Source organism: Leptonotus elevatus, chromosome 2 (assembly GCF_054856555.1).
Source record: "Leptonotus elevatus isolate MCC_2025b chromosome 2, RoL_Lele_1.0, whole genome shotgun sequence".
NCBI lineage: Eukaryota > Metazoa > Chordata > Actinopteri > Syngnathiformes > Syngnathidae > Leptonotus > Leptonotus elevatus.
This window is the reverse complement of record NC_141240.1, coordinates 14,353,420-14,581,822: the sequence shown is the minus strand read 5'-3', so window position 1 is coordinate 14,581,822 and position 228,403 is coordinate 14,353,420. Positions and strand designations below refer to the sequence as shown.

The following is a 228,403-nucleotide window of genomic DNA, read 5'->3' as shown; positions in this document are numbered from 1 at the left end:
CTTCCAATTCCACACCCAGTGATATATTCCTCATGCTTCATGACAAGTGATTTGAATGATTTATAATCTCCTTTACTTGCATTTTGCCTGTTGACGTACAACACGGCAGAGGAGTGTGCCACTTTGCTGATTTGAGAGCGACTGGCGCTGAATACATTTGCAGGAATTGCTAATTGGCAGAAAACTTAACAGCGTCTGTATCAGGTTTGCTTCCCAGTGGGCATTTGATCATTCCTCAGCACAAGAAAGACAAATGGTTAGATGTCACGCCAGAGGCATGCAAGGACACTTGCATCGCCACAAGCAGCCAAGCAGCAGCCAGCCTGGCGTGTCGTCACTTTTGTTTCGTCCTTTTCCTCTCCGCTAAATCCACTTGAAGATGACCTCGGGGCTCCCTTTGTATTTCTCTCACACGGGGTCCACTTGTCCGAATGGCAGCAAACATACGGTAATGATGCCTAGACAGGGTTTGGTAAGCGGTCAGACAGCTGCGAGCTACGGAGCAGATGGACTGATGTACCCTTTTCTGAGCTGAATGTCATTGGCTGGCATTTCCTACCACGCCTTGTGGGTAAGACAGCAGAAATGCCCTCAAGCAGAGTGGAAAGGCCCATCTCAGTGCAGAGATGTCCAGTTCATGGCTAATGAGGTTGAAATGAGATTACAAGAAATGGTGTGGGCATAGAGCGCTACGAGAGGCCCTGGGTGCTTTAAGCAAACAGAACTGGGAAACATTTAAATGCATAATTGTGTTGCTTCACTCCCTATTTGAAAACAAAACTTGCAGAAATGAAGAGTCAGCATGGTATCATCAGAGTTTCTGCTGTCTGTGGCACACTATTAGCGAGGGCTACCAGCAGAGAGGCTGCAGAAAACCAAAGCAACAAAAACATGACACACACACACACACACAAAAAACATGCTTACAGACTTACAGAAACGCGTCTGTTTGCAAATCATTTACAATTTCCTCGTGCTGTGGACAAATAAACGTGGCTGTGTTTAAAGCTACTGAACGTAGAATATTCCATTTCGAATCGCTGCTGCCACCTGCTGACGAAAAATTTAACTGCACATACCGTTCTTCACATACGTCACATCCGCAGACAGGGCGCGGGAAATTCTAACCCGATTTCAGTCTGAAAACTATTGGCCAGAGGCTTGGTGTTAATCTACTAATTAAAAGGCATTTCAGTCATAAATGGTCAAATAAAAACCTTACTGTAAAGTAGTTTTTTTTTGGGGGGGGGGGGGGGTTCCATATTGCAGCTTTAATGAAATGTTAAATTATTGCGTAACGTTCACGTGTGGCAAAATGTTCTGAATACTGTTAGGGGTTGGTGTTAGCACATCTGCCGTGACGAGGTCTGTTCTGGGTTTGAAACTTTTGATTCCTGGAGTACTCCGGCTTCCTGCATTTTGGGTTTATTGAGGACTAACTTGTCCCTATGTGGGAGTAATAAGGTAATTTTGTCGAAACAGTGGTCTTGCATGAGATATGATCGACTTTTACTTGTGAACTTTAATGGCGGCATGCAGTTAACTTACTTCACGATTATCAGTAGCCTACTTTGTCAAATAGGGAAGAATTCTTTAAAAAAGGAAAAAAAGAGTCTTCAAGATGTTTATTGCCACTCCCAGTTAAGTTTACTGTCAAACTAAAAATGTAACAATTACACTTTGTGTATTTAAACAACACACACATAGCTTAGCTTTTCCGTTCACTAGCTTAATGCTAAAGCTAAATAGCATCTTTGATACGATGCTATAAACCTTTATGTAACGGACTGAACACAAGTGGTAGTTAACAAAGCGGTCATATATTGTTAATTGTCTTAATATTAGTGCTGGACTGATAATCGAACAGGAGCTGAGACATCTCAATTAAAAATATATCCGTTTGTCCCTCTATTGCTGCCTCCAGGTGGCCAATCCGGGCACACCAGAAAGAGCAACACATTGGCCATTCAATTGATGCAGTGTGAAGACAATTCTTTTTAATTATGTCATTACTGTATGATTTTATAAAGTGCAATATTAAGGAGTGCTTTATGTCATCAATAAAATTCACATCACAATTATTTTGTTGTTTTTTTGGGGAATGTCTGCGAAACGGGCACATCTTCATTTTTGTGTTGGGGCAAGTCTGGTTTAGCGTGTGTTGTTGTGCTGTGGCACATCTGGCAATTTGGTGACAAAAAGTAGAATTGAATCGCAAAAAGCAGGTCTAAATGGTGGCAGGGGGTGTAATGTGATTTTGGTGGATTTGTTCGAGGCGTAGGCAGACACATTCGACAGACCGTGGACAAGTTTGGTGCATGTCATTCTGTTTCATTCATAAATAAGACAACAGTGTGGGACAATGCATCTGAATCATTGTAGAAACCAATTAATTTAACACATTATTATCATTATCATCTTAAACATGTTTTAATTGCGCACCCCTGACTGTGAGTTGATTTCTGGTTCCAAGATTACAAGAACTGTTTTTGACTGTCCTAATGTTAAAGGGAATGAGGGGAGCTGCTTCAATTGGCTGTGAGTTGGCTGCATTCCATCCCACAATGGCGCAAAACACCCTATTTTATCTGTGCTAGTCAAGCAAAATACCAAAAGAAAGAAAAATTCCTCCATGTGCACAGTTAGACTACGCCTTGCACTGGACTTGTGCTGGGCATGAAAATAGGACCTGTGTTGTGTTCGCCGTTCCAAAATGTATAAAAATGTTGATGGATCTACTACTTAATGATAGCTAGTATAATAACTATTTCATGATTCTTTTTTTTTTTTAAGAAGAATGTGCGTTCCTTTATGTTTCTCTAGAGTTTATCCTGCTGGTTCACCACCATTAAAAGACTACAGCTTTGAGATCTCTGAATAATTCTATTTTGTTGTCTTTTATAAGGCCAAGGGGGGAGATTGAGCATTTCAATGACCAAGTCGTTCTACCTGGAATGTTAACCAAAACACTAAACAGTGTTACCAGTAACAACTAGTGTGAGGTCCAAGCACCCCCCCAACCACCTTCTTTAATTTGGAGTCTGCCGCTGGCGGTAGCAATAACTGTAGATTAGCAGTGGTGGATTTCTCCAGGGAGAAGGACTACAGAGGAAATCGTTCCAGGCCATTCCTCGGCAAACGCTTTTCTTTCCAAAGGCCAGAATGCTCCGCTTCATTGTCTTTGCAGCCCCCGTATTGCCCCCACAACCACGGCTGCAGTTTTACGGCTCTTCTGAGGGACAATTTGTTTGTTGGGCCATGGTTTTATTTGTTGGTGCTCTGCGAAGGGTAGGAAAGGACATCAAATGAAAACCATTAATCACCTCACAGGCCATAAGAGATAATTGTGAAGGGAGAGAGAGAAAGACATTGAAGTGTGCCGGAAAGGAGGTAAACGAGATAAATCACAAAGTGAGATGTTAAGCTGCCTTGGCCTTCAGTCATACTTGATTTACTTGTGCACACAAGTGAAATATGAGTGGGACTGTGGGATTGTTTGAACCAACAAATTGGGCAACTGATGAGGCTGCTCTGGGTTTAAAGGACAAAATGCGGCATTTAGTTGCAAACATAAGACAAATGTTTGAACAATGAAAGAAATGTGACAGACAAAATAGCCTCCATTTATTATCCCTAATAATGATGACATATTGTTTGTGATGCGTGGGTGTAGTCCATATGTTTGTCCTGTCAGCATTCCAGGGATTGATGTGAAGAAACAAAGTGCGGGAGAAAAGAAGAGAGGAAAAAATGTACTGTATTAAGTATGGTGGATGCCTCCAGTGCAATTTAAATGACTCGTGAAGTCATCAACTGGCTCTTCTTCCATAACCTCTAATGAGCTATATTTACATAATTTCTCAATGCAGCCAATGGCTACACCTTTTAAGTCTATACAGTGGAAGAAATCATGATATCCATGTTTCAACGTGCTTAACTACAACACAACACAACGTTAAAATAGAGTTCGTCCTCAAGTCGAATACCCACAAGTAAAAAGATTTGGGCAGAATAAAATCTTTTGTCAGTGCCTGGGCGGGTGTAACGTAGCGCAGTTAACTCATTCACTCCCAGTCATTTTCACTGAAGTAACCCCCTTCGCTCATGAATATTTGACTGGATGTTGACTGATTTCGCAAGGCCCGAAGATTACAGTCTCTTCATCAGGAAAAAAAGAAGTATATTTCTATCTGTTTACATTTTGCAGCAATTAGCATTAGAATATAGCTAGTTTTCATCATTATTCACAAACCTGGGAAAAAGAGCTTGTTGCAACATGACCCTGCGAGAGATCTCTTATACTCTGCTGCCACCTGCTGGCCGTTTTTTTGTAATAACTACAATTGCTTTAAGCGACCTCTTCAGGTCAGAAGCTGCATTAAAGCCTTCTGTATGCTCTAGCCCCCCCCCCCCCCCCCCCCCCAAAAACACATAAAAAACTTATAAATGTGTTTTTGGGAACATGGCAATATTTTAAATAGAGCAAATGAGTTAAGAGAGAAATAACATCGTAACAGATTGGGTTGACATAGTCGTAAATTTACCTCAAGTGTTTATTGTGTTGATTAGATTTTATTTGGTTTCATGTTTTCTCGGTGTCCCTTTTTCTCGTGTCTTGTCCATCTTGTTCAGTTCTTGTTTTCACCTGTCCTTGTCAGCTCTATCCAGCCACTGACATCATGTTCAGGTAAACCTCATTGTCTCTTCAATTTGCTTGTATTTACTTCCCGGTTTCTTTTTGTCTTTGTTGATTCATTTTTTTCTGTTGCTGTTGTTATCAGTCACGTTTCAGAATGTGGTGAGTTTATTCCAAATTTTGGGTGGTTACGTTAACTTTATTTAGTGTTATTGATTACTACAAACTTGCTTGTTTGCATTTATTTATTTATTGTTACTGTATATATTTTTTAAATAAATAAATTGCAAGATTCCCACACTTTTTGCCTCTCTGCATTTGGGTCCCCCAAAGTTCTACCACACAAACTCCAAAACATGGCAGTGTGCTCCCAATATCAGGAGGTATTCCTGAAGTCCTAAGCAGCATCATAAAATACAATTGTATTTATTTGACAGTTTTGGAGGTTACAGCACTAATAGGTCAAATGTCTGAATTGTGGGGTGTATGCAGTATGTTCACGACAACAGGGATTGAGCGAATTCAATTCTAAACCTATCTTCCTTTTTTTTTTTTTTTTTACCCTAGCCTGTATTATTAGTTTAAACCTTAGAAATACCACGCCTCCTGCCCCCACCCGGTTGGGAAGGGCCCCTCTGGTCGCTCCTCTTAACTCACTGCACTAGTTTTGCACAATACACTTTGTTTATAGACACATAGGGCACATAACACACTTTGGAGGGGGGGGGGGGGGGGAGACACCGTCTTCACCCTACAACTCCCCTCCAATTTTAATGCACCACACAACTGGGGTGGGGGGTGGGGTCAGGTGTGTCGGGGTGGGGTGCCATCGGTTGGGGCAGACCGCAGTATTAACTCTTTGACCGCCATAAACGTTATAAAACGTTTAGTAAAAACCTACGGAGGGGCGACGAGGACGTTAAAAGACGTTCACTATGTTTTTTTTTTTTTTTTTTAAACGGGTGGAGAAAAGCCTTGGGCAGCTGTGCTGAAAGTATCAAGCAGATCTAGTTAGTAAAATGACTCGTTTTGGCCCCTAGATGGCAGCGATGACTCTCTTTGGACAAGATTGGGTGGGCCGCCCACCGTGGGCGTCAGTAGAAGACGTGAGGCGGAGCTAGAGTGTTGAGGGGACAATGGCTGATGATGCAACAATGGCTGATGAAGCAACAATGGCGACCGGTTACAAGCAGCTCACGCTTGAGCCTTTTTTTCAAAGACGGAAAGCATCGATCAATACTAAAAAGCGCATTGATGTCGACGATGATGATGACTCCGAGCTTGACGCCAAAGTTGGAAGCCTTGACGCGACCGTTATGATCACGTAGTAAGCCTCACCGGCTAAGCGCGGCTAGCGCTGCTAACGCCGGAAAACGCGCAGCACAACCGACCGGGTTCTTCTGCTTAAGCGGACATTCGATCGGGCGATGGAGAGTAGTCGAAAAGCATCGACCAATGCACATTGATGATGATGATGATGATGGTGAATCCCGAGGTTGACGCCACAGTTGGAAGCATTGACGCGGCCTTTATTCTCACGTCATAAAGCCTCACCGGCTAGCGCTGCTAACGCCGGAAAACGCGGAGCTGCACATGCGGACATTCGATCGGACAATGAAGAGTACCCCGAGTCCAATGCATATTCATCGGAGGAGCGGGTACAGTCTGATCACGGAGAAGACACTGGTTCTGGACTACGATGCCACCATGAATGGAGTGGATAAGATGGATCAGAACATCTCTTACCACCCAGTATAGCAACTGAAGGACATGAGGAAGCCAGACGTAACACCACCGTAACGTAACCATAGCATGATCCTGATATTAGACTTGATGGCAACACACACTGCAGTATATACTTGCTATTCCCCGGAAAAAACGGCCTGCAAGAAAGTGTAGCTTCTGCTCGCGAAGAGGCAATCGCAGTGAAACTAATCTGTTGTGCAAATCCTGTTGCGTCTCCTTGCAGGCAGGGGAGTGTTTCACAAAAAGAAAAACTGTCGTTGAAACATCCACATAATTGTAAATAGTACCACAGTTGCACACATTTGTAAATAGTTTGCCAAATTGTTGTCAAATTGTTACACTGTTGAATGTAAATAAACGTATTTTGCTATCAAAAAACACTTTTTCATTCTTGGTGGTAGTGTTTTATAGAAGTAAAGCACTATTTAGGTGTTTGTGGCATCATTCATGGACAAAAAGAAGTGTAAAATTCACTAGAGTGCATGAAATAATATCGTTTCACTAAAAGCTTGATTTCTCCGTATTTTGGTCCAAAACAAGCGCATTTGGGTGAAACTAACCATTTTCTATTGTTGATTACTAAAGAACGGAATAAGGTAGAAACAAACTTTTTTTTTCTGAATGAAATGAAAGATGAAAGTTCAATCTTTCATTTGGTAGTATGTGTGTTTCCATAGTCCAAACAGAATATTTTCTGTGGACCTTGAAAGATCAGTCAAAATGCTTAAATCGGCTGGCACTGACAGCATCTCTTTTCTGAAAACGTCTGGCAGTCAAAGAGTTAAGCAGTGCTGTGGTCCCCCATCCGTGTCCCCGCCGCACCACCGTACCACCTATTTTTTTTAATGCACCACATACACTCACTGACATGTCTGGGAGGCAGGTGAATCGGAGCGGGGGGATATCATTTCCCTCTGCTCCATCTCACCTGCCCCCAATTTTAATGCACCACACACACACACACACACACACTTATATATATAGGGTGAGGTCATGGTGTAGGGGTAGAGTTCGCCAGTCGGCGAGCTTGCGAACTCAGGAACAGGGTTAGCTTTCACTAAGAACGCTGGCGTGACGCCCGGGGCCTTTCCCCGCTGGGCCTGGGGTTCGGGGGTGCCGCCGTCCCCCGGTGCCCCATCTTCCCGTCTGTCCCCGGTGTTCCATCCCTCCACGCGGCTGGAGGTGGGGTGGGCGCGGGTGCCCTCTCCGCTCCGCTGTCCGGCCCCTCTCCGGCACGATGCCTGGGTACGGTGGTCCCCGGGGTTTGGGAATCGGGGTCTGGCGGTTGGTGACTGGGTGGGGGGGTGCTAGGGGTGGAGGGGTGTCTGGGGGCGGCTGGGGCTGGGTTGTGGTGGATGGCGGGGGTGGATGGGGGTCGTGTAAGGAGCGGGGGCTGTGGGCCGGTGGGGTGCCTGGCGGACCTGCCGTGCCCCGTCCTGCTGCGTTGGGTTGGGGGCGCGGGCCGTGTTGGGGTGGGGGTTGTCCCTCGGCGCTGCCGTGGCCTGGGGGGCCCTGAGGTGTTGTGCTTGCTCTGTCCTGGCCGGGGTCGACGGCTCCCCTCTTTGGTGGAGGTTTTCATGCATGCCAGATCCACTACACCAGCATCTATCGAAATTCAAACACAATCTGCTTCTTCCTCTGGTTGTTGAATCAGTGGAGGCTGATGTCTGATCCTTCCTTCCCTTCCTCAGTCTCTCCTTTGGTCTCTTGAGGTCTCCCTAATTTGTTGGAATTGAGATGTTTCTGGGGTTGGTGAAAGACTCTGGTTGGTAACCCGGTGGGTAGTGGGTAATGTCTGGTCGGTGCTGGATTTAACTTTCCTTTCTTTTCTTTGATCCTTCCTCGGGTCTCCTGACAACCTCACGACTCTAGCTGGATTCTGAAGTATTCGGTTTAGGTGAACGGTATGGGATTTTTAATAGGTTTTAGGTGAACTAATGAGTACACGCACGCACACATGCACACACACACATACGCACGCACAGACTCACCCACATACAAAAAAAATAAAATAAAATAAAATAAAGAGAGCAATGATGGTGACATGTCAAATCGGTAAAATTACCGAATGAACAATACTGAGCTACAATGATACAATGGCTTGAGTAGTGTTTCATTCAGAGCACTTGCTTTTAATATGGAGTATAATTAACCATACATTATATATTTGATGTGGGCAGATCTGTTTCATAACACAATTAGAGGCCTGTTAGTGGCTGCCAGACTTTTCCAACTGGATATGTAGAAATTATCTTGAAGTACAACACTCTCATGCAAAATAAGTGTGAACTGTCACAGCTTGCTCCAGTAATCGCTGTTCTCATGTTTCTCCTGTCATTCAAAATTGGCCCTAAGCGTTCTGACCGTTTTCTGACACTTGTGTAATGTTTAATGTTGCACAGCCACTCTCTGTGTTTTTGTTTTACGGCCCTGTTTATGAAAAGGAATTGAATTGATTTCATACCTATCTTGACTATGGTGCATATCAGGATAGATATCAAATTTGAAAGCAGGAAATTGGACAAAGAACAAGACAGTGATTTTATCTTGTAATTATGACTTCCACAAAGCAATTTTATTTCGATTGATTCCTTTTGATCTCACACACAAAGCCAGGTCTGGTGAGTAGGGTGGTTGCTCCAGCGCCAGCATGGGAACTGCCAGATGCTCAGATGAGCAGGTGTGTTCTCATGATGAAGCATCCACGAGCTGTCCTGCCACTAGTGATGGGAAAATGAAGCTTCATGAAGCACTTGTGATATTTTTTGACTCCTCTAGATGGCACTCTTGGTTGAAAGATGCAGTGGAAATGTAATCAATTTCCTTTGCACTAGCCTTTATATTTAAACCAAGAGCACCATCTAGGGGAGTCAAAAAATATCACAAGTGCTTCATGAAGCTTAATTTTCCCATCACTTACCTGCCACAACTCTCTCGCCTCTTCTCACGCACTGAATGACGCTTATGACGCAAAATGTCTGGCCTGTGTTGGTTGGGTTTGAAATACTGCACATTTTTTGTGGCACCAGTTCCTGAAACTTTCCTGACACACATATGTGCTGTCCAGTTCGCTCAGTTCGCTGACTGATTGCTTGAATTGTTCAATCTTATTGTTATAAAAATAAGCCCTATTGATTTAGCTAAAGTCTTCCTTGTTGATCATGTATAGTAAACAGTCCCGATGGTATTGACTATTCGCCTGCATAATTTAACTCCAAATAATTTAAATGCTATTGATTAAAAGCGAGGCTCAGACATAAAAGTGATGTAAAGCTTCTCATTAATTGCAGACTAAAGCCTGCACACTCTATGATTGATCTCAGCGGCTGCTCAGCAAAACATGGATAAAAAATGTTGTTTTGGCCACATTGTTGATACAATGAAGCTATTTTGGAGACTGGAAATGCAAACTTTTGAAAATGGGTCTCGAGTGCTCAATTCGGATTCACTGTCTATTGTACATTTTACCTTTTTTTTTTGTGCTTTTGTTTTAACTGCCTTTAGTGTCTTCCTTCTGTCAAGTCAGTCTTGGTCATACGACAGTCTTCTTTGGGGAAGGAGACTCACGATTGGGGAGCTATTGCTATGCATGCTGTGTTGGTCATTTCTAATACACCACTCACTACGAAAGCTTTAAGCACACGCTTGCTGTGTGGGGTCTCTCACACAAAATCGGTTAAGATGTTAAAAAAGACACCCTGCATAACTCCAATTCTCAACCCAATTACATGCTGAATAGTATTAAAATGAATGGGTATTAAAATATGCTTTTAAACAAGACGTGTGGTGTGAAAGTGAGAGTTAACCTGTTTCACAAATTGATACTTTTTTGTCACCCTGGCCGGGTAGCCTTACAACTTCATCACTGTCTGGCCAGGAAGAGACACGTCCTTGATCATGGCCACTTCATTAGTAGGTAGACTCACAGTCTGAATGGGTATTTGCACTTTAAATACCATCTGTGTATTTTATTATATTCAATCTCAAATATTTTAATTTTCTAAACTGTTTTGTAACCTTAATTTTATTGTGTGTAAACTACTGGGGGCTGGAATTTCCCTCAGGATAAATAAAAGTTTATTTGTAGTCAAGGCAAGCAAATTGCAGAATGTTCAATCATGAAAAGCAACTATTTTGATGACATTGTTATCTGTTATTGAAACTTTTTAAAAGGTCAAAGACACAAAAAGCCAATTTCCACTTGGTTTTTTGATTGATAGCAAATATTGTAAGTGAGGTTCTTTTTTATTTTATTTTAGAATTTAGTACAGTCACAGCTGAAATTCGCAACGTTATTTTAACGTTAGACATTTTATTACATTCAAACAGATGTCATATTGACCAAAATATGAAGTTATTGGATTTATTTATTTATTATTTATTTAGTAAATACTTTTACTATGGTCTGTTAAACTTTAGTGACTAAAAGGACTTAAGGTTTTCCTATTTAGGGGAAGGGAATATACTGTGTGATATAATTTCATTCACATTTTTGAATTTACTTTTTCCTATTAGAGCTTGGATAGTTTCGTGTTTCTACTGGAGTCTTGTGAAAAATTAAAAACAGGCACATTGTCTTGTCATCAAAAGCAAAACATTAGTTGCCCATCTCCCCAAAGCAAACATCAGCAAAACATTAGTTGAAAAAAAAAAATCTGTTAACTGTTGCAGCCTAGTGAGAAGATAACAGTAACACACTGTGCAGAGGAATTAGATTTTTTTCCTGACAATGGAAAGTTGTTGGTGTTTTCCTTACAAACATTAATTGACAAAGGTATTTTGTAATGTATTCCCCCCAAAGTCCCTCCACGTTCTCCTCTCATAATGTAACAATGTTTTTTTGTTTTGTTAAAAAAATCATAATAAAAATCCCATCTGCTGTTTTAAGAATAACCGGAAGCTGCAATTACATTTGCTAATTACTGTCCCTGTGTGACTGAGTACCACCATGTCATTTTTGCACAGGTCAGGCGGGCCGAGAGCAATATTCATAAAATAATCATGTCTGCCGTGTGCTCATTGAGAAGGGGGCGGACCGCATAATTTGCCTACTTTTGAATAGTAGAAAGACTTCAAGCCTAAAGTTTAGGCGGCACAAGATCAGAGGTATATTTAAGTCTACACTATATTGCCGGCAGACACAGCAACCCGGTTTCAGGCCAACATGGACAACATTGGATGGCTTTGAGACAACGCAAAGCAGTGGTGTAGTGGGTATACTTTTAACTCTAAAATTCCACTGTTTTTAACATTTTTTATTTTTTATAAGTAATCCAGAAAACCGTCCTGTTTAAGATACAATGACATGTAAGAAAAATATGCCATTTTTATTTGCTCACAATAATAAAATGATCATGACTAGAGCAGTTGGTAGTTATTACTGATAACACAAGCTGCTTGAATTAATGTGAAATGAGTTTAACATGAGACAAATATAGAGTATAAATAATGTTGTAAATTAATATATTTAGTGAACAATAAACACAAATTGTGAAAAACGGTTACCATTAGATCTCAATATTGTTTTAGGCCGAATCTTAAAGTACATGTCTCCATTCTTGTGTTTTTACTTACTTTAAAATCAAGTACCAGCCCAGCTACTACTTGTAAAACGAATTTAGGTAAGTGTGTAATCGCAAGTCATGGTGTATGACCGTGATGCGCTCCGGTTAAGCTAGAACTTCGTAATGCCGTCCCCACTCAGAATTTTTTTTAAAGGATCGTATATTTAGTCAATCTAATCATCGAAGTCAGAGGAAGGTGGGACATGGTTTCACCATCCTCACATATTACTGAATGGCGCACATCAAGGAGGATTTAAAAGTGGGTAGGCGCAAAACTGACTGGAAAAGAAATGGGTATGCGGCGTATATACCCGCGTATACCCTGGACTACACCGCTGACGCAGAGTGACGGGAGTGCGGTGGATGCCCAGGAATATGTAAAAACCTTTAAAACACTCAAATGTAACTACTTCAACAACAACAAAAACATTGGGAAACCAGTTGCCTCTATTTTTTTAAGTAAACTTCCAAGCCAAATTAAAGCAAAAACAAAACAACAGAACAGATTATTTTTATTTGTATTTTCAAGTAAGATTTTTTAAAGACTACAAGTAAGTTTACTATTAGATTTCAATTAGCATTACTGAATGGCTACACAACACAAGGCTACTTTTTCTGTGTGTGTGTGTTTTTTTTAAGTGTGATTTAGCTCCATGAGGGGCAATTTTGCCACCTACTGTTCATGATTCCAACTCGTACTTTATACGTTAACTTGAATTTATTTAAAGTAGTGCCTCTTAACCACTCAACATTTTGGCTAAAATCTAGCAAACTTAGTTTGGAACTTCTAGCGAGATTTTTTTGGTTGATTTTACAGTGTACCTGACAGTATTTAATAGAGTATAACCCAACTTGGAGTATCTATTTGGAACAACAAGTAGACTGGTTAACAACCCACATATTCTTGTATGACAAAGTAATGTGAAAATGACTAAAACTAATTTTACTCTGTAACATCCATCCATTTTATACCACTTGTCGTCTTTAGCTCATGGATGAACTGGTGAACCTTGGATTGGTCGCGACTCAATCGCGAGGCACATATACTCTAGACAAACAACCATTTACACCTATAGAAGCCGGACTACCTGGAGAAAACCGAGGAAAGCATGAGGTTGACATGCAAATTCCACATCTGAGAGCTTGAGTTGAGATTCAGACTCAGAACTTTGCCGCGTGTGGCAGACGTGCTAAACACTAGCACGCTATGCTGCCAAATGATTTCAAATGTAATTGAACTCAGTGGGAAATTGTATTTAGAAATCACAGTTGTTGAAGTACCAATGTTGTGAACATTTATAAACAAAGTATTTTATTTCAGGGCAAATTCTTTATTCAACTGAAATCTTGCTCATCTTTACCACCAAGACAAAGCATATCAGTTTTACCACTCCATCTATCTCGGAGCTGCTTCAGAGTTTAACCTTTGAATGATGGCATGGACAGAAACCTGGCAGTAGTTTAAACGTTTAAAGCTGCCTATCGGATATATCTCCATGGTGACCTTGTTGCGCAGCAAATCATCAGTGCAGAGGTTGTGGAGATGACACTAGATATTTCATTGTGACAAGAGGTCAGAAGATTTATCTTGCATCTTTTGACTCAGACCTTGTCTTATATTTGAGGGGAAACCTCGCTTTTGCTGGGAGTGACATTGATTCCATTAATTTCCACTTCAAATCACTCCACTTTAAATCCATGTCCCCATTTGACTTCATTTCCTCATTTCGCGATCAAGGTTAAAGCCCTGAGCAACCTGTAAACAAATTATCTGGCACGTGTTTGGTTCAATAATCAATCAACGATGTGAGCAAAGTGAGAGCAGCATCCATTTGGCAGGTATGTTGTTGCCGTGTGTAAACTTTTGTTATTTGTTATTCATGTCTCTTTAGAAATAACCAGCCTCTCTGAAATAGCACACAGATAGGCTACATCATTTTAATAAAGCTGCCTAAGTGAAAACTCAACAGTTGGGATTTGACTCTTAATCAACTGATTGAAATAATCAATACGGGCATTACAGAAGTAAGGCAATCATAATTAGGATTTGAGCATGGCATTTTTGGTTTCTTTCCATTTATACATCAATTTTAGTGCTAGTCCCCATTAGGGTCACAGATTACCTGGATCCTATCCCAGCTGACTTTGGATCAGAGGCAGGGTACACCCTGGACTGGTCAGCAGCCAATCACAAGTCTCTGCCTTTTTCCCCCTGACTTATTTTTCTTAGATGAAATAATTTTTGAGTGTTTACTTGTACACAAAAAATACAAGTAACCCAACGTGTTACGACGTGTCCGCGGAGGGCCCAAATCTGAACCACGTATAAAAGACAATTAGGCGATGAAAATTAGCCAATTATAATCACTATTTGTAGGCGGAGCAAGTCTGTGAGGTTTGATGACTTGATAAATGAAGTCCACAAAGTCAGATCTTGCCCAATGTGGGATGTGTGGCTACCCTGAAGTGATTCATCACCGCCCCCTATTGGCTATTACTACACTCCTGTCCGAAAAAAATCTCATAACTTCCCAATGTCTCCAATGGATGTGGTGGTGCAGGGACGCATTCATCGCTGCTTGCAGCTTTAATTAGTGTTGTAATTAGTAGAGCTGAGGTTCTTGCCGCAGGGCCAGACGCTAAACCAGCCTGCTGACATAGAGATCCTGCAGTGTGTACCTTCAAGAAGAAGTGAAAGTTGTGGCAAGACAACTCAAATGTCCAGAGCAGTCGATAGTTCCAGTAGATCATCATCATCGCCGTGCTGGAGCAACCTCTCACGCAACCTAGACCCTTGTGACAGTTTTTTCCTCTTTCCAAAGTTCAAAGGAGTCATTAAGAGGACCCGTTTTGAAAGATGTGGACAACAGAGCGGGGGTTAGGATTTAAAATGTATCTTTTGCAACAACAGTCCAGGAATATTTCTGACACTGTGTATACTAAACAAGTGGCATTACATTTCCCAGCGATTGCCCTATCCCTGTAATATTAAATATAAATTACCAAGTTTTTTCTCTGACCTGTAAAAGCGCACGAGATACTTCAAATATTCCTCTTGAAGATGTGTCTAGTTCGTTATTCCTTTGCTTCACAAAAATAGTCCGAAGTAGTAGAAGACTGTTACAAAACCTCCACCTAACCCTGTTGGAATATTCATGACGTAATTCATTTTAGAGTCGAGGCATGTAATACTAACAGTTGGCGTAAAAGTAATAGAGTAAAAGCTAAACAAAACCCTGCGCATTATTACATATGCTCCAAGTAGGGGTGTGAATTTCCTAATACCTGGCGCTTCGATTCGTATCACGATTCATATGTCACGATTCGATTCGATACCAATTGATCCCGATGCGAACCTAAATTGATATTTGCGATTTTTTTAACACTCAAATTTATAAAATACTAATCAGTAAACTTGTACATGTACACTGTAAGATTTAAATGAAAATTTATTTATTTATCTGAATAGTCAAGCTTATAACTGCGCCACTGCATTTAACAAACAGGTTGCAGCACCATATTTGAACAGCACTGAAATAAAATATTAAGGCTTCATGTTCCATTAATATTACATTCTTCCATGCTTAATGTGTGAATCCTAACCCTAAGTAAGACGTTTTGTTGAATATTCCCATAAAAAATAAAAAAAATAAAAAAAATAGATTTGATCGCATATCGAATCAATTCGAGAATTGCGCGCTGTAATATCGCGATATATTGCCAAATCGATTTTTTCTAACACCCCTAGCTCCAAGGATATATTTTATCATAGTTAAAATTGTAGATATAATTGAGGAAAATTAATTATGGTTATGCCATTACCTCTTGAATACAGTGCTGAAATGATTTAAAACAGTATGTTTTTTGTAAAATGTTCACAGCAGCTGAAGAAGTTAGTAGTCATACATTTGTATCACAACTTTGTCTGTGGACATGATTTTCAGACAGTTTTGTCTGATACAATACAAATTGCATAAAAAGACCGATGCTATACTTGCTTTTTTTTTTCCTTTTTTTTTTGCAATATACCCCCTCCAAAGACATGATTTTCCAAATTAACATTATGCTGTATTAAACTGAAACCACCCACCCAGACTATGAACTTAACCTGTAAATAACATTTGGGCATGATTTCATAATCACAAGTTACATGTATATTTTTATAATGAAAGTTTATTAAAAATGAATATATAGATATATATGTGCCAGGGGCTACTTGAACTTTACTGGGAAAATGAAGCTTCATGAAGCACTTGTGATATTTTTGACTCCCCTAGATGGTGCTCTTGGTTTAAATATAAAGGCTAGTGCAAAGGAAATTGATTACATTTCCACTGCATCTTTCAACCAAGAGTGCCATCTAGAGGAGTCAAAAAATATCACAAGTGCTTCATGAAGCTTCATTTTCCCATCACTAGCGTTATGACTTTCTACATTGATAAGACAGAATTTCCGGCACTGCTTGAACAATAATTTGTACATTTTCTTACATGTCAGTCATTATAGCAGCATCGCTAACCTCCAAATGGATTCCAAAATCAGAGGAGAAACAGAGGTTTAAGGATGTAGGGGTTGCAAATAAGGAAGCATATCTTTAGTACAATCCCTGAAAAGAATGCACTGCTTTCAACTTTGCACTAACCTATTTTAACCACTGGGCATGATGCTCATGTATTCATTCAGTCTATGAATGTGAGAAGTTTAGTTGAAAAAGAACTCTGTACATCAAGGCACAATAACTTCCCATTTGAAAGAATTTAAGTTTATGGCACTTGTGTTTCACCTTCAGCCTAGAAACTGCTTCCACTTCTGTTATACACTTTTAAGGTCAAGTTTAATGGTGGATTTATTGTTTTGGTGTCAATTCTTCAATCACAACTTTTCTTAGTACAAGTGTTTCTCCCCTCAGTTCAAAACACATTTGTAGTCTGCCCTTGATACACATCATAAAGCGTGTTCGTTAGTAATTGCCCTGGATCACCGATGTCGGCCATTCTGCCTGCATTGATTCTGTCCTCTTGCCACATCAGAAGGATAAATGATTTGACTCTCTCACCAATGACAAGTGCTGTGCCTGTAGTGTTTTAATAGACACCTTCTTCATCCGCAGCTTTGTCAATAGCCCACGTAAACACCCAGACAACAAATCTTTGTGTACACTCTTTCTGCTCCTTGCTCGGAGCAGAAAAATAGACCAGACAGAAGGTCATGATAATAGTCTTATCTGTCATTTTGTGCTGACTTTATCCACAATGTTGTTTCACGCAAGTCAGCGTGTTGACAGACCCTGAAATTAGTTTTGTCAAATGTTCTGCTAGTTTTGATGATTTCTCTTTTGTTATAGTGGAGGGAGGAACCCCCCCAAGAATCAATAGTGAAGAATCAGGTAGAACTTTGACAAGAGTGAGAGGACACCTTGTACATGTGACTTCCAAGTGATTAGACAAAATCTAATTACCCAATACAAATACACTTGCTGTAAAACTACGTGCTTCCAACAGAACAGGAGTGATCAAAAAAGTCTGACAAACTGTGAAGCCCACCTTCCTTGTCTGGTTAATTAAGGAAATGTGTTTTCTGTTCAAACCTTGCTCAACTTCCAAAAGTCTTTGTAACAGTCGTACAGAGGATGAGACATTTGCAGAGTTTTTGCAGGGTGCGTTTTACAGTTGTCAAAAGTTTAACGGAATTTCCAAAAAGTACTACAATATAGTCATTACCAGGCAACATGAGGTTCACTCGGAGTCTCTTATGCAACAAAGAATATCATAATATATGTTCAATTGTGTCCAAATGACTTTAAATCTACTGACGACTTCAAATCACCAAATCACGTCATGATGAATTTAAATCTTGTATTGTTTTTTATTTTTTTCTCGCTATAGGTGACCCAAATACGCTATTGTAAAGTCATACTCATTTGGTCGCGCTCATTAAATTTTCACATCCGCTGTTCAGCAGGGGTCTGTCTTGGGGCCACTTATTTTAATTACCATTGATTGCCTATTGGTTATATTATTTGTAAATTATCAAATTTATGTATACACGTAGCTAACGCCCAAGCCTACTTGGAATGCATCTTTATTGTCACTGCACATGCACAGAAGTACAGAGCAACAAAATGTATTAAACAGGCACAACCTGTCGAAGAATCCTGTTGAAAAAAATGACCAAAAGACAGAATGGGAAAGCCTGTCAATTTCATTTGCTTTAGTTTTCTGTCAATTTTCTGAAACTCAATCATGTGGTTAAAGTAACACTAAATAGGATTTGAACCTTCAATTCATATTTTCTTAATTCTGCTGATGAAACATTGATTTACAGCTAGATTAATGAAACGTTGGTCATGGCCTGAGGGGGTCTGTATCATTTTTACTGGCACGAAACAACTTTAAGGTGGATGGTGGGAACTCTGCCACACACCAAAAAAAACTACAAAAGTACAGACTGCTTTACGGCATACGTCCTTTCCCCAGTCGTTCCAGACGGAAGTCGAGTCAAAGGTCTACGCACGATTACTGTTATCATGCAGATGCTACAAAACACCCCAAGAAACAAAGATTTTTGTCTGACCCGACAATAATCATGATGATAATGATAAAAAGCCTACCTGGATGATTAGCTTTCCATGCTCAACTAAAAAATAATTATGCTAATATTAGCTATTGGAAAATTGCGTCGTAGCAATAAATATATATCAGCTTGATAGTTTGCCTTTCCACACTGACCCGACCAGCCAGGCAACACTCAAAAATTGGGTAATTTCTTGTTTACGAATGCTTGTGAATGCATCATGGGAAAGGAGGGATGAAGGGAGCGGAGCCATCCATCCATCCATCCATTTTCTGTACCACTTGTCCTCACAAGGGTCGCGGGGGTTGCTGGAGCCTATCCCAGCTGGCTTCGGGCAGTAGGCGGGGTACACCCTGAACTGGTTGCCAGCCAATCGCAGGGCACACAGAGACGAACAACCATACTCACAATCACACCTATGGACAATTTGGAGTGTCCAATTCACCTGCCATGCATGTTTTTGGAATGTGGGAGGAAACCGGAGTACCCAGAGAAAACCCACACAAGCACGGGGAGAACATGCAAACTCCACCCAGGAAGGCCGAAGCCCAGACTTGATCTCACAACCTTTGCACTGGGAGGCGGACGTGCTAACCAGTCAGCCACCGTGCCACCCGGGAGCGGAGCCATTTGTGTGTACAATAAAGAAGGTAAGATCACAACCACCATCTGCTGTTAACATACTTGAGAAACGTTACAGTGCTGTACAAAGAAAAAAAAAGAAAATAGCCACTGGAAACAATGTAATTCAGTCCAATGTATTGCCTTGGACGTCCGGATTTCACGATGACATGCACTTGGCCTCGTGGGAAATGTGGTTCTTTCAATCGAAATTCAAGGGAAAACAATACCACTTTTGTCCAAAGGTGCCGCCATAATCAATGAAAACCAAATGCTGCTTTGTTCTGCTTTAAAGTAGTATAGTAGGTCATAAATAAGCCAGATTTACATGGAGACATTTTTTTGTCATTCTGATTGAAATCATTCTAAATGAAAATCTCCAGTGACCTGCTTAAATGTGACATGATCTATTCCGTGATCTGCCGTACATGTTCCACCACGTTAATCAGATCAGCCGCGTGTGACACACAGGAGATCGATGTTGTTGTAACTCTTTACCTTATCTTGGCTTGGCTATATGGTGGGTAAACAACTTGCTTATGTAGTGTCGTATAATAAAAGGCTGAGACAGCGACTTGGTTCGGTGGTCCTTTTTGTCACCAGGCTACATTCCAGCAGCGCCGCCTTGCAATCACAGTGGCAACAATACACCACAGATGTAAACATCACATGATTAAATTATCATGATGAAGCTCCCCTTGGTTATTTAGCACAGTAGTTGTGATATTTTTAACACGCCTTTTAAAGCAACATATTGGTAAAAACAAGGACTTCAAAACATGTTCTCCCATCACGGACGAGCTGTGGTAAGATGCTGTCATTTTAACCCATTAAGGCCTACAACGCCTGGCAAAACATGTCTCTAAAACCTATGGGAGACTTTAAAGTCACCCTCGAAAACCTGACGTTTTCCTGGAAATTCAACAATATTGTCATTGCCTACTAAATCCTATCTCAGCTCCTGAAGCAGATAGAAACATAATTCCAAAAAAAGTTCAGAGCTTACACCTGTGACACTCACACAAACCTATGTTTATTATTATACACCTTCAACTGTATCGTATCTGAAGGTATATTTACCTTCAACACTGGAGCACAGTTGTAATAACCTCGGGGAATAGAGTGGTAATAATTTGTCGTCCATTCCGTGACAAAGCCGTTGACATTTTCAACATCCTCATTGTCGACAAACTTATTTCTTAACAATATGTCACTGTCGACTGGTTACACTGATTCAAAGTCCTCCCACGTCGTCGTCAATCGTGTCATTTATTTAATATCTCCCACAAATCTGCGTCAGCCATGAATGCTTGAATAAAATTCCGAGACACCCTACGAGGCCCACGTCACCATCTCGTGTATATTCTGATGCATTTCAAGGGCTAAGAGACCAAGAATTGGTCAAAACAAAACAAAATGACGTTTGCGCTCTCACGGCTTTAAAAGTAGAACAGCGCCTCCCTGTCCCTTCTCCCTCATCACCCTTCCTCCTCCTCTCCCCCTCTCTCTGCGGCCCTGCCGCTGCCCCTTGCCCTTCTTGTCGTCTCCTTCCCCCCTCCCCTGGACCGGGGGCTCCATCCGTGGCGGTCTGGGGGCTTGGTGGCCTGGGGTAGGCTGGGGCTGGGTTGGGGTGGATGGCGGGGGTGGATGGGGGCCGGGGGGTCGTGGGGGGAGCGGGGGCTGTGGACCGGTGGGGTGCTTGGCGGGCCTGCAGTGCCCTGTCCTGCTGCATTGGGTTGGGGGCGCGGGCCGTGTTGGGGTGGGGGGCGCTCCTGCTCCTGGGTTTGCTCTCCGGCCGGTGGCCCTGGCGGGGCCCGGGGGTCATCCTTTGGCGCTGCCGCGGCCTGGGGGGCCCTGAGGTGTTGCGCTTGCTCTGTCCTGGCAGGGGTCGACGGCTCCCCTCTTTGGTGGAGATTTTCATGCATGCCAGATCCACCACACCAGCATCTATCGAAAACTCAGACACAATCTGCTTCTTCCTCAGGTCATTGAATCGGTGGAGGCTGGTGTCTGTGGATCTCACTCTGCTTCGTTTGTCCTTCCTTCCTTTCCTCAGTCTCTCCTTTGGTCTCTTGAGGTCTCCCTGATTTTTTGGATTTGTTGGAATTTAGATTTTTCTGGAGTTGGTGAAGAACTCTGGTTGGTGGCCCGGTGGGTGGTGTCTGGTCGGTGCTGGATTTCACTTTCCTTTGTTTTCTTTGGTCCTTCCTCGGGTCTCCTGACGGCGGTGTTCGGTTTAGGTGAACGGTATGGGATTAATAGGTTAATAGGTTTTTGGTGAACTAACGAATACACACACACTCGCACGCACGCACGCATGCACGCATGCATGCACACATGCCTATACACATACACATACTCACCCACATACAAAAGGAAAAAAAAAGAGAAAAAAAAAAAGTAGAACAGCGCAAGTGCGCTCCCGGCTCTAACGCTAGAAGTGCGGTCATGCGCTCCCGGTCTTTATGGGTTAAAGTGCGTATACAACAATATCACTAGTCAAGTCAAGTTTATTTATATAGCTCTTAATCACAAACGAGTCTCAAAGGGCTTCACATTTGCGTATTTATGTCATGACAGAGCGGGCGAAGACGGGACTGGACACAGCTTGGCTATTCTGATTGAACTGTTTACGCTCGTTCGAACTGTCAAAATGAATATAGCTAGCATAGCAAGCCAAACCCATTTTCTTTTTCAAAACCAATCGCACAATCAAATTTGTGTTTGTGTTGTGACGTGTTCTTCGCGAGCAACGTCACTTTTCGACAGTGGAAGTCCATCCTCATAACATTCAAAATGGCGCACAGGAGAGAGATCATCCTGGATGGAGATTTCCACATTTGCGGTCCCTTCTCAAGGTTTCTTATTTTTCCCCTCGTGTTTTTCCATGCCCTCTTGTGCTTCGATCAGAGGATGCCATTAATATTTGTCAACCGTGGGCATGTGAAGCCCTTTGAGACTCTTTTGTGACTTGACAATAGTTTGTTTCATTCAGCATTAAACTCACTTTATAGTGACTAGAAAGGCATAGTCATTAAAACCCCAGCAGCTGATAGCACTGAAAGCATTTATTTAAAAAGAAAACATGTTCGCTTTGCTTCCCACGACTTCTACGTCACATCCGCTCTTCGCTGATTAGTTCATTCCACTGGCTGTTTGCCCCGCCTCAGAAATGCGCTTGATGTGACTGTGACCAGAGTTGGGATTTCACAGGTAGAATTTAGCAGCACTGTGATATATATAAAATTCCATTTGGATTTGGACTTTTCAATTCAATTGAGAAGTTTATATGGAGCATTTTCCTTCTGTTTAGTCATTTGGATTCATTCAGAATCAGAATATGTGGCTCCATAATGCCAGCAGAAGCATGCTGTTGGATTTTTTCGATTTAACAGAGCATGACACTTATGTTTAAAGTTTCATTCAATACAGTGTGGGGGGGGGGGGGGGGGGGGTCAATCAATTTAACATGACAAATGAACACAAATACCCAAATTAGATTAAGATTATCTTCACAATTCACTATGTATTTCAGCTTGTGCTCAGAGTAATGCAACAACAACCACAGGCAAGCTATTAGAAAATGGCAGGCCCCACGAATGTAAGCAGTCTGGGGATGCAGGAAATTCATTTTCTTGTTATTGAAAAATTATTCAAATGAGAAAACCATTAATAATATGATTCCTGCTGAGAAAATCCCCCATAATAGGTCCAATGGGATGAGCGATTTGATAAAAGACCATGTCCCACTGGCTGAACACCACAAAAAGATGAATGTAGCCCATAGGGTTGTCAAGTCAAGTCATTGATAGAAGACGTATCTCGGCCATGTTATTTATTGTTGTTTCTTTGTTGATTTTGTTTTGTTTTAATGAGCGTTTTAACAAAAGAACAGGAGTGTACAAATGTGCTGATTTTTACTAACCTGTGCTAATTTTGCCATCAACTCACAGTGACGACCCAATTCCCAATAAAAATAATCTATCACTTTAACACTGGCAATAAAATCCAATGGGGCAAAGACAGGTACTGTGCCAGTTTTAATTATCTCACCAACAGCTTTCAACAGATGCTCTCTGTTTATTTCCCTTCACACTTGAAGGAAAGCTATGCCGTTTTGCTGAAGTCCCTTGTCTGCTCGATTCTCCCCTCTCACAGCTCCCTACTTCTGTCTTGTAGATTTTCCTCGTGTTGTTTGGCCATGTTATGTTACTTTTTATCTTGTGGGGTGACTCGCGGAGACATTATGAACATGACACTCAGCATGCAACTGACCTCAATGCATCATCTTGTCAGAGCTGCAGGCCGGATTAACGGGGTCTGCAATAACAGATTGTTGCATCTTTTAATTGGTGTGAAATCACTTTCTGGCGTAGTATGTGGCTTTAATGGCTACTGAATTTAAGATTCATGAATGACAAGAGTGTGTGCATGTGCGTGTGTGTAGATAAAGTGCTGTTTATAATCATGGCGTAGCGTTTACTGTACAGAACTCCAAGTTGTAATCACAATAGACTTTCATTGTAAAAGCACCACGATCGAATATATACATGAAACAAGTCTGGAATTGGAGTTTGGTGGACTATCAAATCCAGGCTCCGGGCTTTGAGTTTGCATGTTTTACATGGATTTTCTCCAAATAAACCGGTTTCCTCCCAAATTCTAAAAACATGCATGTCTACACACTCGGACCAACTTTCAATTGATTATATAGTAGGCTTTTGCATGAAAAATACTGTTAAGTTGTCTTTTATTATAAATCCCATCCACCTCTTATCAACTTAATAGTAATTAAGGTTTGTAAGTGTCTACTAAATCGTAATCGGTGGTGCCGTTTGGAAACTGAGACCTTTGCATTTCCTGTCATGTGCAAGATTTTGTATCTATGACAACAGTGCCATTATTGTACTATTTTCCTAATCATTTTTATACATATTTGTGAATTTTGAAAGGGAAGATTAGTTTGTAAAGTACCATGTACACTAAACCAGGTCATGTTGCACCAAGCAAAGGTTACAGGTTGAAAAGCCATTTGAGCTCATTAGAGTTTATTTCCTTCACTGTCTTCCCATAATTGAGTCAGCGTTGTCTTGCGAGAAGCAGCAAGTGAGGCAGTGTGGCCCCATAATGGCCTTAGCATAGATTTCTGCTGCTGTGATACTTGGGCAGCCTGCGGAGACAAATAGAGCAAGACATCGGGTAAGCCACCTGGGGGTCTGTGGAGGGCTTGCATGTACAGACACTCACTTTGCACATCATAGCAAGACTTAAGAGATGAGAAAACCATGTGACTCTAATCTTGCAGCCAGCCCAGGATGCCAAATGAAGGCAGCGTGTATTATCAAAGGTGTGGCAAGATATGGAATGATATCATTTATCATCATAATGATGAGTTGTATAAATATGGACTACCGTATCGGAACAGCTGGTTAGAGCATAGCAAGATAAAAGAAAAGAAGACTATAGGTGAAGAAAATGGAGGTGCATCAACCATGACCGGACATACCAGGATGATTACATGAAAACAAGCTATAGGAAAAAACGATCACACTGGCCTGCAGATATGATTGAATATGCTGTAATGATCATGCCAGGCCAGTAGTAGTTGATGTCACATTGTAGCTGCTGCTTTTACATAAAAGTATTTCGAATACTCTTCATCTGTGTATACAGTAGGCTATATGTGAAAACTTGGCTGAGTATGTGATTACCTTAGATTATGTTGTGATGTATTAAATGTACACTTTGATATATATTTAAAAAAAAAAAAAAGTGTCATAAGCAAATGTAGCTCTGTCATCCATCATTCATGTTTAGTGTGATGTATGTAAGCATGCTTTCCATTTTTTAGCATTTAGCCGTAAACAATAATGCTATCACATTCAAAAACATTTTAATTGTTTGCATTTGAAAAGAAAGAGAAAAAAAAATAACACAATTTTGCGAACCACCATGTTTAGTTTGATAGATTCATTATAATCTATTTTAACTTGCTGTAATCAGCAGCAACAGGTGAACAGAATTGCTTGGATTCTTTTTTTCTGGCTGATTGGCAAAATAAGTGGAAGATTTTCTTTGCCTGTGTGAAAAAGTACAATCATAAGTTTGTCATACGATCACTTTAATTTCCTTGGCATTTACGGGCCGACGGCTGTTCTGTCATTTTCCAGCACGGAAAAGACAAGGTGATGTGACGGGAACAAAGTCATACAACACACTAAGGAATTAACAACCAAAAAAGCACTATAAGGATTACGAGACTAATGTAAGTAATATACAGTAAATATTATTTGTGCAATAGAATCACTCCTTTGTCAATGTGTTGTTGTTCCAAAGATATCCATAAGCAGGGGTCATTGTGATTTTTAAAGTTTCAGGAACTTTTTGGACAGGTCTCGAGTGAGTACACCGAGCTGACGACACGCTGCATTTTATTTTTGCCTTTCTTCCTTGCTTCTACCTGTTTCCACATGTGGTGCTGGTTATTGACTGAATAATCTATTCTGGAGGACACACCTGTCAGTCATGTTTCTTTTGCTTATGTACAAAAAAAAAATGGTGGATCGTCACAGAAGGGACTATCTTCTTCATTTAAGTATCCAACAAAGATGCAAATACCTGGAAATGAAGGCTAAAAATGTCGATATTGGAATATAATAATAATAATAAAGGAATTGCTCACTGTTGAAAAAGTTTGAAAGGGGTGTACATAACTTACCTAACGGTCTCTTATCTAAGGATCTGCTGTCATTCAGTCAAGTGTGAATGCCACAAAAGCACCAACTTCAGAGAGAGAGAGCTGGCATGTAGCCGCACAGCAAAGCTCTTTATCTGTGGCCAATCAAAAATAATTGCCTCCTCCTTCCAGATCAAGCCACCTATAAAAGAGGAAATATCCTTAAAGCACCCCAGCGGTTGGAAGCACATTTTTGATTATGAATATGATGATGTTAAATAGGTGCCAGAATATCAACACACATAAACAAAGAGGTCCACCTCCTCACACCCACTCTAGCATGGATTCATTTATAAACAGCATGAGTCAGTCAGGTCGCCTTTTATTGCCGCTCTCGCTCTGCACATGGCCGTCCTTGGACCAGACTCAGCCAATCACGCCCGCAGGAGCGAGGAAGATGGAGCCCGGCCGCAGTCATCAGCAGCTGACCACAAATGGGCAGAGAACACACTGACCAGAGGCTGTATTCCTCTCCAGTAATTGGCTCCGTTTTAGATCTTAATTCATTCAACAGATGTATGCTGCGGTCGTGAGCCAGGGAAGTGCTAACTGTGGAGGAACGCGCTCTGTGTGCCGTGGTGTTCTTGTTTTCAGCCGCCCCATTCTTTCTGCTTGATTCATTGGCAGCGCTCACGATGTTCTATACATCACGCATGGCTTCAGCTGGAGCTAAATTAAAGCGCTTTGGGTGAGATGGTTTTAGCAGTGATTTGCACATGAATTCAATAAAAAAGAAAAAAACGCTCAGTGCATGCATACCATAAATTGACTTCGGAAAAATTATGTACGCTATAAAACGTAGGATGACATGTTGACATTACACCTACGGGAAGGAAAATATGAATATCCTGATTAACTGAGTCCACCTGACTAGAAAAAGCACTGAATGAGGATAGGGGGGCTGTTCAGAAAGTCAAATCGTCTTACCCTTATAATACAGTTCCTTAATCTTTGTGGAAGGGCTTGGGAAGTAACGGAATACATTACGTAGGCCTATTCAGAATACGAAAAGTTACTGTACTGCTTTACAGTTACAGAAAATAAAGCATGTCTAAAGATTACAGGTACATTTATTTAAAAAATGGAGATTATTTTGCAGGATTACAATGTACACATGGACAGAGAGACACGGTTGTTGAGTTGAGCCCACAATGCAACAAGTGGATAAATTGTCACAAGTGCCATGCAGCCTGATTTCACTCGCGCCGTCGTCGTGACCAAATGGGTTTTACTGTCAAGGGGAGGTGGAGGAACTGGCTGTGATGTGTCCTCCAAATGCAACCGTTTTAAAAGCATCACACAGGAAAGGAGGAAGTGGTGATCGCTATTCACTGTTTGGTATGTACTCACTTATCTTAAATTTTCACCAAGAAAAATTTAAATTGTCAGTGTTCTGAAGCTGTCCTGTTTCGACATAGCTATTTGTATGCTAGCCCACTACACAACTAACGTGAGTTCCACCTTCCGTACAAAACACCCACTGATTTACCATTTTACCATACAAGCAATTTTTGATTGGAATAACGTATGCGTGTGTGTGGGTGAAATGGAGGTGAAGTGAGGTGTTAAGCTACCGCTAAAAATGTTGCCTACATAAGCTTAATTTGTTGACTTCACTTAATTTTGTCCTCATCTATCTGTCTGTCTATCTCTGTCTGTATGGCTGTCTGTCTAGCTATCTAGCTAGCTATCTAGCTAGCTAACTAGCTATCTCCCTACTCTGCCTCTGATTGGCTAGTGGCTGTTAATTTGATTTATAGCCTACTATTGGTGGGTGGACTCTTACTGCCGGTGGATTAAGTAGTGATGGGAAAATGAAGCTTCATGAAGCACTTGTGATATTTTTTGACTCCTCTAGATGGCACTCTTGGTTGAAAGATGCAGTGGAAATGTAATCAATTTCCTTTGCACTAGCCTTTATATTTAAACCAAGAGCACCATCTAGGGGAGTCAAAAAATATCACAAGTGCTTCATGAAGCTTCATTTTCCCATCACTAGGATTAAGTATTTTGATTCACTATGGTGTGGATGCATTAACAAGACACACCTATAGGGCTTGTCTCGTTCCAAAATATCTTAGTTACGCCGGAAATCGGGCAATGTGCCGAAGTACTTTAAACCCTGATATTATAGTTATTTTTGGTCTCTCTCAATGGTCACATGGTACATATTGACAAACAGCCATTTGCTCTCACATTCACGCCTATGGACAGTTTATGGCCTCTTCATAGTAGGGCTTGGCCACTCGAACCATTCTCTTGATGATCCCTGTCTCCTTTCCCCTGCTGGCCTGCACTGACACTGCTCCTTAAGCATTTGCAGTTGACCCATTGAGTTGTGCCATCGCTTCATATTTCATAAGTTTGTGTCATTTTTTTATTGTTGTTTATTTGTACTGTGCAAGGTGGCGATTCTCATGAATAACTGACAAGAGAAACCATTGCATTAGTTACACATCTGCCTATGAGTAACCCAGCGTGCCTTGGTCTTAAATTATTTCGATGTTGTATTTATTTAGATTATGCAAGGTGACAGTTATGATGAATTAATTGTCCATGTAAAATTGCATTACAATAATTGCATGACACTTCTACATTGCATGCGTATGTACATGACCAATCGTGCAGGGCCAGTGCCCACTTCTTCGAAGCAAACACAGAGGAGGGGAAGTGGACTGATCTCGGGTATAAGATGTCAAGCGAGCTCAAGCATGGTTCGAAACTTCGAATGGCGCCCTTATGGTTCGCTAATTATTTTAACTTGCAAGATTTTGTTCTTCAGAGGAAAAATGCAAACTGAAAACACAAAAAGGCATGAGCCAAGATTCAAACCCAGAATTTCTCAGCGGTGAGGCAGTCATGCTTGGAAGATGTGCCAATGGAATGCCCATAATTGATCTCAGTGGCAAGTTTTGTTTTGAAAGTCAACTAAATCAAAGTGACCAGCACTACGCAATTGTTTTTTTTTTTTTTATTCATTGGCATTTACCTACATCTGTAAATCCTATTCTTATTTTCCAATATACTAATCCATGCCACTCGTTTAATTATTTTTGAGTTAATATCTGCTGGCTAAAGTAGTCGAAAGGAAGCCGTTCATTGGAATATTTATCCAACTTCCAATTCAAAGTCTTTGAGGTAAACCAGGTACGGCTGTTCGTACCTGATGCAATGATTCCGTCAACTGCCAATGTGTCGGGACTTTAGGGGCACCCTGTAGTTTGTAACTCACACATTTATGTCGCGTAATATGGGAAGGGCAATATGGTGGGGACTGTACAGTTTGTATTCACAAGATTAATGAATTGATTTTTAATTGCATTCTTCTAAAAGAGACCACAAGAGAACATTATGCAATCATGACATTATTCCTGATCAATGTACACGCTTGCTTTAAGCAAAACAACCTTGAGGGATTCTCTGTTCCCCTGAGGAGTTTGTTTTGTAGAGAAACTCTTGATAAGGGCAGCCACTGTTTCTCTTTGCAACTCTTTTAAAGCCCCATAAACACCCTCCTCTCAACAAAAAGCCAGTTCTTTGGTAGCTTTATTTTTCAAATGTGGCCTTGTCAGCTGTGGGTGGTAATTAATTCTTTGAACACAACACATTTTAATCAGTTCCGAAAAAGCCATTAAACAAAGTGTGTTTATCCACCGTCTTGTCTTATTTCTTGACCTTAATGTATAGTTTAATGACAAGCACGGATTCACCTTGGTACGTTTGTCTCTTATTCCCAGTGGATTTGGCCTCATAACCTTGAAAATGTATGTTCTGTCATATCAGCATATTCCACATGTCCTTATCGCATTATGACCCCTGTGACCGCTGCAATTGTGTCTCCTTATAATTGCTGCAGAAAACATAACCTCCTCTGCGGGTCAGTGAAATTGAATCTGCCCCTTTATGTTCTGAATGGAAATGCTTTTAGCCTATTTTACTGATCACATGCATATATGCACATGCTTCCCTCGCACTCCACATGAAGAATTAAACGTACGATTTTATCCACAGAAGACAGCTATGTTAACTTGCTGCGGTTTAACAGCATTAATACTTAAGACATTTTTGAGCCATTTCCAGTGTGAATATCCGAGGTCCATTCCAAGGTTTTTATGACCATCATTTTTCTACCAGCATAAGTCATGAAAACATCAAGCATTTAAATATTCATGCCCCCGCTCCCAACCATGTCCCTATGTTCTTCTACATTTGCGATCTTATCACCTGAATGTTTCCTTCTAAAAGGTGATTGTCGCCTATTTCACACATCTTTCTGTGAAGTTACAGCACAGACCAATCTTCTCAGTGGAGGTGCTAGAATGGTCATGACTCATTCTAGCATTATAATTACCTTTTGGTAAGTGCTCTAATGTGAAATGACAGGAAACCTGGAGTTGTATCCACAGTTAGTAATCTTTTTTCTTTTTTTTTTCCTTCACTAGATTTGTTTCTCACTATCTTTGTGGGGATGATAGCTGTCATAGTGGAACCTCACGCTGTGACTCTGGTCAACTTCCAAGTTATTCAGTTTCAAGCCAATGTTTCCATTATCAGGCAACGCTTTATTGTTTTGTTGTCAAAAAGGGGGTAAAAGCTAATGACACTGGCTTAACCCAAATTAACCCATTACTTATTATTTTGTTGCACATCTCGGAATACGTAAGGTAATTGAACAATTTATGTAACTCTTAAAGTGTCAGAGACACGTCAAGAACTCACCCTAAAAGCATTTTTAAGAAAGAGTACAAGTACAAATATGATTTAATGATTGCTTTGGCAAAAACGCGATGAAATGGCCTCATAAAAATGAGATTTTTTTAAAATTCTATGTGTTCGTGACATAGCACAACCAGAGAGTCGCCTTCACTCTGAAGCGGGCAATGATGCGCTAACAGTAAGTCACAAGTTGATTTGCATGATGTTCATTAAATTATTTTTTTACATATAAGCTTGATACATTTACAATACGTTACAGCCATACTATCCTGGCATCCACTATAACAAATAAAAACTTGAGATAACCCCCCAAAACAAATTTCTATGTTGTTCTTATGTGGGAAAAGAGTCAAAATCAGTTAATAATAATAATAATAATAATAATAATAATAATAATAATAATAATAATAATAATATTAATAAACTGCAGGAAAAATGCTTAAACAAACAAACCTAACAGAAAAATGGACACTGCAATTAATTCTGTTCTCGCAGAATTACTCCCCGTTTCCTTGTTGAATTTGAACAGCGAGAGGCGCTTCGTGCATTTGTATCTGATAAAGATATTCGTGCAAAGACGGCATTTTCATCCGTTGCCTTGATTGGTCAAAACAAACGTGCAAAGATGCCGCATCGCCCAAGCAGCTCGAAGTATTGTACAGCAAGTCACGCCTTTCCCCGAACGGATCTGCAGAGTGACGTCCTAGATTGATAATATGAAGAACTCGCTTTAGTGAATCTCAATTATCAATCTGGCTTGTGAGGTTTGTGTCCATTTTTATCCATGGTGTCACCTAGAGTTCCTAATTCTATCATACTGTTATACCAATAGTTAGACATTTTGAGCCCCATTAAAACAAATAACATTGGGCCCCCCATCAACACTTCAATATTGTGGACCAATATGTTTTGTGGCCCTAATGGGGGAGTTCCAAGCATCTGGGGAGTCATTAGAAATGATTTGTGGTTTGGCTGACAGGTCTTCATTATTTTGCGTAGATGTTTTAATGCGTATGTGGGAGTAAGGGGGTCAGATAATTAACAAAATGGGATTAATATACTATGGGACATTCTCCTACGAGGACCTTTAGCATTCGGTAGGAAACACCATTGGCTGAGAAGGAAAGTTGTAAACCATTTTCATCATGCGTAAATCAAATGGTGACCGCTTCCATGGAAAGCTGTTCACATTTACAGTCTGGTCAATGCACAGTAGAAATCAAGGAGATTGTGATCAATTTAAAAGGAAATCAATGCTCCCTAGTTAGATGTAGGTTACACTGCGGTTAAAGTTTCCCCAATGAATTGTAGCCAAAGATTTATCACTTGTACTTTGAACTGTGATTTCTTGCACATGTCCTCCCATCCACCCGCCCATCCATCCTTCCATCCGTTTTCTTTACCATACAGTATATCCACTTGAGGGTCTCATAAAAGCTTAGGAAAGAGGTGTGGTACACCCTGGACTGATCACCTGTCAACATCCCCCCAAATAAGCTTTAATGCTTTATATGAATCAATTAAATAAATATGGAACACATTTGAGGTTAACATGTTGGCATGGCATTCAACAATCGTTCGAGTTCCTCAGGTGGCCCCTTTTGCAAAATGAAGTGCCCACCCCTGCTATAGTGAAACAAATTCTCCACTAGCGACTTATATGAAAATGTCCTTTAAAGTTTGTTTCATCTCCTTTCCGATTGCTTAAGATGAAAATGTTTGCTATGGAAGATCAGTGATTTAAATAATAATAATAATAATACATTTTCATTTGTTTGTTTTGTAACCTCGAGGTCCTTTACTGAGTGATGATTGTTTGAACTGCATTTTTATTTGTATTTTTGTATTGACAAAAAGTGATCAACCTAATCAATGCAATCAATGACCAAACCATTACCCCTCCCTTTTCTGTGGTGCTAGTTAGTCATCCTTAACCTTTGGTAATTAAACATCATCTTTTTAATGCTGACGGTGATGGTGCAAAAAGCATGAAGAAAAACTAATGTTAATGCTGGCTGTCCATTGAACCTCTCCCATTCCACTTCATGTCAGATGTCAATTTGATTCATTATTCAGTGCCTTACTATGAGTCTTATTTAAGTGCAACTCTTCTCCCACAACATCCATCCAGTATTTGATTCATAGAGTATCTATGGACCAATATAGACACAGAGCTACGGTTATTCATCTATACATCTGCCACAACTTTCACAAGGTCAAACACAAAATGAGGTAACAATACATACTGAAAATAATTGGATGAGGCCACTGTAAAAAAGATATTCACTCCTGACAACAATCGGTCATTAAACAGTTGCAATGAGACGGCTTTTAGTATGCAGGTTTGTTATTTTGCAATCATTAAAAAATGATCTACACAAAAGGAATGTTATGGCCGTGCAAGTGGAAAATTGATCATATCTGTGAATATGAAAATAAGAAAGGCTTGAGAAAGTCGGCTGGGTAAAGAATAAATAGAGTGAAACCCGTGGCAATGAATTAGAGCATAATGGCAGCAGCGGTCAACGTGGCAAATGAACATAAATTACAAATATTCTACATGCGGCTGTGAATGAATACGTCGATTCTGTGTACATACGTGAATGTGAACAGCAGCAAGAATAGTCCACATGGTAACTAACCTAGCGTGAGTCCCCTTCCTATCACAGTTACAGACTTAAACCATGTGCAAATGCTAGTTGAGGGGTCTTAAAATAGAATGCTTATGGTATGGAGTTTATGCACAATGAAATCATACTTTGATCGTCTTCTTTTTACAACGCTCTGAAGTTGTTTCATGGCAACCTGCAAATCTCCAGTGACTTAATGTAAGGCAAGCACAAATATGTGCATTAGTTCAAATGCCAACAGCGCAACAAGTTGCCAAGCTGCGCAAGGCATTATGAAATGCCAAATGAGCATTTAGAAAAAGGAAACAACACACGTACATTTTCAAGCAAGAGGCCATCAGCATGCATAGCATACATACAGCCTTCACTCTGAGTGGCTACCGTGCTGAGCAAGTCTATGTTAAAGTCTCAATTATAAAATGACACGTGTGGCTTGTTTCATAGCTAATTGTCTGATGTGTGAAACAAACCAATCCGTGTCAAAAACACTAAATACATCAGTAAGTTATAATGAAATTGGAGCCAAACACACCAAAGCTTGCTCTAGCTTGCTAATCTCTGGTGTCCACAACTAGCTACCGTACCAAGTAGCATGCAGGCTAACAGATCCAGCATTCAGGATGATGTGCGAGCCCTACTATTTTTTAACACCGTGCCGTTAGCCACAATGCAAAGTGAGATTCTACTTAAAGTAATTAATCAATTTGAAATGTAAATTAGGTATTTAGAACAAAGTGGCATTCATACGGTGATTATGATAAATCTTAATAATTGAATGTCGGGTTTTGTAAAAGGCTTGAGACACAATACGTGTACTAAAAGGGCTATAAGTCTCCATTTACTATTTAGGTCAATCTGGTCAAATTCTATTTATTTTCCAGGAAATATGTTGTTTTTGCCTGGAAATGCGTCTTATTAGGTTACGAAACCACACAGAATTCGTTCACTGACGTCGGCACCATTAGCAAACCAGGATTTTAGGAGAGAGTCCAGCGCCTAAACATTACCCTTAAAAAAAATCTCTTCCAAATGATTCTATTTCACTCAACAGGTTAAATACATATGAATTTTTTGCTAAAAACCTGGGCCAAAATTAACACCTCCCCAACATACGAAGACCTTAGAATAGTCGAGATGTACGATATCACTTCAGCATTCTGATGAATCCCACTCAATCCCCTGATTTATGCAGACCACACAACGCTACAATATGTTTTGTAAAAATTTGAAACACATTCCTAATGATTTTCCCTTTTCATCTGCCTGGATGCAGTTGGGCCTGCTTGGACGTAACAGCCAAAGTCAGTTTTACCCTATAACAAGATTCAAAACATTTAGTTTTGCAAGAATGTTAATTTACCTAACATAGAACAGAATAATCAGTGAACCAAATAACATTTTATTGGAAATTGTTGCCTTGCATTTTTCCACTTCCAAAGAATTTAATTAAGGTGTTAACAGATGATTCTGAAACGACTCCGGCTTAATTGACAATAAAAGTGAATTACAAGGACAACCAACTTACTGAAGCATTACTGGTGAATTGTAGACTACTGCATGAACTGAGCAAGGTGCATGGCACTAAGGCAGTCGCCCCAAGCCCACACTCTCCTCAGGAGAGATGGCACTCAAGCAAAAAGCCATTTATCTGTTAAACACATCCTCTGGATAATTTATCGCTGTTATACATGGCACCCATCCGCCTGAAACTCAGCTGCCAGCACCACTCAGGTAAATCAAAGTGACTGTTCCACTGAATGAGGTATGTAAAACCATTAGGGCAAATTGCAGGAGGCAAAATGGCCCGCTGCTCCCTTTACATTGTGCTGCACAAACTGTGGGCGTCATGTATCACCAGAGACGCATCAGCTTTAAAGGGGGGGATCTGTTGAGGTCGCTTGTCACATAGGCAGCTTTATAGTTACGTGAGAAATCTCAAGAGGGGCCTGACTAATGGCTTTATATTGATGCACATCCACACGCCTTGTGTCTCTGTGACCTTTCGGTGTTAATGCTGTTTTCCATGGATGCCCGCGCATCATGGATGCCTAACTGTGGTTATTTATATTGGATGCTCCTCTTGTGGGTTAGGGTTTTCATTACTTGGACCTCGACCTTTTCCTGCCAAAGCCCTGCTGTTGCTGCTTCTGTTTTGAAATCACACATGTACCAAATTCCGTATTGTCAATGTGGATGCTCAGTCATCCAGTTCATGGAAATCAAGTTGGATCAAGGCAAATTCTTCTCTGGTTGTTGAAGCTGTTTTCACCTTTCATCTAAAAGGTTTCTTTTCTAAATCCTGGTTGTAGAGTACCCCATTTATATCACTAGCGGTGTGTCCCCCGGTCACATGATGGTTGTTGTTGCAATGTAGCTGGTAAATGACCACAATTGTATTTAAAAAAATGCTCGTTCACCTGCCTATTGGCAAACGGCTTCTTACCCAGCATCTGACACAACCTTTGGGAGAGAGAGATAACATTGTTGTAAGATTAGGGTGACCAGATTTTCAAAATAAAAAACTGGGATGCTACAATTTAGTTGAAAATCTAATTTAATCGCTCGTCAATCTTCGGCAACGGTGGTGTAGGGGTTGGAGGAGGGGTACGCGCCAAATCCTTTACGCCGCTCGTGGTGGGACTGGGGAGTAGTGGACAGGCGCTAAAATGTCAACCATTATCCAAACTTTTTTGCTCTGCCCTGGCAGCTCCTGGAAGCTGACTGTGCCATTTATCTTGCGCTGGTCCCACACATTGTAACATTGGAAATATGCTGCCAGAAAAGCTACCGATTGATGCGGATGAGAATGAGAATGCAAACGTGAATGGGAAAGTCAAGAAGGGTAGTAATTTAACAGGTAATGGTTTGTCATATGAATCACTTAACAAATTGTGTGACTGACGTACACATGGCAAAAACAGGGTTGACAAAACAATAGTGTCAGGACATGGGACCCAAAGCTCAAAAACTGGACTGTCACGGACATAATGTGACGTCTGGTCACCCTATGTAAGATCACGTCAAGTGATTGTGTGAAACTCAGCCGATGTTTACGGAGGGCCTTGCTTAGTTTAGTCTTGAGAAATATCACAAAAGCAGTCATCTCGTTCTCGAACCAGCAGCCTACACTGTCGAGAATTGTTGCCTTCAAAGGAATGTCTCATCTTTTTGAGATGCAAATGCTGACTGGACCCAAAGAGGCTGGCCTCTTAGGTTTGTAAGGGTGGCCTGGTCTCTCCAATGTATAGGCCATAGCAGCCCTATCTACACTGCACTGCATAACAACAATGCTTAGCTTGCCCCAAGGGATTTTGACCTTGGGGTGAACCAGCTTTTGTTTTAGGATGAAACAGCTTGTGGGTGAAGTACTGTGCATTTTTTTAAACTGGGAAAGCCAAACAAGTGCATGTATTTTTGTTAACATCAATTAAAGTTACAAGCATAATTATGGGCCTGCTAAGCGGAGCAAGCAGCAGCGAAGCTGCTGCTTGCGGAGCAAGCAGGCACATATTACTATCCACCCTAGAAAAGGGTTTATTATTATGGGCCTGCTAAGCGGAGCAAGCAGCAGCGAAGCTGCTGCTTGCGGAGCAAGCAGGCACATATTACTATCCTAGAAAAAGGGTTTATTTTTTTTCTTATTTTTTAATCTTCCGCGTTTTTTTCTGCTAAAATGCGGCCCGTACCGTAGATCGCACCGGGACAAATGAGGTATCAAACGATGCGGCTCGATCTGACTCGGTGCGCTATTATTTTTATAAGAATTCCCAGTTACCATGGCGACGCTATTCCCAAAAAACTCCCAAATAAAAGTCCCATAGGAATGAATGGGAAAAGGAAAGACAAAATCACACATCAAGCACCTTTTTCAAAGAGACGCTGCGCGTGCATACGTTAACCGATTGATATGAATTTTAGCTCATTTTGTTGGAATTTTTCCCATCTTTAGCTCAGTGTCAAAAAAAATATTAAGGAATGAAAGCTCTTCCCCCTGTGCGGGTTCAAAGACAGTGAGTGTAATCGCCACTCTGATATGCAATTAAGGCTTCAGTGACGGGAACCAAAAAATCTATTTCCAAAAGTTTCACTTCAACTCGTCACCATGGCCACAATCTTTGCTCACTAGACATCAAATTCGCACATTTTGTAGCCACAAGCCTCTGCTTTCTGAAGAACTAAGTTTTATTTGGCTAAGGTGTCATTTAGTACCTTTATTTTCACTTTAAGCGAGGAGAAGTCGCACATTTTTGATCTCTTTTCAATGTAATTTTCGCCCTTTTTCCCTCTTCATTTTCGATCAATCATAAGTTTTCAACCTGCTCTCATTTGGTCATTTTTCATCCGATTAAAAAACTGAGAACATGCTCGCGTTCCCCAAACCCTTGCCGTTCTAACGAGCCATTTCTGGAATCTGCATCTTCAACCGTTAAGTCGCGAGAGGCTTTTGTTTGAGGTGAGCGTAATCCTATACAAATCAATGGAGTGTTGGTGCGTGACGTCTCCTCACAACTTAAAATCAAATGTGTGTGCGTGAATGTGCATGTTTTGTAAAGGGGCAGTGAGATACTGTTAATTATGGTAGATTCCACATTTCTTGACCGATTTCAATGGTTTGAATTTTAAACTGTTCAGCTCATTGAAATGTTACTTAAAATCAAATGTGTGTGTGTGAATGTGCATGTTTCTTAAAGGGGCAGTAACATAGTGTTGATTATGGTTAACTTCCACATTTCTTGACCCATTTCAATGGTTGAAAGTTTAAACTGTTCAGCTCATTGAAATGTTACTTAAAATCAAATGTGTGTGCGTGAATGTGCATGTTTCTTAAAGGGGCAGTAATACTTTTAGTTGATTATAACTTCCACATTTCTTGAGCGATTTCAACGGTTGAAATTTTAAACTGCTCATTGAAAAGAGTTGCAAGAGTTAGCAGGCCCATTCAAAATTTCCGCGGGAATTTTTCTAGTTTTTTTTTTTATATTATCTTCCACCGACTTTTCCGCAAGAATAGGGCCCGTACCGTAGATCGCACCGCGACAAATAAGGTATCAAACGATGCGGCTCGATTTGACTCGCTGCGCTATTATTTTTATAAGAATTCCCAGTTACCATGGCGACACAATTCCCCAAAATGTCCCCCAAAAAGTCCCATAGGAATGAATGGGAATCCGAAAATGATCACATCAAATCAAGCACCTTTTTCAAAGACACGCTGCGCGCGCATATGTTAACCGACCGATATGAAAATTAGCTCATTTTGTTGGAATTTTTGTCATCTTTAGCTCAGTGTCAAAAAAAAATTTAAGGAATGAAAGCTCTCCCCCCTGTGCGGGTTCAAAGACAGTGAGCAAAGGGGTAAAAGTCGCCTTTCTTGCATCAGTTAGAGCGTGACTAATTAAGGTCTGAGTGGTGGGAACCAAAAAATATATTTCCAAAAGTTTCACTTCAACTCGTCACCATGGCCACAATCTTTGCTCACTAGACATCAAATTCGCACATTTTGTAGCCACAAGCCTCTGCTTTCTGAAGAACTAAGTTTTATTTGGCTACGGTGTCATTTAGTACCTTTATTTTCACTTTAAGCGAGGAGAAGTCGCACATTTTTGATCTCTTTTCAATGTAATTTTCGCCGTTTTTGCCTCTTCATTTTCGATCAATCATAAGTTTTCAACCTGCTCTCATTTGGTCATTTTTCATCCGATTAAAAAACTGAGAACATGCTCGCGTTCCCCAAACCCTTGCCGTTCTAACGAGCCATTTCTGGAATCTGCATCTTCAACCGTTAAGTCGCGAGAGGCTTTTGTTTGAGGTGAGCGTAATCCTATACAAATCAATGGAGTGTTGGTGCGTGACGTCTCCTCACAACTTAAAATCAAATGTGTGTGCGTGAATGTGCATGTTTTGTAAAGGGGCAGTGAGATACTGTTAATTATGGTAGATTCCACATTTCTTGACCGATTTCAATGGTTTGAATTTTAAACTGTTCAGCTCATTGAAATGTTACTTAAAATCAAATGTGTGTGCGTGAATGTGCATGTTTCTTAAAGGGGCAGTAAGATACTTTATTTGATCTTGATTATGGTTAACTTGCACATTTCTAGAGCGATTTCAACGGTTTAAATTTTAAACTGTTCAGCTCATTTAAATGTTAGTTAAAATCAAATGTATGTGCGTGAATGTGCATGTTTCTTAAAGGGCCAGTAATACTTTTAGTTGATTATAACTTCCACATTTCTTGACCCATTTCAATGGTTGAAAGTTTAAACTGTTCATCTCATTGAAATGTTAGTTAAAATGAAATGTATGTGCGTGAATGTGCATGTTTCTTAAAGGGGCAGTAATACTTTTAGTTGATTATAACTTCCACATTTCTTGAGCGATTTCAATGGTTGAAATTTTAAACTGTTCAGCTCATTGAAATGTTAGTTAAAATCAAATGTATGTGCGTGAATGTGCATGTTTCTTAAAGGGGCAGTAATACTTTTAGTTGATTATAACTTCCACATTTCTTGAGCGATTTCAACGGTTGAAATTTTAAACTGCTCATTGAAAAGAGTTGCAAGAGTTAGCAGGCCCATTCAAAATTTCCGCGGGAATTTTTCTAGTTGTAGGTGTTATTATAAGTACTATCTGACCTTAATTTCTTACCTTATTCTTAGTGGAGGCTAATTTGGTTAAAATACCAGAAATAGTCAATGATAACATCGTCAATATTTCAACTCAAAAGTTTGCTCCAGCTCTTTGCAATAAAAGCCAGATTTGACACATTGAAAACAAATATTTAATTGGAAGGATTTACATTGTTTCACTTAACGATATTTTTTTGGTTTTAAGGTTTAAGCCCGAGTTTCTCCACTGGCCTATCTGGTTTGCCGCTGCTGTGCTCTACATGCAGTACATGTAGTTCAATGTACAGCAGACAGGAAGCAAAAGGTTTTCATGTCAGAGGTTTCACTGTTGTCTGTAGTTTTTTGTTTTTCCTGGAGTGGGGGGTGATGGACTCGGAGTTGGGCGGGGGGCTCATGCCTTCCTGTCACAACCGTTTTGGCTGAGGCAAGGTGGGCTGTCTTTTGAACCAAAGTGCCCTTCAGATTGCTCGCCAAGGTTCTCCCTGGGAATAAAACCACAGGCTTCCACTCCATGAAACAATTCTTTCTGCCAATCCTTAGAGATATGCCACAACTATCTAGTGAATTTCAAACGTGACTGTGACTGGCAGCAAGACGAGGCTTAAGCACTGATGCATTGTGCGCGCATTTAATCGATTGATAGGATGGTATTTCTTTCTGTATGGGTGGCTGCCCACATTATCAGGTTTAGGTATTTAGGCTTCTTGCCAACAATGCATGGGGATTTAATGGAGAAGTCACTATTTGCCTTTCAGTGTTTATTGGCTTATTAGGTCTTCACAGACCCGAACACGACACGCGATTTAGAAAAAGGTTCAAGTATTGAAAGATCGTTTTTTCCACTGACTGACTATAACCTTTAGAACTGTAGAATTTAAAGAGATGTAAATCATTTTGAGAGCGGAAGTAAAAATAAACAACTGGAAAAAAATAGTTTTTGTTAACAGTCAAGCTTTATCTGATTTACTGTATAGCCCCCATGCAAAGCGCATTGGGCTAATGCACAGTTAGGACTGATACGTGGAGTTCTCGTACAAACATTTGTGCTGGCGGCCTGCAGAAGCCGATTTGTCGGGATGAGTCCGCACTGTGGTTCCTTTCAGCCCCGCAGTGTGTCTCCGACTGACTAATGAGGCCTTATTAATTCAGATCAGTGTGAATGATTACCTCATCAGTTCCATTCTCCAGAGAGCTCCGGCTCTCTCTTAGCTCCGCTCAATAAACGCGACATGGGACTTCAATACCGGAGCCGAAGCGAACCTCTAATGTGAACAAGGTCCTTGCATGTGTGTGTGTGATCCTCGTGGGATTCAGCAATGACTTTGAATTGTTTTAGGTCAGCATAAATGACTCGTATCCATTTTATCTTGTATGAAAAATAATCATTTCCATTCTATTTCGGTGAGGCTGCAGTCCCACTCGCAGCATTTCTCTGACAGTAAACACTGAACACCCGCCCCATCCTCTGTGCAGAGACTAGTTGCCTAGCAATGAAGTCTCTGTTTTTATGGGCTGTGAGGCTCACATGCACAAGGAAACAAAGAAATCCACCAGGATTCTATTTAAGGTTTTTGAACTAGATTGCATGTGCACCTGGACACCGGATATCAGGTGACTGGATTGTGTGTGCAAAGCCAACAGTGACACACTGGACGATAGGAAAAGCCCCACGTTAGCCACTACATCCCTCGCTGAGCCAGCTCTGCAACCTCACTGTCTCATAACAGAGTTGATGAAATATTTAACAAAACTGTATCTCCAAGGGCAACACGGGGTTGGTGGTTTAATCGCCTTTGGATTGATAGAATTGAGAGATGCAGTGAGATGAAATGAAGCCTCTGTTCTGTCTTGTTATTTCCCCCTTCAGGATTCCATTTCCCCACAGCTTCTTGGTGGATGTTAACATTTTTATGGTTCACTTGTTAACAATATGGTGCTTGAATGTGTTTGTTGTACTCAAGCAACTTAGAAGAATGTATACAGTTGAAAAGCAACATTATTGGTTTTGCATTTCTTAGAATACCCAATGGCTATGTATGTATACTTAACATTTGATTGTCTCCATAAAACTGTACCCGCGCCTTTCAATATTTATGATGGTTAATGTTCTTTTCTTCATGCAAACTACACTCATTCCTAAATAATGAACAGCCTATATAAGGTAGCTATCGTTTTTAGTAGCCCTTGGGGATAAAAGAAAATGTTTGCTGGAATGAAAACTGCATTTCCTATGAGACAATTCTAGCTTTGGGCATTTAATCCTAATTAAGAGTTTATTTGCAATGTAATTGGAGCCGAAAAAAATATTGCCGAAATAGGATGTTGTGGTAACGCAAGCACAAAAAAACTGTACGTACGTTTGTAGTCCTAAAGCAATGTCGGACGATAAAGTAAGGTATGTTTGGGGGGACGACGAAACAGAAATATTTTTGGAATTAATTAAAGAAGTGAATAATAATGAAAAAAGAATTACAAAAGCAAACTCATACAACGTCATTGCACGGCGCAGTCGCTTCCTGTTTTTTGTTCTTCTTCTTTTAAATTACTGGTGGATCCCATCTATGTATACTGTCACCTACAGCGGCGAGTCCCCTCTCAATATTTGCAAAAGAAGAACAGATGGAAACGGGTATAAGTCGCATGTCCGTTTTGCGCATTTGCAGTAAATTCACTTACAAAATTTTAAACAATTGGATAGAAACCTGACTAATGATATATCGTGACATACATAATGTGAGAACCCCCAAAAAGGACAACCTCGAATGGACTCTATGCTATGTTTGTAGTCCTCCAGAGAACCTCAACCAGTTGTGAGCATTTTAAAGTATTTTTTTCATAATTTTATAGTATTAAAAACATGAAAATATTTATATGAGTCATTATACTTGCACCTCTGACAACGCTGTCGGATTTCCATAGCAACAACTTTTCAGCAAGGCCTTAAGAGAAATGTCACCATGGGCTGACATAAAAAAAAAAAAGAGTAGTTTTAAAATTCTGATAGACGTAGTGTTTTGTGCATATAGTCAATTATGAAAAACAGTATTGATAATGGCATCAGATTGGCTCAAATCTTATTAATTCCCATCCCTACTCGCAAGACTACAAATTCGAGATATACTTTGCTTATTTTGTCTACAGACAACGGGGACTTCACAGGGAAAATCTTAATTTGTGGTTATTTTTGGATCATTTTGGTGTTCCTATAACGGAAAGAAAAGTTGGCGGTCGTCGGAGGGGAGGGGGAAAAAAAGTCAAACTCATTAGTCAAGAGAGGTTATTTCTCCAAAGCTGCATTGTAGAATGACATTAAAAGCTTCTGCTGACATGAAAACATGTTCACTTATGTCTTCTTAAACCGGGTGTCCGTTGAGAAGTTCACCGGAGAGAAAACGTACCTTTATTTGGTAACAGTGTTCCTCCGCACAGAAAGTGCACAGTGGTGAAGTGTGATCAGCTTGTAACGCCGATGGTGATGTACGTATTTGAAAATGCACTTTATATGACAAATACCAGGAGAGAGCGTGAGAACGCCTGCTCGGTGAAAAGTATGCCGATGTTCTGCTGCATTTTTAATTAATTTCTCCTTGCACTTCACGCCCGCGTGCGTCTCCCCAGCTCTTTAACAAGAGCAGCTCTGGGAGAGACACTGCATCGCATTGCTCATGAAAAAGTTTGGAGATGACACAGCCCCTTCCTGGTCCAGTAGCCATACGCGCGTGTGCGCGCATGTGTGTGTGATCATCTACAGCTCTTCTTAGTGAAAATCAGAGCGTTAAAAGACAAGAGAGTGCCTGGGTGGTTCTAAAACACAACTGTGTTGAAATGACATTTTCTTGTTCGTTTTTTTTCTTACCTCGCAGGCCATGGAATTCCATTAACTGCCTGACTAAATAGATGGAGACCTTATCTGAAAACAGACAATCAAAGCTTTGCATAAAATAGTAATGTGAGTGTTTTATCACAGGCAGAGCGCAGACAAAAGCTTTTGTTCACATCTCACTGACAAAAACACTTTCGACCTCGTTACACGGGGATCAGGATTCAAGTGCAAACTTTGGGGTGGTGCCGCAAATTGTGCGGCGCAGTCAAGCTGCAAATCATTTCAAGAGTCGCACAAGTTTGTTCATTACCGAATTGCTAATTGACCCCTTGCTCCGAAACGTAGACTGGCCAATCAAAGCGCAGCACAGAACATAGTCTCACACTGAATTTGGTGGTAGTCCTTACATTTTTTTTTAATTAGGTTGTTGGTGTATTGTTTATCTTTTAATCGGTAATTAGGTGTAAATGGGGCAAACCTGAGCTAACAGACATTGGAATGAACTAATGAGCGAAGAGCGGACGTGACGTCGGAAAAGCGACTCGTTGACATGTCAAATCGGTAAAATTACCGAATGAACTGAGCTCTCCGGAAGAAAAAAAAAACAAGAAAAGAAAAAAAGAAAAGCGACTCGTTGAAGTCTTTTTTTCCTTCTTTTTTTTTTCCAGAAACGGAGTAAAAAATCCAACATGGCTACTAGCCAAAGAGAGAAAGTAGTGAATGACTTATGTCGTTGTTGCAGGGAAAAGTTGAAGAGTGACGTTGCTCACGAAGACAACCTCACGATGAATTTGATTGGCCGGCCTGTTTTAGGGCCGTTGCCGAATCGCTGTCTATGGACGCCTGTCCAGACCAACTTTCTTTTTCAAGAAAGTGGGTGTGGCTTGCCTAATGAAGACTCAGGAAAAAGCATATGTGGCTTTTTGTATAGTCAAAACCACCAGACTCATTGCTGTCAGCACCAAGATCAACATTGCGCTTGTATTATCTGTAAAGGCAATAATATGTGTTTATTATCTTGTTAACCAAAATGCTAATGTTATGCTACTAATATGAGGCCTTGATACTAGAAGCTTTGAATTAAAATTTTCAACAAACATTTCATAATAAACTAAAATTACAACAAAACAAACACAACTAAACAGAACTTTACAGAACTTCTAGGAGGTTTTTTGTTATCCTTTTAACACAACTTGTTGACGCCGCTCTTGATGCTGACGGTTAATGCTTTGATGCTCACTGAACTGAATTCTCATGAGGCTTTCAAAGACATTCACCCCCCCCCCCCCACCAAAAAAAAAACATTGGCCAACTTTTGTATTTATGTGTAATAGCAGATAGCTTTGTTTGACTCAGTCCATCCATGAATTTGGAAAGACACAAAATGAGGAGATTCAAACCCAGGATCAAGCACTTTGATCGACTGCAGTCACCCTAAATGTACTCTATAAATAAACTTGACGTCTCAATTTTGATGGAGACATGGTCGAATCTGGACATCTAACTTTTGCACATTGCAAAAAAATATTTAGCTCACTTGATGCAGTGTCTTTTTTTTACCCCTCCCCCTCCCGAGTTTTCCTTTCTTATCTAAGATTTTGGTGCACTTTTTAGCGAGTACTGACAAATCTTTCTGTCCTGTCTCCCTCTGTCGGTCATTGTTTTTCCTATATCTTGCCTGGGTTGAGCCTGTTAAGTGAAATTCCGTTGCTCTGTACTTGTGCAATGACAATAAATGTATTCCTTTCCAGTAGTTTCATTCAGTCATGCTCAAGTCAATACCAATCAAATAACATGATTGATTGATTGATTGTTTGTTTGTTTGTTTGTTTGTTTGTTTGTTTGTTTGTTTGTTTGTTTGTTTGTTTGTTACCACAATGCATCCAAAGAAAGATTTTCTTTTACATTGCAAAAAATGGACTCCGTTTGAATCTCTAAGCTACTAAGAATGCTATTGATTTTGATTTGTTAACTGTTTTTGGTCACTTTCTCCCAGTTTTCCTCACTGCCAATGAAGGATTGCTGTGAAGGGAAAACATTTTCTTGTTTTACTACTTTTTTAGATTGCTTTTTTTTTTTTACCCTCCATGTTCTTTCCTCCAGGGTTGGCCAGTTTGAGGGCTCAGCATAAATTGAGTATGGAACTGTAAAGTGGTCATTCACTCAGCGTTGCTCACAACAACTTTAAGGACGTATTTTTGGCTTTATTTTATTCTTATTATTATTGTTTTTTCAGCTGGCGGCATCTCATCTTCAGAGGTATGACTTCTCAGTTGATGCTGATCCCTCCCCTCTCCCCTCCAGGAAATAATACAATATTTTCCCCTGCCCTACAAGCAGCCGCCAGAAACCTTTTGGAGCTCATTACTGGAAAAAGGAAACTTTAATAAAAAGTGCTACTGCTTTATGGGCATTTCAATTTTTTTATTTTTACCTTCCAGAAAACAAAAGTAATTAGAATAAAATACCTCAAACTAAAACAGTATTATATAGCATGGATGCATCCGGATTTTTCTTACAGCGACTACAAATTGTATTCATGTGCTGACATTTGCCCTCCTTATTAACATTCCATTAATTAAAAAAAGTGTGACAGTAATTTATGTAAAATAATGAAAATATATTCAGATTTTGGTTGGGCATGTTGTTAGTCTGATGATGTTCATGTTGTTACAGATCATAAGATCAAAATCTGTCCCTAAAAATCCATACATATAAACATACATTCACATACATGGGTTGTGCATCTCGCCAATCAGGGCCGGCCCAGGGAATAAGCGAACTAAGTAGTCGCTTAGGGCGCCATCTAGTGGAATGGGCGCCAAGTTGCAGGGCAAAAAAAAAAAGATAAAAAATATTTTCGCCCCAGGTTTTAAAATAAAATATGCAAATGACCCTGCTATTATTTTAGTTTCTGCATTATTGTATTGCAGAATTGCGTTGTTTTATTGTGCTATCATAATATAGTTGATACTTTTATTTTGAAGGATACAGGAAAAGGTTTCATAAACCGGTAGGAACTGACGTAAGTAACCGACGTACTGCCAGTGCCATTAGTAGCTCCGTCTTCCAAGTGCAGAGAAGACGTGTGCGCCACAGGAAATCAGAGAAAACTGAAGTTTATAACTAATTCAGTGAACAAGAGATAACAGACAAGAGACAAGAGATTGTCAAGGCTATAAAAGGTAATAATTTAAGGCAATTAATTTATAGTATATGGTAGGGTGACCAAATGAGTCCTCTTTTGGAAAGACAGACCACTTTCTTACGTCCTGTTGGGGCATCCGGGGGCTTTATAAATTCATGAAAATGTTCGGTTGGCATTGCGTGACTAATAGAAGGTGAAGTACACTGTGTATGGGAATATGGTCACCCTAGTATATGGCTTAAATACGGTAAAGTATGAGTTATTAAGGGCAATTTTTGTTTATTTGTATTGTAGCTCTTACAGTGTGTTCCCACAAAGGAAGGTTTAATAACCGTTGGAGAGACCACCTTTATTTCAACCGAGGATGCTACAAAATGTTATAGAGCATATATATTTTATTTATTTTACATTATTACATTACATTATTTATATATTATATTATACCGCATATATATTTTATAGATTTTTTTTTTTTTTTAATGACTTCTAGTCCAACTAAATATGAGATCATGACCTGGCACCCTGAATCTGACCTGCTGCTGCTGTTTACAGTGAAAGGTAGGGGGAGGGATCACGCATCATCTTAGAGTGTTAGCGCTATTGATAGATGGATGGCTCGCTTACGTTGTTGTCTATACATAAAAAACCTTTACAATTAAAATGTCCAAGCCCTCAGGTACTGCATTAAGAAAGCGCCGAAAGGAGGAGGAGGAAAACCGGGCCCAGGGTAGAGGCATGTATGGCAGTCAATCAGAATTGTCTATAAAAATAAACCAATTTAAAAATCTGGTTACCTAATTCTGCCTGTTAGCGAGAGCCACTACATTGCGATAGTTTATATTGCTATTTCTGTATTTGGCAATTTGTAACTAATGGTTGTGTTTTTATAGTCAGGAACCTAGTTGCTGCCAGCAGGATCGAGCAGACCACATCAAATGACACCTTACAGTCACCAACTCCTCAAGATTCACTTCCAATGGGCACTAAGGGTTAATATTCGGGATCACTGCATGCCAGTGGGTTAACTTTATAGGTGCTGTCTCCCCTGGCTGGGCTTGGGCGGCTCTGCCCCTCTGTTGGCTGCTGGGTGGCGGCTGCGTCTTGGCCGTTCCCTGGGTCTCTTGGGGGGTGCTGCGTTGTGGTGCTTTCCCTGGTGTCCGGGGCGGCGCCGCCCTGGCGCGGTCCGTCGCTCGGTGCCCAGCAGGTTTGGGGGCGGCGGGGGCTGGGTTGTGGTGGGTGGCAGGTGTGGGGGGAGCGGGGGCTGTGGGCTGGTGGGCCTGCCGTGCCCCGTTCTGCTGTGTTGGGCTTGGGGCGCGTGCCGTGTTGGGGTGGGGGGCGCTCCTGGCTCCTGGGTTTGCTCTCTGGCCGGTGGCCCCTGCGGGGCCCTGGGGGGTTGTGCTTGCTCTGTCCTGGCCTGGGTCGACGGCTCCCCTCTTTGGTGAAAGTTTTCAGGCATGCCAGATCCACCACACCAGCATCTACCGAAATTCAAACACAATCTGCTTCTACTTTGGTCGTTGAATCGGTGGTGGCTGATGTCTGTGGATCTCACTGTGCTTCATCTATCCTTCCTTCCTTTCCTCAGTCTTTCCTTTGGTCTCTTGAGGTCTCCCTAATTTGTTGGAATTTAGATGTTTCTAGGGTTGGTGAAAGATTCTGGTTGGTAACCCGGTGGGTAGTAGGTGATGTCTGGTCGGTGCTGGATTTCACTTTTCTTTCTTTTCTTTGATCCTTCCTCGGGTCTCCTGACAACCTCACGACTCTCGCTGGATTCTGAAGTATTCGGTTTAGGTGAACGGTATGGGATTTTTAATAGGTTTTAGGTGAATTAATGAGCACACACACTCACACGCACGTACATATGAACACACGCACACGCACGTACTCATGCACATACACTCGCACATACACATAGAGAGAGATGATGATGACATGTCAAATCGGTAAGATTACCGAATGAACAATACTGAGCTCTCTCAGAGGCTACAATCTACACTTTCGCCTAGGGCACCAAATCACATATTGCCGGCCCTGTCGCCAATGAAAGACAATTCGATACATCTCTCGATATCTGGGGTACGATGTGACTAAAAGACGGTTCCAGACAATAAGGTGGGGCATTTTGCGATGTAGACAAGACATGACATAACCCTTATGCTATATGAAAATCCTCGTGCACATCTCTACATATGCACACGTCAATCTCTGAAAATATAAAAATGATCGCACCAATAATTTGTATTATATGGACATATAATGAATGACGTTGTCATTGTCTTCCTCTCCGCTCTTAACAGCTTAATGGTGTTTAATGAGGAAAACGCTTTTGCACCTCCTCGGCCCAAGCTCGCTTTCTGATAATGTCATCTTTCTTGCAACTGTTATTATACTGCCATGTTCTTGGCACAGATCCATTGCCATGTGTGTGCGCAAAATTGCTCCCAGCTGTCAAACTTCGCCGGCGTGTTTGCACTGGTATATCATTAAAGCAATATCTAGTGAATAGGACGTTAACAGGCAGTAAGCTGCGGGTGCATATGTGGAGCAATCTTTGGCGCTGTCAGTGGACGCAACGCATTCTTAGAGGATTTGGCTTTGTAGATAGGAACTCTTTCCCATTCTTACTTAATGTACAGATTCAGCAGTTCAACAGTCCAGAGTCAACATTGCAGTATTTTACGTTTCATAATGTACCATATATTGTTAATGGGAGACAGGTTTGGACTGCAGGCAGGCCAGTCTAGTACCCTCTTTTGCTATTAAGCCATGCTGTTGTAACACGTGCAGAATGTGGTTTGGCATTGTCTTGCTGAAATAAGCAGGGATGTCCATGAAAGGATATTGCTTGGATAGTGTTTCTGTAAAACCTGTATGTACCTTTCAGCATTTATGGTGTCTTCACAGATGTGTAAGTTACCCATTCAACTGGCACTAACACAGCTCCATAACAGTCCGGATGGTTCTTTTCCTCTTTTGCCCTGAGAACACAATGTCCACAATTTCAAAACATAATTTGAAATGTAGACTCGTCAGACCACAGAAAACGTTTCCCTGCAGGACTGCGGCCCTCCAAGACCGAGGTTTGACACCTATGCACTAGACCATTCGGTCAGTTAGGTTCAACGCCGCAGAAATTTTACTTGTAGTGTAAAATTTAAAAAGTGTCAGCTACGAAACCTTTCTGAGGCCAATTGGCATTGCAAATAATATGAAGGATAATTGATTGCTTTGAATTCATTTGGACAAAATGTTTACTGATAAAGGCTACTTTAAAAAAAAAACTGCTTTATTGAACCATAGAACAAGTACAGAACAGTATACCCGAAATAAACAAAATGAAACATCATATATTAGTATACTAGTGTATGATAAAGGCTACTTTTATTACTATCTTGCGAGCATGGAGGCTCTCAGATAAAAGTGGGCGTGCATTTAGTCCGCAGAGGCGGTGCGGGGATGGATCCGCACCTAATGACATCATAAAGTGAACACCCGCTCATTTTCTCGGGTTGGGAGGGTGTGGTGCTTGGAGAGGGGCGAATGGAGGAAAACACCACTTCGGTGATGTTTTTGTGAGGAATTAGCATTTTAACATGGCTAAAAGCTATTTTTTTTAAAAAGTTGATTTTTCACGTTACTGTCCCTTTAAGTGTTCCTGATATCCTTTACACATTGATGTCAGTTTTTTCCATAACCACCTGTTCCCAATTAGTCTGTTCACCTGTGGGATGTTCCAAACAAGTGTTTGACGAGCATTCCTCAACTTTCTCAGTCTGTTTTGCCACCTGTCCCAGCATTGCAAAGTTTAGGATTATTTGACAAAATGTAATCATTTTAAACATTAAATATCTTGCCTTTGTAGTGTATCCAATTAAATATCGGTGGAACATGAGTTGCAAATCATTAAATTCTGTTTCACACATCGTCCCAACTTTATTAGAATTGGATTTGTATTTTAAAGGATGATTTAATTGAATTTGATTTGATGCACTCACATCTTCATACTCACATTATTTACATCAAAACCGATTTTATAATTGAAACACTTTCTCTCTATTGTCATCTGTAATTTAAAAAAATTTGACTTTTTTTTCTTTTTCTTTTTCTTTTTTTAAGTAATGACTGAAGGACTAAAGGACCTGAACCACCCCGAATTCCTCTTCATTTCGTGTTGTGATCCAAACTCTGTAAGCCAACAAATGGTGAACTCTCCAAGTTTGAGCTAAACAGCCCGTGTAGCCAGATGTGCTTTGCATTCTGGGATGCAGCAGAGCATGTATTTACTTTCTTGCTTCCGCCCCAGAACATCGAACCAAAAAAAAGCACAATCAAGAACATTTGCACGCATGCAAAGTGTTGCCTTTTTGCTTGGATTTTTCCTCTGCGTGAAAAGAGAGCAATGAGAAAATTTTGATAACAAACTTTGTTTCAAAGTGAAAAAAATCTGTAAGAGCATTTAAAATACAAGCACAAAGCGGAGTAATGTTATTGCTGATTGTATAAAATAGTGGATGTTGTCAACTGTGTGGAAAATGCAGCAAATGGCAACAACCAATCTCGCTGCTCATCTTCCGAAGGTCCACTTTGCATTATGTAAGTGTGTGTGTGTGTGTGTGTGTGTGTGTGTGTGTGTGTGTGTGTGTGTGTGTGTGTGTGTGTGTGTGTGTGTGTGTGTGTGTGTGTGTGTGTGTGTGTGTGTGTGTGTGTGTGTGTGTGTGTGTGTGTGTGTGTCTTCCGTGGACAACATATCATATAATGTGAGAGAGAGTGTGTATCAGGTCTTCACACTGCACTAGATCCTCAAGTGCAGAAAGAATCTCATTTCCTCTCCTCGCCAAAAGGCTCGGGGTGAATTGATGCGCAGAACTAGCGGCCCGTGTAAAATTGACCATGAAAGTCACTCAATTCACATCAAAGTCAATACAACCCCACTTGCCTGTTCAATAGCTGCATTGCATTAGAGGTTGTGAGGAGCCTTTGAGGGCCTCCCCTCTCCCCCAACCTTAATCAATGACCACAGACACTGACCAAAAGATGCCATTGTGTGACAACACATGAGGTGGTGGATCGATGAAACTTTAAAATAAGGATACCTGTAGATTGGATCTCACGCAGTGTAACCCTAAATAAAGTCATATTAGGTAAGAATGGTGAGAGTGACCTGCTTACCAAAGAGTGAGGCCATAAGCGTTGATAAATGGTGCCAATGAGTGAAAACAGATGAAAGATGTGTGGTGAAGAAAATAATCCACTTTAAAGGGAATCACCATTTACTTTATAATTAATCATGTAGAATTAGTCGTGTTGGAGCAACTTTGAATTTTACCGGATTGTGATTCAAATCTGGCTCATTTACATTCACGTACTTCCGTTTAGATATGCAAGAAGCAGCCTTGCCAACTTCATTTTGGTGCCTCGGCAATTCTAGTCAAGCATGTTTGGGGCTGTGTTGCCCCTCACTGGGCATTCCGGCAAACGGACCTGCCTCGCTTCTAATGCACCTGATAATTTGGTCACAGAAAGTACAGAGTAGTCTGTGCACGACATACCCAGGACAAGTCTAATTGAACGTGTTTAAAAATTTCCGGCACACATTTGGTCACAGAAAGTAGACTGCCGTACATTTTAGACTCGATAAAAGCAGATCTAAATGGTAGCGCAGGTGGTGTAATGCGATTTTGGTGTACTTGATTGAGGCGCAGGCATACAGATTCCGTGCTCCGCAGACGTGTGTGGTGGATGTGATCGGATTTCATTCACATATATCACGACAGTGTGGGACAATCCCTCTTGAATCATTGCAGAAAATTTTCTTTTTTTAACAGTAGATGAAAATAAATGATGCTCTCTTTTGTTGATGGCCAAATGTTAATTTATTGAAAAAAAAATTTGCATTCAACATAGACTGAATTTTGAAGCAACGTTGTTCTCTTTCTGCATTAAGATGAATGTTTTTATTTTGAACATAATGTTTTGCCGGGGTGTGCGTTGCCGTGTCATATTTTTTTCATGGTTATCAATACATTTATAAAGACCCCCAAAAAGTTCAACTTCAAACAATTGCATCATGGAGGTGTGACTGACAATCGACACTGTGACGATTTATGTTTTCCTTTATATGGCCTGTGTGTATGAACTGATAATGTTGTAATAATGCTTAAGCGTTCACGCAGCACCATCCATGATAGAAAGATGAACTGCCATAAAAATAAAAAGTTCCCAAGGAAATGAATGTGTGAAGGGAGTACCTTCCTTGGGTAATGCATTAACTAGGGATCAACTGGGCTGGAAAATTGCAGCTTTTCTACCGCAATGCTGAAATAAATGAACCCTGGGAGATGGCAGCATCTCAGGTGGTGTCACATCTCTCCTGCTCTTGTCACCCAGCAACCTGGTGACGGATGCTAACAGTTCTTAAAGTTGTCCTTATATGGACTGGTGATTTACGAGCATTGTATTTGTATAAACAACAAGGATATTTGCTTTTGGAAGAAGTCATTTATTATAACGTTGCTGGAAAAAGAGAGCGCTCTACAATCAGGATCCCCGATGCATCATTAAACATAGTAGTGTTTTTCTTTTTCATATGTATAATATTTGCCGTTTGAAACCTGTGGAATGAGCAAAAGATTTCAAATGGTTTTGTTTGAAACTACATTAACTTTTTATGTTTAGTTGCACACCTTTCTTTGAAGAATGAGGAACGTCTGATGCTTAAAAGAGACTGAGGAAATGTTTCTCTTCTCAAACTGATCTTAAATGACAACACTAGCTCTCCTCCCCGCGAAAATATAAAAATGAACCATTTAAAGAAAAATGTATTTATTATTTATAAATGTTGAAACACATTTCTGACAAGCTTTTTTTTGAAGGGGGGGGGGGACAAGTCACAACACAACTAAGCAAATGGTTCCCTCCATGTTAATAGACCCACCCCAATTGAACAATTCCTGCCTAAAGTCTCTACCTTTTTTCTCCCCAACAAAAAAGTAACGAGACATTCTGCACACAAGACGCAAATGTAGACACGATAGCTGTAAAGTTAAACAATAGAGCTACTTACTTAGCAGTTGAGTGATTTGGGTCACTTTCAAAATACAAAACTGGCATTATATTCTGCGTTGCATTTGTATTAGCACACTGGAAACTTGGACTGCAGACTGTATTTGTTGAAAGTTAGTTGATGTCTTTGTCATCAAATAGTAACACCCGTTAAGTACCTCAGACATCTTATTTTGAGGGTAATATATTGCAATGACCAATTAATGAGGCTTTAGGGGGGGGGGGGGGGTCTCATTCCTCCCAGTGTTGATGCAACAAACCAATCCGCGCCTGACTTCACAAGACCTTCGAGAGATTTTCCACTAATGCACATTTGCCGCGCCTCAATAGCAGCGATAGTTTGTGTGCATTGAACAGTTGTACGTTCAGCACGAGTGACTCCATCAGCATTTGCTTACTTTCAAGCATGCGGGACATTAAACGGGAGGCCAGATTGATTAACGCCGTTTCATTTTTCCCGCTTGCGATGCCGGGAAACCCAAGAGTGTTCTGATGTATGTCCTCCAATTAGAGCGGGCCAGCTAATGAGCCTCGTTTGGGCTTGGAAAACTAATAAGGGAAATCTAACGCAGAGGTGGCGCCCCGTGGCAATTAGATAAGTTAGCAGACAAGCAGTATTTTTTCGAGCGCTACTGGGGGGCACTTGAGCGTCTTCATTACCCGAGATAAATTTGTCCATTGCAGTCATCAATTGATCAAGATTGATCAGACCGAAGACATCAGCTTGTCGGATCGCTTCGTTAAAAAGCTGCCTTGTTAAAGAGCACAACAATTTTTACTCCACGTGAATGTCTGCCCAAAGAGAAAGTTGTCTGATAAAATAATATGAAGTATGGTTTCCGGATGCCTTTCTCCGCATCCTTTATCTACTATCAGTGTGCTTGGCCTATGCTTATATTTCTTATTGCTGTTTTTGTTTTTTCTTTTTTTACTATAAATTCTGCCAACAAGTGGCCACAGAAACAAGACAACCCAAAAGGTATCATCGAAAGGTTTATAATCCACATTGCTTTTTCACCAGTTATATTGAAGCTAAAATGTCTTATCGTTTTTTATCTATCTATCTATCTACCTATCCATCTATCGCTCTGTCCTTCTCTCTCTCTCTAACTATCTATCTAACTATCTATCTGTCTCTCGCTCTGTCCTTCTCTCTCTCTCGCTCTCTCTCTATCTATCTATCTATCTATCCATCCATCTATCTCTCTATCTATCTATCTCTCGCTCTGTCCTTCTCTCTCTCTCTTGCTCTGTCTCTCTCTCTCTCTCTCTCTCTCTCTCTCTCTCTATCCATCCATCTATCTATCTATCCATCCATCTATCTATCTCTTGCTCTGTCCTTCTCTCTCTCTCGCTCTGTCTCTCTCTATCTATCTGTCTATCTATCTATCTATCTATCGCTCTGTCCTTCTCTCTCTCTCTCTCTCTCTCTATCTATTGCTCTGTCCTCTCTCTCTCTCTCTCTATCTATCTATCTATCTCTCGCTCTGTCTCTCTCTCTCTCTCTATCTATATATCTATCTATCTATGTATCTATCTATCGATCCATCTATCTATCTCTCGCTCTGTCCTTCTCTCTCTCTCGCTCTGTCTCTCTCTATCTATCTATCTATCTGTCTATCTATCTATCTATCTGTCTCTTGCTCTGTCCTCTCTCTTGCTCTCTCTCTCTCTCTCTCTATCTATCTATCTATCTCTCGCTCTGTCCTTCTCTCTGTCTCTCTCTCTCTCTCTCTCTCTCTCTCTCTCTCTATCTACCTATCTTTCTATCTATTGTCTGCAATCATTGTGAAAGTCTGGACACCCGGGCTCAAATGCCAGGTTTTTGTTCTTTTTTTTTCTTTTTCTTTTTTTTTTTTTCTGGAGAGCTCAGTTCATTCGATTTGACATGTCATCATCATTGCTCTGTTTTTTTTTTATTATTATTTTTTTTAATACATTTTTATTTTGTATGTGGGTGTGTATGTGCATGTGCGTGTGTGCGTGTGAGTGTGTTTGCATTAGTTCACCTAAAACCTATTAGAGGTTTTTGTTCTATTAAAAAAAATTATCAAACCACGTTTAAAAAATATATATTTTAGAGTGGGGAGGTAAAATAACAATCTGTTTGCAAAATGTGCACACCCTATAACTCACACTTCATAACTGAGGGTCTATCTCATTAAACCTCATGTTAGATTTGAGTTAGCACACCTGTCACCTATTAAAGTGTGGATTAACCCCAAATAACATTAGCTGTTTATTGTATTTAGCAGTCACATTTTAAAGCACGAGTAAGGGCTCGCTGAGAGCTTCCCGCAGCATCAGAGAGATCTCATTGTCCAAACGTTTCTGTCAGGAAGGGGAAAGCAGAATTCTCAAGGCATTAAGTAGACCATGGAAAACAGTGAAGACAGTCATCATCTAGAGAAAATATGGCACAACACCCCTCAAATGTCCCACAACGTTCCTCCAAAAATTGATGCAAAGATGAGAAGAAAGATAATCACGGAGGCTGCTAAGTGGAATTCCTGGCTGTTAATTACATGTGACAACAGACTCCCTCCCGTCTTCTTCAATATGTTAGAGATATGGGGAAGGTTGGCAAGCTTTCTCTGACAAAGAAAAAAAAATCCACACTTGAAATCTCCCAAACACAATTCCAAGAGGTAAGGTAAGTTCCGTTTTGCACATACACAACATTGTTTATGACCAAAAGAACACCTTACCGAGAGTGATGCATGGTGGTGGCAGCATCTTGCTGTGGGGCTGATTTTCTTCAGTTAAAACTGTGGCCTTTGTCAAGGTGGAGGAATAATAAAGAGTCCCAAATACCAATAAGAGTTTGCGCAACACCTCCAGGCTTCTACCAGAAAGCAAAATAATGTCAGAAAAAGCCTACTGGAACATCTGAACTTTCTCTAGTGTTAATCAGAGGCACTTTAAATTCATCTTCGCTTTGAATGTGAGCAGTTCGTCACATTATAAGAGGGTGTGTGCACTTATACAATCACATGATTAATGTTGTTAAGTTTTACTTCTAAGTGAGGAAGAAGCTAAATGTTGAATCCCAAATCAGACAATCAAAAGTTGAGCAAATAAACACAACTTTACTTAAGACATGCACAACAAATGACTAACAAAAAAACTATGACAAAAGGCCTACAAGAATCATAAATAAATAAAGTTCGCTAGTTTGTCATTGTAATCAAGTGTAGTATCCACTAAATTCACACCAGCCCAGTTGACCATAAAAACAAAAACACACAACACTAATAGACAGGTAACATGATAATTTCAATATTATTTTGGGGATGATTTAAAAAGCACACATTATATTCTCTGATCCTGGTACAGGTTTGTGAGCTTTCTGATGGTAAGAATCAACCTTGGGCTTGCACTTGCTGTAATGTATGACAGTCTCATAAAAGTCCAAGACGCCGTACATCCTGTACTGATTGCTGTGGGGCTCGCAGCAGATGGCAGTGGCGAGGGGAAAATATCATCATCTTCTCAGTGCCGAATGACTCAGTACAAACTTCTAAATGTGTTTGAGCCGTAACAAAAAATAATGGATCCACTGCATCGTCCTATGAGGCGCTCCATTTCTCCATTCTTTTGCTCCAGGGCACAATATTTGAAAGAAATGCTGACTTCTCCCTGAACCATTTTGTTTTGTTCATCCTCTGAGTAATCGCAATCGTTTCATAATTTCTCCACATCTGTTCCTTTTGTTGCACAGCAAGATGCTCAAGTTTCGGACCTACCTTGTTTACAGATAACTCTTTTGTTGCACTTTAAGAAGTGTTTCTGTAAACCTGTCAGAATTTTTTTTAGAATAGTAAATCACCAAAATGACAACTTTTATATCTGCATTTAGAAAGTAAGCAATGTGAACTAAGGCTGGTTGATATAGCCCAAAATTCACATCAGCGTACTCTACAGTCAAATTAATCCGCTCGCGAGAATGGTATACATAGCAATATAAACTTAAGTGTAAAAATCATAATGTTAGTATTTCTAAATGGAGCATGTACTGTGTAGACCATTGGCAAAGCTATATTGATGTAAATAAATAATAAAACAAAAACAAGGATATGCTGTTATGAGAACATTTATAATTGCTGATATTATAAATACTTAACAGTGTGCTGCATACTAATATACTTTTGATCTTATGGGCTTCTCAACCTGGCTAACATAAGAGGTAATGTACTGACTTATTTCCAGTTTGGAGATGCGTGGGTTTACACTGTTAAAAAAAATGTTTTTGGGGGCTAAAACAGTCATTTAACTTGGAACAACTTTAACATATAAATGATTGGCATTTATTAGGGGTGTGCCAAAAAATCAATTCTCATAAGAATCGCGATTCTCATTTAGTACGATTCAAAATCGATTCTAAATGTCCCAAAATTGACTTTATTTAAATTATTTTATACTGTCTTGTCTTTGTCTGTGTGTGCCTTTATTTGGAGCGCTGTTGGCCACTGAGGGGCAGTGTGGTTCCAGGCAGTCTAATACACTGTTAAGTTGTAACCACATTAGAGAGTAGAAGGAAAAAGTCACGATCAAGTTATTCCAATTAAAGTTTTTTTTTCCAGCGTGGAGCCGTTCTTTTGAGTGATAAAAGTGTCGCGAGTAGCGCGCTAATTAGCATTAGCGAGTCAGACTGGAGTAGATCATTACAACTCCTTGCACATATATAGATTGAAGCAAAAATCGTTTTTAATCGAGAATCGATTCTAAATCATTCAAAGACATTCAAAGATTCCCACCCTTAGCATTTATGGTCACAGTATTAGCTAGCACAACAAAACAAAGAAATTGGTTGCTCCAAAACAATTTGCTGAAGTGTTTTTTTTTTTTTTATGTTGGGGGACAATATAATGGACAATTAGTTCTGTGAACTCTTTTTTCTTTGTTGTGAAATGCGAGAACGCCAATTTTCACAACAGCAAATCTTAAAGTATTTTGTTGAATTGCCCAACTTCAAATTTTATTGAACTTTGTTGTTTAGATGTTTCAATTCAACCATTTTCCCCCTTTTTTTTTTTACAATGTAACTGTTGTATCATGTCTCTGGACACTTAAAAATGATCCTCGTCAGAGGTGCAGTTTAAAGAAGTGAGGACTGATGACTTTAGACTTGCAAGGCCGCACCTGCCCAATCCGCCCCTTGTACTCAGCAGCAGCGGAATCACATCACCACATTCACAACCAAAACAAGAGCAATGTGTGCTAAACTGATCTCAGCACTGAGCAGAAAGTAGAGCAAGCAATCAGGTTTCATGCTAATGCTAACTCAATCATCTTCATCATGAAATTAAAACACATTTTGTTATTATTTTGGTTGCAAACTGTTTTTTTTTTTTTAATCTATTAAAAAAAAACAGTTCAATGCTATTATTAGTGTTGTTGTTATTATTATTATTATTATTATTAGTAGTAGTAGTAGTAGTAGTAGTAGTAGTAGTAGTAGTATTGCTGCGGGCCAGATGGCAGAATGCAAATGGCCCCTGGGCCATAGTTTGGACAAGTCTATGTTTAAAGGTCCACATTTTCGCACAGAGAGACAGTGCAGTATAATGGTAGGTTTTGTTGTAGCTAGACTTGTAAGCATGTTGCTGTTAGGGTGGTCTGTGCAGATGCCGTGACAAAAACAATCATCTCAAACATAACAGGGCTTTACTTTTGTAAAATGTGCTGCTAAATTCTCGTGAGAGCATGTTGCGCACAGTTCTACATTTGCCCAGGTCACATGATGTCACAGTCCCGCCTTCTGTCATCGGACCATCTTGAGTTTGGTGCTACGCTTGAGGCCAGATTATTTTTGATTCATTATTTAATTTTTGCATCTTTATTTTACTTCCTTCACTGGCAGTGTTTTGAATCGCACATGCGCCAACAGTACGACCCTGATGGAACAATGAGAGCATAAATAATCAATTTAAGACCGCTGTACGCAGTAATTTGAAATATTTGTCAGCTGTTAAAAACAATCCAAAAAAGTCTCTTCTCTGTTTTTGTATGCTTAATTTATCAAATATCTGCGTTTGATACATCTACTGTAATAATACTGACAATCTCAGTACATTTTTTTCTAGTATGAAAATGTCTTGGTTTAAATAATTACATAAATTATAGGATATCTACAGGGTTGTATACGACTGCCTAATGAGAAACAATTCAAGGAATGGTGGCTTAATAATAATATGTTAGAGAGATTAAACAACATTACATTGAAAGGTATCACTCAAGTTTGACTTTCAATTTAATGCTGTCTTGCAAAGTTTTGCCTGCATACAGTATATTTGAGATGTTTCGGGTTTTGTCTTTTCATGACGTGTGTAACGTGTGCTGTTGCGCCAAGCATATTTGCGCATTTATATTTGCACATTTAGCTGCACTTAACACTTTCAAAAGGGCAAAAATATATTGAGAAGTTTTAAAAATCTGAAAATGTATCATTAAATTTAGCGGGAAAGTTTCTGTGTTGTTTAGCGAAATGTCAATTGTTGAAAAAGATGATAAAAGGCCTCCTCTCATACTGTTTATAGAAACTAATACTGTGGTATGTTGTCACTTTTGGTGTTTTCGTTCTCTCAAATGAGACACCTGTCACAAAACTTTCTGATGTTGCCGCAGCATTATTAGAAGCAAAAGAAAAGACCAACAAACAAACTGAACAATCAAAGTGGTTCACGGCTGGGATGCTCAAATCTCTCCCCCAAAAATGTTCCATGCAAGGTGCCTGAAGCTGCTGAATACAAGATGCAGCGCAGCCAGTGGCAAACAAGGTTTTGGCGGCCCAAGGCAAATGTACACGAGGCCCTCCATATGCTCGACGCCCCCGCCCTCCAAAACTATCAGCCCGTCTGTTATTGCAGGAGTTTCTGCTGTGTTTCGATTTCATCACATCTGCTTTCTGGGGGAGCAAAAGGAATATGTTCTCAGTTGAGGAGCAGAAGGAAAATCTCTCCCAATGGTAATATGTGCTACCGTTTAGCCTCCACTGACTGGGCAAAAATGCTTGTTGTCACCACCACAAAAGACAATTTGCTATGATCATTATGAGCAGCAGCAGCAACTCTCCAGTTAAAGAAGGCATTTTGTGCTGTTTTTTTGCAAACAGTTCCCAGGTGTTCCCAATAACGTGTATGGATTGTTTTTGTCAAAACGGCACTAGGATCAAGAATCACAGCTCACTTTTCATCCTATTTTTATGATGTCGTGGGCCTGACGAGCCCTCCCTACAGCGGGGCCAGTGCTGAGCAAGGGGTTCGGGAGTTGGCAGGTGGCTACTTGTCCTTGAGCAGCCCAGCGGCTGAAGAGAAAAGTGAGCCGAGAGACACCATCAAATTAGCATTTGGATTTTCATTCATGGAGTCAGCACCAATTGCACTTGTCACTTGTTAACTGGTAAGCAAGTTCTAATTTTATACTTTTTTAATCAGTGTATGAATATGAATCACTTTAAATCAAACAACACATCTATTCTTTATATAATGAAAAAAAATGAAGGCAAATTTAGCCACATCTGACCTTAAGTTAACCTAGTTTTCACTTGTGAAACACCATAAATGTCTTTAGCTCCCATGTCGAAAAATGGGTGTGAACCAGCTAGACCGTAAACAGTATTCAATACTGACATGATTTAATTACACTGCCTCATGGTTAAAAATAAGGATGTAAATTTCTCCAACAGTATTGAATTTGGGCATATTGGGATTTTTTTCTTAATTACTGTTAGTTACTGTTAGTGAATTACTGTTAGCAAGATTGCTTTACCCAAGAGAGGGTGACGTGATACATCACTTTCAACAAGCTGGGAAAGAAAATGCCAAATAAATACATAAGTGGTTTTGCAAAGCACACATGAAAGAAACTCTGTCAGAAACAAAACAATCCTAATTTGACGCCAAATAGTAAACTTTCCTCCTGGTACGGATATTGCATTATTAACTGAAATACTGAGTAGGAGAGATGTATCTGTTGTTCTTTTTCTTTCTTTCTTGAATCTGCACTTATGAGCTGTAGTGTTTCGATAAAAAAAAAAAAAAACAATGATGCAGTTTTGTCATAACCTTGCTTTACTATTGTAATGTCATTACAGTAACAAATAAATGTCTTTAGTTGTGATTTGGTATTTGATCTTTGGACAAGCCCCGAAACTTATACTGCGATGACTGATTTAATCCCCAGCTGCTTCCCTCACAAAGATACTGAGCCACTGAGTTACTCTTACTGCTGCATCATCAGCGTTTATTTTTTTTTTAGGTGTAAAAGTGCTTCCACTATTTTGAAAGTACAAAAGCATACAAAAAAAAAATCGAAGCACGCAACTGGTTTTCCTTTGGCTTACACCGTGTTCACACTTTCCATATTTGTTTCTGTTCAGTCGAACTGTGTTGCGATTGCTCTCCTAGTGTGGTTCATTGGCAGTGATTCAAGTGTGAACGCATTATATCCAACGCCATCATATGCAACAAATAAGCAGACTGCTTGAAGAGAAAATGTTTGCCACAAATCCAAAGAATGGACCAAGGACATGGACAAATAAAAAAATGACAGAATAAGGAAATCTTAAATACTGTATGCCTAGTAACACTTATACTACAATATAGCGTCTTCAATTTAAATATGTCCATATGATATTGTACATTATAAAATAACACAGCAATGACCTATTTAAACAGAATGTCATTAAATTAAATCAGTTTTGACGCACTATTCACTTCAATTCAATGGACATTGTGCTGCTCCTAGAGGTGTGCACAACTTGGCCAGCTGAGGTCAGTGTAATACATACATACGGATATACTGCAGATGGAAGCAGTCTCAGTTCTTCAGTATGGCTTTAATAATCGTCATTCTTTGTATAGGATAAAGAATATATGCTTGTGAGTAGTTTTAGATCACCCATGTACATGCGTTGCGCAAGCATTTGCTATTCATTAACCCATTTATGGTGTTTCCCGTTATGTGCCAGCATTAGCAACAAACTAGTGGACGTGTGTTTAATTTTACAGTAAATTTCAACTGGCACTAAATGATTTGAAGAGTTGTTTACTATCTATCAAACTGCTCCTTGTTGTGAAGTGAGTTATATTGAGTTCACCGGACCATGCAGCACTCGTTTCTCAAGATTTTGCTCGCAAGTCAAAGCAAGGAAATCGTCTGAAAACGGCTCACGTTTTGAAAAACTATACTGCGTCACTTGTATCGCAAGGCAACAATGTTGGTGTTGGGAACAAAGTAAAAACATCACAACACCTTCTAAGTTCAAAAACCAAGAGAGCAAAGCTTTAGTTACACACCTTCAAAGCTGAAAAGCACAATGTGTGTACATGTCAAGATTGTGGGCGTTGACGCGCTTTGTTGCTGTTATTTAGCGTAGCTCGACAGCAGCTCTGTTTGCTTCATGACAACTTTCCCCATTTAATTGGTCACAGTTCACCTTTCGTTAGACAGAGCTGCTCCCATCTGCTCACTTCCTGGCATTGTAGCAAACCTTTCTTTTCCATTTATACTCTCGTGTAAAGGTCAGGGGCCATTACAAATTTTGGCTTACAATTTTGTAAATGAAAAATAAATAAATAAATGGGTAAAGAACACTGAGACAGCACAAACTTCAGCCACAGCTTAAATATTGGTAAATTACTAGGACATAAAGCTTTTATTACATATATATAAATATATATATATATATTTAGACATTTTCACTTTGATATAGAATACATTCTGAATCTGGATGAGCATATATTTGTAGCGATCAAACACTTTCAAGCATAAAAAAAAATGATCCAATGAGATTTGACAGATTTACACTAATGAACCTGTTAAATCGGGTACTCTGTTAAATTGAATTGGCTCCATCACGGCTTCCATGCATGATTATTAGTTTAAACTTTGGACAAGCTTTGGCATACAGTGCATTATTCTGTAGATAAACTATTTTAGCAAAGTACTTTTTACCATATTTAACTGAAATTTAATCATTGCCTATATTTGCCATATATATTGTTAGCAGGCTACTTCCTGATTCATGAAGAATGATGAAAGACGTGCCTATGTCTTGGTTGGGACAGTTCCTTTGATGCAAAAATACATTCCTCTAGTCCTACTATTAAAAAGTGTTTCACAGATGGGGTTTTATTGTGTGTGTTGTTCTTCCGTGTCTCAAGCAACCTTATTAATTAATAGAATTTTTGTTTTTTTACTAAAGACTCCTCAATTGAGTAACAGGACTAAAAGTGACAGGAAAAAGTTGTTGTTTTTTAGCATAGAATTAGCAAATAGATAATGCCACATGGCATTTACAGTATATTAATAGCTTGATGACACTAAGCACAGTTACATTTTCATTAGAAAGATTCAACAACAACAAAAATTACAAATAAAGAAATAAAATAAAATAATGTCTATAACAGAACTGATGGCATGGATGGATAAAACATTTGAAAAGGACTTAAGTTATTATATTTCTTAGTAAAATCTTATCATAGGAAGTGGGGTCAGGCAACAAATGCTATTTCTCCTGTGTTCAAAGTTTGCATAAATCTATTACATTGTATGTATTAAATAGGTAACTGGGTTAATGTCCACTCATGTTGCTTAACAAATGTATTTCACAGTTAAGATAATTATTGCATTTTACTATTTAATTGTTAAATTAATGTGCATAATATAAATAAATAAATATATCTTCTGTTATTTCTCAGATGAATAATGTAGGATCCCAAGACAAAATCATTTAATAAATTATCTTTGTTTGAGCTTTTCCCTTATGGTCAACAACCCCATGGCCGCAAACAAGGACAAACAAAATGTGCTGCTTTGTTTAGTTATGGCGCAGACATTCACTCAATGTGTGTCCATGCATGCAGTTTTTTTCCGCTTTCTTCCATTTAGTCGTGTAAATGAGGTGACAATCCAGCTCCTCAGTTGTCGACTTCACGCAGAGTGCAATAGGCGTTGTCTGATTGTGGTGGAATCTTTTAGGAGGCAGGCGACACGCATTGTGGGAGTTACAAGCAGAAGCAATCATGGCTGATGCAGGCTGGGATTTTGGTGCCTGTTTACTTTCAAGCTTACAAAAGAGAGGAGCAGTTAAATAGCAAGCAAATTGGAGGAGAGAATGGCAGATCAGGGTTCGCAATACCCAAAGCTACTATAAATATATTGTCCCACTCACAAACTGCAAGGGCCCTTTGGGTGTACTTTTGTTACCACTCGAGATGTGTCAACGTCTTGATCCAGTCAGGGCAGTTTTGATTTGCATTATATGATCATTGCATGCCAAGCCAAGTTATAGGTTGTTTCTGCCTTCAAAAATGGCTCTGGATGCCTTTTGTATTTAACCCTTTCAAAGGACAGTAACGTAAAAAATCAACTTTTTGGAGCTTTTAGACATTTTAAAATGCTAATTCCTCACCAAAAACATCACCGAAGTCGTGTTTTCCTCCATTCACCCCTCTATGAGAAATTCTCGGTCCTTCTGCTCTGCAAGCATTAGCCCTTCCCAACCTGAGAAAACAAGTGAGTGCTCACTCTATGACGTCATTAGGCGCGGACCCACGCCCACACCGCCTCTGCGGACTAAACACATGCCCACTTTCTCTGAGACCTCCAAGTAGCCTTTATTCCGTCCAAATGCATTCCAAGCAATCAATTATCCTTCACATTTGCAATGCCAAATGTCCGTCCTAAATTCCCAGAAAGGTTCAGTGGCTGACACTTGTGTAAACTACAAGTAGAATTTCTACGCTGTTGGCCCTAACTTAATGGATGGTGTAGTGGTTAGAGCGCTCACCCTGTAACCAGAAAGTCCTGGGTTTGTGTCCCACTCAAGGTTATTTTTTTCCTCCTTCTTCCCTCTCCTCCTCCAATGCGATTTCTTGCGGCAAGGAGTCGATTTGTTTCAAATGTTTATTGAAGAATTGAACATCCATCCAATTTCTACATTTAAAGAAGACGCTATTCAGAGGAGTGCTCGAACGCAGTGCTCAAGAGTTTTGTGGGCGCGCTGCAGGCCGGCTTAGGACGAGAAGGGCGCGGCAACCACACGGTGAGAGGCGGGGTTTTACCGAACCGGGCGTTAGCCAGCAAAATACCTAATATTTCAACAAAAATTACATCTCCAAAGGTACAATTTTATCATTGTATGCCCATAGTTAACAGTGGAAGTGCTGAAAATACTGTGATATAATACCTTTCAAGCCTGAACCATGAAATAAATAAATAAATACAGAGGGTTGTGTCAGGAAGGGCATCCGACGTAAAAACTTTGGCCAAATCAAACATGCGAAGTGGTAAGCTGACGCCACTCTGGAGAATAAAAAACTATTTTCACGGCTTTTTGAAGGATGGGAGACCAATGCCTTAGCTACCGGATCTTCTGCAAAGTAAGGGACAAAGAATTATTCGTACTTTTCACAAAGAATGGTGGAAAACGAAAGATTGGCTCTGTGGATGTGCTTCGATTAACTGGCTGTTTCACTTTACATGGTGTTTGGCATTGCTATTGCTAGCTTGATTTTGTGAGGAATTAGGCTGTTTTACAGGGAGATATTCACTTTATTACATTCTTTCCGGGCAACCGGGCGGGTTTAAAATTGTCCCTTTTTCGTTGTGCGGCAAATGGGAGGCAGAGTGCACTGCAACGTTTACTGTGGCTGGCAGACTGCGCACTGGCTGACGGTGGCCCAGAACTTTAGCTGTTGAGCTGCCGCACCAGAGGCAATGGGTACGTACCCCGCTAGAAGTAAAAAATAAAAATAAAAATAAAAGATTACAGAGCAAAAAATGTAAGACTTCAAAGAGTTTTTTGGTTTTATTTTCTACCCATACAGAGGAGGCATATGTTAAAATAGTTTGAATGTATGGCATCTTGTATCTGAGTATCAAGTATCTCGAGATCAGGCTGAGTGTCCTCTTTTTTTGGAAATAAAAATATGGTCACCCTAGGATACCTTGTACACTCGCCTGTTGACACACAAATTTGTAATTGGTGTGTGCGTCTCAATTTGCGACTGCCTGCCTACCCAAACCTAGAGCTCACTGCACGTCACTGCTTTCCACTCACTCGTCTGCTGCTGTTTGCCTCAATAGCTTTTGTTATTCCAACTTCTGCTAATCTCAATATATTTATACCAATGGTACCAGGGATAGGTCCGCAGCGCAAACTGAAGTGAAATAGAAGACAGTGGGTCACGCAGGCTAGTTGTGGGTAATTGTTGGGTGAGCATGACAATTTAATTAGAATCAAATTGGACAATAGCAGAGTCCAATATTCACCAGCATGCCCCAAATGACCACCTGTAAGGAAAAACTCTTTGCCAGGTATAACCCAGTATCAGGTAAGGACAGTATTTGCAACTTACCGTAAGTGTGCATTGAAAAACTGTTTTGGAAATAATTATTTTGCACAGATAGTCTTTAGAGTTTACAAATCATTGTCCTACTCTCTCTTGGTATACTTCAGACAGTAAACAATGATTGCTTCCTGTTTAGCTTTTTTTTTTCCTGCAAATTGAGCAGCCTTTGTATACTTAACATGAGTAATGGTAAGGCAAACACACATCAGGCTTCACGCCAGAGCTTTACAGTGAGGCGTCACAGGGAATTCATGCAAGACAGTGGGATGTGCTACATCTCTGCTTGGGTGTGAATTCACGGGAAGCTTGACTGGGCTCTTCCGCTCCTCAAGTGGCCAAGTGTACTACCCGAGCACCTGATGATGAATGTGGTTATAAAACCAGTTGGCCGACTGTTAAGCATTTCACTAGATCATCTAGCGAGAGCTCGGTCGTGTGCACCAGAGCAAGGAAGAGATGGGAGATGGGAGATGGGAGAAGAGCACGGCTAACAAATCAAACACCTAACTCGGGTCTACGCCCACGTTCTCTGTCATCTCGAAGACTTTATTTGTCTCCGGAGAGCTTTGCTAGTCAACTATAGCATGTCGACAACATTGACAATGTGCTGCTTCTGGTTTTACATTCGACATTTACTGCCCCATAAAGCAAAACTTTCAATTTATAGATGATTGGTAAGGTAGAAAGCTCATTTTCAAATGTCTCAATGATTAAATTGAAGCTCCACTCGGCACTCGCCTTTATTAAAGCAAGAAAGGGCAAGCGCTAAAGAACAAAAAGAATGTGATGTCTTTGATCAATCAATCCATTTGTAACATGTTTTTTAATAAAGGAAAATAGCAATGTTTTGTATAAAATAGTGAATGTAAATATAAAAGTACTGTACGTAATTTAGAATTTGTTTGATCTTGTTGCTGCTGCATATGAGGCTCGGAAGCCATTGTACCTGGAGAAAGCCAGCGAAGCAGAGGGAGATGCTTACCACTATAGCTCACCATGTTGCCCTTGTTGAATTCCAACATGAGGAAATAATAAAAGAGTGGAGCTGATTTTGCAGAAACATTCTGAAGCACATGACACGATGAACCCCCAGCAGAATCCTGGAGGGTGATGTCAGGCCGTCAGGTAAATTGCATTTACCCGAACTGAATCCCTGATTGCACCGTATAAGCCTCTGGCAGTCTCCTCATGCGACTCCATTGACTTCTTTCCTGACATGGCTTTGGTTAATCTTACATTATCGTAAAAAAATATATATCCCTATTAAATCTAATTAGGATACAGGTGGTAGCCCTGTGACACAGTGTCTGGGCTTTTCAACATCTGTGGGTTTGCGCGCGTGTGTTTGTGAAGATGATTAAAAACTAACAGAATAACTACAACTAAAATTGACAGGAGAAGGAAGGTAAAACAGCTATTTGATAATTTTAGTTTACTTTATAACACAATGCTTGGTGAACTTTTTATTTTATCTTACACTTGGCAAATACTCCATATAGTAAAAATAAAAAAAACGAAACTAAAACTATACATTAAAAAAAAAAAAAAAACTGTCAAGAGGGTAAAGTTTGGTGGAGGACCCAGTCGCAGGGCAAGGAGGCGAAGGTGAAGTGAAAAAAGGGACTTTAATTTCTACAAAACAAAAAGCAAATTCCAAATTACAAGGTAAAACAAAACATGGTGAAGACAACAAGGCTAAAACGGGCAGCATGGCATGAGGGAAAAGACAATGAACCAACACAGAGGGGAGACTGGAGACTAAATACATAGACGCTAATGACACAACAAGACACAAGTGGCTGAGGGCACTGATTGGTTCACACGAGGAAGGGCAGGATTACACACTTAACAAGACCAAGGGAGAACACAAGGAAAACAGAACCCAAACATGACAGAACCCCTCCCTCGAACAAAAAAGTCCAAAAACAGGGTGGGAGGAGGGGGGCACGGAGGCGGGAACCTGGCACACCAATCAAGGCCAGTCCGGGGAGCGTCCCGGACGCCAGACGAGGGGAGCCCGGCGGCGCCGGTCCGGAGGGCGCCCCGAACGCCACACTGGAGCAGAGGGCGACCACAGCGTGCGCCGCCAGACGAGAAGAGGACGGCAGTGGGACGTGCACCTCCTGTCCAAACTCATGGGCTTGAAGCCGCCATGGAAGAGGTGAAGGGACTTTGCACGAAAGCGGCCAAGGCAAGGCGGCCCGGGGGCTTGAGGCTGCGGCGGCAGACCTGGATCGGGGGCTTGAGGCTGCGGCGGCAGACCTGGATCGGGGGCTTGAGGCTGCGGCGGCAGACCTGGATCGGGGGCTTGAGGCTGCGGCGGCAGACCTGGATCGGGGGCTTGAGGCTGCGGCGGCAGACCTGGATCGGGGGCTTGAGGCTGCGGCGGCAGACCTGGATCGGGGGCTTGAGGCTGCGGCGGCAGACCTGGATCGGGGGCTTGAGGCTGCGGCGGCAGACCTGGATCGGGGGCTTGAGGCTGCGGCGGCAGACCTGGTTCGGGGGCTTGAGGCTGCGGCGGCAGACCTGGATCGGGGGCTTGAGGCTGCGGCGGCAGACCTGGTTCGGGGGCTTGAGGCTGCGGCGGCAGACCTGGTTCGGGGGCTTGAGGCTGCGGCAGACGTGGTTCGGGGGCTTGAAACTGCGGCAGACGTGGTTCGGGGGCTTGAAACTGCGGCAGACTTGGTTCGGGGACTTGAAACTGCGGCAGACGTGGTTCGTGGATTTGAGGCTTGCCACTCAGAGCACCACCAGCCGGAGCCAGGCGACGCCAGAGTTCATCCAACAATTTCTTTGTGGCTGCGGCAAGGAATTGTTCCTGCGGTGACAGCGCTCCCGCTGGGTCCTTCTCGGGTTGGTTCATTCTGTCAAGAAGGTAAAGTTTGGTGGAGGACCCAGTCGCAGGGAAGCAGGGCAAGGAGGCGAAGGTGAAGTGAAAAAAGGGACTTTAATTTCTACAAAACAAACAGCGAACTCCAAATTACAAGGTAAAACAAAACATGGGGAGGACAACAAGGCTAAAACGGGCAGCATGGCATGAGGGAAAAGACAATGAACCAACACAGACAGAGGGGAGACTGGAGACTAAATACATAGACGCTAATGACACAACAAGACACACCTGGGGCAAGACACAAGTGGCTGAGGGCACTGATTGGTTCACACGAGGAAGGGCAGGATTACACACTTAACAAGACCAAGGGAGAACACACAAGGAAAACAGAACCCAAACATGACAAAAACTAACAAACCTGCCCAAAAACAAATTCAAACTAACAAACAACAAACGTCAAAATGAAATAAAAACCAGCGAATATGAAATATGCAAACCCCACACAGTAGAACCTGAAATTCAAACCCAGAACCTCTTGATCATGAGGCACACATGCCAACCACAACCTAACATACTGCCAATGGTACAGTGACATGACACCACTTTAAATGATACAGCAAAGAGAAACGTTGCATAAGATCCTAGAGCACAAGTTCAAATATTTCCACAGCATTTTACAATTTTCATTCACATGAGTACACAGCCCATTAAGGGGGTTAGCAAAACAGTATGTAGTAAATGGTTGAGCCCTGTATATCGACAAAGTGCAATGAATGAATTCATATGGGCTTGAGTCATTCTTTAAGAGAAAACAATAACATTCAATTCCGAGAACAGCAGGTGTGCGGCATTCAATTAGTTGACGCAACATGAAGTGCGGGAGCTGCAGAATACTAAATGTCCAAAAGACTCAATCGAGACTAACTGCAGTCTTTGAGAAATACAGTATATTGCTTTTGCGAAATGTTATACATATTACCTATACTGTATTCTATACAAGGGACATCTTGTGTTTTTTTTTAGTATAATTAGGATCTTCTTTCACACAAAGACTTGAGGGCTAAAGGTTAAGGCTATCCAGAAAATATAAAATTTTTGCTACTTAACACACATGCTAACATTCGCTGAACCTGTTGCTGCACCTTAGCTCTGGGCACTGCAGTATTATGAAGTGAACCCTCACTGATTTGCAATTCACCTATCCACATATTTTTGTGCTTTTTCTGGAGGCCCTAAGATGCCACCCAAACCCCTTGCTTCTTCTGCGCCGCTGGTAGCGGAGGGCTAGCTACCGCTAGCCACCAGCTGCTAACCGGCCATCTAAACAGTGTACAGCTGCCTAAGGGAAGATTCCAGAAAGGTCCAACAGATCCCTATTGTGTGGTGAAAGTTGCTCATTGTAAGGTATAGTAACCTGAATAAGGATCGAGAGGTTTTGGTATAAGCCAGTGCCCTTACACTTGTCGTTCGTATTGTGTTTGTTTTTTTCAAAATCAAATAATCTGTAAAACATTTATTTTTTGTAAGAGTCTTATTATGTTTTAGGTAAGGTGCATTAGGTGTTTAAACTATAAATATAGGCGATTATAAAAAAAATTAAATGTGCAGTATATAATGTTGAATCTGCTAGCAAGATTTGAATGTAACCCTCGCTTTCACTCCTCCCGCCGCTCCCCTTGCATCCCTGAAAACAGACACAGGAGCCCTCGCGCGTGCACCCACCATGAACTTGATGGAAATTTGCCAAACATGAAATGTTACTTCTTCTTTTTTTGTAATGCACAATCAATTAAAAAAAGAAAGAGAGAGAAAGGCGATCAACTTACCTGACAACCCCGGTGATGACAACTTTGGCAGTGGTTTTCGAGGCCCAGCAATGTGGCCATCCACATAGTAAATTGCCATTACATAATATCCTTCTTTAATACTACTGCTGCTAATTGGAGTTAGGGTAAACAATCAGAGCGACATTGTGTGCTGCTGCCAAGACCGCAGATCGAATGTGTGTGTATGGAAAAATGATTGACACATTATTTGGTCACAGCTTTTGTTTCTATCACACCGTGACAAGTTAAGAAATATGAATTCAAAGTTAATTGGAAGCACAGGAGGGGACCAAACAGGGACAATTTTTCAAAAGATCAGTTTAATAATATGCTACAGATTCTACAGATTTAACATGACTTTTTCTTTTCTTTTCTTTTTACATACCAACTCCCTCTAAGGGGGGTCGATTAGTGCATTAGTTGAGAACTTTGGCTATATTTGTTGGGGCTCATTTTGATGCCCAGAGTCTCTTTATGAATAAAATGTGTCTCTTTATTATGATAGCCACATGCCAAAAACAAAACAGAGAAGAGGTCTGTTCTTCACAATTGTTGTTAATTGTTATTAAGGTGCTCAATGAGGCTTGTTTTAAGACACTGTATTATTTTGTGGATTTGAGCAACACCTTACTGTTTTTACTCCTTCATTCGCACCTATCATGGAATGGAAACTTTTAATTATCATAAAAGTTCCCCAGAGTTAGTGTCACATTCATTTAAAAGAAAATGTTGTTGTTTTCGAAGTCTGCATCGTTGTCTGCTTTTTTCTTCCTCAATTCTGCAACACACTCTTAAGTCTGTCACCTTAAGTTTACCTCTAGATTAAAACTTTTTTATACTCAAAGTTTCCTAAGGGCTTCCCAAAAATATTCGGTTTAACACCATATGTAATGTTTCTGTGGTGTTGCAAGATTTTAAAAACAGTTGCGCAACAAAATTGCTATACTGCTGATCCCTCTTTGTCTCCTTTCGACTGTCTATCTCTATCCTCGTGTGAGGTACTGATTGAAAGTCTGACTGCCGGCAGTGTTGGTAAGGTTGCAGCATCCTTTTATAGCCTCAATTATATTGTGTCTCCCCATAGTTTCCTTTCAATCCCTAAAGCGTTAGGTAAGCGAATACAATTATTTGTTCAAAAACAAGGGATCAGCAAAAAGGATTCTGTCTGGATTAAGCAATCTTTTAGCTGTGAGGCACATATGACAGCACATCGTTTCATAGAAGGATTCACTTTGCAAGCGCTACAGTTTATAGTCGATGTATAGCAGAGCGATGACACACTAGTGCAGGCTAATCCTCTTTGTTTGTTATCCAATGCCATAAAAAGCTGGAACATAGTTTTTGTTTTTGAGATCTGAAACAGTGAGATGGAAGGTGAAGTCCACGACTAGCACTCACCATTTCTTCGTTGCTGGCAAACATCTGCGGGAGTCTACCTTCAAAGCATTGTTTTCGACCGTGTACCTGCATCAAAGTGCGTCTGTCAATTTTGATTTGAATAACATGTTGTTAGTGCAGAAACACCGCGGCAACATTATGCGCCACCTCCGTGCGGTGTCGTGTTAAAGGAATACAATCATAGATCACGAAGGCCCTCCGATCCATTAGTCGTCATTTGGTTTCATATTAGCTTTGATGCTTGTCTAAGTGAGTGAGGCAACAACAGCGGTACCGCTCAGTCTTTAGCTGGATGCATGCAAGCAGCTTTGAGTATGGTATGAAAAAGAATCAACTTGAACACACCTGGGTAAAGCAGGGCACACACATAGCCTACCGACAACAGAGCAAACTTGAGCATTCTTCCTCCCTCTTTAAATGAAAAGTCAGCAACGGTCTTATTATGAGATGCCTCTGGAAGATTATTTGGAGCAATTGTTAGCTCTGTTAAAGGTGTTTTTTTTTTCTATTGGAGAGCAGACAGGGCTTACAGTAGTGATGGGGAAATGAAGCTTCATGAAGCACTTGTGATATTTTTGGTTGAAAGATGCAGTGGAAATGTAATCAATTTCCTTTGCACTAGCCTTTATATTTAAAACAAGAGCACCATCTAGGGGAGTCAAAAAATATCACAAGTGCTTCATGAAGCTTCATTTTCCCATCACTAGCTTACAGTCATGAATGTAAAACATGCCCAATAAAATTTGCTTAACGTGCTTCACAATAATAAAATTGCGTAAGAACATTTATGATATGATTTGTTTCTTTATTAAAAAAAAAAAAAAAAAAAAGAACATTTATGTTTGGTCATAATAATTGCTTCATTGATTGTCAAGCATTGGTCAATTGTGTGAAATTGATTGAAGAAATTGACATATGAGTGCATCACTTTGCATCCAGATGCACTGCTGATTCAGGCAGTTGAGTGTGATTCCAATGTAAAATGAATTGCAAATAAATAACTTTTATGATCTTCTGTTTCATTTTTGCTAAAATGTCCATCTTTAAAGTTTTCATGACTTAATTGAATTGTTTTGTTTGGGGGGGGGGGGGGTACAAAATGATGCAGCGTAGTGAGGCACATATGTGTCCCAGGCAAGGTTTCTGGGATTGAATCTCAGATGTGCTCATTTTCACCCCCTTGCTGATTGTTATGTTCTCAGTGTACTCAGATTTACACAGACTATCCCAAAACATGCACATCAATTTTATTGTATATTACTGAAGATTGCCCGTAGGTGTGAATGGTTCCTTGTCCACATGTGCCCTATGATTGGCTGTTGACCAGTTCTGGGTGTCCCCCTATCTTGACAAGCATTAGAAAATGGATGGATAAAATATGAAATGGCATAAGCATTGACATTCCTAGATTGGGAATGCCAATTGTATATGCTATGATATACATTTGCAATTTCAGGATGCTAGTTGTCATTTTCCCATGAACTTGTAAAAGTTGACTCCTCCAGGATCCGTTTGGAGTTTTGACTTGAGAAATTGTAAATTTAAAATAAAATATTTTTGGAATGTAGCAAAAATACATTGTAATTGAGAATAACTGGAAACCGGCATTTTGAACTTTTCAATTTTCAAACTTCACGTATCATTTTAGTTAGCCATTATTTTCAGTGGCATGTTCCCATACGTGCGTTGTGCATGTAACATAGTGACCCTTGAACTGGTGCAACGCTTAAAATGTTTTAATTTTTTTCTGACTGAATTCTAATGAGAACTTGTTAACACCAAAGCTATATGGTTCAATCACAAATATCCTAATTTGTAAACTATGTTTATCCCCTGCATGAAGTGTGTTTGCCTCGCTTAACCCACTTCCTGAAATAGATCAGCTCCATTCACTCTCAGAAGTGTTCCAAAGATGAAAAAAAAACCTTCTGGCTGCCCATGTCCCACATAATATAATTATTGAAACCAAAACAAGAGAAAGATTACAAACGCTGCATCCTCATCATCATTAGTATCGCCATCTCCAATGCCTTTGTCATCGTCCGCCAAGCAGTCACTAGCAAAATGATCATCCCAATAGCGCTGTCAACGCACACAAATGCAGTGAAGTATAGATAATCACAGTGATACTTCTAGGTCTTATCCTGAGAGTATAATGGCCTGTTCTCAGCACCAGTGTGTTCATCTCCGGCATGGAATAAGCCCCAGCAGGGACATGAAGCCACATTTTTACTAAGGATGCCCTTTTGTGTTCTGTGCTCAGCTCAAGATGGCAGGTCAACTTCAACTCTGCTGAATAACATACATTTTTTAGTGGTTCTCTTTTTTTTTACACCAATGAAGTGCCACCTCATCAAATACTCGGCTCTTCATGTTGCACCACAATGGCCACCGTTAAAATACAATAGTGTGTAGCTACACCCTGGTCAATCATCCACGCTTCATACTGATGGTTTGTGTGTTTTATTCTTCCACACAGTTTCAGACACACAGTCATTGAACACCACGCCACACCGTGAAAACTAAAAGGAATAAAATAAAAATTAAATCAATAATAAAGTACAAAATTTAATAAATATACATGCATATACATACAAATAGTCAAATATACAATTCAAAGCAAAAATATTTAGCAACATATACATTCCTATTGTAGACACAATGATAGCAATACTGTCAGTATTAACCCAAGCATGAAATTAAAGCTCTTTTATGAAATAAAAACAAAATCTTTTGTAGTGCAAACCTTGTGTTTACAGTAGATACAGCATGTGCTGATGTGTCAATAGCTAAATTTGAGCTGGCCAGCTTAAATACAGTGTGTAAACAAAATAACAATTAGCATTGCAAAACTACGACCGTTTAGTACAACACTTTTCAAACGTAGAAATTATTTACCGTGTGCGCCTTTGACCAGTCGTAGAATGTTTTTATTGCAACTTTATTTTTTGTTGTCGATCGCGTTGCTCTCGCTCATCTCTCCTCCCGCTCGCTCATCTCTACTTCCGTACTGAGCCGCGCTACGTACATCCGCCCAGCGAAACAACATCCGGGTTAGGTGGCAATCTAAATAAAGTAAATAAATTTGCGAATTTAATCTAATAACATTTTCCAAATGTATGCAAACATTTACATAGTGTAATAGGCCTAAGTGTACGAATTGTACGAATAAAAGCCAAAACGGTACTTAATGAGCCAGTTAAAATGTATTGCACATAAATATTAAATAGAATTTAAACCTGTAAAATTGGTAGTTATCGTTAATTAGCTTTAGGATTATGTGAGTTCTTTGGAAAAAAATATTTTCTAGAAAGGTGTCCTTGAACCCAAAAAGTTTGAGAACCCCTGACTTAAATGTGGAACACAGTTTGTTCAATGTCCAATTTGTTTGGATTTAAAAATATTTTTCCCCATAGGAAACGTACGGTTATCCAGAATCAAACTGCTGGCATTTTACAGACTTCAATAGCCAAAGAAATGAAATTGAGAAAAGCATCCATTTGTGTTTTATCGTGGAGGCAGCACTTCATGACCAAGCCTCTGAATTACACATAGTATAAGTGGTTGATAATGATCAATTAGATTTGATCAAGACAAATCAGTTTATAATTTCACCACTATATATTAGCATTTAATGGTATGCATTACACATTCAATTCAATGATGGTCATGATCAGCAAATCCATGAACTAAAAAAACTAAACAAAAAACACCATTGGGATAACTGTAAGTGTAAATAATAAATATGACTTCAATTCCAAGTTGGTTTCACAGTCAGACACACAGGTACAACCTAATAGCATTCCCTTTACAAGATGATTATACCCCTAACTGCTCTTTAATACGCCAATCTGGCTGTGAATATTTGTAGAACAGATGTTGCCAAGAGGATGCTCATTCAACACATTATGGGCCAAATATTCTCCCAGGCAATATTACGAGAAAACATAGTGAGTCAATTTCAGCGTGGATGCACTTTTGATTGGATTCTGTTGCTTCCTTCAATCCCAAAAGAGCTCTGTTGGCTTTGACACTTGAAATGAAACTTGTTTCCGCCAGTGGAATTTTTTCTTGTTTATTTATTTATTTTACTGTCAGAAGCCCATTTACATATGACACAAGCTGAACATTTAGGAAAAGTAAATAAATAAATACAATGAATTTTAAAAATTGTATTATATGGAGACAACGCTACAGTTGGAAGGAGGCAAGACAAAGCCTTGCAAAAGTATATATAAAAGAAAGAGAAAAAATCCCCACTGGCAGAAATCGTGCTTCTTTCAGTAATAAATAAATAAATAAAATTACATTGTTGCGGGGTTCCTTTAAACCTCCTCAAAAATGAATGGCGTAGTCAAAAATATGCACCAAGGTGATTTATTGTGCAAAACCACCATTCGTGCAGCAAAGTGAATATTTACAGGAAATCCAAAAACACAGCAAAAATGTCAACAATTCAAAAATATTATTTACTGAAAAACACATTCACAAAAACACTGAACGGAGTTCATCAATAACATCCAAGAGTTCAGATGGGTCTAATGTGCAAACTTTCTACTCACGGTACCTTTCTACTCAACACCTCAACACCTACTGAATGAACCTTTCACCAAGGACTCTTTTTATTTGCTTAGCCCCTCCCCCTGGGCATCACATGGTGCCATTTAATATATATTTAAATAATATTTTGTTCAGAAGGCATTTTAAGTATTTCAGCAGTCAGTAAATTTTCATATAATATAGTCACACATTTTCCACAAATAAATGATGACAAAAAACATGTTATTTAATCAAATAAAAACTTTCAGTCACCTGACTTTTGAATGGCACGAAAAGGGCCTTATTTAAGTGACACGTAAGCTATGCCCATGTTTACACTTCCGGGTTGTGGTCTGCGTTTCGGCTGCAGCGTCTCTTCTCTGATGAGTTAGCAACGTGTGTGTGAATGTATGCTTCGAAACAACCGTAAAAACCACTAAATGTGCACCCTCAGTCGCTCTACTGGTACTGGCAAAGAGGTGAAAGTAGTGTGGTGTCCTATATGTTGATTTAACGAGGGGGGGGGGGGGGAAGAAGTGGAATAATGAGTGTTAAACTGTGATGTGTGTGCGAGATGCGTGCTAGCGTCTCTGTTCAAATGTCTGGACGGAGCCGCTCCGTGAGATACATGGAGACAACGCGACATTGCAGTGGTACGCTTGGAAAGGGGCAAGACGAAGCTTTGCAATAGTATATATAAAAGAAAAAAAATCCCCACTGGCAGAAACGTGCTTCTTTCAGTAAAAAATAAATAAATAAACAAATCCACATCCCCTCCCTGCCCCCCACTGGTGGGAATGGGCTTCCAGAATATATGCCCTTTAACCATTTGAGTTGAAAAATATATATTTGGCTTTTATCTGGAAGCTAGTGGAAGTTGTCAAACAAATTCTCCTTTCAATTATGACTTCTTGTGTATATCACCATCATGTGCGTTATGTCCTGCAAGTAGATTGCTTTGTTGAGTCTAAACGACAACAGCTATTTTACGCTAGCTTGTGAAACCCATCATTGCTCATCATTTGGTAAACTCCAGCTCTGCCTTCGCGTGCGCCCCTCTTTTGTTGTGGCTATTGCACAACAGTAGTTTGTGCACATGCTTCACAGCATATGCTCCTCAATTTAGAATCTATGTCAGTATGGAATTCAAAATGCAGGAAAGGAGGTTTAAAGCCGGTGAAAGAGAGGGAACAATAATGGCTTGGGGTAGAAGAACAGCTTTGCGTGTCTTATCTTACGTATATTGCAGCATGTCTCTAGCACAGCTCATTGGCTCGGCCATTAGCAGGAACAGGCTCCTCACTTTCCATCTGTGTTGCATCCATTGATTATATCGGCTCGCTCGGGCACACTTGTGCCATTACAGGAGGGGTTGATTCTGCAAGTCATTACCGTATGTATGAGACTTATTTTAATCAAAGTACAGTGGTGACTTGAGATACAAGTTTAATTCGTTCCATGGCCACACTCGTAACACAAAACATTTGAATCTGAAATGATCTTTCCCAGTTGAAATGAATGAAAATGCAATTAATCCATTCCGGCATCCAGAAAAAATCCTCTACAAATACAAAGTCCAAAAAATAATATAAAGACAAGCAGGGTAGACACAAGCTGTCGTCCTGCAAGAGCTCTCTAACAGGTGTTTCCAGATGTGTTGCTCTTGCTGTTCCTCTTTTATGAGCCAAAGCTGTGAAGCAGAAAGTCCTGTCAGGCTGGCATTGTATGCTGAGACTGAAATCAGTAAGAGGCTAAATCCTTGGGAATAGTGCAGCGGAACAATCTCACAAACGCAATGAAAATGAAGATGAAGTACACCAACGGGGATCTTTTAAAACATTTTAAAAAAAATACACAATGGAAATACAGAACCCGAAACAACCCAAGGCTTTTTCATCCTCACACTATGAAATTACACAGCTTCTGTCCACAGTCCTCTTTGTTACCATTTTGCCTTCTGAACATCTTGAGAGTGTTCTGTATCATTTTTACTGACAACTTTGAGGAGGGTGGTAGGAACACTACCGTATAAAAAAAAAAATATATATACAAACGCGCAGACTGCTTTACGGCATAAGTCATGTCCCACTTTACCCATTTGTTCCAAAGATGGAAGTCGCGTGGCTTTCACTTGCTGGTGTGAGGTCAAAGACCAGGGGGGATTTCCAACTGACGCTGCCTTTGTGGGACTCTTCCTGATGGACTAGTCCAAGCTCAAATCAAAATGATTATGCTAATGTTGGCTATCGAAAATTTCCGTGGTAGCAATAAATAGCCATCAGCTTGATAGTTCGTCCTTCCACACTGACCCGATCAGCCACACAACACTCAAAAGTTTTGTGTACTTTCTTGTTTCCGAGTGCTTTGCCGAATGTATCGCGGGAAGGGAGGGGGAGCACAGTCGTTTGTGTGTTTACAATAAAGTAGTAAACTATGCTGTTAACATACTTGAAAAACGTTACAGTACTGTATATAGAAAAAAATTGTTGAATTATCTCATCGCTATACATCCTTCACACAGCCACTGCAAACAGAAATGTATTGCAATCCAACTCCAGGCTACCGGGAAATAAGGATTTCGCAATGTTATGCGCTGGTCCTCATGGGAAATGTGGTCTTCATTCAAGGCAAAACACTACCGCTCTTGTCCATATGGTGCCGTCATTATCAATGAAAACTGAAATGTCTTTTGTGCTGCTTTAATGACCCGTAAGTAGGTCTGTATCATTAAAATACATGTGCATGCACACATACAGTATTCTTGTGATTATTGTCCGTTGTACCAGAGTGGTTTGTTAGTGTTTGATGTGACATTCATGAGTGAACCACCAGTAAGTTAGCATCAGTCTACTAAGTAGTAGGCTATACTGGAAGTAGGACAAACCTGTGTTTCAAAATAAGTGTGTCTTCTCAAAGTGCATGTGCTGGCAGCTTAAATGTTGCTGGTTTAACAGTGTTTTGATAACTCTGCCTATTGTTTTTTTGTTTTTTTTGTACTTCTTTAGAAAATCACCCACCTACACACCTGCACAAACATATGAGCAAAGTGAGAATTGTATTGAAGAGAAAAAAAATTTAAGTGAAGGGGAAAACAATCTACACAGTTGTCCAAGTGCATTTATTGTGATCACTTCTACGTCCGCCTCAAGTGGTGTTTGGCCTCACACTCAGCCCACTTATCTGGAACCAGGGAGAGATAATAATACCTTTACTACATGGCACTTTCTCAAGTTCCTTGGCCTGTTTTGACAAATGCAGAAGTTGGTTGCGCATAACAAAACATTGTGGCTAGAGAAAATGCTAAGTGGCTTATAACTCTGGGAAACCACTGGCCACAGTGGCTGGTCAGCCATACCTCCATGTATTGTGTACGGCCATTACATTTTACAACCTTCAAAACATTACAACCAGAGAAGAAGCCTGATTTATTTAGGCTTGAGTTTGTGCTAGTGTCAATGAGAGAACATCATCGTGATGGTAATGGTACATGGTAAACCTCCCAATTTAACCATGTGTAAGTGTTCCTGGAAAGCATCTTCATCATATTACTTTCACATTCAGTTCACTTATCAACAAGACTCCAGGCTTTCCACTGGTAAAAAGCAGTTCAGAGCTGCCAACCCTATTTGAACAGGACGGAATTGGGACATGGGCATCTCACTAAGAAGCAGGCATATGGTTCAAACAATACATGAGCTAATTTCACATATGTGTTTGTTCAGAGCAGTCTCTCCGCTGTCCTTATTAAGTCGCCGAGTCAGACGGCTGACTGTGTTTCCTCTTTAGGACGGGTGTCCCGACATGGCCTGACTTCCATGACCGCAGGCCTTGTTGTAAATTGGAAATGAATGACGTGGCAGCTCTCCCAGCTCAGAGAAAACTAGGGGATGGCAAAGGAGGCAACCAATTAATATTTCAACAATAAATCCTCTGTGACCTGGGATTGAATGCCTCAACTGCTGCTGTTGTGTGTCTTTTCATTGTATATCCCCATTAAAAGAGAACGTGTCAGTTCTCACGCAACGACTGCCATGAGGGAAGTAAGGCGGTTTCCAAAAATGTTCATGTCAGGACCCACTTTAGAATTGTGTACAGACACGCGTTAAGGATGGCGATACACTACAAACAAAGTGACGCAATTCCAATTTTTTTCCCACTCACTAGTGACACAATTTTGATATGTGTCACGGCTTTAAGGCACGTGTCAAAATCCGGTCCTCGAGAGTCTGAGTCCTGCATGTTTTTGAGGTTTCTCTACTCCAACACACCTGATTCAATAATCAGGATAATTATCAGACTCCTGCAGATGAGCGTGAATATGAATGAGCTGCGTTGAACGTAGGAAACCTCTAAAACATGCAGGACTGAGGCCATCGTGGACCGAACTTTGACACCACTGCTTTAAGAGAGAGAAAAAACACATGGATTATTAACTTAAACGCTAAGTAACATTTATATAGGTTTTTCCTTTATTTTATTTTATTTTATTTTATTTTATTTTATTTTTATTATTTTATTATTTATTTTTATTATTTATTTATTTATTTTTTATTATTTTTTTAATTTATTTTTATTTTTATTATTATTATTATTATTATTTTTTGTATTTATTTTATTTATTTATTTTTTTATACTTCATTGTTGTCTCTTCCCAGTGTTGCCACTCTTGGTGTTGTTAACATGCCATTTCTTATTCCTGCATCAGTCTTGTCCCATGCATTCAGTGAACAAATGATACTGAATACAGGTATATACTGTATGTACAGTGTCACACATACAGTAAATGTAAGGCAAGGCAAGGTAGTTCTATTTCTGTAACACATTTCATACACAAGTTAACTCAATGTGCTTTACGCAAGCAATTTTATTACAATTGTATGCAGCATAACAGCTAAATGCAGCGTCACCGTGTTTACTTTGAACTCTGGGTTCCACTAATCGACACAAGTCTGCAGATCTCAGAGCCCTAGTGTTTTTAAATTCAGTCAGCATTTCTTACATTTTTCTTTAAGTACTCAGGACCCAAACCATTCAGTGATTTTTAAACCGGTAGCAGAATTTTGAAATCTATTCTACAGCTGACTGGGAGCCTAGTGTAAAGCCTTTAGGACTCGAGTGATATGTTCTGCATATCACAAGCATAAAGATATAGGTGTAAATTCTGCCATTCCAAATGACAGGTCCACCAACATTTTATTATATATGATTTCTTCTTACCCTACAAGCAGTCACTGCTCAAACTGTACGACTTTTGGGGAATTTGGTCTGTAAGTGACCACTGAACAGCAGACCAGATCTCCAGACGAATTGGAGAGAAAATGGATGGATTTATTATAAAACTGTACATTTTACATATACGGGCTCATTGCACATCATTTACAGTCGCTAATGTTAGTAAGAAACCGCATGCAAAGTGTACAACTTTTGAAGAGCTGACACATTTGTAATCTCTTCAGCATGTCTATTTACCGGTGATGTATTATTTGGTGCGGCACGCCACGCACAGTCACACCAGCCCTCTTTACCGTACACGGGGTTAAATGCTGGAACAAAGTTGAGATGCTCTGCAAACTCATTCGTTGTCTCCCATTTTAAACATTTCGGTGTTAAGGAGTTTAACTGTTAGACTTGAGGCTGATGAGGCACAACTTGGAATGTTTGAAAAAATCGACCAAGCGTTTAGAAATTAATGGAAGCGCGTGCTGCCTTTCTCACAATCGCATGAGGATGACGGAACATCCACTTCATACTATTTATCTTAAAGTGGCTTACCTTAACGGAAATCTCTTGCCGCATTGTAGCCAAAGGTACAATCCTGGTGGATTAATGTGCCACGTAAATTGTTGTGCAAACCTAAAGTTAGTTGCCATGACTACTGTTGCTTCTTTTTTTTTGTCTTCTTCTTCTTTTAAAGAAGGGTTAGGTGTGGTGACAACACGACACAGCCCTCTCTGTCATAAGTGGCAGATTTGCCAATTGCAGTTATGCTGCTTCACTTGGCAATAAATCTGGAAACTGCCAACTCTGTACAGCAAAATACCAAAAGCAATCAATTTACGCTCACATTGACCAATGGGCAATTTCGAGTCGTCAATGAACATTGCATGTTATGCCGAGGTAACTTTATAAAACTTTAGACAGCTGGGATTCAAACCCAGAACCTCTCACAGAAATGCACTCTACAGCACATTACAACCATTTTAAATTCCTCCGATGAGAATATTGTCTGTGCAGCTGACATGCTCGCAGCAGCCTCTTAAATGTATGTTTAATAGAATTATTCCTGTATCATCTGGAAAAGCCAAGCTTTCTGGAGGGCTTTATTCATGTATGTAATCAGAGATGTGCATGGAGGAACACCGAGGAAGCACCTGGAGGCACCATCACTCTTTTCATGTGAACAGAAGGAGGGAATATGAATGTTGATTTTTATTTATTTTTTTACTTATGTTTTCTTTTCTTTTTTATTTAATCCATGTGCACTGGAGTCGCGGGGTTTCAGTTTCCATGATCTCCTCCTCTCACTCTATCTATGTAGGGCAGCCCGTGGATCAGCTGACATCCCCATCCTCCCACATGCCCACACAATCTTGTTAAAGCATGCAGTTAATCTGAAGAGGGAAAGGGCTCTCTTTGCTAGCAAGTCATTCTTTCATCATGCCATTGTGTTTCCTTCATCACGTTGTCACACAAGATTTCATATTTGTCTTAAACCAGGTGCTGGGATGACTCTTCCCTTCTTCATGGCTCCCTGTGATGCCCCTTTTCCCCACTGGGAGTGTCACTTGGAATTAGAATTTTGCGCAGCAGGTTACCTCAAAACGCACTGGTACGGGTTGTCACTCAAAACTACACACACACACAAAAAAGCTTGCAAGGGCGGTATCTGTGGTAGAGCAACAAGATTGATTACAATTTGGGAGGTACACAACTTTGGGGCCTTTTGGTGAGGAGTTTGTATGCCTGGTATTTCTTTGGGTTTTCTATTTTATGGACAAACAACAAAAACATCCATTTTCTGGTGGACTACAGGTTCATCATCACAGTTATCAAGTTGAGGGTTTAAATCTCGCCATTATCCTTCCTGTGTGGAGTTTTGCACAGCTAAATGCCAGTCAAGCGTGTCACCCGTGACTCTAATGATGATAAGCGGAATGCAAACTAAAGTAGTCGTTGCTTCTTGTTAGCGTCTGTTGTAAATTTCAGCTTTACAGATGCCATGCAGGTGGTGAGTCCAAGGCAATCAGGAGCCTTATATGGTGCGACGTTTATTCAAGTTCATTTAGATCCAAGGTCACCATTAGAGCAAATACAGCAAAAAAAAAAAATAACACGATAACTCATGTTTATCTGAAAATGAAGTCAGAAAAATAATTTTAACTGCCATAAAGTTCAATTGTCTGTGTGGCTCAGATTGTTGAATGTGATTTTTCGTAGTCAGAATGCATTCAGTTGTCTGTGGTATGCTAATTATACATGCACATGCATTATAGCAAGCTTAGGGCCCGGGCATTGTTTTTGTGAAATATTGTAGATTAACAATGGATATTCTGTACTCTCCTGTAGCCTTATTAGTTTTCTGAAGTTGGTAAATTTGCTGCCACTACATTTTAGAAGCACAATTGTACTCTTCTTGGACAAGCCATGCAGCACATTTAGAAAACGCTCTAGTTTTTTTTTAGGGGGGGCAAAACCTATCCATATTGTCTGCTTCTTTAGTTCTTCCACAGCATACTGAAAGCTGCTTCCTACCTCATTGAGAACATTGCTTTCTTCATCATGTTGAATGCTGGGACGAAGTGCAGCAATTTGATACAGAGGGATGCGGGGCAGCAGCAGAAAGGTCGCGTGACGACTGAATTGCCACTCGCGGGATGGTGCTGATCTTCATTTGGTACCCACCCCGCACAGTGTGAGAAACGACAGGTGAAAGTGTCATCCATAAACGTAGGAGGGCTGCAACCAGGCCCTCATTTGAAAGGAGAGGTATTGTCTGGTAAGGGGAGGTGGGAGGTTGTGCTGCGAGCGTTTATCCCTATGCTAGAATGGCTCAAAACCTTGAGACCTCAAACACTTATCTGTCCTTGTAGGCTCTTACAGATCACATCCTGCTCTCTTTTACGAGCTGCAGAGGAATTCTTCTACAGCACATTCCATCCCTCCAAAAAAGAGAAAGCGAGAGCAAATCACAGCGAACTTGAATAACTCCCCCACATAATCACAAGTGGGCCTTTTCAGACATCATAAAAATGCATCGAGCACTCAAATGGGCTGATCGGGCGCAAGAGGAAAGACGATCAATGAAAATGAAGCAAACTTTTTCATTCTCCTACCACTAGTTACTGTATGAAGTGTCTCCAGGTTGTTGATCACAACAATTCATTGCCTAAAGGTGTTTTAATCTTTCATCTGCAGTTGTCACATCACCGCAACATCTTCTCCTGCTTTGTAGCATCATGCAAGAGGCATACTGTAGCTTTAAACACAGTTTTCCTTTCCTCGTTCCAACTTCACGCTTATGTCATGTTTGGTTGCCTTGGCAACACTGCCATCTCATGGTGATGGGGAAAGCAGCCTGAACTCTCTCCAGCGTCGTTATTGTACAGTGCTATGTTCAAACCTGGAGAATGGCACTCAGCAGAGCCTTGTGCCACATTGTACTGTAAAATATACAGTATACACTGAAAAATACTGGGAAACGTTTACAATACTTTATTTATTTATTTACTTATTTTTGCATAATCATAACTTAGTGAATAAATAACAATAATAATCATCATCATAATCAAGGCTCCAGATTAACTTTTTTTTTTTTTTTTTACTAGGAGCACAGGGGGCCCTAACATGACATTTTCGGCATGCAAGTAGAAAATCAAGGGGCGCACACTGTAAGTCGACTTGCAAAACACTCACATTTCCACTAATTTTCACTATATTACCAAATGTGTGTGGAGCAGAGGTTTTTTTCAGCAACAAAAAATATTCAATAATACATACACACGCACATACTCACGCACGTACAAAATAAACATTTAAATTAAATAAATAAAAGAGAGAGCAATGATGTCGAAGCGGTAAAATTACCGAATGAACAATACTGAGCTCTTTCAAAAAACACAAAACTAAAATTCAATAATATATGTCTTTGACTAGAGTAAAAAAATACCTACACTGTCTCAAATTTTAGGGGCAATATACCACCATTAGGGGCAGTCTGGAGGTCTGATAATATTATAATTGCAGTAGTAGTAGTAATAGTGATGCCTATGTGTAACCTGCCTCTTGTGTAAAGTCAAATGAGATATGATTCCGTTCACCTGCCATTTCAGTGAAAGCGGTACAGAAAATGATGAATAATGTATACTTATTCATGTACATGTCCATTTATTTTTTTTATATTATGATGTGATTCATTATGTATTCATTTTCATAAGTTATGCAACAGCTAACTTAGACAATTTTGTGTGGGTATTTCATTCATTTCATGATTTTCTTTTTATCATTTGTAGAAACAAAATGTGTAAATATGTGGTACAGTGAACCATTAAATGCATTTTATGGCCAATCCAATGTTTGTATAGAGTCTGGATCACCGCACTTAATCTGACTACGGTCTTAGTATTGGTTCACTTTGAGCAGATAGGTGTGTTTTTTGTTTAATCATGCAGACAAACAAATGGACTTTTTAGCATTAGGCAAGAATAAATGCTTGGAGGAAGTCTGTGTTCTCGTGTGTGCGCACTCTTGGGAGGATTAAAGTTGGGGGCAAAAATTTCAAGGAGAATACGCTCCCATCCTCTATGCATCCACATTAAAAAGTTTTCGTTTTGGAGGTCTGGTCTTAGCACATTCCAACAAGTTTTTGCACGATTTCCGACAAAAACACCACAAAATAAACCTTGGAAGTCTTTACACTTATGTTCTGCTTACACGTGTCCCTCACTTTTTTGTCATGTGTCAAATGATTGTAATGAGTTGTGTAAATAGGAGATATATTAGGTCTTCACTAAATTTGTGTCAGCTTCATTCATGCATTTGGGTTTGCTCAGCACATCCTGAATTTCAAATGCTGCTACCTAACTTCCAACACAGCCACTGGGAAAATAAACTCCCCAATCCTGCATGAAAGAAACTAATAAAACCATCCCTGTAGGATGGAGATCACCTTTTCCCCAGACCCCAAAGCGTATCTATACTTTTATCTTAATGATATATTTCCTGCAATGAAGCTGACTGCTAGCTAATAGACTATTGCTTCTTGGCCTAATGTGGCTGAGTGAAGGTGGAAGTTCAAAAAGCTTCTTTCGAGTTTGGACGCCTACCATTGATGTTTGCATCATTTTCAACTAAAGATTTGTGAGGTCTGTTAAATTGGCTTTGGGATTCCCTTGCAACAGGCTCAGCTCCAGGACAGCAGTGCATAATGTGGAGGAAAACCATCGTTGACAGGATGTTGATTTGTATTTATTGCACGCTTTCAACTTTTGCCAAGAATACTGTGGAGAGGATAACATGACATTGCAAAATAAATAAATAGGAGTATCAGGCTATTGCATTTTTTTAAATAGTAATTATTTACATGACTTCAATAGTTAACTCACGATTAATAGCTCATTTTATATCTGTTCTAAATGTACAATCAATTGTACAATAAAATATTTTAAAAATATATAAAAAATATATTTATACTTAAAATTAAAAAGATGTACCGTACTGTAAATTTGTAAGTGTAATATTGATTTGTGTTTAGGTCATTTTTCTGCCACTAGATGGCATAATTGCATTTGTAAGACGTTGTGACAGCTTAGTGTATTTTTCTTTTCATATTAAGAGCTATCCTTTTACATGAGGTAACTTGTGAAATTCTGCACGTTTAAAAAATTCTAAAATACAACTTTACCCCAGTTTCTACAGACATAAGCATTATTATTAAATTTAATAGTGCTAAATTTTGACGTGGATATGTCTGCTGCCTTGCGACTGGAATTCCCTCAGTACATGCTTTTTAAGTAAGGGGCATTAAGCGCGCGTTACAGGAAACTTAAATTAATTCAAAATTAACATACTAATTTTGATACCCCTAAAATAAAAAAACAAGAGGTGTCTGTATGAATGTTAAATAGAAAGTACAAATTGGTTAAATTCAACGGTAAAAAAAAAAAAAAAAGATTGACTGAAAAAAAGACTTTCCAAAGCATACCACATCATGTGTCAAAAACATAAGGCAGGCAGGGTTGTGACATGGTGTGCTATGCGAATGGTCTCACTGGTGTTTATTGGTGATGTGACTGCTGACAGAAGTGACACGATGAATTGTGAAGTGCGTCAGGCTCTGCTCACAAATGCTACACGACGCAGCGCCACAGTAGTAGATTAAAACAGTGGCGAGGACCTAAAAGAGAGGTAGATTATTTTTAGAGCTATGCACTAAAGAATAAAGAGGTCCATTCCTTCCCTCTGAAAGTATCGTCTTTCAGAGGGGCAATTATTCTCATCATAAATGCAAATCCCACTTGACAGCGCAAAGCCTTGTGCATGAGGAGAGAACTTCAAAGTAATACTCGAAGAAAATGCGAGAGGCCTGAAGAAAACGTATGTGTCTGAATACCTTTAGTCAGCTTTCCAACGAGCAAGTGTGACACTAAACACTCATGTCCTTTAGAAGCGTGCATAATGGCATAAAGTCTCTTAACAATTTTCAGAATTTTACAAAGAAAGCTGATACAATATATTGACCAGACTGTAATCAGTTCACATTGAAAGATGGTGCACCATCACATTGGGGACTGCATGTTCATCAGTTCCTCAATCAAACATTTCCAATTCCTTGGACACCATGTTCACGCGATCACTCGCTTCAACTTCTTCCTATAGGGTTACGGTAAGGATATCGTGCATCGAACACAGATACGGGACATCACTGACTTGATGCAAAGGCAAAAGCCACTATTGATTAGGCTGTGCAAACAACATGGCAAGAAATCAAGTAACACCTTAATGTGTTCTGTGCAACTAATGGTGCCTGAGGTGAAGTGAGGTGAGGTGAGGTGATGGCACTCTACTCACAGTTCAGATATACTGCAAAACTAATAGCACATCATTTGTGACTCAAAAGAAATCCTGGGAGGGAGTGGAAAAAATAATAATAGTCAAAATACAGAAAAATAATATACTGAACTGTGACTGTAGTTTTAAGTTGTAATACCACTAATCACCCCTAGATGGCATGCATTTCTTACTTGTACTTATACTGGGTCTTACGCAATGATAGTATGAGAAACATAGAACCTCAATAATAATAAAATTTGGGTGAGTTAATTTTTGCGAAAAAAATGCACCAAATTAGTTCTTGGCACTTAATGTTGGTTTGTTGTTCAGCATTTTTGTGTCATCCTTGAATGGTCATTTTTTATCTATGCAAGAGAGCCCTTTGGACTGAAAAAAAATCTGTGTATGTTTTTTGTTTGCTTCTAACAATTTGTTGTTGGGTTCATATAGCGGATCTTTAATATATGTATTATGAAAATGAAATATATCGAGAGCACATATTGTGCACTTATGCACGTACAGTATTTTGTCCATGCCTATAATAACGTTTTTGCCATACATCTGGTTAGGAGGTGTGTGGTCCTATCCTGTGTGGCCCCTGGGTAGCACTAATGAAAAATTGTGGGCCTCTGACGCATTCAAGTTGTTCATCCCAGGTGGCATCCAGGCTCAGATTGCTTTCTTCAAATGTAGTGAAGCTGAGATGTTTAAACTTTGCAGTTCCTCAGCAGTTGCAGACCTTGAAATGGTCTGCTGACACCAATCTTATGAAGTGACAGCCACCTCCCAACACCCGTGAGATGAGGAACATGTACTGAAAGTGTTCAAAAAGGTATGTCAAGAATCAGTGTGCGTGTCTCCATCGTAGATTAAAAAAGAAAAAAGAAATAAAAAACCACACTCCTTCATTGTCATTTGTCAAAATGTCATCTCTCCCGGGCCGGAGCAAAGTTATCTCCCTGGGAGAATGTTGGTCAGCAGCTGTCAGTCTCTTACATTACAACCCCTCACCGGCCTCGAAACCTTGCAAAGGCTGGGACATGAGGGCTTTTGTGTTTATTCTGAGACCAGTCAAGACCAAAACTTCCATCCATCTCTTTTGAGAACCACACATTATGTTGAAGGTTACAGAGAGCTGCAGTCCATTGTAAACAAGTGACCTCAGGGGAAAGGATGACTACACTTTGGACTGGTCAGCAGTCAATCACAGGATATGATTTTCTCCATGCCAACATTACACAGACATTCTGTTTTTTTTGTGTCTCTGATGGTTCGTGGTTTTAACTTTCACTTTTGTTTTTGAAGTAATTGGCATATTGTTTACACTTTGCCAACTGTAGGAGCCGAGATTGCACAAAAATTGTGTGCTCCAAGTTTGCTGCTAAAAGAAAAGTGGGCTGTGAATATCGGCAATTCACAGAACTGAAAAAATGCAATCACGGTCCCTCCAGCCGACACAAGAGTCATGCCAAGAGACCATGGCTGTGCATGATTTCCAACTTGAAATAGCATTTTGAATATTCAGATGGATTATATTACAGTATTTTCTTGGCTGCACTGTTCACCAACATAAAATTATTCGGGCAAACATATATGAATGATGTAATACTGCAATGTACAGTATCTGAAAGAAACCTTAGTACCGCAGGTGTCTTTAGTTTTACTAACGGTATTTTGTATTCACAATTCTGGACATGCACGCACACAAAAACCAGGAGTGAAAGAATTTCTTTAATGGCGAGGAAACTGGCAGAACTAGAAAAAGGAGATAAAGACGCTCCAGACAACGTCCAAAATGACAATTTTAATTTGGAAGGAAACAGATGGCGGACCACAACAGTGATAAGGCGCAAAGGGGCAGGACGGCTATGCCGCAGGACGAGAGTGAGAGCGTTATCAGCCATGCAGAGTAGTAGGAACACTTCATCTTGTTGTTGCTGCTCGGGTGGCATGTTGATAACACACGGCCCACTTCAGACTTGGACTTGCAGGTCTAAGCAAACAACAGTTTGCAGGATATACTGCATGTGTGTACGTGTGTTTGTGTGTGGTGGGGTTTACTACTGCAGGTGCACAAGCAGGGTGACATACTTATTAAAGCTGTCCAGGACCATGTGACATTTCATACTTGCATTCCGTGTCTGTCTAGATTTAAAGGTCCCATCTGTCCTTAGGTCACATTTTCTATTACCATTTTCACAGCCTGGAACACGTCATAACCTCTAAAGTTATTTTCGTGTTTCCGGCAGCGTGTTTCAGCTGCAAAATGACTGCCAACATTTATGTGGCACAGTTGCAGCACTTTTGTATATATACAGTCCTTCCTGGATGGAAGCCATCGGCATCCATGTTCTTTTTCTTCCCTTTTACATGGTATATGCCACCCAGTAGATCACATTAACCACAGCGAAGGTAAAAGGAAACACGGCCCTGGCGTAGATATCGATGGTGTCGGCGTCAATGGGCTTACAAACGCACTTGGAACAACACTTCTTCTTCTCCTCCTCACTTTCCCGCATCTGTCTGGACCTCCTCCTGGACTCGGACTCTTCGGAGACGGCCTCCCCCGGGATCTCGCTGCTGGAACGCTGCGAACGGCTGTGGCGGTTGGAAATGACCACGCCCTGGTTCATACCGGTGACAGACAGGGAGAACAGAACCATGGCCTGTTTGCCGTTCTTTACAATGGACTGCAAGGACACAAAGAGATGTTTGTGAGTCATCTCTTAGGAAAAAGACACAATGGTCTGAATCATAGCTGTGAATAATCCTCTGAAGTCATTAAATTCCTAATTCACCCAAAATTGTAAGCAAAAGGTTGCACAAAACTTTTTTTACTTTATTGTTATTTTTCATACCTTAAAATATTGTCTGTTGAGTTAATAAACGAGAGCTTGGAACCGATGACTTCCGACTGGACTTGTTTTGTTTTTTCACATTGTCCATATTATGGACAATTTAAAAACAAAACGTTCTTGAAGACTAAATGTGAATGCATTCAACTAATAAGTTAGACTCAACTATACACCGTGCAAAGTAATGCCACCGCATGCAGCGTCACTTTTAGGCAGTGAGATCATGTGATGCCAATCAGCAAAGAAAGAACATGGAACAGACATGCAGTTAGTTCTAAAAAATAAGGATGAAAAATAATTTGGGGAAAAAAGCACACTGACATTTATATTAGTTCACTTTTTTAGGGCTAAAATTGCAAGCGATCTTATTATATTGTGCATCCAATTGGAAACCTTATGACATGTCTTTTGAGTATAGATGTCGGCGACTCAGTAAGGGAAACAGAATGATAAAAATTCTATTACTCCCTATATAAGAAAATGTTTTATATTCTCTTTATGTGCGACGGAATTCCATGGCAGTGCTGAAGGTCAGTAGCATTGGTTCTTGTCAGCTCTGTGGTTTAAAAGCCAGCGCATGTTTGGAAGGCCTACCCATGACTCATAACATCGGCTTCAGCAGTTAGCGGCCAAGAGGCTAAAAGAAAACGGCGAACGAGTTCCTCACCTCCGAGCCCAGCTTGCTGGCCTTCACCTTGGCTTTCTCCTTGAGTCGGTAGTCAGCATTGTAATGAGCGAACGCATACTCGATTAGCGCAGCGAAAACAAACACGTAGCAGATCCAGAAGTAGACGTCCAGGGCCTTGATGGCTGATGCACGAGGCAGGGAGGAGCGGGCGCTCACCATCAGGGTGGTCATGGTGAGAACGGTTGTGATGCCTGTTGAGACAAATATGTCATGGATATGAGACTCCTGTTTCATGCACAGCTGCTAAGCTTTTCATTCCAATACATATTTATCCCTATAAAGCAAAATGTGTTATATTAAATACAAGACATTTGTATTGTAGTGTAATTGTTTTCCCCATTAAAAACCCTGACGTATAGGATCTGACACATGCATTGCACGGATAATTCATTAGAGGGCAGTATCACCCAGCCTGATGGCGTTTCCAGCAACCTTGCAAGATCGCCCCAACGGAGAAAGGAGAGACACCTACACTTATTAATAGTGGGAAATGTTCGTTCTGATTTTTGGAAATACTAATATGTTTGATATGTCTGTTTATTAGTATATTTTTGACAGTTATAAATGTACGAATTTAAAGCATTGTGACCGGATGTATCAAATATGATACAGACACAAACCAAAGGTCATATGTGAAAATATATTTATTTTTTTTGTTTGTTCAAAAGGACCAATAAATACTCTATGTACAAAGAATCTGAATTTTCTCTCATAATAATAATAGTTTTGGATTTTCCAATATAGTTAATCTTTATTAGATGTTGACGTTTGTTTTTCAAATTCAATTCGTTTTTAAAGCGGGTTTATTAGTTTAGCATTTTCACTTACTCGTTTCAGTTCTTTAACTTTGACCGTTAGACTTGTCTATCAGTACTTGCGTCCATTATAGTAAAATTGGCTTCTGAGTGAATTATTAAACAATGAAAAACTATAATAAACAGCATAAATCACTCACTGTGTATCATACTAGTATGTTATTAAAACTGCCAGTAAATCATTGAATATATAATTTTTTCTTGGTTTTTTTTCTTTTTTCTTGACTTGTCCAATACCAACCTAAGGACACTCGAGCAGGGACTGCTGATTGGCTGATCCAAAAGGACACCCAGGACATGGCAACCAGCAATATGGAAGGCATGTATGACTGGATGATGTACACTCCTCGGTTACGTCTCAGCTGGAAGCGAAGGCTGAGCCTTGGAAATCTTCCCGCTGAGAAGAGAAGGAAAAACAGTGGTTAATTGCTTTTTTTGAAGAGTGTAATTATCAATTATGAAAATGTCTTGTGAGTTGAAATTCAGCTGTTCTTCAGACATGCTGATGTTGGGGAATTTTCCGCCTTGTCGTTTGTGTGTGCTAGTGGAGTCAAAGCTTTAAATTGTGAGACATTAAGAGGTGAATTAAGACTGCCACATCCGCGCTTCACACTGCAGCTGCTATCATCTCCTAATCCTTCCGTGTGGCTCAGCACCAAGCAAACCTTCATGCATTCCTTCTGTGCATAGTATATAACCACAAAAGGGACTCAATCAAAAGAATATCTCGCTTTAAAAGGCGGGAGTCAAAGTACTACAAAATGTATAAACACTTAAAAAAAAAAAAACTGCGCTTTGACTACTTTAAAATGAAGACTCACCAGATTTGAAATTCAGCATCTCCGTGACAAACCGATAGTCTATGATAGTAAACTGTGAGAGTTCCAGTTTGTCCAGGCCGTGAATGTGCTTCTGACTTTCCGACCAGTGGTATACAATATCCTCTGACGAGTAACCGTCTAAACCAGAGCAAAAGATACATATATATTCCAGGCAAAGAGTTTGTATGAAACAATAATGACTAATAATAAGCATTGAATGTGTAGCTTACAGCTTTCCAGATCAAGCATGCACTCCTGTTCATCCATGGGATACTTTGTCAGGTCCATGTCACATGCCACTGTTGAGGTAATTCTAGGAAAGGGGGGAGATAAATCAACCTTGTAGTGTTCAGAACATCCTTGTAATGCTCTTCGGGAATTATTAAATTATTTTTTACCGAATCACTGAATACTGAATGCTACCACAACCATGCATTGCTAGTTTAAAAATAAAATAAAAGAGCCACTCCAACATCAAAACAGTATTTGATTTTCTCAACTCCTCCTGGTGCCTTGCAGGCTGTAGTAAAAACATTATGGAATTCTATGCATCTTTCATGACAGGAGTGCGGTTGAGCAGTACTGCTGCAGAAGCTGCTGGCCCTTCAAGACGAACAAGTTAAAACTTCAGAGGTTGCCATAGAAACTGTGTTTATTCGCCTCTTGTGGCATGAATAATGAGGTGCGGTAACTAGGAGACATCGGTGCACTCACGTTTTCTCAAGTGCAAACATTTGAAAGCTACATAAATAAAACGGCCTCCTTTATCAACTGTTTTCATGGTCAACATTCTGTTCGTACCTGCTGCTGTATAGAATGACACCATTGGGCTGCAGGCGTATCAGTTTGTTCTCCACGGTAACGTCATGGAACCAAGCCGATTTGGCGTTGACGATGAAGGTGTCGGGCAGCCAAAGCTTGTCTACAAAGCGGCTGTCCAATCCTAGCGTCTTGTTGGTGTGGTTGTAGGATAGGCGGTCATCGTGCCAGCTCTGCCGCAGGAACACGGTCATGGTGTAGTCCTGCCAAGAACCGCACACAAACACGGAGGCTCGGTCATGGACGCACATGGACCATGAGGAAGATTTGTCCAAGAAATGTATGAGATTTAACTGTCTTTAAGGAGACTCATTGAATTGCATGCAAACGGAAAATGTCAACGCTACACAATTATTAAGACCCTTTCACCTACGCGCTCAATTTTTTGGGGGGAAATCTATGTTCTGTTATTTGCTTAAATACATTATTTGCTCACCTGTTTGCTATTTTTGTGCTCATGCCAGAGTAATACAAGTTCTGTTAACATCCAATAGCATCTATTTTGAAGTGAATTGAAGTATTGTTTAGACAGTAATAGTGCTTTGTCACCTCACAACTGAGTACACCAAAGATCAAAGGACATTGGCTATTATTTTGTAGTTCTAGATGTCTGTGTAAATAGATTTTCCCAAAACAGATTCAGTAAGATTATTTTCTTATCGTTTTTAGCAGATTTTGGAATGCTTTAGACTGACATAAAGACGGAAGACGAGCTCATTTCACGATAGTAATATCAATATATGTCCCTACTTCACCTGTTCTTTTTACTCATTTATTGAAGTGGTGATAATCATTTTGGAACAAATCTATAATCACTCTTGAACACTCAAAATGTCTGAAAAGTAAGAAATTCCACCTATTTCCTCATTCTGCAAAGCAGAGCAAACCGTGCAGCGTAATTTTTGCCTATATTTAAACATATAGATGTTTTTTTTAAGACACAAAAATGAGTAAAAAATATTCAGGTTAGACACATTTGAGAGAGCTTGTTTTGTCTTTTAGCTTTGTTTATGCCCTTTATTCAGTTTTTTTTAGCCTGTTTTTATTTTATTGTCTTTTAGTTTTTAGCGCCAGTGTTTCCTGGGTGCCTTTCCTCACAAGGTTTCTCTGTGCCCCGCCATGTTTTTATTTTTTATTTTATTTTATTTTAATTGGGGGGGGGGGGTATTTTTGCACATGTAAACATATTTACAATAAAATCAAAGCATGGTATAGATGCAGTTCTTCAAACAGATGTGATTTTTACCGCACAATGTAATAAAGGATATAAAACAACTCAATGTGGCAATGTGGCAAACGTGTCACACTAACGGTTTCCAAGCCCCCAGAGGGATAAATGAGGATTATGAAAATAGCAAATCTGTGATTTATTTTTTTATTTTTGCTGCATAAGGGAAATGCTCAACTTTACCATGTTGGCTTCTGAGATGTGATCAATACTGGCCACTTCGATTGCCATGGCCACGTTCACGGGTGGACCTGCAGGGGGAGACGTGAGAAAAGAAAACACACACACACACTTCTACATCACACATCTATTTTCCTCCCACATCTCCACCACTCCTACGGTGCACAGAGATTAGGCATTATCCAGTTGAACCATGCTAAGTGGCACATCACACCATGGGCCGTCATAAACACCACTGAGCTTTCGTGGGCTCACACAGGGCAAGCTTCTGTTGGCGTTCATGCACACCCACGCATACAGTATAGCTACACGCACACAGACACTCGCACGCGCGCACGCACAGACACACGGTTGGGTTTGCCATATGATTAGCATGGAGAGCGCCTGTAAGCCTTGAGGGCACAAACTAGCGTGGGAGCTCAACGATGCATAACATAGATGCCATTTAGGCTGAACATTATGGAATCATACATGACCGACCGTTCCCCACCGTTCAACACCTTCCTTCCAGAAATTGTTTATGGCAAGTCAAACCCCATTGGCTAGACACTGCATGTATGCTCTGAGGCCATTTATAATGGTGTGATTACTAAGCTGTGCTTGTCAAGGTCATCAGCATAGCATAATATTGTTCCCTTTGCATGCGAGCTTTGCATTCTCAATGTGGATTTACACGTATACAGGATTTTAAAGATCCTGTGAAGTGAATGCAGAGATATGTTTCTAAATACATTATAAATAATTGCTGAAAACATGCAAAGACTATTGTCAGGATATAGCGTGGAACATTTTTAGTTGTCCTGAGTTGGGGGGGGGGGGTGTAAAAGAGCGCTGATGATGTAAATGAAATGATGTAGAGAGTTGCCCCTCGCAGACTATATAAGCACTGAAGCGCCTTTGTTGGTGGATATCTGCCGCTATTGTGACATGCAGTTAGTTAGCTAGCTATATGTTCTCCTTGAAAATGCATCTTCCTTATAGATACTCCGCGGCATGGCCAATTTATAGCGCCATGTTGTCCACCATAAGTGCATGCATGTCATGCAGACAAAGGGAGAAGAGCAAGTGGGGGAGTCTGACTTGACTGCTAGCATGTGGACTGGGGCTTCGGCTTGACATGGACGCTTTAGACCATATCATTGTTGGCCGTGACTGTGAGCAAGCCATGGAGAGAAGGTAGAAGAACAAGGTTTAACAAAAAAAAAAAAATTATATATATATATATATATATAGCCTATATTATATCAGTGCTGGTCCAAAGCCTAAATAAATAGGGGGAAAGGCTGGTGCTAGTCATCTTTCAGAGGACTAAAGGTCTGAATCAATGTCTAGCTTTGATGTATAGTGGCTAGTCCTTTGTTGTATTTAGCACTTTTCCTCATTCGTAATGCAACAATGTGCCCACTGCATCCAGGAAACCAGGCGTCACCTCTACAAAAAATATCACATTAAGTGTGGCACAGAGATCAAAGTGCTTTAGTTTGGGTAATAGTACAGTATGTTTGTATGTAAGCATAAGTTAATGTTATTTATCATATTTTATGAAATTTTGATAGATTTCACAGATGCTTGGTTTTAAACCACTATTGCACAAAACGTTGTTTTTTTCTATTTCAGTGTTGTGGACTTTATTTTCTCTTTCAGTATTTAAGATGGCTGCAAGATCGTCGAGCATTCGCTCATGCCTTGTCTGTTCTACCACTGCCGTGTCCAGCTCTGCTCTTTGTTGTTACTGTTTGTTTATACTTTTACAGAGTTTTACTTTGCCACTTCCGTGTCCTGTCTGCTCATGTGTCCAAATTCTACTCGTCACGTCACACCCAGTTTGCTTCTTTTCTTTCAAGCAGCCTCGATGATGCTGATTAATCAAACTAAAGATAATGACAAACAATATGATCCAGTTCCATATCCCAAAACTTCCAAGCACAACTCTAAATTGCCAAGATATAAATCCTCCAGATTTTATTGCATTTGTAATTTAAGTCACTCTCCAGCAAAATTACAAAAACGGAGTTACCCCTTCCCAGTTCTCATTGGCTCAATTAGAAAAGGCGACCCCCAGTATGGAAAATTTAGGAAGAAGAAGAAGAAGCATTTTCTATGGGAATGGCAGTGGTTCCAATTTATGAGAATTGGTCTTGCAATACACACAATATTCTAGAAAGATGAAGCGGGCAAGCCTTTAATAAAAAGCATTGCTCTTTAAGTTACTCACGACATAAATATGAGGTTCACATATACAGAAATAGGCCATGCAGTGCTAGTCATGAATCACAATCAGAATTCTGACATGGAGTCAAATGGAGTAAATGACTTAAATGAGGGGAATGGCTGCAGTGCAGCACACAACAGACTTGATTCCTGAAAGCACCGCTTAATTTTAGTTTTTGTCTTAATAGTATTGTAATGCTCCATCCATCAGTCTGTATTGAGGACAGGATGCTGCGTGATGATGGTGATTGTGCATACATGCTCCAGATGTCGGCCTTTGCACAACTGAGTTAAGCTGTGAGATTGAGAAATCTATCCGTGTGGTCATTGGATAGGTCACATATTGCAGCCATTCTTAGCAAAGTGCATTTTTCCATTCTCACCAACACTGTATACATCTTATTTTATATTCACTAAGTGTAAGTAATGCATCTCATTGAATAATAATGTCAGTGTATCTAAGGTTAGGTTATGCTAAGGATGGCTGTAAATGTTAGGGGATGAAATGAATCCAATGCCACAAGCAGTAGATCTCATACTCACCTCCTATCCCAGGGCGAAAGTTTCTGGCATAGCCCTTCATGAGCTCGTCCAGATTAGGTAACCAGGATATTTCAATGCCTGTACCTACATAGTCCCCAATGTCACTCAGCATAGCCCTAAAGGAGACAAACAAAGCAGTCTTTAATAGTTGTTCAGTCACCTGTGAAATAGGAGTCGAATATATAAGGTACATTTAAAAGTTGCTTACGATAGAAAAATAAAATAAAATATAGCTGATGTTTTGTTGATATTTTTGACTTTCTGACGCAGAGAGCTCCTTTCAGGATTTCTGGCTGAACTATGCATATACCATATATACAGAATAGTTTTCACAAACTCTGTCTGTCTATACAATATATAGAATGTACACTGTACATATCCATTTGTTTACTCTGTATTTTAAAATAGATTTTTTTTTTGCTTGTTTCCTGTTGTTTTTTATAAATACTTTTAAATTGATATATTTAACTTTACATTTTGTAAGGCACACATTGAAAATTCAACATTTGAACCACATGAAATTGTTTACAAGAGTAAACGTTTTTCCATGATTGTTTTATATATTTATTGGTCCTTATTATCATAATGTAAGAATGCAATGCATAATTTGGTTTCATTAAATATACTGTAGTTGTTCTTCTTTTTTCTTTCATTTTTACTTTCGGACAATCATAGAGACAATTTACAACATTCACTTTTCACATAAAATTATATCCGAAAGAAAAAGGGCTGACAGAATGAAGCCAAAGCTTAATGCTGTATACTTGTTATTAAAGACATGATAAGAAATTATTATAGGATCTAAGTATTTGCTGAATGTGATATATGCCAAAGGTTTAGCTGTTGTACAGTATGGTATTGTGCTTTGTTATTCCATAAAGCCTGGCCTTATATATTAGTTTTCTCAAATAAATTGTCATAATTCAAATCCCATTTAACTGTTTTTCTTTGCAGCATTTTTCACACCTATTTGTCATCCTTTTAGGCACTCGGGGAATTGCTACAGTAGTTCGTGTATGTGTTAGTGTAGTGGGGGATGGGGTAAAGGGCCCTGGAGCCCGTGGAGTGCAGTTGGAGCCCATACAGTACTGTCTAAGTAGGGCATCTTTCACCAGTACAGCTCTAACGCCACAAGGTGGCAGTTTTGCATTTTAAAACAGAAAAGGGACCATGACTCCTGCAAACAAACAGCATACTCTGCATCTTGTTGCACTTGACAGAATGTCAAGTCTCCTCCACCCTGCACATATTCAATAATGAGTTTTCACTCAATGCAAATACCTTTCACCAGGCACAGACTGCCTTTGATAGAGGACAACTTGCAGAAAATAAATGGAAGCGAACATAAGGCTGACATCCATAATGGGCACAGCATAGACATGAAAATAGATGCATAAGGCATTGATTGAAGGCAAAACATTGCAGTGACCTTTGCAAGAAGTTCATAACATTTGTCACATGAAGGTCACCTTCTCAGCATTGCACTTTGTAGCTAGTGTGACTTTCGACTCTTTAAAATGGAAATTTTAATCAATAAATTAAAAAAAAGCATGCAGGGAAAATATTGGACATACTTCATCCACATGGACAGCAACTAAATGGAATTCTTGTCATCATTCCCTCAGTGAGCCGCAACGGTATTTTTAGCTTGGCAATAACTGCCATGTCTGAAATAAATGGGATCATTGTGCAAATTAATTAATCACTGCCTGACTTACGGATTATGTTCACAAAATAGTCACTTCTAAATGTGGAAATGAAGCGTGTTTTCCTTTTTCCTTGACAGGAGATTTTGTTAATACAACAAGGTCAAACAGGCTTCAGTCAGTTCTCTCATGCTAAGATGAGCTTGCAATGAGCAAAAACCTCAGTATGCATTGAACCAGGCTCTTAAGACTCTCATTCTGCAAGTGACAGTCCCTAACCTAATAGGCAAGTTGCCTATTTGAAAGTTTTTGAAAAAGCAAGAAAAAAATAAAACTCAACAAAGAGTCCAGTTGCATCGATTTAACCTTTGTGAATTGAATGACTTTGAATATAGGCAGACATAAAGAACATACCATTTATAATACACACATTGGTATTTTTCATTCATATTGTGAGAGTAAATTTAAAATAACTCAGGCGATTATGCTTTTAAGATAACTATGTATTATAACCCATATTAAATAAGCCAATATAATTTTCCTTTGCTAAACATTTCTTGTGCATCTATAGGCTCGTCATTATTGACACATAATAAAGACAAATTCTAACTTGGTAGAAACCTGGGCTGTCAAAGATTTATTTTGGAATATTAAAAATTGATGGATGGATATTTTAGACTTTACAAACTTTGCTATTTTAAACATTCGCTAAAAATGTCAGTTTGCTATGTACTCAAAAGAATGGAAATCAGGTTTGGGAATTTATCACTCTAAACCCCCCCCCCCCCCCCCCCCCCCCAAGTACAAAAATACTTGGTACAGCAAAGATGGTAAATAGACTGAACTTATACAGCGCTTCCTACACCATATGGTCACCCATTCACAAACACATTCAGAGGCATACAGAGTTTCCTAAAGAGACCATATTCGAGATGGGACAGGAAGTTAAACTGCCTGCCGTTCTCGCCGCATGATATTTTGTAAACAAATACAGTGAAGCCCACCCTGTAGCGAGCAGAAATCATAGCTGGGCATGTTTTGTTTTGTTTTTGCAGTATTGTACTTCAAAACCGGTAACTTATTTGAAACGGCTGCACACAAACATGAACTTAAAGTCCAACTGCTCAAACTCTTACTGTTGCACGTTTCTGCATTGTGAAGTTTTTTTTTTTTAAAGTTACTGTGATACAATTAGTATACTGGCTACTAGGGGTGTGAATTGCCTAGTAGCTTGCAATTCGATCTGTATCACGATTCATAAGTCACGATTCGATTCGATATCGATTAATCCCGATACTAATCTATAAGTCAATTATTATGTTTTGTTTTGTTTTACTCAAATTTAGAAAATACTAATTAATGAATTTGTACATGTACACTGTAAGATTTGTATGAAAATGTACTTCAGCCTTATAAACTGTGGTCCACCGTATTTAACAACCAAACAAATCAATTTTAAGGCTTCATGTTCCATTAATATAACATTCTTCCATGCTTAAAGTGTGAACCCTAACTGTAATTAAGACATTTTGTTGAATATTTCCATTAAAAAATTTATCTTTAAAAATCGATTCGGCTGCATATTAAATCGATACGAGAATTGTGCGCTGTAATATCGCGATATATTGCCAAATTGATTTTTTTTAACACCCCTACTGGCTACAGCAACCATCAAAAGTTTGGAGACACTTACTCATTTAACAGCATGAGAAAGTGTTTTCAAACGTTTTGATTGTTACTGTACAGCTGTCTAAAATGGAATGTATGTGGAAGCTCTTCAAAACACGTGCGGGGTAACACATTTGATTGCTCTCCAGGGGAGGTGCATTAAACATTTGCAGCCCTCCATCCATGACAAAGAATTCAGAGAGTCAACTTCCTCTCTTCCCCTCTTCCTCTCTCTCAAGGACTGGATCTTCACCCGTCTGTGTCAGCCAACATCTTTGGATGAATTTGATGCGCAGTAAAAGCTTTGAGATCTAATTAGATTTAGACAGTGGCACGTCAACACAGAAGCAGGCCCATGATCCTCACTCAGAGACACTCTTTAAATTGAATTGGCTTTAAATTCAGCAATATGCAAATGAACAAATAATCCAATTGCATAAATCTAGATAAAGTCTTTATGAGGCGTTCATGTTGATAAAATCCTACTTCTATGAGTTGGCTGATTGATGAACAATTGATGTTCAATCTGTACATTAATATAAGTGCTGTAATGACATAAAACACATTACAAATGCCGCTTTTGCACTCAAATTGATCTTTTACATGCATTTGATTTGATTTCTTATGCAAAAATGAAATGTATGAAAAGCTCATGTGGAGAGTGTGATAAAAATAGATGACTTTAGACTTTCTTTAGTTTTTCAATAAAAAAAAAAAAGGTTTCACTCATACATCTATGTATACAAAACTAATGGGGCTACTGAAACTTTTTAAATGACGTTCCTCTAGAACTAAACGGGTTGCGGTGAAACTTTATCCATCCATTCGCGCATTTCCGAGAAGCAGGGTTGACCCTGAACTGGTCACCAGGAAATGCAGTAAATCCTGAACTAATAAAAAAATGTCCGCGTAGAAATTGGGCTTTTGATTGAGGAAAAAAATCAACTGCAAAGTGGGATCATATATTTTTTCAATTTGCTCATTATTTCTCCAATGTGCACAAAAATGCTACATAAGTATACAGTAGCTTACTATTAGCTGACTTTGATAATACAGTATGTTTTTTTAGCTCCCTTTTGCTCCTGTACCAATTGTTGTCGTTCTTATTGTAGTTATTATTGTACTGCATTGCCCACATGGACCATGGCATATACGCAGCTTAGCGAGTCCGAAGGTCACCAACTGCGCATCCTTTCCCAGCAGAAAGAGCAGAGTCAGACTTAATCTTGACTTCACGGCTGCATTGGGCGCAATCAAAAAGTAGCAAATGTGTGAGGGATATTTCTAAGTATCCTTACAACCACTATAAATAAGCATCTTGTTATCATGCTTTAGACAATTAAAACGTTTTGAAATGTCAAATATAATTCTATGAGAGTAACATTCAGTAGAGCAGACTTGCACTAAGCCCTAACTATCCTAAATATGTTTGACTGATAAGGTAGGATGTATGTTTCCACTCCTGACCTGTAGGTGGCAGTAATGAGCTTTACACAGGAGGTGCCTTTTGCCACACACAAGCTGTGTCCAGGCGGGGAAAGGACTTTACTGAACGTACTGCCATGCTATTGGCATTCATGAACGAATCAGCATAGAAGAAGAGCGGTAAATGTAGGCTACAAATGTGTGCTCCAAAGCAGCCTTCGCGCAGGGCCCATCTCTATATGGAAACGAAGGTCACATTTAAAGGCAGTATTCGAAGTTCGCGTGAATTTGGACACCGACTTGTGGCGGCGACGCGCCGGAAGTTGCGTCTTGTGACCGAGGACCCAGCCTATGAATTTGGAAACACCTACAAAAGCTGTTTGTTTTTGTTTTTTACTTAGCCCAGCCGCAGACTGTAACATCCAAGTGAAAAATGCTAATTACTTGATCCACATTGTCAAATTTTATGGTTACTACATTGGTTCATGCAACACCACTCGTGAAACTTTTGTAGAAATCTGTCCTTCACGGTTCATGTGATTTTGCCAACTGATTATTTAACAAAACAGTTGACGATGCGTAATGAAAACATTTTACGTGGTGCATTTTGAAGTTTGTTGATAAAATAAACAAGGTAAGTCCAAATTTTTAAGCTCTAGACTATAATTAGGAATTTGGTTGTACTTTGATACTAAACCTTAAATGGATCACAAATTGTTATTCAATGGCACATACGATAACGTAATTATTTTATATAGGACACACATTGACTCCAACGAACTCGTTGCTGGGGGGGAAATGGTGTGTCTGCTTTATGATCTGTTGAATAACTGACAGCATTTTACTAACTGCTCATCCCATGGTTCTCTGTAAGGTCATGCATGACCTGCCAGAGATTGTTATCATCACTGTTAAATTGATGTCTAATCCGATACTATGCGCTTTGCTGTCTCACATTTTTTGCAGTTCTGCCATGTCGTCACAAGAGACGATGAGAAGAAGAAATGCCACCATATGCAGTTCCATAACCAACACAACACCAATCAAAGAAACCTGCACTGTCCTACAGTATGTGGATGATGTAGGCTACTATGAACAATCTCTCCAGATGCTGTTCTCAACCACACTTATTCTTTACATATCTAATAAAAAAGAAAAATCATCTATTATTAGATACAGACTTGCGGTGGTGAATCGAAAGGTGAGTGACAGCTAAGCAGCAAAAAACAACTGTGATGGCAAAAGGTGGCAAAGTTCTAACTTTAGCCACAAGCAACTTTGGTGAAATGGAGCGAGAAAGAGTCATTATTTTCTCAAATGGGTGGGCGGTTGTAGTAATGCGGGCAGGCTGCAACTTTAAGCGTGAGTGTCCGAGAGCAAGAGAGCTGACACACAGCGAGGTGGAAAAAGCACAGCCTACACTTTGCATTGTACTGAGAAGAAAACAATATAGTAACTGGATGGAGAGAGAGAGGGGGGGGGGGTGAACAGTGAAGATCCAAGGAGCTAAAAACAATGTTCTTGCCAAATTCAACTATATTCTTAGGTAGATTTCATTTAAGGCCTTAGACACAATATATTGTTTGACCCTTTGGGGGAATTGCAGTTTGGCCAACTCACAAAAATAAAAATAAAAGCTGCTGTTTTTTTCTTTCTTTCGTTTTTGTGGGCTGGGGTTGCTGGAACAGATTAATGGCATTTTCATCCATTTCAAAGGGGAAAGATGATTTGAGATACAAGTGTTACGAGTGTGGTCATTGAATTACAGTAACACTTATCTCAAGACTCAAGGTACAGCTGTACAATTGAATTACGGTAGTTACCAGAGACCAATCGCATACTGTGTGATTAACAGTGATATGCTTGCCCATCCAACAAGACTGTCCGGGTTTGTATTCAGGATATGTTTTTTTCAAGGCATTACATTTAAATAAAAATAATAAGACATAGGAGTACAGCAGAATTCCCTTATGCTATATATGGTATAATTGGTTGTAACAATGTTCACCATTTACTGTATGTCAATATAACACATTTCAAGCAACCATATAGTATCAAGTAGCAGGTCAAAAGACCATAGGCCATAGTTGCATATGGTGCAAAGTACATAATACAGTACACCTTGGTGTGGTCTATTTTGGTGGCCAGGGTACTTTCAGGTTTATTTCTAAATTGAGTACAAATGTTCAATCAGGTAAAGTTGTGAAACCTCCACTGGGCTACTTATTCGAGAGAGGCTTGTTCTCTTCCATTAACTAATGTTTGACCCCTATTGACCAGGCCCGGATGTGCGAGTGTAAGTGACATTGTAAGCCATCACACACGGATGCACCTGCCCACCTCATTTGGCATTCATCTCCATAACAAACAAGTCACCTCCTCCTATGCATATGTATTATGCATATTGTGTCATTGAGCCCATGACCACTGAAGTAAAGCAGACTGCTGGTGCTTTTGTGCAAATGACTTAAATTAAATGCACTGTACAAATAGCAGTTATGATAAAATATGATGAATATGAAGTATGTAAAATTGAATTGGAATAACTGTGTGTGCGCGCATACGCGTTTTTGCTACATAGCCATATTCCAGGTTTTTACTATCCTAGTGTGGACTATCTGTCCACCACCGTCCTTGTGGGGACATTTTGGTGGTCCCCACTAGTCCAGACCTCTTTTTGAGGGTCAAGACTTGGTTTTAGAGTTGAGATTTGAATTGGGTTTTGGTTGTGGTTAGGGTTAGGCAATCAGTTGTGATGGTTAAGGGGCTAGGAAACGCATTGCGATGAAAGCAAAAATAAATCATGGTCAAACTTTTTCCTCCATTAATGTGACCTTTAACCTATAGAACTCAATTGCAAAAAAAAATACACTCCCATAACATGATAGTGCCACCACTATGCTTCACTGAAGCTATGATGTTCTTTCGGTGATGAACAGTGTTGTGTTTTCGCTACCATTTTTTAATTATGGCCAAAATGTTTAACCTTGGTTTAAAGATTTTGCAAAAACACAGGACATTTTCCAAATGTGGGAAAATGTGTTACAATCAATCCAGTGAAACCTAGGTAGATTTTTTTTATTTTAGCTATAATTTGAAAATGTATACAGGCTTGATGTAAACACAAGACATCATCACCAAAAAAACATATTTGCAGTGAAGCATGGTGGTGATAACATCATGCTGTTTTTGATTCAACGAGAACTGTGGCCTTAATGGGGGGAATTAACAAGAGTTCCAAATATTAGTGAGTCAGTGTAAGAGTAAAGCCTTTAGGCTTCTACTAGAAAGCAAAAACACATCAAGAAAAGCCCACTAGACCATCTGGACTTAATTTGGGCATGTGTGATGATGTGTATTTCTGCTGGTAACGCTGTGAATTTCTCCACTGTGGGATAAATAAAGGTATATCTTATCTTATCTTATCTTATGTACTCCCCCCATCAAAGGTGTTTACAGGTCACATTAATTCTGGAAAAGGTTTTCAAAGGATTTGTCTGTTACTGTACATGAAAAAAAAACTGTAATTTAAAAAGGGGTGTGTAGACTTTTGGTATATTAATCATGTATAGTATGCAAAGAATAACATTGTGTTCATGTATTATGTTTTATGTAGTCATCAATCCACTTTTGATAGTAATAGATGACATAATAATTATAATAATAATAAGAGTAATAGATAATAGAGCTTATGTTAATTTCATTCTGAAATGCTGGTATATATGCTATTACAAAGATGCTGCCTATACTTTATGTTGTATAAAAATATGTATGCATATAAGTATAACATTCTGTGCATGTATCACTATGCACAGTCAAAGTCTCTCCCCATACACATGTGTGTGTTTGTGTGTGTATGTATAGTACATTTTTTGCCACAAACAGTGCTGCTGACTATTTTTGCTGCTGTTTCCATCTACCTCTGCACAATACTATCTATTTATTCATGTAGACCTGCAGCCAAATGAGTGAATTCATATCTAACCCACCCAGGAGAGTGGAAATAATAATTTAAAAAAATAAAAATCAACCCATCCATTTTCAGAACCACTTGTGTTTTTCTAATGCAAAGAATAACAACTCACATTTAAATAAAAATGTTCTCATCGCATATGCAATTCATTGTTTTCTAGTAAGCTGTGTCTAACTTTTCCCACTTATTGCATTATTGGTACACTCTACAACATGCTCTCACAACAATCAGCTCATATATAACTGGACACCTGTAAGAAGTAAATTCAATGCTGTGCTCACCTGGTAAAAAGATCTCTTCCAAGAAGGAGCAGTGCCAGAGTGCTTAGCAGAAAAATTGACAGCTCCATCTTCAAACGTGTTTAAATTAATAATCAGGTGGGGGGGGGGGGGTGAAATAAAAGTTTTTCCTCGGAAAAAAATCGACACTAGGGCTTTTTAAATGTTATTAATTCAAATGATCTCCTCTTGTGATCCAATGATGTAAGGGACAACAAAGTAAAAGTGCTTGTCTTATGGAAATGAAAACGATGGCAAGAGTCATGATTTTGATGATGATGCTGCTGATGACGATGACACCATATTGTCCGAGGGCATACAAGGGGAAAGCGCAAAAGTCCCGCTCCAAACCGCAACGAACCGATCCGACAGCAGCGCAGCGCAGCACAGCCTCCTCCTCCTGTTCTCCAGCACCAGGCTGATAGAGACAAGGCAGAGAGGGAGAGAGAGAGAGAGAGAGAGAGAGAGAGAGAGAGAGAGAGAGAGAGAGCGAAAGAGAGAGCGAGAGAGACTCACTAATCTGTTGTTCTCCCCCGCCTGACTTGGCATCTTAACACCACACTCAATCTGGCCACATAGACACAAATATGGGACGTTAGGATGTTAATACAGTATTATGTAATGTCGTAATACATACACAAATCATCCCCATTAGATCATATGGTGTCTGGCTTTACACCCTTACAACTTAATGCTGTAGATGGCTGGATGTTCATAAATGACTAGTCAGGAGTCAGGATATACTGTAGCCAGCTCTACTGGACACAAAACTGGTCCTTGTACGCTCTTTAATAACGATTTGAATTTGAATTGTATTCGGACATCATTATAATTGTATACAGTACTCAACTCTTGAGTAGTTACATAAAAGTAATTTTCAATTTTTCTAATTTATAAGATAGTACTGATTGTAAAATGGCCACGAAAGGGCAGCCGATACTGGTATCGGCCAACATCGCGAGTGCCGATACCATTGGTATTCACCCAGCCTTACCCCTTTTTAGTCCAGAGAAAAAGTGTCCAGTAGTATGCATTTTACATTTATTACAGTGTGCACATTCAAATGACAAAGTGCAGCGTTTGAAAAAAAATAAAAAATTAATTGTGCAAATTGTGACACGATACACGTTTTCCTTTAGCCTTCCTCTTTTTTTTCTTCTTCTCTTTTGGAGCACATATAAATATGCAATCCAGTTTGTGTATTTTTGTTGAATTTCCTCAGAAATGCACACTTGTGTAATTGTGTGTGTTTTTCTCCAAGTTCATTTTACAGAGAATTGTCGATGTGATTACACTCTAAAAAAATGTCAAACTTTTTTAGGAACACATATTTTCATTTCATTTCATGTTTATTTGAATAGGGATAGATGTACATACACAAATGGAAAAACACTCTTTAATGCACAATATCACAGCATTTGTAGCTAAACTCATTTGTTAAATAGTCAATTGTTGATGTACAATTGGCATGAATCAAAGTCAGGATTATTGTCATAATTCTATATTTCTTCCCTCTCTTGGCAATCTATTTGCTTCCTTTGCTTCTATCTTTTCTGCTTCCATTCATTTTGTTCTCCCTTACTCACATTTGTTTTTGCAGCCTCTTTTGGGGTCATGAAATTTCAATGTAGCGTTCTTAAGCATGGTGAAAGAGATGTTTACACAATGCACATCTGTCTCACTTTAAAAGATTCTGGGCTTGAATCTTGGTTCAGGCCAGGGGTGGGCACACTCGGCCCTCAAGGGCCCAGAGTTCTGCAGGTTTTGGATGTTTCCCTTCTCCAACACAGCTGATCAGCTCACCAGCAAGCTCTGCATAAGCCTTATAATGATCCTGTTGATTGGAATAAGCTGTGTTGGAGCAGGGAAACATCCAAAAGATGCAGGACTCCGGCTCTCGAGGACTGAGTTTCCCCACCACTGGTTCAGATCCTTCTATACGGAGCTTGCCAACTGGAGCTACCTCTCACATTCAGAAAGTATGCATTGTCTATAGTGTGAATGCTTGCTTGTTGTGCATAATGATTGGCTGGTGACCATTCTACTGTGTACCACGTCTACGTATCTCCCAATGTCAGCTGGGGTAGCCTATGCTCAGATAACCCACAACCCTAATGAGGAGAAGTAGTATAGAAAATGGATGGATGGATGACAGGGACGCTGTCAAATGAAGAAACTGTACGGCTTCAATACTGATCAGCTAGAATGCACTGTCAATGTCTTTTTCCCGTGGAGCTTCATCAGATAGGGACAGTATCTGGCATGTGTAACAAAAGATTTTGCATAGCTCAGAGATTTATCATTCTTTCTGAACCAGTCCAGACAATTTCTGCTGAATGTGGCTGTAGAAATATCAGCAATAACACTGCAGTATGACATTGGGAGAGTTGGTAATTAAGAGTGGCATTGCTGTATTAAAATGTTCAACTTTTTTTTTAATGGGAGTGGGACTATTTATGTAATGCAATGAGAAATTGTAGAAGCAAACAATGTTCTTATTTTGACAGAATTTGAATTAGTTTGTCGTTGTCTTGCTCTCTTATTAGTCTTTATTGTTTTTTTTTGTTTTTTTAACTATGTAATGCACAAACATGTGCTTAATGTCAAGACAAAAACTAAGGCGAGCATTAAAAAAAACTAAGATAATGGTAGCCACCATCAAATCAAAGTGGCAAACGTTTAATGCCATTAACATCATAAAGCTACTTGGTTTCATGTAATTTATGTTGACTGTCTGCCTTTCTCGAGAACGGGAGGTGTGTTTACTTCCGGCTTCGCGTACGCGTTTCCTTGGAAACCGTCAAACATGGCCGACTGATTGAGGCAACAGCAACAAAAGTAAAGTAAATAGAGCGACGTTAATAGGAAAGAACGGACAGGTGAGCGAGGTAACTGATAGTTGAGTGTCTTGTAAATGTGTTTTTGTGTGACTTCGGGCACGTTAGCAACGTCGTTGCGAGGAAGCTAGTGAGACGTTGCATGTCGTTGACAAGAATGCCATGAAGAGTTTTGGCATTCCCTTCCTCATGTGACTTTTAACCAGTATGAGAATGTCTGGCTGTGAGAACAATGGAATATACTTTAACATGGGGACTTTTGCCAAACGATGTTAGCTGACTTATACCGACAGGCGCCAGCTATCGCGCTCAATTAAATGTTCTTCATAGGGGAATATGGAGGAGGACAATGGATGTGAATCGGATGTGGCGTCTGACACCTGTGAAGTGACAACCGACCAGATTAGCTCTGAAGAGGACACTGATGGTGAGTGTTACTTGATTACATACTAGCTTTATATTATGGACTGTAAATGCTAAATCTAACGTGTTTAGAAAAACAAAACATTGGAAACAGCTGTCAGTTTTACACTGCAAACTGCATTGAATTGAACCACTATGATAAACATATTAATAAACACCTCTCTTGCCAGTCATTTTTACAGTCTGTTGTAGCTTTTATGACATGATATTTTCATTTATTGATGTATTTGTTTCCAAAGGTAAGGAAGAGGATGATTCTAATACGGATGACATTAAGGATGAAGAAGCAGATGAGCCCCCTGATCTGGAGTGGTTAGAAGACTTGTACCAGTGGGTAATTTTTTTATTTGTACTCCAATAATGACAATCCACTGCTTATTTGTATTCATTACAATCCCTTCAAGGAAAAATCACCTTTCACTCTACCATATACAGTATGTTGGCGTTGCACACCACACAGAGAACCAGATTACACACATGCAGGCATTTAAAGCGCATTATTAGAGTGAAAACTCGAGTTGGGCATAGAGTTGCCACCTGTCCTGTTTTCCCCAGAATTGTTCTCTTTTTTTTTTACCAGCTGTCCTGGGAAAATAAAAATCTCTCCCTGGATACAATTTGTCCCGTTTTTCAGGAAGGATGCCAAAGGCTAATTTGATTTCCTAAATTCTGTAGTTTGAAAATGTCCCCTGTGCTACTGTGGAACGCTTTGTTACAGAGCGTGCCGACGGCGCCACATTTCCGTAGTTGCACTTCGGATTACTCTGGCAGTATTTGTGCTATCTGAAAAATTCCAATGGTGTCTGAAAGCTAAGCCCTTGTGCCTTACAGAAAAAGTATTGTCATGAAAACGCATTCTATAGTTGCTGAATTTTTTGCACAACTGCTGATATTTTTGCCCATTCTTCTTTAGCGATGTGCTCTTCTTCTCATCACCCTGATCTTCAGTGCCCTCCACAGATTTTCAACTGAATTCAAGTCTGGACTGTCTGGGCCACTGCATAACATTAATATTTCCGTTCACGAACCATTTCTTAACCACTGTGTGTTTTGGGATTTTATCATGCTAAAACGTCCACATATTCAAAATTTGCCGGGTGTATGAATAATTTCAGGCTTGGCTGTTAAGTGCCGAGCTTGGTCAGGTGTCCTTTTTTTTTCACAAATCCAAGGTGGCAACCCTGGTTAGGCACCTAGAGTGGACATTAGTCACACTGCAGACCAGCATCTCACCAACAACAGTTTTCATTTACATTTGTCTTCAGCAGGACACAAACACGACTCCCTGGTTCCTAAACCAAGATATGTTGTCTTAACTAATAAAAATTGTTGTTTAATAATTTAATACACGTTTATTCTGCGGATTATTTTGGACATACAAATAAAATTTGTAAATCATATTTCATACTGTTCTACTTTCATATTGTAACAGATGCAATTTTACTTTTCCCACCCAAAAAGAGAGAACGATAGTGATGATGACCTTGCCAGTGAGCCTGGCGATGAGAAGCAGAGGACTTTTTCAGATACAGCACGGATGTTCAAGCTGAGACGGAACCTGGACCAGCTGGACAGCTTCCACAGACAGAAGGAGAGTGCTCTACTGAAAGCCAGGTTTGGCGCACACGATGAAGCCTAATGCTACTTTTACACTACGTTCCCGTCAGCCATGGTAGTCCCGTTTGCTCTATAGTGTGCTGTGGGATTCGGCCCTTGGCGTTATTTCAAGGCTCTCTACTAGGGAAGTAAAGGTATTGTAAATACTGTGGTATCTTGGTTTCAAAATAGGTAAACAAGTAAATTTGGTTACATCATCAAGCCCACTCTCTCCTTTGCAACCTATAAATAACCTGCCGACTAACATGAACAGTAGCTGATGTGTCATCATTGTATCTCAAAACTTCTTTAGAAATAAGATCACCATGCAATGAAACTGAAAGAAAAAACATTTGTGTGACCGCACATGAAGACATTTTGGATTAGACAGGGAAGGTCATGTCACTAGAAATACACTGGATATTTGGCTGAAACGATGATTTAAAAAAAATCAGAATAATCACATTTTAGAATTTTGATTAATCGCAATTAATCACTTAATGAAAAGGCTTTTTATCAAAAAAATTCCCGCCAAATTGAAGAGCCCTTTTTATGTGTTCATTCTTTCGACATTTAATGTGAGAGCATCTTCAACTTTTCTTGATCCACTGCACACTCTCATCTTCCTCTTTCTAATCAGTTCATTACTTGAGTAATTAAAAATGAAAAAAAATGACCCAGATAGTTTGACATGAACAAATATTCTGAATGCCATATGCAAACATTTATTAAATGCTTTACTTTAATGCATGCACTTACGTTTATTGCTCAAACACAACTTGTGCTACCTTTAATGTAACCATCCGATGTCAAGCTAAAGGATCATCTGCGTTCAAAATTAATAGTGTATAATTAATCAGCAATAATACCTGATTAATGCGATAACTTTTGGTGATTAATCAATGAGTTCATGCTTTAACATTGACAGCACTAGTTTAATAGCTATTTTTCCTTTTGCTGGTTTGATCAGCAAAGTCACTCATACCAATACCATTAGTACTTTGATGCAAAAAATGTCCCCCCCAAAAACAATGGCAGGTAATTTTAAAGCCATGCCATGGCAATCATGGCCTGTCACATTTGCCAAACCCGTTTGCCTGCATTGTGTCACATCTGCCCCATTTTGTCCACGGTGACTTGAAATGTGATTGTTGGGGCCGCTCGGAGCATATTGTAATTATACAGTAGATTTACCTGTGCAGACTTGTGTGAATGAAACTTTGCTGAAGACCCCAATCAGTTCAATTTCCAGAATGTAATTTTCTCCTTTTTGGCCGTCTGCTGTGTGAGTCGTGAAGCGGCCAATGATACATGATGCAGTAGCCAGCAAATGTGTCTGTCACGTTTTTTTGCGCACCAAAACCTTTCAAAGTCGTCATGGAGCTGCACTGCACTCTGATCAAACATGAGTTAAATGGAACTCGAGCACTTGCAGCTTTTAACCCATCTGCGGCTCCTGACACATGTCATGCGTCATCATTTTCTTTTCATGACGATCTCTTCTCCCTATTGCAATGTTTTTTTTGTTGCACTGTTCCTAAAATATTAGTTTTTCTTGTAACTTTCTTTAACTCATTCACTGCCATTGACGGCTATAGACATCGAAAATGCATTTAAACTATTTATTTTAGTTTAAAAAAAAAATCTACTTTTGTTAACAAGAGTATGAAAACCTAGAAAAAAAAATGTTATTGTACATTTAGAACAGATATTACATTTGTGATTAATCGTGAGTTAATTATTGTAGTCATGCAATTGATTACAATAAAAAAATGTTAATTGCCTGACGCAATTAAAAAAAGATTTTAAAAAATTTGGGGCGTCAGGCAATTAACATTTTCAATTGTAATTAATCGCATTACTTCACTAGTTAACTCACGATTAATCACAAATTTGATATCTTTTTCTAAATGTACAATAAAAAAATTCTAGGTTTTTATAATCTTGTTAACAAAAGAGGAAAACATGTTAAATAGAAATAGTTAAAATAAATGTTTGATGTTTATAGCTGTCAATGGCAGTGAATGAATAAAAAGAAAAAGAAAAGATTATTAAAAATTTCGGGCGTCGGGCGATTGAAATTTTCAATCGTAATCGCATGACTTCAGTAGTTGACTCACAAATTGTATATCTGTTCTAAATGTACAATTAAAAAAATTCTACGTTTTCATACTCTTGTTAACAAAAGTGGGAAAAAAATCTTAAACTAATAGAAATTGCAAAAAATATTTTTTGACGTCTATAGCCGTCAATGGCAGTGAATGAGAAAGTGGAAGTGAACCCAAGAAATGTTTCTTTCTAGTAATATGTTCTGCACGCCATCCACATGCCATTCCGATTAATATTGTTGTGGTTTGTGGAATATGAATTAAGCATCAGAATCCACCTGCTCTTATCTATCTTGCTGTCGATTGAAAATGGCATGAGCTCAGGTAACGACCAATCACGGCTCAGCTTGCAAACATCACATGACCAAACTCAGAAAGAGGAGAGCCGTGATTGGTCGTGAGCAACTGTGATGTCATTTTCATCAGCAGATGTATTTTGCTGCTTAATTCATATTCCACAAAATATAATATTAGTCAGAATGTCACCTGAGACGAGTTTTGCTGCTTAATTCATATTGAACAAATGCAATAGTAACGAGAATGCCATGTTTAGATGAGTGAAGGCGCATACAACACATTATAGTAAAGACTATTTTGGAGTTGACTTACCCTTTAACTGAATCTGATGCTTCTTATTGCCTTTGGATTGGGCTTGTTTTCCCTCTGTCAACACTTACAAGCTGTCGGTTTCGTCTCGTGTTTGTTTCCATTTCAAGAGAAGACCTTAACCTCTTACGTCAGAGCATTGAGAGTCTACAGGAGCAGCGGGATGTCGTGGAGCGAGAAATAGAACATCAAGAGGCAGCAGATAACGGGTCCGTTCATCGTGAATGAGATCTGTGTGCCTTAATGATCATACAGTTGATAAAAATATCACAAAATGTTAAGAGTTGTTTTCCTCCAATGTCTACTTGCCACTCTTGTTTATCTCACTCTGCAGCGTGGCAGTTATTCGTTTGCGGGCTCAGCATAAGAATCTGTGTTGCGAGCTGCTGAGGGAAGAAGAGATTGAGGCCCACACCAACAATGAGCTGAGGCAACAAGAGTGAGTGTCCATGGGGAAAAAGTGTTTTGGCAGGAACTCACTTGCTGAACCACTGTTCTGCACAGTTGGTGGGTGCGAGCACAGATGGAGCAATTAAAATAGAGGAACCTGGCAAAGTGCGGTTCGACGTAGTCTGACCATGCTATGGAAGTTGCCCCTAATGTTAATGTGCATCTGTAGTAGATCACCTACGACGTTGTAGTAGAGCTGTGTGAGATAAATGAAATGAGCACCAGGGGTCGTTTTTCCCCCTGACCCGCTGACCTCATGGAGGTACTTCAATTTACAGCACACCTGGGCAAAGTCGGCCTCACGTGCCACATCCGACCGCTCCATAACCTTAATGAAGTCAAAATAAAACAAAGTATGTGCTGCTTTTATTTTGATGTGTTTGTGTGTTGGCAGTGCACCAAACCAGTAACTGAATCATATTTCATTTCTGTTTGTGGTTTTTCTCCTCCATTAAAATGAATCCTGTTTTTGTGTAAAAGTATTGATATTAAAGCATGTTTAAAAAAAAAAATCAAATTTATACACTAATCAACAGATTAATCATGATTTGCAGCCTTACTGTATTCAGAAACGTTTCTGACCATTCTAGTGGGCCCTTGTGACTGCATACTGCAACAGATTATTTTCTTGTAAACCTTCTTTCAAGAGCACATAGTTTAGAAGCTGCTAGAGTCAACAATTTGATAGTTGGTTTGGTTTGCAAAACTATTGATTTTTTTTTTTAAATCTCTTGGGACATTGTGTCTTTCAGTCAGAACTTGTATTTTGTTACAATGTATTTATTTGTCTTGTGTATATAGATTAGAGCTGAGTGAGTTTGAGCTGGAGGTCGGCAAGTTCTCCGTGTTGCGGCAGGAGGTGCAAGAAGAAGAGCGGGTCTTCCAAGTCCTCAAAGCCCAGAATGCAGTAACAAGGCTACAGCAGGAGAAGAAGAACAGTCATACCCTGCAGCAAAAGATTCAACTACTCAAGAAGTTTGACTCTTTCTCATTTTTGCTTCGTAGATTTGAGTGCAGTTTTTTTTTATGCATAGACTTTGCATCATTATGATCTTGGTATATGAACTGTGTGACTCTTTTTCCGTGCATTGGTACCTTGGCTTACAAATTTGAAAAAGCTGGTAACTCAAATGACTTAGATCGCAAATCAATTCTCCACATTAAAGGCGAAATCAAGTCAACAATATGCTCTATGCATGTAAACACGGTATTCTAATTAATACTGCATTTGTGGAATATGAATTAAGCAGAAAAATAAACCCGTGTCTATCCATCTCAGGGGGACGGCCATTTTGACACTTGCTGTCGACCGAAAATGACCTAACAGTAGTGATGGGAAAATGAAGCTTCATGAAGCAGTTGTGATATTTTTTGACTTCTCTAGATGGCACTCTTGGTTGAAAGATGCAGTGGAAATGTAATCAATTTCCTTTGCACTAGCCTTTATATTTAAACCAAGAGCACCATCTAGGGGAGTCACAAAATATCACAAGTGCTTCATGAAGCTTCATTTTCCCATCACTACCTAACAGTGCCTAAGGGTTCAGCTTGCAAATGTCACATGACCAAATCCAAAACAAGTGAGCCGTGACGGTTGTTACCTGAGCCCTCAGGCACTGTGATGTCATTTTCGGTCTCGAAAAACTTGCAAGTTGGGGCACTTGTAAGTCAAGACACCACTGTAATTATGGCAAAGGAGAATCATTATTCTAAACATTGAAATGTCACTTAACAGCTGGTATGTTGTATGAATCTCATGTGCTGAAAGGAAAAATGCAGACATGTTGGAGAAGACAGAAACTTTGAGCCAGAAGAAAAATGAAGATAGGCGCGAAAACTGCCAAATAGGGGCCAAGTACTTGAGGGAAACAGTCAGACGGTAATAACAAATGATTAGTATGAAAGTGACTACTTTTACATTACACTGACAACATTTCTGACACACCTTATAATGAATCAGTTAATTAAATATTGATGTTATCCCTGAATCTAAAAATAAACTATATCCATTAGAGGTGTAAACTGCCGAGGACCTGGCGATTCGATCCGTATCACGATTCATAAGTCTCGATTCAATTCGATACGATTAATCCCGATACGAATCTATAGGTTGTTTATTGCGATTTGTACTCAAATTTAGAAAATACTAATCAGAACAACAACTTGTAAATGTACACTGTAAGATTTGTAAGAAAATGTATTTATTTATCTGAAATTTCAGGCTTAGAACTGTGAGTATTTAACAAACCGGTTGCAATCGGTTTCATGTTTGAACAGCAGTGAAATAAAATATTAAGGCTTAATATAAGTCTTCCATGCTTAAAGTGTGAACCCTAACCCAAATTAAGACATTTTGTTGAATATTTCCATTTTAAAAAATTGATGTTTAAATTCGAGAATTGTGCATTATATTGCCGAATCGATTTTTTTAACAACCCTAATATCCATGTTGTTCGAAAGTTATAGGAATGGGGAAACAAGTTACAAGTCCCACTTGCTTGTGTTACCAAGGACATGGATAGTGTTGTTTTGTATTTACCCTTGTGACTGTCCTCTTCATTTAGAATGCAACAGCAAGAGGCTGAGCGAGAGCAGAAGAAGAGAGAGTCAATGCAAAAGAGAATACAGGCTGTCAAGTTACTGAAATCTAACATTGAAGCAACCCAAGTAAGTAAGCGGCAGAAAGCCCTCAACATCCTATGCATAATATACTTTGGAAATTATATACACAATATTAAGTAAATATAATTAGACAATCTTGTTTGGGTTGAACAGAAACACAAATCACACATTTACTGTCTTCATATACAGTATGCTGTGAGTAAAGAAACAACAACTTTATTAGCTGCACAGTTGGCAAGACGCTCTTGACCGTTCTGAACTCTCCCTGTAATAATGCAAAAATAGTTGCAATTTGAATTCCGATGGTAACATACAGCTAATTGAAGTCTATCCATCGTTTTGCCTGCAAGATGTTACGGTAAATTAAACAGCATTATGAGGCAGTTTAGCTGCATTTTAATGGATTGAGCAGTGCACGATGAGTATGTTGTTACCAACGTACCACTTCTACTGTTGTTCAAAAGCACATTTGGTGAAGGTCCTATGAGAAATGGAAGGCTGGTCAACCTTTCATTTTCAAAACAAATTTTCCTGTAGGAAATGATACAAATTGAAATAAGCAGGCCTGGATTCAAACTAGCATCATTAAAGATATTAACTACTGCCTGAATACATGATAAAACAAGACTAAAAGGAGTGCGCACAGTGGCAGGCAACCTGCTACGATTAATAATTATCGATTGGGGGGGAATGGACAGGCTGTTCCTAAAACTCCTGAAATTTCCCGATGGCAAGTCTGCCCCTGACCTGACCTAGATGAAGTTTTATAACATTTCTGAAAGTCTTGTATGCATGTACCAGGTTGCTACGATGTTTCCTCATGAAGCTTATGTTATTTCTTTAGGAAAACCTACGGGTCAGACAGAGCCGAGCCAAAGCAAACGCCCTGAAAAAAGAACGGCAACAGAAGCGTCTGAAAGACTCCCTGCAGGCCCAAGGCATCAACTTCACCCGACACATATACCAACAGAAACGAGATGAGGATATGAAACAAAAGCAAGAGTATGTCCTCCCCTCTCCCGGGGTATTCTCATGAAGATTTAGAAAGAAATGTCATGATAACTTGCAATATTGCATTTGAACTGGACTTTTTCCAACTACGCTGCGGCTGAGCAATCTCACTGTGTATGTGCGAACCTTTGACATGACGCACTCCTAAAAATGGCAAGAAAACTGCTACAAACATGTCAATTTGCTATGATTGTTTTCACCAGATCTTGATTTGATGCTAGTTACAGCAAATGTGTTGCACAAAATCGTACTAAATTAGCACAAGAACTCCTCTCTTCCCCTATGCTGCTTTCCCACGTCCTCCACTCCCACTCCATGGAGCAGTGTGTAGGTGTTTTCTCTATCTGTGTGCTGAGGTATACATGACCCCATTTCTGTATAATCCTGTGCTGTTGATGTGCTCTCAGGGAATTCAAGGAGAGACAGAAGGCGAGGAAAGTAGAGATTGTGGACAAGCTCCTCGAGGAGCAGCTGGTGAAGAACAGAAAAGCACAACAGGCGCCGTTGCCAAAACCTAAAACTGTCCACAAGATCCTTTCCCCAGGCAGGATACGAGAGAAGCTCCTGCGTTACCTGGATTCTGTACAACCATCAGGCACAGAGAAAGAAACAACAGTGGGTGGATCTCATCATGTGTGAAATGACCGTAAGGAGGCTGATCACGTGTGTTTCTCATCAGTTAAGAAACTTCAGCGCTAGCGGCTCATCATCAGACTCGGAGTATCAGGAAGACATCATCCAAAAGGAAATGCAGCACCTGAGCCTTCCCGACAGCCTGGAAGAGCCCGAGTTCTCTGGGCTGTGGGACCAAAACTTCAAGGTGAAACGAAAGAAACGAAAATCCCCACAAGATGCCAACATGAAAACACCATAAATCATTTTCTGGATAGCTGCAGAGCATCTTTTATACAAACCGCATTGCACCTCATTTAATTTTAGAATGGTATAGAGCACAGGTGTCAAACTTAAGGCCCGGGTGCCAGATCTGGCCAGGCACATCATTTTATGTGGTCCGCTAAAGCAAAGCAAGCGTGTCAACTTGCGGGGGAAATCTACCAAAATTCCATTTTACAGCAACTTGAACAACAGTTGAAGAAATGGAAAGAGGACATTTATAACATTTATATCACAGTCAATAACAACCCTCGACATTGTGGCCCGCAACAAAAAATAAGTAATACCAAAAATTGCAAATTGTCTATTTGACTTTTAATTCACTTATGCATAATAACTTTGAACATTTATTGTACCAACCCACTTCTAAAATAAAAAAGAGTTTGACACCCCTGCAGTCTCTGAAAGGGCTTCACAGGCCCACAGATCACAATTATCACCAACACCCCCTTGTCTAAATCCCCACATTAGGATAGCAGTAATAATGTTAATAATGTATAGCACCCTGCAGCATGAGGTTGCGTTGGAGAATCTTTATCCATTTTGTTTGTTAAAGTGGTTATAATCATGTGGCCAGTCAGCGTATAATGAAGTTGAACAAGAGTGTGCTGCGGTATAAAATGCTTTGCTCAAAGACCGCTATCTCCGAGGCTCAAACTGCAGTGTGTCTTCGAGCTCACTGCCACGGAGGTGCGTTGGCTCTCGAGCTCATCCAGCAGCCCACACATGAAATGTAGGGCGACAGGCATCACTTCTCATTGTGCTGGTGCCTTTGATGCCTCGGAGCGAGCCACAGTGCAGCTCCGAGGCCTGAGCATGTGACAAGTGGAGTGTAAGTGATCTAACGGACCCGACTCGTGCCCTCATCAAAGCTCCGTCTCAGCATAGTTAATGACCGGTAATAGATGAGCACAGCAATGGGAGCATGCTTGTGAATTGATACATTACTGCAAGGCAGATCATCAAATGACACTTCTTTTTTTTAAGTTAAAAAATAGAAGATGAAATGTCACATCAAATTAAAGTTGTCCATTTGAATACTTACAGTAGATATAAATCAATGTTTCTTAACCTTATTGGATGTACCAAGCCCCTATTCACCGAACTCTTCTTTATTAAAAAGTAAAATTGTTTATTTTTTTCTTCAAAATTAAAGTCGTAGGTTTCCTGGTGACCAAAATGAGTAGGCTTTTCATCAAGTCTGGCTCTCCATGCAGCTTAAGGAAGTGTTCATTTAGTTTTGCTTGATAGCTAGTTATGCTGGATTAGAATTGCTCAATTGGGCATTGTAAATCATGCAGTTAGGACGCTGACTTGCATCACTCAAGTCCATATTTATAGAGCACCCAACCACCGCCTTTCTCTTAAGATGGAACCCAAGGGCAGCAGATATGAAAAAAACACAGGCCCCAGAATTGAACCCTGTGGAACACCATGCTTTCCATTAAACGTGAATTCATTCGACCACTTTCTTTTTTTGCTAGATATTGTTAGTATGAAGGTATTACAATAATAAAGTAAGGACACAACGTATCATACAACAGCCACAATTCGACTACTGAGTACACCAAATTCACTGCAGCACACATAAGCCAAGCAATTTAGCGTGATCACCTGCAGCCAAAGATGGACAATTGGGGCATATCATCTCAAGTAAAGTTGAGTGTGTGTCTTGACCTCCGCAGAATCCCTTAGTCATCGAACCCCTGGGGTTCAATCAAACCCAGATTAAGAACCACTGATAAAAATTGCCCACAAGTATACACACCCCTATTCAAAAATGTTGGTTTTTGTCATGTAAAAAAAAAAAAAAAAGAGACCAAGAGACCATTTCAAAGCTTTTTCTAATTTTAATTTGATTTGACTTCAAGACACAAATGCACGATCGGGGGTGCAAGGCGGTTTTCAATTGCCCACGTCACAATTTTTTTTTATGCCAATGACCTTTGATTTCATGCTATGTTACTAGAATATTATAGGTATTGTCTGTATCATCCATACATCCATTTTCTTAACCGCTTATTCCACACATTTCATTACTAATCCAAATCTTTTGTGCTTACAGCCTCCCTTGAATGTGAAGACAACACTGACGCCAACAGATGTGAAAGGAGAACCTGCAGTTGTCTGCCCGAAACTCAGCATAACCCCAAAAAAGGGTGGTGGAAAACAGATAAAGGGGCCTTCGTTCACTAGTAAGCCAGAAGTCATCCTATTCAAGGTATGACACAAATAAACCAACCTATGATATTTTTAAATCTTTGCAAGTATACTATTAATGATTTTATCGTTTAATGTCTATTTTAGGACTTTGAAGTGGGGGAAACCTATAAAAAGAAAGTAATCCTGACTAACATCAGCTACATCACTAATCACTGCAAGTTTCTTGGGATCTCTGCTCAACTGCAGGATTTTATTATGATCAAGTACGTGACGGGCTGAATTCGAAGAGTCCATTACTTTTTGCTACTTTCATTTTATTCATTTGAAAGAATACGTACATCATGCTAGTGTTGTTCCGATACCAATACCAGTATCGGGAGAGGCTCTGATACTTCATAAAAACAGTGGCACTAACAAGTAACATGTCGATACCATTACTTCCGACGCTAATATAGGACTTTGGATGCAGCAGCTTGTGTCTTGCTTGTGCACGACATTCACCGATGTGTGACGTGCAATGCGAGCCAAGCCAAGATATCCTATTGACCCTTGAATGCTCTGAACCAACGTCAGGGCAAATTTTTTAGGATGAAAATATCGGTACGCCGATACTGCAAAATTGGGTATCGGAATCGGTTACGGGTGCTCAAAAAAGAAAACGGTATCGGAACAACACTACATCATGCACAGTATGACACAATCTGTTCTGGGATGCTGCTTGACACTTTAATCTTTATTCTCATAGCAAATAATGTAAATAGAAATACAATAGACTATTGTATGACACCCTAATTCGCGGAATTCCGCTTTTTTTTATCTCCCCCCCCAAAAAAAAATCCGATTTCGTCTCTCTACAGCATTGCGTTTTAGTGTTTCCGCAACTGAAATGAAACCGATCTTGCGATTGGCGGAAGTCTCCGTGTTGACCAATAAGAGCGCTTGTTATAAAGGCATAGGAGTATGCCATTGTTTGTAGACCAATAAACGCGCTTGTTATAAAGGTATAAGAGTATGCCGTTGTTCATTTCGCACACGTTTTTGCCGAGTGTTTAAAGAAAGATGTCCGTGATCGAACGCAAAGATGCTCCGCGAATTAAGGAAATTGACAAACTCGTAAAAAACAAGTTTCGCTGGGACTGGTTAGAGAAGGATATATCGACAAATGTTGGAAAGAAGACTGTGACGAATTTGTTCAGTGACTTCATTCGGAAGATCGATCGTGCCGGGAAAGCGCTTTGCATTTGGTGCCGTGATACCATTGACTATGGCGGGAGAGGTTTCAAAGCTCTTGAAAGTCACGCAAAGAGCAAAAAACACGCAAAAGAACTCCAATCAAGAACAACAAATTATTCCATCGCTGGAAGTTTTGGTGCCCAAATGAAAACTCCAAAACTTTATGGCCTCCATCCCTTATTGACATCACAATCGGGAGCGGTAATGGAGAGACGTGATCCACCCCAACAACCTGTACCAGTTGCTGACAGAGTCGTGAATTTTGAGGTAGGTGGTAAACTTTTCAAATGAATCGGAATCAAATTTTCGAAAATATTATAACGTAATAAAAATGGCCTTAACTATTTAACATGGTTAATCCACAAACTCAAATGAATGCTGCATGTTAGCACTTTCAGTTTTCAATATGTTGACTGTCTACAGTATGCAGTTAGTACAGAGATGATCGAAATGATTGTGTTTTTACCAGAGCTTGCTGCATGAGGTATTTTATGTTTTTGTTATGCATTATGTATTAAATTAAGAATGATTGATTAAATGATTTATTGCATGGTAAATATTATTTCCAATGGTTAAAGATAATTTATTATTTTGTAGCTAATTTGCAACGTTTTTTGTTACCATAATAAATACTCTGACATGTGAATGTGCATGCAAGTTTAGACTAAATCCTTTTTTATTTACTTTGGTCGCATGACATTTAGGATTATAATTCAAATAATTATTTAAATTATTTAATTGTTTACTGATTATTGTTGAATTTCTTTTATTCTTCAGGCAATGCTGTTGGGAGTGCTGGCCGAAAATTCTCTTCCGTTCACCATGGCCCCAAAGCTCATCACACTGTCAAAGGAACTGGCAAGGGATCCAAAAGCTCTGAATGGACTGTCCATGGATAGAACCAGTGCATCATACAAAATGAAGTATGGCCTTGCTCGCACTATGCTTGATGAGACTTTAACAAACTTAAGATCCTCCCACTTTTCAATGAACATTGACGAGTCCACCAGCAACAATCTACACCGTGTCCTGTGTGTACTCGTCAGCTATTTCTCCCCGTTGACAAAGTCTGTTGTGGTGGAACATTTAGCATCTTTGAGTGTTGTTAAAGTTGACAGCAAATCTCTCTTTGATGAACTCTCAGCCCTCATGACCAAGAACAATATTCCCTGGAGCAATTTGGTGTCTGTGTTGATGGACTCATGTGCAGTGATGCGGGGTTCCAAATCTGGAGTTGAGACGCGTTTGCGAGGGGGACCAGCACCACATCTCCTTGACATAGATGGGGATACCTGCCACCACATCCACAACGCCTCCAAGCATTTTTGCAAGCCATTTGAGTACAAGATTGAAGGACTCCATAATGATCTCTTCAATGATTTCAAGTGGTCAACCGATCTGAAGGAAGCTCTTCAAGAAATTTGCTTTCTTACAGGCATCACCTTCACCATGCCAGAGAGATTTGTCAGCCATCGATGGCTTTCAAACTATGATGTTTCAATGTCCACCTTACGCCTCATGGATGTCTTTACCATCTTCTACCATGCATTTCTTGGCAGAGAAGATAAACAACTCTATCTCCCCACCATCATGGCCATCTACCACAAGAAGGATATTCCAAGAGAAGTCAAAGCCAAACTCAAAGACATACAATCAGCTTTAGGCAAAAAGCACATGACTGAGGAAGGAAGGAGGAGGAAGCAGAGGATCTATGAGAAGATATTCTTCACAAGATTGGATACGCTTCTCACCCTCAACCTGTACACAGCAGTTCTGCCCTTGCTGAAGAACTATGTGATCACCTTTGAGACGAAAACACCAATGATCCACAAGCTGAACGACAAGCAAGTGGCCTTCTTCAAGAAGTTCTTGTCCTGTTTCCTGAAGCCAGAGTCCATTCAAGGCTGTAAACTGACAGAAATTGAGCTGAACAACAAAGCCAACCAACTCAGAGAAAAGGATATTTTCTATGGTGGTGTCACCAGCAAATTGATGGATTCTTCCAACAAGTCGTCAGTTGTGTTCAAGTTCAAAGCCAAAGCCAAGGCAGCATATCTGGCATGTGGACTGTACCTTCAGAAAAAGTTGCCCATGAACAGCAAGCTTCTGAAAGCAGCCTCTGCCATTGACCCACTTGCCAGAGGACACAGCTTAACTTTAAACCTACTGAAGAAGCTGTCATCGTTGGTCACCAATGTCCTTGATGAGTCAGAGCTGGGGAACTATGATCTCGAGGTGAGAGAATACCAGTTGGACAGTGAGTTGCCAACACCTTTGGACTCAGAGGGGAAGGCAATTGCACTGGATCGTTGGTGGGCTCAAGTCTTTGCTGTTGGAAGATACCCAACCTTGGCCAAGATGGTGAAGGCTCTCATGAGTTGCCATTTTGGCAGGAAAGACATTCTGATGGATCCTGTGCAGTCCAAACTGTGCCTAAATCTGAGGACATCCTCCAAAAGGTACAGGGAGGAGAAGGATGCAGAAGCAGCTATGTTGTCTGCAAAACGAACAGAACTTGCTGTGAAACAGGACACTCAAATGAGCAAGGCTGCCTCAAGAAGAACCATCAAAGCTGCACAGAAGCAGGCTAGAAAGACCCATTCCAAAGCAATGAAGTCTAGGAGGAAGTAGTGTTTGTGTCATGTGAATGGATTGTGCTCAAGAATGAACACTTGTATATTCCTGTAAATATGTTGAATGTTTTAATGAGCAAAAAATAGAAAAACATTATTTATGACATAAATAATTTTTGAATGTGACTGATTTTGAGTTGACTAAAACTGCAATTTTATATGGGATAGTTCAATATACATTGGAAATTTATGCTGTTGTTTTGTCTATTTCTTTGTCATCTGAGTGCATTGAAAGTACTTAAAATCACGGAAAACCCATGAGCTAGGGGGGGCTTCGCCCCCCTGGCCCCCCCACCAGGGCGCTGCCCTGGACCTAGCTGGGTGCCTGCGGCCCCCCAGACCCCCGGCTAAATTTTCAGATAATTTCACTTTGGTCAAATCACATGCCTGAATAGTCCATTGCATGGCCAAATGGCCATCATAAAACCTTTAATAAGTACAAGAATTTAAAGAACATTTTTCAATATTAACTATGATGCAATTGTAAATAGAAAGAAAACTGACCATCGCACTCCGAAGTAGCTTTGTACTCTACATGTGACTTCAGAGCATAATGTAGTGCAAAAGTAGTAATAAGTGTTCCTCCTGCATGCAGTTTTTTAAAAACAAATTATTTTTAAAGAATTTAACCGCTGTGCTTAGCTGCAGACATGCTACAAACTACTCATCGTAAATCAATGCCTTCGCTGACAGTGTTGTCAAAGCATCTCCCAAATCTCTTTGTGGGCCGAAGATTGTTCAATATAACTTGGAAACATCTGCTTATGTACCTATATTTGCCACAAGCACTTGTCATTTTAACAACGCAGTTGACGTGAGCGGCAAGGCTGTCCTCCCACATACGGACAGCAGCTCGCGACACGATGCTTAAAACGCCTCAACCGCTGTGAGTCAAATCTACTTCACTCTCTCAGCCTATTAAGGTTGCACCAGGAATGCATCTTTCATCAGGATTTTAGCTGCATGTGACATTCCCATCAGCGAAAACACACCCAAACTTTGATTTGATTTATTTTTGCAACATTGCACAGGATCTCCCGAGCTACAAATGGTAAACATTGTCTGAACACAGCTCTTGCACTCATATCTTAACTCACATGGCTGTGTTTCTCATTGGCTGAGCTCTGTTTGCCATTGGCTGAATGGCGTTACTAATGCTGCATTCAAGGATGGTCGGAAGTGGGATATATCCGAGTTGTTTTTTCCCAGTTCCGACCTGAAAGCGTTCGAGGCGAAAGTAAACAACCAAAATGGCGGATAGTGAGAAATAGTATTTTATTTTGGTCCTCATTTTAACCTCGGACAGGACTTGTAAAGTTGCTTCTAAGTTTTGACATTTACAGTGTAGCATAATCAGATTCTCCCCCCATCTAGTCCCGTAGAAAAAAATAATAATTGAGGAGTATACTTGTCAAAGGCAGTGAATTGTTAATAAATTTATACTAAATCAATTAATATGTTAGAGTTTTACGTCATCCAGCTGTCATTGCTCATTTCTGGCCCTACAACATTATAAAGGCCTTATGTCATTTTTGTTACATATAATCCTATAACAAAAAATTGGTTTGAAGACAAGCTGATTACATGTGCTGTAATGTAAAATTGTAGCTTATTCGCTGATTAAGAATGAAGGGGACACTTTAATCATGTGTCCCAAATCTTGATGAAAAAGTCAAGCTGGAAATCTTTATTGATTACAATAGTACGATAATAATTACAGTAATAACGATGAATGGGGAAAAATATACTGTCACCTAAAATCTCTTCCATGCTCTTACACTGTTGGGAGACACATGAAACCAGTGGCATCGTGCCTTTGAAATGTGTATGCTCGAATGTATGGCCTCATTTGCAGTGCTTTATATAGTGCTGTTGTAGGCTTTTTCCAACTTTGTCTCATTCAGCGTTTAATCCCTAGTGAACTGTTCTATTTTACTTTGTTTGCCTCTTCATGTCGTGTCTTGGAACTAGAACAGAAGAATGACACAAGATGAGAATTACCCAAAAAGAATGAGAGCGAGAAATTCAAATGAAACGGTGTGATTTGAAGTTAGCATCAGAGTGTGCACACCAGGTGGGATACTTTCATACACTTCCAGGTCACAGTGGTAAACCGGAGGATGACAGCTCCAAGTTCTTCACCTGACCATTGGACCAGCACCATAAAAAAGGCTTCAATAAAGCCCACTTGTTAGTTTCTCATACTATACAAAAATTGATAATCAGCTGCAATAAGAATGTAGTCAGAATTGAACGTCATGTCATTTTTAACACAACAAAAACACGATCCAGATCAGTGTAATAGATTAGCCACCATTATAATGTGTAGCCTTAGTTGATAATGCTTATAAGTAGGTGAAGTTAGAATCTTCTTTCCGCCTCTGATAGGCAAATCTTATATTTTCATATTCATGGGCACTCGTTGAGGGTGCAAAAGGTTTCAGTGTCCTTTGGGCAGCTGCCAGCTCGCTGTAAACGTGTTGAGATGCATATGTTGTTTTCTGAATCTTTTGTTTCCTTATCTCTGATGTTGTTATAGCTACAATGTATAAAAATAACAATACCTTACTATTTTTTTTCTCTCTGTACATCACGAATTGAGAAGCGGGTTGACTTATAACCTCCACTCTGAGTTAAGCTCATACTGTAGACACTACGCCCCCTCAGAAGATCCATTGCATATGAGATATTTAATCATGGTTTTATGTTCATTGGTTGATTTGAATGTATTTTTTTTTCAATATTTTTGCACTGCACTACTCATTTTAATTATATATATATATATATATATATATATATATATATATATGTATATGCATGTATACACTTCAAATGTCCTTCTCTATTTACAATTTTTGAAGCTGTTCATTCTTCACTAACTTTAGTATTGCTCTACAGCTTTCAACCTCCTGGTCCTTTATCGACTGGGATGTCCTGTGAAATGCACATTACTTTCCATCCTTCGGTCAGTAACAGTTAATATGCTTTTTATTTGTTTGGACGGCTGTTAAGCACAACTTATTATAACCATTCATTTAGATTCAGAGTTGGGAACTAAGTATGTCATGTGCAAAACCTTCTTGCTTTCTGGCCCCTATAGATCAATGAAGACCTGGAAGGAGAGGTTGACTTTGCCTCAGCAGCAGGTCGCTTCTCTGTGCCTGTCAGATGCATCATCAAGAGATGTGACGTAAGTAGTGTGCTGGGTCTTTTGAACAACTTTGGAGCACTGTACTCAAATTGACTGACTGGTCAATCCAAGTATGCATTCTGGCAAGTCAATGATTTCCACTTATGTTACTTTTCTCTAGTTGGAGGTCGACAACCAGTTTATTGACTTTGGTTCGCATGTAGTGGGCCAAACTATTTTACGGACTATCACCTTGACCAACAAGGGCGCACTCGCAACCCGCTTTAGCCTGGATACTACGAAGCCCGTTCCAGAAATTCACCAGGTCCAGATGCCATCCAATCGCTCGGCCAGCACACAGCAGGTCAGTCGGACAGACCATAAAATCGAATCTTTCATTTTCACTAATGTTGGAAAACTGTTGTAAAATCAGTTATGAAGTGCAAAGAAATTAACAATAAATGTAAAACGAACGGATTGGCTGACAGGACTTATCCACGCTCAACACGACATGTGCTGATCAGAACAAGAGCTCTGCATCCCTGGCCAGTAGAGAAGTACGCAGTATGGATCATATTTCCAACAGGTCTTCTGTATCCCGGCAATGTCAACGAGGTAAAATTATTATCATTTTCTGCAGATTTTTTTTGTGTGCAGGGAAATATGATACAACAAAGGAATTTATTTTTGTTGGAAACCACAAAAGTACAAGTTTATCGAGACTTGTCTGCCATGTTAATTGGAAATTCATCAGATGTTACCCACCAGAAAAAAATCTGATAATTGACTTACGATTTGTAATCCCTTAATTTAGGAAATATTTCCCTAATCTTTGTTTTATTTATTTATTTGCTTGTTAAACTAAACTATTAACAAACGTCCCTCTATGGGCTCTGTTTTTGTACAAAGCGCATGTGTGCTTGGGCATAAAAATTGGTGCATCTTGATTTTTGTGCAGGTTCCAGCCTCATTTAGGGTGTTTGGGAATTTGGCAGACCACACTGCGTCATGCTGGGTGTTCTGGTGGACCGAGGGCATTTTCCTTTACATGCCGCCGGTGCACCTGACAAGATGGGGATTGAAAGTAGACTAAATTTTACGCCTGCAACAAACAGGTCTAAGTTGTGGTGCAGGTAATGAAACACGATTTTGGTCAATTTGATCAAACAGATTCTACGCGCTCTGGCTGTAGCACAGCTATTGTGGGATGGTCACTCACAGACACGGACAATCCGGTTGGAATGTTATCTCCAAGTGCCCACTGTGGCCAACAAGTGGAGCTCTTCTTGCAGTTCCTTATAAACATACTTGCGCGTTGATCTCTTGCACTTCAGAAAGTCTTTTTTTCCCCCTTGCCATGCAGACCATGCGCCTCTCCTGTGCCGCGTATAGAGAATGACAAGAATGGCTTCCATTGGCTGGCAAGCAAGTCTGCTGTGTTAATGCCCTCAATGGCGCAAACGCTGGTTTCTAAACTGCGCGCATCTGCAAAAATACCAAAAGAAACAAAACTCCTGTGCTTTGCATTAGAATTGCATTGGGCACAAAAATAGGGCCCTGTTTGTTCGAACTCCTGTTCCTGTTTGGGTGTAGTTCAACTTCCCATAGTCACGTCACATGACATCAGGCTGCTCTTTAACAGCTGAATAAATATCGACTTATAGCGTCAATACCACACGATCAATTGAATTCAAATTGACCAATGAATAGATTTGTTGAAGATCATCCATTATTTGGTTTTATTTTAATCACTGAAAAGAAAACATATTGAGCACCATCGAAGCTTTGATAAGATATTCACCCTCTCTGGTAGATTTTATGATGTTGCTGTTTCTGTTAACCCTCTATTGATGGGTTATTCCGAAATGCTTTGGTCCTTGTTTTGAGTATTTTTATATTGAAAAAACAAAACAAATAAAGTACATTAATACTGCAATTATATAGAAAGCTGCTGATTCTCCTCTATCGTTACTTTGTGTCAGCAGAATCACAGGTTTCAACTCCAGGTCCAAGAGCTGCTTCTGTGTCTTCCAGCATCCATTCCCAGATCCCAGAGTGTCTGTCTGACTCTTGTGACATACGTATAGGGAATGTAAGTATTCTAAGTGTAAGATGTATGTCAGTGGCAGAGTATGAGTTTACCAGTAAATTATTTTCTTACGCACCCCATGTTATGTTTGTAAATAGCCTTGCGATTGGCTGACAACTAGTCCTTGGTGTGTACCCGGCCTCTCGCCAAAAGTCAGCTGTGATAGGCTCCAGCTCGCACGCAAGCCTAAGGAGAACAGGCACTGTAGAAAATGGTTGGAAGGTTGTTAATGGGAAGCGCTAAACAGTAAAACGTATTACCATGAAACATTTGCTTGCATGTCATTATGCAAATAATGACTGCAAACGACCACATGGTATAAAAATAATTCATAGTGGGATAATTAAATAAAGTACTATTTACAAGTAGCACATTTTGTAAAAAGATTACATTCAATGAGCCGTCCATTTTCTAAACTGCTTATTCTGTTCTGGGTTGCGGCGAGCTGGATGCGCATCCCAGCTGACTTTGACTGAAAGATGGACTAATCGTCAATCCATCAAATAGAGATAGACAACCATTTACACTGAGAATTTTAAGTCTTCAATCAAAATGGCACACATGTTTTTGGGAGGAAGCCAGAGTAAACAAGCAAGCACGGGAAGAACACGCAAACTCCACACAGAAAGGCCCAAGACGAGATTCAAACCAGGGTCCTTTTAACTGTGATCCAGATGGTTTCATAACTGAAATTCAAACCACCTATTCTGGTTACTGTCGTAGAGCGTAGTAATTAAAAATCACTAGTATGACTGACAAAGTCCTTTCCAACTAAAGGTCAAGTGCTATTTGGATTTGATTAGATTTTAACTGTACATACCTGTGTGCTGTGGTACGTGTTTTAATACATGCCACATTATCAATACATTCCACCTTAGCATGAGTACCCATGCGTGCTCTGTGGTTATGTTAAACTGCACTGCCCCTTTAAAAATGGACACCGAGCTGGAACTGATCTGACAATTCCTATGCGAGAGTCAAACCGAGAGGACAATTAACTATGAATGCTTCTATATTGGAAGTCCTTACATTTTGACTTGCAAAATGGGTAAGATGTATGTAAGAGGATGTGTATATTTTAGAATTTAATAATATTCCGTTTGGAATTTAAATCCGAGAATAGTGGTGCATGAAAAGACCATGTTGGGATTAATTTACCTTCACCTTAACCTGGCCATTAAATAAAGGATTATACATTATTTGATTGATGAATAGGACGTTAGTCACTGTGCAATCATCTTTTTAGGACTATAGTATACTACATCATGATCCCGTCCAAGTCTTGTTCTTAGCAATTGTGTTTTTTTTGTACCTTGTACACCGTGTGATGTTCTTGAGTTGTTCATTACATCTCCGTGGCCTGGGGCTAATGGTGCATCACCTCTTCCTCTGCATTTGTTATGGCTGTGTGTTATTTCATGTGCTTGCATGCCAGCCTCTCCTTGATTGTCATTTTGACTGATACTTGCACATGGCGCGGCACGGTGCCTGACTGGTTAGCACGTCTGCCTCCCAGTGCAAAGGTTGTGAGATCAAGTCCGGGCTTCGGCCTTCCTGGGTGGAGTTTGCATGTTCTCCCCGTGCTTGCGTGGGTTTTCTCCGGGTACTCCGGTTTCCTCCCACATTCCAAAAACATGCATGGCAGGTGAATTGGACACTCCAAATTGTCCATAGGTGTGATTGTGAGTATGGTTGTTCGTCTCTGTGTGCCCTGCGATTGGCTGGCAACCAGTTCAGGGTGTACCCCGCCTACTGCCCGAAGCCAGCTGGGATAGGCTCCAGCAACCCCGCGACCCTTGTGAGGACAAGCGGTACAGAAAATGGATGGATGGATGGATGGATGGATGGATGGACTTGCACATGGCCTATTTGAAGGCTGTGCTCTATAATGGCAGATAATACATCACGCTATCCTGGCCTTGGCTTACAGTACTGGTTTGATTGTTGCATGAATGGCTTACTTCTCTTTTTTATTTGTCATTTATTTTTTTTCTTTCATCATCTTTATCCTTTGGCGTTGTTGGCTTGTGTGTCATTTTAAGTGGCTCAGCTGAGTGATTTTGGTGGATGCACTAGTGGTGGATGAAGTGTTCTTTTTCCAAAGGTAAAATGGTGAAACTGTCCTGCATTCATCATAGTTGATTTTATTCTAGGATACATTACCATGGTTACATAGAATAATTAACAATGAATGTGTGTTTTTTTCTATCTCAGGTAAGAGAAGGTGATATTGGACCTTTTGAAAGTGTCAAGCTCGAGATAATATTCTCTCCGACTGTTCCCGGAGAAGTCAAACTAGACCTCTACATCAAGTTTTCAGATCCGACCAGCTTCCCAGTAAGACAAAGAATGCTCTTCATAACCCGGATGATCTACATATTTTTGTTAGAAGATGTGAACTGAACGTATGCTGGCTCCAACAGATAGCAATCCTGGTGAAGGGTGAGGGAGTGGGCCTCCCAGTGTGGGTGGTGGAACCTAATATTGACATGAAGATTTGCATGTTTGACCACCTTTATCAAGAGGTTGTCACACTCCAAAGCAGGTAGCTCCCCACACTTAGATGAGACTTAAGTCTCAAATATAACTCATATACATTCTAACACAGTTCATATTAGGGGCGCAAATTGCCTAATAGCTTGCGATTCGATCTGTATCACGATTCATAGGTCACGATTCGATTCGATACCGATTAATCCTGATATGAATCTCTAAGTCAATTTTATTTATTTTTTTACTCAAATTTAGAAAATACTAATCAGTAAACATGTACACTGTAAGATTTGTATGAAAATCTACTTCAGTCCACCGTATTTAACAAACAGGTTGCAATCTGTTTCATGTTTAAAGAGTATTGAAATCAAATTTGAAGGCTTAATGTTCTATTAATATAACATTCTGCCATGCTTAAAACGTGAACCCTAATTCTAATTAAGACATTTTGTTGAATATTGCCATCAAAAATTGACCTTTAAAATTCAATTCGGCTGCATATCGCAATATATTGCCGAATCTATTTTTTTTTAACACCCTTAGTTCATTTATAATATAAAATTCTTATATACCAGTATTTTCCTCAGTAGTGGCTATAGACTAATAGAGTGCTATACTATATTTCCAGAATAGTTTCTAACGTTTAAGATAGATTCATCAAGTAATGGAAAAAGCTTCAAACGTATTGCGACTCATGAATAGAATCAAGCATTTACCATCCTCTAATATCTCATTAATGTTCAACCGACTCAAGCCATAAATACATCAGAGATGCAGTATGTCTCAGTATGATAATAAATAGTTTGCCTTCTTGTCAGATTGATTTACAGTTGTGGTGTCTAGGAATGTGCATATTACAAAAGTACTTATTTAATGGCCATCATTTAACGAAATGCAAAGCTATAGCTGATCTTTGTAAACATCATTTGAATAACTGGCCTTTCAGCACTTGTGCCAGACAATACAGCACCAGGATTGTTTTAAGTTTTAGCTCATAAAAGTCAGGCAAAGGTAAACATTTGAATTTTATAGGTTAAACAATAGGTAGGTACACCAATTTTGACTCCTGACATGCAACATGTACTTAAAATAAATGAAATGTGTCATGAGATTGGCATGAAGGGATAGTAACATAGTGGGCGTGTTGTCCACTGCCTATACTGTACAGTCATTGTGACACATCATGTGGGGGAGTAAGCACATGTGTGCGGGGTTGTGGTGGGTGTTGGTTTTATGATAACTGCCATCTGGTGCAACATGTGACAACACCACAATGACAACAGCCTCAGTGTGGTACGCAGATCTCAGAGCAAACCATGAAATACATCGTTCAAATTGCTGCAGTTTGGGCAAAACAAATAGCTTGTCAGTTTTTTGGGGGGGGTGGACAGAGCTGTCTACTGGTATCTCAACATTTGCCATCATGTCTGTTGAGATGATAAGCAGATTATCACACAGAATTGTTCATTAATATCTTCTAATGGTGGCCTCCGCTCTAAGAGATGTTGTGCCACAATTAGTTACTGCAATGTGTTGGCCACTTAAACAAATATATCTCCTTTTTCTCCCTCAGGAAAATACAGCATAACATTTGGTGCCACTAGGTAGCTGTAATAAATTAGCTTTACGATTTTCACCAACAAGTACAGTTCGATTTGATAAGTTTCACCCTGATTTACTGAGCATTTCCACAGCGAATGTGTAGCTGATTAATGCATGGGATTTGTAAATTATACTTTGACATCATTACAGCACAGCCACTTGTAACTTGCCACTGAATTTGGCAAAAATACAAACAAATACAGATGTCTTTGAATCCTCACTCCGTCTTAACCCACATCATATGCTTTTTCTTCCCTTTCTGTAACGACGTGGTCAATGGCAAGGAGCCAGATGCAGAATCGTGAACAAAAGTTTATTAAACACACACAAAAAAATCTCCTTCTCAGGGAAAAACTCTTCTTGCAAAAGGTTAAAAACACAAAATCACCACAAGGGAAAAGTCAACATAAATCTCAACTCGAGAAACAGGCTGGAGAGCAACTGGAAAGCAGGGTTGAATGATATTGGGGCAAAAATCGTCTGGCACAGGTGGAACTGATTGCTGATGTCCTGTCGGTGTGCAGAACGAGCCCTGCTCTCCAGCAGCTCTGCCCCGCCCTCTCACACTGCTCTAGTAAATAGAGAAGGGTGTTGGTCAATATTCAGGCTTGGGGAGTAACGGAATACATGTACCGCCGTTATGTAATCAGATTACAAAATGTTTTTAACTGTTGTCCCTTACAGTTACAGGAAAAACATGTAATCAGATTACAGGTACATTTACTAAAAGTGGGGATTACTTTGAGGGATTACAATTTCTATGATGAGAGAGAGAGAGAGAGAGAGAGAGAGAGAGAGAGAGAGAGAGAGAGAGAGAGAGAGAGAGAGAGAGAGAGAGAGAGAGAGAGAGAGAGAGAGAGAGAGAGAGAGAGAGAAAGAAAGAGAGAGCTGACTAGTCGTGTCCACACGCGGGCAGTTTAAAAAAGCTTCACGGACGGGAGGAGGAAATGGCGACCGGTATTCACTGGAACTTACTCGGAGCGAAAGTTTGAGCTGAGAGTCCAGCGGCATGCTACGCGCTGTAGCTTCTTGCTAGCTAGCCCGCTAGCCTATAACCATAATGTGAGTTACACCTTTCAAAAAAATCTTCCTCCCACCAATTCACTATTTAAACATCATACACAACATATACACGGCTAAACTTGTGACTGGGATAAAAGTTCATTTTGCAGTTGTTACACTTCGCCATCCTCATTGGATGAATATCTATCTATCTATCTATCTATCTATCTATCTATCTATCTATCTATCTATCTATCTATCTATCTATCTATCTATCTATCTATCTATCTATCTATCTATCTATCTATCTATCTATCTATATATCTATCTATCTATCTATCTATCTATCTATCTATCTATCTATCTATCTACAGTTCGAAAACAGCATATGGACATCAATCAATCAATCAATCAATCAACCAACCAATCTATAGCCTACATGCTTTTTAATTACACAATAATTTTTGCTATTTGTAGACTGCCCGGGTCCTTATCACCCCCGCAAATAGCAAGGGCACATTGTATAGAATATATATTGTGGTGATATTTATTTTTATTTTGTCTTCATTAGCATACTTGTTATTGGAGTAATCCAAAAGTAATACAAAGTAATCAAGTTACATTACTTTAATATTATGGTACTTGGATTACGTTACTAACTAAACTTTTTAGAAGGTAACTTGAAACTGTAACGGAATACATTTTAAAAGTAACCCTCCCAACCCTGTCAATATTGCAATCAAAATAGACAAAAATCACAACCGCAACACTTTCTGGAGCATCTAAAATTAGATTTAAGCCTCAAGTAGCATTAAACATTGAGATTCATTTAATGAGATCAATTTACACATCATCATATTCTTACAGCTGTCTAGCACGGGCCGGGAAGACTTCTACATAGACCACAAAGTGCAATTCACATCTTAAAGAAATATACCACTTGACAGCTTTCTGTTAAAAGTGATGAGCCATATAAATAGTCTCTTGAATTTTGTATTATTTGTGGGTGGTCCGCAGCCCTGTATAGTGCTAGAATAGATCCACCCATGCCCCGGCTCACTGTATAAATCTCCACAATCAAAATCAAAATGGGTATTCTCTTAAGGATAATAATTACTAATTCATGTGATGTGCTCACATATCTTCTTTTTTTTTTAATTGACTTTTTCAAAATACACACCCAATAAAGTTGTGTATCTCTGTACTTGTTTTAAAATACCGCTAGTAACATTTAGTAGAAGCACAGTGGGACATTTTCTCGAACCCTTGCCACATTCCAATAAAAAGAAAAACAGATGTGGAAAAAGGTGTAAATGAATTTTATGTTTACTTATACTTCAAATCTTGATACAAATGTATTGTTGCATCAGCACTAAAGAAATCATAGAATCATGAATTTATATGCATCCATTCTACAGCGTTGGCGTTTTTTCATGGGGACCCAAAAACCTGTCAGCACCCTTGAATGTAAAGATAATAAAGCTGCACTCGTGACAGAAATGTAATATCCCTCAAGTGTGGAACTGAGAGTCCTCTTTCAAGATATGGGCCATTTGCTTGGGCATCTGTCATAGAATTAACCTCTTCTTCTAATGGGTCACAGCTCATCCAATGAAAGTTGCCAAAACAAAAAGTTTTCAATTTTTTCCCACTGTTATTGTCAAGGTATGAGTAGGGGGGTGGATGTGTTTGAAAATTCCCATGGTGTAAAGCCATTTATATCACAAGCCATCATTGATGGCTTGTAGCCACGGGCACAACCATCTGTTGGAACTCCTAGAAACTGGGTGACCCAATTGATATGGATCTCGGGTACACATCTCATTATGAGGTAATTTCTGCTGGAGAAATATACCAAAAAGAAAAAAGAAAAGAAACTGAAAGTATTTTTGTGTATGGGTTTTCATCAAATGTGCACCTGAACCACCCCCACCCAGCCCACCTTGGAACAGAAAGAAAAAGGAGATTTGACCTTCGATTCTATTTAAGAGTTTTCAGAAAGAAAAAAAAACTCCTATCAATGCCATCAGGTAAATCATATGTGTAGTGTAACTGTATGTGATGTGTTTGTAGTTGTGCCAAACCAAAGGTCAATTTGCCTTAAAGGTTACCTGTCTGGTACACCTACTTTAAGAAAATAAAGTCTTCTAGGGCCTTCTTACTGTATTGTACCCAGTGTTGAGAGTAAAAGTAATGCAATTGCATTGAGTCTGGCTCTTTCTTGCAAGTTGCAACACAATACTGTAAGGCATTATAAATAACATTACTGTAGTAATCATCCTTACAATTTCACTAACGTATGTGTACAAGGCATTTTTACCTTGCAATGATAATCACGGTTTCCATTTACTCTGTCTGCATCTTTGACTGCATCGTATTTCTTCTGTCTGTAGTGTGATTGGCTGTTTTATTTTGTGACGAGATGACAGTGATTTTAACAGTACAATTTTTGAGGAAATGGCCCTCAGTGCATTACATATGACCAAGACTAGTTTAGGTTGCATATAACAGCTGGCAGGTAAATGTTATTCACGTTGTTTTGTTTTTGTTTTTTCTTAGTGCCAAATTCAAAATACAGTAGAAAGAAAGAAGAATGACTATTTGGCTAAAATTGTTTTTTTTTTAGCAAATAACTTTCAAAGAATTGTCTATTAAAAAATACTAATAACAGTAACATGTCAAATGCTCAGGGTCAAAGTTTTTTTTCTTTAATAATACAATACATGTATAATGCATTATCTTTCAGTAGTCAGTCTGATTTTAATCATCCATGTGTTTTCCGTGTCAGCACCAGCACAGCCTTGAAGATGACTTTTGACCTGTGGCCGGAGATGAGGAAACACATGGAGATCATACCAAGGACAGGCTTTCTCCAGGCTCAGTCAAGCTTCACTGCTCACCTCAAGTTTGTGCCAAGGTATAGGACACACACAGAAGATGCCGTCATAATGAAATCACTGGAGCGGTCATAATCAAATTTTTATTTTACTCTAAACCTGTTGATATTAACATTCTGTTAAGATTTAAAGGAAAGGACTTGCACAGGTTGCACTCTCCAGTCTCAATAATCAGTGGTTTCAGAGAAGCGTGTATAATAAAAGCATACTCAGTAATATTAATCACACACAAAAAAGATTTGAGTGCAGTAGTGAATGCCAGGAGATCGACCAGGAGACCTCGAGAGCAAATATGAGATGCATGCACTATGTGGGCGCGTGTATTCTTCTTCCCACCCTCTTTTCCTTCATATCTTAACATCCTTAATGTATTGAGAGCTAAGAAGTTACGGATTATGATGAAAATACGCCAAATTATATTCAAATGACAAAGTTTGGGGTTCTCCCAGAGCAGCGAGGTGGGAGGGGAAAGTGTGGAAAATGGCATTAATCTGCTTTAGTGAATCAGCAGCGGTTTTAATGTGAGGATTAGAGTGTGAATCGTGCTGCTGGTGCTGCATCCGCGAAGCCTAGCACAAGCCTCGGCCTCCACCCCCTCCCTACTGCCTCTATCCTCTATTTGCTTCTGAACTGCTGGCTTTGGCTTCTCCCACTCTCTCACACAGACTTGTATTTTTCTTAGCCTTTCACCTTTGTGATAACTATTATCTCCTTTTTACTTAATTTGATTTTCTAATAGTTCTACCTTGCAGCTCACTCAAGGCTTTCTTTTATCCTCTTCCGTCAAATCTGTTCTTTATTTGCAAAAACTCGTGAAGACGCCGCTGTTTATGAGCAAGCTCGTATTAATAAGGCAAGGAGACAACACTCTTTGAAAACACTGCTGTTATAGAATGTTTGGGTAGTGTTGGGATGATCAGACTTTTCTGAAGATTTGGTACTATATGTGGATAAAGACGCTCAGTCGAAATCCCCAATAAGTAAATCAGTCAATCTGTTTCTGGGGAAGTGTTGACAAAACACTAGTGATGGGAAAATTAAGCTTCATGAAGCACTTGTGATATTTTTGACTCCTCTAGATGGCGCTCTTGGTTGAAAGATGCAGTGGAAATGTAATCAATTTCCTTTGCACTAGCCTTTATATTTAAACCAAGAGCACCATCTAGGGGAGTCAAAAAATATCACAAGTGCTTCATGAAGCTTCATTTTCCCATCACTACAAAACACACATATAGTTCGCCCTGGAAGTACATTTACAATAACAAAGGTTATAGGATTTTGCCTATTTGTAGCACCTCAATATATTTGAATTGAAACAATCAAGATGTGATTCATGTGGAGACATTCCGTACAATTTCGGGAAAAAAATTGCTGAATTTGTACCTTTGCCGGTCCAATAGGTTCTCACTGGGGCAGTACTCTCAAGGGCACACCTGTTGTATCCTTTAAACAGGGTACATATTGGGACCCTTGCCATTTGTACCGTTTGCAGTACATATCGCATATTACCAAATTACCTGTAAAGATTTGCCTACAAAGGGTACTGTCTAGACCAGGGACAGGCAACATTTGGAAAATCATTCTCCACCACACCTGAGCACTTTTAAGTTGTAATGACGTCATTCATATTATTAGTAGCACTTGCACCTGTTCATCTCCATTTGAGAATAAAATTTAGCTAATGAAGACCTTGCCAAAATAAAGAAGAATGTACTGTCTATTTTCTGTCATGTACTATATGTACCAGGATGCATACAATTACATGTAGGACTGGATCATGAGCACTTTATCATTTCTTTTTTGAGTATTTTGGGTGAGGGGGATTTTGCCTTTTTTAATGACAGGACAGATGAAGTTTGGACAGGAAGCGGTAGAGAGAGGGAGTGAAAGACCTGCTAGGTCCGGGAATTGAACCAGAGTCACCTGCGTTGAGGACTAGCCTCAGTAGTGCAGGTTCTCTACCACTGAGCTAAACACAGTACTAACAACACGCACACTTGATAATGATAAATAACCTTGGGACAGAAAAAAGTTCAGTATTGCATGACACAATATACTCTGGGAACTGAAAAGTACATAACTACACAAACATGAGATTTTCAGTCTAGTCTAGTGTATCAGCATTCCAGCATTCGTGTCATCTGTGGCCTGTTCCTGGACATATTTTAGAATGATTTTTTTGTGTGGTATTTCATTAAAACTAAACTGCAAAGGTTTCTTACCCATAGGCATGTTTGAATTTCCAAATCCTTGTTGCCCCTTACTGCTTTCACTCAGTCACACATCACACATATGCACACGCACTCACACACACAAACTTGCTCAGTGTGCTGTTAAATCTAGAACCTAGAATGACTCATAGCTTTGCTGCAGGTTCTTGCTCTGCTTCCTGTCCACAGTCTTACTTCAGCCTGCCCACCAGCTTTCCTGCACTGCATCCCTCTCTTCTTCCACTTGTATTTGTCACCATCCAGCCTGTGCCTCCACTACCCACCCCCACTCTACACTGTGAATCCATAGTATTGTTTCATATTCTCCATAATCCCCTTACCACAATATCAAGGTCAGTGGTTCATTTGTTAGTCAATCATGACCCTGATCATCTTATTGGAATTCTAGCCATCGGAATGTAGAATATTTTGAGTGGTTCCATTCACCAGGAAAGCAATAACTTGAACAAGTGATGAGTAGCCAACAGACCTATTAAAACAGTTCAACAAATTGACCATTTGAGCAGAGAACTAAAACTATGTAATTGATTTGTTTCAGATAATACTAATCCACACATATTACCTCCACTATAATATGCTACTTTTAAAATGCTACTTTTGGAGTAATTTATCCCTAATTCAGATTATTTCCCCACATTTTTGGTGATAGAAAGGCACATTATGGAGGAGCAGGTCCCTGCTTTGGCTAACCTGATGGCAAAGTCATTGGAAAAGTATCCCTTGAATCAGCGGTTTTAGGCTTAATCTCGGAAGAGTGTCCTACAGCTGCAGTTCCATCTGATAAAAGGGAGATTACAAGGATGATTTCCTGCAGATTTGCAACAGATTACGTGGAACGCCACGGCCGACGCTATACTGCAAAGCCCGCCACTGCATGCGCCAATAGTAGTATTTTTAATTATGTTGGGGGGAACAAAAGCAAACAAATTTTCTTGTCTATCAATATTTGGCAGATATCTTGTGAGGTCACTGCATTTTTTTTTATTCATTCATCTGTACAGACTAAAAAAATCACTAAGCTTCTTAATCCATGTTGTAATCCTTTTTATAATCACTTTTTAATAGTGAAGTCAAATCCAAGCAGGGGTTCATGCTGCAGTGGGATTTAATTGTTTGGTACATGAATGGGCACAGTGCTCAGAGGGCACTTCCAACAAAGAGGGGGCAACCATGCTCAAAAAATAAATATACATCACTTATTGCTACATGTGCTTATGTTATTGATAAACAACATGCATAGAAAGGCACCATATGTTTACCTTCCTAACTTCTCCTTTTACTTGTATAACGATTAGGAAGGCTAAAAGGTTTTTACAAAGGTGACAGTTTGATGCTTTGGAGATTCTACTGTACAACTGACACAAGGTGGTCGCTTTTTATGAGTAATCGTTTTTTTAGAAGAAGAAAAAACTACTGAAGTAACTCATGAGTCAGATGAATCATTTCTACAGTGAACCCGTGTTAGTTACAAAGTCACTACTTCAGCCGTTTAGGTCCTCCGCTGAGCTCAGTGTAATCATTAGAGACTGTAGTAGAGAACTACAGTACTTATACATGACGTTGTGGATGATCTGGCCACATAGAAACAAAACACACCAATCTGTGCAGGATGCTGACAAATCTTCAACTTCAACCATCCACAAAATTCTCCAGAGCATATGGGCCTGGCGACATCCCGCCAGGCTTTTCCACTCTGGCCTGCCAAGCTAATTCAAGAGTGACTCTCCAGCAGAGATTCTATTAGCACGCAGCACCAGAGTGCTTCCTTAAATACACCCTCTGCACTCATTGGTCAGGCTACAGCGAGTCATTTTCATCACTCCCCTTTGTTAATGCAGAGATTTCATTTTGACAGTTTAGGAAGTTTTTTTTTTATTTATTGCTCCCAGCAATAGATTCTTAAAGTGAAATCACACATTTTAGAGAGTGTAATATTAAGGCCTGTAGTATAAGAATTCAAACCCTCAAACCCTGTATATGACAGATTTCTTGATGACAAGGCTTGCCTCTAATGCATTTTGGGAAGAAACACATGGACATCTGGAGAGCCTTAAAACCACAATCTGCAGCATTGGCTCTCAAACCTTCATCCAGCATTAAGAGAAAAACAAAACCAAAGCAGGTTGTAGAAACAGCGACTGGCTTCATAAGAGAAGATGTGAGGAGTGGTAGATCTATATTTAGAACTGGATTTGACATTTGACTACATGATGAGGATGTACAGTTTAAGTCCCTTTTATATCCATGTTGAGTATGCGTTTTTATTGATCAAGCGTGTAGCTCTTGGCTGTGAGGGAGATATTGAGGGACTGGAGGTTTACATGTGCATAACTACTGGGCCCCTTTGAATCATACTTACGTCTCCCATCACCATGGCTACAACCTACAGCACTGTGGAGGCGTGCTCTGCGTCTCTCTCCTGCTTTCCCTGGCGAGCCGATCCCACAGTTGTGGGTTAAAATAAAATAATGGGCCTTCTGTGTCTGAATCCTTATCTTTCTTTGAAAAGCTCAGTAATAGCTTGAGGCTTTTGACTTTTGGTATCATAGACATGAGCTAAATTGTTGTCTGTTTTTGTTTGCACTACACTTTTTTTTGTTTTATTAGCATAAACAAAACATTTTTATGGCAACATTGTATAGTGGAAACTTCTGAGTTCTAACTCAGGTGTGCACAAATATTTTCTACCATGAGCCACATGTTTTTCATTTGAAGAGTGTATTCACTCTTGTGTTGTCTCCCAGGAACACCTTAGCCGAAGATGCTGACAAGTATTTTGACAGCGCTACTGGTGTCTTGGAGGTTCCAATGGCAGTGCAAGTTGCAGGGCAGGTTTGTATTATTTTTAGTGCTGTCAAAGTTTAAGCGTTAACTGATTAATTAATCACAAAAACTATTGCATTAATCATGAATTAACACATATTAATCACACTATTAATTTTGACCATAGATTATCCTTTAGCGTGACAGCGAAAGGCTACATTTAAGGTAGCACAGGTTGTGTTTGAGCAATAAACATAATTACATGCATTAAAGTAAAGCATTTAATAAATGTTTGCGTAACACATTTAGAATATTTGTTCATGTCAAAATGTTTTTTTTTTTAAATTATGCAAGTAATTAACTGATTAGAAAAAGAGGAGGATGAAATGTTGAAGACGTCCTCGTAACAGTAGATGTCATAAGAATTAACATATAACCGGTGCTCTTCAAATTTGGCGGGGGAAAACATTTTGATAAAAAAAAGCCTTTTTTATTAAGCGATTAATTGTGATTAATCAAAATTTCTAAGATGTGATTATTCTGATTATTTTTTTACATTTGTACAATACTAGGCCTATGCACAGTCCGTTGTAGATCTCCATGTGATCCTGGAGAAAAAAAAATCCATCCTTATCCCGAACAGAAGCTGAGCCACTGGAGGTTGTAACCTATTTAGCTCGTTAGCTAAAATTATCTCATACCCTCAAGGCCCAGTTGCTCCATGGGTGTTAACAAACCAAGCATAAAGGTTGTTCCGCAAGGAAAATGTCTCAACTGAAGCCTAGATTCTAATATACAGAGAAGCTGCGTAAACATGTTTATAGCACTGGTGTCAGTTGATTTGTTTTGTTTTTTAAGTAAATCTAAATGTGTCCATTCTCCTTGCCAAATTGTCGCCTTCCCCTTTTGCCTGTCCTTGCACAGACAAGGGAGGCAAAGCCCTGACAAAGAGCCAAAGACAGGGCCAGGATGTTCCTGTGGAGCACCAAATGTGTTGCCTACAAGCCCTGAGCTCCTGGCATTAAAGCATGCGCACACAAGCAAGTGCACATACAGTGTTGTAAGGTCAAGAACCAATATAGCCTGCAGCATTTGAGATGAGATTTTTGCAGAATAATGGGGATTGGTAGGATATGATTTATTTGCCAAGGCTTTAGAGACACAATAATGACAACATGACGTGATGAGTCGCATTACGGTTTTTCCTCCACTTAAATAGACAACGTCCACTTGAATGGACAAATGCCACACCTCAAGTGGGCGCCTCCCAAGTGTCATTATCAGAGTACACACTACTTGTGGAGCACATGTAGTCTTGGTAACGTTGGGGGGAAATAATACAAATGGCAGATATCTAGCCTTCAGTGAGTGACAGAGACTGTAGTGCCATATAGAATACATATTTATTGGAATAGAATACTATATGATGTTTGATTTATTTGAAAAGTGTGTTATTTCTTATTACAACATGTATAATAATATGTACATTGTATTATAAAACATATAAACACTTTACCAATAGAGGCCTGGCACTGCAAATAAGGGGGCAAAAACGTATACAGTACATTATGAAGAAATACGGTATGTAACTACATCAAGTGTAGTTGTTAAGGTTTACAATACTTAACACAGTACATTTTTGAGTAAATTTGACTCTATTTAGAGTGGGACCAAATAGACTCAGTTTTAGAGTAATATTTACACTTGTAAGAGAGTAAATTAAAGAATTGAAGAACTAAAAAAATAAAAAATGGTCACTCAAGTATTGAGGAATGAACTCACAACCTACAGCTTGGGAGACAGCTGATCTACTCCCTGAGCCATGCAGCTTTTGCTGTGTGTTAGTATATTGCTCGTGTCAGCTGGAATCTTCGTAACTCCAAGAGACCAAATCAGTTTTGGGTCTCCTCTTGGATATAAGCAAACAGTAGGAGGGGCATAGCTCAGGTGGTAGCGTGGCAGTCTCCCAAGATGAAGATTTTGAGTTTGTTCCTCAACCCATGAGTGACTTTTTTCCCCCCAATTCTTTATTTTACTCTCTTCAAGTGTAAACATTACTCTAAAACTGAGTCTTTGGCCCCACTCTAATAAAGAGTCAAATTTACTCTACAGAATTTACTGTGTACTAGTGATGGGAAAATGAAGCTTCATGAAGCACTTGTGATATTTTTTGACTCCTCTAGATGGCGCTCTTGGTTGAAAGATGCAGTGGAAATGTAATCAATTTCCTTTGCACTAGCCTTTATATTTAAACCAAGAGCACCATCTAGGGGAGTCAAAAAATATCACAAGTGCTTCATGAAGCTTCATTTTCCCATCACTACTGTGTACTATACCGTTCTGTTGCTAATTTCAGCTGAATTCTAAAAGTGGTCAAAGCCTTAAACACTTAATGATGTTTTCAGGTGCAGCCTGTCATTTACACAGTCCAAGCAATTGTGACTTCGTCCGACTTGAAGTTTGGCCAGAGCGAGGTGGACTTTGGCTATTGTTCGATTTACCAGTCAGTCAAAAGCAGTGTCCGCCTAACCAACATGTCACTGCTACCTCAAGTGTTTGGTTTTGTTGGACTCCCAGAGGTGAGAGGAGTGAATCCCAACCAGTGTGCTACGGCATGTGTGCCATGAGAATGATCATATGCTTTGGGAAATTTACTTTGAGTGGTCTGAAAATGATTATATTGCTCCCCTGCATTAATTGCGATTTGCTACTCAAATTATATTTTGAAAATGGATTTGGAATTTAATTCTTCAATTAAGCTACAATATTATCAGATGTTTTGGGGGGAACCTATCCTCTATTACATAGGTGTCAAAGTCCGGTCCTCGAGGGCCGCAGTCCTGCAGGTTTTGGAGGTTTGCCTCTTCCAACACAAGCTGATTCCAATCAGCATGACCGTTATCAGGCTTATGCAGAGCTTGCGGATGAGCTGATCATATATCAGCTGTGTTGGAGAAGGGAAACATCCAAAACCTGCAGTATTCCGGCCCTCGAGGACCGGAGTTTGACACCTATGCTCTATTAGCTGCCCAAAAGCTTGCCTAGTCCCTCTTTTTGTTCTCATGTCAAAGTTCTGTCTAATAATGTATAATAGTGCCAACAAGCAATGTTGAAGTGAGGGGAGGAGCTTTCATAATACACAAAAGACGTGTTGAGTAGATAAGTGCAGGGCTCTGTCACGGAATAGTGAGAATTATCTTCTTTGTTAACTACTACTAATATGTTTGTTTATTTATCTGTCCAGCAATGCATAGTGACAACCAGGACAATTAAATGCTCTTGTTTTGGATGGTAGAAGGCACTTAATTACCTGTGTATTGCCTTTTTGGACATTTTTGTTGGGTATTGTGCTATGAGATGTTTCTAAAGTAAAATATGTGCCAAGGCTCAATAAGTGTTGGGTAACAAAAAACGAGTACATTATTGAAGTTTAGTTCGGGAGTTGTGAATACAGATACCACTGCATATAATGTTATAAGCCCTTTGCTTATTGTAAAATCTAAGCAATTATGTACTGGATTTTCTGCTCGCACCGCAGTTTGTTGACGTCCAACCTAATGATGGCTTCGGCATTCTTCTCCCGCAAGAAACACTGGAGATCGATATCATTTTCAGCGCTAACAAAGCAAAAGAGTACCGTTTCAATCTCAGCTGCAAATCAGGAATTAACAGGTGAACTTTTAGCCATCTATTGTATTGTTACTGAAAGGATGATTAAATGATATCCATTCGTATTTGTCTTCAGAGTCTTTCCCCTGGCTTGCCGTGCCATGGGTGTCTGCCCTACCTTGGCGCTGTCTCATTCCCTGGTGCAGTTTGGGCACACGGCAGTTGGCGACCACTCCACTGCTCTCCTTTACCTCACCTATAACCAAACCGTCCGAAACCAGTCCAAACAACGACCATCTGCTGGGGCCAGGCTGTTTTCCTTCACCCCACCTCAAGACTCCAGCATTAGCATCACTCCTGCCGCAGGACGCCTGCTGCCTGGGAAGGTGAGAGGAGGAGCACATCTTCCAAGTTCAGGCTGACGTTGAACAGGCAGTTCAAGGATGTTTGTGCAGTGACGTGTCATTACTCAGACTGTTTATACTTTTCATTTTTGCATCTTGTATTTTTGCAGTTTTTAACAAATTCAAAGCAACTCAAGATCCTCCTAAAAGTGCTTTTAATTTTTAATCAGACCTCAAAGTCAGTCCAGCTAGCAGTAAAAAAATGCAATATTTTGAGTTGATTTTGTAGGGAAATCATTTGTGTGTAGTCAAAGTCACTTGAATACTTTCATTTCTGTTATTGCGCCTTCTATTTATTTTTAAAAACAAAATTTAGCTAAGATAATACATTTAATAAAACAAATAAAATATAATCCAAATCCTTCAAATAGCTAACTGATCTTCCAGCTCATGCTCAAATTAGTACTGTACAACCCTAATCTGTTACTGGCTCATTGGCCATATCTCTGCAACTGTGTTAAGCTGCCCTCTGCTGGAAATCTGGCAGAAGTGAACACAATTTTCAAAATGCAGGCAGCATGTTGGAAGAGTGGTAGCACACCTTACAGTTCTGAGGTTGGGGTTTCAAATCTCAGCTCAAGATTTACTGTGTACTCTGCATGTTCTCTTTTTGTTTGCAAGGGCTCTACAATGTCTAAATTGTCCGTAGGTGTAAATGTTATATCTGCCAAAATAAGTAAATAAAAAGAAAAAATTAATACGTACAGTACATGGGTATTAGTTTTGTATTATTTGACTATTAGTTGAGTTTTGGTTCATTTTAAAGATGATATTGTCACTCAGTAACGTGGGACACTTCAGTTATTATATTGATTTCCTATTTAAAAAAGATTATTTGCAAATGTAGCCCAAAATTACTGACTCAACATCATAAGCAATTTCTTTTTTGGAGGAACAGGGGTAACTTTTTATTTTTATAATAATAATATAGTAATAATTAACTATATTAACCAGTGTGTGTCTTCATCCTTGTTACCGCACTCCAGAGGTGTTTGGTCCAGGTCACATTTAATCCCAAACTAGAAGACCGGAATATCAAGGAAGAGGCAATGCGCCTCCTCCTCAAAGCCAAGCAGACCAATGAGGAGGACAGTAAAAAGCTCCTAGAAGAGGAGGTGCAATTCAAGTCTTTTATTCTTAAACTCAGACCTAAGCTGATATTTTGTTCACTTTAAATTGCTTATGTTTCAAAAGGCTAAAAGGGAGGCAGAGCCCAGCAAAGGGAAGAAATTGTCCAAGAGCAGTAAAATTTCAGACTTTTCCTCCAAAACTGCAAGGTCAATACGGACAGCACTTCCTGACAACATAGATGCAGGGTAAGAGTGTGCTCAAACACTGTATGTTATTTATTTATTTATTTTTAAGAAGCCTCTTAAACATCTGAAGTATGTTGTAAATTTGGTAAGTATAGGCTATATTTTTACTCAATTAACACTATGGACATAAGTCAAAGATTCAACAACGCTGAATTGTTCTCCAAGGCTTTATTTATTAATAACACGGTGTCTTATGATCATTCAATTTTGCCTTTTTTTTTTTTTCAAAATTGTGCTGGATTTTATTCCTAGAAGTCAGAGGTTTGAGGAGGCGAGGGCGTCTTTGCTGCACTCCTTCACCTCGCGCTACAGTGAGTACACCATCCCCTGCTTTGTGTCAGATGGTGACCCTCCCCAGGAAGACAGGCAGGCCCAGCCAACGTGGAGGTAAAATTAAATCCCAAACCGTCGCGACTCGCCGGGCACTAAAATTAAGTATAGCTACTCACTCTGTGAAGTCGATTAAATAATACATTTGATTCAATTGAATGATGTTAAGTTCTTTCTACGGCCAGAAAATAAATAATTTCCATCCCTTTAAGGGTTATACATGATGGTGTTAGGATTATGAGGGGGTCCTTGATTATGGGGGTACATCACTGGAAAAAGGTTGAGAACCACTGACTGGGAAAATCCCATGAAATTTTTACTATCCTGATTTTAATCCATGGTTTATTATTTATACGTCTGCCTCACAATTCTAAGTTTCCATCTTTAGCCAACTCCTGTGTGAAGTTCGTTTGTTCTTCCTGGTGTGGAATTTCCCTGGATACCAGCTCCCTCCCACTTTACAAAATCATGTATATGAGATGAATTGAAGACTAAACTGACATAAATGGGAATGACATTTAAGAAAGACATTTGAGATGTACAGGGTTAATGTTCCACATAATCATTTCATATATCACATCATTATATCCACAGTCCTCTCAATATTGTCTACTTGAAGCTGCAATGTCCAGCTGTACAGCCTCCTCTAGTGGTGGTATCCAGCAATATCAGAAATTATGCCTTGGATTTCCAGCAAGTGGCAGTAGGTGAGTACAGTACTGTCCTGTACACAATTCCCGTGTGTCATTCCAAGCGTGCATGTATGCAGTTGTGTATTGAACATTCTCCATGCTTTTCGGACTCTCTCATTTTTAGGAGAGAGAGTGATTAAAAGATTTTCTGTCAAGAACATTTCGGAGGAATCTTTAGAGGTATTTTTTTTCGCCGTCAAATATTGTGTATAAATTGGTTAAGTATAGACTAAATATATATATTCGGGCAGCTATACCTTGATTGAAAAAAAAAACTCAAGCCCTAAAAACAAATATGTATGTATCAGTAATTCGTCCTGCTGTTGGGACTCAAATAAAATACGAACATGTCACGACTATTTTGTGTTTTGGTTTTCAAGCTGAGGTCATCATTGCTGGATATATATGGACCCTTTTCACTTCTTAATGCTCTCAGAGGCATACGACCTGGAGAGCAACACACCCTGGTGCTAGCCTTCTGTCCTACGTTTGAAAATAAGGTGCCATATTTAAATTACAACTGCTCATTGCTGGACTATTTATTTGTGCAGTTATTGACACATTAATCATGCACTTTCATTCTATGGAATGACTTGTAGTATGGGGCACAATCTAATCAGGTCTCTCTAATCAGTACTGTGAGACTTTGGAGGTGCGTTGTCAGAAGATGACTTTGGCCGTGACTCTGCGCGGGGAGGCAGTGGTTCCTGCCATCACCTCCTCCCACCCCGGAGGTCTCTTGGACTTTGCGTATGTGCTAGAGAAGGAGAGCACCTCACAGGTCTTGAAGGTAGGAAAGCATCATTTCATCAGCACAAACAACGGCCAATGATTTTCCCACAGAATTGCCGTTTGGCAAAGTCAGAATAAATGCTTTTAAATAAAATATCAATATAATTTGCTTCACTTATAATCGGTGAAAAATGTCACATCTCTAGTCTAATAATTGTCATGGTTTTTTTTTTCTCAAACACTAACAAACTTTCAAAATGTTACGTTTTTTTTCTCCAAAGGAGCCAGGTTGTAACTTGTAGGATCTAGGACTAGGTTATGCTGCCATTCACTTTCCTGATGGTCTTACCTGTACCAAATATGTATTTTAGATAAGTTAGTTACCTTCAATGTTTGCATCGCTTTGTCTAGGTCTTCCAATGCCATAGTGTTAAGGTTTTGTGTTTTTTGACATGACAAGCCTTGCATTGGTTGTAGCTCCAGAACAGCTCGGCTGTTGCAGTGGGTTTCAAGGCGATGTTGTACAGTCTCTCGCCTTCCAAGACTCAGGGTGCTGACGAGAGGGTGGCCCTGCTCTTGGGTGGCTACACGGACTCCAAGATCCAGCCTGTGGTGGGTAAGTATGTGCACTGGCGTGCACAGGTAGACCCCTAGTGGTGCTCACACCCTTGCCCCTTTGCCCTCTCTCTAAAAAAAAAGTGCCCTTTGGATTTTTTTTTTTTTTTAATAAACACTTTACTGAGGACAATGTTGACACAATCTTTTAGAAAAGCTGCATGATTAAGCGCGTGTGGAAAAAAACAAAACAATATGCGTCCCCTGCGAGCACCCGATCGGAATCGCTCTCGCCTTTGCCACGTGACTGTTAATTACCCACGGTCGCGGTGTGGGACACACACACGCATCTCCTTCCCCTGCTGCTCCACCCCAGCCAGGTAACTGTGTTGTGAATCCAGTGAAATTGTATTGTTTGTTTGCCCTCTATTTCCTACCTGTAATTATTTTGTTGTGAAAAAGCATGTCTCATACAGCACAAACAGTTGAGCATAAATTAGCGGATATTAGCCACCTAGTTTAAAATCGTATATGCTAATTCAATAATAGATAACACGATAACCACCGCATAGTAAGACTAATGACGGTGAAAGGAAGCTCTCTCTGATCGGTGCATTGAAAAGCAATGAACTTTGGATCATTGTAATTTGATTTGTGGGGATTATTTTGACTTCAAAATGTGATGAACTGTTGGTTTCTGGTTTGTATTATGCTAGTAGTCACAGGCAAAAACAATCCAACACGTCATTGGCGATCGAAGCATTTGCATTGAGTTGCATTGTGGAAATGTCAGAAATGCCCGGATGTTTAGAATTGTCAATTGCCTTTGAAAAATACTCTTTGCCTTTTTGAAATGACAAGTCAGTCTTATTCATTCTCACGCCATTGGTCTGTTTGGTTACAATTTGTCTATTTATTTAGTAATTGTAGCATAATGCCTAGAAAGGTGAGGCTGAAAAGGGGAAAAGAAAAGGAACTACAGCAAGCAGTCAAGGGAAGCGTCTCTCTGCTCTCTGGATTAAATCAAAGACGCATGAAAATGAAAGGTCAGAATCAAGAGTCAAGGCCAGAGAGTCATGTTAACAAGAATTTAGAACGCTGGGGTGACGACCGGGGCCTTCCCCCGCTGGGCCTGGGGTTCGGGGGTGTCGGCCGCCCTCCGGTGCCCCCATCTCCCCCTTCTGCCCCCGGTGTTCCGTCCTTCCACACGGCGGGGGGTGGGGTGGGCGCGGCTGCCCTCTCCGCTCCGCTGTCCGGCCCCTCTTCGGCGCCGGTGCCTGGGTGCGGGTGGTCCCCGGGGGTCGGGGGTTGGGGGGCTGCCGGTTGGTTGGGGTGGGGTCGAGGGGGGGCGGCTTTGTTGGGGGGGGGGGCGGTGGTGGGGGTTGCGGGGTGGGGGGGTGGGGGGTGTCTGGGGGATTGGGGGCATGGGGGCGGCTGGGGCTGGGTTGGGGTGGGTGGCGGGGGTGGATGGGGGGCGGGGGGTTGTGGGGGGGGGCGGGGGTTGGGGGCCGGTGGGGTGCCTGGTGGGCCTGCAGTGCCCCGTCCTGCTGCGTTGGGCCGGGGGCGCGGGCCGTGTTGGGGCGGGGGGCGCTCCTGCTCCTGGGTTTGCTCTCCGGCCGGTGGCCCTGGTGGGGCCCGGGGGTCGTCCTTTGGCGCTGCCGCGGCCTGGGGGGCCCTGAGGTGTTGCGCTTGCTCTGTTCCGGCGGGGGTCGACGGCTCCCCTCTTTGGTGGAGATTTTCATGCATGCCAGATCCACCACACCAGCATCTACCGAAACTCAGACACAATCTGTTTCCTCCTCAGGTTATTGAATCGGTGGAGGCTGGTGTCTCGGATCTCACGCGGCTTCGTCTGTCCTTCCTTCCTTTTCTCGGTCTCTCCGTTGGTCTCTTGAGGCCTCCCTGATTTTATGTTTTTTGGATTTGTTGGGGTCTGGATGTTTCTTGGGCTGGGGAGGAGTTCTGGTGGGGGGTGTCTGGTCGGTGCTAGATTTCACCTTCCTTGGTTTTCTTCGGTCCCCTCGGGTCTCCTGGTGTTCGATTTAGGTGAACGGTATGAGATTTTTTTTCTAATAGGTTTTCTGGTGAGCTAACAAATACACACACGCACGCACGCACGCACATACACATACTCACCCACACACACAAAAAAAAAAAAATGTATGTATGTATATATGTATATATGTATGTATATGTGTGTATATATATATATATATATATATATATTTAAAAAAAAAAAAAAAAAAAGCAATGATGATGACATTTCCGAATGAACAATACTGAGCTCTTAAGGAAAAAAAAAAAAGAAAAAAAAAAAAAGAAAAAAAAAGAAAAGAATTTAGCACCTTATAACGATCCCATTTTAATATTGATTTGCTTGTTAATTGTATTGAAAAATCTTTCTTTTTATGTAGTTTGTACTAGATCAGCAGACATGAAGCTATTATTAGCTAAATTATTAGCTATTATTTAGTACAAACCATAACTGTAAGTTACTTCGATGCTACAAGTCTTGCAGTCATGTTGCCCTAATAGGCTGTTATTAAAACTAGCTGTGGGGTATTATTAATTATTATAATGTGTGTGTAATGTTTATTTAAAAACTTCTATTGACATTTCCGAACACGAAGGCATTTCTGACATGTCCACAATGCAACACAATGCAAATGCTTCCTTTGCACGGTGAAAACAAACGGCGGATTGTTATGCTTTTTCCTGTGACTATCATGCAAACGACATCTCATCACATTTTGAAATCAAAACAATCCTTACAAATCAAATTACAACAATCCAAAGTCCAACGCTTTTCAATGAGCAGGTTTTGTTCACCAAATTAACGGCCATCTTGACTTGTGACGTAATCTCGGAATTGTCAGTAAGGTATATTCCTTGTGAAGTCAATATGTATGCGTTGTGTCATTTACAGGAACGCAGAACTACAATGGGCTTAGTGTTTTCAGTGTTCTGCCTGTGGAGGGAAGCATTGCCGCAAGACAAAGTCAAGATGTTGTTGTCACCTTTCAACCCGATCACCCCTCTGTCAACTATTCTGATCAACTCACCATTGAGCTTGTCAATAAGGTCTCTAAAAGCAACACACAGCTTGTTTGCAATTTTTTCCCCTACACTGTTTATTTAAATCTTTATCCATAGTCAGTACTTAGAAATTCTGTGTGCCTAATGATTCATAAGTAAAGTGAGTAATGCAGGGATGATAGCTTTACGTCAGACATATTAGCACTTTAATAAGCACAGGGACGAGTAATTTGTTGTAGAAGTAGTTTGTTTAATGGCATGCCAGCCCCATATGTGGTTATGCACAATTTTAAAAATGGTATGAAATAATAATAATGCATTACAAATTATTTAGTGGACCCCCCAAGCTACAGCTCTTGGATCCCTGGGGATCTTTTGTGACCCAGTTTGAGAACCCTTGCATTTTGACCGTCCTGTTTGCAACCAAATAAACAAATTGAAGTGTGGTTCTGATTTTTGATTTTAGAGTAAACTTTGTGTCCTGGATCTGCGAGGTGCAGCGTCTGCACCCAATATGTACCTACTTGGAGGAGATCCACTGACAGTTCCTATTGAATGCCTTCTTCCTCCACTAATAACCAGTCAACCTCAGCTTGCAGGTACATTAGCTTATACCTTCATTTCTGCTGTTCTCAGCCTGTAATTATAATACACTGACTAGATGATTTATGGTATGGGACTGATCAATGCTCGACCATGGATATCAATGGAATAATGTTCGAATGAATTGTCCTGTAGCTAAGGTGTAAATTGTCCCATAATGATGATTAATACCTCCCAGGCTCATCTGTATGTGCAATTACTACAATGTGTGTTTATTGTAGCCACTGATAGTTTCTTTGGTTGTCACGAGCCAACTTAGGGGGGAGAGAGAAGGAGTTAACATTCTATGCTCTTCCTCACCAGGACAGCCAGAGGAGATGGAAATCCCTGTGCTGGTCACCCTCCGAGCCAGCTACAGCATGGGGACCATCAGACCTGCAGTTAGAGAGCTGCAAATAGGCTGCATACGGGCCAGTAAGAAGGTGCTGAGGCAATGATGAATTGTTTTATTAAATAACACTATCATCTTATAAAGGGTGATTAGTTTGACAAAAGTGTCTTATTAGCTTGATGTATGTCATGTTTGGGATTGTTGAGGACCCACATGCAGGAAACGGAGGCGAGGCAAGCTTGCAGGAGTTTAACAAAAGGAGGAATTTATTTCCAAAAGGAGAACGCAAGCAAGGAACTTGGAATCAAAACTACAAAAAAATAAATAAATACAAAACACACTAGAACCAGAGCAGGGACAGGATGACTGACAGAGACTGTGAAAAGTAGGGATGTGCCAAAAAATCGATTCTCATAAGAATCACGATCCTCATTTAGTATGATTCAGAATCAATTTTAAATGTCCCAAAATCTTTTTATTTTAATTATTTTATACTGTCTTGCCTTTGTCTGTGTGTGCTTTTATTTGGAGCGCTGTTCATGTTGTACCCGGTTTGGCCACTGAGGGGCAGTGTGGTTCCACGCGGTCTAATACATTGTTAAGTTGTAGCCACATTAGAGAGTAGAAGGAAAAAGTCACGATCAAGTTATTCCAATAAATTAAAAAAACATTTCAGCGTGGAGCCGTTCTTTTGAGTGATAAAAGTGCCGCGAGTAGCACGCTAATTAGCATTAGCGAGTCAGACTGGAGTAGATCATAACAATTCCTTGCACATCTATAGATGGAAGCAAAAATCATTGTCAATCAAATCATTGTGAATAAAAAAAAACGCTCTGAATCGAAAATGTATTCTGAATCGAATCGCAGGCCCAAAAATCAGAATCGAATCGAATGGAATCGTGAGACATTCAAAGATTCCCACCGCTAGTGAAAAGCAAATGAATGATCCAACAAAGATTGCAGGGAAGGAGGGAACTAAATAGCAGCAATCAAACGACAACAATGACACCTGGACATGACACAAGGGGCAGAGGGTGCTGATTGGAAGACACAAGGGGGCCAGTATGACGAGCACAATGACAAGGAGAAATGTCAACTAAAACCAAACCAAACAAAACACAGATCATGACAAAACAACAAAACTAACCAAACCAAAACCAAAACAATGTAGCAGCGTTAAGACATATAGCAAGGTGTCTGATGCTTTTCCAAATTAAATAATTGTGTGATATAAGCCAGTGCATTGACTGCTTGTTTGGACCATCCTATTCAGGGGAGTGACTTTCACTGGGACAACATGGCATCTCTGCAGCAGATGGGCTTCAATGTGGATCCGAGCAGAGGCATCGTAGAGGCGGGCACCAGGCGCACTATTAAGCTCACATGGATCCCGCAGAGTGGGCGCAAGGTGAGGAGGATCTGTTTTAATTCAAAAGGGGCGGTGGGCAACAAAAGGATATATGTTTTAAAATCGACAAATGTGATCAACCAACCACAAGTGAATACAATTCCAAACATTTACTGGCGAGTTAGTGAAATTGTATAGTAATGATGTAAATAATTTGTGTTTCAGCCCAATGAAGTGGTGCAGATGTGTGTGCCTCTGACGGTAAAAGGTGATGAAACGCGAGTGTACAGCGTTACCCTCATGGCTTTAGTCTCCACTCATGTGGACTGACTCCTACTTTCAGGGATTCTTTTTTTTCCGACAAATAGCTCTATTTTTGCGAGAGCCAATGACTGTTAACCACCACATTTAGCCTATCGCATGTAGTTAAAACAAAAATGAGAAACAAATCGCAATGTCATGTCATCCTACAAAATTGCAACCAAAATAATAAACTTTTTTTTAACACTAACTGAGTATTTTGTAAATGTTGTTAACTCATCTATTGGATGTAATCATGTTGTGCAGGTGCACTAATACTTTCCAAACAACTTAGTAACAGGCTACATCAAATGTTGCTAGTATTTTTGTTATGATTTGGACCATATGATCATAATGACCACACATTTTACACGGACACGTAAGCCTGTTGTCTCTCACAATGTTTACAAATGTGTTAGAGATTCCTGAACCTTGCACCGTTAATTAGATCTGCACCAAACTGATAACGGTGTATTCTTCCTCATACCAGTAATGGCTTTGTGGAAATCAGTTAACTACTCTTTGTAACATCTTTCTTCCGGAAAACTTGTCTGAGGTAATAAGGTGACTCAACGCTTGCTGCACTTTGTTTTACTGTGCAATGCAATGCAATGCATCTGTAAAGAGGCCTCTAAAAACAGGCCTTCCTTTTCAACTGTGAAATAGGAAACTGTTACAACAGCACAGTGTTTGAGTGCTTGGCACTGTGGCCTCGCAACAAACGGATTGCAGGTTCGACTCTGTCTGATTTGGCCTTTCTCTGTAACATGTTGCAGTCTAAAACCAAACCAAAAACTGTATTCTAGGTTCATTGAAGACGACATATGAATATGCTTGGCTAAATTAATTATACCTCGTCAAATTCTTTACGTATGTCGCAGGTCAGTGACTGATGGCGAAATCTCTCTAGTTGGGATAGCAACCAATCATGCTTAGGATGCAGTATATGGACGGATGGATGGACGGACGGACATTTATAATTCTGTACACTGAATTTAAGCTATTTTCTATGGGAATCTGATTCCGCTACCAGAGAGCATATGAGAGACCATGATAGCAAGAAAGGAATGCATCTTTTTAAAATGAGGTCACTAGTTCCACTGATGACAGGCAGAGCGATTGAGAAACCGCTAAATGGCTTGATTGATGGTTTTATCCTTCTTTTCTACCACCTTAGTTTGAATGTGTGAAGTGTCCGTCAAAAAGGTGTTGTGTGAAGTAGCACTGGCCATAATTTACATTCCAACTGCTAATTTACCAGACATACATGATATAAAAAGGTTTACAATATATCACTGGCGTCGGGCCAAAACCTTGTACCTCCAAAATAGTCTCTTTTCAAGAGACCTCAAAAACGGCACGCTTGTTCAACCATTAACAATGCACCATCAAAGAGCGCTAGCCATTTTCAACACTGGTCAAATATTTGTAAAAATAACATCCACACATGTAGAACGACCAATTATAGTATCGATTTTTGAACAAAATAATGTGACTTATGAGGTTTCGGTCTAACAGCAGCGATACACTTTTTTTCCCTTGCATTTTCTTTTTTTTCTCTTTGTTGCATTAAATCAGGGGTGGGCACACTCGGTCCTCGAGGGTCGGGATCCTGCAGGTTTTGGAGGTTTCCCTCTTCCAACACAAGCTGATTCCAATCAACAGGATCGTTATCAGGCTCATGTAGAGCTTGCTGATGAGCTGATCATATATCAGCTGTGTTGGAAAAGGGAAACATCCAAAACCTGCAGGATTCCGGCCCTCGAGGACCGAGTGTGCCCACCCCTGCATTAAATCATACTAAGATACACTATTCACTGTTTTAGGTAAATTAGGACTACTCAAATGATTTCTATTTGCTAATTGCCAGATTAATGAGAGGATTTTTTTCAGTTGATCTTTTATTACTTTCTTCAAAGTCAGAGGTTTACATAAAGTATGATTAACTTGCCTTTTAAGTTTAAAGTATGAAGTTTGCAGCATCTGATGGGAGTAAAAGGCACACCAAAAACACAGCTTTTTTTTTGTTACATAATGGGAAAGTCAAAATAAATCGGCCAATATGTCTGGAAGAGTATTGTGGACCTGCATAAATCTAGATTTTTTTTGTTTGTTTAAGTTTTATTTATTTGGTCAAATCAAATCAGCAGGCAATGCAAAATCAACATAAAGACCATTGTCTACCCTTTTAACATGTCCAAATTGTAAAAACGTAAAAAAATGAGTGTTAGAGACTGAAACTTTGTCATTGTTGATTTACAGTAGCCCTTTTATTTGACCATTTATTACTCAAACATCTTATTAGCAGATTTATACCTCATGCAAGTCTCAGACTGGATTCAAGTTTGAACTTCCCGCCCTAAGTCTGCGGATGTGACATCAGGCGCGCATTGTGTATGTGAAGAAGGAAGAAATGCAGTTTCATTTTGTGTCAACAGGTGGAAATAGCTATTTGACATTCAAATTACCACATTGAGGATTAAAAAAAACGTTTTTTTTTACCATTGATCTCATGAAGCACATCTCCTAATTCATTCTCACCAACTTTATTCGAGTCCGAAATGTGCATGTCAATCCAAGATCAAAAGCAAAAGACCTTGTGAAAATGCTGTTTTAAGATTGTAAGACTACGTCATTATCCACAGTGAAATAAGTGCTATGCTGTCCTGTGCTGAAAGGCCATCGAAAAGCCAGATTACAGTTTGCCGATGCACTCGGGGGCAAGGACTTTTAATGTTTGGAGCTCTGTCCTGTGGTCGTACTAAACTAAAATGGAACTGTTTGGCCATAATGAGCATTTGGAGGAAAAAGGGGGAGGCTTGCAAGCTTGAAACACTATCCCAATTGTGAAGTATGGCGGTGATAGTATCATGTTTTAGGATTGTTTGGCTGCAGGAGGGAATGGTTCCCTTCACAAAATAGATGGCATCACGAGGAAAGAATTTTATTTGGAAATTCCCAAACAATATATCAAGACATCAGCCCAATGGGCCAGAAGCTTGTGGAAGGATATGCAAAACATTGACCCAAGTCATACAGTTTAAAGATAACTGTACCAAATTCGAATGCAACATATGTCAACTTCTGACTTTAAAGAAAGTAATGAAACGTCTTTAAAGAAAAAAAATCCCTTCTGGCATTTAGCAAATAGAAGTAGTTAGTATAATCTAATTCCCACAACAGGGCGGTACGGTGAAACACATTAGCGTGTCCGACTCACAGTTCTGAAATGCGGGGTTCAATTCTGGCTCTGGCCTTCCTGTAAGAGTTTGCATGTTCTTCCTATACCTGCGTGGGTTTTCTCAGGGTACTCCGGTTTTTTCCCACATTTCAGTTGGCCAGTTGACCACTCCAAATTGTCCGGAGGTGTGATTGTGGGTGTGAATGTTTTTTTTGTCTGTGTCCCTTGCGATTGGCTCGGTGACCAGTTCAGAGTGTGCCACGCCTCTCGCCCATTGACAGATGAGATAGACTCCAGCATGCCGCGCGACCCTCTTGAGGATAAGCGGTTTGGAAAATGGATGGATGGATAATTCGTACAACAGGAAACGTTTTTTTATTAAAATTAAATGAGTTATGGAAATATCATACAAACCCAATTCCAAAAGAGTTGGGACGCTATACAAATTGTGAATAAAAACTGAATGCAATTATGTGGAAGTGCCAAATTTTAATATTTGATTCAGAATAGAACATAGAGAACAGGTCAAAAGTTTAAACTGAGAAAATTTATAATTTTAAGGGAATACTATGTTGATTTTAAATTTCATGGTGTCAACAAATAATTAAAAAAAAGTTGGGACAAGGCCATTTTCACCACTGTGAGGCATCCCCTCTTCTTCTTACAACAGTCTGCAAATGTTTGAGGATCGAGGAGACAAGTTTCTCATTCTTGTCTAACACGCGTCTCTAACTGTTCAACTGTCTTGGACTTTCTTTGTTGCACCTTCCCCTTTATGATGCGCCAAATGTGCTCTATCTGTGAATGAATTGGACCGCAGGCTGGCCATTTCAAAACCCGGATCCTTTTCCTACGCAGCCATGATGTTGTAATTGGTGCTGCATGTGGTCTGGCATTATCGTGTTGAGAAATGCAAGATCTTCTCTGAAAGTGATGGTGCCTGGATGGGAGCATATGTTGTTCTCCAATCTGAATATAGCTTTCTGCATCGACGATGCCTTTCCAGATGTGGAAGCTGCCCGTGCCACACGTACTCATGCAACCCTATACCATCACAGATGCAGGCTTATAAACTGAGTGCCGATAACAACTTGGGTTGTCCTTGTTCTCTTTAGTCAGTATGATATAGCGCCCCAGTTTTCCACAAAGAACTTTGAATCGTGATTCGTCTGAACACAAAACAGGTTTCTACTTTGCCACACTCCATTTTAAATAAGCCCTGGCCCAGAGAAACGCCTGCGCTTCTTGGTCTGCTTTATAAATGGCTTCTTCTTTGTACTGTAAAGTTTCATCTGGCAGCGGCGGCTGGCACGGTGGATTGTGTTCACCCACAATGTTTTCTGGAAGTATTGCTGAGCCCTTTCTGTGATTTCCCTTACAGTAAGCATTCCTGTTTGTTTGTTTAAGGTCCCGAAGATCATGGGCATCCAGTATGATTTTTCAGCCTTGATGATTGTTTCATATTCTCTGAATCTTTGGATGATGTTATGCACTGTAGATGATGATTACTTCAACCTTTTTGCCATTTTTCGCTGGTAAACACCTTTCTGATATTTCTCCACGATCTTTCTACGCAACATTGGAGGAATTGGTGATTCTCTGCCCATCTTCGCTTCTGAGAGACACTGCCACTCCGAGAAGCTCTTTTTGTACTCCAATCAAGTTGCCAATGGACCTCATTAGTGGTAACTGGTCTTCCAGCTGTTTTGCAAGTGCAATTGACTTTTCCAGCCTCTTATTGCTACCTGTCCCAACTTTTTTTTAGATTTGTTGGCACCATGACATTTATAATCAACATATTTTTCCCTTAAAATGATTCTCAGTTTAAACTTCTGACCTGTTATCTATGTTCTATTCTGAACAAAATATTGAAATTTGGCACTTCCACATAATTGCATTCAGTTTTTATTCACAATTTATGTTCCAACTTTTTGGGAATTGGGTTTGTATTTGTTTTAAATGAATGTCTTTGCAATTTTTTTTTACAATATTAATGAAAAATGCAAAAAGGGGTGCAGTAACCATTAGATTTGTTTAAGCAATTAATTAAATGACTGATAATATTTAATGTGACCTCATAGAATTAATTACTAGAAACCTAAGCCTAAATGATACGGAGCCCCAATGAACGCTTTTGTTTACCAAAAGCCATCATAGACAAGTTGACAACAAAGTGCTCCTATGATTTGTGCATGTGAACAGCAGATGTCAGTAATGCCACAGAGTAGTCCCAACGACCTCTCTCACCTCTCCTCAGATACATGCAGTAAGCATTTATCACAGATTGTAGGAGATTATACTAAAGCAGATTAGTGCACACCAACCTGCCTATAAAAAGCAAGGTCGTTATGAGCTTAGCTTTGTGTAATGTCACTGGCTTTTACAAAGTGTGTGCTACATTATATTAGACAAATATTGGCGGCGTTATTTTGCCGCTTTATCTAATCTGATCTTTGCTCTGATCTCTATCCCTAATACTGAGCGATGATGCTACTTAATACCTCTGACTGTGATGAGCATGTACAGTATATGCGAACACCCACTGGGTTAATAAAAATGATATGCAGTGCATATTTTTGAGGGTGCTGTAGCACCCCTGAAGTGAATTGACTGAGTTAACTAGTGAAGTCATGCGATTAATTATGATTAAAAAAAATAATCGCCTGATGCCCCTAATTTTTTATAATCTTTTCTTCTTTTTTAAATTGCCTGACGCGATTAAATTTTTTAATTGTAATTAATTGCATGACTTCAATAGTTAACTCACGATTAATCAAACATTTTATATCTGTTCTAAATGTACAATATTTTTTCTAGCTTTTCATACTGTTAACAAAAGTGGGGGAAAAATGTTAATCTAATAGAAATAGTTCAAATGAATTTTTTACATTTATAGCAGTCAATGGCATTGAATGAGTTAATATTCAGTTACCGTTTAATCAACTCAAATGGGTTACTAATTGCACTTTTGCAGAAAAACACATCATAGTCCCAAAAAAAACAGTTCAGATTGTAACCAGATTTTCCTTTTTAGTTTAAAATAACTTACTTTAGCCTTCAGAATCCCTCATGCACAGCCCTAGGATGTCTTGGAACCAGATTGGACTTGGTTGAGATGTAATATGGTTTGATTCCTTCTGGACTGGGTTGGATTTGTGAGTGGTGAACTGTGCAAAGCTTCACCTTCCAGTCATATGGGATTGCGGTGAACTTTAATATGGCCTACCTTGCTTAAATCAGGATATGTGGCAAATGTATTTACTTTTACCAACACATCATTATTTTGCCTTCATTTTTGCTGCTTATTTTTGCTTCGGTCACCTGCTTATGTTGTTAAACGCTACATGTGGTCAGACAGTAACACTGCTTTTTTTTTTTTATTGGAATGAGAGAGGCAAGCTTTTGCTATGTTAGTATTTAAAAGTTGATGATATGATTGTTTTCTATAAAAAACAAAAACAAAAAAACAAAGAGCCAGGTTCAGGAATTTTCCAATGAGCATCATTTACTTTGGACAGTGTAAAATATTTTTAGTAATGCTTTAGAAGTAGTTTATCCCACTTCCACCCTCCTTTCTTTTTACACTGGCCTCACCAAAAGCGTCAATTCAGATGATAAATTCTCGCCGGGTGGCCTGACGCCGGCTTAAGCAGCTTCACAACACACGCATGCAGACAAGCGGGAGCGTATCCAGGGGCAACTAAATCTCAGCAGCAGCAACCTAGGCCAGATGAGTCCCGATGGAAACTCACACCCAGAGACTCTGCATGACAAGCAAACACACTCTGGGCCAATGTTTCTAACTCATGGTTTCATCGGGGACTTTGTTAGACGGTGGGTTATGTACACAATGCTTCATAAATTAGTGGTTAGCACAAAACAATTTCACTTTATGGCAAGTTAATTCAGCTTTTCCATCAACCTTGCCTATTTTAGGGTAATAATACAGGTTTGGGGTGATACATCACTCCGCTCCTCATCTACCCTCCAACTCCATGTTCCCCGTGTTGGCCTCGCCACTATTTGATGCAGAGCCTTCAGTTACTCTGCTCCCAAGCTCTGGAACTCCCACCCTCCTGACCATTGTGCCATCAACTCCCTCCCACTCTTCAAAACTAAACTTAAAATCGACCTGTTTAAGCTGTTCTATTCCAACTAAACCTTTTGAATTACATTTCTTACTTACATTATTTATCTTTTTTTACCTTGTTTTATTGATTTTATTTGGCTTTGTGCTTTTTTAACGTTTTGTACAACGACCTTGAGTGTCCTGAAAGGCGCTTCAAATGAAATGTATTATTATGATTGTTATTATTATACTTGCTTCGTTATTGTCGAGTTCTATCAATGGACGCAAATACAGATTGTTAACAGTAAAGACATGTTAGAGTTAGAGTCTTCAATTAACCTAACATTTATGTTTTGGGAATGCGTGAGGAAACTGGAGTACCCGTACAAAAACCACAAACTTGGAGAGGACATGCAAACTCCTCCAGAAGAAAGTCCAAGTTGAGATTGTAACCCAGAACCTCACAACTGCAGGGAGTCAATGTTACCATATACAGTATTCACTATATATGGTGCTCCAGCCAAATCGTAAAAACTGCAAATACTTTTTAACCCGACAGTATGCATCTAAAATCATACAAAGCCTGTAATTCTGACAGACATTTCCAAGCACTGGGTTTTACAAAGCACAATTCACTATAGATCCAAACCAAAGCGGGTAGTACTTGTGTTGCCGTCCCCCACTGTGACTGGACTAAGGCACTCCCTAAAGACAACAAAGTTCCATGTCTCCAAGTATCCAAGTAACGCTTTAACTCAGTATCCAGTCTAATCTCCCAGGGAGCACTCCACCTAGAAGCTCATGATGACTGCGGCATCTCTGTGTGCCTCCAAGCCACTAACATGCACAGGCAGTCAAAACGACATAAAAAACAAACATCGATCGGAATTTTCGGATTTGAATGCGAACAAATCATATCATATTGTTTTGTATCTTGTCACAGAGGAATGTTTGAATGACAACACTCACATGTGTTCTTAGAATGTGTGAACCGTAGTGCACATGCGGCATGTGAATGTGGGTTGTCTTCGAGTGGGACACATGGAAGTGTGTGTGCGTGTATGTAAATGTTTAGCCAGCTAATGAGCATTGAACTGTTAAGCAGTCAGTCAATAGGGATTGTCAGCTAAGGCAGTGTCTCAACGCCTCTCTTGTTACTTTGCTATTGGCCTCTCGTGCGTCATTGCAACAAACTGAGTCTTTTTTCTGAACTTGTGCTTCATATTCCGTTTTTGATCGGAAACCTAAATGTCTTCAGTATACAACAAAAACAAGGGCAACTACCTTGTTGTTCCAATGCTAGCTAGCTAGCTAGCTAACTATCCATATATCTATCTATCTGACAACAAAATATCAATATTTTGATCCACCGTGTTTAGTTTTAAGTATCGATCTCCAAGCTAACGTATCAATATTTGCAATTGATTTATTATATTTTCTTTATTTCTATTATTTTTTATTTATTTTTGTGCATACGAGCCCTTCACACCAACACAAACATTTGGAAACATGGCGGCGGCATCGTTGCCATCAATTGATGATGGAGAGTGTGCTTGACTGTAAAATCACAACTATGTTGTATTAAGTTTTTTTTTTTTTTTTTTTAAAGATATATCAGGGTGAAGGCCAAGGCCCACATCTCGTGGGCACCGCACGCTACTGTTGACAAGGTGACATGGAATTGGTAACACAATAGTTTGAGGTAGTTTGGTTAAACTGAAGATGTGTGTGCCTCCTTTGGTGTGAGCACAGCAGCAGCGCATGCTTTTTTCAGCTTTGTGTATTTAAAAAAAATTAAACCAACATTTTTTTTAAAAACACTTCCGGTATCGATATCGCGATATTTGGTCCCAGTACTACTTGGTATCGGATAGAATCCACAATCACTAGTATGCCCATCTCTACTCCATCCCATTTTTAAATGTCTGCCACATTTTCTGTTTTGGCTTGCAAATGGCACAGTACAAGAAGTAGCAGTTGTTGCGGTTATGTAAATCAGACAGACCGCCTCCTTTTCCACTATATCACATTGACAAACAAACTGAGAGAGGAAACAACACATAAAAGAACAAGGAAAACATAACTCAGCAGAATAGCCAGAGTCAACAGATTCATTAAATCGTTGTGCAGCAGTGCTAACTATACCCTAGCATGTAGCAAATTTACTGGCTTGTAATGTAAGTGTGCATTAAATGGTGAGAAACGCTGTTACTGGCCTGAAATGGTAAACAAAAATGAGAATGCTGGATATGCATCACAGCAGGAATCTCTAATGCCATGCAAGTGGTATTGTTTTTCTTTTTCAGGTAACAGCTCTGTGTGTATAATGGAATATTTGGTAGGGCTGTCACTACATTTTTAGAATTGATTATTCTATCATTTTTCTATTGATTAATGGTTTGGGATTAATGGTCATTGGATAAAGATTTATGTTTCTGTTTGTTTTTTTCGCAAATCTGCGGGTTTATCATACATTTGTGGGATTTTTCTTGCAAATTTGTCACTTCATAATGTCACAAATACTAAAAAAAATTCTTGTAATTTGTGAGTTTTTCTCGGAATAGTAAGGAAGGATGGTATTAAACGAAGGGGAATTAAGGAGGGAATGAAGAATGAAAGGGCAAAGGAAAATAGAGTCTCCACCATGCCCATGTAAACTCATATAACACTGGCCTTGAAGCCGTAATTTGGAGTCTTAACCCTTGTTTAAAACTCTAACCCTGGCCTGATTTGGAAAAACTAACTACCACAAACCCTAACACATGCTAGAAATCTGAACCTTGGATAAACCCCACTTTGAATTTACAAGGTCAAACAATATTGCATTTATAAAATAAATTCATATACAGTAGTTTCAAATAAAAAGCTACATTTGCCCACACTGTATGTAAATATATCAGGTCCTGACAACCAACCAAAGATGGCAGTATTTCCTGATTTCTTAAAGTGGTCGGCGACCCTTGGCCGTAAATTATGACGCCTCCTGAGCGTGGGGTTTCCCGGAGCTGAGTGCAGGGTTACCGCGCCCATCTCTGCTGTTTGATGGCCGCAGGAAGAAGCTGCTGAGATCCTGACGCCGAGGAAGAAAAGAGGGACGACGACGCCGTAGGACGAGGGGATTTTTTTGGCCGTGAAGGTGGAATTTGTGGCGGATTCCGAGAGTGCTCACGCGGGACTCTGAACGCCTATCTCGGGGTGAAACACCGCCTCGTATCTGCTCGACTGTGCCGGTGTGTTCCCCCTCCCTCGGCGGGTCAAAACTGTGTTCGGGGAGTGCCACTCTTCGCTAGCTACATTGAGCTACATCCGAGCGCCTGGCTGGAGAGAGGAGAGACGAGCTTTTATTTGTTTCCAGCTCATGTGATTTTAAAGCGCTGATTTCATTTGAAAGCAGGTAAGGATGTTTTTTTTCCCCCCCACCATATATAATGTATAATGTGTGTGACTAGCCAAAGCTGCGGAGGTGAACCAATGGGTTAACTGGGTTGAGTGCCTCAGTTAGTTAGATAGCTAGTTAGTTGTCGTTAGCCTACCACTTGCTAACCAGTAGAATGAGTGTAGGTCAGTATAGAAAGGCAGAACGAATTGCAATTGGGACAATTGTATAGCTTTTGCATTAAATGCACAGATCTTAAGTGGCCACTATGTACTACTGTTAAACAGGTCATTTGATAATAGTTTTCTGCGTTAAAGAGCTCCCCTAGTTTCCATCCAACTTAACCTTTTAAAATAATTTCCCCGTAAGATACGGGGGCTTGTTTAAAGTGCAAATTTGTTTAAAGTGCAAATTCCTATCGCAGTTGCTGCCAACAAGTCGACATGTCGGCCCATATTTTCCATGTCTTTACTACAGCCAAAGCTAGTATACATGCTAATGGACTTCCCATTAAAACTTGTTGTCAAGTCTGAGATTACCGATTCAACTTGTGTACCCTGCCAAACAGTTTTTTTTTTTAAACCCGTCGAATTTGGGTTTCCTTCCTGTCGCGGTGCAAATTGTAGCATCATGCAGCTGACAACGAAGCGAGTCTAAAAATGGCTTCTTCGCCAACCCGAACCACTGCCGTCACCACCACCCGTTTTCTGTAGCGAGTCCAAGCAAGTTAGCCCAGCGGTGGCCGCAGCCTGGCGTGTCTCTCATGGGTGTGTTTTGCTCGATCGTGACATATTTGGGCCAGATTTTGGGCTATTTTGCGAACTGTTTGTTTAAACCCGCAGAGTGTTCCTAATATTTGCGTAGAGTGTCGTAGCTGCATGATTTCGTCAAAATCGCCGCCTTTTTAAATACAAGTGGACCGAAGCAAAACTGAGCTGGGGCTGCAGTTGAGCCATTTAGAGTTTTAAAAGGAACAACAATCAGGCTGCGCGGGGATACAACTTTATACTAGCTTAATTAGCCTATGGCAACATTGTTGTAGACTTGTATCAAGTCACATGGGTTAAATGGTATTTTAGCCCTGAACGCTAATGTGTAAAATGCGTTATATACATTTTGGTCTTGAGTGAACTAAAGAGAATGAGTTTAATTGGCTCTGTGCAATCCTGTTATCTCGAGCTCGGGTGTGTTGCAGGGCGAGCTGTTAGCAGCTACACTGGCCATGTCCCATACCAGGTCGGCTCGCGCGCTGTACCGTACACCGCCAAAACCGATTAAATGAGATTTCCCGGGTAAATTATGCTAAAGATCCAGTCTGGCTCCGTGAGCGTGACATTATGAGGTTAATGTGTTGAGCGGCGAGTCGGACGTGTTGCTGACGCGTGCGACTCCCCCCGCAACCAAGGGGCAACAAGATGCCGCTATGAGCAACTTGACACCGGGCCGCGTCGAGCCGGACAACTCGCGAATGAATGCTCGCAATTCGAGTCGTCGTGTGAGTTATTTTTTGCCATTCTCATCATTTCTCTCCTAAAGAATCATTTGAATTTACTCTGTGGGGATTAATTTAGCCTGTGTGTCCCCTCCCTGCACCGCCTCCAATGAATGGGTTCCTGCATTGGAGGGCCCGGGTAGCTGCACTCAACAAGATGGCGTTCAAAGCCTTCCTCATCAGCGCCTTTTCTCCCACTCGTAGACAACTTCCCGAGCGTCTGAGGGCCTGTAGCCAGGCCCGCTAGCTTTCGTTACCCTGTTGTAAAAAGAAAAAAGAAGAAGTCATTTTTGTTCTGTATGTTGTTGAAAGCCATACTCCCTGATGAGAATAATAGAACTGCAAAACATTTTTGATCACATGTAATAATGTATTTGAACCGTTATAGTCTGTTGTACCCAACCTCAGATTTGGTAAACTTCCTCAACAAATGCCATTCCTTTTCTTTTTTTCTTCTCTTTTTTTTTTTTTGCTCTGCCAAACTCATCATTCTAAACCCTTTTGAAATATACAGGCAATAATTTAAGTGACAACTTGTCAACATTTTTAATTGTTGTGCAGAATTTAACCAATCCAATCTAGTTAATGTTATTGCAATTTAAGTCATTAAAAGTATAAAATCAAAAATTATTACTGACGAAATGTAACCATTCATTCATTCATTATCTAAACCGGCTTATACTCAACAAAACACAATACACACAAAAAAAAGCAGTACACCCTGTTACTTTTTCCCCTCCTTCCAATGCATCTACTTTGAGGTTCACATGGAGAACAGTTATTTACAAAACAACAGCCCAAGTAGTGGTTCTCAAATTATAGTTATGGTTCAGGCTCCCTCTGCAGTGGTGTGAAACTTAAACTTTTGTCGCAGGCCACATCTTTGCAAGAAACATGAAGTAGACACACTTTGATTGCTTTAGTGGGCCACAAAGTGATGTGTTGAGCCGGTTCTGGTCCCCAGGTTTGACACCTGTGTTCAATAGTATGTGAATGAATAATTGAATTAAATGTTAAAACTGTGCCTAATGTTGCAGGGGTTTTAACATTTTGTGTTTGTTTTTATAGCTGTGTCTATCTTTCAAGTACAATACATTTCTATGTAATAATTTAGAAATGTTTTTCAAACGTTTATTAAGTCATCGTTTTTATTTAACTTTTATATGAAGTACATTTTAATTGGAATTACGGACTACTTTTTTTTCTGTATTTAATTACGGTGTTAATGTTCCAACTGTGCGCAATGTTACAGTGATTTACACAAATAACTATACTTTTTCAGAACAATGCATTTTCCTCATTTTTGATTAACATATAAATAAATCTACTATACTACAGTAATTTTTTTGGGGGGCGGGTGGTTGAGGTAACATTGACAAGTGTTTGTTTTTTTAGGTGACATTGGAGTAAAAGGTTTGCGAAGTTCTGGACAATAAGCTTTTAAAATAGTGTTGTTCCGATACCATTTTCTGCCCCCAGATGCTGATTCCGATACCCAGTTTTGCAGTATCTGCCGATACAATACCTAGGTTGTTGTGTTTTTCAATATGACGAAAGCTGCCCTGCCGTTGGTTCAGAGCATTCAAGGGCCAATAGGATATCTTGGCTCGGCATACAGTGAACACGTCACACATCAGTGAATGTCGTACACAAGCAAGACACAAGATGCTGCATCAAAAGTCCTATATTAGCGTCTGAAATAATGGTATTGGCATGTTACTTGTTAGTACTTGCCGATGCCGATACTACTGTTTTAATGCAGTAGCGGGGCCTCTCCCGATACCAGCATTGTATCGGAACAACACTACTTTTAAATGCAAATATGTCATAATAGACATTTCACAAAATGAGTGCCTGTTTACGAATTAGAATTTAACATTTTTTCAGTTTTCCCTTGTACATGCTTCCTGACCTCTTGTCACTGCCCTTTGTCACTGCACCTGTTTTCCAATCACAGCGGGCTCGGGACTGCAGGGAATGTTGCAACTTGGTTGATGGCTGGCGGCTATGACGGTGTATTAGGGTCACGTATAAATATATTTTTAGAGGTTTTAGAGGGTGTAATATTCAGAGAAAACCCCCCCACAAATTTACGAGAAATAAAATCACAGATCTGTGACATAAACTAGCAAATTTGTAAGAGAACCCTCGTAAATTTATGAGTTTTTGTTCTCACAAATTTGCCACTTTATAATGTCACAAATTAGCGAGTGTATTTATCGTAAATTTGTGAGATTTTCTACTTTGTAATGTCGCAAATATGATTTTTTTCTTTGCGTTTTTTTGCACAGAATATTACACCCCCCCCCCCCCCTCCCCTCTATAAAAATAAATACATTTAGACATTTCCCGTAATACGCAGTCGTAGGTGGCTGTCTCACGAACATGTTGTGAATTTTTCTATACAGCAAAGCTTCCAATTGTTACAGATTGTCCGTATTTTGTTACGGAAATCAACAAACACTGACTCTTCCGGCCGTAACACGAATGTTACGGATATTTTAAAAAGCCGCTCGCTCTGTTACGTAATTTGTCACTGCTTATTAAATTCACAAGGCTACATCCTCTGAACTGTCTTGTCAATGTGCTACCGACAAGCAGTGATAGTGACAGCACTACTTTAATGAGACTGTGACCAGACTCGGATCTCTGGCACAGCTATGAGTCCGGTTTCCAGGCTTCCCTTCTACATCAGTGACTTTTGTTGTTGTTGTTACGAACAATAGCTATGGGCGTTTGCCGGCTGGCTGTTTTTTTTTTTTGTATGCCTTGTTGGCTGCTTCAATGCTGTGTAATGCACATGACCCGTGCCAGGATCCCACTCAGATATTACATTATGTACTGTATAGCATGGGTAACATGGAAGTGATCAGCAAGGCGAACGGTGCATGGTGCCTCTACTGACAGACCACAAAAGCCAGTCAGCGGCTGACAAAACGATACTACTGGGACCGGCAAACCACAATGGAGAGGATTTTTGGAAGAGGGGGATACTTAACAGATAGATTTTGGATGGTAAACATTTGCATGGGATAAAATAAATTCCCTCTGAAAAGGTGCAGGGGTCATGTTCCCTGCAACACCCTGTGAATTACACTTATGCAGCAACAAGACCTCCAAAATTTGTAAAAAAAAAAGAATTTTCAAACAATCATTGAACAAATCCAAAACATACATAAACAGTGAAAAATGAAGATTTTCCCCACTTTAACAGTAAAGCCAGGGCTTAAGCCTGCATCTTAGGTCATTACCGAAAGGGCACAAAAACACTATAAATTAGTGTTTTAGCAAATGATGAGTAGAGGTTCCACAGAAGAAGAAAAACATGCTATGTTTTTCAATAGCAAACTGTAAATAGGCGGGATTTCTCTGTAGTCCAGCCCAAGTGTCTTAATGCCTAGATACACCAATCCGGCGTCGGCCAAATGACGTCGGCACGCCGCGTAGAAAAATGACGTAATTAATACACACCACACAGACACAGACTATTACGTACCTTCAGCGAATGCGCGAGAAGAAATACCCTTCCGTACCATCAGCGGCGGTAGTCATTATTCCTAAAGGCAACCAACAACCTCTTTACGGAGGCAGGATGTCAAAACGTAAACAACTCATACTGGTGTTGACAGCGGCACCGGGGTAAACGCGGTGGCCAGCTGGTGAAGCGAAAACGGACACTGGAACAAGCTTCGTTCCCGAACGCATAGATGTACTCCGTTGTGGCGTATCTTGGACCCTGTCGACTCCTGGCTGCTACCGATCGTCGGTTCGCCCGAAAAGCTTCGACCGTGCTGCCCTCTGCGTTTTTGGACGCGGTGCCGACCTCCAGCTTCTGAAGGAGCTTCCTCGAGACTGCCGGACGGAAGAACTATGCACCCCTGCTGCTCCCACAAGGATGGCGCTGTTAAATGCGCGGTCATTGACAAACAAAACGTTTATTTTGAGGGAGTTTTTCTTTTCCAACAACTTGAATTTCCTCTGCCTGACGGAGACCTGGAACGTCGCTGGTGAGTCCACCGCTTTGATTGAATTACTACCGCCTGGCTGTGCTTATTTGGACGCTCCGAGGACGTCAGGCCGAGGTGGAGAAACGGCGACTATTTAAAAAAAAACGAAAACAAATTTAAATGTAAACGATGTCTATTTACCACATCGATCACAGCTTTGAAGCTACCTTCTTTGAAGTCGGCCAAACTGTCACTGTGCTGTGTCATTTACTGACCTCCAAAATACAATAAGGACTTTTTACGTTTTTGCAAATCTTGCTGAAATATGATCATATCCTCTTAATGGGGTGACCTTAATATTCAGGTGTGCTATCCTGAAAAAACAGAGTACTGTTTATCCGTGTTGTCACTTGCTCTTCTTGCCCCGTGCGCTGATTTGCTAGCTAACAGCCAACCACAGTGATCAAATGCCCCGACGCCGATTCAACATGTCAAATTTGCTGGAAACGCCCCCCACACGTATTCCAACTTGATACAACTTCACGGCAGTAATTTATACACTGATCAGACGGCGCATGCCCAACGCTGTCCGACCCCAGACGTCGGATTGGCGTATCTAGGCCTTTAGTCCAATCACCCATCAGACACACAAACATAACATTTAAGGACAGCATGAAGAATTGTTAAATATTTATAAATCTTTTGTTTAAAAGATTTGTGTGTGACACCCCCATCACAATACTGATACTGGATATGTTTGTTTGGACGTACAGTGTTGTGGCTTCATTTTCCCCCCTACATTTATGTCAGGACGTCTTTCATGAGTGTGCACTGTGCAGTACATCTTAATTAGGATGAGTGCCATCGAAAGAGAAAGTTTATTTTTTTTAACTAATTTGTATCCTCATTGGCCATTTGCACACAAGAAGGGTGTCTTGTTTATAAAAAAAAAAAAAAGGATTTTCATTATGATGTGTATTATTTTTAATCTCCTAGTGCTGGATAGAAATGGGATTATATTCTTAGTCTGTGGTCCACTCTGGGATTATATGTCTTTGGTCGAGTAATCGTTCAGATTCCCCGCCACGCCACATGCTGTGCTTGTAGCTAATTTCAATGATTTGTTAACTTTGAAAGAATCAGAATTATACCATCATGAAATACGGCATCAACTTCACTTGTTCGAATCAACCTGTTGAGGTAGAATGCTTTTTATGTGGCAGTTTCATTTTGTGACTTAATCTGCACAAGCATTCACCCGTATTTATCACATCAGTAGTCTCCATATTACAAAGACATTTCAGATTCAGACATTTTTATTTATCCCACAAGGGGCAATTCATATTGTAGCTTCCCAGTTTGCATACATACTTGCAGTTAGTCCATGAATAAATGAATGAGTGATATATCAAGGAACCCATTGCAGCATGGGACAGAGAGATGTCTGGGACTTGGGAGCCTAAAATTTGTTGGGCAAGATAAACAAGGTACTATAAAAGGAAAGCAGTCAAGGTAAGAGCAAGACTGTATAAAAATAAAAATATTTTTTTTTAAACGGTGGTAAGAGAAATAATTAAAATAAATTACCCTAAAAGATGGGAATGTGTGTGCCCTTAAACGATTGGCAAAGTCGATGCTCACAGCAGACAGTACATGTTTTTTCTCCTCATATATCTGGCCAACTTTGGTTTCAGACAGGCCGAGTTGAGACCATATGGGTGATGTGAGCCACTAGTGGCCGTTCAGTAGTCGACACGATTCATCAGTGCTCAGACACTTTTTCAGTGTCTATAAACTAACCTGTGACTCTGCAGAGTTTTCCAATGATGTCTGAGTAGTGTGACAAAATGACGAAGTTTTCATAAATTCTTAGTCAAAGGGCCCTCACAAAGTCATAATGAAGAGAAAGTAAAATGTACTGGTAATTTCTGCTGTGTTTTTATTTCGAAAGAGGTGCCTTTTATATTGTTTTTTCACATATGTGGGAGGTACACGTGAACAAAAACAACTTTGACACTGACTACGTTTACATGCAGTCTATATTGAATTCCGGTTTCTGAAACAATCTATGGAGGACTAAACGTGCCAAAATTTAAATAAATGAATACATCATTAAATAAATGTGTCGTTAATTGTTTCATTTATTGATTAAAAATGGAATTAAATAAATCAATGTGTTATTTAATGTGCCAATAATTAAATAAATTACCTATGATTATTTGTAAATTCTCAAATTAATTATTTCATGGTCACTGTGTTGCGGTGTTTTGTGAATTTATATTATCTGTCAAACTCGCCCATCTAAGTTAGTTGGGCAGGGCCTAACTCCTGATTGGTCACCCTGCTCACCAAGTCAAGGCAAATCCATTTCAGAATAATAAATTGATGCAGAGTGAGTAGCTAGTAAACAATTCGCTAGGCTAGATGGCGCTATTCACCTCACTAGGTGCGTTTCCGTTGGACTCAGATTTACGCTCTCATGCGGTGCTTTTTGAGACGTGTTGAAATCGAAATATTTCGCAAAAGTGTAATGGAAACACTTCTTTTTTTTCTTTTTTTTTCACATTTCCTGCAGTCATGTGAACCTGCCCGGTCATGGAGAAAAGGAAGTCGGAAGTACAGGGCCACTCGCTTTTGTGTCTGATTTGCTTCCCGAGGGGACAAGAAGTCTTATTAAGCACGAAGCAGTTTAGAGCCAAGGCTCCATACACGCAAACAATTTATTCTCGTGACGCTGCATGAGCCGTTAGCGTGATGTGACTGCCTACAAGAACTGCAAGATCTCACGAGAGTCTAGGCGGGACACTACGAGAACTACGCATCAGAAGCAAATCACTCTTCAGTCAAAATTGTACTTTATCGAAATAGTAGAACTATCGCTATTATTTTGATGTTGGTTTTGCACAACAACAAGCCTCGATCACTCGCCCCGCAGTCTTAACGCAGGCCAGCAGCCAACCAAGAATGAGCGTGAACCAGACCACCAATCAGAAACTTGCGTTGGCGCAGCAACATTTGCCCCCAAAGCTAGGCTGAAAGGAAAACGTCTCTGGAACTCGGTGCACACATAAGACAAATTTAAGTGCGCCTTATAGTTTTAAAAGATGTAACATTTTCTTGAAAACTTCTTAGGCAGTGGCCAGTTTACTTGGGCGCCCCTCCCAAGTATTAACATGGTGTAGGAATGGCTGGGCGCAGGCACGGTTGTACTTGAAGTATATAACAATATACTCACGTTGCTTTTGATCAATCCTAATCCACAAATCCCTCAGTCTTCATCTTCTGTACCCGAAACAAACAAGTGGGCAAGTTCTCCATCAATAATGCCAGGCTCCGTCTCGTGTCAGTCTCGTTGTGCGGCTCATCGGAAATGATGCCAGCTTGCACAAGCATTCACGATCCATTGACTAATTGTGGCGTAACTCGCAAGGCGCTGATGTGTTCGCCATCTGTCTTCCAGCGCTCCCACGCCGCTAGTAACTTGCCTTTGAACGCCCTGTTTACACCGATGTCCAGCGGTTGAAGTTCCATAGTCAAGCCTCCTGGAATGATAGCAAGCTTTGCGTTCATTTGTCGCACTTTGTTTCTCACAGCGGCTGTGAGATGTGCCCGCGTTGTGATGGAAAAAAAACATCTGGTCTCTTTACGTATGTGATGTGATCTGTTTAGATACACTGTGTAGACTTGCACTACTTCAAAGTGACTTTTGCGATGTCTGTTGCTGTAAGTGCGCATTGTGCAATAAAGCATTACAAAATAAAAAGAGATACACTATGCAGTAGTTTAGCCCGGACACCCCTTTGTATTTGGTATGTGTCATCTACCCGTGACATAGAGATGGGCGGGCGCTGAGATCAGTCAGTTACGGGAATGTCTTCGTGAAATAAAGCCTCCTGTTGGACCCGTTGTGGCAAAACCCTCTTTATATTCGCATAACACGACAACGTACACCTCACACAGCCACTCTTTTATTTTATCCTCTTCTATCCTGCCCTTTTGATTGGCCTTAACAATGACTCCGGCTGCAAATGTTTTTTTTAGGCAGCGTGGAGTCCCAACTAGAAACAGCCAATATGAGTTAGTGATTGTTGCCAACTACTTAAAATGTAGAACAATTGATGCATACTGCAGACACGCTTTTTGTGAACGTTGATTAGTGTTAAGAGTTGTGTGTTAGTGTTATGTGTATACTGTACATGGCTACTTATAATTGTAACATTTTTATTTCCAAATTACAACAATAAAACAAAATATACTTTGTCGCATTAAAATAGATCACAATTGAAGCTGGCATGTTGATGTGGCTTTTGACAACCATTCCAGTTTATCACGTTAGAAAATGATTGGCCTGCCCTAATCTAGAGCTTCATTCACACAGGAGGTGGTGACAGAGATGTCATTGAAATAAACCTAGAAGTAGTGATGACAGGCCAAGTGTGGGTATGAAACACGGGTGGTTATGGAGTGAAACTAATCTTCTTTTAGCAGCCGGATTATGGCAAAGACCAGTGAAAGTTTGAAGTACAGCACACTGGCAGAGATTTAAAAATGATGTAATTTCCCTTGTAGTACGTTCTGCTTTGTCACTATCACAGAGCTGCCAAATGTTAAGGATTTTTTTCTATTTGTTACGGAAATCACTGAATGCTATCTAATTAATGGTTGTAATGCTGTTTGTAACTGATATGAAAACAAATAGAGTACGAAGGTCCCTGACTGTTTTACTGTGACTGCACCTATCAGCTTTTATCTTCCTTTTATAGTAGTGTGTGTGGACCCGCACACACAATTTCTTTGGGGAGGGGCAGAGTCTTTCTTACCTAATTTAAAGTCATGTCTTCATTTGTCAACTGAGGCTGTCTCTTTTAAGATCGTGCACATACTATTACCCGCACACGCACCATGAACAAGCCTGACAGATGCTTCAGTTATGCTTTGGGTCAGAGGTGGCAATCGCGAGTAAAGAAGTGACAAACTGCACAAAGATCCTTTAAAATAATCACCTTTTTCAGATTTTTCTGGAAACAAAAAATTGAACTAGTTGCATCACGAAGAGATTACTTAGGCAAAAAAATCATTTTGGCAAAAAAATGACTGGCAATTTGGGCTGCTCGATTATGGGGGAAAAAAAATAATCACGATTATTTTGGTAATATTTGAAATTACGGTTATTTTTTGTTCAAAACAAGAAAATGTTTGAAAATAATAAGACATCCGTCCATCCATCCATTTTCTTAACAAATAAAATTATTTGAAACATTATAATTATGCAAGTTCCTTTTGGACCAAGCAGAATTTATAGTAACACATATTATTTATGTTAGCAAAAATGAGCATGTGCCTCAAAACAACTCAAAATGAATATCATTAGGGCTGTAGCTATCAAATATTTTGGTATTCAGATATTCTAGCGAAAATTCGGGTGTTTGGATAGAAATAAAAATATACCTTTATATACTTTCTTGGTAAAGAATAATTATAAATACAGAAGACAAAAAAACACATTTGCATGTAATAATTAACAACCAACTGGTTTTCATTTTTAGAAAATCAACTTCTTTTTTTTGTACTTAAACTGTGCTTGTCAGCAAACTATTTTCCTCCGAAACAATGAGATTTTTGACAAATCTCTACCCATAGATTTTGGTCAATGGAACTAAAGTGAAGTCAGACCCCCAATAGCGATTTTGTCGGCTAAATAAATAGCACATTTGAGTAAGCCTGGTTCGTTAATAAGTGATCAGTAGGAACGGCAAATTAGTCAGGCTGTTAGCATCGAAGTATGCGCAGACCATCAATCCATTTTCTGAACCGCTTATCCTCACGAAGGTGCTGGAGCCTACCCCAGCTGTATACAGGCTGTAGTATTAACGCCTTTGAAAAGTAATTAGACGGCTGGAGCACTTTACCGCTGCTAGCTAGCACGGCTAGCTTGCTGCTTAGTGGTGGTAGCTCGCTGTTAGCTAGCAGTCGCCGCTAAACGCTGGCAACAGGGCCGTACAATACAATGTCAGCATAATTATGTCCTAGCACTCTTAACTGTAGCGTAACGTGACTTGAGGACTTTGTGTTACTGACGTCTGCCGCAACAGTTTGGGGCACTTATATTGCCGTTGTTCACAAACTCTGAATAGACGACGTGTCAGTCCTTTACCGCGACGACACGCTTCCGGTAAAAACGTCAAAATAAAAGCGCTACAATCTATTAATTTACATATTCTACCTGGTAAGGTTTATTTTGATACATTTTCCCAATATCATTTAAGAGAATCGTGAACATGGATATTAATAACTTATTCGGCTTTTGTTTTTAAGTTAGCCCTCTGAAGCAATCATGGCGGGAGACTTGAATTCAACTGGAAGCTGGCCTGACCGACTGCTGACTGAGTTGCAATATACTCAGTAGGCAAGTGTGCATTGACAAAATCAAATCTGGCGCACACAATTACACAAATCAATCAGATTCTTCTGTTAACTCTATTCTTGTCACGTCTGTTGTAATCAGATGTTACCAACATTATTCTACCACAATGGCAGGCTCATCACAAAATGACAACTTGTGCCTTTTGTGGTTTTAATTATTCCCCATGCTGCTTAATCCCACAATACCGCCACTGAACATGACTGTTCTTATATAAATTCAAAGCATGAAAAGGCTCAAAACTTCCTGTCGTACTAAAGTGGTGCGATGGCTGAATGCTGGTTTGTGATGGATTGTACACCAATAACACAATGAACGAAATTAAAGGTTCGGCATTTGTAGTTGCATTGACATTGATAAAACTGGAGAAAATCGATTCATTGCATTTTCTATGAGAGGAAACATGAAGCTAACAATCTATTGGAACCTTCTGATCAGAGCTGTGTCACGTTATGCATGCTCCTTTGTAGCCCCAGGATTTTGCTCTAGATTTTTAGAGGAAAATAGGTTGCACGGCCTCAGGCTATTTCAAGCGCCAACATTCTTCTTGACTCGTATAGTGTAAATATTTAAAATGTACCTAAGCTTATTGCGCTGTCTACCCTTTTGTTTCACTATTGTATGATCACCCACAACATAATGCCCACATGCATAATATGACAACAGACCACAGGGATAACAAGTGTTCCAGTTTGGCCGCTTTATAGGGGAGTCGTAGATGCTCTGGAGTGGACGGAACGATATTTGGAATTAAAGTGCAAAACTTCTGCCTTAGTTTGAACACCCAAACCAAGCAAAGCCGAGCAATGCCGAATGCTCACGAGACAGTGCACTGCTCATTTCCAGTCAGATCGTGAATACTCTCGGAGGTGCTCTATACTCGCGAGCGTATTTTGATTTTTCCAAGACAATTTTCTTCGCCATGGGCCCAAAGAAAGACAAGAGTGCCAGTGGCAGCAAAGAAAACCATGACAAAACTACGAACCACAGTGGAATTAGGAAGGAGATTATCGCGCCGTTGTAACTACCGTGACTACTTCTGTAAATACTGGCACGAGGACCCCCCTTTAGCTGTTCAACAACGCACGCAAAGACCGCTTGGTAGTCTAATAATATGCCCAATGTAAAATACACAAACTCAGCACTGAACTAAAACAAGCATTAACATAGCATTTATCATCCACTGATGCCATCACACAACAAAAAAAGTAAGGTATTTTTTATTAAGTACTGTACAGGATGTAAATGTACAGAACATAAATAGAAATTCAAATACGAATTTTCTGTTTTTGAAGCTTGGGGGAACGGACTAATTGCATTTACATTATTTCCTATGAACACTTCGCAGGAACGAATTATGTTAAAACTCCGAAGTATCACTGTACTTAAAAAAACATAAATGTAGCATTGCACATTGTATGAGGCCGATAAAGTGCAATTTTGTGTTTCCCAACTTTTTCCCAAAGGATAAAAAGTACTACTTGTACTCCTCACTAAATGACCAAAATAAACATCACATTTTGGCAGAGATGCAGGATTTAAGGTCTGTGCCTGGCATTCCCTCCAACTTTCTGCAGATTTTCTCTTGATTACTGTTATGCAAATGGCGTAAGCTAGTAGCTAGTAAGCTAGTTTTCTCCACTGTAAACATGGGTGCCATATCTTGAGTGTTGTGCAGCACGTTCGCTTCAGTGATCACTCTCCATTGTGCCCCGTTCTTAACATATGTGCTTCCTTGTGTGAATGACTCCTCCACAGCAAGCTGCTTTTTACCGGGAGTTTCTTAGTTGTTGCGGCCTTGTTTCCCTTGTAATGCTTGGCTTTTCACCCACTTGGCTGGATGCCTTAGTTTAAAATACTGAAATAAGTTTGATGTGCTTGCTGCTTTTTCTTGCAGTGAGCTTTAAACAAACTTTGTAGCATGCAGTCGCTTGTTCCACTTCTGTTGCCGCAAACTCCAGCTACAAACGCCTTTCTTGGTCACAAACACTTTGCTCTCTCTAGCCGTAGCCATGTTGTGCTATGGAGTGGAGTATGTACTCTGTAACGGAAACAACAGGGAGGGTGGGAGCTACGGAAACCTATGGGGGTGGAATACGCGCTGTAGGGAAAAAAATATAATATCCTGTCAACTTCTAACCTTTGCATTACAACAAACTGCACAAATGTCGTACAATAACCCACAACTGTTAAACAAATTTGGGTTTTGTTTTGTTTGTTTGAATATGCCATTTGAATATAAACTATTGTGTGTCAATTGTAGAAAGTGCTATCTACAATGAGTTTGGATGGATGTCATTTGAATTGATACTATTGTGTCAGTTGTAGAAAGTGCTATCTGCAATGAATTTGACTTAACGTGTCCCAACAACAAGCTGCGTGTTGTCGGGGATGTCAGACTGAGACTGGATGGGGCGTTTACAATATGTCTAGGAGCAATATCCTTCCGTACGTTTCTGAATTCCACATCCTCTTATAGCAGCATTCTTCATGACCTGGTTGCATTTCAGCCACATTTGACATGCATCACTTCCTAAAAGCACTTAGGCTTTCACCCAGCAACCAGGAGGAAGAGGAGTATAAAAGACACATGCGCACTGTGTTCAAATCTTTTGTCACTCTGAAATGCCATTAGTGATGGCCCCTTCTCGGTATGAATCCCAAATGACTTCCACATCCCTTTACTCAACTTCTTTAGAGGGAGCATACAGTGCATGATTAATTCAGACCTTTTTACTTTGGTCTATCTATACTAGGGCTGGACGATATGGACAAAATTTCATATCTTGATATTCATGCCAGATATGGATAATCTGATAATGATATTACTATGGGTTCAGTGGAAAAAAAAAGAATAGTGCAATTGTTTTTATTATTACTTACTGACAGTCTCAACTAGGGCTGAACGATTAATTGCATTTGTGATTTGAAAACACGCGATTATGTCATCGCGAAGGGTTGCGATTTGATTGATCATTTGTGAAAGGGGCGCAGCAGAGGATGTGGACAGTGTGTGATCAGTAGGGCTGTGCAGATCGATTGATAGAATCGAGTGAGTTTTTGATCGATACCAGAGCGCTAGTATCGATATTTTACATGTATTTATTTATTTTGATTTCTCATGGGTTCCTTGCGCAATACCTTTGTAGCACACGCGCATGTGCCGGCCTGCCAATGACAGCGGTGGGCGGTACCGACTGTGCAAAAAAATCAGTGAGCCACTCGCAACTATACAGAACAATTTTTGTGGTTGAGAGTGCTATACTTATTTTGCTCATGTATTGCTGTTACAGAGTGAATTTAATATTTTCATTGGTATCCAAAATAGTTTTTTCTTTTTAAGATTGAATGAGAATATACTGTACACATATTTTGTGTTCATTTTTAGTGTGACTTTTTGAAAGTACAGAACCTTGAAAACTTTTGCACTTTTATGATTAAAGTTTATAGTTAAAAGTTTTATTTAAGGCTTGTCATTGGTTGATTTATTTTTAATAAATCTCTTGATGTTTATGATAACAGATTTATTTGTGTATGTTGAAAAATAGAACAGGACCTAAAAAAAATCTCATAGTAATTTGCTATCGCAAAATTTAGTGAAAACAATTGCAATTAGATTATTTTCCAAAATCGTTCAGCCGTAGTCTCCGCTAGTGATAGACCGATGTTTTTTTTAAAGGCCAATACCGGTTATTATTAGTCAAAGAGGCCGATAACCGATATTTCAAGCTGATATTCATTTGCAGTAAAAAAAGAAGAAGACATTTTTAGCGTCAAAAGTTTAAAAAAATTACTTTTTTCTTTTAATTTCAAACATAAAGAATTGACAGCTTTGTTTAAAAATGATTTAAAAAAATTGCAGTGAGCTTCCGGGGTCATCGGCATGTTTTACACTAAATTAAAAACTAAGCAATTAAATAGTTCCTTAAGTTTTCAACTGAATTAAGTTTTCAAAAATGTCATCATATTTTTTTTATATATATATATATATATATATATATATATATATATATATAAAATATGTAGGGAGTTCCCAGTGTCAGCTTTCTATTTTATTTTTATTTTTTTACAAAGTAAAAATTTAAATAAATCCATAAGTGATAAGTTTCCTGTCTCACTGAGCGACAAAAGCATGTGAATGTAGCTAATTAAGGGTTTTCGTCAGAGTTTGTAAAAGATTTCAAAAGTTCTTCACAGACAGCGAAACTTTTTCATGTGTTCGAAATATTTTAGCTTTACATGCAGTATAACTGTAGCAAGTCCACATGAATATCATTCAAATTTTTGATAATTAATATCTTGAATGTTCTTATCAAGATAGCAATTCGATAAGGATATAGCGCCCAGCTCAAGTTTATATTTAGTAGCATCTTGCTATCAGTCATTGTGGTTTAACGACACTCTGACTGCTCAACCGGTCACTTTAAATATACTTTATGTACTTGTCACATCCTAAATTTTATTTTTGTCATAGTTGCTCTTCTCTGCATAATAGTTTAGCTCATACTACCAGAGACAAATTCCGTCTGTGTGCGTTTATTATTACTAATATACTTGCCCAATAAAGATGATTGTGATGACACAGGCTATTGACCAAATCTACATCAGACTGACCTAATTTAGGTAAATGCTCCGCATATGCTCATGTAAAACGCACAGTGCCCCTCCTGCATTTTACCATCCTCATGACATGGTTTCAGCTCAAGTTTGGCTGTTGGCATCAGTTCTCCTGTCAGAACGTAGCCTGTGACTTGCTAATGTCATGCAGTAATATTGTCTGCAGTCCGGATGAGCACAAGTAAGTGTGTTTGTAGTAAGAGAAACCACTCTGTTCTCTTATCGCCACATCTGCTGAATATTTTTGATCAAGGAAAAAGAAAAAGGGGAAACACCTTTCTTAAAAAATAAAAAAATGTTTGCTTCATGATGCTCTGTCCTCATCAAGACTATGGCACCTTGTAGAAACGCATTACAGGCAGAACTTGCAGTTAGCTGCTGACAGATTCATGACAAAGATAAGCAGCAATTGGAAACCAGCGTAATGTTGTCAGGATTTAGAATAAAAGACGGTGTAGATTAATTTTTCTCAAACTACAGACTCTGATTAGACTGGGGGCTTGGGTGCACCCCTAGAAATAAAAGGTATAGGAAGTCAGGTACTGTCAATAGGTGATAAAGTTGGTTACCGAAGTTGGTAATTTTGTTTTTGTTTGGTATGGTCCGATTTGGGTACAGAGTCGATTGAATCATGTGAAATTAAACGGTATCACGATTCTGTGTCAAAGCACAAAAAGTTGACAATTTTCGGAATCATCACCAGTGTAATGACGTCACTCTAAAATAGGGCTGGGTGATATGAAGTGTTTCGCAATAGAAGTATTTCATATCAGTCTATTATTGAATTTTTATTTTTATTTTACTATTCCAAAGAAAGACCAAAATAAAATAAAAAAGGTGGAGTTAGGTAGTTTTATTTTAACTTTATAATATTTAACCTTTAATGAGAGGTTAACGCAGCTATGAAAACGTCAAATAAACCAGATTAAGATTATAAAGATGAAATAAATGCCTTTTTAAATGTAACGTGCTTATTTGGGCTGGGTGATATGGCTGAAAAATCACAAGTTTACGTTTCATATCGGCGATACAAATTGATTAAAGGTCAATTTAAAAACAATAAAACTTCTATTAAGAGGAAACATACCATTCAAAATATATGGTAGTAAATACAGATTTTTTTATTTTTAAGAACAATGATGTGCAATGTTTACATCCATGCTCCTGGCTCAAGCAAATGCTTATTTGTGGAAGATGCGACCCCAAAATCAGTATCGTTGATACAGTTATATTGGCCTTCATTCAGTGTTTACTGTATACACTTAAGTGTAGCATATCAAAAAAAGCTTACAAACATATTGATGTGTGCAATCCAGTTGTACTTTATCCATTTATTGGACAATTTTTTCCCCATAGTCCATTGATATTTTACTTGCCTAAATCGAATGTACTGTAACTTGAGTACAATGCTGAGGGTCGGAGGACTCGGAGCTGGCATGTCAAAGAACTCTAATCCACGTATCCATCCTGACATGTTTAATCCGGTTAGTATGCACTATATAATCTTAGTTGGATTTTTGGAGTTTAAATTGCCGTCACAAACTGTTACCACCAACATCAACACAACTCTATTCTGACTTTGTAAAATGTGGCGCTGCTAGACGCTAAGCCAGTATCCCACATAGGCTGACGGGTCCGTTGGACTTCTTTTCAAAGGCAGTTTAATAGGTAAAAATGGCTTTACACAGTACACACTTTGATGACAGCCTGACGGTTTCAGCGCCGACTTATCCGTTTTTAACAAATCGTTTTTTACTCAAATGTGCTGTTTTAGTCGGCAAAATCACTCGTGTGATTCTGATGTCACTTTGTCTCATAGGCCAAAATCTCACAATTTCTCCCGAAGAAAGTAGTTTGCTGCTACGCACACTTTAAATTTAGAAACTACGACAGCAAAACCTGTTGCTTTTACTTACTAAACCGCATTGTTTTTGTGCCTGATTTGAAACTAGTGTGTGTGCAATGGCTAACAATTCCACAAAAAACTAAATGAAGTAACTTTAGGACCTTGCTTGTTCTCCTTGTTACCGAAGGCTTTAGTTGAGGTTCCGACTCTCTGCTTGTTCCCTCGCATTAGTTTAATCTGGCCCTGTCCTTCATCTTGAATCTTGTGTCTCGATCCTCTTTTGCATCAGAGCTGGTCATTGCTTACCCCTTATGTCATCATTAAGTAGCCTCTTGTGAACCCCCAAATGTACTGTCTGCGCACTACTGCTTGTATAGTGTGATGATTCTGAGTAGGGTTGCACAATATTGGAAAAACGTGCGATATAGCTATGAGATTATTATCTAATGAAGGAATTTTTTTTTTCATGTGGCAAAATAAGCAAGCATGCATCATACCTTCTTGAACTATGATGTACCACATCAAATTTGTAAAGTTGTATTTTAGCCTATTGACAGTTAAATGATTAATAAACTGGTCAACAAATTCTTTACCTACAATTCCACAAGACTGGCAATTTACTGAAAAGACTTGGTGCTTAAAGCGCCACTGCAATGCAGTAACAGACAACCACAGTAGGCATTTTATTGACATGTGTAAGGCTGGGTAATGAAAGAAAGAAACTACAATAAAACACAATTATTCAGCGAGAAAAATGCTGATCAAAATATCTGAATTTTAAGGAATGTCCACTGTTGTTGCATACATAGAATGTACAGTGTAGTGTAATGTAATCCCCTATAGTGCTATTAAAGCATATTTGTGAATCATGAAAAGATGCTACCCCAAAGCTGTAGTGTTGATTCACTTAAAATTAACCTCCATTCACTACAGTGTAACCTCACAAACACGTACTCTCTTGGAATGTATTAATTTCAGTTGTTCAGGGTTTTGATCCAAATCGTTCGGATTAACACATGCATGCCTTCAGGAATGTTTTTTTCAGTGTTCAATATATAATTTTTTTAAGTACAGGAATATCTGAAACAGGACCAATCAGAGCAAGGTCCCACCCTTCACTAGCTCTGATTGACTGAGACCATGAATACTGTATGTGTGTCCGTTGATGAGCCCAAGTGAGGCTTTTGAAGTTAAGACATTTTTTTACCCCTCTATCACCTGGTTGCATCGGTGCAACCTTTTTTTTTTCTTTCTTTCAGTTGCACCATTGTAAAATTAGGGCGCCTGAATGCCCAAATTGATCGCAATATAGAGCCCCGTCATAGGTGGAGGCCAACATTATGTTGCTCTAGGTAGGAGGTTCATCTTGTCCATTTTTTTTAAGTTTGTGCTGTGTGAATGTGAGAGGGAATTATATGATGTTTCATAGTAATGAGAAATACTGATCTGTGCCTGCATGCATGGCACTTCCCCCCTGCTCGTTACTATGCAGTGCAGGAGATGTCGGCACTGATAGGAGTGGCTGGAAAATGTGAAGTCTGCTCCCTCCCTACCCTCTTTCTCTTCCCTCTCACCACTCTACCTCTAAAAATAGCTGGCAGAAAGAGAAGGCACTGAAGTCAATGCTCTTTCTATTGCTGCTACAGAGTTGGCCTCAACACACCACCACTAGCCCGCAATCACACCTTAATGCTGATATTAGTAATTGACAATGCAATTGCACGTGAATCCCTGGGACCTGAAGAAAGGGTTTTATTAGTTAATCAATGAAAATATGACAATATAGGCTGGAGCCTGTAGGACTGCAGCTGTTGAATATTTTAGTATTGGACTATCCTACTGAAAATTCTATTAAATAATCAAATATTCAGATAAGATATGTTTTTGCCTGATTGAAGAAACATTGCGCAGTTTGTCACTTTTTTTATTTTTTATTTTTTTTACTCGTGACTGCCACCTCTAGCCTAAAGCAGAGCTGCAGCCTGTGTCAAGCTTGTGCGTGGTGCGAGTGTGCGCTTGAATAAAACCTTTTACAGGTTTTCTTGGAGTCTGGACTGAGTTTGAGTTTGAAAATCCATCCATCGATCCATCCATTGTAGTCGTATAAATTATTTATTCTACAAGTTTTGGAAGTGTTCAAACTGCAATGAAGATAACGCTTTTCCTCATTTAACTTCACCAAGACCCTACAAAATATCCACACTTGGAGTACTACTCTGGCCGTAATTACGCTCACTAAGCAAAACCTATAAGTAAAATGTAATTAATGGTTGTGAGGATATAGCATACTTGTTTTGGGTCCTGCGCGGCTTCATGCTTGGCGTTTTTGACGGAGAGCAAGGTCCATGTTACAAAAAATTACATGTCACGGATGGTACTACTCACTTTGCATTTCGATCTGAAACTGAATGGGTCCGCTTCCGCCTACGACTTGCTGCATTTAAAGGACGTAATCGTGTTGTGCCCAATTGCAGTTTTGCCTTGCAGTGTGTCCTATATAAGGAGCAAAATGTGAAATTTGACCAACAGATTGCATTTCATTTCGAACCTTTGACCAAAAGGTTCAGCAACACATCAGGGGATTGTTCACATGTAACTTCAATATTAGAGACAAGCTGCTCCATGGCTCAGTGGTTTAACATTCTTATGTTCTAAAACATTTACCCTGTAACACATTATAATAAGAGAGAGAGGAGAATTAGCCTGTGATATTGTTATGAGATATTTCAGTGTCTTGAAGATTACGCTAGGTAGTTAAGATGCCTGGCCTAGACCTATTTACCAACACTGACCAATCAGATGACTGGTAGCTACCGGGTTGTTCCTTCAAGGATAAGGTGTTCCTTTAGAACGTGCCGACGATACCCTGGAAAGCAGCAATAGTTGGGGTAAGATAGGAGAATGTTGTTTTTCTTTATAAGTATTTGACGTTTTAATGATTGTTTTGAGTGGACAAGGCTACCTCAAAAATGTACGTTTCGGTCATGTTTGATATTTTAGTTATGCTTGAGTTAATGGCCAACTTGGTGCAACTTGAATGAGCAAAGTGGATTAACAGTTTGTTTTGCATCAGTTGTCGATGCCACTACTGAAAGCCATAGTTTATTGTAGTTGCCACTATTTTTGCATTCTACATGTATGGAAAGTGAAAGTGTCGATGCTAAGAGCCTCAACCCAAGGATTGGGGTCAGCTGGATAGCCACTGCTTTTCAGATCATCAGCAGGTTTTGTCTTAAAGGGATTTGGCTGGAGGAGCTGAATCAACTGTGTCCCAGGATTACAGGAATGACATTGGAGGGTAGTTGAGAGTCCCAAGGCCAGAGCAGCAACATTTTCTGCCTCCCATCAATCGCGCGCACCTGTGTTTTACCTATAGTGCTGCAAAAGCCAAAGTGGTGTTGTGGTCTACCCTTCTGCTGTCCAAGTAGCCGGAACCTTGCCTGTTTTGGGTGAACTTTTGTTAGGTAATGTTTGGTCCCGTTTTTTGTTTGTTCTTTGAATCCCTTCTTATTGTCTTAGTGTTGAAGGGCTATCAGCGGTTTTCTGTGTTGCTGTTATGAGGACAAATTAATTTAATGTAGTTCTCAAAATGATTAAGCTTGTAGTGTCTGCCAACTGCTTGTTGCTAGGTAACAGTTTCAAGATGGTGAGAGAACTGTTGAACTGTTTTGAAATTGTTTGCCTGTTGTGACTCTGCAACGTTGGCCCTTGCAGACTGGATTTTCAAAAATTATTCAGTTTCATTGTCCAATAAAATTGCAGAAAGTTTTTACCTCTGTGTAGTAGTGTTACTGTACAGTCACGATGCAGCTTACTTAACAAAGTTACTAACTTTCCTATAACTTAATACTATCTTGTCATCCTCAGATCAGAAAGAGTCTAGGCGGCGGAGCGAAGCACACCATTAGAGGAAAATGAGTGAACTGGATCAGCTACGCCAAGAGGCTGAGCAGCTCAAGAACCAGATCCGAGTAAGTCAGCTCCCGCCTTGCATCATGGTTTTATTGTCAATTAATTTATTAAAACATTTTTAATGTACTGTAAATTAGGTTGCCGTCGTTTCCAGATTATAAACGGTACTTTTTTCACATGCTTCATGCGTCTGAAACTGTGATGTGGTTAATACATGGATTTTACAGGCTAACAAGCTTCATGCCACCAATACCCGGGCCTATCTCAGTTCTACCGCTTATAGCCCTTTCAACCACTAGCCCTCGGTTGTGCGTGTTGAAAAGAATGAAGGGCTTCGTCCTTACATCAGGAAGTGACGACTTTTCTGAGATATGACCTCACAGAAGCAAAAAGCGAAAGTCCTGGAAATTAGCTGACCATCTCCGATGTTTACAATGTGTGTCTGAGGCGAAAGCATTTGGAAATCGTGCTATATTGGAAAGACTTTTTGTAAAAATATTTCTCACCATCAAAGGAACTAACTTTTATACAAATCACAACACTGGCTAAGACATTTATTATTTACGGTTGTTTACTTGTTCCTCACTCTGACCCATTTCAAGACAAATCCACTTGCGTGCTGTTATGATATTGGTGAGCAGTGAAAATGATGTCAGTCAAAACTGTTAGCAAAACCTCTCTTTACACAAAAATACCGACACAAGGAATCCCAATCTATTTACTCTGCAGATAATACATCAACCAGTGGGTTGAGTCTGGTCACTGTCAGCATCAAGCGCATTTCTGAGGCAGGGCAATGTGACATCATAAATGTGGGACGTATGTGTAGTACGAGAGTAGTACATATGAAATGACGTACATATGAAATACAGTATTATTCATATGTAAGTCCGGGAGTAAACAGTAGCGGTGGGCGGGTATAGAGTAAATTCAACATGGCTACTCAAAGAGAGACAATAATGAATGACTTGTGTCGTCGTTGCGGCAAAAACTTGATGATTCGTGTGATGATAGACTTCCGGCGCCAAAGAATGACGTTGACGTGTCCACGAAAAATACGTTGCAGCAAATAAACACATTTGATTTGCCCGGACGCCCGTAAACCAGGCCAAGTCGTAGTCAATGGCAGTTTTTAGTTTCCAGACCCACATTCTTTCGTTCAAGAAAGTGGGTGTGCCATGCCAGGATGGAAATTATACTGAAGTTGACTGAAACTTGTAGCATAGTATTAGATAAGCAACCGTCCACCTTAGTTCAAATTTACTTCTATTCTTGTGTTTCAGGATGCCAGGAAAGCGTGTGCTGATGCTACCCTGTCTCAGGTAATGACATTTCTTTCTCAAATTGATGCCTAGTGTGTACAAATAGTCAAGGTGCTCATAATTATCTGTTTACGTAAATGCCACTGACATGCATTTGCACCGATTTATTCATTTATTTATTTATTCTTCTCCTATGGCGATTTGTTAACCCTCTTTGTAAAAATGTCTGTCCTCTTAATCCTGTTTAGATTACAGCTAACATTGACCCAGTTGGCCGAATTCAGATGCGCACTCGCAGGACACTGAGGGGGCATCTGGCTAAAATCTATGCCATGCACTGGGGCACTGATTCAAGGTACTCTCCTCAGCTCCAGTCAGTCCATTAGCTAAATATTTCATGCCATCGACCCACTCCCTTGCCTAAATGCAGGAAATGGATATAAAAGCTTGCTTGAGTGTCTTTGTGCTCGCCGTTTCTCCTCAGGGCCCTTGTGAAGTCCTGGAATTACACAATAGCTCTAGCTTGCATCCACAAGCTCCTCTATTTTTAACATCTGCCCAAAGCCATCTTCAGTTAGATTAACATAAAACTAGTGTTCGAAAAAAGTCAACTCTACAGTAGCGTATTTAGGCAGAATAATGCAAAAATTTTAGCTCAACGCTTATTGGACATGCATTACCTTTCTTGAATGTGTCTGTGTTGTGTGTCCTGTTTGTGGTTTAGGTGTTGGTTGGGCATATGGGTAGGGAAAATACTCAAAATGGTGGTGAGATCATTGAGATTCATTGAGCAGTATTCCTCACTTTAAAAAAAATCAAATCAAATCAAAAAAATTCTTGCATTGTTCCACGTCCCCACAGCAGCAACTGAACTTAATAATGTTGCCCCACAATCGCAGTGTGCAACTTCCTACCAACTGTCAGCTTTCCTCTGTTTCATCATCTAGTGTTTCATTTGCCATAGGGATTTGGTATTTATTGGATTACCAGCTGATATTTCGCCTCTCCAAAAAGGGTCACGTGTTTTGACCCAGCATCTTAGCTGTGTCTGCTCCTTTTAACCCCATGGACACAAGAGGGTGGAGTTGGCTGTCTGCTAATGTTAACCCAACAAATGTCTAAATCTTAGTAACATGCATGTTAGGTAATTGAAAACTCTATAATTGTACATAGCTATGAATGGTTTATTGTCTATATGTGCCCTGGGATTGTTGGTAACCCGCATCTCACAATCAACTGCGATAGGCTCCAGTTTACCTGTGCTCCTAATGAGGATAAACTGTATGAAGAATGGCTGGCCGAATTATTGTATTGACCGTCGATCGAAAAAAAAAAAAATAATAATACCAGTATGGCCATGAGGTGTTAATCCTTTTTTTGTTTGCTTCTTTGTTTTTTGTTTTTCTTAAAACGACATTGTTGTACACTGCTGTTGTCTTTGTTGTGAAACAAAAGGCATATTAATTTACAAGGAGGGTGTTTACTTGGCGAAAAAATACAAAAATTATTTTAATCTCTAATCTATATATATATATATAAAAAAAAAGAGCGATACAAATAAGGCTACCTTAAAGTTTAACTTCCGGCAGGGATTTAAACTCTGTTAGACATAATTTGAGTTTTGCTGCTGTCCTTTGCTGATTAATTATTATTTCAAGTTGTTTGTTATAATGAGAAGAGTCATCTTTGCAGTAATAATGTGTCTAGTGTAGTGATAGGTACTAAAATTATTTTTTTAAGTATGGACAGATTTGGGTCAGTACTACTGTGCAACGTTTCACGCAAAACCAAACGGTACCCTGTTTCAATTACGAAGCGCGTCTTTAAGTAAGTTGTTACTGCAAGAATGGAAGAGTTGCCGATTTTCAATGGAGAACTTGATTGCATCATACTATAATGACATCACCCACTCACACAGGCACATTAGAAATACACTTCCGGGTTGGAAGCCAGCGAGGCCCGATTGAATCTGCAGTTGCCCACTGATAAGACACACAAATGCAGTATATGAAGCATATTGCAGCAATGGTAAAGCTGCACACTGACTGTCCAGTATATTTTGACGGAGTGTGGAGAGATGGACTTTTGCGATCAATGCCAGCACGACACTGCAATCTCAGTGCTGGCACCGGCCTGTGGCTGGCGATGACTGAAAGAGAGAAATTTGCCGGCCAGGAACAAGGTTAAATAAGAAAAAAAGCCAATTCAAGTGTTCATTTTAGTTTTCTTTATCAGTCAATTTTCATAATTGTGTGAAAGTGTGTGGGTTTTGGTTCCATTTTAAAATGAACTAAATATTTACAGCTAAAAATTGTAAGGCCACACCATAGCATCTTCAATTTAAACTGCTCCATCCTTTATAAACATGTCAGGAATGCTGGTACAAGCTCCAAAGTTGAATAAAAGTTGAATGTATTATTACCTTAATTGTCTATATTATGTCTATTATTAATTTGTACATACCTGAAAGAATTCAAGTTGTAAGATAATGATGGTTATCATAAGAGCAGCTGGTTACTGGCGCAATATGCCGCAATTTACATATGATACGATTAGTTGACTAGTCGAGTACTGTTGGCGATTAGTTGACTAGAAATATAATCATTTGTGACAGCCCTAACACACACATACGTTTTTTTTTGTCTGCCTAACTTTTGCTTCAAGGGGGGAAAAATTGCGAGAAGTGCATGGACCGTACTCGGGCGACTGGTTTACAGTGTATGCTGTACAATCATTCTAGTAGTTTGTCCAATTGTGGATCTTTGAGGTCCGACTGGAAGTAAAGTCCATCCTTTATCGTTTACAGTAGAAAAGTAAGCACGTTCAAGTGTTACAGGTGTTATAATCATCTAAAACTGGCATCCATACATTTTCTGCCTCTAACATATTACATGGAGCCTTCTCTTCCAATTAGGATCAAATCAAATGGCCAAACGTATTAGAAATGTTCAGTTAAATACCTCAATCAGAATAAACAAGCCGAAAATGAAATGGAATTTTGTACAGATTCACAGGGACAGTATATTCCTTTTGTCACGTCATGTAAACAGTTCAATCCGGAATGCGCTCTCTTGACGTCAAATGCTTAGTGACGACGTTTACGTGCTTGAAAATGGCAACGCCCTATCAGAGGTTGTCTGCAATGTGAGAACTTGTTTAAACTACTTGTGACCTGTTTTTATCAAGTGGGTTGCTTTAAATAAGTGTTAGGTGATCACAATTTCTGTGCTAAGTAAACAAACTCCATCTTGATCAATCATGTGGTGTTTACGTCAATCTGTGTATGTCACATGTCTGTTCTGATGATGTTGCACTTTCACATTTAAACCACAAATCAGAATAGGTCATGTCAGATGTACAGTTGACCCGAGATCTTTAGTCGGAATGACAAAAAAATATCTCCATGTAAATCCATCTTTTGTTGAGCATGTTCCTGTTTGAGTGTGCTGTTCTGTGTGTGTCACGGTAGTGAAGATGAGCAGGCTCCCAGTGGGCCTTTTTGTGCTCCATTGGGCATGAAAGCTGTCGCTGTAGTTACTTATTGGATTCACCAGCATATTCAAGCTCAGCCCCAGTGACACCACTCTTTCCTTTTTTGTTTAAAAAAAATAAAATCTGTATTATCACCGCCTATTATTAAGAATGCTGATTTATAGAGTACAAATAAGTACAATAAAATACTACACAATTTAAACAATTTCTTTCTTTACTTTAGGCTTTTGGTCAGTGCCTCCCAGGATGGAAAACTCATTATTTGGGACAGCTACACCACGAACAAGGTACATTTATTAATGACGATGGTCTGAGTTCCTATTCATTCAGAAACTAATAGACACAGGGAACAGGTCTTTTTCCATAACAAGCTCTGGTAATGCATGAATTTCATTTTCATTTCAATTATTTATTTCATTCATTTGAAAAAGAAAAAAAGACAATATAAAACAATATTCTTCATCGTTGAATGAACAGCAGCAGAGTGGAGCATGATATGTATGTCACATATTTGCATAAATTGACATTTACCTGTGCAAAGTGCATTAGAGAGGTTATATTAAATGCACACTGAGGCCGGATATGACCATTAGTCATTGATAGGACATAAGATGGATTGCACATTAAACATTTGGGATTCATAACTACCAGCAACCCACCAGATGAGAATCGCTTTACTAAGGCATACGGTCAAGTTCAGATTAAGCCTGCATTTATTCTTTGTCCAAGTAGGACATATTTTAGAATAATTTTTTTTGTATCGTCCCCTCAAAACCATAAATATAGATCATTGTATGTTATTTATATTCAATAATATGTTCCCTTTTTTCAGGTCCATGCCATCCCGCTGCGCTCATCTTGGGTGATGACGTGCGCCTATGCCCCTTCTGGTAACTACGTGGCATGTGGAGGCTTGGACAACATCTGCTCCATCTACAACCTGAAGACCCGTGAGGGAAATGTGCGCGTTAGCCGTGAGCTGGCTGGACACACAGGTACGCTGCACACCACCTTGATTTGCTTAATCTCAATTTACCACAACCATGGAAAAAACATTTAAATTCCTCTTAGAAAATCTGCTGAGGAATCCTTATTTCCAATTAATAAATAAAGATGAAGGTCTATGCCATGCTGCCACTTGCACTTTTTTTGTTGTTTCTTTGGCCAAGCGTTCAATTACAATTTAGCCAGATTGAATGATTTTCACGTCGGAGATATTCTGGTAGGGTTAGACAGATTATCGACCATGCCAATATTCAGCATTTTGACAAATATTGGCATTGGCCTTTTTTTTTTTTTTTTAATCTGACCGCCAATAATAGATCAATTTAAAACCGTGTTTACTTAAGGAATGTATTTAATAAAAGTGCCCAGAAGTTTTTGTCTGAATTTTAAAACAAAGATGACTGTCCAACAATTTGCAAATTTGAAAAGATGTTCAACAAACATATGCCTTAAAGGCATTTCAACAAAGTTAAGAATTGGAGTTTGTATTTTTTTGGAGTTTGTATTTTTTTCTCTCTCAAATTTGTATGCCAATATTTTCCCGTTTAGTGAAAGTGAATATCGGCATATAAGTATGGGTTATCGGCCTCCTTGACTACTAATTAACGGTAGCGGCCCTGAAAAAAACATCTGTCTATCACTACATTTCAGTCACATGGTCTGTGACTGCTTTGTGCAGAAATAGAACATACTGTAGCTATATAGCTTTTTCTTTAACTAATGAAAGTTTTGTGCTTGAGGGCAAGAATTATTCATCTGATCAGTGTCACATGACACAGGAAGTGTGTCAGCATTTAAGTTCTTGTTCCTTCACCGTAGGGAGGGGCACACAGCCTCAACTAACTTAAGATGAATAAAGGAAGCAAGTTGCAAAGGGACATTTTCTTGTATGTTTTTTTTTTTTTTTAAGATTCATCACAAACATTTGATCTTGTTGCTTTTGCTAACAGGCTACCTGTCCTGTTGTCGCTTCCTGGATGACAACCAGATTGTCACCAGCTCTGGAGACACCACCTGGTGAGTTGTTACATTGCACACAATGCAGTTCATTTCAATATCTTCTGCCTCAAACAGACATGTTGGCTCACCATCTTGGCTAATTTCATAATAATGCCCTCCCCCCCTTCTATAAACTATTGTCAAGTCAAGGCATAAAAAATAAGATGTATATGTTTGTAATACTCCTAAACCGTATTAGCAACATGCTTTGTTTATAATTAAACATTACTTTGAAGTATTGGTCTTATCTAATCTCAGCTTCAATGTCATTTTGTGTCCAGCAGTGAGCACTTTGCAGTGTCATCGCTGATTGTACTTGACTGAAGCCTAAATGTTGCCGTTTCATTCTGGAGCTTGCTTAGTCTATTTTGCCTTTTTACAGCTGATGAGATGAACTCGCTCATTTTCCTTTAAGTAGCTTTATTTTGATTGTGTATCTCTCTCTCTCTCTCGCTTCATTACAGCGCTCTGTGGGACATTGAGACTGGACAGCAGACAACCACGTTTGCTGGCCACACTGGGGATGTCATGAGTCTCTCGCTGGCACCTGACACGAGGCTGTTTGTGTCTGGGGCTTGTGATGCCTCAGCCAAACTCTGGGATATCAGAGAAGGAATGTGCCGGCAGACCTTTACTGGCCATGAGTCGGACATCAATGCCATTTGCGTAAGGCTTCGTACACTATACCTTACTGTAAATCTTAAGCCGGAATAAATTACACAATACCAGAATTTTCAAATACCAGGAATGGGAAGGCGCACCAACCTTATGTCAGGTTAAATAAGTCTGTATGTGTACTTTGACACTTTCACGGCCATCTAACGTAACCATATCTTCGTGGCCAAGAGGTGCACCGGATTAAAAGGCGCAGTCTCAATTGCAGGTGCTGTTTTTGTTTTTAAACTATACATAAGGCAGGTATTATTGGGCACATACATGCTACCTTATGAGTTTGGTTGTACTTAACAATGTAGTTGTTATTTTTTTGGATCAATCTTCATCTACAAATCCATCAAAGTCCTCATCTTCTGTATCCGAATTGAACAGCTTTAATGCTAGCGCTAGCGCCCTCAGTCGAATGGTGACTGAAGAGACGCTTCCCTCGGCTTTTCTCTGATAAAAAAAAAGTAATTGTTCAAGTCAGTCTTGCAACTCTGGCCACCTCGCCTTGTTCCCGCAGAAACTCTGCGTTGTCTTCTTAATTTGGCGAAGATCGTTTTCCCGCTTCCTCCACTTCTGAACCATGGATTCGTTGATGTGGAATTCTCTCGCAGCTGCTCTATTCCCATGTACAACCATGTAACTGACAGCTTGTAGTTCGCAAGTATGTCTCTTAATTGATGCCACTTTCCGGGGTCCTTTGCCAAACCGATGTTTTGCACACACCTACCGGGTCTTTAGGATCCTCGTGCCTTGCTCTTTGATGTTCATTTTTGACTCTTTAACATTCGCGTGCCGATCTCAACCACGTCCGCCTTTCCTGTACATAAGCAATGTGTCAGCGGGAAATGCTCCGACACTCAGTCAATGGAGTGTGTACAGAAGTCGCATAACAGATTTTACAGATTTTGCAACTCAATAAGTGCACACAATAAGGTGCACCTTATGCACCATCGATTTTTGAGAACATTTAAAACTTTTAAGTCTGCCTTATAGTCGTGAAAATATGGTAAGTGCCACTGTTTTATTTTTATTTTTTTAAAGGACTGTGTGTGCACGTTTGAGCCGGCTTCCTCAGTTGTATGTGTGATTTTTTTTTTTTTTTACGTTTATTTTTCCTTCAGTTCTTCCCCAATGGCAATGCCTTTGCCACGGGCTCAGACGATGCCACCTGCCGGCTGTTTGATCTGCGTGCTGACCAGGAGCTGATGGTGTACTCTCATGACAATATCATCTGCGGTATCACTTCTGTGGCATTCTCCAAGAGTGGCCGCCTACTTCTGGCTGGTTATGACGACTTCAATTGCAATGTCTGGGACACTTTGAAGGCCGATCGTGCAGGTATATTCTGCTTGATGTTGTGTATGTTGCTCTCTGTTACGGCTGTCTTGTTCTTCATACAGATAGGCGATGAATGTACAGTGGACCCCTGCATACTCGTGGTTCCTCCCACAATGCTTTTCAGTGGACGTCATTTACGCACAGATTGTTTGGTATTCGCGGGCAGGCCCAGTTACTATCCCCCACAAATAAGGCATAAATAACACTATAGAGTCGTCCCTCACTTTTCACAGGCGATATGTTCCAAGCAATGTTCCTCAATGGGTGAATTTCCGCAAAGTAGAGGTAGTATTTTGTTGTTGTTTTTTTGTGGCGGGGGATTTACACTTCTAAGCATTACAGATCCAACACGATTCCCGTCTTTCTAAACACGCATTTCAAAAAGGTAACATTAAAGCTTTTTCTTCACCATGCGTTCTCCACTAATGCCCAGTTTTTAACCTCAAGACATGTTAGGCTGGTACCTTGGCAGGGCCTGTTAGGATGATACTAGTTGGCTGTTAAATAATTTTTTGTTGATCACATTTTAATCTCAGAAATATTAGTTGGTGTAATGTTAAATAAGTGAATTGCGAGATTTGGTTGGATATTATTAGTGTGCAAGAAGAGAAATGGAAGGTCAGTTTTCCATTTGCCAGTTAAAACAGCAGGTATCGCCTACAACAGCTGAGGAACCCCATAGGTAGGCATGAATACTTTACACCTATTGATCACTCAAGTCTCACATCTGACACACACCCATGTGTTTTGTGGCTATTTTTAGCAAAATTTTGAGTACAGCGGAACCTCTAAGGTTGACAGCATTACATTCTGTGATGCTGCTTGATTGCTCCTATTATAATTAAAATGTGCCATAGGAAATAGTGGAAATGGAATTAGGCCATTTTAGGGTTATTTTTTTGCCATCACTATACCTTGATTAACTGTGCAGGCATTAATTTTAGGTAGCATTATAACACCCATGGGGAAGTGCAGAGGGTGATTGCTTGGTAGGCAAGTCACCTTGCAGAAAGACTTACCTGTTGGTTTTTCATTTAATGACATTTAATAATCAACTGCCTTGATTTATTTTTTATTTTTATTTTTTGTGATTCTTGGGAATCAAGACTCTTCACATTATGACTCAATTGTTTCATTATTTGTAGCTCTAGTCATGTTGTACTGAGCAGTCAAGATGGAAATGTGTTCATCACGCTTTTGCTTCAATAAGTTTGAATCATTTAGGTAATTCTTAAAATGTATTTTTTAGATGAAGTCTGACCATAATGTGCTGAAGTCCTACGAAATTGGCTGAGGTCTATTGTGATTTCAGTGCAACTTAAGTTCCACGGTCGCAATCAAGTCCCTCCCCACATGCACTAGAAGAAAAAACAAGTCTTAGACTTTCAAGCATGTCCAAATTGTGTCACGTGATTGATTATTTATAGGTATGTCCTGATCCGAACGGCCCCTATTTCTAAACACATGATTTTCAGCTGATCGCAATAGGGGCAAAATGATTGTTTGTATTAATTTTCTGATATTTTAAGGTCACTAAAGTGACCAAACAATCCCAAACTATAAAGAGCTTGCCAAATGTCAAGAGCGTAATTTTATATTACACAATGTTATGGTTGGGATTTTACATTTTGTCATGGTCGGAGTTGACAGTAACAAAGCGGCACACACAGAGGCACATTTGCCTCTCGTCTCCTACATGCTGGAGCAGAGCTTTGTACTGTACGCTCGTTTAGAGACGAGAGTTTCCTCACAATGATGTGAAAACACTCCGGGCAAGATACTCTGCAAAGCCTGATTATAAAGCCCCCTCACTGAAAGGTATCATCCAGAGTTGAGAGAGCGACCGACAGCTTAGCGTTGTGACTCGTCCAAACGACATAACTTAAAAAAAAGTTTATTTTATATTAATTTGAGGAAATTTGGGTGCAAGCTTTCTTTCTTTTTATGCATTGCTGAGGTATTCGATCAGGGCTCTGTATCAGCAGATGCGTACAACTAAAGACTCTGACTTGGTTACAAAAAAAAAAAAAAGTGATCAGGACATCCCTAATTATTACATAGACACAGATGAGTTTGTTGTGCTTTTCTTGAGTCTTCACTGCGTCCACAGGTGTCTTGGCTGGTCATGATAATCGAGTGAGCTGCTTGGGTGTGACTGACGACGGCATGGCAGTGGCAACAGGGTCCTGGGATAGCTTCCTCAAGATCTGGAACTAGAGTCTGAAGGTACAAAAAGGCCCCAGGATGTCCATATTTTGGCTTTATTTACAGCAGAGGTGGGCAAATATGGCCCGTGTGCTCGCTCCATTCTTAAATCCAGTCCGAGTCCTGTCATATTTATTGCATTCTTTTAACTGTTTTTTCCCTTAATTGTATTCATTAGAATGTTTTTGCATTTTATTCCTCGCATCAAAAATAATTGGTTAAGGGGTATATTGTAAATTTAAAATATTGGTAAAATAACCATTACATATTTTTTATTTAAATAATTATGATTAAATTAATCATAATTGATGCCATTAAAAATTAAACATACCAATAGTAGAGTCCATATCGCTGCAGACACTGCACCAATCGTTTGTGCAGAGCAGCAGGCACGACTCTACCGTGATATTGAAGGGGCTGCGTAGCTTCTAAATGTTTGGGAAAGGCCGTCATTGAGCTGGAGAATCTCGTCTGTGGTGGCCTGTCTCTAATAGTTAATAGTGGTTAATATCGGCAGTCGCAAAGCACAATGTATTTTGTATCAGTTGTTTGTATTTCATCATCAAGCCTTTTGTTGGGTAATTTGATCAACTAACAGTGGTTTGTTCATTTGCAGATGGTATCCAGACTCCAAAGTTGCGTGGAAGACCATTCCAACATCACAATGTTTAATTGTATTGCATATCCAATCTTTTCAAAACATGATACTGACTCAAAACACCCAACAAACTATTAAGGGCAAAAATCTCACTCTCTCATCCACCTCCTCCTCCTCCTTAAAAGAGCACAATTGTCTGTCACTCATTCAGCTCCAACTGTACAGGTCAAGGAATTTGGTTGTCTCAGAATGGACGGATGGAAAAATTGTGCATTCCTCTCATGACCACAGGTTGAGTGAAGATTATTACACAGCAGCGATCTAACTCTTATAGCATTCTTGGCCATCTTTCAATATATTTTTTTTCTTCATCGCTGTCAGAGTAGATCTGTAGGTTGTCTGTTAAAATGAGGATCAAATCTTTGTTTTATTTGCTAATCGTTACATGTTTTAAGAGGGTTTTAATTTGTGGAATTCTTGGAAATTCAGCTTTATCCCACTGGAGAACAAAGCGAGAGAAACAGTCCTCAAGCCACTTCTGACCCTGCTGTATATTAGTCACATGAAACTTGTCCCCCCCAGTGTAGTCCACAAGTCTTTCTTTGCACAAAAATGTAAACTTTGCATATATAGAACATTGTCGAGAGAGAAAAAATTAACTAACCAAGCACATACTGTTATAAATGAATGCTTGATTTTAAAATGCAAAAAAACACAACAAAAAGAAACAAAACCATTTAACCATTCTTAAACCTTTTTGTCTGGCACCAGTCTAGACTAATTAAATGAAGATTAACCTATTGGTCATAATCCACCCAACCCTTTATTTTATTTTACTTCTTTTCTCCTGTAGTTTTGTGTTGCTGTGGTTGGAACCGGGGGATGTGACCGGTCGGGTAATGAGTCTCTCCATTTTAGCCAGACTGCGTTTCAAAACTTTTTCGAACAGGTGCCCATTCCGTGCTTGGAAATGCAGTTACTACTCTGTGAATGACATGTTGTATAAATCAATGTTTGAAAATAATATGGAAACTTTTTTAAGTTAAAAACTAAAAAAAAAAAATTCTTTTTTGGGGGGGGATTGTCTGCCATGGGTGGGTTATCTCTTAGAATCGCATGCTGTAGAATTGCTTAAAGGTGCATATGAAATTAAGTCCTTTGATGTTTTCTTTAAGAACCTGTTGAATATATCAATACAGTGGTATTTATTTTTATTTTTCCCCCAGTTTTGACTAATTTGTTGTTGTTTTTGCTCCTCCGTGCATACCATAATACAACAAAAACGTCAAAGCTATGCACATGAGAAGCAAACCCTGCATTATTAAAGGTTGCTTAGTCCATACTTGGGAGGGATTACACAAATGGTTTAGATGTAAATGTAAATTGTACACACTTGCATATATACATTACATCTAATCACCGAAACATTACCAATACAACAAATTTCCATTCTTTCTGTAGCAAAAAAAATTCCACTTACAAAGAAACATTTTATAGCAGGTTTTTTTCTTGCCCTTTAATAATAATAAATCTTGCAGCATCTGGATGGCAGACTTTTTTTGTTGTTTTTGTTCCCTTCTCCTTGTAAACAGAAAACACTCTTCCTTTTAGCAGTAGTGCCATTGTTTTTTTGTTTGTTTTCTCTGCAACAGTCTGTACAAAAAGATGTGCCGTAATTGTGTGTTAGGCCTGGAATTGGCAAAGGCAAAAACACAAAAACATTCAAACTGAATTGAATAAAAGTCTAAATTGATTAAATTCCTGTTCCTTTTCTCTTTTTCGCCATCAAATAACCGTAGAGCTCTGCACCCCCTTATTCCCTTTACACCTTTTGTATTTAATTTTCAAGTCAGTCAGTGTACAACCGAAAGCTGGATGCAAGATAGAAACTATATTAAAATGTACTGTTATTTAAGATGTAATAAAAAGCAGTTTGAAATGACATACTGTGTTAAGTGTGATTCACTTAGTAATTCCCACTCAAGCTTGAATGTTACCAGCAGTGATTTGCAGCATCTGGACACGTTAAACTTGTGTTGATTGTGTTCAGGTGTGAAAATGTGCTGATTATTGCAGCTCGGTGTCAAATACTTTGGTCAAGTTCCACAACACACCTGCCACTTTCCCCGTTGAACCTGTTGACTTCGGATCTCGGTCGCCATCTGTTGGACAGAAAGTGAAATGGCATGCAGTGTACGTGTGTGTTAATGCACTAGTCACATGAACTCGCACATGATACCTTCCAAAAATGCTTGCTTTGTTTAGTAATGTTGGGGTGTTCAACAGTATCAAGTTAGCTGATTTATAAATTGGACACTTTAGAGTGACAATAAGGTAATATACCTTAACCAAATTTTGAGGGGTTTTTTTGTAATACATTTGGAGTCCATTTTATACAGTATTCAGGATGTCCATAATTACGCTTCTTACGTCACAAATGTACGCTCTCTGATTGGCCTATGCCTACCCGGAAATGATGGTTGAAGTTAAGATGGTGAATTGGTAATCTACGACAGTAAATGAAACCCTGAATTTGTGTCGCCGACTAACATTGCGAGGACAAGGTACATTTTGGTAACGGAATGCCCGATACCTCTTGTTATATTTATATGTCTTGTTGTCTTGCTATTCAAATTAGATGTACGTTCTTAGCTTTGTTAGCAACACTGAATAGCAGTTGGATCCGTAATAATTCACTTGTTGCTCATCGCTCAAATCGGTCTCATAATTGACAATACGTTGTTTTTATTCAAAATTGCTTCTTTTTTTGCAAGCAAGCAGATTCCTGAACGGGTTTAAACGTGTTTGTTTGTTTTACCAAGATAACTAGCGTACGTACCAACAGAGCTGCCAAATCCGCATTTACATAATGAAGTAGAACTGGAGGCAGCTCTAATTTAAGTATTAATCCAGCTCCAGTAACATGATCCTATTAAGATACGTTAGGTATTCCTCCATGTTAAACTAGCTGGTTAATTTGTAATCGTACGACAACGATGTTTTGTTTTGTTTTAATTTACGTGTTAAGCGCGAATCTGTGGTGTCTTATTATAAAATACCAAGTAGTGATTCCAATACATTTTTGGGTGGGTGTGTTACAAGTAGTGATTCCAATTTAGCACAGTATGATATACAATTGATGCTTTGTTGTACGTGATGTAATAGACTATCAATGATGAATCTAGCCCGTCAGATAGCTTGAGATGGACGGTGGAGAAGAGGTGCGAGTGAAAGCGTCCTCATACTGCTGGTCAACCCGTGATGGAGGGAATATTACTGGGCCCCGTCTGGCCCGGCGCAGCAAGAAGACCCGCAGCCTGAGCACTTCCGCAGCCAGCAGCTCCTCTGAGTACAGGTAGTTAGTTTACTTTTAAAGGCCTTCACACTACACTCTTAATATATTTCTGGGGTATCAGTCCAAGATAAATCATTCAGATGTTTGGATTGAAACGGGGAATGGCACACTATCTCCCTTCTGTACAAAATGTATGTACATATTATTGCACTTAATATAATTACTGTATTTGCTCATATAAACTGCCCTACACAATTAATTATAGGCATCGATTTTCAAACAAATCAAATCCAACAACTTATATAGCACTTTTCATACATAAAAATGCAAATCAAAGTGCTGTGTAATTAAAACATCCATAGTACAATACAAAAAGAGCACATATGTGCACACAGTCTCACACACATGACCTGCAAACTATATAAAAAGACTTGGCAGAGCACAGAGAAACCATGTGAGGAAAAGCACCCAAGGGGAGCTCATCCACACTGATAGGTAGTGATGGGAAAATGAAGCTTCATGAAGCACTTGTGATATTTTGTGACTCCCCTAGATGGTGCTCTTGGTTTAAATATAAAGGCTAGTGCAAAGGAAATTGATTACATTTCCACTGCATCTTTCAACCAAGAGTGCCATCTAGAGGAGTCAAAAAATATCACAACTGCTTCATGAAGCTTCATTTTCCCATCACTACTGATAGGGCCACGGCCATAGGAAGCACTGCCATTCCAGAGACCCCCGGCCCAGATTGACAGCGGAAGGCCTCACACATAATGTAGTCCCCCAGGCCTAAGGTGTCTCCAGGACACCCTGTAACAATCCATAGTATGGCATCGCACCACATGGTGGCGCCTCTTTGTTTTGTCGTGCCGATGGGGCACTTTTTCGTTTTGCCTTTCAAGTGATACTTGACTGTGAGCCATTTTTTTTATTGAATTTGAATTTGGAATTTTATTGAACATATAAACATAAACACATTACAGGTATAAAATACAAGTTGAAGTCAAAACAAAACAATAAAAGAATAGGAAGAAAGAATAATTTGTCAATATCACAGTTTACATGTTCAAAAGGGGAGTAGGAAGAAGTTGAAAACTTATCTAGTCCTACAATTTATGTTTTGACTTATTTCATTATTGATACAATAATAGGTTAATATGTTTCAATGAAAGAAAAAGTGTATAAACCTGTTCGTGTATAGAACTGCACTTTGAAATGTACGTACATTTGCCAGTAGCATATCCATGTACATGTAATGCATAGGCATACACCATAATAATTCATCCTCATATTCACATGTACCATTTTCATTACACTCATACTGATACATCAAAAGAAATGACACAATTCCTGCTGTTTTGCCAGCTCAAGTCAGATTTAAATAATTTTCTCAAACTTTGCTTTTACAAAAAATTATAACTTAGCAAGTGACTTGCATCTTTTTATGTTAGTACCAAAATTATTCCACAAATTAACACCTCTTACAGAAACACATCTTTGCTTAATATTTGTTCTTGTTTAGATTTTTTTTGTAGACGCTTATGTTATAAGGACTCTCTCTAATTTCAAACAGCTTCTGAATACTGTGGCAGAGTAGATTGTTGTGTACTTTGTACATTATTTGTGCTATTTTAAACTCGACTAAGTCGTGAAATTTCATTATATTTGATTTAATAAATAGCGAATGTGTTAGTTCTGTATATTTTCATCGATTAATAATAAATCTTATAGCTCTTTTTTGCAATTTGAAAACAGGGTCGATATTTGTTTAATATGCGTTTCCCCAGATTTTCACACAATAGGGCAGATATGGTAATAATAATTAACAGTATGTGTATAAAGATTTCTTATTCAGGACATCCTTAGTTTTAGAGAGTATTCCTATTATTTTTTACATTTGACATTTTAAACTTATAGATAGTGTAGGCTTTCTGAAATGATAGAAATAATTAAAATAAATAGGAAAACATTCATTTCAGCCTGGGGCAGGCAGTGCCTAATTTGCCTATCCTGTCCGCACGTCACTGCTAATATGTAAGTTGTCGGCGTTATTATTATTATTTTTTAAATAAATAAAATTAAAATTAAAAAAATAAAATAAAATAAAGTCTTGGAAAATTGCAAAGACCGGAAGATGATTATTTATATAATTTTCAGCAATAAGAAGTTCATATTTTGTCCAGACTTAATAAGTGAGCCATGATTGGTAATTTTCTACTTCCTCAGCACAGGTGATGTCATCTTCAGTCGACAGCTAGTGGAAAATTCGTTTTTTTAAAGTGTTAATTGTGTAAATAATATAAATGTTAATTGTATAAATAAAATAAATGTATGGTTTTTTTTGCCAAGGACCTGAGAAAAAAAATCCCACATTAAAAAAATAATTGTACATCAAATTTCCATTTTTAATTACAGGAAACATTAAAGTGGAGAAACTGCAGAAAATAATTTGAGAAAAGTGAAAGTACTTATTCACGGCACTGTAGCTGGCATCATGGGGAAAGAACATTATGTGGAAATACTGAAGCAACATCTCAAGACATCAGCCAGGATTTTAAAGCTTGACCACAAATGGGTCTCCCAAATGGACAAAGACATGAAGCATACTACGAAACTGGTTATGAACGATAACAAAGTCAATGTTTTGGATTGGCCGTCATCGAGGCCTAATCTCAATAGATAGATAGATATTATTTTTTAAAACACGTCATTGTTCATAGTGACCAAACTCAGTTGCAGCACCCCCGCACATTGCATAAATTCCCATGTAGTCATCAAGGCTCCAACTTTAGTTCAACGTCAATGTTGCAAAATCTGCATTGCTGTGCCTTAGCAACTGTGATGGGGTTTTTCCTCTGTGTGTGAAGTGAAACAGATCTTGTTTTCTAGGGGTGTTAGAAAAAATCGATTTGGCAATATATCACGATATTACAGCGCGCAATTCTCGAATCGATTCGATATGCGGCCGAATCGATTTTTAAACATAATTTTTTTTAATGGGAATATTCAACAAAACATCTTATTTAGTGTTAGGATTCACACATTAAGCATGGAAAAATGTTATATCAATGGAACATTAAGCCTTAATATTTTACCCATCTGAAGGGTCCCAATTTTTGATGAGGATAATTGAACAACCTAATGTTAAATGTTGACAATACCCACCCACTGCTTCTCAGTGACACTCATCTGTGATATATGACAATGTGATGAATTGTTTTTCGAGCTGATAAGAGGAGGTTATTTGGATTTTGTTCTCAAGACGTGACACAAGTTAAAATATATGTACAAAGCAAATCTGAATGAGGAAGTGCTTATTGATGTTTGTAGGACTGTTGACCATTTTTGTATGGACCTCATTTAGTTATTTAAGTGCTAAATACACCAATGTGTCTTAATATTTTGGTTACATCAATTCGTAAGATAAAAGGGTTGAAAATATTACACGCGCTTAGGAACCAGTAGTGTTATGCACCACGGCAGAGTACAACCATGCTACATGTGTTTTTAACTGAACATTGTCTTTATAAAAGCAGAATATTTTATAAGGCTTTTGTATTGGATTCTTATATTGTGCAGATACTCGTAATGTTGTGGCTAGCTGGTGTATACTTTATATTTATGCCAACTTGAAGTCAAATGTTTTAAAAATAACTTTCATGTAAACGAACATTTTCTCACATCCAACTCGTAAATGATGGACAAATAATTATTTCCGCTGTGTTCACCATGTCGTAAAATAAAATCTATTGTAGATTAGAATCTGCAACCCAACCAATTGGTTTGGTACATTTGAATTTAAACTGAGTGAGCCCTCTCGTTTATCCTCGTTTGACTTGCAATAAAAACATATAGGTTGTTTTATTGTTGTTTATTTTTATGTGTGTTTCCCTGTAATATAATGCAAGTCCAATAAAGTTAAAATTGTATTGTCTCGAGCTAACCTTATTGTTTGATGCTCTTTTGTTTACTACCTTCAGGAGGACCCAGTCTCTACATGGACCAAGCCCTGTGACCACTTTTGGCCCAAAGGCATGCATGCTACAGAATCCACACGCAGTAATGTAAGTACAGCAGGGCATTATTGTTACATTAGATACCCTAACTATAAACTTAACTTTAACCTCTGACAGCAAACACAAGACATGGCTGGTTTTGTTCAGTTAGCATGGAAGTGAGTGTTTTTTTAATAGATTATTTTTATTTCTTTATTTCTTTGTCTCTTGGGGCCGCATTGGGGAAAATGTCTGAGAGTAACATGACATGGCAAGACGAAATGATTTTACAAAAATAGTGTAAATATATACCCTCATAAAACATTGTAATAGCTAATGTTTGTACACATCCATTTAATGTACATCCATTTTCTGAGCCGCTTAGGTGATTATGTTTGTGTCTGTACCTGAGAAAGAACTACACTGTGCTGAAATCATCTCTTTTTGTTAGGGGCTTCTCAAAGCCTCAACCAAAAGTGTTTTGAACAAATATTTATTAATATCGCCCTGTCGTGACCCACAAGGGAGAGAGAGAGAGGGAGAGAGAGACATTCACTGGGAACCTGTAGCTTTAAGAGGAAAGGAGGTTACGTTCATCCGGAACGAGAAGGGAGGTTTTTGCGTTTAGAGGGATGATAGACTAAAAAGGGATGAAGGAGAGTAGCGTACTGCTTGTTCTGTAAACATTTAGGTTTTTGTTGTGGAGAGTAAAGACACATGAATTGCTTTCGTCTCCTCATCCTTTCATTTACTGCATCTCCACAATTGGGGACCCCGACATGAGCACCTTGGCGAATGTCAAGGCTAGCGTCTACGCTGCAGTGCTCGAGTTGCCCAGATTTTTGGCAGCACAATTGTGAGCATAGCGATACTCAGCTCCAGCTCAGAGGAGTAGCGACGGATGTTACTAAGTACTACGTGGGCACCTCTGTGACGGCAAACCATTCAAATTGATGGAAAGGGTGTGCCGGCTGTTTTGGACTCTGCCGATCCCTCATTCCTTATCACCCACATTTTCTTATAGCAGCTTCTGACGTGAGTGTGCACCAGACTAGCCATTTCGCCCCTCTTGGAGGAGGACTGCCAGTTCACTGCCTTCAGGTCTTTGATTTTCCACATTTGTTACAGTGAATCCTGGGGGACACACAAAGGAGACGGAACCTGTAGCTTTTGTTGTAGAGAGTAAAGGAAGTACACATGGATCGCCTTTGTCTCCTTGTCTCATCATTTATAGCATCTGGATACAAATGGGAAGCCTCAAACTGTTTGTGTGGCAATTTTGACTTTGACTTGTTAAAATTACAACTTTATTCTAGACTAAACTATCATTCACTTAAATGTTTTGAATCAACCTTATACGGAAACACAGTTGTGCCAGTGTGGCTCATGAGGCTTTGTTAAACAGGAAACGATAACCTCTTCTTGACTCTCTATGGATGGGGTGTGGTTGTGATACTGGCAATAGCTACCGGTAATCTCATTTTTTTCTATTTATCCATCACTTTGTGCTCCAGCATTCATCTTGGTTACTCTGACGCCCTGCCCACACCCTGAAGTGAATTTCGATAATGATCCTTTGTTTTGTTTTATTCATTGGCACGCAGCGGCTGTGGGCATTGCCTCACCTGTTTTCCATACAAACCGCAGGTCTTCAAAAGCAGTTGATTCTCTCTACTCATGTATAATGTGCTCCTCCAATTTGCCTGGTACGCATGCTCAAAATGTTAACTATTATCTGCATAGTACCTTGATAGATTGGCGTTTCTCATGTTTAGACACCTATTTTTATCTCTACAGAGTTTTCTTACCTTGCTAACAATTTCGGCTGTCATTACTACCAGTTCCTACTTCCTTGATACAAATGTCCCTTTTGAGCTGTGTGTCTATGGTGACATTAAGCTAGGAGGTTTAAGTCGTATGTGTATTTTATGAATGTGGATAGCACATACTTTGGTTTTGACAAAAAGTAAATTACAGGAAAAGCAGTTAAGAAGACTTAATTTCATTGTCCATGCATTGCATTGGATAGAAATGTGTTTTTTCCCCCCCAATATGGCTGCCATGTCGGCTCATACTTCCCCAAAATGGGTGTCATGTTTACACTTCCTTAGCCAGCTGCCACAGCACTAAGAGAATATTCACTGGCATAAAGCGCTAACATATGTAATATTTCACAATATCTACAGTATGATAAACACAAAGAGAAAAAAAAAAGGGGGTCCGTATATGCGCCAATACGTTCCGAAGTGTTGTACAAATGACTATTTGGGGAAGTCTTGATGCTGTTTGTGGAACCTACTTTCATACAAAATGCGGCATCAGGTAAGACATATATGCTTAGTGAGCTGTGTTGCAAATGTTAGTGTGGAGCCAAAGAAGAAAGACACTGCATTTGGATGCTTTTAATGCAATTAGAATTTAGAACGGTAATGTTATTTACAGTAACTTCACATTCATTCCATCAGACAGCAAACACTATATATTGAGTTGGATGCTTTGTTGTTATGCTAGCGTTAGCCAATGACCATAAGTGAGCAGACGGCATTCCGCAAATGGTGTAATGGTGCATGGTTATAAGAGTCTATTATGTTATTGTGAAGCCTAAGAAGGGAGTCATAGTAGATATATCACAGAGAACATTTTATTGAACATACTTATCAAAAACTATGAGAGGCTCGGAGGATAAACAAGGAAGTAAGGCCTGACTGACTAATCGGTCTGCCAATTAAAGCATTTTCAAAAATCATCTTCAAATTGGCCAGTGTTTGCCAATGGTCTCCCGATTTTATTGTTCTCAAACATGATGTTGCATAATCCCAGCCACTATCACGTGATGTAGAAAATGATCCTAATTGTAACACTGCACAAGGCCAAGTGTATCTACAAGTTTGTGGCTCTGGAAATATTTAGTAATGCCTCTTGTCTGTTCTTAAAACTGGGAGATAATTCAGTCTTCTTCTAAAATCATAAAACCTTCAGCAAAAGCAATAATATATGACATTCACTGACGTCTCAGTTGCTATCTGCTGAGTGCTGACACTGTTGATGCCTTTCTGGCACACACCCAAGCACAAACACACCCAAGCATGCCTTGACACGGCTTCACCTGACATGCTTTAACAACAGCATGCCGGCACACATTTGTTGTGATCACAAAGTGGTGTGACAAGCCATTTCAAACTCTGCGCTTTTGGCATTTTGTACCATAAATGTGAAACATTTGTCAAATGTGGAAGGCACCTTTTCTTTCCACCTACATTTAAATGTTACAAAACCACGTCAAATAATGGTGACGTGCAAAGATCCAAAAATATCTTATGACATCATTGAGTGTAATTTACTTCCTCTTGCCAGGAGGTGGGCTTAACCTTTCTTTTGACAAAACTGAGCTTGATGAATTAGGAATGTATGGTGTTTTTTTCTTTTCTTTTAACTATAGCATCAAGCAAGAGCCTTTGTCGCTTGTCATTTCATTTGTTTTGAAAGTCACTTGTTTTGAAACACACTTGCACATATTTAACCTTTTGTGGGACGGTTGTTCCTGTTTGAAAGCAGCATGGCATTACAGTGGATAAAGTGCTTGTGGGCAAAGCAGCGTCTTCAACTTGATGTCCCTGTTAAGCACACCTGTTGAAAAATTAAAGGAATACTGTATAGGCAAGGCCTTCCCTGAAATGGGCGTGCTCAGCTGAGAGCAGGGTGGGCGTGGCTGAGAGGAAGCTTAAAACAAGCGAGGAGTTCGATTCAGCAGCAGAACACACCAGGAGGGTTTAGTGTTAAGTCCTCACTAGGACAAATATAGCAGTTGTGAGTGTAGCTTGTAAGGTTGTTGGCTGCCCCCCTCCCCCCCATCCTCGCACACAGAGGCCCTCCACCGTGGACAGAGGCTCATCTCTCGGCTTCAAGGATGTTGCGGGCGTCCTGACAGATCACCATTCTCCAGCTTTGTCTGTCCTCTGAAGCTGCTCCCAACCTTGTCACATGTGTACAACCATGAAGCTAGTACTGCAGGACGCACCGGGCAATAAGGAGAACAAAGTATGGAAATGGTGAGAGGACTTACTACGCATCTTCGCTGTGTCAGAATATGCAGGCTTGCTGAAATGTTAACCCTTGATGTAGGATTTGATGAATATTCAAGTCAATGCTGGCGGTGCTGTCTGGTTTTGGACTGGTTCCACCTGCTGAAAGAGGGGGGGCAGGTAGTGAGGTGTTCAGTGGAAGTCAATGTTTGAAATCGCGGCGCTTTACAGACGTCAGTGTTTGATTGAGTTTCAAAGTAATTGGGCTGTTTTTATTCGTAACTAGCTGTTACTGCATTCAATTTAGGAATTGGAATAATAGTTGTTGAACTGATTAAGATTTTGTCTATTAGGAATTTGATCACATTTTGACACAATTGAGGCAAAATTAATCAGCAGAGACTGCTACTTTTGTGTAAGCATCAACATGACCTTACCAATGGGATTTGTTGCATAGCATTTAATGTTATTGTTTTGGGGGGTTTCTTAGATCCAGATACACTACTAAAGTCTTACAGCAGTACATTTTTTGTTTTTCAGAAATTCTATTAAAACCATACAGAACTATATTGTCACTCTTTGGAATGCAGGCTGTGAGCAAATCTCAGTTTCTTGTTTGTTTGGCCATGTGTTTGTTAGCGTGTTACTTCCTGCTTTGTTGGAAAGATGACTGACAGAATGGCAGTGCCATTATGATTCTCAAACTAGAACTGTTCCATTGACGCCATTTTGACTTTATTTGGATCCTCAAAAGAATTGAATGGCGTCTCTCTTCGCACATGCAGCACCATTCCCCACCCATGATTGCCAATACCACGGAAATTTGTAATACATGAGTTTCTCTATTTAGTGAAACTGTCTTCTTCATCCAGACTTTGACAATTACCAAGTTTGAAGTACGGTGGAGCAAATTAAGTTCCCCACTCAAGTTATGTAGTTGTTGAACTTCTACATGTGAAAGTACCTGCACACAATTTACTAGGTTGTCTCGATTTTCGGCTGGTGAAGAAACTAGCTGTTCTTTTTTGAAAAAAAGAAAAAGTAAGAATTTTCCCCCTGCAAAGTAATTTTTTTAAAACCAGAATTTAGGATTATTCTGGAAATGTGTTGTTTTAAGACTCCTGTTGTGTTTGTCTCTTTGGTTCCCCAAATGTTTTCATTGGCAACCGTAAATGTGTCCCGCTGCATCTTGAACCGTAGAAAAAAAATACCCATTTTCATGAAAGTGTTTTGTTTGTTTTTTAAATTAAGTCCCACAAATTCAATGGGTTTTACATAGCATTATGTAGTGGCTAAATGTTTGACATTTCATGCTTTGTTGGGTGTGTTAAATTGAGGTGGAATGATGTTGAATCTCAGCAGAAAAAGCTTATCCTACTTTGTTTCTTAGCATTAAAAAAAATAATAATTATTGCGCGCATGCTTTCCCACATTTCCTAATCATTTTTTAATGCTTCTGTATTGAGCCCCAAGCAAACATTATTTTCACACAATGTGGTGACATGTCAAAGTGAGGAGACTTCAAAGGCAGTTTCGGGCTGGGTGCTTCACTGTCAGTAACTACAGTCATCCCATTTTAAAATATCGGAACAGCATTTCAACACACAAAACCGTGATTATCCTGCAATACGACACATTTTTTTCCTCTTGTTTATCCATCCATTCATTGTCTGTTGCGCATGTGTCCTCATTGGGGTTAAAGGTGAGCTGGAGCCTATAGCAATGGAATTTGGGTACGAGGCAGAGTACATCCAAGAATGGTCGCCAACCAATCACAGTTTATGGAAGCAAGGGAAAAAATCCTCTTAACAAGACATCATTGATTTTTCTCGTCCGGTTTATTTGGATATGAGCCCACCAGCTTCCACATGTGACCAGCCCAAATGTCACGGTGGGATGCAGAAATTACTATGCAGCGGCTCAAATGGCCTTGAGGTGAAAAAAAAATGGAGAGAAAAAAAGGCTTGTTGGATTAGCTTTGTGTAAGATGGTCAGATGAAAAAAAGTAAAATCATAAACTAAACTAAGAAATTGCTCTTCATGTCCAATAATCTATGCATAATTATTTGCATGGATGACATACCAGCTAACCCATTTCATAGCTGTAATTCCGTGGCCAACTTGATCAGTCACTAATTTCCAGCTATGCGCACTGGCAAGTCAGCATACATTTTACTTTGTATATTCCAGTGTCTGCTCTAAGTTCCTCTCCTCGCGAGCTGTCTAACAAAAACTGAGTATCTTCTCTCCTTTTTGTGTAGTGTTTGATAAATGTCTAACAGGTAAACCTGACATATTATCACAAATCTTTCTTTCTACGTGTTATCCCAGATTTCGAATGTATGTAACAAAAACATGTCCTCTTCTTGACAATAAGTTCCTATCCGGTTTGTCTAATGATCTTTTTCCAACTCATATGCTGTTATTATACCATTCCTGTAGTTGTATCTCGGCAAAAATATCCGCCAGTCACTGTCGGAGTTTGCGATAGGGTGAAATGCAGCAGACGGCACATGGGACTCTACTGCAGACCTTAAGCCAATGGCTCTAATAGGATAGCGGCCACACATTGCTGCTTGCCACACGCGTTAGCTTCTTAAGTGGCCTTACATCAGCCTAAGAGGCCAGGCTCATGTGTAGTTAAAGGTTTTGTTTACATGTTTACCAGGCACATTCAGGACCCGGCCACCCAGCGGCTGACGTGGAACACGCCCCCCAAGAGTGTCCTTGTCATCAAGAAGATCCGAGACGCCGCCCTGCTTCAGCCTTTCAAGGAGCTCTGCATGTTCCTCACTGAGGTGTGGCATAGAGTAAACACTGAATCTTTGGCGATGATGTCATGCACGTGCGATAAATGGCACGTTTTTTTGTCTCTCTGCTTGTGTTTTAGGTCAAAAACATGATTGTTTATGTGGAAAAGAAGGTTCTGGAGGACCCAGCCATTTATGGTGATGACAACTTTGGGACCCTTACGAAGAAATTCTGCACTTTCAGAGAAGGTATGAAGACATTGTGAAGGATGGTTTCCACAGTTAAATGCTTGTTAAAGAGGAGTCAGATGAGCAGTAATTGCCTTTTGTTGTCAATAATCACAGCCACAATATATATCCAGTGTCTTGCAGATTGCCGGAGTGAAAAATTGGGTCCACCTAGGGCTGGGCAATTAAATAAATATTTTAAAAAATAATAATATAGATTTTACTCTTTTGCTAATAGAAGAAGCTAATAAAATACCATTTAAGACAAAATTTGCCTCCATCCCACACACACACACACCCACCCACACACACACACGGAACAAATTGTTAGCATATTTTTTTTACAGCATTAAAAGGCATTAACTTCTACAAAGATAATAGGGAAAAACATTACAGTTAATGTGAACATTTAAAGGGAAAAAAGTTCCTCTAGGAAAAAAGTGATCCTTTTGTTGTTTAAAGCTGCTCAATGCAAGAAATTCAATTCCGAATTGCTATTGCCACGTGTGGCCGCAAAGTGAAAATGCACACTCCTTTCTTCGCAGACAGAGGGCGGGAAATTCAAACCCGAATCCAGTCTGAAAACTAAAACTATTGGCCAGAGGCTTGCAGGAGTACCCATTGTGAACAGCAAATATGATAATCTGCTGGTTAAAAATGTTTGAAAATAAAAAGGCTATTGTAAAGATGTTTTGGGGAAAATTGCTACATAGAGCAGTTTAAACCCAACTCTTAATAAATGAATATTCAACCATGTATGTAACATTAACTGAGTCATCATCACACTGCTTCGCTCACCTGTCCTATATATCTGTTACCAAAGTGTAATACTGCACCCGCCTCTCAAGTTCTCACACCGTTTTCTCATGTAGAGTTGGTAATGACCAATCATGGCTCAGTTTACCAACGTCTCATGACCAAACCCAGTTGAGCCGTGATTGGTTGTTACCTGACCGCTGAGCACACGTGATGTCATTTTCAGTCAACAGCAAGTGGCAAAATGTGTTTTGAAATGTATTAATTGTACATTAAAAATAATGAAGTTATCAAATACATTATAGCCAAAATATAAACTTTTTATTGCTGTAAATGGCTAAATGAGTCAAGTATGCCTCTAAATTGGCTACAGTGACCATATTGCTTACAGCTTCTCTTATTTTTTTTCAGAGATGTTGCAAGCAGTGCACGTCAGCAAAAATGCGCTTTGAACTCTGGAAGCTGCCCCAAACAATATTTGTTTTTTTTAACCGCAACAAAATCATCCCGATCAATAATTAATTAATTTAGCCCCAAAGTTGCAAATTAGGCATCAAGCTCTGTCTTTCCCCTTTCTGTTGACAGCACTGCATTGCACAGTGCACATATACCGGTACATAGTTTTGTGTCAATCTAAACATGAAGTAGGACCCTTGAATTCAGTTGTCTCAGCTACAGTATTGCCCACTTTTAAGATCAAAATGGTATACCTTTGTGTTTCGTAGATCTCGATGACATCTCCAACCGTGTGGACTTCATCATCTGTCTTGGTGGAGATGGAACTTTGCTTTATGCGTCTTCGCTCTTTCAGGTATAAGCTTTACTTACTGTGTGTGTTATCACAATCAGTGTTGTGAAGCACAACTCTTCGATCGCTTACACATTATCGACGTCATGCAGGAGAGTGTTCCACCTGTGATGGCCTTCCATCTGGGCTCTCTTGGCTTCTTGACGCCTTTCAAGTTTGACACTTATCAGTCTCAGGTCACCCAAATTATTGAAGGTATTGTATGTTGCTCGAAGAAATGTGTTTAGAGACAGACAAAAAAAAAAAATACAATTCATTTCTAAAATAAGCACTGTTTTTAGGCAATGCAGCCATAGTGCTGCGAAGTCGCTTGAAAGTGCGTGTGCACCGGGAGAGGGAAAAGCGTGTCATTCTGACCAATGGCGAAGTGGACAGTAGCCGTAAAACCACAAACTATCAGGTAATGTCAGTACAGATACATTACAATTCCAACTTGTTTGCATACACTTTGAGTTAAAAAGCCATTAGAGCAGTTCTCCAACGTGATGACATCATAATGAGTCAGCCCTTTGCATGGCACCTGTGGTTTGGATCTGAGCAGCTCAGTAAGGAACCGGCAGGAATGTTCTGTTTGACTTGACAAGCGCAATGGGAGAACACAGATTTGTCCCCTGAGGATGATCAGTGAAAGTGAGTACAACGTGAAAACAAAAGTGAAGTTCATCTGCTCACAGCTAGGCTAGGTGAGAAGAGCCTACGTAAGCAAAACAGATTACAACTTGATTTGATGAGATTTAACAGACGGTTGTGTTAGAACTTGTTATGGGATTTTCCAAATTATATTTAGCTAGTATTTGCACAATCTGCAAAAGAGCCTAATGAAACTTGGATTCACTTTATCCATAGCCATTCACCAGTCACCCTTGATATAAGATGGAGGATTTTTTTTGTTTGTTTGGCTTTGACGATTCTCACACTTAAATTGAATTAAAATCCATCTTTTACACCTTCACCTTATCTACTTATCTTACTATAGCTCAACTCGCTGTTCAGGCTTTTCGACTGACAAAAGCACTAAGCATGAAAACAGACAACGGACAAATAATTAAATGCATGAGCATGCTGACTTTATCTTACCCCAGGTGTCAAGTATGATACACGTGCCACATACAGCCCACTCTTTTTTCTTTAATCCGACCCATTGTGCATTTACATTATTAAGACTCATGCAATAAATGTGTATGTTGTAAATCATAGGTGTCAAACTCCAGTCCTCGAAGGCCCAAGTACTGCAGGTTTTGGAAGTTTCCCTCTTCCAACACAAGCTGATTCCGATCAGCAGGATCGTTATCAGGCTTATGCAGAGCTTGCTGATGAGCTGATCATATATCAGCTGTGTTGGAGAACGGAAACATCCAAAACCTGCAGGACTACGGCCCTCCAGGACCGGAGTTTGACACCTATGTTGTGAATAAATGTCTTTATTTAGCGATTCCCACCCCCACCTTTGCAATTTGTTCATTAAAAAGTTTCTATATTTTTTCCTTTTTATTTATTTATCTTGTGAAATAGATGTTAATTGGTGTATAGTAAATAAGATGAAAAAGTATTAAAAAAAAAAAAAACTTTTTACTAATAAAATTTCTATTATTATTATATCTACAAAACCACTTATTTTCAGGAAATCAAAAACAATGCTGAACAATATTTCAGTAAAAAAAAAAAAAAAAGCTTTGTTCAAGTTATTATAGCTTATATTACTATGATACAGGGTTTCAAACTCACATCAACTAAACACCACCCCCAAAATATCATCAATTGCTAATTTAATATGCTAAAAAAAATTCTAATGTATGTTGTCATTGATTAAAATGATACAAATAGGGCGCCGGTCACGCTGACACTCTAGGGGCATAGTGGCCATTGGGAAATTCAGGGCAACGCATAAGCATTTGGTCAATTCCAGGCCGGCACGGTGCAGCGATAAGCTTCAATTTTTTTATGAATCTTGTTTTTTTCCGCCCTAGTTCCTCCTATATCATTTTCAATACCAGGGCTCCAGACTGGCCCAAATGGGGGCATTTTGCTACTAAAGTTTGAGACAAGAAAATCTACTCGCGCCTGTGTGTAAATTTGCTTCTTTTTTTTTTCTTTAATTAAACTAAATGTTCTTATAGTTTTTGTTGTTGACAAATTTGTGTTCCACACTGCGCTCCATTTATCAGTAATATAGTGAAAATGTGTTAAATGAATTCAGTAAATGTTGAAATAGGCGGAGTTTTACAACTCATCTCAGACATTTTGAGCATTATAAACACTAATAGATTTGTTCTCAAGCTATTTTTGGTTCTTTAAATTGTAAAATATTTTGTCAAAATAACGGACAAAGTGGGGGCAGGCCTATAGTATCAATTTGTGCAAACATGAAATTGACCATTTTGGACCTACAAGATTTCTTTCAGACAGCAATGATATAAGTTGAACATTTTTATTTTAGTTGAAGAAATAATTGGTGTATTAATTGTTGCTAATAAAATTTGAAACTTCTCCGTTATGCTGCAGTGCAAAGGGCTGTTTTCTTGCTGCTTTTGGTCTACTGTTGAACGTGTTCTCGTAGATTCCCGCTGTCCTGTTTTGTATTTACAAGCAAAAAGCTGATGAGTAGAGCTGGATTAGAGTCAAAAAGTGATGTTTGGAATGAATCCACATGTTGTGGCAGCCTCACCCATGGTCATATTAAGCTTGCAGATGGTTAGAATGAGGTGTGGATGTTTGATCATGGCACACATGTTTCAGGTGCTGAATGAGGTGGTAGTGGACAGAGGGCCCTCTTCCTACCTCTCCAACGTGGATCTCTTCCTAGACGGACACCTTATCACCACTGTGCAGGGAGACGGTGAGCAAACAATTATTTGTCTCTCCCACAGAATTTGGCCTTGGTCCATGACCTGTTTCGCTTAGGTTAGGCTTAGCAAGGTTGCGTTTCCGTGACAATGTAAAACCTGCTTGAAGGTGTGTCTTTTTATCTTGAGACACCGGTATTTCAAAACACGTCAGCTGCAACACGGTGGTTTGACGCGTTTCATCATCCTGAAGTCTGCTTGAGAAACAGTCTGTGGACTTTTTTGTTTTTCAAAGTTGGGACTTTAATTCTTAAAAGTGACTCGTAATCACACATCACTGACAAAAGATGACACTGCTATATTTTCTGATAAAGTCTTTGTATTGAATTTTCCTTTTGAGGTGAGACTGAAATGATAAAAATAGCATAATTGTTTTGAAGTCATATAAATTATTTAACAATAAATAATGTATTCAGTTCAATCCATTATGGATGATGAATAGATATTTGTGGACATACCATATTAAATGGGGAAAAAAATCATATGATAATTACACCTGCTACAATAATAGATATCTGATTTCAAGATGCATTCTGAGCTGACAAGATTTTCAAGGCTTGAACTCCAGACTAGTCGGGATCGAAGGGGAGCCCTCCCTTCTACCAGATTCAGTGTGGTCACACTTTCGGGCTAATTTGCTGATTTCCCTACAGTGAGTGGACAGACTCTGCTTGTGTTTTTTTTCTCCGTGAAGCCAACTTCTGTTTTGTTAACATGCAACTTGCACACACCAGCGACACCTTCATACCACTAACTCACTCTTCCGCAGTCTCACTCAACCGAGCATGCAAATAGCACACTGGAATTAGGCCTCTAGGCAGTTACATGCCATCTAGAGTACACACATAAAAAAGTGTAATTAAATGTGTCTGCTAATTTATCCCCAAAACATCCTTAGTACAGTATGTTTCGCTACTTTTTTTTACTTGCATTCGACCGCTAATACAAAGGTGTGGCTTATCCATCAGATCACAAGGGAACACACTATAAAGCAAGCACAAGAGCGTCAGGCAGAGCAAAACAAACCAAGTGAGCCCAAATACAGTAGGTGAGACAGAACGAGAGCGAGACAATTTGCGCCCTCATTATGGAAAAGAAAGTAGCGAGAACCCGGTGCGGTAATATTAACACATCTGTGGCTTAAAGTCGGGTGCGGCTTATATGTGTAACAAACTTAAGTATTCCCCAAATTTAGCTAGCGCGGCTTATAGTCAGGTGCGCCTTATAGTCCTTTAACTGTAGTTACTGTAGGTCAAACAGTTTTTTTGTTTTGTTTTTATCATAGCACCATTCATTGTTGAGGTAAATCCATAGCACTTTACTGAGGTGGAGATATAATCATTTAAAAACAAAATTGAATGAAAAGATGAAAACTAAGAAAATTACAACATGCTGTGAAAGCAGAATAAATGAAAACCAAAAAAAAGTAGTAAAAGGAAAAAAAACTAGCTTTTAAAGAGGAAACAAAATAAAAACAACATTTTGAAAACAAGAAATCAAATCAAATATCCGTCTGCAGTGGGTCTTCCTTGAACCTGCGATGCACTGAACCAAAGTCCTTCCTTGTTCCCACAGGCGTGATTGTGTCCACGCCTACAGGCAGCACAGCGTATGCAGTGGCCGCGGGGGCCTCCATGATACACCCCAATGTGCCGGCGATCATGATCACGCCCATCTGCCCCCACTCCCTCTCTTTCAGACCCATCGTGGTGCCGGCCGGAGTGGAGTTGAAGGTACATGAGACACAAGCACATTGCTTTTGTTTACAAAAAAAAAAATAGTTGATTGGGAGGCAGGGTATGCTGCACCTTGGACTAACAGCCATTCATATCCACACCTTATAACAATTTAGAGTCTTCAATAAAGCTACCCTGAATGGTTTAGCAACGTGAGAGGCAGCCTGAGAAAACACAGAAACGCTAGAGCTGAGATTTGAAACTTGGGATGTCACCAATACTGATACAATGTACCGATACCACTAATACTTTTGATACATAAAATTTCCCCCCAAAAAACAATGACAGATCATTTTAAAGAAAGACCTATGCATCCCAATATAGCTCATTTACTTAAATGTGCATGAAATTAATATCCATTTTGTAAAGTGATGGGTACCTTTCATGTTTGAACCGGTTCTGTTCCAATTCTCGGTAACTGGGAATGGATACCGGTACTCAACGGTACTTTTGTACTCTAACTCTTGCTCTCTTTTTATTGTTTTAAATTTATTTATTTGGATGATAATAAACGTTCATCATTGTTTATTTAACTGTAAAATATGTTTTAAAAATCAATGTAACAATTACTTTTCAATATATGAAACTTGACAAATAACAAAAATTTAAAACAAATGAGCCAGAGAGCAATAGTAAAAACAACATTTTTATAATTACTGAAGTATAATTAATACACAAATTAATATGGGGTAGCCACGGATTCCGACTGGGTTTCACCGTGCGCAGGGCGTCTCAACTCTCTGAAATGCTTCAAATAACTGAGACAGACACACTAGCACCGTTGACGGGAACGCGCAACCGAGGGCCACAAAGGCGGACGCGCAAAAACTGGGACGCGGCCCACACGCCGCAAACAGGAAACGGAAACAAAGCTGATGTGTGATGACCAGGAAGTCAGAAGTCCCGCCTCCTCCGTGGCATATACTTCATTACAGTGTGAGGCGAAGTTCTGTGCAGTGAACGGCACAAGGCACGAAGTTTAAACAGTAAATACATAAATGAATCATTGATGTTATTTTTGTTTCTTGTGCAGTTGTTTTTCAAGAATGTAAAGCTTGCCGCGCGATGAGTTCGAAGTTCGAACCCACATTGGACTCAAATATAGCACACACAAAAAAGACAATTGAAAGAGGACATGACGTGAACAAAGAGAATAATTGGGTTCAAACTAATCATTTGAATGTACCCGATGTGATCTGTAATGCTCGCTACATTTTGGCCGCAAACTTTCGCTATTTTAAATATGGTCGTTAGTATTAGTATAACCAAATGACACTGTCTATATACTTTAACAATGGTTAAGCCGTGTCCTTTCGGGCATGATTCGGTGGGGGAAGACTGACCTCTCAGTTTTGGTGCGGGCAACGTGCGCGGGTACAGCGAGGGAGGACGCCGCAGACACCTCCCTCTCAACTGTGCACTGATTGCAGGGAAACAGAAAATGGAGTTTCTCATTTTTTGGTTCCTGGTCATGAAATGGCCACATAACCTTGGTTATGGCCCCTTGCACATCCCTACTCAAAACTGTGAGGCAGACGAGTTTATGTGATAGTCAAATTCAAATTTGAGGTATTTGTTAGATGTCAGCTATAATCATCAAAACGAAAAAAGACATTCAGAAACAGTTTCACTCGGTGTGTAGTGATTCTATACAAGTTTCACTTTGTGAAGTGAATTACTGAAATCAAAAAATAATAGTAGATTTCGTAACCCACAGTAACTTCCAATGGCCATAATTTCCCGTGGTACTAAAGATGATCTCTCATGGCACGCTAATGTTCCGCAGCAGACTCACTCATTGATCTAAAGTGCAAGTGGGCAAACAGCACACGGGCCACATGCAGCCCACTTTGTTCTTTAAGCATCTTAATGAACATGTGTCCTGTAACATTTGTCGCCAGAGGTATGAGGGGGCTCTAAAATTGGCTAAGTTAAAATGTACTATGGATTCATTTTTATTTATTTTATTAATTTTGACATTCAATAGTTTAATTCATTTTGAACAATTTTTTATTATTGCTGCCATCAGGTGGAATCCCTGTACCTCCGAAACCGTTTGTTGAGCCATTAACATTGCATTATCAATGAGAGCAAGGCATTTTCAACACTAGATTGGGCAATACTGTTTAAAAAAAATGCATGGGAACTAACCATTTGGAGCAATTTTGAGAAATTGACCAAATTTGGACATGGAAGGTCCCAGCCCTAAAGAGTAATGACATTAATTAAAAAAATATATATATTATAATAATAACACTGCTTTGTAATTTAAAAAAAAATATAGTATTTTGTTGAATGAAATGTTTTTCCTATAAAATTGGTATTTATTAACATGTGTTGAATGGTGGAGTCGTAGTTATTGTAAATAATAAAGTTAGTAAATATATATTTTACATATGCTGCACATTAAAGATCATTTACAATTTCACTGTCAATTTTAACATGAGCATGAATTATTTTATTATTAGATCAACTATTTTACATACTTTTTTTTTTTTTACGTCATCCTGTATACAATTGATTTAGCCTTTTTTAAAAATCAACCCGTGGCCCTTAAGCAAAAAAGGTTGATGTAAAGTTTGTGTTGATAAGAACGTAACATTCACGATTGACTTTTGGATGTGATGTGTGTCCTTCCCGTAGATCATGCTGTCCCGTGATGCCAGAAACACGGCGTGGGTGTCATTCGACGGAAGACGCCGGCAGGAGATCGGCCACGGGGACAGGTCAGTCCGCTAATTCAGAATTAGAAGTGCAACTATCTTTGCACTCAATGTGCTCTTTTGCTGAATCTAATGTGGAAGTTGAAAAAGCGCGTGTTGCTCCTACAACATGAATTAGCTGTCGGTCGTCTCAAGTTGTTGAGCAATCATCGAAATCCCCAGTGTTGCTTCACCAGGAAGTCGGGCAGCATGACATGACATCATCACCTCTTCCTCCTTTTTTTTTTTCCAGCATTGCCATCACAACTTCCTGCTTCCCGGTTCCTTCTATCTGCTTCCGCAACCCGGTCAACGACTGGTTCGAGAGCCTGGCCCAGTGTTTACACTGGAACGTGAGAAAGAAGCAGAACGACCTTAGCTCCGAGGATGAGGACTTCTGAGACTCCAAGTCTTTGTTTTACCAGCACCTTGCTCTCTTAAACGTTCCTTTTTTTTTCTTTTTTTTTTACGGTAGTAGGTTTCCAGCGCCATTGAAAAACTTCCTAGAATGAGACCAGCAGCAGTTTTGTATCAGAAGTTTGAGAAATGCAAAGATGTTAGAATGGACTCAAATGGCTCACTGTTGGCACGGGATCATCCCTTTTTTTTTGTCGTCCCAAGGCACCAAATCAAGATTTTGGGATGTTCTTATGCTAACGTGCGCAACTTCAAATATTAGAATTGAACTCAGAACACATTTTCTGATCTTTTGATTTTTTTGGTTTTGTTTTTTGTTTTTTATAAACCACTACCTTGTTAAAAACTATACATCCGTTTTCCTTTTCTTTTCTTTTTTAAGGTGAGGGTGTTGCACTTTAGTGGCCAAATCTCATGTCGTCACATCTTTCAAAATTTGATGTGTGACAACATGAGACAACATTGTGGACTGTGCCTTACATTGACTAGTAACACTGGAATGTGTGAAAACAATACTTTTCCAGCTTTGTATCCTGACAATTTTTGTAAAACAAACACCAAAAAAAAAACTAAAAAAAACAATCGCACCAATCTATTTTCACAGTAGCCATCCACACACGTAGTTTGTTGCTTTCAGTGGACATCACATGCAGCCTATTTTCAAAGATTAAATCTAAGTCTGTTTTTTTAGACTTGTAAGCCATAGTGAAAGCAGCTGTGGCCTAACCGAAGATATCTTGTAACCACGGTAACATTCCGTGTGAACGTTGCATTGGATTGAAAAGACGAGCAACGAGGACCAACTGAGCTCTTCAACTCAGAAAAGTACGTACTGTATATATGTGCCACTTTAATAAGATGTATTTTGTCAAATGTTTTTTATTAACATGTTTACATTGTATCAAATGGGGAAATAAATCTGGTACTTTTTTTCTTTGTTGCTCCATTTGTTGTTTAAGGATTTCTTTTTTTCATATTAAAAACAATAGATTTTGAAAATAAAATATTTCATAATTTTTCACACCTGGCCATGAAAATTATAACAAAATTGCTGGCGTTGGGCCGAAAACCTTGAACCTCCAAACTGGTTGTGTTGGTTTCAGGAGACACCAAACACAGCATTTGTTCAACTATTAACACTATCATCAAAGAGTGAACCAACACTTTAGATTGGTCAATAATTTGTCAAATAAATAAATAAAATTACATCCACATATGTGGACTGACCAACTGAATGGATTTTTTTATTTATTCTTAAATTCACCAAATTTTAACTTATGAGCTTTCGGCCCGACGCCAGCAAAATACGGACACAATTATGTCGTATACAGTAGGGCAATTGTTAGAATTCTC

The 228,403-nt window shown here is 39.6% G+C and overlaps 4 protein-coding genes and 1 long non-coding RNA gene across 9 annotated transcripts; 3 read left to right on the top strand and 2 right to left on the bottom strand.

Moving 5' to 3' along the window:
- Window positions 1-91,603: 91,603 nt before the first annotated feature.
- On the bottom strand, window positions 91,604-109,462 carry gabrd (gamma-aminobutyric acid type A receptor subunit delta). Its single transcript, XM_086068605.1, has 9 exons — window positions 109,040-109,462; window positions 100,047-100,162; window positions 97,296-97,363; window positions 95,867-96,087; window positions 95,296-95,378; window positions 95,066-95,203; window positions 94,486-94,641; window positions 93,409-93,620; window positions 91,604-92,576 (listed from the first exon to the last, which is right to left on the bottom strand). The coding sequence occupies exons 1-9, from the start codon at window positions 109,105-109,107 to the stop codon at window positions 92,253-92,255; spliced, it is 1,386 nt and encodes a 461-aa protein (XP_085924731.1). The 5' UTR covers window positions 109,108-109,462; the 3' UTR covers window positions 91,604-92,252.
- A 2,371-nt stretch (window positions 109,463-111,833) lies between these two features.
- On the top strand, window positions 111,834-159,332 carry cfap74 (cilia and flagella associated protein 74). Of its 2 annotated transcripts, none has more exons than XM_086069363.1 (39): window positions 111,834-111,915; window positions 112,204-112,300; window positions 112,536-112,626; window positions 113,758-113,910; window positions 116,717-116,815; window positions 116,941-117,045; window positions 117,858-118,031; window positions 118,825-118,935; window positions 119,621-119,723; window positions 120,523-120,680; window positions 121,097-121,304; window positions 121,369-121,509; window positions 123,649-123,804; window positions 123,891-124,009; window positions 130,511-130,577; window positions 130,713-130,802; window positions 130,924-131,106; window positions 131,231-131,357; window positions 132,725-132,834; window positions 135,046-135,168; window positions 135,255-135,376; window positions 140,717-140,845; window positions 145,801-145,888; window positions 148,225-148,398; window positions 149,358-149,491; window positions 149,565-149,814; window positions 150,819-150,947; window positions 151,027-151,148; window positions 151,401-151,535; window positions 152,073-152,185; window positions 152,295-152,350; window positions 152,551-152,670; window positions 152,805-152,960; window positions 153,380-153,518; window positions 156,384-156,538; window positions 156,960-157,092; window positions 157,400-157,518; window positions 158,701-158,835; window positions 159,001-159,332. In XM_086069363.1, exons 2-39 carry the CDS (start codon window positions 112,210-112,212, stop codon window positions 159,103-159,105), a joined length of 4,923 nt encoding a protein of 1,640 aa, XP_085925489.1. In that variant the 5' UTR covers window positions 111,834-111,915; window positions 112,204-112,209; the 3' UTR covers window positions 159,106-159,332. The 2 variants fall into 2 exon arrangements, with proteins under 2 accessions (XP_085925489.1, XP_085925490.1); XM_086069364.1 differs by having other exon boundaries at window positions 132,728-132,834; window positions 159,001-159,331.
- Window positions 157,676-178,764, bottom strand: LOC147178534 (uncharacterized). Its single transcript, XR_015094136.1, has 2 exons — window positions 178,376-178,764; window positions 157,676-158,846 (listed from the first exon to the last, which is right to left on the bottom strand). It is a non-coding gene; the product is annotated as an uncharacterized LOC147178534 (long non-coding RNA).
- LOC147178533 (guanine nucleotide-binding protein G(I)/G(S)/G(T) subunit beta-1) lies at window positions 169,331-205,440 on the top strand. 3 transcript variants are annotated; one of them, XM_086069366.1, is made up of 11 exons: window positions 169,331-169,719; window positions 191,892-191,995; window positions 193,220-193,258; window positions 193,447-193,553; window positions 196,914-196,977; window positions 197,523-197,685; window positions 198,646-198,712; window positions 199,159-199,360; window positions 200,479-200,695; window positions 202,806-202,921; window positions 203,517-205,440. In XM_086069366.1, exons 2-10 carry the CDS (start codon window positions 191,939-191,941, stop codon window positions 202,910-202,912), a joined length of 1,023 nt encoding a protein of 340 aa, XP_085925492.1. In that variant the 5' UTR covers window positions 169,331-169,719; window positions 191,892-191,938; the 3' UTR covers window positions 202,913-202,921; window positions 203,517-205,440. The 3 variants fall into 3 exon arrangements, with proteins under 3 accessions (XP_085925492.1, XP_085925493.1, XP_085925491.1); XM_086069367.1 differs by lacking the exon at window positions 169,331-169,719 and adding an exon at window positions 190,835-190,912; XM_086069365.1 differs by lacking the exon at window positions 169,331-169,719 and adding an exon at window positions 191,313-191,488.
- Window positions 205,441-205,944: 504 nt separating this feature from the next.
- On the top strand, window positions 205,945-227,996 carry nadka (NAD kinase a). Of its 2 annotated transcripts, XM_086069326.1 has the most exons (12): window positions 205,945-206,062; window positions 206,684-206,853; window positions 210,774-210,857; window positions 217,479-217,608; window positions 217,701-217,809; window positions 219,270-219,355; window positions 219,445-219,547; window positions 219,634-219,752; window positions 222,089-222,188; window positions 223,771-223,928; window positions 226,575-226,657; window positions 226,887-227,996. In XM_086069326.1, exons 2-12 carry the CDS (start codon window positions 206,702-206,704, stop codon window positions 227,032-227,034), a joined length of 1,272 nt encoding a protein of 423 aa, XP_085925452.1. In that variant the 5' UTR covers window positions 205,945-206,062; window positions 206,684-206,701; the 3' UTR covers window positions 227,035-227,996. The 2 variants fall into 2 exon arrangements, with proteins under 2 accessions (XP_085925452.1, XP_085925453.1); XM_086069327.1 differs by lacking the exons at window positions 205,945-206,062; window positions 206,684-206,853; window positions 210,774-210,857 and adding an exon at window positions 214,535-214,837.
- The last annotated feature ends 407 nt before the right edge of the window (window positions 227,997-228,403 follow it).

Bases quoted from the DNA above. Each gene is read 5' to 3' on its own strand.
- gabrd (XM_086068605.1), bottom strand. From the start codon at position 109,107: ATGGAGCTGTCAATTTTTCTGCTAAGCACTCTGGCACTGCTCCTTCTT. The intron at 95,379-95,866 runs GTACGAACAGAA...CCCCTTTCCTAG, and splicing joins GTCATTCTATACAGCAGCAG to AATTACCTCAACAGTGGCAT. The intron at 95,204-95,295 runs GTAAGCTACACA...GCTCTGGTTTAG, and splicing joins CATGCTTGATCTGGAAAGCT to ACGGTTACTCGTCAGAGGAT.
- cfap74 (XM_086069363.1), top strand. From the start codon at position 112,210: ATGGAGGAGGACAATGGATGTGAATCGGATGTGGCGTCTGACACCTGT. The intron at 116,816-116,940 runs GTCCGTTCATCG...CTCACTCTGCAG, and splicing joins CAAGAGGCAGCAGATAACGG to CGTGGCAGTTATTCGTTTGC. The intron at 121,510-123,648 runs GTGAAACGAAAG...TTGTGCTTACAG, and splicing joins TGTGGGACCAAAACTTCAAG to CCTCCCTTGAATGTGAAGAC.
- LOC147178533 (XM_086069366.1), top strand. From the start codon at position 191,939: ATGAGTGAACTGGATCAGCTACGCCAAGAGGCTGAGCAGCTCAAGAAC. The intron at 193,554-196,913 runs GTACTCTCCTCA...TCTTTACTTTAG, and splicing joins CACTGGGGCACTGATTCAAG to GCTTTTGGTCAGTGCCTCCC. The intron at 198,713-199,158 runs GTGAGTTGTTAC...GCTTCATTACAG, and splicing joins AGCTCTGGAGACACCACCTG to CGCTCTGTGGGACATTGAGA.
- nadka (XM_086069326.1), top strand. From the start codon at position 206,702: ATGGACGGTGGAGAAGAGGTGCGAGTGAAAGCGTCCTCATACTGCTGG. The intron at 210,858-217,478 runs GTAAGTACAGCA...CATGTTTACCAG, and splicing joins CAGAATCCACACGCAGTAAT to GCACATTCAGGACCCGGCCA. The intron at 217,810-219,269 runs GTATGAAGACAT...TGTGTTTCGTAG, and splicing joins ATTCTGCACTTTCAGAGAAG to ATCTCGATGACATCTCCAAC.